The sequence below is a fragment of the Rhamphochromis sp. 'chilingali' genome (genome assembly GCF_963969265.1).
Source record: "Rhamphochromis sp. 'chilingali' genome assembly, chromosome: 1".
Lineage (NCBI taxonomy): Eukaryota > Metazoa > Chordata > Actinopteri > Cichliformes > Cichlidae > Rhamphochromis > Rhamphochromis sp. 'chilingali'.
This window is the reverse complement of record NC_137929.1, coordinates 69,137,564-69,425,921: the sequence shown is the minus strand read 5'-3', so window position 1 is coordinate 69,425,921 and position 288,358 is coordinate 69,137,564. Positions and strand designations below refer to the sequence as shown.

At 41.3% G+C, this 288,358-nt stretch overlaps 8 protein-coding genes and 1 long non-coding RNA gene across 17 annotated transcripts; 5 read left to right on the top strand and 4 right to left on the bottom strand.

Moving 5' to 3' along the window:
- Positions 1–6,803: 6,803 nt before the first annotated feature.
- LOC308395849 (uncharacterized protein) lies at positions 6,804–40,343 on the top strand. Of its 5 annotated transcripts, none has more exons than XM_080880872.1 (19): positions 6,804–6,877; positions 8,789–8,886; positions 12,993–13,108; positions 13,193–13,294; positions 14,992–15,108; positions 17,482–17,601; positions 21,237–21,356; positions 22,214–22,292; positions 22,456–22,660; positions 24,087–25,887; positions 31,096–31,269; positions 31,542–31,715; positions 33,294–33,467; positions 33,688–33,861; positions 34,078–34,248; positions 34,505–34,678; positions 36,641–36,814; positions 37,948–37,994; positions 38,170–40,343. In XM_080880872.1, the coding sequence occupies exons 3-19, from the start codon at positions 13,020–13,022 to the stop codon at positions 38,733–38,735; spliced, it is 4,461 nt and encodes a 1,486-aa protein (XP_080736998.1). In that variant the 5' UTR covers positions 6,804–6,877; positions 8,789–8,886; positions 12,993–13,019; the 3' UTR covers positions 38,736–40,343. The 5 variants fall into 5 exon arrangements, with proteins under 5 accessions (XP_080736998.1, XP_080736996.1, XP_080736997.1 ...); XM_080880870.1 differs by having other exon boundaries at positions 14,989–15,108; positions 17,485–17,601; XM_080880871.1 differs by having other exon boundaries at positions 14,989–15,108; positions 21,240–21,356.
- A 24,451-nt stretch (positions 40,344–64,794) lies between these two features.
- LOC308395950 (NACHT, LRR and PYD domains-containing protein 3-like) lies at positions 64,795–91,370 on the top strand. Of its 2 annotated transcripts, none has more exons than XM_080881011.1 (12): positions 64,795–64,842; positions 65,464–65,595; positions 65,680–65,799; positions 70,152–70,271; positions 74,300–74,378; positions 74,513–74,714; positions 74,868–76,662; positions 78,277–78,450; positions 78,698–78,871; positions 80,108–80,281; positions 89,572–89,618; positions 89,743–91,370. In XM_080881011.1, the coding sequence occupies exons 2-12, from the start codon at positions 65,507–65,509 to the stop codon at positions 90,282–90,284; spliced, it is 3,516 nt and encodes a 1,171-aa protein (XP_080737137.1). In that variant the 5' UTR covers positions 64,795–64,842; positions 65,464–65,506; the 3' UTR covers positions 90,285–91,370. The 2 variants fall into 2 exon arrangements, with proteins under 2 accessions (XP_080737137.1, XP_080737138.1); XM_080881012.1 differs by lacking the exon at positions 64,795–64,842 and adding an exon at positions 64,851–64,879.
- A 7,091-nt stretch (positions 91,371–98,461) lies between these two features.
- LOC308395831 (uncharacterized protein) lies at positions 98,462–127,962 on the bottom strand. The gene is made up of 19 exons (XM_080880819.1): positions 127,873–127,962; positions 119,063–119,583; positions 117,300–118,923; positions 115,288–115,545; positions 114,603–115,037; positions 111,261–111,665; positions 110,415–110,846; positions 109,558–109,998; positions 107,450–107,896; positions 106,593–107,033; positions 103,738–104,181; positions 103,399–103,662; positions 103,036–103,290; positions 102,704–102,952; positions 102,315–102,572; positions 100,376–100,678; positions 100,013–100,282; positions 99,808–99,891; positions 98,462–99,685 (listed from the first exon to the last, which is right to left on the bottom strand). The coding sequence occupies exons 2-19, from the start codon at positions 119,451–119,453 to the stop codon at positions 99,619–99,621; spliced, it is 7,068 nt and encodes a 2,355-aa protein (XP_080736945.1). The 5' UTR covers positions 119,454–119,583; positions 127,873–127,962; the 3' UTR covers positions 98,462–99,618.
- On the top strand, positions 122,937–125,733 carry LOC308396921. The gene is made up of 4 exons (XR_013971660.1): positions 122,937–123,215; positions 123,919–124,036; positions 124,151–124,319; positions 124,929–125,733. It is a non-coding gene; the product is annotated as an uncharacterized lncRNA (long non-coding RNA).
- A 5,689-nt stretch (positions 127,963–133,651) lies between the features above and the next one.
- LOC308395999 (NLR family CARD domain-containing protein 3-like) lies at positions 133,652–185,360 on the top strand. Its single transcript, XM_080881059.1, has 11 exons — positions 133,652–133,749; positions 148,563–148,694; positions 148,779–148,880; positions 149,257–149,355; positions 153,575–153,653; positions 167,243–167,471; positions 168,946–170,746; positions 172,164–172,337; positions 175,675–175,848; positions 182,313–182,359; positions 182,508–185,360. The coding sequence occupies exons 2-11, from the start codon at positions 148,606–148,608 to the stop codon at positions 183,047–183,049; spliced, it is 3,336 nt and encodes a 1,111-aa protein (XP_080737185.1). The 5' UTR covers positions 133,652–133,749; positions 148,563–148,605; the 3' UTR covers positions 183,050–185,360.
- Positions 185,361–187,869: 2,509 nt separating this feature from the next.
- On the bottom strand, positions 187,870–190,997 carry LOC308396517 (uncharacterized protein). Its single transcript, XM_080881883.1, has 2 exons — positions 190,912–190,997; positions 187,870–190,786 (listed from the first exon to the last, which is right to left on the bottom strand). Exon 2 carries the CDS (start codon positions 190,107–190,109, stop codon positions 189,102–189,104), a length of 1,008 nt encoding a protein of 335 aa, XP_080738009.1. The 5' UTR covers positions 190,110–190,786; positions 190,912–190,997; the 3' UTR covers positions 187,870–189,101.
- Positions 190,998–191,993: 996 nt separating this feature from the next.
- Positions 191,994–240,643, bottom strand: LOC308410012 (uncharacterized protein). Its single transcript, XM_080903064.1, has 25 exons — positions 240,496–240,643; positions 233,751–234,160; positions 231,993–233,616; positions 229,929–230,186; positions 229,238–229,678; positions 228,417–228,821; positions 225,088–225,492; positions 224,234–224,671; positions 222,846–223,283; positions 222,025–222,429; positions 208,325–208,729; positions 207,453–207,908; positions 206,065–206,502; positions 204,885–205,114; positions 203,856–204,063; positions 201,480–201,920; positions 199,213–199,662; positions 196,450–196,713; positions 196,087–196,341; positions 195,755–196,003; positions 195,366–195,623; positions 193,429–193,731; positions 193,066–193,335; positions 192,861–192,944; positions 191,994–192,738 (listed from the first exon to the last, which is right to left on the bottom strand). The coding sequence occupies exons 2-25, from the start codon at positions 234,130–234,132 to the stop codon at positions 192,672–192,674; spliced, it is 9,174 nt and encodes a 3,057-aa protein (XP_080759190.1). The 5' UTR covers positions 234,133–234,160; positions 240,496–240,643; the 3' UTR covers positions 191,994–192,671.
- A 2,613-nt stretch (positions 240,644–243,256) lies between these two features.
- Positions 243,257–253,777, top strand: LOC308395929 (uncharacterized protein). Its single transcript, XM_080880980.1, has 13 exons — positions 243,257–243,410; positions 244,084–244,199; positions 244,947–245,060; positions 245,754–245,858; positions 246,146–246,271; positions 246,706–246,831; positions 248,221–248,299; positions 248,434–248,653; positions 248,819–250,616; positions 250,718–250,891; positions 251,034–251,207; positions 252,101–252,147; positions 252,323–253,777. Exons 2-13 carry the CDS (start codon positions 244,111–244,113, stop codon positions 252,853–252,855), a joined length of 3,585 nt encoding a protein of 1,194 aa, XP_080737106.1. The 5' UTR covers positions 243,257–243,410; positions 244,084–244,110; the 3' UTR covers positions 252,856–253,777.
- An 8,788-nt stretch (positions 253,778–262,565) lies between these two features.
- LOC308396073 (protein NLRC3-like) lies at positions 262,566–287,717 on the bottom strand. 4 transcript variants are annotated; one of them, XM_080881133.1, is made up of 10 exons: positions 287,584–287,716; positions 286,687–286,743; positions 280,376–280,491; positions 273,915–273,993; positions 273,551–273,752; positions 271,567–273,388; positions 268,949–269,122; positions 267,391–267,564; positions 264,142–264,188; positions 262,566–263,969 (listed from the first exon to the last, which is right to left on the bottom strand). In XM_080881133.1, the coding sequence occupies exons 3-10, from the start codon at positions 280,462–280,464 to the stop codon at positions 263,431–263,433; spliced, it is 3,126 nt and encodes a 1,041-aa protein (XP_080737259.1). In that variant the 5' UTR covers positions 280,465–280,491; positions 286,687–286,743; positions 287,584–287,716; the 3' UTR covers positions 262,566–263,430. The 4 variants fall into 4 exon arrangements, with proteins under 4 accessions (XP_080737259.1, XP_080737258.1, XP_080737260.1 ...); XM_080881132.1 differs by having other exon boundaries at positions 286,687–286,773; positions 287,584–287,714; XM_080881134.1 differs by having other exon boundaries at positions 286,687–286,769; positions 287,584–287,706.
- Positions 287,718–288,358: the final 641 nt, after the last annotated feature.

Sequence of the window (288,358 nt, the reverse complement as noted above, 5' to 3'; positions counted from 1 at the left end):
CGGCTGAAAATTGTGGAAGTAGTTTAACGGCGAAAAGTGTACGGAAGCAACTAGAATAATAATAATAAAGAATAAAGAGAAACAGGAACTCAATAGTGTGGATGCTTAAAGCATCCACACAATAAAGAGAAACAGGAACTCAATAGTGTGGATGCTTAAAGCATCCACACAACTAGAAAGTGCATTTTCTGAAGAAACTGCAGTGTGAATGCTTGAATCTGAATGTATGCACTGAAATGAATTAATTGCTGAATTTTGAGTTAAAAATATTGAATGAGATAAAAAAAAAAGTCCGAATTTAACCTGAAAACAAAAGTGCTGAACTGCTAAAAGCTGAAGGTTACACAGAAGAAGAAGTTGGAAAAAAGCTGAAAATGTTTTAATTGTAAATTAGAAAAACCTAAGAAATGAGAAAAGAACATTTAGAGTCAGAAAACATCTGAAAGAATATTAAAAGGTCATATTCTTTGAATCACTGAATGACTAAAATGTGATCCCTCCACTTGGACCCACACAGTTTAAAAAGTTTACATCTCTGAGCTTTGAAAGACAAGATGTTGGAAAGAGAACAATAATGGCGACAATTTGAGGGTAAAATGATGGCTTTAACACTGTGGACACAGCAGCAGTTGAAAGAGAAGTGTTTAAGATGAATCTTGGCAGAGTGGCAGAGAGAGCTCGTTAAGCAGGCAGGTGTGAGCCTGGTTGCTATAGTGACCGCACCCAATGGCTCCATACACACAGACACAGACATGCGCCTCCCTTTTGCTGCTTAAAATGAACAGAAAAGTCAGGCCGAAACAAATCGTTCCCAAATGAAAAGTAAAAGTCGTATTGACAAAATTCTTTCACTGTGAGCGACAGCAATGTCTAGTCTACCAAATTCTCAGTTTTCATGTCTGTGGAGTTTATTATATGGACGTGGTGACAGTGGAAAGACACCATGCTCTTCTGATTTTCAAACGAACCTTCTGAGCCATTTTAACATTAGAGTCTATGGAAGAGTTGGAGGGAGGAGGCTGTGCATTGGTGACATTTATGAAAGAACCATAACACCTAGTACAATAGTAAACACATTGGATGAAAGAGGACAGTGATGGCTACGTTTTGAGGGTAAAATCATACCTGTAGAGCAAACGCTGCGGACACAGCAGCAGTTTTAAAAAAGATTTTAAGATTAATTTTTTTGCTCCTCTCACTCTAGCAGTTGAGCTGCCTCACTCTAGCCCCAACATTCCGTCCCATACACACCCATTATAAACTCTGAAACGGGTGAAAAAACATCATGAAACTTAAACTGGAACTGAAGAAAAAGTATAATAGATATTGAAAAGATAAATACAAGTTGAATAGTTGAATGTCTTGTCTTCGTTTTAAAGTTTGAATGGTGGCTCTATGTCAATGTATGTGGAAGTAGTAAGAGTTTAAAAATGAGTAAGTTGAATGAGAATTTGAAGGGTCTCCCCATTGAAATACATGGGAAATTTTTGTTGAATAAAGTTGAATAAAATTAAAAATATAAATGTTAAAAATGAGAAAAATAGAAGCAGTCATGTCCAAAATAATAGGAATCTAACGATGTTTGAATGGTTTTTCTAAGTTGAACGGTTTTGAAGGAGTTAGATGCCAAAAAACGTACGGAATATGGAATAATAATAAAGATTTGAAGAACAATACTGTGAATGCTTTTCAAGCATTCACACTAATAACTAGAAAGTGCATTTTCTGAAGAAACTGCAGTGTGAATGCTTGAATCTGAATGTATGCACTGAAATGAATTAATTGCTGAATTTTGAGTTAAAAATTTTGAATGAGATAAAAAAAAATCCGAATTTTACGTGAAAACAAAAGTGCTGAACTGCTAAAAGCTGAAGGTTACACAGAAGAAGAAGTTGGAAAAAAGCTGAAAATGTTTTAATTGTAAATTAGAAAAACCTCAGAACTGAGAAAAGAAAATTCAGAGTCAGAAAACATCTGAAAGAATATTAAAAGTTCATATTCTTTGAATCACTGAATGACTAAAATGTGATCCCTCCGCTTGGATCCACACAGTTTAAAAAATGTAAAAGTCTGAGCTTTGAAAGACAATGTTGGAAAGAGAACAACGATGGTGACGTTTTGAGGGTAAAATGATGGCTGTAACACTGTGGACACAGCAGCAGTTGAAAGAGAAGTGTTTAAGATGAATCTTGGCAGAGTGAGAGAGAGAGCTCGTTAAGCAGGCAGGTGTGAGCCTGGTTGCTATAGTGACCGCACCCAATGGCTCCATACACACGTACACAGACATGCGCCTCACTTTTGCTGCTTAAAATGAACAGAAAAGTCAGGCCGAAACAAATCGCTCCCAAATGAAAAGTATAGGTTGTATTGACAAAATTCTTTCACCGTGAGCGGCAGCAATGTCCAGTCTACCAAATTCTCAGTTTTCATGCCTGTGGAGTTTATTATATGGACGTGGTGACAGTGTAAAGACACCATGCTCTTCTGATTTTCAAACGAACCTTCTGAGCCATTTTAACATTAGAGTCTATGGAAGAGTTGGAGGGAGGAGGCTGTGCATTGGTGACATTTATGAAAGAACCATAACACCTAGTACAATAGTAAACACATTGGATGAAAGAGGACAGCGATGGCTACGTTTTGAGGGTAAAATCATACCTGTAGAGCAAACGCTGCGGACACAGCAGCAGTTTTAAAAAAGATTTTAAGATTAATTTTTTTGCTCCTCTCACTCTAGCAGTTGAGCTGTCTCACTCTAGCCCCAACATTCCGTCCCATACACACCCATTATAAACTCTGAAACGGGTGAAAAAACATCATGAAACTTAAACTGGAACTGAAGAAAAAGTATAATAGATATTGAAAAGATAAATACAAGTTGAATAGTTGAATGTCTTGTCTTCGTTTTAAAGTTTGAATGGAGGCTCTATGTGAACGTATGTTGAAGTAGATACAGTTTAAAGAGGAGGAATTTGAATGAGAATTTGAAGGGTCTCTCCATTGAAATACATTATAAATTTTTGTTGAATAAAGTTGAATAAAATTAAAAATATAAATGTTAGAAATGAGAAAAATAGAAGCAGTCATGTCCAAAAGAATAGGAATCTAACGGTGTTTGAATGGTTTTTCTAAGTTGAACGGTTTTGAAGGAGATAGATTACAAAAAACGTACGGAATACAGAATAATAAATAAAATAGAATAAAGATTAGAAGAACAATACTGTGAATGCTTTTCAAGCATTCACACTAATAAAGATTAGAAGAACAATACTGTGAATGCTTTTCAAGCATTCACACTAATTACCAAACTCAACTTTGATATTTGTATGTATGTAGCAGCAGCAGCAATGACAGAGAAATCATTTCTTGAAGAAACTATGATGTTCATTTCTTCACATTTGACTTCAAATGTCACAAATCGAGTATTTCAAGTCCATTTTGGGGGTTTTGATGAGTTAAATCAATGAACTGGATCACTGATTAGAGATCATACAGTTAAATGCACATTAGAAATGGTCCAGCAGTACAACAGCTAACACATGGATGTGAGTGATTCCACTGTGAAAGTTTCACATGAATTGTGGGTAACATACAATAATGTTTGCGCTAACATAAGATCTAAACACAGACTGAACAGCTGACTGAGGACATTTATAATCTGACCTCACATAAACACATGTTCATCAATGAATTATTGTCAACGTTTATCATCTGCAGTCTCTCATGTAGAGTCCACTCTGCTCTTCCTTAGTCTGCAGCTCCGCCTCCTCAGCCCTGAACCCGTCTGATTGGCTGCTCTGCTCTCACTTCTCTCTGTATTTGCTCTCATTGGTTCCCCACACTCTGGACTCTGTTCAGCTTTTTATTGCAATGATAAAGCCGTTAAAAAAGGAGCTTCAAGATCTTCAGCGCAGAGGGATCATTACACCAGTAGAATGCAGCACAGACTGGATCAGTGGGATGGTTGTGGTCCAAAAGCAGAGTGGGGATTTAAGGGTGTGTATAGATCCAAAACCCTTAAACAAAGCCCATACTACGGAGCCACTTCCCATTGCCCACCATTGAGGACATTTTGCCAGATCTGTCAAAGGCTAAAGTGTTCTCTGTCTGCGACGTGAAGAGTGGATTCTGGCACGTGAAACTGGAGGAGGAGTCGAGCTACCTGACAACATTTTAGACTCCGTTTGGACGCTACAGATGGCTGAGGATGCCAATGGGGATAAGTCCAGCTCCGGAAGTGTTCCAGAGGAAGCTCACACAAGCTTTGGATGGTCTGGCAGGGATCTACATCATTGCAGATGATGTGCTGATCACGGGTCAGGGGGACACAGATGCTGGAGCAGTACGTGACCATGACGAGAAGCTGAGACAGTTTTTGACTCGTTGCAGGCAGAAAAAACATTAAGTTAAACGCAGACAAATTTAAACTTAAATAGAAGCAGACTACGTACATTGGACATCAGCTGACATGCAACAGTCTGAAAGTAGACCCAGAGAAGGTTAGCTCTATAGAACAAATGCCCAGACCTACAGACGTGAAGGCAGTACAGAGACTGTTAGGTATGGTGAACTACTTAGCAAAGTTTTGCCCACATCTGTCTGACAACTGTGACATACTGAGACAGCTGGCACAGAAAGACAGTGAGTGGAACTGGACAACTCGACATGAAGACGCATTCCAGAGACTGAAAGAGACTATAGCAGAGGCTCCAGTCCTGAAATACTACTGCCCAGAGGAGGAGCTGACAGTACAATGTGACGCTTCTGACAAAGGGTTAGGTGCAGCACTCATGCAGAAGGGTAAGCCTGTGGCTTTTGTGAGTAGAGCACTTACACGTACAGAGCAAGGTTATGCCCAGATCGAAAAGGAGCTTTTGGCTGTAGTTTTCAGTATGGAGAAGTTTCATCAGTACACATATGGTCGTAAAGTGGTAGTACACAGTGATCACAAACCCTTAGAGACCATTGTAAGAAAACCGCTGTTGAGTGCACCCAAACGGTTGCAAAGGATGCTTATGCGCATTCAAAAATATGACATAGATGTGGTGTATGTGCCAGGCAAAGACATGTTATTAGCAGACACGTTGAGCAGGGCATATCTTCCAGAGTGCTCACCACAGGGCTCCATAGAGGAGGAGACCCATCTCACCTGACAGACTAAACAGCATAAGGACTGCTACACAAGAGGACAAAGCACTACAGATCCTCATAGATACAATTCACAGAGGTTGGCCGACAGACAAAAGAGACACTGACGGTGACATCAGACCATTCTTCTCATTCCTGGATGAACTGAGTAGTCAGGATGGACTTGTGTTTAGAGGTGAACGTGTTGTTGTCCCGACTACCATGAGACAGGAGATCATAACTAGACTACACTCGACACACCTAGGTGTAGAAGGTTGTCTAAGGAGAGCCAGAGAGTGTGTGTATTGGCCAGGCATGAACGAACAAATTAAGACTTATATGACTAAGTGTGACATCTGCAGGTCAGTTGACTACAGACAGCAGAAAGAGACTTTGGTCTCACCTGAGATCCCGACTAGACCATGGGCTAAGGTGGGCTCAGACCTGTTCATGTTTGACAACAAGGACTACCTTATCACAGTGGACTACTATTCAAACTTCTGGGAAATTGACTATCTCCCGGAAACTAAGTCCAGCACAGTGAATAGAAAGCTGAAGGCTCACTTTGCCAGACAGGGCATCCCGGACATTGTTGTTTCAGATAATGGACCACAGTATACGTCCGGTGAGTTTCTGAGATTTAGTCGACTGTGGGATTTCCAGCACAAAACGTCTTCACCAGGTTACCCCCAGAGTAACGGGAAGGCTGAATCAGCAGTGAAGACAGCAAAGAGGCTGCTGATTTTCAGCTTTTCAGCCCTTTGTCTGGGTGCTAATCCAGCTGTGTGTGTTTGTGATGACAGTAAATAAATGTCAGACTTACAGCTCCTTTTTACTGCATTAAAGTGATGACTTCAGCGCTTTGACATGGATGGCAGTGAAAGCAGGAAATGACAAATGTAGCACAGCAGCAGCGTTTAACACGTATGAGCTGGAAACAGAAACTCTGGTATGAACATCAGTCATAGAACAGCTTACAGCGTCTTTTGCTCTGCTACAGTTTAGATGGATTTGCATTAAAGAGGCAAAGAGACTAAAATTGTTAGGGTTAGGAGGTCAAAAGTCAGAACTGCTGTGGGTCTGAGGGCAGCTTCACGCTGGAGAAGGATGGAGTCTGACCTGAGCCAGTGTTTGACATGAACGCATCAGCACTGCTGTCAGTGAGCCCAACGACAGCCGTTAGCATCATTTCAGTGTTTCAGTCATTTAAAAACACTTCCTGTCTCTGTGGTGGTTACAGTGACATGATGCAGTTTGCATTTTCACCTCCAGAGGGCGACAAATCAGCACAGACAGAGAGCTCCATTCAAACTTTGCTGCCATCAGTAATAATGCTTCAAATATAATCATCAGTGTTTGAGCAGCTATGATATCAGGGACAATCTAGACATGTGTGACAATACTGAACATGTCACATGACCCTCCTTAAACTGCACTTTCATTCATGACTTCAACATGTTGAAATGAGCTTGAAGAAACGTCAGTTTACTGCTGAAATATTCAACCGCTGCAGGAAAAAGAACAACAAAGTGATGACAGATGTTTGTGTTTCAAACAGGAAAACCAACAGAAAAAAATCACAACCTGTCAGAGATTTGGGAGTTTCCGAGGTTCACCTGAACGCAGCATATAGGGTTTCGATGGACCTGAGTGTCCTCAAACGCCTCTTTGGGTGTTTCTCCTTCTTTCCAAGATTCGTCTTTCCTGAAATTCGTGGAGCTTGTTGTTGGTGTGTGTGTTTGAAGAAACTGTAAGTTTGCTTTGTTTCCTCCTTTAACAGTTTGTCTTTAGGAACTTTACTGTTTGTTCAGCTCACGTTTGGTTTCTTCACACAACAAACTGTGTTTTTATTTCTGTTCTCTCCATTAAAGTCAGCGTGTAACGTTTTCCTGGCTAACAGGGACACACCAAACGAGCAACAGCTAATGGAGAGAGTCTGAGCTCCGCTTTTTATATTCACAGAGACAGCGGGAGATAGTCAACTTATTATTATTATTATTTTATATCGTTATAGCTTATATTTAGATCACTGACCTTACTCACTCACTGGCTTAAAACGACTGCGTCATAAACTGTTGGCTCTGTTCCAGCAGCCTATTCACTCCAAAGCAGAGACAGGACTGTGGAGCAGGGTTTGCATTTCAAGTGTGACTGACTGGATTATGCTGGGCAGACACTGGGCGATTTTTGACTCATTTTGAGCCGATTTTTCAGTCGTGCGACCGTTTTGGTGATCGGCCCGAGTTTCGCCTTCATCGTGCGTCGTGCATCGTGTAGTATACGTGGGGTAGCGAGAAGCGATTAACACCTCACGACCACCTCCCGATCATCAATCGCTTGGTCATAAAAAATTAAACCTGTTTGAAATCCTGTCGGCTGTCATGAGCGTGTCACCGCAGCATCTCACACTGCGCACGCGCAAAAACAGAAATGAAAGTGAAAAGACGGCGCATTTAGAAATGATATGCACATCAGTAATCAATTTTAATTTTAATAGACGTCACAATAAAGTTTTGCATTTTTTCTTAAGGGGAATTATATTTAGAAAATATTTTTACTTTTAAAAATGACATTGTAGGGATGTAAAAGCATTGACTTGTAGAATAATGTTATGGCATCTATTTGAATAGTAAGACTCACCAATAAAAGACACTTATATCTGTACAAATTAGATATAATTTGGGCCAAATTACAGATGTTATTCAGTCTGTGTATTTCAGTGTAAAATAACATTTGTTAACATGTAGATTTTTTGTAAGTTTTTCTTTATTAAAATTTGGGGAATTAAACTGAATTGAGTTCTGTCCTTTTTTCATAGGACAGATATATTTTTGTTGAAACAGAACAACAGTTACTGTAAAAATGAAAGAAATGCAGCAAACAATTGATTTGGGGATTATATTTTGTTTTTTCACCTCTTATGATCTTGCAATTACTTAATTCAGAATAGATCCATTGTTTCTAATGAATGTTAAAAAATACGAATGCAAGCTCTGTTTGAATGGCGGAGTGACTCAGATGGTTGGATCCAGTTGTGCTGAACGTTCTTTATCCACTGCGTGATAATGCTGACAGTATGGACAAACATGTATATCTCTGTATTTTTACAATTCTGGAGGTTTCATTGTATGTAACAGTGCTGCTATGATCTAATATTTCTGCACAACTGGGCTGTTTGAATTTAAAAAAAGCTGAGAAAATGCACTTTAAGCTCATGGTCACTGTAAAACTGTAACATAAATATAGTTTGGCTAAATAGCTGAACTATTAAAAACTGTGTGGTATTGGTCAAATGTTCTAAGCTCTAAGCTGCATTTCAATGTTAATATCACCCAGTAGTTTCCCATGTGAGTACATGTAGTTAATAGCAGTTTAAAATAAGGAGTTTGACTTAAAAAGACTTTGATCAGTGTTTCTACAGCAGCTCTGAGAACCTTTTTTTCTAAATCCTCTAAATTCCAGATCTCAATCATCTTTATGTAGCCTGTTGTACTGTTCATGGTCTCAGTAAAGTTTATTTGAAAATAAAAGAGACTGAAGTCATGCAGAAAACTGAAGAGGCGAAAGTCCCTCTGTGTGCTGTATTCAGGAGCAACACTCCTAGATTAATTCAGAAATTAATCTAATCTAAAATCTCCTCCTCCCACCTGTCCTGCTCCAGGTGGAGTCCCGCCTCCTTCCAGGAAGCCGCCCACCTGTGTGTCCGTGTTTAGTGTCCAGGTGTGGAGCTTGTTGTTGGTGTGCGTGTTTGAAGAAACTGTAAGTTTGCGTTGTTTCCTCCTTTAACAGTTTGACTGTTTGTCTCTGTGATGTTTGGACCTGATGTTCAGCTCTTATTTCAGGACAAACTTTGATCACTCTTGTGTTTGAAGACAAATCCACATGATTATAGATTATTGATTGAATCAGACAATTTGATGAACAGCTGATGTTTCATTGATTTCTTTACTTTTTTTATTCGGAAGAAAACTGTCGTCTCTCCATTAAAGTCAAACACACAGCAGTGTATTTCTGTTTCCTGCTAGTCTTTTCAAAATAAAATATCAGTATTGTACCAGCACAGGCATCCTTTCACTCCCACTACCTCTGCCTGGCTGAATCAGCTCCTTGTTGGCGTTGGTGTTTAGTCCCATTCATACACTCATTCAGACTCTGCACAGTGATTTGCTGACAGACACACACTACTTTGTGGTTTCTTGGCTTCATTAAAACTGTGAGCATCATCTACAGACTGTGTGCTCTACCTCCTTTGTCACAGACTTTGGAGCTGGGCTGTGACAGAAATAGACAAAGGTTTTATGTCTTTACAAGTCAGCATGTAAACTTTCCTTCGCCTTAAACTCCGTCTGAGCAGTCAGACAGCATATTTTGAGTGAAGACATGAAGGTGTGGCCTGCGCGCGCACAGATATGCAAAGACAAGAAGCTGCAGTTAATTCCAGTTTGAAGTCAGACTCTAAGATCAGTTTGTACACAGACAGTAAAAAGCTGCATTAAGATGAAGGAAAAGCTGTGAGTGAAGCTCCTCGTTCATGTGATTTGTTTTCATTAAAGGGACATTTTTTCTGCTTCCGTTGGAGACACTTTTACTCTGTGTTTGATGGAGTGTTTGTTGTTTCTGAATCATGAGCTGCAGTAAAGATGACTTCTGTTTATCACGTTCATTGTTCACATGTTGTTCAATGAACTTGACTCTTGCTTTAAAAAGGAATGCTTCTATTTTCCTTTTTGTCTTTTTACTTCCTCTTACTGTGAAAATCTGCCTCCTCTCCTCCCTGTCTCTTTTGTCATTAAGCTTGAGCTCTGACTCCTGATAGTAGCTCTGTTTTTCAGTAAGAGGTACAGTAAGCTTGGAGTTTCATACTTGTTTGTAGATACGTGAATTTCAGTCAGCAGTACACACTACTGAGGATGGGAAGATGTTGAATTGTGAAAATGTGACAAAGCTCAGCTCCATCTTATTACATACAGGACTAATTACAGTATTTTCATCCATCTATCCATGCTACAATAGGGCGAGAGGCAAAGTATTTGCTAGATACACAGAAGTCAGAGCTCATCAAACACAGAGAAACAGAAACCTTCTCAGTATCAGCAAGCAGCTGAACAAACAGGTCAATCAGAAAAAAGAATAATAGGAAAACAATAGGGAGGACAAGAGTCCACAAATGAAGAGACAGGGGAGTGTCCAACAATGGTGCAAGACCAGGAGAGAGAGGCCAGCAACAGAGTGAAGCAATTCAGGGGACTTGGTATGGGAACAGCATTGGCTGAGGAGATGGGACTCCCTGGGAGAAAGAGGAGGGAGCCAGCGGCAGACCTGTTCAGGGGACCAGAGGCCAGTAATGGAGTGCCCCGTTTACTGAGGAGGTGGCCAGTCAAGACAGCAGTGGTGGAACACTTCTGGTGATGCAGGCAACTGAAACCATCTGGAGGGTGATGGAAGTGAGTCTGAGAGGGCAGAAAGCTTGTGTGTGGGGCTGTTCAGCAATATACACAATCTCACCGTAAGAGCAGGGTCCTCAGTCTCGGTGGAGACACCCAGTGGCTGATAGTCTCTTAGGGGACCCTGGGCAGAGCAACAGTATCTTGGAAAGCAAGCACAGGTCCCAACCAAAAGACAAAACGTTATGCAGGCCCAGACACAGGCTCTAGCTGCAGTGTGTAAAACCGACAACACGAGCCCCACTTTCACCTGGAAGAGATAGCTTGGGGCCCAGTGGTGGCAGGCTCTATATTCTCAGTCCACATCTCCACCAAAAACTAAGCTGTTGAGGAGCACACTGGGGAGCTGGAGAGTTGGACCTCTAAGGCTGGTGAAGAGCCAGCAGGCTAAGGGAGTGGCCAGTGAAAAGCTGAGCAATCATGGAGAGCTCAGATGAAGACAATCAGGCTCACAGGAGGAAGAAAGGTTCCTAGTAAACTTCAAATCAAATCTGCTGAAAATAAGTCAACATTTATTCAATACGTGGGAAGTTACAAAATTTTATTTAACATGTCTGTGCTTGTGTTATTTTATAAACAATTTTCCAAATGCTTTGTGGGACAAAACAAAACAAAAAACACAAACACCCCCAAAGGGTGTTTGGAGGTAGAAAAACACACGCCAAGGCAGAAACCCTCTGTCGTGGATTGTGGATGTGTGGCAGGCAGAGAGTGGACCCAGGATGCAGGACTCACAGATGAAAGTAAACCCAAAATCAAAGTTTTATTGGCTGGTAAAAGGTAGAACAAACAAAACCTTAATAATAATAAGGCGAGGCAGTGCTTGTCAAAAACTAACTTGCAAACAGATGGATGGACACTCTCACACCATAAAGGAGGACGAAACAAAACACAGAGGGAGACGCAGACCTTATATGGGGGGGGGACTTGGTACACTTGGGGAATACAGCAGAACAGAACAGACACACACAAGACAAGTGGTTGTCAAAAGAGGAAGTGAGTAACACACAGATATATGAACTTGACATTGATAGAAAGGTAAACAAACATAGAGACATGACTGACTGAGGAAACAAGATGAACTATAGAGGCAGACAAACCATGTAGGTAGGTAAGAACACATGGAGGAAAGGCTGACGTCCACAGGAGACTGACAACAAGACACAAAGATAAGATGAGGACAAACAAGACACAAAAGGGAACCAAGACCATAAGAGCATGGAGAACAAAACTCAGAAGTAGCAGGGAACAATATAATACTCAAATAACAATATATTGAACTAAAACACGAGTCATCTCAAATCCAATTTCCTGTTAGTGTGTGATCAGAGTCCGGGACTGAGAGCAGCAGCAGAGTTAGTTGACGGTGAGCAGTTGAATTCTGTGGATTACTGTGGATCCACTTCCTGATGACTAAAGGCAGCTTTTCCTGCCTCCATCAGTCTGTGGAGGAGGCGGAGTGGAGCTGCTGCTCTCCCCTCACTGACACAACAACAGCCGCTCGAGAGACTCAGAGATCCACTTGTGTTAAGGAGAAAGCAGGAGATATTATTATTATTGTTATTATTGATGTTATTATAGATGTAGCTTAGATATAGATTAAACATGTAGGCCTGATTTAAAATACTGCGTCACAAACTAACTTCATCTAAATAGAAACTCGTGTCAGAAAACACGGTTGTTGCTGCACTTGTTGCATGTTGGTAATAAAACTGACTGGATAACGCTGGTTTTAAAACAGTTTGTTTTGTGAAATGTTATATGATAAACCACATTGCTTGGCTGAATGTTTCGGTGTGGAGCAGACGGGATGATTTGGGTTTACGTGGGACTTTATGAAGTAATATTTAAATCAGATGTAGCACTGATTGAGCTTGCATCACAAAGTCTGTGCTCCAACAAAGGGTTTTCACAAGGAAAGGTGGCTGGTGCATTAGGTGTTGCATTTCTTATGTAATATTCACGGCATGAGACTGAAGAAAACTTATGTTCAGCCTCTAATCCTTAAACCATTTACAAATGGCTACATATCACAAACAACTGAATTAAAATAAGTCAGATGTTAAACTGCAACATGCAAAAACGAATTTTTCAGCTTGTTTTGATGACCAAGTACTTTGAAAATACTATTTGTATTAAAATAATAGCGATGATGTTGATGCACAATAAAGTATTTATACAATAATATGCAGCATCAATTTCTATCTGTTAAAAAAAGAAAGAAATTCACTTCAGTCAAACTGTAGATTTTATAGATGTTATTTAACTCTCAGTATTTCGGTTTGAAACAGGAAAAATTGGGGAAAATGCTCCGAAATGCAAATTACAAATTAAGCTGACAAAGAAATAAAGTTGCTGATATTTGAAGAAAATGAGGATTTCAGTTGATGTGCACATGAATGATTTGTGTTTCCTCTGCAGGTAGAAAGTGTGTGTGAGCTGAGCAGCATGGATCAGTGTGAGGACAGAGAGGAGGGAGCCCCTCCCTCTAAAAGCACTCTGTGTGGGGAACATGAGAGCCAGACCAAAGCTCAGAGGTGAGACGACCATCTCTAACTGTCCATGACTCTTCTCCATGTCACAGCTCAGCACTCACATCACTGCTCCATCATTATTCACAGGAACCAGCCTGGACCTCCACCCAGCTCTGTGTCTGTAAAGAGTGACCAGTCTATGAAGGCAGTAGTTGGTTTTAAAGTCCAGCCTCTGTCTGCTGCAGAGAGGTGAGATGTTAATAACATGAACTCTTTGGGAGCTGATTTAACTGCTTGATGGTGTTTGGTTGTTAAACAAAAAGAAAAAAAAGTGGGAGTGGTTTTAAGCAGGAATAAGATTTCATTATTCATCCAAGAATTAGTTACTTGTTAGAAGGACAAAATGTTTTCCCCACTCAAAATGTAACATTTAGATTAACAGAATGTTAAGAAAACGACTACGACTTTAATTGTGAGATGAGTTATTTCTTACATGGAATAAAGCCATTACTGTTTTTAAGAAATCCCTGAAATAGCTGCTACTCATCAAACTGTTTAATTTCAGTTAACCCTTTAGAGCCGATCGGAGCGGGCACGCTCTGTTTTGCGTAACTATTTTTAAATCCCGGTAGCTCTGCAACCACGTAAGCTAGCGCAAAAATTTTTTTTGCATATGAAACCGGAGGAGTTGTACTTACATCTTATGCCATCAGCTTGTCCTCGGTCACAGTTTCCTTCCACATAAAGCTTTGCAAAAACTGCATAAAAAGCGCTTGCAGCAACAAAAACATGATATTCCAGAAACACGCTTTGCCGATCCGATCAGCTGTTCATAACACTTCCTACGTTTGAATAGACGTCAGCGCGAACTTTTGCATGTCCGCCATTACCTGCCCAAAACCGGAAGTGACGTCATTTTCGCGGAAATGTAGTCTTTTTTACTATCAGGGCCTCATGAGCTTATACTTGTGTTTTTAAAAGTTATCTTTGACTTTATGACTTTCTGTGTCGTTTCTGGGATTCTTAGGACTCATATTGCACTGCTGGAAATAGTTTATTTTGATGCATATGCTGCTTTTTTGCAAATTTGCAGTATAATATTTATTTTCGTTTTTCCTGCAGTGTATAAAAATTGGTGTATTTCAAAAATAAAATTATGAAGACACTCAAAATAAATTTCCTGTGGTGGGAAACTATTTTGTGCAACTTTTTTGTATTTACAGTTTTGAGGGATAAACCTCTTAAATTTCTCTAACTACAAATATATGTTAAAAAAGCAAAAACGATTTTCAATTTTTTTGTAGTTTATTGCACTTTTTTGCAATTTATGTAATTACTATGCACTTAATGAATACATATTATTAAAATCTGGGCTATAATGGTTGTGTTGATGTATAGCAACTTGAAATGCTCCCAAAAATGGCTCCACAGCATGTAAAAATATAATATAAGCTCTGGCGGACTTGGTTCTATGGTAGGTCTTAAAGGGTTAAACCGTTAGTGATAGGGTTTAAATAGTTTAAATAGTTTCTTGGGAAAGGCTGATGAGCTCTACTGTCAAAGGCCAGTCCCACCAAATCGTAGAGCCAGATTGAGGCAGGATTTGTATATATAGACTGAGGACCAGAGGGGGAGTCTATGAGATGTGTCCCACTCCTGAAATGCAGATCAATTATCTCCACTCAAAGGAAGTCACTGAGCGAGGAATTTATTTATTCTATAAAACGTATCCAACATGTACATTCATCAATAGTCCTGCACAGTGTAAATGACTGTGTTTACCTCTGGGTGGCGCTCTGTTCTTACACTGCCAACACTAGCTTGGAGTTTCCTTCTGCTCATGCTCATCCTGAAAACCTGTTTCTCTTTGGGATGATGAAGATATTCTAATTCTTCATCAGCTTCTCTGGCTGCAAATGAAAAACACAACTTTTCCTCTCCAGCAGGATCAAGGAGAGACCTGCTGGACGTGAACCTGGACCCAGCTGTGTGTCCGTAAAGAGTGACCAGTCTAAATATGACCTTATTGATTTTAAAGGACTGCAGTCGTCCGCTGCAGAGAGGTGAGCTGTTAGTAACATAAACTCTTTGAGAGGTGATTAACTGCTTGATGTAGTTAGAAATGTTGGATGTTGTCTTTGCTGGAGAGACTTTCCTATTTCTGATGTAAGTATAAGATGCCAAGTTTTCAGCTAATAACCCTTTGGGATCACCTTGTTGGCACGAAAATGCCATTTTATATGTTTTTGTGTTTTATGTGTATTTAAATCAGGGTGCTAGTAACAACATTCTCAGAGATACAAGTTAAAATTGGTTCTTTGTGTAGGCACAACACTTGTTCATCCATTGAGTTTGGCGCTTTTTTTAATAGGTCAGTGTTAAGTAGCCTAACCACCCCCGATGGTTCAAGGACTGAACTGAAACTTAAAAAGAAAAGTCAGAAAGGCCTTCTAAAAGCCAAAGTTATAATAAAGAAGCAAAATAAAAGCATCCATATCAAGCATCTTGTTACACACATGTACCTACACTGAGCTAAAACACAGGTGACCTACACTAAATGGTGCACTTGAATGCATTCTTTGTGAACCACAGTTCTGCACTGCCCAGTACACGGCTACTAATGTAGAGCTTTGTGTTAATTGATAGTTTTACAAATATTTCCAGATTCTGCAAAGGAAAACAAACTAAACAAAAACAACAATTGACATGGCTCTTTCTCACTCACAGTGCCTTGTAAAAGTAGTCATACCCTTGAACCTTTCCATATTGTACAAACACAAACTTAAGTATATTTCACTGGGATTTTATGTTGTACATCAACAGAAATGAATGCGTAAATTAAAATCCATTTTTATACAAATACAAATGTAAAAAGTGTCGAATGCATACAGGATGTATGCAGCCCCCATCCCTGAATCAGTACTTTTATTGAACCACCCTTGATTTGCAGTTAAAGCAAATCAAAGCTACAAAAGTTGTTGCGATAAATCTCTACAAGCTTTGCACACCTGGAGACCATCCATTCTCTCCCGCTTAACCTTATCAGAGCCTTATCCTCTTTAATGTGTTTTTGTTGTCTGTCAATAACTCTAAAAAGTTTGAGCATACTCTTTAGTGTTATTGACAGAAACTGATACTAGGTTTTAATTTCACATTTAGGATGTTAAGTTTTACTTGCATCCTTAGTGTAGTTTATGAGGTAACTTATTTAATTAAAGGTAAAACCCCATAAGGAGGAGAACCACCTGGCTCATACCTGAGGAGAAAGGATTTACTTCAATAAACTTTAAATACGCAAGCAAACCATTACAACAGTGCAAACTGACAAAACAAGAGCTGAAAACTATGAGAGCATAAAAATTCTTCAGCAAGCACTGACAGTTCTTAGTTGTCAGTCCAATTTCGCTGCAGGTAACTGCAAGTGACAAAATAAAAGGGCTTCATCAATTAGTGAGTTAAAATTACAAACTTATTTTGATGCAAAAAATCATGGGTACAAGATGAGCCTGACATCAACATGTATGTAAAAATGACACTTGAGATATCTTCTAACCTGTTTTGAGCATCAACTTGTCCCACGTAGTGGTATGGCCAGTTTTAAAGTTTACCCAGAATGCATTTCATGAAGTTTTTTTCCAGTTAATTATCAGAAAAACAGGTCAAACATCCAGGATACCAGTGCATGTTTCTGCTCCTCTTCATCTTAGACATTAAATTGGTGGAGTTTATTGGAACTGTAGTATACTACTGAATACTAATACTGGATAAAAATAAGTGTTCAGTCCAGGCTTAAATAATTCTTTGACAATGTTTTATCAGATGTATGGCTAGTACGTTGAATGTTTTAGTGACTATTGAATACAATGCAGGTTGGAAAGTGACTTTAATTGTGAGATGAGTTGTTTCTTACATGGAATAAAGCCATTACTGTTTTTAAGAAATCCCTCAAATAGCTGCTACTCATCAAACTGTTTAATTTCAGTTAAACCGTTAGTGATAGGGTTTAAATAGTTTAAATAGTTTCTTGGGAAAGGCTGATGAGCTCTACTGTCAAAGGCCAGTCCCACCAAATCGTAGAGCCAGATTGAGGCAGGATTTGTATATATAGACTGAGGACCAGAGGGGGAGTCTATGAGATGTGTCCCACTCCTGAAATGCAGATCAATTATCTCCACTCAAAGGAAGTCACTGAGCGAGGAATTTATTTATTCTATAAAACGTATCCAACATGTACATTCATCAATAGTCCTGCACAGTGTAAATGACTGTGTTTACCTCTGGGTGGCGCTCTGTTCTTACACTGCCAACACTAGCTTGGAGTTTCCTTCTGCTCATGCTCATCCTGAAAACCTGTTTCTCTTTGGAATGATGAAGATATTCTAATTCTTCATCAGCTTCTCTGGCTGCAAATGAAAAACACAACTTTTCCTCTCCAGCAGGATCAAGGAGAGACCTGCTGGACGTGAACCTGGACCCAGCTGTGTGTCCGTAAAGAGTGACCAGTCTAAATATGACCTTATTGATTTTAAAGGACTGCAGTCGTCTGCTGCAGAGAGGTGAGCTGTTAGTAACATAAACTCTTTGAGAGGTGATTAACTGCTTGATGTAGTTAGAAATGTTGGATGTTGTCTTTGCTGGAGAGACTTTCCTATTTCTGATGTAAGTATAAGATGCCAAGTTTTCAGCTAATAACCCTTTGGGATCACCTTGTTGGCACGAAAATGCCATTTTATATGTTTTTGTGTTTTATGTGTATTTAAATCAGGGTGCTAGTAACAACATTCTCAGAGATACAAGTTAAAATTGGTTCTTTGTGTAGGCACAACACTTGTTCATCCATTGAGTTTGGCGCTTTTTTTAATAGGTCAGTGTTAAGTAGCCTAACCACCCCCAATGGTTCAAGGACTGAACTGAAACTTAAAAAGAAAAGTCAGAAAGGCCTTCTAAAAGCCAAAGTTATAATAAAGAAGCAAAATAAAAGCATCCATATCAAGCATCTTGTTACTAGAGATGGCACGATACCACTTTTTGATGTCCGATACCGATACCGATATCATAAATTTGGATATCTGCCGATACCGATATGAATCCGATATAGTGTTTTTTAATCAACAAAACTGTTTTTTTAAATATCTTGCTGCATTTTGCAAGTCTGCAAGTTCATACTCAAGTTTAAAACAACAACTACACTAAAGCTATTCTGTTATACCTGTATACAAAAAAAATATTTCATAGTTCAGCAATACTGATCAATCTAATAAACTTAGACCTGCACCATCCTCCCTATTCTGGTATTTTAAAGAGTACTTAGCGTAAATATTAAGCAACCTAACTAATAGGGTTCCAACTCCCAGCAACAACATAAATAAATAAAAAAATAGGGAACCACCCCTCACGCGCCACCTCATGATGCTTAATCGACGTAATCAACCTTAATTTGATGCAGTGTGAAAAAAAATGCACAGAAATCAATTATTTTTCAAGAAATATTAAATAGATTCAACATCTTTCTTCAACAAAATTGCAGACTGCACAATTATTTATTAAAAGCTCGACATTTTAAATGAGAATAAGAAAGAAAAGTATGTCTTTGTGCCCCCTTTTCCCCTGTTAATGCCCTATCGGCCCCCCTGGCTAAACTTTGCTAGATCCGCCCCTGCACAGTTACCAGCCGTCAGCTACGTAGAAAAAGATCCTCGAGTAGAAAGTAATATTAAATAAAATCTAACAACAGCTTATCAAGCTTAAACGTGCTGCTGTTGTTCAGCCGCTGGTTTCCTCTTTCTGGTGCAAAGTGGGCCAAAAACAAACAAGAGAGACGGACTCGCGACAGAAAAGCCGATCAGCTGATCATTAAGCAGTTTCATGATTGAAGTAGCAGCAAGAAGAGGCAGTCGCTTGTTAAGCTTAACGTGGGAATGCTTTACAAACATTCAGAGATGGACTTACACACTTGCTTTACTTCTCTCGGGGATAACTTTGTCGGAGATGAAATGCCGGGTTGCTAGCGAAGCTCCACATGCTATCCAGACCACCGACAGGTCCCGCATGCCACAGCCGCTCTATCACGTGATGCATACTGCTCCGACGTGCTAACGTTCTGAGGCGAGTTACGGCGTGTTGCAAGTTTTGTGAGGTGCTTTCGTGATATTTAATGGATCGGATTACATTTTTTATTTTTCTCCAATATCCGATCCAGTAATTTAGGTCAGTATCGGACCGATACCGATACGTAATATCGGATCGGTCCATCTCTACTTGTTACACACTTGTACCTACACTGACTGTGAGTTGAACTAAAACACAGGTGACCTACACTAAATGGTGCACTTGAATGCATTCTTTGTGAACCACAGTTCTGCACTGCCCAGTACACGGCTACTAATGTAGAGCTTTGTGTTAATTGATAGTTTTACAAATATTTCCAGATTCTGCAAAGGAAAACAAACTAAACAAAAACAACAATTGACATGGCTCTTTCTCACTCACAGTGCCTTGTAAAAGTAGTCATACCCTTGAACCTTTCCATATTGTACAAACACAAACTTAAGTATATTTCACTGGGATTTTATGTTGTACATCAACAGAAATGAATGCGTAAATTAAAATCCATTTTTATACAAATACAAATGTAAAAAGTGTCGAATGCATACAGGATGTATGCAGCCCCCATCCCTGAATCAGTACTTTTATTGAACCACCCTTGATTTGCAGTTAAAGCAAATCAAAGCTACAAAAGTTGTTGCGATAAATCTCTACAAGCTTTGCACACCTGGAGACCATCCATTCTCTCCCGCTTAACCTTATCAGAGCCTTATCCTCTTTAATGTGTTTTTGTTGTCTGTCAATAACTCTAAAAAGTTTGAGCATACTCTTTAGTGTTATTGACAGAAACTGATACTAGGTTTTAATTTCACATTTAGGATGTTAAGTTTTACTTGCATCCTTAGTGTAGTTTATGAGGTAACTTATTTAATTAAAGGTAAAACCCCATAAGGAGGAGAACCACCTGGCTCATACCTGAGGAGAAAGGATTTACTTCAATAAACTTTAAATACCCAAGCAAACCATTACAACAGTGCAAACTGACAAAACAAGAGCTGAAAACTATGAGAGCATAAAAATTCTTCAGCAAGCACTGACAGTTCTTAGTTGTCAGTCCAATTTCGCTGCAGGTAACTGCAAGTGACAAAATAAAAGGGCTTCATCAATTAGTGAGTTAAAATTACAAACTTATTTTGATGCAAAAAATCATGGGTACAAGATGAGCCTGACATCAACATGTATGTAAAAATGACACTTGAGATATCTTCTAACCTGTTTTGAGCATCAACTTGTCCCACGTAGTGGTATGGCCAGTTTTAAAGTTTACCCAGAATGCATTTCATGAAGTTTTTTTCCAGTTAATTATCAGAAAAACAGGTCAAACATCCAGGATACCAGTGCATGTTTCTGCTCCTCTTCATCTTAGACATTAAATTGGTGGAGTTTATTGGAACTGTAGTATACTACTGAATACTAATACTGGATAAAAATAAGTGTTCAGTCCAGGCTTAAATAATTCTTTGACAATGTTTTATCAGATGTATGGCTAGTACGTTGAATGTTTTAGTGACTATTGAATACAATGCAGGTTGGAAAGTGACTTTAATTGTGAGATGAGTTGTTTCTTACATGGAATAAAGCCATTACTGTTTTTAAGAAATCCCTCAAATAGCTGCTACTCATCAAACTGTTTAATTTCAGTTAAACCGTTAGTGATAGGGTTTAAATAGTTTCTTGGGAAAGGCTGATGAGCTCTACTGTCAAAGGCCAGTCCCACCAAATCGTAGAGCCAGATTGAGGCAGGATTTGTATATATAGACTGAGGACCAGAGGGGGAGTCTATGAGATGTGTCCCACTCCTGAAATGCAGATCAATTATCTCCACTCAAAGGAAGTCACTGAGCGAGGAATTTATTTATTCTATAAAACGTATCCAACATGTACATTCATCAATAGTCCTGCACAGTGTAAATGACTGTGTTTACCTCTGGGTGGCGCTCTGTTCTTACACTGCCAACACTAGCTTGGAGTTTCCTTCTGCTCATGCTCATCCTGAAAACCTGTTTCTCTTTGGGATGATGAAGATATTCTAATTCTTCATCAGCTTCTCTGGCTGCAAATGAAAAACACAACTTTTCCTCTCCAGCAGGATCAAGGAGAGACCTGCTGGACGTGAACCTGGACCCAGCTGTGTGTCCGTAAAGAGTGACCAGTCTAAATATGACCTTATTGATTTTAAAGGACTGCAGTCGTCTGCTGCAGAGAGGTGAGCTGTTAGTAACATAAACTCTTTGAGAGGTGATTAACTGCTTGATGTAGTTAGAAATGTTGGATGTTGTCTTTGCTGGAGAGACTTTCCTATTTCTGATGTAAGTATAAGATGCCAAGTTTTCAGCTAATAACCCTTTGGGATCACCTTGTTGGCACGAAAATGCCATTTTATATGTTTTTGTGTTTTATGTGTATTTAAATCAGGGTGCTAGTAACAACATTCTCAGAGATACAAGTTAAAATTGGTTCTTTGTGTAGGCACAACACTTGTTCATCCATTGAGTTTGGCGCTTTTTTTAATAGGTCAGTGTTAAGTAGCCTAACCACCCCCGATGGTTCAAGGACTGAACTGAAACTTAAAAAGAAAAGTCAGAAAGGCCTTCTAAAAGCCAAAGTTATAATAAAGAAGCAAAATAAAAGCATCCATATCAAGCATCTTGTTACACACATGTGAATGTTTTAGTGACTACTGTATACAATGCAGGTTGGTTAGTGAAAGCTGGAAACGTAAAACACTCATGGAATCCATCTTTGTCCGTGAACAGTGACCAGATAGGAAAATATACTTTCCGTTCAAGGAAGTGTCAGCCTATTGGACATAAGTAAGGAACTCAAACACCCTGAATAAAGCTATCTGATTTTTTAAAAGTGAGATTCAGTTTAAACCCTGAAATACTTCCACTGACTGAGATTAATTTCTCCGAGTGCTGACCCTAAAACTCAAAACTGCCATTCAGTCTCACAGAAAAACACTAAGCTGAGCTCTTAATTCGGTCAATTTGCAAGACCGTTAAATTTTACCATCTCCAGGGAAATTCAGGCTTGACCTAATTCTTCATGATTCCTCCACAGAGTGGACCAGCAGAGCTCAGAGGTTCACAGTGGTCAGTCTGTCCAGCAGCATCAAACACACCTGGACTTCATATTTAAGGTCTGTACATGTACAACAACTACTTTTTACATCTATTCTGTTCACAGTCATCTCCATGCGGCTCTTTGTAGACCAGTGGATTGTCAGTGTGTCCAACATGGATCTGATGTTTGGCTCCATGATTTCAGTCTGTTTGGGTCATTCATAAAGTATTCTGTTCCAGCGGCTGGAGAACAACATCATCACTTTTGTGAAGAACGAGCTGAAGAAAATCCAGAAGGTTCTGAGTCCAAATTACCCAGAATGCGTAGAGAGTCAGACAGAGGATGATGAGCAGAGGAAGAGCAACAGAGAGGCATTTGAGAAGATCACACTTAACTTCCTGAGGAGAATGAACCAGGAGGAGCTGGCTGATCGTCTGCAGAGCAGTAAGAAGATTTCTCTAAAGATTTGGTGCCAGATTTGCTAAATGGGGCAAAATAGTACATGAGTGCAGTCCCCAAACAGTGATAGTGTAGTTAGTTTTGCAGTATAGTGTCTAGTGACATTCTGATGGCAGCAGACACTGGTTATGTTGGATCTCAGCTCTGCTTTTGATACTGTTGATCACAGCATCATGATAAATAGGCTGAAGGACTTGTTTGCTGTTGTTTTAAAATGGTTTATGTCGTATCTATCTGAGAGATCCTTTACTGTCTGTATGAATCATGTGTTGTCGGAAACATCAGTTCTGCCTTCTGGGGTACCTCAAGGATCTGTTTTAGGTCCTATTCTCTCTTTGCTGTATATACTCCCTCTAGGCCAAATTATCAGATGTTACAATAATATTTCTTATCATCTCTATGCTGATGACATTCAGTTATACTGTTCTTTCAAAACTTCTGAGTTTTATAAATTGTCTTGTTTAAATAATTGTCTGTCAGAAATCAAACAATGGTTAAATGACAATTTCCTTCAGTTAAATGCAGATAAAACAGAAACTTTGATTATTGCACCTGATCACATGCTCTCAGAAATTAGGCAGCATATCAGTTTTTTAGACCCTTCATTTCAGTCGAGTCTCAGAAACTTAGGTGTTATAATTGACAGTTCAATGTCTCTTGAGGTACACTCTAAACAACTTGTCCGGAACTGTTTTTATCATCTAAGAAACATTTCTAAACTCAGACTACTGGTGTCAAAGGCAGAACTTGAGATAATTCTTCATGCTTTTATCTCTTCTCGTTTGGATTATTGTAACGGTCTTTTTACGTGTCTCAACAAATCAGCTCTGGATCGCCTTCAGTCTGTACAGAATGCAGCGGCAAGACTTTTAACTGGTACAAACAAGAGGTTACACATTACTCCAGTTTTGGCTTCTCTTCATTGGTTGCCAGTAAATTTTAGGGTTCATTTTAAAATTTTAGTTGTAACTTTTAGAGCTCTGCGTGGTGAAGCTCCCCAGTATATCTCTGACCTGTTGAAACCTCATGCTTCATCCCGAGCACTTAGGTCTTCAGGTCAGAGGCTACTGGTGGTCCCATGTACTAGGTTTAAAACACGTGGGGATCAGGCTTTTCAGGCACTGGCACCCAGGCTGTGGAAATCTCTGCCGTTGTCTTTACGCTGTCTAGACTCTACTGACTCCTTTAAAAAGCAGCTGAAGACATTTTTATACAAACGGGCTTTTAATTAATTTTAACTTGTATGTCTGATCTTATTGTGAAGCACTTTGTGATTTTTATCTGTGAAAATGTGCTATATAAATAAATTTTACTTACTTACTTAGATGACCAAGATGTATTCAGTCCTTCTTGACAGAAATCAAATTATCATGTGCACTTCATTGATATTTTTATTTCTTTATTCTTTTAGGAACTTTGAGTGGAATTTGTCAATCTACACTTAAATCTAATCTGAAGAAGAAGTTCCAGTGTGTGTTTGAGGGGATCGCTAAAGCAGGGAACCCAACCCTTCTGAATCAGATCTACACAGAGCTCTACATTACAGAGGGAGGGACTGCAGAGGTCAATGATGAACATGAGGTCAGACAGATTGAAAAAGCATTCAGGAAACCTGCCAGACCAGAAACAACAATCAGACAAGAAAACATCTTTAAAGCCTCACCTGGAAGAGATGAACCAATCAGAACAGTGCTGACAAAGGGAGTGGCTGGCATTGGGAAAACAGTCCTAACACAGAAATACACCCTGGACTGGGCTGAAGACAAAGCCAACCAGGACATCCAGTTCATATTTCCATTCACTTTCAGAGAGCTGAATGTGCTGAAAGAGGAAAAGTTCAGCTTGGTGGAACTTGTTCATCGCTTCTTTACTGAAACCAAAGAAGCAGGAATCTGCAGCTTTGAAGACTTCCAGGTTGTGTTCATCTTTGATGGTCTGGATGAGTGTCGACTTCCTCTGGACTTCCACAAAACTACAATCCTAAGTGACCCTAGAAAGTCCACCTCAGTGGATGTGCTGCTGATAAACATCATCAGGGGGAACCTGCTTCCCTCTGCTCGCCTCTGGATAACCACACGACCTGCAGCAGCCAATCAGATCCCTCTTGCATGTATTGACATGGTAACAGAGGTCAGAGGGTTCACTGACCCACAGATGGAGGAGTACTTCCTGAAGAGATTCAGCAATGAGATGAAGGCCAGCAGGGTCATCGCCCACATAAAGACATCACGAAGCCTCCACATCATGTGTTGCATCCCAGTCTTCTGCTGGATCACTGCTACAGTTCTGGAGGATGTGCTGAAAACCAGAGAGGGTGGAAAGTTTACCCTGACCTTGACTGACATGTACAGCCACTTCCTGGCGGTTCAGGCCAAAGTGAAGAAGGTCAAGTATGATGGAGGCGCTGAGACAGATCAACACTGGAGTCCAGAGAGCAGGAAGATGATTGAGTCACTGGGAAAACTGGCTTTTGATCAGCTGCAGAAAGGAAACCTGAACTTCTATGAATCAGACCTGACAGAGTGTGGCATCGATATCAGAGCAGCCTCAGTGTACTCAGGAGTGTTCACACAGATCTTTAAAGAGGAGAGAGGACTGTACCAGGACAAGGTGTTCTGCTTCATCCATCTGAGTGTTCAGGAGTTTCTGGCTGCTCTTCATGTCCATCTGAACTTCATCAACTTTGGACTCAATCTGCTGGAAGAACAGCAATTGACTTCCAAGACTTTTAAGCGGAGTAATTCTTTAGAGTGGCTGACTTTATTTCAGAGTGCTGTGGACAAGGCCTTACAGAGTCCAAATGGACACTTGGACTTGTTCCTCCGCTTCCTCCTGGGTCTTTCACTGCAGACCAATCAGACTCTCCTACAAGGCCTGCTGACACAGAAAGGAAGTAGCTCACAGACCAATCAGGAAACAGTCCAGTACATCAAGAATAAGCTCAGTGAGAATCTGTCCGCAGAGAAAAGCATCAATCTGTTCCACTGCCTGAATGAACTGGATGATCGTTCTCTAGTAGAGGAGATCCAACAGTCCCTGAGTTCAGGAAGTCTCTCCACAGACAAACTGTCTCCTGCTCAGTGGTCAGCTCTGGTCTTCATCTTACTGTCATCAGAAGAAGATCTGGATGTGTTTGACCTGAAGAAATACTCTGCTTCAGAGGAGGCTCTTCTGAGGCTGCTGCCCGTGGTCCAAGCCTCCAACAAAGCTCTGTAATTAAATGTGTACTTATACCTTTCTATAAATACAAATAATGATTTAACTGGCAATCGAACTTGGAGAAATCCATCGATTAATTGAATCAGCGATTTTATTCAGCCACAGGGCTATATCTTCACACATTAATCCATTTTGATTTGTCAGGTGATATAAAATGTAACCAGTATGCACAATTTTGGTATGATTTTATCTCGGTCATTGTCAACCAACCGTGGGTGCAATTTGGATTTCAGCCTTGGAAATTCTAGGCTCTATTCCCGACAGGTGTTCCTGTATACTATGCTGGCCACTTGGTTATGGCTTCCCATGTATGGTAAAATCCTCCATGCATGTTACGAAGCTTTCTTGTTTTGATTCCAGTGACTTACTCTCTGCAGGTATTTGGTGATTGCAGGTTTCCTAGTGACCCCTCACTTCTCCCGCCCCTGAGATTACACCGTAGATGGTTAAGTGGAGAATATTTGATCAAATTTGATTTATTCTCCTGGCTTCAATATCTCTGGTATACTTCTTCAAGCGGTTAACCAAAGTTTTTGGTCTTTGCTTGGCATGGTCTGAGATATAGACAGCTTGTTGTGCTTATTAGCTGCTTCCTTGTCTTTGTCACACTTTTCTACAGTTCTAAGGCAGTTTCTCTGTGAAGTTCACATTCCAGTTGCAGCGTATTCAGTAGTGATGTGTCGGTTGCGAACGAAACGGCTCTTAGAGCTGGATCTTTGACGTGAACGACGGGAGCCGGCTCCTTATCGCGAGCCGTGGGTTTTTTTCTTTTTCTTTCTCTCACCCTCTCTGTCGCACTTTTTTCCGCTTCACTCCGCATGCGAGCCTTGTGCTTTACGCTGGGAAGAGGGGGGAGGGGCGGTAGTTACACTCGCAGTAGCACAGGAACAGAGCAGGAGGGAAAGAGAGAGAAAGAGAGGCAGGGACAACAACGTCACATTAGAAGTTTATTCGTGCAGGCCCATATGACAGAGAATGTGCATCTTCTTTTTGTTTTCATATTTAAATTTATATTTAATTGTGTTGTGGTTTGCAGTGTTTTGCGTTGCTTCACTTTAAATTTGTTTTAAAGGAAAAAGCTGAAAATTTAAATAGCTAAAAGTTGAAATGTGAATAGTTGGTTTTTGTATTATATCATTTATTTATTACATTTTATGTGGAGTGAATAAATAAAAGTATATTTACGGTGGCCCCTAGAGACAAAGCCCATACAAACTTCAAAACACGTACGAACTCTGGAGCACGTACAAACCCTGAAGCACGTACAAACTCCAAAACATGTAAAAACTCCAAAACACGTAAAAAGTCCATAGCACGTACAAACGCCGAAGCACGTACAAACTCCAAAACACGTACAAAAGACAAAAGAAGTGCTCCAGAATGCTAGGCCCAGTGTTGAGCTGTTGTTACTTAGTGGCTACACAAGCCAGCAAGTACCAACGACCGGATTTGGTGTGTGGTAGTAACAGGTAAATGAACATTTTTTTAAATTATTTTAATATATATGTATGCTTGTGTATAAGTACACAAACAATACACATATGCTTTCAACTGTGTAATTTAATTCTAGGTAGCTCTGTTTTGGAAGTTCAGTTAATGCTAGATATGTTTTTTGGAGTTTGTACGTGTTTTGTCTCTAGGAGCTACCGCATATATTTATATATAAACATATATAAATAAAACTACTTTTTTTAACATTAGTAATTCCTTTTGTGCATAATTTTATATTATTGTTAATAATAAATTAATTAAAGCAACAAAACAACCTGAAGAGCCGGTTCGGAGCCAAAAGAACCGGCTCTTTTTAGTGAGCCAAGCTGAAAGAGCCGGTTCTCTAAAAAGAGCCAGAAGTCCCATCACTAATATTCAGTGCTTGCTCTGAAGTTTAGGGGTTTTTTTTCGCTTTAAAAATAGTTTTACTTCCCATGCAGTGAACAGCGGACACTAATGTTTTTGTCACTTTATACGGAATCAAACTCAAAGTAAAGTCAGTACTTCCACGCTTTAAACACTGCACAGTCATATGCTCTCCTGCACTCGATATATTATCCATTGTTGATCTGCACACAGCTTTTGCCACGAACGTTGCACTCGCTTACGTCATTGTCATGAGACACTCTCGCAAAAAAATCACGGTTTTAGTAATGCAGTAACGCAGCGTGCTTTCGGGAAAGTAACAGTAATCACCTTTATTGCAATAGTAATCCCTTACTTTACTCCTTACTTGAAAAAAGTAATCGGGTTACAGTAACACGTTACATGTAACACGTTACATGTAACATTGCTTGTAACACGTTACTTGTAATGTTACTTGTAATGCGTTACCCATCTCTGGTCAGTAGGGATGGGTATCATTTAGGTTTTATCCGATACCAGTACCAAACCAGTACTTTTGAAATGTGTCGGTGCTTAAACAGTGCTTGAACCGGTGCTTAAAGAATGAAGAACACAAACTTTGTCCAAAAAACTCTCATGTTTAGCTGTTTTTTTGTAAAAAGATAACAATGTTAGCCTTTTCTGCAGCTATAGGGGATTTCTGGTATCACTCTTGGCTGGAAGCAGTGCTTAATCAATGAAAAAAACACGAACTTTATCCAAAAACCTCTCATGTTTAGCTGTTTCCCACTTTTTCTTTTGTCATTTTAGCCTTTTAGCCAGGGTGAAAGGAGTATCTGCCATCAAACAAGAAGACAGCCGCATGTAATTACGACGGTGTTTGCTAGTTCACCTTACATGCATTAATTTAATAACGTAGTTAGCCCACTCAGCGTAAATTACACACGAACAACATGAAGCTACTCACGCAGAGAAGAACGGCTGCTGCTGCCATCATCATCATCCGTCATCATTTCTGCTACACTGGCAGGGCTAGGGGCCAGGACTCTGCTCTTCAGGTTTTTGGGGGATGTTGCTAACTCCGGGACCGATAACAGGCACCACACCCGCAGTATATGTGCTCAATGTGAGGTCTCGCAGCAAGCTATCAAGTACGGTGCATTTCTCGGCTTTTAAAAAAACGCTATGCGTCGCCAGGTGTTTCATCAGATTCAAGGAGTTACCTCCTTTGCACAGTATCACCTTAAAGCACTTGTTGCTGGCTGCTGAGTTTGCATCTTTTGCTGTGAAGTACAGCCAGACTTTGACTGCTTTGCCTTGGGCGTGTTTAATCTGTATTTCTGCTCTAAAAGAATGTACGTACCTGGGCTCGCCTACTACGCTTGCAAAGGTAAAATGATTGGCTAGAATCCAAAGTGTATGACATCTCAGTAAAAAAAAAAGCACCGAAGCACAGAACTGGTGCCATAATGGCACCGGATACCGGTACCCATCCCTACTGGTCAGGATGATCAGTTTTGTTGTAGTGTACATCAGCTGGTTGGTTTCAGTGATGGTCACTGTAGGGATTGTCCCTGATGCTGCATTCACATCTTCTAGTAGACTTTAAGAGGATATTTCACACATTGTCCTTTTTCATTAGTACATACTCGGCTCGACTCAATGCAACTTGACTTGACACAGTTTTAGTTGTTTTCCATTACAAATAAGTATTACTTCATGTGCTTGGGTTGATATAGCAACGCGGCTGAAAGTCCTGTACCATTATTGGTATCAGACACAAATAATACAACAAAGGAGGATGTTGAGGGCATGGTGTGCCTGCTGCTCGATGTTTGCCATTTTGTCAGACTCTAGGATCACGATGTTAGTTTTTTTGCAAACATTTCGTTGTTATCAGGTTTCAAAAATGTGGGTTTTGATTTTTATGAAGGAGACACTCTTGTAACTCATCGAGTGATGCCACTCACTGGCCACTGTGTGGCATGCAGTCTGTTCCATCCATCTGTGGTTCGGGCATCCTTGTCAGATGCCTAAACCACCTCAACTGGCTCCTTTCGATGTGGAGGAGCAGCGGCTCTACTTTGAGCCCCTCCCGGATGGTTGAACTTCTCACTCTATCTCTAAGGGAGAGGCCAGCCACCCTTCGGTGGAAGTTCATTTCCGCCACTTGTATGCGCGATCTCGTTCTTTCGGTCACTACCCACAGCTCATGACCATAGCTGAGGGTAGGGACATAGATTGACCGGTAAATTGAGAACTTCACTTTTACACTCAGCTCTCTCTTCACCACGATGAACCGGTACAGCGTACGCATCACTGCAGCCACAGCACGAATCCATCTGTTGATCTCTGGCTCCCTTCTCCCGTCACTCGTGAACAAGACCCCAAAATTCTTAAACTCCTCCACTTGGGGAAGGAACTCCTCCCCGACCCGGAGTGGGCACTCCACTCTTTTCCGGCTGAGAACCATGGCCTCAGATTTGGAGGTGCTGATCCTCATTCCCGCCGCTTTACACTCGGCTGTGAATCATTCCAGTGCGAGCTGGAGGCCATCACCCGATGAAGCCAACAGAACCACATCATCCACAAAAAGCAGAGATGAGATTCTGAGACCACCCAAGTTAAAGCCCTCCGCCACTTGGCTGTGCCTAGAAATCCTGTCCATAAAAGTTATGAACAGAATCAGTGACAAAGGGCAGTCCTGGCGGAGCCCATTACCCACCGAGAACGAGTTCGACTTATGTGTACCAAGCTCTTGCAATGGTTGTATAGGGATCGAATGGCCCGTAGCAATAGGCCAGACACCCTATACTCCCATAGCACTTCCCACAGGACACTCCGAGGGACACGGTCGAATGCTTTCTCCAAGTCCACAAAACACATGTAGACTGGATGGGAAAACTCCCATGTGCCCTCCAGTATCCTCGAGAGGATAAAGAGCTGGTCCAGTGTTCCACAACAGGACGAAAACCTCATTTTTCCTCCTGTATCTAAGGTTTGACTAGCGGATGGACTCTCCTCTCCAGCACCCTGGCATAGACTTTCCCAGGGAGGCTGAGGAGTGTGAGCCCCCTGTAGTTGGAACACACCCTCCAGTCCCCCTTCTTAAAAATAGGGACCACCACCCCGGTCTGCCAGTCCAGGGGTACTGCCCCTGATCTCCACATTGCAGAGGCGTGTCAGCCAGGACAGCCCTACAACATCCAGAGCCTTCAGGAACTCAGGGCGGACCTCATGCACACCTGGGAATATGTTCTAGTCTATATTTATATTTAACCTATGATTACTGTTGACTAGTAACAGAATAAGTTAGTGACCAGTAGTAATATCATTGTTTGTTTTGGGGTTTTGTTTTTTTTCAGATTGAGTGGCTGTAACCTTTCCGAGAGAAGCTGTGAAGCTCTGTCCTCAGTTCTCAGATCCCAGTCCTCTAATGTGAGAGAGCTGAACCTGAACAATAATAACCTGCAAGATTCAGGAGTGAAGTTTCTGTCTCTTGGAGTGGAGATTCCACATTGTAAACTGGAATCTCTCAGGTCAGATCAAGTCATATTTTGTTTTTTAACAAGCAACAACAATAAACAGTAATAATTGTTGCTAATTAAATGTGCTAAATAAATTGACTTCTTCCAAAAAATGCTACCTTTGAATTTTTAGTAATGGAGTAGAAGTCACTGTTTAATATTATATCTGTAAGAATTCCAGCCAGTCCTGCTATTAGAAATACTGGATAATCTCAGATCTTGTCTCATGAATACACTTTATCACCAGGTTTTTTTTGTCTTCTTGTTTGTTTGTTTTTCCTTAGACTTAGAGGTTGTAACCTTTCAGAAAGAAGTTGTGAAGCTTTGTCCCCAGTTCTCATATCCGACTGCTATAGTCTCAAAGAACTGGACCTGAGTGACAACAATCTGCAGGACACAGGTGTGAAGCTTCTGTCGCTTGCAGCAAAGAGTCCACACTGTAAACTACGGACTCTAAGGTCAGATCAAGTGTTTGTTCTCTCTTAAAAAATAAAAGATATAACCAATAAGAACTGCCAATAGTTAAGTGAACTTCACACTCATGTTGTTTTGCCTTTGAATTCTTATATTTTAGTATAAATTACAGTAAACTACTACATTTGTCATGTTGTTAGGTCTAGGTATGAGTCACCAATGTACACTAAGAAGGTGATTTCCACAAAGAAATATTAGTTTTTTTTAGGTTGGATAAACAATCTAAGAAAATCTAAGAGCAGTCAAAATCTACAACATTAAACTCTGGCTACTTTTGTGAAAATACTCTGTGGACTGATGAGACAAAAGTTGAACTTTTTGGACAGTGTGTATTCCATTACATCTGGTGTAAAAGTAACACAGCATTTCATAAAAGTAACATCACACCAGCAGTTAAATATGGTGGTGGTAGTGTGATGATCTGAGGCTGCTTTGCTGCCACAGGACCTGGAAGACTTGCTGTGGTAAATGGAACCATGAATTCTGCTGTGTACCAAAGCATCTTGAAGGAGAAGGTCTGAGTTCTGTAACAGGACAATAATTCAAAACGCAGCAATTCCGCCTTTAAATGGCTTAAGAAAAACAAAATGAAAACTTTGGAGTGACCTAGTCCAAGTCCTGACCTGAATCTGTTTGAGATGCTGTGGCATGACCTTAAAAAGGTAGTTCATGCTTGGAAGCCTACCAATATTGTTTAATTAAATGAGTGGGCCACAGTTCCTCCACAGTGCTGTTAAAGACTCATTGCCAGTTTTTGCAAATGTTTGATTGCATTTGTTGCTGCTAAGGGTGGTACAACCTGCATTTAGAAACTGCTTTTTGTGTTTACTTGTGTCATCTTTTTCTAATATTTAAATTTGTTTGATGATCTGAAACATTTAAGTGTGACAAATGTACAAAGAATCTCTAATCTTTGGATTTCTTTAGGTCCTGTTTTATTTTAGTGCTCTTTTGTCTCCTGTGTCTTGCATTTAGTCATTACCCTCCAGCTTTACATTAAAGGAAACGACAAGGACTGCAAAAGCATTCATGACACCACTTTATATCTTTATTTTTATGATGTAAACCATAGTACAAGACAGAGTGGCAGGTTCTGTACAATCTTGCAATGTGTGTGCTTTGCACAGGTTATCACTTCAGATGATGCAAAACGATTGGTATTACCTGGAACATGCTTTTTACACAGTTGAAGTTTGTTATTATGCTTCTTTGTTGGGTTTTAATTCCTCAGATAACGCCTGCCCACTGCTCCTCCTGCTTGTTTGTCAACCCTAATATGATATTGCTCTAGCACTATTCAAACCACATGATTCATTTGCTGCTGGGCTCTTCTAAATGACAGTTTTTGTTTTAGTCTGTCAAAACATTGATGGAATGAGTTCTATGAATGGTAAAGCTTTAAGGACTCCAGTCGGTCGTAAAATAGAATAAAATATTGCCAATTCAAGTAACTCTTCAATGAAGCATAAAAAACTTTTTTTGTCGTCTTAAAAATTTTGAGTGCAGCTGTTGTGGTATTAATAAGATGGAATTTAACTGAATTATTGTTTATAATTTTTTAGAGTGAGTCATGGTAATCTCACAGAGAGAAGTTGTGAAGCTCTGTCCTCGGTTCTCAACTGCCAGTCCTCTAGTCTGAGGGTGTTGGACCTGAGTAACAACAACCTGCAGGATTCAGGCATAAAGCTTCTGTCTGCTGGACTGAAGAGTCCACACTGTAAACTAGAAGTTCTTGTGTGAGTTGAAGTGGTAATGTGTTTATCTGTTTACATAAATATTTATGTCCCATATTTAATATTTGAATGTTTTACACATTAAAAATTTTTTTTTGATGAGTTTAAGACAATAGTGAGCTCTATTTCTAAACTAGCATTAAATATTGCAAAATCTAGTAGCTCCCTTAGTAAGCATGATTCATCTTTAACACCTGTGTTATTTGTCTTCCTAATTTTTCAGACTGAGTGACTGTGACCTCTCAGAAAGAAGTTGTGAAGATCTGTCCACACTTTTCAGTTCGAACTCATCTAGTCTGACTGAGCTGGACATGAGTAGCAATAACTTTCAGGATACAGGAGTGAAGCATCTCTGTAGTGCACTGCACAGTCCACACTGTACACTCAAAAGTCTCAGGTCAGACGAACTGATACTGCTTATTCATTTATTTTTGTTTTTGTGTTTCTATCAATTGAAAAAAAAAAATACATTACAAAATGTTGGTAAGTCGATTTCATTCACACTTTGTTTTATATTTGTATTTTAAGCATTTTAATTTAATTCTTGATTTGTTTAACATAAAATGGAGGATTCAGTCAGTAATTAAACAAGATTACTTATTTACAAATCTAGATTAAGGAGCTGTAATCTCTCAGAGAGAAGCTGTGAAGATTTGTCCTCAGTTTTTAGCTCCCGGTCCTCTAGTCTGAGAGAGGTAGACCTGAGTAACAACAACCTACAGGATTCAGGAGTGAAGCTTCTTTCTGTTGGCGTGAAGAGTTCAACTGAGATGAAAACTCTCAGGTAAGATAAAGTGATATACCTTTGATAAAATTACAAAAATACATTTTAACTATTTTAGGTAATTATATGAACTATATGAATGCTATTATTGTTTCTTTGTATTTTTTTCTAAGTCAAAGTAAACGGCACCATTTCTGACTTGTTTAACACAAGGGACTGCTTTTGTTATTTCCAAATCTAGTAACCTCTCACTAAGGTAGGAATACTCATTAACACCAGTATTTCTTTTTCCTGTCTTCTTCCTAATAAAATTTAGACTGAGTGGCTGTAAACTCTCTGAGAAAAGCTGTGAAGCTCTGTCCTCAGTTCTCACCTCCCAGCCCTCTAGTCTGAGAGAGCTGGACCTAAGTGACAATGACCTGGGGGATTCAGGAGTTAAGCTGCTGTCTTCCGGAGTGGAGAGTACACTCTGTAAACTGGAAATTCTCATGTAAGGATTTTGACTTTTCAATAAAGATCATTTATTGCATGAATAAATGATCATTTAGATGATAACTCATTTAGAATCGTATCTGTAAATATGTATTGGCACATTACCATTTCTCTAAATCTTCCAAATTCTACCCATTTAAAACATATTAATGCTAGTGGCTAGTATCATACGTTAATAATAACTGGTCCACAAAGTCTAGTGTGCACCAAATCTACTGCTGCACACTGAACTTGGTGGTGAAACTTTGCCGTAATGACTTGGAATTTGTCTGTGAGTTCAGTTATAGGGGGAAATGCTTATGCAGTTCTAGGATATCCAAAACTTTGCACTGAAGCTGTGACAACTGTCAAGAGAGGTGGGACTGAAAGAGATTAACTCTGTCACTTCACATTACAGCTGAACTATGGTGCAAGGTGTCAAAATCCAGCCTTTTGTTTTTAAAATGTTAGAGTGCTATAAAAGTTTATCTGTCTATTCCTTTGCTAATGGTAAATAATTTTAATTATTACATAATTATTATTATACAAATACAATTAAAGTATTAATATGATGAATGGGAAATACAGCTTGATTAGTGAACTTGTTCCAATATCTGACTTGTGACTGATTCAGTTTGTATGTGTGTGCCTCTATACTGGGATCCTTAAATAAGCAGAAATATAAGCATGATACACAGCCAAGAGCTTGTCTGGGATCTATAGTGCTTGGACAGAGTGACTAAACATACATTTATAGAACATTTCATCTAACCATGACGTACTTAATAAAAGAAACTATCCTGAAGTATATTGTGATTGGTGAGCTAAGAGTTTCTAGAGGAAGAAGTGAGAGAAAATATTCCTATGTTTTTGAATTAAACATGGATGTATGATGATGATAGCTGGATAACAGGTGATTACGCCAGAGTACCCAAAATCTTTGGACCCAAAAATTATTTGTTTTTTTCTGTTCATTTTTGCCATGCTAGATTATAAATTCAGGAAAAATTTGTCACAAGTGAGTCCACTCAGAAATTCTGAAAGTAGTCTCTGGAGACTTGTTTTTCCAGCGACTGCGAGGCCCCTCCACACAAGTCACATTACCTCTACCAAATGCGATTACTCTATCAGAGCACCAATCAGGATAGTGTTCCCCATATCTTCTTCACAGTTTATCCTACGATCAAATTGGCTTAGAAAAAATCTGAACTTCTTACTCAGTAGCACTAATCTGGTGCCAATCAAGCATCTGAATGTCAGCACCTGGAGTACCAGAAGCTCAAAACAAGAGTCAAAATTTTAAATTATGGGCAGCACTGTGGCACGGTGGTTAGCACTGTTGCCGCACAGCAAGAAGGTCCTGAGTTCAATTCCACCATCAGGCCGGGGTCTTTCTGTGTGGAGTTTGCATGTTCTCCCCGTGTTAAGGTTAATTGGTTAATCCAAATTGCCCATAGGCGTGAATGTGAGAGTGAATGTGAGTGTGAATGGTTGTCTGTCCCTGTGTGTTAGCCCTGCGACAGACTGGCGACCTGTCCTGGGTGTACACCGCCTCTCGCCCTATGGCAGCTGGGCTCCAGCGTCCCCCGCGACCCTGAAAAGGATAAGCAGAAGCGAATGGCTGGATGGATTATGGGCACAACCGACTCTGATGCTCAACCCACAGAAGTATTCTCCTTAGCACTATTTAGTGATTCAAAACTCCCTAGATCCACCAGGAGAAACCATTTCGACCCTGTCCTGAAAAGTAGAACAGTCAAAGTTTATCTCATTCACATCTGCCTCTGATCATCCAACACCCACCTTGTCTGCAGCTTCACCTCCTCATCTCTCCTGGTCAGGCCTGAAACCTGTCCAATTAAACTCTGGATTCTCTTTATTTGCTCTGCTTAATTCTCCACACTCTGGAATCTCCGCTCAATTCAGTTACTATTCCCATGCTGCTCTAAAGCAGTTGTATTGCTATTTTGTGTGTCTGCAGACTGTCAGGATGTCTGATCACAGATCAGGGCTGTGATTCTCTGGCTTCAGCTCTGGAGTCCAACCCCTCCTATCTTAGAGAGCTGGACGTGAGCTACAATCATCCAGGAGACTCAGGAATGAAGCTGCTCTTGGCTGGACTGAAGGATCCAGGCTGGAGACTGGACACTCTCAGGTATGGAGAGAATGTCTGATAGAGGAGGAAGAGCTGAGCCCTCTACTACAAAGCAAGGGCAACATAGATGAATTTTCTTTTACTGACCTGGTTTCACTCACATTAACATCAGAAATGGGGACAAGCAGTCTCACAAAGCTAGTTATCAAACTGATAAGTAAACCTATGGTTTATATGAAAGGAGTGGCACTACCAGCATCTGACAAAACATGAATAAGTGTACTAGTAGCAGAGCAAAGATTTTACGATACTGACGGACTAGATGCGCCTGCTCCTTGTCATTTCAAAATTTTTCTCTCTGACTTTGTATCCTCTACGAGAGTTTGTGTTGTATTATGTTCACAGCTTATGTTTTTCATTTTCTATTATAGAAGTCTTTTTTTAAATTACTAGTTAAAGAAACAAACAAACAACCATGACAACAACAACAACAAACAAAAAGACAGTCTGGGCCATATGCTACCAGAACTACCAGAACTACACATTTATTTCTTACAATTTAATTCCAAAGAATCATGCTGACAGATCTTTCTTTGTCACAGCAGCTTTATCTTTAACATGCAGAAAAAGAGTTAAATGTTTGACTTCTCTACACTGACAGAAAGGGGAGTTTCAGTGGTTTAGCCTGCTTAAGATCAAAGTGGGCTGTATGTGGCCCACAGTGTAAAATGAGTTTGATAACCCTGGTCTAGATTAACGGATGAATAGAATACATTTTCTGGGATTTCCTTTCCTGCATGAGTGATGATGCATTAAGACATATTTATATGGAACTGAGACTGGTATGAAATAAGATTTTACCTCTTTATATATACACCTATACTGTACCTATGTTATTGATTTAACTTCATAATGTTTTTCAGTGCTTTTTAAATTCAACATCTATCTTACCATCTCACTCAGCAAAAAAAAAAGGAACCATTTAAATATGACAGAAATACTGATTTTATTTATATAAAATTGTATTTAAAATATACAAATATGTTCCCATATTGCCCAGCTCGAAGTGTATTTGTGAAAATGTTGGACTGTTCCTTTATCAGTGTCTAACAGTATGTGTACGAGAGCCATGTAATGTCCATGTGTGCATGCTGAAAGAGACTGTGCTGGTCTGACCCCCCTCCTCCTTTCAGGGTGGAGCCTGCTGGAGTCCGATGGTTGAGACCAGGTCTGAAGAAGTGTAAGTGTGTTTTTAATGTGATTCATGAAAACAAAGCAGCACACATTCAACCATCTTCAAACTGTTACATCACTCATTCACATCTCTGATGTCAGGAGTCATCATCAAAGTGTCGATCAATGAACAGATGATGGATCAATAACTGCAGCTGGGTTGTGTTTGTTCTCTCCATCAGATTCCTGTCAACTCACAATCGACACAAACACAGTGAACAGAGAACTCAAACTGTCTGACGACAACAGGAAGGTGACACGTGCGGAGGAGTATCAGTCATATCCTGATCATCCAGACAGATTTGATTGGTATCAGCTGCTGTGCAGAGATGGTCTGACTGGTCGCTGTTACTGGGAGGTCGAGTGGAGAGGAAATGTTGATATATCAGTGAGTTACAGAAGAATCAGAAGGAAAGGAGAGCTACTAGATATTAATTACTGTTTGTTTGGGTGTAATGATCAGTCCTGGAGTCTGGAATGCTCTGCTGGTGGTCCTCATTGTGTCTGGCACAATAACAAGCAAATTCTTATTCCCATCTCCTCCTCCTCCTCCTCTGTCTCTAACAGAGTAGCAGTGTATGTGGACTTTCCTGCTGGCACTCTGTCCTTCTACAGAGTCTCCTCTGACACTCTGATCCACCTTCACACCTTCAACACCACATTCACTGAACCTCTTTATCCTGGGTTTCGATTAGGGTACAGCTACACTGGTTACCTCTTTTCTGGTTCCTCAGTGTCCCTGTGCTGAGTTGAGTGTAAAGAGTGTCTCCTGTTAGAGAAACACTCTGACTGTTGAACAGATAGTTCAGTCTGTACATGTCTGTCTCTTTCACTCAGAAACATGTTTTCAGATTCATGAATTCAATCAGTTGATGTTTTAAACTGTTCTGAATGATTCCTTGTAAACTTCTTGCTCTTCAGTCTTTTAAAGATGGAAGCTCCCATTATTCCAGGATCCACATGTTGTTTTTCTGTCTTTTTCCACTCAAAGCTGAATATCAGTATGTTGTGTTTCACTAAAGCTCAGTTCACAACCCTGCATTTTCAACAAGTCTAAGCTCACTATCATGTAATGATTTTTCTTGATTATACTAGGTATGGGTTAATTTGCTTTAAGACATGCTGCTTTACTCAATTTATACACATGTCAACGTTTTAACTGAAAGTAGGTCTGAGAGGGTTGATTTTCTGCATGTCAAAGTTGCCCATCAGTGTTGGTCAAGTTACTTGAAAAATGTAATTAGTTACTAATTACTTGTCCAAGAAAGAGAAACAGTCTGACTGTTGAACTGACTGTTGACTGTTAATCACAGAAGAAATTTTCTTAACATTTAAATCTATTTTCTGCATATTCCAGCATATAAAATAAAATAATGTTTTGTTTTTACACTCACTGTTTCAAATAGATGTAAGTAAAACACAGCAAAAAATAAATACGGTGCTGCAGCGGTCATTTCAGTGGGGGGATCCAGGGGTTTCTCTGTGAATATTCCTGTAGCAGCGTGCTAGCGTGCTTGCTCAGATTTGAAGTTTAATTTTTTGCTGTAGAAAGAACAGTGTACAGCAGATGCTAATGTGGAAGCCACCCGTAGGTAATTGTGTTATGAGACTTTGAGATATTTGTAGGCATGTGAAAGCCGAAGGTGTGGTTTAGAAATAAAAATAAAAGACCAACAACATCTGGAGGACATCTGTCAGGTGTGCACCTGTAAAGAGTCGATTCACTCTAATCAGCCGAAGGTGGACTCTTGGTTGTTTGTTAGTCCCAAACGCTGCTGCAAGGCTCTTAACTAAGACAAGAAAAAGAGAGCACATTACACCAGTGTTCATTACACTGGCTTCCAGTACATTTTAGAATTCATTTTAAAAAAATTTAAAATTTAAAATCTTTTAAAGCTTTTAATTGTGATGCCACTGCCTACATTTCTGATCTTTTAGAACCCCACGCTCCCTCTTGCAGCCTGAGATCATCTAATCAAAGGCTGTTGGTAATCCCATGAACTCGTTTTAAGACCAGAGGACATAGATCTTTTAGAGCGGTGGCCCCCAGGTTGTGGAATGCTCTCCCTCCATCATTACGTTGCCTGGATTGTATTTATTCTTTTAAAAAGCAGCTTAAGACTCATTTATTTAGATTGGCTTTTAATTAGATTTGTGCTGTATGTTTGATTATTAATGTATTTTATGCATTTCTGTTTTTATATTACTGTGAAGCACTTTGTGGTTTTTATCCTGTGAAAAGTGCTATATAAATAAATTGATTTGATTTGATCTTTAGAAAGCGACTGCTGTTTGAATGGTCATGTCGCATTAAATCTGTCTTCTACGTCACTGACACAAGACAGACGCCAATTATCAGCGCCGGAGAAGCGCCCGATAAGACATCGCGAACGCTTCCTGGCCATCGAGTGAAACTGTTTGGAAGACAACGTTGGAGAAACGTGAACATTTTATTTGTACTGTATAATCTACAGATTCTGACAGAAATCTGCAACTATCCTTTGAAGCACCACTCCTCTCTAAATCAGCAATAAGGATCATTATTAGGCCATATGTAAATAACAAAATAACTTTATAACTTAAAGCAAAATTGGGAAACGTAAAGTCTGAAACAAGTCTTTATATTTACGGCCATCAGTCAAACAATACTGTTTGGTCTGGGTCTAAACAGAGCGCGTTGTGTGTCGCGTCTTCTTTTGCGCATGCGGGCTGCTTTGAGGGTTCACACTAGAGCACGTTTGCTGTCACATTTTATTTGTAGTGTGAACAAGCAGACAAAAAAAAATCAGATGTGACTGAAAAATCTGTATTGAGCATTAAGACCTGCAGTGTAAATGTAGCCTTAGTGGCTTGATTCTACTCGTGACACGCAAAATTTCTGATTAAATGACTGATATAAATACAAAAAATAACAGGGAAAACTTGGAATCAGGGTTTGAAATGCCTTTGTGTAACCTGCTCTAACTCTTATATTTGTACATAATACATTATCATGGGGTCACAAGACAGCAAATTACTGGGGGGGTGAAAGTGGGTCATTAAATATTAAAACAGAACATAACTTGCCAAGAAAAGTAAGGAAAGAAATGTAATTATCACAGAAACAAATCCTCATTAAAAATAATTACACCAAATAAATGCCTGTTTGCACCCTTACCTTCATACAAAGTCCCAGTGGATATGAATCAGAAATGGCATACAGATATGGGATGGTTTTAGGCTGAGATAGAAGGCAGCATTTTAAAGTGATACCGAAAATTATTCTAACCATCATGGAGAGACACAAAAGTTAAATTGCAGAGAGGGGAAAACAGTTATATTTTGACAAGAAACTGAATGCATCAAAGCCATAATAGCTAAAAGAGACCTGATGGAAAAAATTAAATGAGGAAAAGCATTTTAAAGAAATTCATACATTTTCAAGAAATATACAGCTCTAGAGAGACAGGGGGTATTGTAATCTGGTTTTGATTAGTTAGTTAGTTTAATTAGTTTTGATTACTTCCTTAATTCGGGTAGTCTTTGGTTTGTTTATATTTACTCATTTAAGATATCTGTACCCTTTTTATTGGTGTATTCTAAGTTAAGGGCCAGAAGGAAAGAGAAAATAAAGGTAAAAACACAAAAGAAAGAACTCTAAAGAGTTCTCTTTCACACAATCGCAATCACTCAGACAGATGCACATAGAAGTGGCCACATGCCTATGTACTCATGCAGACTGCTGTTTATGTACATGTATTATTGTCTTGTTTCTATTTCTAATGATAGTTCATTTTTGACAAGGGATGCCAGGAGTGAACAAATGTTAAGTAAAGCACGAAAAAAATGTATGCAAATTAATACAATTTTATATGTTGAAATCCTCTTTGTGGATAAAGTCATGGAATCATTTTGTCAGAGATCAAACTTGTAAACTGGTCAAAATTTGACCAGAACACAACATGAGGGTGAAAAAGAATCAAAATGTTTGACACAATACAAACACATTTGACAGAGTGAATACTTCATGCGTAAAGAAGTGGATATCCAAGAGTAGTCACGGTATAAAATATTAAAAACATTGAGCATCATGAAGTGTTTTTAAATCAGATTTTTTTTCTCTTAATTATTCAAGGTCATGCTCCAAGAAACAGTTTTAACAAACTAAGTTTCTAAATTAAATAATGTTATCTCAATTGGAGTTTTTGAAAAAGCTCTTATTTTGGAGGGAGCTGACATTTAATAATCACATATGAGTGTGGACACAGTATCTGAGCAGTGATAGGAATACATTTACAGAGCTATAAATTCCTCAAATGATTCAGCAGCAGCAGAAATGTTCAGCTTGAACAAGCCTGCTTGTTATACCAGTCTATCAATAATTCTGATCAACACATGTTTTGGAGAAATTCCCGTAAAAACCAGGGAAGAAAAACGTTGAGTCTGTTAAAGACAGTGAGCTGTGTTTTCGTAGTAAAGGGTCCAGTGCGTTCTCAGTGCTGCTGTTTATTTCTAAGGTGACGGCTGTTACGTCCCCTGGCTAGCCTAGGGGATAGGAGGGACTAACATAAAGTTAAAATAGTGAATGAGGAGTCAAGATGTCAGTTTTTAAAGGTGTATTTCTTGCTAGTTTTAAAGCTCAGAATTAAGCATTCTGGCACTCTGGTAGCTGGCATCAGAGTTTGGGCCCATCTTCATCTAAACCCAGCCTCAGTCCTGAAGAAGAGCTTAACAAGAGAGATTCTGGAGACGAAATTTGTTCTGATGAAGATGCAGCAGACTTATCTGCAAGACCACAGAGAGAATCAGTTCTAGAATTAAAAGATTTGAGCATATTGAGATGGCACAAGCGTAATCTATGCTTCCTGTCTGGTGTTTTAATCACATAGTCAGTGTCATTTACCCTCTTATCCACCAGGTATGGTCCACAGAAACGGGCAAACAATGCTAGCAGTTGGCAGAAGAATCAAATCTTTGTCACCTGGATTGAACGATCGAGGAACAGCTTTCTTATTTCTTAACTCTTCATTTTCTCCTGAGCAGAGGAGAGGGCTTCTGCTGCTGCTAACCAGGCCTTATGGAACCGCTCGCTTAAATGTGAAACATAATCCAGAACATTAGTTTCACTACATTGTCTGTTGACAGGAACTGGTCTTTAAGCAACTTCAAAGGTCCCCGAACACAATGACCAAACACTAGTTCATTTGAGCTGAACCCAAATGATTCTTGCTTAGCTTCACGAATAGCAAACACCACCAATGGTACTCCGTCACCCCACTCTTTTCCAGTATCTAAGTAGTATTTCTGCAACATTGCCTTGAATGTCTGGTGCCAGTGCTCTAATGCTCCTTGAGACTCAGGATGGTATGCACTTGACACAACATGCTTAATCCCAAGAGTCTGCATGACCTGTTTGAAAAGTTTAGACAGAAAGTTGGTACCTTGGTCTGTCTGAACTACTTTTGGCAAACCAAAAGTGGTGAAAAACTTTTTAACACTTTAATCACCAGAAGTGCAAATATTCTTCTGAGTGGAACAGCTTCTAGAAAACAAATCGAAGTGCACATTGCAGTCAGCAAAATCCGATTACCATTCTTTGTCTTGAGCAATGGACCAACACAGTCCACAACGACATGCTCAAAAGGTTCACCAAGTGCTGCTATAGGATGGAGAGTGGCTTTAGGAACAATCTGGTTTGGCTTCCATGCAATCTGACATGCTTTACAAGTATGACAAAACTTCACCACATCAGCCTTTAATGGCCAAAAGAAATGGTTGAGTATCTTATGGTACATTTTTGTAACTCCCAAATGACCGGACAGGGGGTGCTCATGTGCAAGGGACACTACATAGTGACAATAGCCAAGAGCCATAACAATCAAAGTAGTCCTCAGTCACAGTCATCAGATCACTGTCCCTCTACATCTGATTGAAATATTTGGTGTGCAGTCCATTTGCGCATTCTCCAAAAAAAATAAGCCTTATCTCATGTTTCAGAAAGAGAAGCAAAGCATTGATTCAATGAGGGATCAGCTTTCTGAGCAGCAATAAGGCTTCCACGTGTGACTGGCAAGTCCAACAGAGAGATGGAGATCCTTCCACTTCTCAGTAGTATCCTTTGAGTTGCCTTTAAGTTCAGTCAGGGTTTGCAAGTCATCTGCAGCCAAAGTCTGAGCCAACAAGGAATCTGCCAGATCAATCTCTGCAGCTCTACGCTGTGTTTGAGCCCTGGTGAGAACACAAGTAGGAAAAATAGATGGAAAACATGTTGCTAGGTCATTGTTTTTCCAAGTTTGATTTTGGATCATCCGTTACTTCAGGAACAGGTCGCACCTTTCCACCGGTAATATCATTTGCCATAATAAACTGCACCCCTTTTATCGGAAGGGAGGGACGTACTGCCACAGAGAAGATGCCACTAATCAAATTTGACTTGATGTGTACATAATGCAAAGGAGCTTCAACATAACCCATTTCAACTCCCTGGATCAAAATACTACCATGAAAGGAGGAACGGTCACCCACTGATAATACATTAGATAAGATCACACATTGGGACCCTCCCGTATCTCTCAGTATTTTAATGGGGTTTTCATCCTCAGGCTTTCCAGTCAATGACACAGTGCCATCGAAGTGGAAGGGTTAAAAGCAGGGATGAAACCCCTCGCTTTGATCCCCTTTATCAGCATGAGTAGTTTTAATTAAAGACAAAACACAAGAAATGATTTCACAAGGGAAAAAATAGTATCCTACTGGGGGATGTAACACGGCTCCACATTAGAGCTGTGAAACTTTAAACTGGATCCACTGAATGGGTAAAGCTTACCGTCCCACAGCCTGAAAAGGACACGTGGAAATCGCTGCAGTTCGTGGCAGATCAAAGTGAAACAAATGTGATTGGTTAAACAGATATTCTTGGTGTGTGTTCTGTGTTTCCAGCAGTGTGAAAGAAACTCAGCAGCAGATTAGAACAAGGTAGAACAACATTTCTACATTTCTATTGAAAGTAGAAACTAGAGAGTACTGTGGCCTCTCTCTGCTGATATGTGTCAGACAGCCTGCAGTCTGTTTCTGTCTCATCTATATGACAGTAATCCTGCCTATAAGATCACATTAATTTCACCACACTTTAGATCTGGCTGTGTTAAGTGAATGGAGAGCCTTTATTGGTCTTCACAGTCCACAGCTGAAATAATAATGACATGTTGGCTGTTTTCTTTTATACATGCACTTGCTTGGAATAAATAGAAGCCACATTATTATGTCTCGGATGCTGCCAACGCCGCCCCTTTTTAATCACATGTCATGCCATGGTCACATGTGCTCTTCTCAGGCATGTATTGCTGAATTTATTTACTGATTTTTGGAAGGCACATGCAAATATCAGTACTCACGGCTCCTGAGAGTTCAAAGAGACAGGTGGGAGGAAAAGGGTCAAGGCCGCCAGTAGAGTGCGGCAAACACAGTCCTCCGGGTCACAGAAAATTCACAGCTCACACTCGCAGAAAGGACCACACAAGCTTTGCCTTTACCACACCAGCAAGACGTCCATCTGCTCCTCCTGAATTAAATAAACCAGCTGAATACTAACAAATTTGTCATTTCATGCCGTCTCAGCAATAGCTAGCATTAGCTGAATACATCCATACAGAGCAGAGCTAAGCAGAAACAACGCTAGGCTAAATATGGGATCAACAAGAAAAGATTTTTAGAATATCAACAAATTAAATCCATAGTAAAAAAGAAATTTAAACCGGGTCAAGTTGAACTACAAACACCACCAAGTGTGGTTCAACTTCTTACTCTTAAAACCCCCAAATTACTATCCAAAATATACAGAATGCTTTCTAAAACAGATGAATCAATATCACTTCCTATTGCAAAATGGGAAGCGGATTTATCAGTTAACTTAGACCTAAACTTCTGGTCTCAGATTTGCTTAAAAACCTTTCATCTAATCAGAAATCCCAGTCTTCAATTAATTAAATACAAAATACTACATAGAGTGCACTATACAGGTCATCGGATGTTCAAGATGGGCTTTACGTCTACCAACAACTGCTCACACTGCCAAACCAATTCACCGGACAATTATATCCACGCTCTTTGGTTCTGTCCACCAGTTCTGAAGTTTTGGCACGAGATATGTGAAGACTTATCAAAGTGTCTGAAATGTAACATTCCAACTTCCTCAGTCTGCTGCAGTTTCTTTTGTGGCAGAAAATCCATTCTGTGTTTCCTTCAAAGCATCATTTCCACTTCAAAAGTGTGAAAATGTGTCAGATGAAGTTCCCTCTTTACAAAGTGATGATGAAACTGTGGCCACAGCAAGAATTTATAAGAGTAGTGACTGAACTGTGATCCAAACTGGGCAATGCTTTAATTTGAGAAGCATTCAAATCCACATGTGCATCATCCAGGAGCACAGCAGCAGCAGCACAGGAAGCAAAGCTGCCTTTGAATCATAGACATAAATGTTTTGTTTTCATTTAGCAGCAGGTTAAAGTGACATGTCACTAACACTGGGGGAAACTCTTTGACTCCAGCCTGAAAGACTCTGCTGCCATTCAGAAGGCAAATGAGGAGCTAGGAGCGTGGTTCACTAAGGTGGACAAGTCCAGCCTGCCTGGAAGATTTAAAGCCTGGATCTACCAGCATTCCATCCTGCCCCGAAACCTGTGGCCTCTGCTTGTCTATACAGTTCCAATAACTACCTTGGAATCCCTTGAAAGGAAGATTAGTGGCTTTCTTCGTAAGTAGCTGGGACTTCCCTGCAGCCTCACCAGCGCCGCCTTGTATGGTGCAAGCAACAGCTTGCAGTTACCCTTCAGTGGTCTCACAGATGAGTTCAAGGTGGCTCGCACACGAGAAGCCCTACAGAATCAGAATCAAAATCAGAATACTTTATTAATCCCGAAGGAAATTAGGGTTACAGCAGGCAGCACCCTAATGGCGCATGCACACTTACAGAGGAACCTTCTGACCAAACTTACACAAACAACACATTGGGCAGACATATCAGAGAGGTAGGCTGATAGGAAAAAAAAAACAACAAAAATACATGACATGAGGTGAGAGGAGGAGAAAAAAAACTCCACTCACACTGAGCTCCTAATGGGAGAACAATTTAATAACAGAAAAAAAAAAACAGTACAGGGATTCTAAAGACTGCAAGGTGGCATCAGCAGGTATTGAGGTAAGGACAGGAAGAAAGTGGAAGGCCGAGAAGGCAGTTGAGGTGGCAGAGTCACGCCTAAGGCAGAAAACATTGGTGGGGGTCTTAGCAACAGGGGGAGCAGGTTTCCTCCCCAACTTCTTTGCAATAAAACACTGCAGCATTCATTTGATGCTGCTGATGTCTGCTGCTTTGTATTGATGAGGATTTTACATTGAAATCAAAATAAAGCCCCCGTACCTACTACCAGTGAATCCAGATAAAATGATGCCGAAGAGGTCACCGAGAGCTGAGGAAGTCGAGGACATTAAAAAGTCTCTTGATCGGTTGCAGCAGAAAAGTATCCTTGAAATTGTGGAGGAGGTAAAGCCCCTCCATATCCAAACTGCAGAAAAAGATAAAAAGATTGCATACCTGGAAAGTAGGGTTGCTAACCTGGAACAATACTCCAGGATAAATGACGTTATCATCAATGGGCTCCATATTGAACTCCGGTCATACGCTCAGGCGGTGACCGCTGACAGCAATGAGGGACCTGGGGAGCATGACGTTAAAGTTCTGACTATTAAAGACATGGTGGATCTTGAAAAATATCAGTGAGCAACATGATCTGGACTACAAACAAGGTAACAAACAACCACACACTCACTTATGACACACACAGGAAGGAAGAACTGAAACATCTGGAAGAAATAGCTGCATCAGTCAGACAGTTGCAGAATATGATCAATTGGAACTGAAAACATTTAACTATATGGATCATAATACACAGGACTTGGAATATGAAATAGATCTTGACAACAACTTCTTCTCATCTATCAATAACTAGATTGTTATGAATTCACAGTCTCTGCAAAACAGAGGTGGTGAAGGAGATGCCTTGTGTGTGGTCAAATCCATGAAATTTAATGTGGTGGATAATTCAGTAAAAAGGACTAGATGCTACAGAAAACAAAAATGTACCATGTCAACCAATTACTGTTGTGTAGTTGTTTTGTTTTGTGCGTCAGTGAGGGCACTAATGAATGTCACAGAGGCACATTTGCAACGTAAACACTGTCACTAAGTAGAAAACCAGCGGAGTGATACACCACCTGTTGTCAGGCCTGCAGGTTTATCCCTGTGCTGTTCTCCTCTGTCTTTTGGTGTACAAACTTTTTTTTTTTTTTACTGGCACACATCATTTGTGGGGCATCTCATTGCAACACCTGATTGTTCTCTTATTTTAGTTTTAGTAATATTTTTAAGTGGTTGTAAAAAATGGAAAGAAACGGCAGGTGTATCATTTATACACAGTTTATTAAGTTCAGTTTCACCTGAACATCAGCGAAGAAGCTGCTCTGACTCCATCACAGCTGTTGGAATGAGTGAAACAAAAAAGAAGGTTCAGAGGTTCACAGTTCAAGTCCACTGAGGACGACTGAGTGACAACGCCTCAGGTGACCTTTGTGTGCTAGTTTCACTCAAATCTGACTAATACTGTGGGCGGGGTCACTGCTGTGGGCGGGCTGAACCTTCCTGTAGTTATTAGTGATGTGTCGGTTGCGAACGAAACGGCTCTTAGAGCCGGATCTTTGACGTGAATGATGCGAGCCAGCTCCTTATCGCGAGCTGTGGGGTTTTTTTTCTTTCTCTCGCCCTCTTGCACTTTTTTTCCGCTTCACTCCGCATACGAGCCTTGTGCTTTGCGCTGGGAAGAGGGGGGAGGGGCGGTAGTTACACGCAATAGCACAGGAACAGAGCAGGAGGGAGAGAGAAAGAGAGCCAGGGACAACAACGTCACATTAGAAAGCTATAGTAATCATCCACAACTATTTTCAGTTGTGGATGATAAAGGATTGAGAAAGTTTATTAATCCAGGCCTATATGACAGAGATTATGCATGCTGTTTTTGTTTTCATATTTTAATTTATATTTAATTGTGTTGTTTTGTGTTTGTTTAAAAGGAAAAAGCTGAAAATTTAAATAGTTAAAAGTTGAAACGTGAATAGTTGGTTTTTGTATTATATGATTTATTTATTACATTTTATGTGGAGGGTATAAATAAAAGTATATTTACGGTGGCCCCTAGAGACAAAGCACGTACAAACCCCGAAGCACGTAAAAACTCCAAAACACGTAAAAACTCCATAACACGTAAATACTCCAAAACACGTAAAAACTCAGATGCACGTACAAACTCCGAAGCACGTACAAACTCCAAAACACGTACAAAAGACAACAGAAGTGGTCCAGAATACTAGGGGGCAGTGTTGAGCTTTTGTTACCTAGTGGCTACACAAGCCAGGAAGTACCAACAACCGGATTTGGTGTGTGGTAGTAACAGGTAAATGAACATTTGTTTTTTAAATTATTTGAATATATATGAGTGCTTGTGTATAAATACACAAACAATACACACATGCTTTCAATTGTGTAATTTAAGTGATCTAGGTAGTTCTGTTTTGGAAGTTCAGTTAATGCTAGAAATGTGTTTTGGAGTTTGTACGTGCTTTTTGGAGTTTGTATGTGCTTTTTGGAGTTTGTACGTGCCACCGCATATATTTATATATAAACATATATAAATAAAACCACTTTTCTTTTTTTTTACATTAGTAATTCCTTTTGGGCATAATTTTATATTTTTGTTAATAATAAATTAATTAAAGCAACAAAACAACCTGAAGAGCCGGTTGGGAGCCGAAAGAGCCGGCTCTTTTTATAGGGAGTGCAGAATTATTAGGCAAGTTGTATTTTTGAGGAATAATTTTATTATTGAACAACAACCATGTTCTCAATGAACCCAAAAAACTCATTAATATCAAAGCTGAATGTTTTTGGAAGTAGTTTTTAGTTTGTTTTTGTTTTAGCTATTTTAGGGGGATATCTGTGTGTGCAGGTGACTATTACTGTGCATAATTATTAGGCAACTTAACAAAAAACAAATATACACCCATTTCAATGATTTATTTTTACCAGTGAAACCAATATAACATCTCCACATTCACAAATATACATTTCTGACATTCAAAAACAAGACAAAAACAAATCAGCAACCAATATAGCCACCTTTCTTTGCAAGGACACTCAAAAGCCTGCCATCCATGGATTCTGTCAGTGTTTTGATCTGTTCACCATCAACATTGCGTGCAGCAGCAACCACAGCCTCCCAGACACTGTTCAGAGAGGTGTACTGTTTTCCCTCCTTGTAAATCTCACATTTGATGATGGACCACAGGTTCTCAATGGGGTTCAGATCAGGTGAACAAGGTGGCCATGTCATTAGTTTGTCTTCTTTTATACCCTTTCTTGCCAGCCACGCTGTGGAGTACTTGGACGCGTGTGATGGAGCATTGTCCTGCATGAAAATCATGTTTTTCTTGAAGGATGCAGACTTTTTCCTATACCACTGCTTGAAGAAGGTGTCTTCCAGAAACTGGCAGTAGGACTGGGAGTTGAGCTTGACTCCATCCTCAACCCGAAAAGGCCCCACAAGCTCATCTTTGATGATACCAGCCCAAACCAGTACTCCACCTCCACCTTGCTGGCGTCTGAGTGGGACTGGAGCTCTCTGCCCTTTACCAATCCAGCCACGGGCCCATCCATCTGGCCCATCAAGACTCACTCTCATTTCATCAGTCCATAAAACCTTAGAAAAATCAGTCTTGAGATATTTCTTGGCCCAGTCTTGACGTTTCAGCTTGTGTGTCTTGTTCAGTGGTGGTCGTCTTTCAGCCTTTCTTACCTTGGCCATGTCTCTGAGTATTGCACACCTTGTGCTTTTGGGCACTCCAGTGATGTTGCAGCTCTGAAATATGGCCAAACTGGTGGCAAGTGGCATCTTGGCAGCTGCACGCTTGACTTTTCTCAGTTCATGGGCAGTTATTTTGCGCCTTGGTTTTTCCACACGCTTCTTGCGACCCTGTTGACTATTTTGAATGAAACGCTTGATTGTTCGATGATCACGCTTCAGAAGCTTTGCAATTTTGAGACTGCTGCATCCCTCTGCAAGATATCTCACTATTTTTGACTTTTCTGAGCCTGTCAAGTCCTTCTTTTGACCCATTTTGCCAAAGGAAAGGACGTTGCCTAATAATTATGCACACCTGATATAGGGTGTTGATGTCATTAGACCACACCCCTTCTCATTACAGAGATGCACATCACCTAATATGCTTAATTGGTAGTAGGCTTTCGAGCCTATACAGCTTGGAGTAAGACAACATGCATGAAGAGGATGATGTGGACAAAATACTCATTTGCCTAATAATTCTGCACTCCCTGTAGTGAGCCAAGCCGAAAGAGCCAGTTCTCTAAAAAGAGCCGGAAATCCCATCACTAGTAGAGACGAGCTGTGTTTACATGTGCATGGAACTCTAGCGTCATTAACCAGGCTAGCTGTTAGCTTATAGCTCACGCTAGCTAACCAGCGAGCAGTTAAAAGGACAGCCAAAGCTGCACAAAACACCCACAAACTTATCTCACTACAACGTAGCGCCGAAAATATGACTCGCAGCTCGAGCGCGATACAGGTGCTGTAACATAAGACTGACATCCAGCTAACCACAGCTAAAAAGATATTTGGAAAAAACGTACCGTTTCCTCAGGTTACACGAGCTTTTGTTTTGGCTCACACTGAAGACACCAACACTGAAGACATAGCCATTCTTTTGTACTGCTTTTAAGTGAAACATCCTTCGGTCCTCGTCGGTGTGTCACCGAGGTTGTGGGCGGGTGGGTGCACGGGGGCTCAGCCCTGGCGCAGGGGGCCTCTTGTGCATCGACCTAACTGGGACGCTCTTCAACTGGCAGGGAGGTTGTTCCATCCTTGCAGGAGTCCACTCTGCAGGTGGGGAAGAGACATAGGAGAGGTGGAGACTAAACTTAACCTGGGTGTCTGTTGTCTTTTGTGGTCTGGGAGATGATTGAATATTGGGGTGGGTACAGTTTCCTCTGCGGTGGGGTAGGGTGGGCTGCCCCGGGTCCTGTGGGGCTTGGCAGTGCTGCTGCCGTAGGCCCCGGGCTGGATGGGCCTGGGCTCCCTTGCCTTGGTGGGTACCAGAGGACGGGGGTGCCTACTGGGGTCAGCGGGGGAGCTGGCCCTAGGGAGGGGCATCCTCCCCTCCCTCCTTTTCCTCCCCATCCCTGGCTATCTCCCTCTTTCCGCTGCACCACACCCACCCACACAGGTAGGGCCTTGGGGTGCGGGTGTGTCACCAGGGTGCAGGGGAGACACCCCCCCCCCGTCCCCTTCTGGCAACCTGTGCCTCAATTTTATCTCACAACTTAGACATCCACATTACTTACACTCTCATAACACACACATATATATAGGGCCTTGAGGGTGGGCACGTTAACAGCGTCCAGTGGACGGTCTGTGTACTCAAACCTACCTCTGGCGCCGGTGTCCACCTCTCAATTTTAAATCCATGTCGACATTGAGGGTTCTCGGGAGGGGCCGTGCTAACACCTGCTGCTCTCTGGCAGCAGCACCATGCTCTCCCTTGTTTTAAATGCACTTTAGAACAACACGCAGCAACACTACACATGAGCGGGAGGAGGGAGGTATGGGGTCTTCACACACCCCCGTTCTCTACTAGCCATTGGGGCAGGGGTGCTGGGAGGAGATGTTGGCTGTCCGATTGGCCTCCCTGCTGCTGCGGAGCCTGGGACGGTCTGCTTGCTTCCACCCTGGGGGGAAGGGTACCTGGACCCGGGGTATAGAGTATGGTTGGGGAGTGTGATTGTGTGTACATGTCCATTTATGTCAATCCTTACGTTGGGTGAGTGCTGAGTGTTTGTATATGTGTGCATGAGGGTGGGAATGCATGTTTGTGTCTGTGTGTGCCTGTTTGTCTGTGTCTATATGTCAGGTTGGGTCTTAGACTCCACCTCTCTGGGAACTCCCAGGCCCTCCAAAGTGTGGAGGCCTATCTCCCCTCACCACACTCCCTGCCGGTGACTGATGCCCTCAGGGGTCGGTGCATTGGTGGTCCTTGGTGTCTTTGGCTGGGCGCTCAGGTATGTACCAGCTCACTCCCGGTGGCTACTTGGCGGGGCCTGGCGCCTGTTGCTCGGTCAGGCCTCTTCCGGGGCACGGGGGGCCCTCGGGCCTCCGGCCTCTGGGCCTGTGGCTTGGTTCACTCTGGCACAGCTGGCTGCCGGCAGAGCCGGCGGGCACTCCGGTGCAGCCCCCTCTAGCTTCTGCTCGGTGGCTACTGGGTGACCCCTCATCTGGGGATCCTTAGCCCTTCCCATGAGGGTGGCACGGATGCCCCTCCGGTGGTCCTCCTTGGGCTCTCGCACTCTGGGGCCTCTGGATGTCTGGGGCCTGGATCTCCTCCATGCCTGCTTCATGCCCTGGGGGACGGGGCTATGGCTCTCTACATCCTCTTGCAGACCATTACATGGGGAGACCATTTGAATACAAGCGCGCTGATCCACACAGGTGTGCACACGGGTGTTCACTGTTTGTAGACTTAAATTACACCTTTCTTGGCTGCTACTTCAAAGCACATTGTGCGCTGTCTGTCCTGCGTGCTGCACAACAACATTCAATATTTAGTATTTACTGCTGTTTACACTTAGCTAGATTAATGCGATGGTGTTGTGTTTAGTATGTTGCTTTGTTTTGTTTTTTTTGCTTGTTTTCTATTCTTTCTCTCTCAACAGGTGATCCAGGAGATTTCTTTTCCCCTTTCTCACTGTCCCTCTCCCCTTCTGTTTTTCTTCTCCTTCCTCTTTCTTTCTCCCTTTCCTATCCCTCACTCATGTCTGTCCCGTCTGTAACATCTGAAAATAAAATAAATTAAATAATAAAAACAAAGGTCGATCAAATGGACCAATACGGCAATGCCATGATGATCCATTTGGCAAAATAAATCCATTGGGTATCCTTGTTGGTCTTCAGACAACAATTCTGATGGCTAAAGAACCAAATGGGACAGGCCAAAAAAACCCCAAAAAAAACCAATAAAATGTTTCTGATTCATTTAAAATAGGGATGCACCGATACCACTTTTTTGGAAACAAGTACGAGTACTTGCATTTCAGTACTCGCCGATACCAATACCGAGTACTTAATAAAAACATGATTTAAATTTGCAGGTAACAGCTTTAGTCCTATAATTTAACAAAAAACAAACAAGGGAGTAGTTTGGAATTAAGAACATTTATTTAAAATGAAAAGCATGTTGTATGCAACATATTACAAAATAAATAATTATAAAAAAACAAAATTTAATTTTAAATTTGTTCGTCTGTTTCTCTGTTTAGAAGTCTCACTAGCCCAGTCACAGCTGGGATGACATCAGAGGCTAGTGCGTCGTAGCTGCTCACTTTTTTAGTTAGTTCCTCAAAGGGGGCGAGGATGGCAACAGTCGTCTCCATAAGAGCCCATTGGTGAGCGGTGAGATAGTCAGGGAGTTCGTGGTCGTACACATACACGCCCAGCACTCGCTTTTGCTCAATGAGGGACTGGAGCATGTAATACGTGCTGTTCCAGCGCGTCTGTACGTCCTGCTGCAGTCTCTTTATTGGCTGGTTGAGCTGTCCCTGAATGTCCTCGAGGTGGGAGTAGGCTAAGGCGGAATGTTTAAAATGCCCAACTATTTTCCGTCCCACTGCTATAGCAATATCTATGCTCCTCTGTGCTAATAAGCGTGGGTAAACTCTTTGTACTCGTTGTTGTGTTGGGGTTTTAGGTGCTTGATTAAATTGCTTGTGTTAAATGCGCTACCTTTAGAGCCTCCTCTGGACAATTTCGCTGAGTACAATTTGCAGTCCGCCTTTGTTTTCGCGTCTTCGTTCACTTTGAAATAGTTCCACACAGCTGATATGTCTCGCCTCGCTTTCTCCCCGCTCTGAGCTGCAGCCGGGGCCTGGGGGCGGGTACTCAGGGCCTGGGGGCGGGCACTCGGCGCCTGTGATTAACCCCTTACATTCCGCTCAAACATAGACAGGTCTCAGACCGTGGTATCGGTCCTCGGTATCGGGGGACTTTTAACGAGTACGAGTACTTTAGAAAATGTGGTATCGAGGCCGATACCGTGCATCCCTAATTAAAAAAAAAAAAAAAGCGAAACATCCTTTGTATGTGAGGCCAAGGATGTTCATCCTCTTCAGTTCTAGTGTAGACAATTGGCTCTGCCATGTTTTCATGTGTTTTTTCTTTCCTGTGTCCGCTACTTTGAAACGCTTGGGCCGCTCTGCCTGCCACAGTTTCAAACTGGTCATGTGACTGCATGGCCACATCTGATTGGTAAAAAAAAAGTTGCCGGAAACTCCACTGGTGGCATGTTATCTAATGTGTTAAACCAATTATTTTTTTAAATGTAACTAGTCGAATTTTGCAAATGTAGTGGAGTAAAAGTACCATTTCTTCTTCACAAATGTACTCAAGTAAAAGTAAAAAGTATCTTGCAAAAAAGGTACTTTAAAAGTACATTTTTTTTCAAAAACTTACTCAAGCAAATGTAACGGAGTAAATGTAACGGAGTAAATGTAACTCGTTACTACCCACCTCTGTCAGTGAGTTACTGCAACCATACATAATATCTGGCTCTCTGAGGTCAGCTGATCAGTGCTTGTTGGCTGTCAAAGCTGTGGATCTCACTTCAATTAGACCCACAATCTGTGGTTCGAATGAATAATATACTGATGATGGGATTTTTATTTGTTATAAAGGGATAAAGCTTTATTACATTTAGTAAATGCATGTGAAGAGTGAAAGGATGGTATCAATATGTATCAATATGGATATATTAATAGGGTCATTTTATCCTCTTAACCCTTTAAAACCGGTCGGAGCGGGCACGCTCTGTTTTGTGTAACTATTTTTAAATCTCTGTAGAACTGGAACCACATAAGCTAGTGCAATAACTTCAAACTGTGATCCACTCACAAAACTGTCTCATTTTATTGGAACGATCCACATTTGCATCCATTCACGGTACATTTGACATCTGAACATGTTTGTACACATGATGAAAGGACAGATGGTGTTTGTGTGTCCTTCTTAAACTCAGTGTGAATGTTTCATCATGTAGAACTACTTAGAACAAAGTCTTTGGGAACATTTGGAGAACACGTTTAGGAAAGTAACATCCTGGTAGAACATTTTCTTAAAGCAAAGCAGAGCTGCAACATGACTGTGAGGATTCAGAAGAATAAAGTCAGAATACTTTATTATTATGAAGACTAACGTGCACCTTAATGCTGCCGATGAATACACATGTTCTTTGTGAAAGCATGTGTGAGCACAGCTGACATGCACCACACTGACCCCACTCGCCCCATTTCTTCATCCACTTCTTGCTCTTGTGCTTGAAATGAGACGCAGACGCAGCAAAAGTCAGAGGCTCTAAAATCCACACAAAGGGGGCTCGTTAGATCAGGATACTGGATGTGATCCATAGAAAACATGGATAATACACCACTTTATTTGAAGACATCTGTAGCACTGCCTCAGTTCTGGATGTTTCCACAGACTCCTCTGTGCACCTAAAGAAAAGGTCAAAGGTCAGCAGCACATGTAGTTGGGACAATTCTTCATTTACAAACAACAGTCGCACAAACTATACAATTATTTTCCTCCAATTACAAGTTTTCACTTGCAGAAATGGTCCTGTGTGATTTCCAGGCTGTGATATAAAAACTAGTTCCTAATGGCAGCGATTTACTCAGTAAACATGTGTTTCCTTCACCAACCTCACACACAGGTCCAATAAGATCAGGAAGTGGGCAGTATAGTACAATATGTGTTATTTTGTACTGTACTGCCCAAACTAAAGATCTGCTGAAGTGTTGGAAATGATCCAGATGTTTATTTTGGACGATACAGCAGAAGATCAGACATGAAAGTGGAGATAACACAGAAGACCTGCAGCAAAGGGTCAGAGGTCAGACTGGGCCACTGGATTCAACAATGAGCCAATGATCATAAAGTAGTGACTAAAGCAGAGCCCTGACATTCTGACATTTATCACACAGTTAGAACAAATGTCTGCTGATGACTTCATCTCATGAAACGACTGATAGATGTCAGTTCATTGATCAGCTGAGCTGCTGATCTTCATCGTCACAGAAACATTCAGCTTGTTTCAATCAGTAAATAACTCCCACTACTCTCAGTTTGAACTGTTCCCACTCAAAATGCTGTGAGAACAATGATCATTGTAGAACTTCACAAACATCACGTGTTGTTTTCCACATGTAAGATCAGCAAACATACAGAAACTTCCTGTTGCCACACACGGCCTCTAAAATCTCTTCCACGGTTTCTGTCTGAAGTCCACTCTCTGTGTCGGAGCCACAGGAAACAACAAGATCTTATTAACATGGTTTTCAATGTGTCTCCTTCCAAAAAGTCCAACCAATGAACAAATGTGTGTATTTGTGGAGGCCGAACAAAAGCATGACACATTTCTCTGTTTCTATAAACTGGTGTCAAACACAAATATGAAGAGTTTCACTGATAGACTCAAAAATGCCCCCACAGTGGATCAAAGGGAAATCCTACAGTGTGGCCAGAGAATCTTAACCCTTTAAAGCCGGTCGGAGCGGGCACGCTCCGTTTTGCGTAACTATTTTTAAATCTCTGTAGATCTGGAACCACATAAGCTAGCGCAATAATTTTTTTGGCATATGAAACCAGAGGAGTTGTACTTACATCTTATTCATTCAGCTTGTCTTAAGCCACGGTTTCCTTCCACATATAGCTTTGCAAAAATTGCATAAAAAACACTTGCAGCAACAAAAACATAATATTCCAGAAACATGCTTTGCCGATCTGATCAGCTGTTCATAACACTTCCTACATTGGAATAGATGTCAGCACGAACTATTGCATGTCCGAAATTGGAAGTGACGTCATTTCGCAGAAAATGTAGGGTTTTTTTTACATATGGACCTTGCTTTATAAGCCTACACTGGTGTTTTTAAAACTCATGTTTGACTTCATGCTTTTCTGAATAGTTTCTGGGATGCTTAGAACTCAAATTGCATGAGAAGCTCATCTGTAACCGAAAGGTTGCCGGTTCGATCCCCAGCTCTCACTGTCCTGGTGGTTGTGTCCTTGGGCAAGACACTTTACCCTACCGCATACTGGTGTTGGCCAGAGGGGCCGATGGCGCGTTATTGCAGCCTCGCTTCTGTCAGTCTGCCCCAGGGCAGCTGTGGCTACAACCGTGGTTTGCCTGCACCAGTGTGTGAATGTGAGAGTGAATGAATAGTGAAATTGTAATTGCAATCCATTATTATTTTGATGCACATGCTGTTTTGTTTTTTTTTTGTTTCAAATTTGCATTGTACTATTTATTTTCTTTTTTCCTGCTGTATATAAAAATTGGTGTATCTCAAAAATAAAACTATGAAGACGCTCAAAAGAAATTTCCTGTTGTTGGAAACTATTTTGTGCAATTTTTTACAGTTTTGAGGGATAAACCTCTTACATTTCTCTAACTATAAATATATGTAAAAAAAAACAAAAAAAACAACGTTTTTTTTATTTTTTTGTAGTTTATTGCACTTTTTTGCAATTTATGTAGTTACTAGAGCAGAGCGATATAACCAAAAGTATTTATCACGATATACATTTGAAAATTTGCGATAACGATATAACTGATGATATAATTGACACTAGACAAAATAATTTACAACTTTATTAGTGTAAAACAAAAAAAACCAATGTATTTTCACTTAAACAAGCAGCTGTTTTTTTTAATGTGCATTAAAAGTTATATAATATATAATAATATAATAAAAATTTAACAGTGCAAATGCAAATTCCTCGCTGACAGTTTAACCAAAAGGCATTTCCAGTGGAAACTGGCCGACAGATCCTGAGCATAATCATGTATACTATGTACAAAACTTAAAAACAGGTTATACGCACACAATACGGTAATATTATGTTGAAGCACAGTACATATTACTCCGCGAGGCTCCTGCCTACGACAGCCGTAATGCTCCGACAATCCATCAAGCGGTGCGGGTTCGTAGCTTAGCAAAATCGTACTAAAACATTTGACAGATTTTCAAGCGCCGTGTACATAAAATCGATTCGATGTCAGTAAACACAACCAGAGTTCATACATAAGACACACGGGATTATAAGAGGCACTGTCGATTTTCAGAAAAATCAAAGGATTGATTTGATGTGCTGTATTTTCCAAAAAATACAGTAATAACGACGGCCCGCTAGCATGCTCTACCAAAAATAGTGCTTTAATGTGTACGAAAGCTAAACCAGTTCCACACCACTGAAGTTGCAGCATTTTTACAAACGAATTCTGGTTTATCCGTTTCATTTAACGATCCACTTTCGCCCTTCTCATTCTCCGTCGCCGCCATGCTTTTTCCGCCATTTTCGTATGAAAACAAGGGCACTGCACATGCGTTTTATCCATATTCTATTGCGATATTTCATTTTATTATCGTTGCCCAACATTATACCGGTATCACCGTGAACGGTATGATATGGCCCAGCCCTAGTAGTTACTATGGACTGAATGCATGCATATTATTAAAATTTGGGCTATAACGGTTGTATTGATATATAGGAACTTGAAATGCTCCCAAAAATGTCACGACAGCATGCAAAAATATAAAGATAAGTCACCGCCCTGACCCACTGGTGTCAAGACAACCATCTTACCCTCAACATCGCAGAGGGTAAGATGTCAAAGGAGTTGGAACATTTCCAACTGCCAACCTCTGTATATTTTATTGTTTATTCTGTTTGTGTGTGTGTGTGTGTGTGTGTGTGTGTGTGTGTGTGTGTGTGTATATATATATATACACACACACACACACACACACATAGATATACATATTTAGTATACACATTCAGTAATGCACATACACTCTTATGTTGTATATTTATTCATATATTTCTCAGATTTACCCATTCTTATATTTTTCTTCTTCTTATGTTATTGTATTTTTACACACCTCTGTTGCTTGTGCAGCTTACACACAAGAATTTCACTCGCAATTTCACAGTGTACCTGCACACGTGATGTGACAATAAAAGTGATTTGATTTTGATTCGATTTGATAAGCTCTGGTGGACTTGGTTCTATGATAGGTCTTAAAGGGTTAAATAAAATATCTGTTTGTTGCAAACGACATCAAATCAAAACTCATTTGACCTTTTTTCTTTGCAACTGTTACATTTTTTTCAAACAGGGGGGTACCTACAGGGGGACTGTCTCCCTGCTGTACAGCCCGCAAAGGGGGGGGGGGGGGGGGTACATGAACAAAATGACTCACAAACTTTTTGATTTGGACTTGAAATCAGTTCAATCAGTGTTTTCTTCAAACAGGACACCTGACAAACAACAAATGTGATATTGAACAATATTGTCACTTTTAACAATGTCCAGAGTAACTAAAGTTAGAATCAGTGCTGTGCTTGTTTTGGCTCAGCCAAACAGTTAAATGTGCTTCACATCCACGATACAGTACACACATGTAGTCAGTTAGAGCCAAAAAGCCACCTCTGATTACTGAATGACATTCACTTCATCAATGAATGCCAATGAGAACTCTTTGGGCTCTTTACCTTACAATATAACAAGCTTTGAGACTAAACATGTTTGTTTACTGGTGCTGTATGAATAAAGCTGAACACATCTAAAGAAGGTGTTCCTGAAATGTATCTTTATTAGAACAGGACGGATGAATTAGCACAGCCCTCTCAGCACAGGGCTGACAGGATGTTTTTACACCAAACCTCAAGATCAAAGTACATTTACTGGATTTGTTGCTTTTCAAAGACTGTTAAGAGCAAAGTCAGAGTTCCACTAATGTAACCTTATTGTTTTATTGACATATTGGATTTGTATATGGTGTGTTTGGATAAATGATGTATCACGCTGTGAGATGTCCTGAAAAACAAACTAACACACTAACTTTGTGTTCTTCAAATACTGAGGAGTTTTTGTTAGGTTACCAGGTTAGCTTGTGTTGGCTTTTTTATATGAGAGAGAAGACAAATATGCTCCAATGATACGTTTTCACACTTTATGATCAAACAGAATTTCAGATGAGTTTTCCACAGCTCCATGGACCTCTCTGGCTCAGAGACAAAGGCTGCCTCACCCAGGCAGGAAATACTTCTATTTTATTTATTACTTTTATTTTATTATTGGTAAAAACTGATAGTTAATGTGATCGCTCAACAGCTGGAGGAAAGCCTTTAGACCCATGTACGGCTCACGTTTCATCTCCTGCACCTTTCCCACATCTCCCTACATGGAGATGTCGCTTCTCACATCACCATGGCAACCGTCTCTGGTCCTCTGGTCAGGCCTGTAGAGTTAGAGAGGGGGCCGTGTCCTAACAGCAGAATTTATAGGCCTGTTTTTCTCTGGGAGAGTCAGTCTCAAAGGTTTGGACCTTGAGGTGTCATCACGAATCCAGGCAGACCATCTTCAGAGAAGACAGCTTCTCTTTGTTTCTGTCTGTTAGTAAACTTGTAGTCAAGACCGCCTAAACCAAGACCAGAGGGTATCGATACCAAGACAAGACCAAGACAAAGTCGAAACAAGACCGAGACAAAAAAGCCTTTAAACTGCAGCCAGACGCTGCTTTGTTTACGGATGTCAGGCATATTTATGTGTTTTTGCGATGCACTCACACAGCCCTCCTCACTGCTGTCTACTGTCTCACTCACTTACTGAGAGGACAGACACACGCTCCACTTGACTGTCGCGTCTCTCACCCTCTGTTTTTCACATAATTATATCATCCTATATCCTCGCATGAGATTGGCCACCATATTAAGGGATAGGAGCATAGCTGAGCCACTGTGTGAGAGCTGAGCAGCGAAAGGAAATTAAGTGAGGAGCCAGCTCTCACTCAATGGGAGTCAACTCTTCTGATTCACTACAAAGCACTCTCTAAGCACGGCTCTTAAAGCTGATGCTTTCGCGCATGACATATTATCGAACGTTACATAGTGTGTCATGGATACTGTTGACTCCAAATCTCCCGACCACTACGTCGATCTGAGACAGCAAGACCAAGGGATCTGAGACTAAGACAAGACCAAGACCACATAAAAGTGAGACCAAGACTGGTCTCGACACATCCAACTCTATCTGTTAGTATCTGAGTGTAGCAGTCGAAATCCGAAACTATACTACGATGCACATCTGTGCATCAAAACACAAATATGTGACACAAACCACAAGGCAGCTGTGCAATATAAAATAATGGGGCTACATGAGCCTTAAAGTGTTTAGTAAAGCTCTGTGTTGGACTGGTGCTCATGGCCAGAGTTAAGTTACATCAAGTGTGGCAGAGATTTGTTGCATTTCAGCTGATAATGCTTAGATTGATTCACTCAGTTCAATCTATATACCAACGTTCTCCTGTCTAGTATAAAGATTGGATAGTGTGCTGTCAGCGTAGGGGATGGAAATCAGCTAAGGTAGCTGTGAAACATCTGTTTCCATCTTGTTGAATTCAGCTATTTAAATGAACAAAGAGCAGCAGGTCAGCTGATCACAGCCTGTACTGAAGCTCACATTAGAAATCATTGTGAGCTGTGATTCTGTTCTCTGTGCTGAGCCACTACAAAAGCTCTGAGGGTTTCCCCCAACTTCCAAACCCTTTACCATGTAAACAACAGGAAAGAGTTCTGTTTAAATTCTCTTTCACTGCTTGTGTCCTAGTTGTTCAAGGGAACAACTAGGATTTACATTAGAACAACATTTGGATTTTCATCTAATTATTTTATATTATATTATATTATATTATATTATATTATATTATATTATATTATATATACATACAGTTACAATAGGTTACAATTGTCCTACAATGAGCTCCTTACTTTCAGTACATTTCAGAGTCGTTACTTTATATTAGAGTATTTTTCAACACTAATATCTGTACTTCTACTTAAATAAATACTGTGTGTACTTTCACCACCTGTGCTGACAGCTTTGCATTGTTAAGAGGTGTATTTTCTTGTACAAAAGGCACTCTCCAACATGGATATATGAAGAATGTGAAGGAGGAATGGAGAGCTGAACATCCGAGGGTGTGCGTGTGGACAGCCCGACCACCCGACTGTAAATGATTGCTGTAATAGGTGTAGGCTGCTGGGGGATTCCCATGATACACTGGGAGTTTCTTCTTCATCACTATGTGTTAATAGACCTCTCTACACTGAATCATACTTGTTATTAATCTCAGTCTCTCTTCCACAACATGTCTTTATCCCGTCTTCCTTTTCTCACCCGAACTGGTCGCAGCAGATGGCCTCGCCCCTCCGTGGTTCTGCCAAAGGTTTCTTCCTGTTAAAAGGGAGTTTTTCCTTCCCACTGTCACCAAAGTGTTTGTTCATAGGGGGTCATATGATTGTTGGGTTTTTTTCTGTATGTATTATTGTAGGGTCTACCTTAAAATAAAGCGCCTTGAAGCGACTATTGTGATTTGGTGCTATATAAATAAAACTGAATTGAATTGTTGAAAGTAATGTGCTAACAATGGTAGCATTACTGCGTTGAGCCCAACCAGCACTCATTAAAGATCATGTTAGTGTATGAAAATATTACGTCCCATGACAATATTTAGTCTCTATAATTGTGGAGACAAAATTTGAGGAAGAAAAATGAGAAGGCAAAAGATCCTTTCTTATTTTGATATCTGATAGTTTGAGATTCACTAACATAGACATCTACCTGGGTGTAGGCAGCCATTAACATTCAGTTTTATTGAGCTGACATGTTACAGAACAATACGCACAAACAAACACAGAAATTGTGTTCGAATGAAAACACGAAGCGGAGGACACAACACCGTGAAATACATGTATTAAGGTGAATCTAGTTCTTGTTTTTGCTGCCATGCACACACTGGTAACAACAAGAGCTGTCTCACAAATACTGCACTTAACATGACCTGTAATAACTCTGCCTGTTTGGCTGTTTTTGACCCTCAGGGGGATTTGTGTAGACATGAAGCCTCCACATATGAACCTCTGTGAGGCTAAGTTAGCTGGAAGGCTTCAAAGCCTGATGAAACTTTATCTCACCATCACAGGTGGAAACACAAACTCACACACAATGAACACAGTGTTTCCAGACCCATGTAATCTGATTACTTTTCTGTGAGTATTATTATTATTATTTTTCCCCTTTTTATTTATGCAAGTTTCAATTTTTTTTTTTTACACAGTCACAAACAGCAGGACAGAGGAACACAGACAATAAAGACAGTGAGTATTATTATTTTTGAGTCTGCTAAATGTCTTTAATAAAAATCTCCTGCAGTTAAATTGTGGACGTTCCCTTTTGAACCCTCTTACAGGTGACTCCAGCCTTTCAAAGTAAGAGTCCATCGGGACTGTCCAGGCCTCTAAAACCATCCCAGGTAACAAGTTGGTAAGTCCATTTAAAGCTTTGAATGACAGCCATTAAAATGAGATTCTTTGATCAGCACCAGATTCCTGTTGATTTTCAGAATAAAATGATACATCCTTTAATACGATGGCTGATAATTACCAGTTTGATTATTTCAGCCAAAGCTGAATCTGCTCAGAGAAACAGGACAGAAGAAGTCACCACAAGTTACTTTAATTCTGTCCACACAAAGTTAAACAGTCACAAACCGTCAGCGTTACATTAGTGACAGAGTGCTCTTATTGTGAAAATCTGCCTCCGCTCAGGTGAAGCCCTGGCTTTCCAGGAAGCAGATGAACTATAATGAAGTAAGTGGAGCTTGTTGTTGGTGTGTGTGAAGAAACTGTAAGTTTGCTTAGTCCACAGAGGACGCAGCATCCGTGATAACGTTATAGGCCTTTACCTCCTTTACTGTCACAGTAATTAACGATTAATTAATCACCTGCCAGAGCTCTAACGCTAAGCTAGCCACACGGCATGCTAACGCTAACGCTAATACACAAGTTAAAAATGTGTTTGAGCACTTCGTGAATGAGAGCAGCAGCAGCACAGAGCTAGTTGATGGTCATATGGTTACAGAGAGAGCAGCAGACTTTGTAAATGATTATTTACTCACATTTACATTCATTTTACTGTCAAATACACGCAGTAACTTTAAACAGCTGTTGTTATCAAGTGAAAATAGCAAAGATGTCAGGACTGGGCTGAGTCCCAGTGTTTCATCATCCTAGTGACACTTCAGACAGTCAAAACTCACCAGAGCTTCTCATTATCATCAGGACAGATTTAGGTCATCATCCATCAAATGTTGACACATAGTGGGTTTGTCATTCTCTCGGCTGACACTGAGATGAAGCAGGAAAGAAGCAGCTGATATTTGGACAGCACACGGTTGATGTGCACATGAATGATTTGTGTTTCCTCTGCAGGTGAAGGTAGAAAGTGTGTGTGAGCTGATGTGAATTGAGCAGCATGGATCAGTGTGAGGACAGAGAGGAGGGAGTCCCTCCCTCTAAAAGCACTCTGTGTGGGGAACATGAGAGCCAGACCAAAGCTCAGAGGTGAGATGACCATCTCTAACTGTCCATGACTCTTCTCCATGTCACAGCTCAGCACTCACATCACTGCTCCATCATTATTCACAGGAATAAACGAGGAACAAAACGTAAATATGAACCTAAATCCGGCTGTGTGTCCTTGAAGAGTGATTTGTCTGCAGATCGTCCCATTAATTTTAAAGTCCAGCCTGTGTCTGCTGCAGAGAGGTGAGCTGTTGGTAACATGAACTCTTTGATTTAACTGCTTGATGTTTTTGGATACAATTTGCAGTGCAAATATGTCATTCCCTCAATCCCATTTAAACTCTCTTAAAAACAATCTTTTGGTTTCTAAACAACTGAAAATCCACTTCAGCAAACAGGAAGTGATGCTTGTGCTCATGTTTTCTTCCATCAGTTATGTTGTGCTGTATGTTGTAGGAAGGTAGAGGAGGTAACACTAAGTTTGCTGCACAGATTTCACTTTCACTCATAAAACTCATCCATCCATCCATCTATCCATCTTCTTCCGCTTATCTGGGGCTGGGTCTCGGGGGCAGCAGCCTATGCAGAGAAGCCCAGACCTCCCTCTCCCCAGTCCCCCGGACAAAGTACTTACTACTATCTTTACTATCATCACAGTAGTAAGTTTGTAGTAAGTAGTAAGTTTCACAGAAGGAAATTTATGTTTTTCTTAATGAAAACTAACATCTCTACCTTGTCAGGTTTGAGCCTGTTTCTGTTCTCATCAAGGACACTTGCAACGACACTAAAATATCTCTCACTGTCCACAGAGCTACAGGGGGCACTGAGATACTGGGTTTCAGCATCAGCCATAGAGGGAAACTGATTAAAATGTTCTTTCCAGTACTGAAGTGGGTCGCTTTTCTTAGAGGTGTTTTTTTCTGAGAGGTAGGTCTGCACTTGAGGTTCTGCTGATGTGGTACTCATGGACCATCTCTGTGACTGCCTCTCTTGCAAGATTTCCTCAAAGGCAACGTCCAGGCTGCTACGTGCTTCACGATGTGGTGCCTTGCTCACTGGCTCATTTTCCTCTGGCACTGCACTGACAGCCCTCTTCCCCTCTGTCTTTGCCACCTCCTGGATAAGTTGTTCCTTTGCAAGCAACAGGTTGGCTGACTTTGTGAAAAAGCTAGAAACAGATAAAAGTAACACACAATTCAAAACTATAAGACAAGAGGCGCCACATAGTGCAGGTCTTCAGTTAGGCAACTGCCTACGCACATACTTTTAATAAACAATTTAAAAAAAATCCAACTTTAGAACTAAATTACCCAAAACTAAATTAAAAAGGAAGTAAAAAATAAATTGGCTTAATACTGGTGTCTGTTGATGACTTTACTTTATATAAACATGCTGTACAAAAGGTACATTTTAATTTCACTATACTTGCCCATCGTTGTATCTGGTATCTAGAAAAGTGGCTCAGTTCAACATCAGCATAGGGCTTCTCCACAGCCTCCAGCAGAGTCCTCTTAATTGTTTTTATTCCCTGGTCATCACCATCCTCCCGAGACAGAACACATCTGAGGACTCATGAGTGAATGGATGACTTAATGAATGCACTTAATGAGGTATTATGGTTTGTTTCAAACAATATAAGTAAGAAATAAAAATACCAATTACCTGTTATGGCGGGGATCACATCAGCTGCAGTTACAGTCTCCCTGCTCACGTCCCTGGTCAGCTCTTCAAAGGGGGAGAGCACATCAGCAGTCTTATCCATCAGCTCCCACTGGTGAGCTGTCACTGTTGCTGGTAGAGTGTGCTCAGCTGCAAAGACATTAAGAGCACGTTTTTGTTGCAGTACGCTCCGCAGCATGTAGAGGCTGCTGTTCCATCGTGTCTGCACATAAGAGAACATGATTCGCTTTATTTTTGTGCAAAGCAGGTAATGTATTAGTGGCTTACTAAATCAAGTGTATGGGAAATAATAATAAAATAGAAATACATTAAAGAATGTTTCGAGAGGACTGTCACCTGTACATCTTGCTGTAGGCACTTGATATCCATATTTAGGTCCATCTGTATGTCTTCTAGTCGAGAGTAGGCCTACAATCTTCCTTGCATTGGCCAGGGTCTCTGTCACGCTGCGCTAAGACAACAGGCCCTCATGCACACAGAGTTGACAGGAATGGGCGACACAGCCCACACTCGGAATCCCTCATAGCTTTCTTCATATTTTCCGCATTGTCACGCAAAATTACATGGACCCGTTGCTTGTCAATTCCCCAGTTGTTCATCTTTTCAATCGATTGCTGGATGCGCTCTGCGGTGTGCGATCTGCGAAATTCTTGGACATGTAGGGTCGCACGGCGAAAAAAAAACTTGAGTCAATCCATTGCGCGGTAAGGCTTAGTAGAGACATGTGAGATGTCTATGGTGAACGAAACACGGGGCACATCTGATAACAGGACAAGTAGTTTGTCAGAAATTAGTCAGAAAGTTTGTCAGAGCTTTCTCTGTGAAGTAATGGTGAGACGGCATTTCAAATAGAGGTTCTACATACTCCATAACTATAAGAATTCCAGGGTTTTCTACAAAGGCAGATGGCAGGTTACTCATTGCGGTCATTTGTGCTATCTTGGCTGTGATGTCCTGTGCCTTCACGCTGTCACCGGGCATTTTTTTTTCTCCTCTTCAACCTCTCCTGCAGTTTGAGCGGACTCGTCTTCAGCTGGGTTGCCTGGGTAAATTGGCTGTATTGTGTCGGGTGTTTGTTTTTGATGTGCCGTATCAGGTTTGTTGTGTTACATACATACATAGATACATATAGCTGAGTCCTGATCGGAAGGTAACGTCAGATTCCGATCGAGTCTGAAACCACGTGATCAGGCCCGATTTCCGATCACGTGATCGGATCTATACATCTCTAATTACAGTGGGATGCAAAAGTTTGGGCAACCTTGTTAATAGTCATTATTTTCCTGTATAAATCGTTGGTTGTTACAATAAAAAATGTCAGTTAAATATATCATATGGGAGACACACACAGTGATATCTGAGAAGTGAAATGAAGTTTATTGGATTTACAGAAAGTGTGCAATAACTGTTTAAACAAAATCAGGCAGGTGCATAAATTTGGGCACCACAAAAAAGAAATGAAATCAATATTTAGTAGATCCGCCTTTTGCAGAAATTACAGCCTCTAAACGCTTCCTGTAGGTTCCAATGAGAGTCTGGATTGTGGTTGAAGGTATTTTGGATCATTCCTCTTTAAAAAAAAAAGTTCATTCAGGTTTGATGGCTTCTGAGCATGGACAGCTCTCTTTAACTCACACCACAGATTTTCAATAATATTCAGGTCTGGGGACTGAGATGGCCGTTCCAGAACGTTGTACTTGTTAAGGCATTCACACAGCCCCACAGCATGATAGAACCACCACCATATTTTACTGTAGGTAGCAGGTGTTTTTCTTGGACTGCTGTGTTCTTTTTCCTCCATGACATAGCGCTCCTTGTTATGCCCAAATAACTCAATTGTAGTTTCATCACTCCACAGCACTTTATTCCAGAATGAAGCTGGCTTATCCAAATGTGCTTTAGCAAACCTCAAGTGTCTCTGTTTGTGCTGTGGGCGGAGCAAAGGCTTCCTCTGCATCACTCTCGCATACAGCATCTCCTTGTGTAAAGTGCGCCGAATGGTTGAACGATGCACAGTGACTCCATCTGCTGCAAGATCATATTGTAGGTCTTTGGTGCTGGTCTGTGGGTCGACTCTGACTGTTCTCACTATTCGTCTGTCTATCCGAGATTTTTCTTGGTCTGACACTTCGAGCCTTAACTTGAACTGAGCCTGTGGACTTCCATTTTCTCAATATGTTCCTAACTGGAAACAGACAGCTTAAATCTCTGAGACAGCTTTCTGTGTCCTTCCCCTAAACCATGATGGTGAACAATCTTTGTCTTCAGGTCATTTGAGAGTTGTTTTGAGGCCCCGATGTTGCTACTCTTCAGAGAAAACTAAAAGAGGAGGGAAACTTACAATGAACCCCCTTAAATACTCTTTCTCATTATTGTATTCACCTGTGTATGTAGGTCAGGGGTCACTGAGCTTACCGAGCCAATTTAAGTTCCAATAATCAGTTCTAAAGGTTTTGGAATCAATAAAATGACAACAGTGCCCAAATTTATGCACCTGCCTGATTTTGTTTAAACAATTATTGCACTTTCTGTAAATCCAATAAACTTCATTTCACTTCTCAGATATCACTGTGTGTGTCTCCTATATGATATATTTAACTGACATTTTTTATTGTAACAACCAACGATTTTTACAGGAAAATAATGACTATTAACAAGGTTGCCCAAACTTTTGCATCCCACTGTAATATAGTTTCATACTGAAGTTGGACTTTGCAGTGAGCTGACATGATATGACATGATCATACTCACAGCTGTTCCTATTATTATATCCTGTTTCAAACATGAGAGTATTTCTTGCTTTTTTTGTTTTTATTATTGAAAGGTCTTAAATTTCAGAGTCAGCAACTAAGATCAGGTTTTCCTTGAATCCCCGATGTGGATCGCTCACTGAGTGTTTGTGGTTTACCTCTCAGAATGACTGAAGTCCACAACAAGATGATGATCGAGGAAGAGGAAGTCAGGTCAAGATTCCCATCTGTGAGGAGTGACTGGTCCAAAGATAGCAATCCAAACTTCAGTAATGAACCAGTGAGGTAAGAGAACCGTTATGAGCTGTTTTAATTTAATTTAATTTAATTCAATTCAATTCAATTTTATTTATATAGCACCAAATCACAACAACAGTCGCCTCAAGGCGCTTTATACTGTACAGTAGATACAGAAAAAAGCCCAACAATCATATGACCCCCTATGAGCAAGCACTTTGGTGACAGTGGGAAGGAAAAACTCCCTTGTAACAGGAAGAAACCTCCAGAACCAGGCTCAGGGAGGGGCGGGGCCATCTGCTGCGACCATTTGGGGTGAGAGAAGGAAGACAGGATAAAGACATGCTGTGGAATTCAATTCAATTCAATTTTATTTATTATAAATTGTAATTTGTAATTTACAATTACATTGTAAATTACATTACAGTTACATTGTGTATCACAATTGTAATGTAAAGTGTTTGTAGTTTGTAAAGCTCTGTCAGTAGCGTTTTTTGATACGGGCGACATGGGCGGTTGCCCGGGGCGGCATTGTGGTGGGGGGCGGCATCACGGGCATCGGCAAAAAAATAAAAAAATTGCTCGTACTCATGCTGCCCCAACATCAGCCAGCCATATTGGGAATGGCATAGGCACCGATCGGCTTTCTATCGCCCATTTGCTGGGAGTAAGGGCGCCCTGCATTTGCGAGGTGCGTCTGCTGCTTGCGGCACAGGGAGGAGAGGGCGGGGCGGCGGGGGATTCTCTGGCTGGCTGGAGCAGCGTCTAATAACCAACTTGCAAGATAAAACAAAATAAAACAAACCAACAAACATGAAAACACAAGACATTATAATACAGACTTATAATTTGCACTGTTGTTTTTTGGAAATTCTGTACGCTAAAAGTGAGCGCGAGAGCCCTCGGTGCGCCTGCTCACTGCTGAAGTCAAAGTAAACTTTGTTGTCATCTCCGCTACTTACAGTCCAGCATATAGAGAGACGAGACGACGAGGCTCCTGTTACAGCAGTGCAAGTAAACAAACAATAAATATAAGAAGAGTAATGTAGAATATATATACTGGAAGTGCTGGGTATACAAGTCTGGCCTAAGTCAATTCAATTCAATTTTATTTATATAGCGCCAAATCACAACAAAAGTCGCCTCAAGGCGCTTCATAGATGCAGAGAAAAACCCAACAATCATATGACCCTCTATGAGCAAGCACTTAGGCGACAGTGGGAAGGAAAAACTCCCTTTTAACAGGAAGAAACCTCCAGCAGAACCAGGCTCAGGGAGGGGCGGGGCCATGTGCTGTGACCGGTTGGGGTGAGAGAAGGAAGACAGGATAAAGACATGCTGTGGATAAGAGACAGAGGTTAATAACAGATATGATTCAATGCAGAGAGGTCTATTAATACATAGTGAGTGAGAAAGGTGACTGGAAAGGAAAAACTCAATGCATCATGGGAATCCCCCGGCAGCCTACGTCTATTGCAGCATAACTAAGGGAGGATTCAGGGTCACCTGGTCCAGCCCTAACTATATGCTTTAGCAAAAAGGAAAGTTTGAAGCCTAATCTTAAAAGTAGAGATAGTGTCTGTCTCCCGAATCCAAACTGGAAGCTGGTTCCACAGAAGAGGGGCCTGAAAACTGAAGGCTCTGCCTCCCATTCTACTTTTAAATACTCTAGGAACAACAAGTAGGCCTGCAGAGCGAGAGCGAAGTGCTCTAATAGGGTGATATGGTACTACAAGGTCATTAAGATAAGATGAGCCTGATTATTTGAGACCTTGTATGTGAGGAGCAGGATTTTGAATTCAATTCTGGATTTAACAGGAAGCCAATGAAGGGAAGCCAAAACAGGAGAAATCTGCTCTCTCTTTCTAGTCCCTGTCAGGACTCTTGCTGCAGCGTTTTGGATTAGTTGAAGGCTTTTCAGTGAGTTTTTTGGACATCCTGATAATAATGAATTACAGTCGTCCAGCCTGGAAGTAATAAATGCATGAACTAGTTTTTCAGCGTCACTCTGAGACAGGATATTTCTAATGTTAGAGATGTTGCGCAAATGGAAGAACGCAGTCTTACATATTTGTTTAATATGTGCGTTGAACGACATGTCCTGGTCAAAAATGACTCCAAGGTTCCTCACAGCGTTACTGGAGGCCAAGGTAATGCCATCCAGAGTAAGAATCTGGTTAGATACCATATTTCTAGGCTTTTCAGGGCCGAGTACAATAACCTCAGTTTTATCTGAATTAAGAAGCAGAAAGTTAGCGGCCATCCAGGTCTTTATGTCTTTAAGACATTCCTGCAGTTTAACTAATTGGTGTGTGTTATCTGGCTTCATGGACAGATAGAGCTGGGTGTCATCTGCATAGCAGTGAAAATGTATGCTATGTCTTCTAATGATGCTGCCTAAGGGAAGCATGTATAATGTAAACAGAATTGGTCCTAGCACTGAACCCTGTGGAACTCCATAATTAACCTCAGTGTGTGAAGAGGACTCTCCATTTACATGCACAAACTGGAGTCTATTAGATAGATATGATACAAACCACTGCAGCACAGTACCTGTAATACCTACAGCATGTTCTAATCGCTCTAATAGGATATTATGGTCGACAGTATCGAACGCTGCACTGAGGTCTAGCAGGACAAGCACAGAGATGAGTCCACTGTCAGAGGCCATAAGAAGATCATTTGTAACCTTCACTAAAGCTGTTTCTGTGCTGGTTTGGAGGAAGTAATTATTGAAGTTAACTCCGATAGATCGATTGGAGAAAAAGAGTCTAACTTAACATCAACGGTACTAAAAGTAGCTGTAGATAATATTACATCTGTGGGATGATTATTGGTAATTTTTTCTGTAATGATTAAAATTTTATTTGTGAAGAAGTTCATGAAGTTATTACTAGTTAACGTTAAAGGTATGGTTGGCTCAATAGAGCTCTGACTGTTTGTCAGCCTGGCTACAGAGCTGAAGAGAAACCTGGGGTTGTTCTTATTTTCTTCAATCAGTGATGAATAGTAAGATGTTCTGGCTTTGCGGTGGGCTTTCTTATAAAGCAGCAAACTATTTCTCCAGGCTAAATGATGATCTTCTAAATTTGTGACACGCCATTTCCTCTCCAGCTTACGAGTCATCTGCTTTAGGCTACGTGTTTGAGAATTATACCACGGAGTCAGGTACTTCTGATTAGAGGCCTTAGTTTTCACAGGAGCTACAGTATCCAGAGTCGTACGTAGTGAGGAGGTGAAATTATTAACAAGATAATCGACCTCTGTTGGGGTAGCGTTCAGATAGCTGCTCTGCTCTATGTTAGTACAGGTCATTGAAGATGATAACAGTGGGTGGATTATATTCTTAAACTTAGTTACATCACTTTCAGACAGACATCTACTTTGATAAAGTCTACTCTCCACCGCTGTGTAATCAATTATTGTAAATGTAAATGTTATCAGGAAATGATCAGACAGGAGAGGGTTTTCAGGAAACACTGTTAAATGTTCAGTTTCTATGCCATATGTTAAAACAAGATCTAGAGTTTCCTGCCTGTGGCCATCTCCCTGTACAACGCATCCACTTAACACACTGGTTACTGCTACAAGTACACGTTTCTTTTCCAGCTATTTATTAATAAGTGACTTATGTGTGTGTGTGTGTGTGTGTGTGTGTGTGTGTGTATATATATATATATATATATATATATATATATATATATATATATATATATATATATATATATATATATATATATATATATATATATATATAGATAGATAGATAGATAGATAGATAGATAGATAGATAGATATATGGAGAGCCGGAGGTGTGGCGCCTGATCTGGCATCCCACACCTCCCCGCCGGATCAGATTGGAAGGAAGCTCTACCTGGCTGCTGCATCCCAGAAAAGGGAAAAAAGAGCAGAGGGGAGAAGAGCGGAGCATTTTTACAGTCCTCTGTTAGGTTTCTCTACCAAGAGGTTAACTGCACAGCCCTCAAGAGGACCTGAGACAGCTGTATCAGTTAAACTGGGTAAAAGTACTGCTAGGTCGTTATCCTGTGAACTAATTCTTCGTGATTCCTCCACAGAGCAGACCAGGAGAGCTCAGATGTTCCCAGTGGTCAGTCTGCTGAGCAGCATCAAACACAGCTGGTCTCCATATTTATGGTCTGTACATGTAAAACAACTACTTTTACATCTATTGTGTTCACAATCATCTCCATGCTGCTCTTTGTAGAGATCTGATGTTTGGCTCCATGATTTCAGTCTGATTGGCTCATTCATAAAGTATTCTGTTCCAGCTGCTGGAGAACAACATCATCACTTTTGTGAAGGACGAGCTGAAGAAGATCCAGAAGGTTCTGAGTCCAGATTACCCAGAATGCTTTGAGAGTCAGAGGGAGGATGAGCGGAAGCAGAGCAGCAGAGAAGCATTTGTGAAGATAACACTGGACTTTCTGAGAAGAATGAAGCAGGAGGAGCTAGCTGAATGTCTGCAGAGCAGTGAGAGGATTTTTTAAAATTTAAGCTGCTGGATGAATCAAACATTTAGTAATGTTTTAAGAGATGGACCAACATGTATTCAGTCAGTTATTGGGGACATTTTCTAAAACATGAACTGATTGTTGACAATGTCTTTTTACTATTATTATTCAGAGCTTCAAGCTGCAGTTTGTCATCGTAACCTTAAATCTGCACTGAGGAAGAAGTTCCAGTGTGTGTTTGAGGGGATCGCTAAAGCAGGAAACCCAACCCTTCTGAATCAGATCTACACAGAGCTCTACATCACAGAGGGAGGGACTGCAGAGGTCAATGATGAACATGAGGTCAGACAGATTGAAACAGCATCCAGGAAAACCGACAGATCAGAAACAACAATCAGACAAGAAGACATCTTTAAATCCTCACCTGGAAGAGATGAACCAATCAGAACAGTGCTGACAAGGGGAGTGGCTGGCATTGGGAAAACAGTCTTAACACAGAAATACACCCTGGACTGGGCTGAAGACAAAGCCAACCAGGACATCCAGTTCGTATTTCCATTCACTTTCAGAGAGCTGAATGTGCTGAAAGAGGAAAAGTTCAGCTTGGTGGGACTTGTTCATCACTTCTTTACTGAAACCAAAGAAGCAGGAATCTGCAGCTTTGAAGACTTCCAGGTTGTGTTCATCTTTGATGGTCTGGATGAGTGTCGACTTCCTTTGGACTTCCACAAAACTACAATCCTAACTGACCCTAGAAAGTCCACCTCAGTGGATGTGCTGCTGATAAACCTCATCAGGGGGAAACTGCTTCCCTCTGCTCGCCTCTGGATAACCACACGACCTGCAGCAGCCAATCAGATCCCTCCTGACTGTGTTGACATGGTGACAGAGGTCAGAGGGTTCACTGACCCACAGAAGGAGGAGTACTTCAGGAAGAGATTCAGAGATGAGGAGCAGGCCAGCAGGATCATCTCCCACATCAAGACATCACGAAGCCTCCACATCATGTGCCACATCCCAGTCTTCTGCTGGATCACTGCTACAGTTCTGGAGGATGTGCTGGAAACCAGAGAGGAAGGACAGCTGCCCAAGACCCTGACTGAGATGTACATCCACTTCCTCGTGGTTCAGGTCAAAGTGAAGAAGATCAAATATGATGGAGGAGCTGAGACAGATCCACACTGGAGTCCAGAGAGCAGGAAGATGATTGAGTCTCTGGGAAAACTGGCTTTTGATCAGCTGCAGGAAGGAAACCTGATCTTCTATGAATCAGACCTGTCAGAGTGTGGCATCGATATCAGAGCAGCCTCGGTGTACTCAGGAGTGTTCACACAGATCTTTAAAGAGGAGAGAGGACTGTACCAGGACAAGGTGTTCTGCTTCATCCATCTGAGTGTTCAGGAGTTTCTGGCTGCTCTCCATGTCCATCTGACCTTCAGCAACTCTGGACTCAATCTCCTGGAAGAACAACAGACAGCCTCCCAGAAGTCTGAAACAGGAGAATCTGCAGAGAAGTTCTACCAGAGTGCTGTGGACAAGGCCTTACAGAGTCCAAATGGACACCTGGACTTGTTCCTCCGCTTCCTCCTGGGTCTTTCACTGCAGACCAGTCAGACTCTCCTACCAGGTCTGCTGACACGGATAGGAAGTAGCTCACAGACCAATCAGGAAACAGTTCAGTACATCAAGAATAAGCTCAGTGAGAATCTATATGCAGAGAAAAGCATCAATCTGTTCCACTGTCTGAATGAACTGAATGATCGTTCTCTAGTGGAGGAGATCCAACAGTCCCTGAGATCAGGAAGTCTCTCCACAGATAAACTGTCTCCTGCTCAGTGGTCAGCTCTGGTCTTCATCTTACTGTCATCAGAAAAAGATCTAGATGTGTTTGACCTGAAGAAATACTCTGCTTCAGAGGAGGCTCTTCTGAGGCTGCTGCCAGTGGTCAAAGCCTCCAACAAAGCCATGTAAGCAAATATATACTTATTCCTTTACTTTTAAAATGTTTATTATTGGTGGGTGGAACCAAAGATCTCCAATGTGGACTCATCAGACTAAAGCACAGATTTCCACTGGTCTAATGTCCATTCGTTGTGTTTCTTGGTCCAAACAAATATCCGTTTTTTAGACCATTCATTTCAGTCGAGGCTCCCCAGTATATCTCTGACCTGTTGAAACCTCATGCTTCATCCCGAGCACTTAGGTCGTCAGGTCAGAGGTTACTTGGTGGTCCCACGTACTAGGTTTAAAACACGTGGGGATCGGGTTTTTCAGGCACTGATACTTGCACAGTTTAACATGAGGTTTCTAAAACTGAACTAGAGTCAGAAATTTGGCACCAAGAAGAAATAGTAATCAAAGTTACAGTATAATTATCTGATGATGGGGAAGCATCTTGTGATTTTTATTTGTGAAATGTGCTATATAAATAAATTTTACTTACTTACTAATAGGGGTGGGCGATATAAACAATATACGATAGAAACTATATAAATTTGGCCAGCTGTACTATTCCCATGTTGTTGCAGTGTATTAATAACTAACCTCGTATTGTGGATGAATAATCTCAGTTGTTCTCCTGACGTTTGCCCCGTGTATAGCATCCTACTATACGATTGCATTTGTCCCTAACCACCAGAATCCCTCACGTTAACTTTTATTGATTGGAAAAAAAGTTGGTGTTCATCCTCCAGCTTCACTGTGCTAATGTTATGCTAACACAGCTGTGTCGCTAGCACGACACACACGTAGCACAACATTATATACCAGGTAGTCCAACTTCAGTAACCCTACAAATGCCACTGCTGTTTAATTTTCTGTCTTCATTTATGTTGGAAGTGGTAGCAGAGCTGTACGTTTTAATTAGTTTCAAAAATCTCTCAGTCAGAACATGGTATGTCATGTTTAGGTGGAAACTAGCGGGCTAACTTCCTGTTAACGTCTAACTCCGTTAAATTTAATAAATTTTGTTTTCATGGATGCATGAATGTTAAACTTAATTGTTACACCTGATAAAGCAGCAACGCTGATGATTTTATTAAAGATGAAATAATTTAGACCGTTTTTAACTCTCAGTGTTTGTTTGACTTTGGGACCTGAAACGGACGGAGTTTTGGACCCAGATTGCTCCGCAAAGCTCCTCACTACGGCAGCCGTAATGCTCTGACAATCCATCAAGCAGTGCGGCTTACCAACGTTGTACTAAAACATTTTTAACAGATTTCTGCACGCCAAAATCGGTTCGAGGTCAGTAAGAACAACCAGACTTCATACATAAGGCACACTTGATTTTTGAGAAAATTAAAGGATTTTAAGTGTGCCTTATAGTGTGGAAAATATGTTATACAGAAGAAAAGAATATATCGCGATATATATGTTACCGCACATGCTTCAAATTATATCGCGACATGAATTTTAAGCCATATTGCCCAGCCCTACTTACTAATTAATTGTACTAGTTGCTCAGTTGCTTTTCCGTTTAGAGGTATAATGGTGATTTAATGAGCAATTTTTTCCTGACATTTAGGTTTTTTGTTAACAAGGACATCTCTTGTACTGATTTTTGTTTCTTTTCTCTTTAGACTGAGTGGCTGTTTCCTCTCTAAGAGAAGCTGTGAAGCTTTGTCCTCAATTCTCAGCTCCCAGTCCTGTAGTCTGACAGAGTTAGACCTGAGTAACAACAATCTGCAGGATTCAGGAGTGAAGCTTCTTAATGCTGCTCTGCAGAGTCCACATTGTACACTAGAAAGTCTGAGGTCAGATTAGTGAATATTTTATTTATTTATGTTGAATTATTTTAGCTGAAAAGTAAAGATCTTTTTTTTGTAGCTTAGCATTTTTAATATTCCTTAGTAACAGTAACCTGCCACATTTCTGTTTAAAATAAGGCAAAATTTTCAACCATTTCTGAAATATTAAATGTTGCCAGTAGTAACTGCTGATTGCATCATCAATTGTTATAAAGTCAGTGTTTGTTTGTTTTTTTGTTTTTTTTTTTGTCAGACTGAATTGCTGTAACCTCTCAGGGAAAAGCTGTGAAGCTCTTTCATTAGTTCTAAGCTGCCCGTCCTCCTGTCTAAGAGAGCTGGACCTGAGTGACAATGACCTTCAGGATTCAGGAGCCAAATATATTTCTGCAGAACTGCAGAGTTTGCATTGTACTCTGAAAACTCTGAGGTCAGTGTTTAGTCCTTTTCACTCCATATAATTTGTAATTTGTATCATATTCTTACTTAAAAAGCTAAGTCTTATACAATTTTAGACTCTGAATTGCTGTTTATAAATATTTTTGTGAAAGTTTGTAAAAATTAGTCTTGGAGGTTTTTTTTTCCAGATTATGTCCTTTAATGAGCATACTAAAGATTAATATAGTACTAACTTCCTGTGATTAGTATTATTACAATTTAAAACATCTTAGCCTATAATAGCCTTGGAAAAACCTGAATCACACACTTACTATTTTTAATAATAATAATGATTACTTTATTTATGCCCGTGGGGAAATTCCTCCGATCATGGAGCCGCCACTCTACCTACTGAGCTATCCCTACCCCTGACTGATATATTGCATTATTTGCAGGTTGTCCTAAAAGTTCCATGAAAAGCTTTAAGCTGATCCAAATTGCTGCAGTGAGAGTACTAAACTGGTGATGGCCAGAGGGGCCGATGGCGCGATATGGCAGCCTCGCTTCTGTCAGTCTGCCCCAGGGCAGCTGTGGCTACAACTGTAGCTTGCCTCCACCAGTGTGTGAATGTGAGAGTGAATGAATAGTGGTATTGTAAAGCGCTTTGGGTGCCTAGAAAAGCGCTATATAAATCCAATTCATTATTATTATTATTATTAAAAGGGGCTAAATGGAGAGAACATATTTCTCCCATATTAGCTTGTCTCCATATATCCATATGTCCTCATATCTGATACTCCTACATTACCCTATTGCGGCACTTCACTGTCAGACAGCTGGTTGACCTCTGGTTCCTTGAGTTTCTGAAAGTAAAATGGGAGGTGCTCCCTTCAGCTATCAACCTCCTCCCTGGTGAAACCATCTCACAGTTTTGAATGAAAAGATAGACATTCTCTCTACTTATAAGATTAGACAGAAGACATTGGTTTATGATAAAGCAAGTGAGGGAAAAGTCAACCCTCCCTAACCCTGGAGGTCTTTTCCTGGGAAAAATGAGTTCCTCCTTCCAGCTGTAGCCAAGTACTGCTCAGTAGAATGAGTGTGATTGTTCATATATGTTCTGTGATATTGTAGGGTTTCCTGCTGTACAACTTGAGACAACTGTTGTTGCTTTATAATGCTTACTCAGTTGGAATGAATAAGGGTCATTTTATCTGGAAAAAATGAAACCCAAGACCAACCTTCACTGAAGTGTTCATTGATTGATGTTTGTTTTGTGTGTCTGCAGTCTGTCAGGCTGTCTGATCACAGAGGAAGGTTGTACTTCTCTGGCCTCAGCTCTGAGCTCCAACCCCTCCCACCTGAGAGAGCTGGACCTCAGCTACAATTATCCAGGAGACTCAATAGTGAAACTGCTGGCAGCTGGTCTGAAGGATCCACAGTGGAAACTGGACACTCTCAGGTATGGAGAGAATGTCTGATAGAGGAAGAAGAGGTGGAAACATTTCCCATGTCCTTCTCTTATTTCCTGTTTGTTTCGTGCAGATGTGAAATGAACAATCATTTATAATACATTTTATAAATGTAATATATAATACATATATAATAAGTTTTTCCTTTGCACACAACAAAAACACTCTTGTAACTGATCAAGTAGGGATAGTAATGTTGGAGGCCTCCAGCGAGAGCTTCTCCATTAACAAGCTGTATATATCTTAGTATATTTAACAGTGCAGTACTATGGTTCTTTCCAGTTACCCCGATTCAGGTTAGACTAATTTCTGTATAGATAGGCGGAGGACATATTTATCCTAGCTCAGTACAAACACTGGAAACAGGATAAATTGTTACACTTTGTTAGATTCTAATATTATTTCATGTCATGTTATACCCCGAATTAAAGATTGTGAATTATTATGTAGTTTTAGTTTGCATTATTCTCCTGAATTAGTAGAAGCTGATAACTATTACATTAGTTAAACTGATTTGCATTACATTAAATTGCTGACTTGTTGTGAATGAATGATATTGTTTTATGATGCATTATACTGCTGAGTTATAAGAAATACTGTTCGCAGAAAGTTATTGTCTAATTTGTCTGAGTAGAAGAGAACAGAGTGTGCTGGAGTTTTCTGCCCCATCTCAGCAGGAGCAGATAAACGGGGAGCCAAGGTCGTAGCTTAGGCGCTGTGTGAGAGAAAGCATGTGAATGTTTAGGTTTTATGATAAGGTGGAGGCACCAGAGGCTATAAAAGTTTGAGCAATGCTCCACCATTTTGAGATTTTGAGGCTGTCTGCATCAGTGTCCATCTCCCACGCGTGTGATCATTAAAATCATCGTTTGACTCAACCCGACCGGACCAGTGTTGTTATTGTGGGTTTTTCCTCTGGTGTCCATCCCCAATATTTTTGAACCTTAACAGCTTGGGGGCTCGTCCTGTGGTATTGGGGTGGAATTTAAAAGTGGACGGTCCGAGGTTGTCGAACGGACAGGCACGAGCCAGTGGTCTGATGTGAGTGGACAAAAGCCGGCTTATCTAAAGGTAAGGCACTACCTGTTGAATTATTTCCAGGTAGTGCCTTACTATTTGAATTATTTCCAAAGTGTGCCAAATTGGATATGACTAAATTAAAGTTTTTTTGGGTTGTATGGAAGCCCCAAACGCAATTTCATTGTTCTTGACAATGACAATAAATAAATAAATACTAAATACTAATACTCACTGAAATTACTGGTAGAGTGTCTGTTTTGATTTTGATGAGAATCACCGTGTGTTATGCAGTTAAAGTTGCTTAAGAGTATTTAATGAAGTTGAAGAAATATGAACGTAATAATGTTGGGTTTGAGTCCCTGGATATTGAGTTAAAGGCTCAGGTAGTTTGGTAGGGAATTGGCTATGTGTTGTTATAGAAATTAGGTCAGAAACTGTTCCCAGAAGTAACAGATACTGTTTAATTGATTACAAAAAAGTTAACTTTCTTCGGTCGGACCCGTTATGATAAATTTGTCAAAATCGGTTAGGTGAAAATTATTATAGGACGGCACTGGAAGTTGCTAAGAAGCGCATAGCCCGGAGGTTACGCTCCCTCCTGGCCGTGGACGCGCGGCTTTGACCTGTCGTCGAACAGGGATAGTTCAGTTTGGCTTAGCTGTGGGGTACAGGGCATCTCGAGATTAAGCTAGGAGTTACCGAGTCTCCTCATCGTTGAAAACGGTGTCATGTGCTTGTTTGGACAAAGTTAAATTGAGTTAGGGACTTTAGAATTTAGGCCAGAGACTGTGGAAACAGATACTGGGATAAAAGAGATAAAAACCACTGAACAAAAAAATTCGGTATAAACTGACAACTACAGGGAGATGTCAACTAAAACTAATTCCACAAATTAAGGATTACAGACTTCAGACTTGTGAAGGGACGGTAGTAGAGGTACTGAGCAACAGCCTGTATAGTTCCTCTTGCCTGTTTCTGGAAGCTTCTGACAAAGAAACCAGCCAGTGCTTGTGACCAGTTGGAACTGGATGTGAGGGTGCAGAAAGTGTTGCTGCCTTCTGGAAAGTGTGTCTAACGACCTGATGAAGAAAGTGAAGAAAACATCAAAGACTGAGCAGAAGAAACTGGCAGAGGAAGTTTTTCACAAGTTATCTGTGTACAGGAAACATGATTTAAGCCAAGGTTAGATTTAGTTGTACATAGGCTTGATGTTGCTGTTGAAGCATCTGGCAATAGGAATATGGTTAGGTAGGGAAGCTCTCACTGTAATAAACCTTTAGAATCCTCGCAAAAAAAACTACAAGTTCACTGTTTTAAAAACATCAAAATGCCTCAAGAGTAAGAAGATAATGCTGTGTGGACACTTAAGTGCTCACATTGTACTCTGGGGAGGACAAAGAACAGATGGAAATGGTGAGGTGATTGGGCAGCTTATAGATAAGAAGGAATTAGTCAGTCTGAATGAACAGGGACTCTGGTCACTGTCAGCTTAGGGAAAGAGTCTTTACTGGATTTAAAATCAGGATCAAGAAACACAGCAGGTTTAATATTTAGTATTTACTGTTATATTCCCATAGATCATCGTGATGTTGTTTATTGTGTTGCTCTTTTTTTTCTGCTTGTTTTCTCTTTTTTCTTTCTCAACAGGTGATCCAGGTGATTGATATATGCATTTTTTGTCTGCTTATTTTGTTGGTTTTTGTTTTTTACCCTTTATCCCCGTCCCTCTTCCCCACTGTTTTTCTTTCCCTCTTTCTTTCTCCCCTTTCTTTTCCCCAGTAATTCTGATGGCAAAAGAGCCAAACGGGACGGGCCAAAAAACCCCCAAAAAGACAGAGCACAGCAGGAATTTAGAGCTGTGAAGTTTACCAGGAAGCAATAGTGGCAATTGATCACAATCCCATTACTTGTAAAATAGGACTTACAGCTGATTAAGAAAGAGTGAGGGGAAAAGAAAGGTAGAAGTTTGATGAGGCTTAGCGGTGAATATTTAAGTCTAACATTAAGCATGGGTTAGATAATGTTAGGATGGAGGAGGACAGAGATGATATCCATGAAAGCTGACTAAGCACAGAATAAATGCAGTTCAGGAACCTGCTCCAATGAGTAGCTAAAGAGTACAGAGGATGATGGTGCCATAGTGAGATCAAGAACGTAACACAGCAGTACTGGACAGAAACAGCTTTCAGGCAGCTTAAAAGAAGCACAATATAAAAAGCTCAGTAGTAGAGAGGAAACCGTTAGGAAAACTAAAAGTACATACTTGCAAGTACTTGCTACAGTACTTTAGGAAGAACTACACCAATTCAGAATGCATGGAGTACAGTTAAGAACATATATGGAGTCGGGAAACAACAACACTATCCAGTATTAGTAGATCAAGGAGCTACAGGAAGTAAGCAGCTACAGGAAAAAGCAGAGATCCTGGTTAAAGAATTTTATCAGTAATTGAAGTGATGAAGAGACATGTGAGGAAAAAAATGAAGGAATAAGATTGAAATGTTGAACCAGGAAAATCCTGGAGAAGAGGATTGTTCTAATAATCAGTTTTCAGTGTGTAAATTAAATGCATGAAAATGACTTCCCCTGAGAAGGATCAGGTGTGTTAGAGGATGGATTGAATGCTCTGCTGCTCTTTTACAATAAAATATGGCAGGAAGCTGGAAAGAAGCTCTAATAATTCCAATTGTGAAACCAAGGAAAGACCTCACTAAGGCTACATTTACACTGCAGGTCTTAATGCTCAATTCCGATTTTTTGATCAATTCCGATTTTTTGATCAAATCCGATTTTTTTGTCTGCTTGTTCACACTACAAATAAAATGCGACAGCAAACGTGCTCTAGTGTGAACGCTCAAAGCGGCCCGCATTCCCAAAAGAAGACGTGACACACAACGCGCTCTGTTTAGACCCAGAGCAAACAATATTGTTTGACTGATGGCCCTTAATATAAAGACTTCGGACTTCACGTCTCCCAATTTTTGCTTTAAGTTATTTTGTTATTTATATAATAATGTAGATAACCTAATAATGATCCTTATTGCTGTTTTAGAGGAGCGGTGCTTCAAAGGATAGTTACAGATTTCTGTCAGAATCTGCAGATTATGCAGTACAAATTAACGTTTCTCCAACGTTGTCTTCCCAGCAGTTTCACCGGATGGCCAGAAAGCGTTCGCGATGTCTTATCGGGCGCTTCTCCGGCGCTGATAATTGGTGTCTGTCTTGTGTCAGTGACGTAAAAGACGGCTTTAATGCGACTTGACCATTCAAACAGCAGTCGCTTTCTGAAACATCGGATATGTATCGGATTCAGTACCACATACGAAAGTGACCCAGATCGGATTTGAAAATATCGGATTTGTCCCGTTCACACGGTCATACCATGATCGGATATGGGTCGCATAGGGTCAAAAAAATCGGATTTGATGCGCTTTCGCCTGCAGTGTGAACGTAGCCTAAGACCACAGGTTATAGGCCTGTAACTCTAATTTCTTATCTAGGGAAAGTCATGGAAAGAATGGCAGTGGACAGACTGATGTATGTGACTGAAAGAAGGCACCTGAAAGAAGTGTTTTCACCTTTTCAGGAGGGGGAGGAACACCATGGACCGAGCAGTCTGCTTAGAATCAGAGATAAGGAAAGCTCAGGGGAATAATGGATTAGTGGGGGCAGTTTTTGGATATAGGATGTAGACTACAGACCTTAAGAGTGGAGAAGTCTGTTTTTTAGAGGAGACATGTCAGATACACCTGTGTAGACTTGGACAGGTAAATGCATTAGGAGATAAGGTGTTGCTTTTATTAGCCAGCTTAAATGATGGAAAATGAATGAGTTGTTCCTGGTTAATATTTTGTGTTTGCAAACAGTATCACATACCCAGGCCTAATCTGTACATACATCCAAAATATACTGATTTTATTGGAGGATAATCCACTAACATGTTTTAATGCACAAGTTCATGTGATTTCTGTGCCCGACTACTGCCGGACTTTGTCTGTGGCTTGCTGCTGATAATAAAAAGTTAAATTTAATGCAATTCAATTTTATTTATACAATGCTAAATCACAACAACAGTCACCTCAAGGTACTTTATACTGTAAGGTAGACCATAAAATGATCAGAATCAGGATACTTTATTAATCCCTAACGTAATTATGTGGCTCCAATTGCTCCAAGACAACAATAGTAACAGACTGAGCTAATTAAATAAAAGAATTTATTACAAAACACTTACAAAATATAAGAAATGGCTCTAATATGTAAACATTTTTGACATTTGATAAATAAAGTGGAAACATAAAGTATAACCTGATAACATCTGTGGACAGGTACTGAGAACTTGTGCTGATCAGCTGAGTGGGATTTTTCACTATATCTTCTCACTTTCTTTAGAGCTACAGACAGTACCTAAGATTTGGAAACATGCTGTCATTGTTCCTGTTGCTAAGGGCAGTTCTCCTAAGGCACTGAATGATTTTAGGCCTGTGGCTCTGACTTCTTTAGTGATGAAGACATTTGAGAAGATAATTAAGAAGGAGATTTTAATGCAGGTTGAACACCATCTTGACCCCTTCCAGTTTGCTTATAGAGCAGGGAGAGGTGTGGAGGACGCTGCTGTCACACTCCTGCATCTCTTGTATAAGCATCTTGAGGCCCCCCACACCCATGCAAGATTATTATTTGCTGACTTTTCATCTGCATTTAATACAATTCAACCCCTCTTACTTGCTGACAGGCTTTACAATCATTTCAAGCTTGACACTAGTCTGGTCGGCTGGGTGACAGATTTTCTGACTAATAGGTCACAATGTGTGAGGGTGAATCGTGTCTTTTCTGATGTGCTCTCCTCCTCTACTGGATCACCCCAGGGTTGCTGCCTCTCCCCCCTTCTGTTCATTCTGTACACAAATGAGTGTCGCAGCAATCTCACAAACAGACACATCCTGAAGTTTGCTGACGACACAGTAATCGTCAGTCTTCTAGTGGGGGACGAGTCAGGCCATGGACAGGTTGTAGATGATTTTGTGAATTGGTGTGATGAGTCCTTCCTCTCACTTAACGTGTCAAAAACTAAAGACATGATTATAGATTTTAGGAAGTCCTCTTATAGCTCATCACCCACTATCATTAAAACTGCCGATATTGGGATCGTTGAGAGTTATAAATATCTAGGTGTGGTACTTGACCATAAACTGTGTTTTGAATCTCATGCTGATGCCACTACTAAAAAAGTTCAACAAAGACTGTTCTTTTTAAGGAAAATGAGATCTTTTAATGTCTCATCTGAGATGTTGTCTTTGTTTTATAGAAGTTTTATCGAATCTGTGATGTCTTTTTGTATCGCTGCCTGGTTTGGTAACCTGACAGTGAAGAATAAGAATCGGTTGGGACTTCTGGTAAAAACCGCTAGCAAAATTTCAGGCCGCTGGCAAGATGGACTTTTGGCCATTTACAATAGAAATGTGCTTAGAAAGGCTCATTCTATTATTAATTGTGTGAACCATCCACTTCACAGTGAGTTTGAGTTGTTGCCTTCCGGCCGCCGTTTTAGAGTACCTCCGAGGAGGACTAAAAGACTCCAGGTCTCTTTTATCCCTACTGCGTCTTGTCTCCTTAATGGCAAATAATTATCCTTGAATTTTCTATCATTATTATTGTTATTATTGTTTTATAGTATTGTTCTGTTGTTCTTATCCTCCTGCTGCTAAACTAATTTCCCCTTGTGGGACAATAAAGAAAAATTGAATTGAATTGAATTGAATAATCTTATGTAAAACATTAGGAGCTATATATAGGCGGTGCAAAATTTTGTTCTGGGTTTCTAGCAGGGGGTTGCAAGTGAAAGTAGACCTAAGTATATTAATGGCTGCTTTCCAATCCTCCTCTGTGTATTGATTATTAAGATCTTCCCATTTTTGAATAACACGACTGTACAGCTACTATGAGCATACAGTAATGAGTAAAAAGTAGAAATAAAATGAGTTTGGTCCTTTATCATTTCTTTTTGTTGCAGACAACTAAACTCCACAGTGGAGATGGTTGTTTTGTTTTTGTTTTTACCTGTCCTGTCTGGCACTGGAACTTGAAGGGACAACAGTATTAGCATTAGCGGTTAATGCTAAATCACATCAAAGTACCATTAGCTGCTAATGGCAGCTTACTTAGCATTAGCTAGTTACACTTTTCTAACACAAGGGAAAAGGGTATTAGTGTTAGCTATTCACATTGTTAAAAAGGAAGGAAAAACAATATTAGCATCAGTGGATAATGTTAATTCATTTCAAATTTGCATTAGCTGCTAACGGCGGCCTACTTAGCATTAGCTGCTGACATTGTTAATAAGCAAGGGAAAACGGTATTAGACGACTAATACTAATTCACCTCAAATTGACATTAGCCGCTAACAGCAGCCTACTTAGCATTAGCTGCTAAGATTGTTAGAAAGCAAGGGGAAAAGCTGTCTGAAGGTTCTCAGTCATCCAGGTCATCGTAGTCTAAGGAGTTTGGAAAGAAAAGCGTCTGGACTTCTTTAGGTTGCTTGAAAGGGAAGGTATTATCATTAGCTGTTTTTTCACCTTAAATTAGCATTAGCTGCTAATGGCAGCCTACTTAGCATTAGCTGCTCACATTGTTATAAAGAGAGGAAAAAAGGGGGTATAAAGGTCGTGTCCAAATTCATGGGCTGCATCCTCCTGAGGCCGCATTTGTAGACCGATTACGTCACAGCGACGCGCCGAAGGCTGTCCAAATTCGTAGACTCCTCCGAATGCAGCCGACAAATGCGTCCTCCTTTTCCCCGAATTTGAAGGATGGGTCGGGTGTATCCTTCATGGCCTACCATATCCCAGAATTCATAGCACGGCCCAGCCAAACTCCAGTTTCCAACAATGGCGGCCGCTACTAAGTTTTAAAATTACTCATACTAATCTTTCTGGGTCACAACATAAACTTTTAACATATTTTCAGGCGAGAAAGTAGCTGTGTAAACATCAAATATCTGCTCGTTTTATCAAGATATCGCATATTTGCAAAAGTGCTTCGACGTTTTCGGAGACGTCTACCCACCAGCTCGATAGCTAGCCGGGAGCTCGAGGGTTACTGATGCGGCCGAGAACGGCACAACTCCCGGCACATCATTTTCAGATCACCGCGGACTTTCGCTGCTCGGGTTAAACGTAATATATAAGTCACTTAGACAACCTAAAAATGTTATTGTTGGGCTTTTTTCAGTGTTTTGTTTGTTCGTGAGTAAATCGGTTTGGCTGAGATTAAAGTTATTAGATTAGATTAGATAAAATAAAACTTTATTAATCCCCCGGGTGGGTTCCTCCTTGGTTTTTACACAGCTGACTAAACGTGAAACAGAAAACTGATTAAACAGAAGTATGAGACAGTTGAGAATTTACGCCAGTGTCCTGTTATAGTTTAGATAGCAAGGATTAGACGGCTGAGTTTATTAAACTCCACCGAGACAGCGGTGACGCTAATCAGAAGGCTAGACCGTCCAATTTCACGGCCGTTTACTTCCGGCCTACCCGATCTTCTGAGGACCCGGCCCACGTAGACCGCGAAGGCCGGGTCCTCAGGAGAATGCAGCCCATTAATTTGGACACGACCAAACATTAGCTGCTAATGCTTATTCACCTCAAATTAGCTTTAGCCACTAATGACAGACTACTTATCGTTAGCTACTCACATTCATATAAAGCAAGGAAAACTGTCTTGTCATTAGTTACTAATGCTAATTCACCTCAAATTAGCAATAGAAGCTAACAACGCTAATCAGAGCTGTTAACCCTGCTAATCAGATGATAATATTCACATGACTCAACTCCTTAACTGTTATTGGTTGTGTCAGACGAGCTGTTCAGTTACCATGGTTGCGTGAGCTCTGCTTTATGTTGTCGGTGTGTACAGTACTGTATAGATGCACAGTAACAACAATGACACCAAAAGGGAAAAAAAACAGCTGGCAGCAAAGGCAGGGAGGTGTCCTTTCCAGCTTAACAGAAGAGGAATATAAAGATAGTGAAGGTGACAGTGTGAATCAGTCATATTTCATTTAATACAGGGTGTACTGACAGATCCAGGATCAGTCCAGTCATCAGCAGTTTGATCCACATATGGATTGAAGTGTATTTGTGAAAATGTTGGACTGTTCCTTTATCAGTGTCTAACAGTATGTGTATGAGAGCCATGTAATGTCCATGTGTGCATGCTGAAAGAGACTGTGCTGGTCTGACCCCCCTTCTCATTTCAGGGTGGAGCCTGCTGGAGTCCGATGGTTGAGACCAGGTCTGAGGAAGTGTAAGTGTGTTTTTATTGGGATTCCTTCACATCTCTGATGTGAGGAGTCATCATCAAAGTGTCAATCAATAAACAGATGATGGATCAATAACTGCAGCTGGATTGTGTTTGTTCTCTCCATCAGATTCCTGTCAACTCACAATCGACACAAACACAGTTCACACAAAGCTCAGACTGTTTGACAACAACAGGAAGGTGGCACGTGTGGAGGAGATTCAGTCATATCCTGATCATCCAGACAGATTTGATGTTTATCCTCAGTTTCTGTGTAGAAATGGTCTGACTGGTCGCTGTTACTGGGAAGTCGAGTGGAGAGGAAACATTTATATATCAGTGAGTTACAGACAAATCGGAAGAAAAGGAAACAGTGAAGACTGTTTGTTTGGACACAATGATCAGTCCTGGAGTTTGCACTGCGCTGGTGATGGTCCTCGTTGTGTCTGGCAAAATAAAAGATACACATCCATCTCCTCCTTCTCCTCCTCCTCCTCCTCCTCTGTCTCTAACAGAGCAGCAGTGTATGTGGACTGTCCTGCTGGCACTCTGTCCTTCTACAGAGTCTCCTCTGACACTCTGATCCACCTCCACACCTTCAACACCACATTCACTCAAACTCTTTATCCTGGATTTAGGTTCAATCCTGGTTCCTCAGTGACACTGTGCTGAGTTGAGTGTAAAGAGTGTTGTTCTGTTAGAGAAACACTCTGACTGTTGAACAGGTAGTTCAGTCTGTACATGTCTGTCTCTTTCAGTCAGAAACGCATTTTCAGATTCATGGATATAATCAGTTGATGTTTTAAACTGTTCTAAATGATATTATGATGTCAGTAGACTCCGGAGAATACACAGTCCTAGTCTTGTTAGACCTTACCTCAGCCTTTGATACAGTCAACCATCCTGATAAACAGACTGAGAGACCTGGTTGGGATGTCTGGCTCTGTTCTAGACTGGTTTTCATCTTATATATCTGAAAGGAGTTTTAGTGTGTCTGCAAACCAGATCATGTCGGAACCTACAGAGTTGTTGTGTGGAGTTCCTCAGGGCTCTGTGCTGGGACCTATTCTGTTTTTAATATACATTCTTCCTTTAAGTCAGATAATACAGCAGTTTCCTGAAGTATCATCATCTTTTTGCTGACGATATTCAGCTATATTATTCGTTTAAGCCTGCTGAAGCTCATAAGCTCTCCAATCTGATTGACTGTTTAACCAACATTAAACAAAAACATGAAAGGGCTAGCCCGCCTACAGGTTGTTCAAAACTCTGCAGCGAGGCTACTGACCCGCTCGAACAAGGGTGCTCATATGACCCCTGTTTTAAAGTCGCTGCACTGGCTACCAATCAGATTCAGGTTCCATTTTAAAATTCTACTTTTAACTTTTAGAGCATTACAGAGACAGGCACCCCCCTACATTGCTGATCTGATTCATACACACACCTCCACTCGTAACCCGAGGTCAGCAAACCAAAACCTTTTCGTGGTCCCCCACACTCGTTTTAAAACCCGAGGGGACCGATCTTTCCAAGCTGTTGCACCCAGATTGTGGAATGCACTTCCCCTATTTCTACGGGGTTTGGACTCAGTGGAGACCTTCAAAAAGCAGCTAAAGACATTTTTATTTCAAAAAGCTTTTAATTAGACCAGGGTTTTCATGGTGTATTTTATGACTGTATTATGTTTTTACCTTGTAAAGCACTTTGTGACATATGTCTGTGAAAGGTGCTAAATAAATAAAGTTTACTTACTTACTTACTAAATGATTCCTTGTAAACTTCTTCCTCTTCAGTCCTTTAAAGATGTAAACTCCCATTATTCCAGGATCCACATGTTGTTTTTCTGTCTTTTTCCACTCAGCGCTTCACAGTGAATACCAGTATGTTGTGTTTCTCTGAAGCTCAGTTCTCAACCAGCTCCTCTGCATTTTCATCCCATTAAGAAAGAGAAATCAAACATTTGGATTCATTTTAATGAGCTCAGACTTGTTTCCATCATGGCTGAATAAGTGGACATCCAATAGTAGAATAGAATAGAATAGAATTCAACTTTATTGTCATTGCACATGCACAGGTACAGGGCAACGAAATGCAGTTTGCATCCATCCAGAAGTGCTTTAGTGATATAGATATATTACAATATATATTAGCAATAATATAGATATGTGAGTATATTACAGAAATGGGTCTATTATGGTATGTTATAATGTACACGGTATGAAGTATGTTGTGAATATTCTATAACTATAAGTATGTACAGGCTGTAGTGAGTACAAGCTATGTACAGGATATGAACAGGATATAAATATGAAAAACTATACAGAATATGAAATAAATAACTTTACAGAAATCTGAGATATACAGCTATACAGAAATGGGAACTATGCAAGTTGTAAACAGTTGTAGGATTAAAGATTATCGAATGTACAGAATGATTATTTACACAGAGCTATACAGTAGTGCAGTTAAGATAAGTGAGGGTGTAGATAGTTTCTACAGAGGCTATATAAAGTGCTAGTGGTTGTGAGTGGTGGTTCAGTCCATGTTATTATTGTGTTTGAGGGTACAGTTGTCCATTGTGGGGGTGTGTATGTTCAGTCCATGAGTTTAACGTGGGTCAGATGTCAGGAGGCAGAGTTCAGGAGTCTGACAGCTGTGGGGAAGAAGCTGTTCCGGTACCTGGTGGTCTTAGTCCGGAGGCTCCTGTGGCGCCTCCCAGAGGGCAGGAGGGTGAAGAGTCCATGTGATGGGTGACTGGGGTCTTTGATGATTTTCCCAGCCCTTTTCAGACACCGCTTCCTGTAGATGTCTTTTATGGCAGGAAGTGGTGCTCCGGCGATGCGCTGGGCAGTTTTCACGACCCTCTGCAACGCCTTCCGGTCAAAGTCAAAGTCAAAGTCAACTTTATTTGTCGATTCTGCCACATGTACAGGACATACAGAGAATAGAAATTGCGTTACTCTCAATCCCTAGATAAATAGCAAATGAACATTTAAATATATTTAAATATAAAAGTGATTAAAAATGCAAGTAAAATAATTAAAAAGTAAAAATTTAAATAAATGCAATTTTACATATAACAAGAAAGCTATACAATATACAATATAATGGGTAAGTGACATTGAGTGTAAACCAGGCAGAGTAGTGCAAATAGGCAAATAGTGCAAATGGAGATTTAGTAATGTACGGTAAGAGAAAGTGTAACAACAAAGTCTTATGAGGTAATGGCAGTCCAATGCTCCACAAAGTGACTGGTAACTGGTGCAGGCCAGTGAGTGAGTCAGAGAGTGTGTGTGTTTGTGTGTGTGTGACAGAGTTCAGTGAGACCGTGGAGGAGAGAGGGGAGAGGGGGCAGAATCGGGAGGGAGTTAAGCTTCCTGACAGCCTGATGGATGAAGCTGTCCTTCAGCCTGCTGGTCCTGGCCTGGAGACTCCGCAGTCTCCTCCCCGACGGCAGCAGCTTGAAGAAGCTTTGCATTGGGTGCGTGGGATCAGCCGCTATGCAAAGGGCTTTTTTTTTGCTCTGTCCGAGGCAGAGCAGTTCCCGTACCAGACTGTTATACAGTTGGTCAGGATGCTCTCGATGGTGCAGCGATAGAAGTTCACCAGGATGTCTGAGGACAGGTGGTTCTTCCTCAGAGTCCTCAAGAAGAAGAGGCGCTGGTGAGCCTTCTTGACCAGCTTGGAGCAGTTGGTCGTCCAGGTGAGATCCTCGGAGATGTGAACTCCCAGGAACTTGAAGCTGCTCACACGCTCCACAGCCGTCCCCTTAATGTGGATGGGTGGATGTGGGTCAGCATTCCTCCTGTAGTCCACGATGAGCTCCTTGGTCTTCTCGGTGTTAAGCAGCAGGTTGTTTCTGTCGCACCACTCAGCCAGACGATCCACCTCCTCCCTGTAGGCGGCCTCATCGTTGTCACTGATGAGGCCAGTGTATCAAATATTAAAGATATTTTGCATCTCTCATGTTTCTGTTATTCTATAAAAACAGCTGCTTTAAAAACCGATCCAATCAAAGAAACATGAACTTCCATATTGATTAGATCAATACGTACAGCTCTGATGTCACTAACCTCTCCTTGAACTCTTCATTGATGGTGATTTGTGGTCCTCTGCTGGTGAGAAGATGAACTGCATGATGTCGGTTTAATGAGCACAGATGAGATGAAGTGTTTTTAAGTCTGCTTTTTCTAATTGCTCAGGGTCCTGCTCCAGGAAACAGCTTCAACAAACACTGGCTTTCAAAATAAGACCTCAGTCTGAGTTTTTAAAAAAGCTCTTACCTTGGAAGGAATTGACATTTAATATTCATGTTATCAGCCCATCAATGGGTGTTATTAGCAGTTATCAGCTTCATAGCTGTGGCTGAGATTGGCCCTCCTGCACCTGCTAGCAGGCTCAGTTGGTCATTATCACCAATTGGTGAGCTGGATCGCTGTTGGAGGGACGATGATGAATCCAGATCCAGTACAGACAGACTCCACTTCACACTGAGATGGGCGCATGGCAGCTAATGTTACACCCCTGAAAACGGGGAAAGAATCACGAGAGTGATTTTGACTTGCGTCTCTCATGCAGTTCTTTATTGCAATCAAAATGAACATAAATGTTTCACATTCTGTATTGCTTAATGTCACATGGTGGAAGGAAAAGCTAAATAATAAACCAAAATGATAAAGTGCTTACTATACATATACCTGAACATGTTTCCTGACAAAATGGTTGACAATAGAAACGTTTCTAGCTCCTGCCGTTAGCTTAATGGACATTATACAGTACCAAACAGAGGCTCAAAACCACCTTGTCTCTGTGCACAAAACGACTGTGATATAATGCTTCTAAAGCTTACAAAACAATGAAGGGTTACCTATTAAATATCTTAACAATGTACAGATTGCCTATATATGAACTTTGAAACACTTTTACCTGAAAACAGTTGTGTCTGAGATTGTATGTGCAGTTTTTGTGTCTGAGCAGAGAGTGAGCTGGATGGTGTGAGTCCCTGATAATTCTCTCTGCTCTTTTTTGGCCGTGTTGTGTGCACAGAAGGGCCATGGAGGCAAGTTTTGTTCCCATAATCCTCTCTGCAGACTTTATGACTCTTTGCAAAGCCTTCCTCTCTGTCTGTGTAGTGTTTCCATACCAGACAGTGATACCTGCGGTGAGGATGCTCTCTATCAGTCCTCTGTATGCCTGGGTGAGAGGGCGCTGATTTCTGGCTTTCCTGAGCAGCCGAATGAAATAAAGCCTTTGCTGGCCTTTTTTCACTGTTGTTGTGGTGTTGAGAGTCCAGCGCAGGTCTGATGAAACCTGCAGTCCCAGGAATCTGTGGCTGTTTGCCTTCTCCACCTCTGTCCCTTTCACGATAAGAGGTTGCAGGGGAGGGAGTTCCTCCTAGAGTCCAGTATTAATTCCTTGGTCTTGCCATGTTGAGGATGAGGTCGCTTTTCACACCATAGACAAGAACATTGTCTACTCCCCCCTTGATGAGCCCCAGGATGGTGGTGTCCTCAGTGTATTGGAGTTTTCCTGGGTGGAGACACAGTCATGGGTGTACAGGGTGAAGAGTTTGGGGCTGAGGCAGCAGCCCTGTGGAGATCCAGTGCTGACGGTGAGCTCAGCAGACACGTGTCCTCCCATTCTCACCACCTGTTGTCTGTCTGTCAAAAAGTCTGGAATCCAGTTATGGGTGGGTGTTGGGATGGTGAGGTATATCAGCTTGCCTGGGCGGATGGTGTTGAAAGCAGAGCTGTAGTCCAGGAAGAGCATCCTGACATATGTTCTGCTGCTTTCCAGGTGTTGCAGAGTGTGGTGCAGGGCTAATGCTGTTGCACCATCCACTGATCAATTGGGGCTGAATGCAAACTGGAAGGGGTCTATAGTTTCAGGGACAATGTGATTTGAGTCCCTCAAAGGAAGAATTCTGTATCTATAAATGGATCATGGACTTTCTGACCAACAGACCCCTATTTGTTAGGTCAGGGCATAACAGCTCTACCACCATCACACTCACACTGGCGCTCCACAGGGCTGTGTGCTGAGTTCGTTCCTCTATGAATGCAGACCTAGGTATTGATTCAACTCCATCATCAAGTCTGCAGATGACACCACGGTGACTGTCTCATCAGGGACAATGATGAGTCTGCTACAGGGAAGGGGTAAAGCACCTAGCTATGTGGTGCTGACAGTAACCTGCTCCTGAGTACCAGCAAACCAAAGAGCTCATTGTGAACTTCAGGAGGGAGAAAACAAACACCCATGTCCCCATCTACATAAATGGCACAGCTGTTGAACGGGTCTCCAGCTTCAAGGTCTTGGGGACCCACATCTCTGAGAATCTGACCTGGTCAACTAAGACCTCCAGCCTGACCATCAGCGCTTCTTTTTCTTCAGGACACTGAAGAAGAACCACCTGTCTACTGACATACTGGTTAACTTCTACCACTGTGAGATACAGAGCATCCTGACCAACTGTGCCGCAGTTTGGTATGGAAATTGCTATGTTGCTGACCACAAGGCACTGCAGCGGGTGGTGAAAAGACGTCACAGGGACTCTACTTTCTGCCATTGAGGATGTCCACAAGAAGAGATGTCTATGCCGAGCACACATCATTCTCAGGGACTCCTCTCATTCTGCCAATAAACCCCTCCAGCTCCTCCCCTCCAGGAGGCGCTACAGGAGCCTTCAGACTAAAACCAGCAGGTTTAGGAACAGCTTCTTCCCCACAGCTGTCACTCTACTGAACTCAGTCCCCTGCTGAACCTTTCCATCCACACTCACTGTCCATCCACACCCCCCTATCCCTCCCAGTGACAATGATCATGACTGTCATTCATTCTCAACATTCACCATGTGCACACACTGGTTACTGCTATAGTTTAGGACACTGACATAGTATGGTCTCTGTGATAGTGCGTACACTGTTATCTATTATAGTCTGCTCAGAGAGCTACGCTTACACTGTGTTAGATGTATTCATAGCACTCTGTAGATCTGTTTACCTCACACCTCTACATCTGTATATATTTAGCAAATCTGTATATTTGTTCATAGTACATCTGTTTATCTGCCGATCTGTATAGCAGTATAGAACATCTGTATGCTATACAGATTATCTGTATATCTCTACATGTGTATACACAGTACATCTGTACATTTGTCTGCAGTTCATCTGTATATTTGGTCTCTCTGTACATAAACTGTTTATAACTATTCCACCTTTTACACTACCCTTATCTGTATATATCAGTATATTGTGGACTAGAATATGTTTGAGATGCCTCTGAGGATGTTTAGTAAGAAAAAACATTACATCATAAATATTAAGGTGCTCTACTGGAGTGAAGCAACTGGAAAGCTGCACAAGCAGAAATGAACGTTCACTTTTCAGCAACTATTATAGTGGAGCCTGAAGCCTGAACCTACAGCGAGTGCAGCTCTGCAGCCAGATCTGTGAGCTGAACTAAGTGGCAGCAACATAAGCATTTTTTTCCCACAATTTTAAGCTGTTTTTTAGGAATCATATCATGAGATTGGTGTGACTGAGGAGGTGCGAGAATGTATCTGGAAAAAGAAATAAAATTGCCTAATACAGGGGTGGGGAACTCCAGGTCTCAAGCTCCAGTCTCCTGCAGGATTTAGATGTGTCCTTGATCCATTACAGCTGATTTAAATTGCTAAAATACCTTCTAATGGTGGGTGTGCATCCTGACACTACCCCTCAACAGGTCTTGAAGTTCACTAGAGGCCTATAAATAAACTAATCATTTGATTCAGGTCTGTTCACCAGGGTGAGATCTAAAACCTGCAGGACACCGGCCCATGAGGCCTGGAGTTCCCCACCCCTAGCCTAATACATCTAGGACACAATTTAAAGCTTTACAAACTTAATTACGATTATGTTGTCTGAGAACTAACACAGAGCAGAAAACGTACCTTGTGATTGAGCTAATTTTTTATTATTCCTCCACAGAGTGGACCAGCAGAGCTCAGAGGTTCCCAGTGGTCAGTCTGCCCAGCAGCATCAAACACAGCTGGACTCCATATTTATGGTCTGTACATGTACAACAACTATTTTTTACATCTATTCTGTTCACAATCATCTCCATGCTGCTCTTTGTAGACCGGTGGATTGTCAGTGTGTCCAACATGGATCTGATGTTTGGCTCCATGATTTCAGTCTGATTGGCTCATTCATAAAGTATTCTGTTCCAGCTGCTGGAGGACAACATCATCACTTTTGTGAAGGACGAACTGAAGAAGATCCAGAAGGTTCAGAGTCCAGATTACCCAGAATGGGAGGATGATGAGCAGAGGAGCAGCAGCAGAGAGGCATTTGAAGATCACAGTGGACTTCCTGAGGAGAATGAAGCAGGAGGAGCTGCCTGACCGACTCTAGAGCAGTAAGAGGATTTTTGTAAAAAGATTTAACCTTCTGTGTCATGGCACTTGGTCTTCGACCCAGTCTTTCGATCTTTCTGGACTTTACTGGGTTATTGAAATATCGTATGAGGCTAGTTTCATGGTTATGTTTACATCATGTATAACGTATGATTTGGTGTAACAGCTGAATCTTTTACAAATATTGAACAAGTTCTCACAATCACCTCTTTACAATGGACTATAATGTTTAAATGATTTGCCTGTGTGTAATAAACCATAACAGGACATTTCACATATCTGTAGTAAGAAAAATCTCTTTCTGAAAACACTGCACGTCTTTAATGTGCTGCTTGCTTGTGACTTCTTGATGTTGGTAAATACAATAAATGAAAAATACATGTACAACTGTTACGGATTCAAATATTGGGGATGGAGACAAGAGGAAAAACCACAATAACAACACTGGTCCGGCCAGGTTGAGTCAAACGATGATTTTAATGATCACACGCGTGGGAGATGGACACCGTACGCAGACAGCATCAGATCTCAAAATGGTGGAGCATTGATCAAACTCTTATAGCCTCTGGTGCCTCCACCTTATCATAAAAGCCTAAACATTCACACTCTCTCTCACACGGCGCCTAAGCTACGACCTTGGCTGCCTGTTTATCTGCTCCTGCTGAGATGGGGCAGAAAACTCCAGCATGTTCTCTTCTAATCAGACAAATAAGGCGATGACTTTCTGCAAACAGTATTTCTTATAACATCATAAAACAATATCATTCATTCACAATAAATCAGCAGTCTAATGTAATGCAAATCAGTTTAACTAATGCAATAGTTATCAGCTTCTTCTAATTCAGGAGAATAATGCAAACTAAGACTACATAATAATTCACAATCTTTAATTAGGGATATAACATGACATGAAATAATATTAGAATCCCACACATTATGCTTCTGCTGTGAAGTCCTTTTTTTTTGTTATTACTGATATATGATATTCCATCGGGAAGACATGATTATTGAACAAATAATGAACAAGTTCTCACAAACAATTCAGCTGTTACACGTTTCAGTATCTGTTTGTATTTCGTGGAATCAACATTTGTGTGCGAGTACACAAAAATCAGTACAGTTATTGCAAAAGTACCAAAAATAAACTAAGCCGACTCACAACTGTACAATAAAACTGTTACAGCCTCATTTTGTTTTTTCACTAATTGAAAATATTTTAATCACAATAATACAACCTGATGTGTAAATATTGGGATGACCACTAGATGGCTTCAGATCTCCATAAAATAAAAATCCGCAGAAACATGAGACGTGCTCGTTTCTACACAAATAAATAAAACAAAGCATTTTAATAACGACATGAAAAAGAAAATACTCTACAGCAGTTGTTAACACTTACTACGCTGACCTATTATTGCTCTTGTATATTACAGATTAGTATGAAGCAATTGCGAGAGTTTTTACTGAGACCATAAAACTACATCTCCCTGATGATGACGACAATGTTAAAGATGATGGCGAGTGCTTCACCAGATCTCAAACTGCGTGTGCTCCTTGAAGGCTGCTCTGATGATGATAATGGCGATGGTGATGATGGCGAGCGCTTCACCAGATCTCAAACTGCGTGTGCTCCTTGAAGGCTGCTCTGTGCACGATGTTGTTGCTGAAGAGTCTAGAAAGAGACCAAAGCAGAGAGCAGACGTCACTCACACAGAACAACATGAATCCACGTGAGCTCAGGCTGTGAATGATTCCTCTCAGAGTCTGAGAAGAAACTCCTTCATGTTGGCTCACCGCACACAGTGGATGGAGGGGTTGATGGAGAGCAGCTGCAGTAACACATCGGTCGAAGCATCAGTGATCTGATTGTGACTCAGACTGTAACACAAACACAACATGTGGCTCTAACTGATCGCTGCACATTATATTACTGTAGTGTGTGTGAACAGGCTGATGGTTGTTGGTGCCTCCCACAGGAGGATCAGTGTGTGACACTCACTCTAGGACTTGGACTTTGTGCAGATGTGTGATGAGAGGGAGCAGCAGCTGGTCAGTGAGCTGACAGTGACTGAGGTCCAGCTCTGTCAGCCCTTCACACGAGTCCAGCATCTGGACCAAAGCCCCGCAGACCCTCTGATCCAGCGTGCTGTGACTGAGATCCAGCTCTCCACCCAGGGCTGTACACAGAGACACCGCCCGCCTCACTGCGTCCCTCTCACTGTTCACAGGAACCAGAGACAGCAGCTGGAGGAGGACAGTGTTACTGACTCTAAACAGGACAAACAGAGAAACTGTCAGGATGCATCAACACCAGCGTGAACAAGGTTCTCTCTGGTTCAGACTCTTCGGTGGTCTTTCCCACCTGAGGCGGACCCTGTGGAGGACAGGAAACAGCAGGTCCAGCACGCTGTCCTCCACCTCACAGTCTCGCAGGTCCAGCTGTGTGTCCCGGCTGCCCTGTGTCAGGATGGTGGAGACGGCCCTGCAGTCATCAGCAGTCAGACTCAGAGGCTCAGTCTGATCCTCCTCCGGTAGCTCCACACAGGAGGAGCAGGACAGATCCAAGCTGTGCTGCAGAGTCCTCAGCAGGCCTGACGCTGCCTCCTGCTGGACGTCACAGGCAGCACAGCAGTGGATGAACCTCAGCAGCTGGTTCCTGTCAACACTGGAAAGAAACGCATGGAGACAGAAAATCTAAAATGATAGATGCTGCAAACAAACTGCTGGCTCCAATAAAATGTGTTGATCTTTAAAACTAAAGGATTTTAAGAACAGCATCTATGAACTAGCAGCAGACACATTATTGTAATTAGATGTTGGATTTATGCACAGCACTCATGTTATTAAGACAAAGTCACACTGAGCCCAGTTTCCCTGCTTGGGCTGATTGTGCAGGTGGATGTTAACAGATAACAGCTTTAAATGAATAAGGACTCTGTTCATCTGGTAACTCGGTGTTCATGATTTACTGCATTTATCAGATTAAAAGCATCATTTGTCAGCAGTGATGAAGAGTAAATGTCTCCTTTGTGTCCAGGAAGCCACAGAAACACAGCATGTAGCAGATTATTTTAATGGGTCCAGTTCAAATGTGTCTGCAGACAAACTTGTGATTTGCAGCCTTCAGCTTGTTGTTCGAGCAGCTGATAAAAGTAGCCCAGGAGGTGTAATGACAACACTTGATAATAACTATAATTAATACAATTAAATTGTTAATTCGAGCAATTTTAATTCACTAAGATTAAAATGACAATAACGCTGATGATACCATTTGGTAAAACCACAAATGAGACACACAAATCAGAAGCAACAAGTCAGAGGCTGCAGTTTGGGAAACACTGAAGACCACCAGAAATGTTTGGGCCTCATTTGTAAACGAAATGATTTCCAATAATATATTTTTAAACAATTATCTGTATAATTAATGAGAAATTGCAAAGCTGACATTTGTAAACTTTGTAAATAATTCATGAATATTGTGTGACATCTAAAAACAGGACGGCTAATGCTAAGCTGCAGTGTGTTCAGCGATAAGTCGGCCCTTGGGTGTAAATAAAAAAAATGAAACTTTTGATTAGTCTGAATTTCTTTGTTGTTTAGTAAAGTTTGTGTTGGATTAAAATACAACAAACGGCTCTCACTGTTGCCATGACAGCGGGCTAATGCTAAAGAAAAGCGTGTGTGAATCTCTGAGACTAAACAACAGTCGGGGGCGGGGCATCTGTGATGAAACCCTCGATGATAAGTAGTGAAATAAACATCTGGTCATCATTAAAGAACACATACCATAGTGAGAACATGTTGTTTGTGTCATCAGAGTGTAATTATCGTCTCTTTCCAACTATGATATATAAGATAGGAAGCTTCACCACATTGTTGTTCGTACATGTCGCCACTATGAGCACCACTATCAGCGGCTCTGGGATTCTTTTCCAGGAAAACTGAACTCAAAGCCGTCTTCAAACCAGCTTACTGTCTGTAAACATCAACATGAACCAGTTACTGTTTGATCCTGTTTCCTGTTCCGTGTTTGCTACGGTGACCCTGGGTTGTTAGACAGGCACCCACTAATAAAATGTGTTATTGTTGCTGTTGTTGTTATTATTACTGCTCTACCTTTAAATGATGTTCACTCTGCCTGCTGTTTGAACCTTTCCTTGTAGTTTCTTGTTCAACTGTTCATGTAATCTGTTCCACACTAACAGTAAAATGTTAGCTTGTTTTTGAAGCATTATGTTACAATAAAGTGTGTTGTTCAGCAATCACACAGCGCAGCACAGAAACGAGCTCTAATATCTGACCTGAGACGAGAAACGCTGTCCAGCATGAGCAGGATGGACTCTACTCCCCCTGCTGGTATGGAGGTCCACAGCAGGTTCAGTCTGACTCCGTCTCCGTGTCTGAGGATGAAGATCAGAGCAGCACAGTCCACTGAGTCCAGCTGTCTGCAGCTCAGGCTGATCACATGACCGAGTGACCTCAGCAAACTGGGAACAGCGTGACTGTCGTGAGCTCTGTAGAGCTCTCTGATGGAGCTCATCACAAAGCTGGGACTGGGCCTGAAAACAAAGAGTTTATTTCCAACTTTGTTTAAAGGATCCATGAAGTGCTGATTAAAGATGAGACAGCATTTCAAATCCTCCTGATTAATCAGCAGAAACTGTGTAAAAGATCAAACCACATTCAGCACCTTTTAAACACAATCCTGTCCAGAAAGGGAAGCAGACGTGTGGTCTCCTCCTGTAAGAACAGGTTCTTCCTCAGGTCCACAGTGATGGTCGGAGCCGACGGCTGCTGCAGCAGATAGTGAAGCAGCTCCCAGCTCAGGCAGCAGGAGGTCAGGTCTCCACCAACCTTACTCAAGAAGGACAACGTCAAGTCCTTGTCCTGGGTTTCATGGAGGAGAGACAGGAGCTGCTGGAAGCTCTCTTCACTCAGTCTGCAGAGATCATCAATATAAAATAAGCTTTGAAGTAAAAATCGACATTTTATTTGTCCTGTGATGTTCAGAAAGACATTTACTTGACTGTCAGAGGACCATGATGGAGCAGCAGTGCAATGAGACCCTGAGGAGGGATGCAGGTCTCAGTCAGGTCTAACCGTCCGACTGTCCAGTATCTCAGCAGGGAAGCCAAACTACTGACGGCCCTCAACAATACTCTGTGTGATGGTCGGGCTTTCTTAGGCACAAGAGAAAGCTCTTCAACAGCCAGCCGACGGGCCGCTCTGCCTCTTCTTACCCACTGAGACAGCAGCAAGGACATGTCGATGGAAAGCCTGAAGAACGAAGAGACGAAAGAGCAGAAATGATGAACACCAAGAACTAAAGATTCACATAGAAATGATGTTAGAAGAGCAGGAGAGAGTCATGGTTTCACTTCCTGCCTCAGACTGTGTAGTTGTGTTGTGTGTCTGAAGAGCAGAGCGCCTCCTCTGGCAGACATCTTGCTGGGTGTGAGGATGAGATCCACTTTAGAGCCGCACAGTTTGAGAACTCTCCCCACAGACCAGCAGCTTTTCCTGTGTAACGCTCCTGTTAGCAGCAGCTGGAAGCCCAGCAGCTGCAGCAGAGACTCCAGCTGCTGGGCCTCCTCTCTGGATCTTACAGACATGGATGTGCACACACTCTGGAAGAACTCTGGATCACAGCTGGAACACAGTGAAGATGGGATCAGAGAACATGCTGGAAACGTTCTGCAAATGAAACCATCATCACTTATTTACCTGAGCTGTGAGATAAAAGGCAGACACTGCAGCAAACTCCTCACTTCACTCTCTTCATGTGAGCAGCCTCTCAGCTCCACTTGTTTCTTCTCTGGTTGGAGTTTCAGCAGCTCCAGGAGGATGGAGGTCTTTCTCTCTGAGAGGTCTATGGACCAGACTGCAGGAGCTGACTGGAAAACTGGCTGTAATGATGGAAGGACACTCAGACCTGTTTCAGTCTCACAGTCCTTCACATGGGAGTACAGATCCAACAGGAAGTCACTCTGATATTGCTTCAGATCATCATCATCCATGTGTCTCTCATGAAGAGGGAATGTCTGATATGTGCACACTGATGCTAACAGCTCCAGGATCTTCTCTCCTGTCTGCTGCTCTCTCTCTGCTGCTGCACAGAACAGACTCACAAAGATCCTGATTTCACCATCTTGAGTCTCCAAATAAACACTGCAACAATAAGAAGGAAACATTCAGTGATGATTTGATGTGAGCTGCATAAAAACAGCCACACACTGCTGATGGACTCCATCTTGTATATAATGAAAGTCCATTTAAAGCCATCTTCCATCAGAGCAGCTGAACAGTGTTCTTAGACAGTTACTGACTCACAACACAAACACTCAGCCTGTGTGTGAAATCACTGCGTTCTGAACTGTAACTGTTATTTTGTTCGCTGTCTGACTTTAGAGAGTCAAACACTAAACATCAACAATGCAGAAACACACAGAGGGGAACAACAACATCTACAACAGCAGCTTCACCTGCTGCTCACATCACACACCTCTCTGCTGTCTGACATCTTCATCTGCTCACTATAGAGCTGCTACCACCATCATCATCATCATGCTCAGTAAAACAAAGGCAGAGATAAAGTCCAGCTGCATGTAACTCATTCATTTACTGAGTTACGTCACTGAAGGACTCGTTGAGTTTGCTTTCATGCTGTTTCCATGGCGATGATGGATTCGGGTGTAAAGGATGTTTCTGGCATGTGTGCACTCCAACTCTCTGCAGCAGGAGCTCAGTCACATGATCCTATCAAATATAAATCTAACCTTTCTGATGAGAACGTCTTTATTCTAGATCCTGATAAACATTAAAAGTCGTCTGATATTTATAGAAAATATGAAACTTCATAGCAACAAACAGCTGAACACGTCAGTGAAACACAGGGATGGACTGAGAACGTTTCCCTCTGAAATATGACAGAGTCTGAATACATTTATAACATGATCCATGTAGATGAAGTCAAACATATGATGCTGATGACAAACAGCACTAGGGCTGAACGATTATGGAAAATAATCTAATTGCGATTTTTTGCCCCAATATTGCGATGCGATATGCGATTATTTTTTAAGGTCTTTGTCTTCTGTATTATTAAACAAAGACAAGCAATACATCATATAGTATGGCCAATACTATATTACATTAATTTTAAACTGTTCTTTCCTGGAAGACAGACCTCTGTTATGATGACATGAGGTGATGCATGAATTGATGACTGACATTTTTATTTAACTTCTTCAATCACAACAGTATATTTGAACATACACAATAGTTTATTTTTAGCTTACAAACATCTGAGCATAAAGTGCTGACAAGGAACCCTGGTGTAAACATTAAAATGAAAGTCAGTACAATGTGCAGATTGCAGAAATATACATAAACAAAATCAGTGGCTTTACCACACTCAGTTTTTCGACATCTGTGAACTACTAGACAGTCATTCAATTAAAAAATAATATTAAATAAATAAAACTAATAAATAAAAAATACACACATCTTACTGATCTCTGCAGTCAGTAACATTACACATAAAGTGCAAACATAATAGCAATTGTATAAACACACACACAAACACGCCTTTAAAGTTTAAAGGCGTGAAATTGGACGGTCTAGTTCTGATTAGCGTCACCGCTGTCTCGGTGGAGTTTAATAAACTCGGCCGTCTGCTTCTTGCTATCTAAAATATAACCAGACACTGGCGTAAATTCTCGACTGTCTCATACTTCTGTTTAATAAGTTTTCTGTTTGACGTTTAGTCAGCTGTGTGAAAACCAAGGAGGAACCCACCCGGGGGATTAATAAAGTTTTATTTTATCTAATCTAATAACTTTAATCTCAGCCAAACCGATTTACTCACGAACAAACAAAACACTGAAAAAAGCCCAACAATAACATTTTTAGGTTGTCTAAGTGACTTATATATTACGTTTAACCCGAGCAGCGAAACTCCGCGGTGATCTGAAAATGATGTGCCGGGAGTTGTGCCGTTCTCGGCCGCATCAGTAACCCTCGAGCTCCCGGCTAGCTGTCGAGCTGGTGGGTAGCAGACGCCTCTGAAAACGTCGAAGCACTTTTGCAAATATGGGATATCTTGATAAACCGAGCAGATATTTGATGTTTACACAACTACTTTCTCGCCTGAAAATATGTTAAAAGTTTATTTTGTGACCCAGAAAGATTAGTATGAGTAATTTTAAAACTTAGTAGCGGCCGCCATTGTTGGAAACTGGAGTTTGGCTGGGCCGCGCTATGAATTCTGGGATATGGTAGTAATTTGGACAGCCTTCGGCGCGTCGCTGTGACGTAATCGGTCTACAAATGCGGCCTCAGGAGGATGCAGCCCATGAATTTGGACATGTCCAGAGTATAATCGCAGCCTTTGCGGTTAGAAAATTGCACTTGATCATGTCGCGATATTATCGCAAATGCAATATATCGTTCAGCCCTAAACAGCACAAGACAAAATCATCACTTTACAATTCATGGAGCTCCAAATATTTCCATCACTTATTTTCACAGCAAATCTTCTCTTACAGATATTTGACTCATGTGAAGAGCATGTTATTTACCTGAGCTGTGAGATAAAAGGCAGACACTGCAGCAAACTCCTCACTTCACTCTCTTCATGTGAGCAGCCTGTCAGCTCCACTTGTTTCTTCTCTGGTTGGAGTTTCAGCAGCTCCAGGAGGATGGAGGTCTTTCTCTCTGAGAGGTCTATGGACCAGACTGCAGGAGCTGACTGGAAAACTGACTGTAATGATGGAAGGACACTCAGACCTGTTTCAGTCTCACAGTCCTTCACATGGGAGCACAGATCCAACAGGAAGTCTCTCTGATATTGCTTCAGATAATCATCCATGTGTCTCTCATGAAAAGGGAATGTCTGATATGTGCACACTGATGCTAACAGCTCCAGGATCTTCTCTCCTGTCTGCTGCTCTCTCTCTGCTGCTGCACAGAACAGACTCACAAAGAACATCACTGCTTCATGACGATTCCAAACATGAACACTGGAACAATAAGAAGGAAACATTTAGAGATGATTTGATGTGAGCTGCATAAAAACAGCCACACACTGCTGATGGACTCCATCTGGTCCATGGTTCCTGTACATAATGACGCTCCATGTTAAATATAACATAAACGAGGGAAACATATCATCTCAGTTGCAGCACATAACTAATTTATTAATCCTCATAAAAACAAGAAAACACAAATATTTTAGAAATTTGTCAAAATTCCACTTTTAGAAGCTTCTTTAAATCAAGAAGAGACGGTAAAAACTTTACTTTAAGATTAAATGAATAGAAAAGTTGTTTTCTGCTTTCTTTGTAAAGTAACTATATACTATGTGTATACTGCATGTGGTGAACGCATGTTCTCCATCAAAACTCTTCACTAAGCTTCTGAATACAATCTGACTTACCTGAGCTGTGAGATAAAAGGCAGACACTGCAGCAAACTCCTCACTTCACTCTCTTCATGTGAGCAGCCTGTCAGCTCCACTTGTTTCTTCTCTGGTTGGAGTTTCAGCAGCTCCAGGAGGATGGAGGTCTTTCTCTCTGAGAGGTCTATGGACCAGACTGCAGGAGCTGACTGGAAAACTGGCTGTAATGATGGAAGGACACTCACACCTGTTTTAGTCTCACAGTCCTTCACATGGGAGCACAGATCCAACAGGAAGTCACTCTGATATTGCTTCAGATAATAATACTCATCCATGTGTCTCTCATGAAGAGGGAATGTCTGATATGTGCACACTGATGCTAACAGCTCCAGGATCTTCTCTCCTGTCTGCTGCTCTCTCTCTGCTGCTGCACAGAACAGACTCACAAAGATCCTGATTTCACCATCTTGAGTCTCCAAATAAACACTGGAACAATAAGAAGGAAACATTCAGTGATGATTTGATGTGAGCTGCATAAAAACAGCCACACACTGCTGATGGACTCCATGTTGTATATAATGAAAGTCCATTTTAAAGCCATCTTCCATCAGAGCAGCTGAACAGTGTTCTTAGACAGTTACTGACTCACAACACAAACACTCAGCCTGTGTGTGAAATCACTGCGTTCTGAACTGTAACTGTTATTTTGTTCGCTGTCTGACTTTAGAGAGTCAAACACTAAACATCAACAATGCAGAAACACACAGAGGGGAACAACAACATCTACAACAGCAGCTTCACCTGCTGCTCACATCACACACCTCTCTGCTGTCTGACATCTTCATCTGCTCACTATAGAGCTGCTACCACCATCATCATCATCATGCTCAGTAAAACAAAGTCAGAGATAAAGTCCAGCTGCATGTAACTCATTCATTTACTGAGTTACGTCACTGAAGGACTCGTTGAGTTTGCTTTCATGCTGTTTCCATGGCGATGATGGATTCAGGTGTAAAGGATGTTTCTGGCATGTGTGCACTCCAACACTCTGCAGCAGGAGCTCAGTCACATGATCCTATCAAATATAAATCTAACCTTTCTGATGAGAACTGTCAGGTTTTGTATTATTGATTGTCATTTATGCTTAGAAATATCTACTTATATATGCTTAGAGTTTTATAATTAGTTGTAGATTGGTAGAGGTTTGATCCTTAATAGTCTGCAAACTTTGTGTGCACACCTACATCCTGGGAGCATGGGAGAGGTCGTACATTTTCTTATTGTTTTATGGCAGGATAAACGTGGCTGTATCTGTTTTAGGCTAAGTGCCTTTGGTTTAGATGAACTGCTGGACTTCCAGACCAGCAGGTTTAGGGAAGTCATTTATGGGGTCACACTCTGACCCCCCCCCCCACACACACACACACACACACACGCACACGCACACGCACACGCACACGCACACGCACACGCACACGCACACACACACACACGTTACTCTTTGTGTGTATGTAGACGTCGTATGTTAATGAACCTATGCATATTCATGTGACCTCAATAAAAGAGCAGTGTTACGGGGGAACGGACGAGAGCAACTGGGGTCAAGCGAAGGAACGGCGTTTGTCCGGTTCTCTCCCGTGCACGAGTAACATGAAGAACTTTGCCTACTTCGTGTCTTGCTTGCTGTGTAATTAGATTGTCTTCAACGTTCCTGCAAATAGGTTCAAGCTACAAACCTATCACAGTGCACTCCAACTCTCTGCAGCAGGAGCTCAGTCACATGATCCTATCAAATATAAATCTAACCTTTCTGATGAGAACGTCTTTATTCTAGATCCTGATAAGCATTAAAAGTCGTCTGATATTTATAGAAAATATGAAACTTCATAGCAACAAACAGCTGAACACGTCAGTGAAACACAGGGATGGACTGAGAACGTTTCCCTCTGAAATATGACAGAGTCTGAATACATTTATAACATGATCCATGTAGATGAGGTCAAACATATGATGCTGATGACAAACAGGCAGCACAAGACAAAATCATCACTTTACAATTCATGGAGCTCCAAATATTTCCATCACTTATTTTCACAGCACATCTTCTCTTACAGATATTTGACTCGTGTGAAGAGCATGTTATTTACCTGAGCTGTGAGATAAAAGGCAGACACTGCAGCAAACTCCTCACTTCACTCTCTTCATGTGAGCAGCCTGTCAGCTCCACTTGTTTCTTCTCTGGTTGGAGTTTCAGCAGCTCCAGGAGGATGGAGGTCTTTCTCTCTGAGAGGTCTATGGACCAGACTGCAGGAGCTGACTGGAAAACTGACTGTAATGATGGAAGGACACTCAGACCTGTTTCAGTCTCATAGTCCTTCACATGGGAGTACAGATCCAACAGGAAGTCACTCTGATATTGCTTCAGATAATCATCCATGTGTCTCTCATGAAGAGGGAATGTCTGATATGTGCACACTGATGCTAACAGCTCCAGGATCTTCTCTCCTGTCTGCTGCTCTCTCTCTGCTGCTGCACAGAACAGACTCACAAAGATCCTGATTTCACCATCTTGAGTCTCCAAATAAACACTGGAACAATAAGAAGGAAACATTTAGAGATGATTTGATGTGAGCTGCATAAAAACAGCCACACACTGCTGATGGACTCCATCTGGTCCATGTTTCCTGTACATAATGACGCTCCATGTTAAATATAACATAAACGAGGGAAACATATCATCTCAGTTGCAGCACATAACTAATTTATTAATCCTCATAAAAACAAGAAAACACAAATATTTTAGAAATTTGTCAAAATTCCACTTTTAGAAGCTTCTTTAAATCAAGAAGAGACGGTAAAAACTTTACTTTAAGATTAAATGAATAGAAAAGTTGTTTTCTGCTTTCTTTGTAAAGTAACTATATACTATGTGTATACTGCATGTGGTGAACGCATGTTCTCCATCAAAACTCTTCACTAAGCTTCTGAATACAATCTGACTTACCTGAGCTGTGAGATAAAAGGCAGACACTGCAGCAAACTCCTCACTTCACTCTCTTCATGTGAGCAGCCTGTCAGCTCCACTTGTTTCTTCTCTGGTTGGAGTTTCAGCAGCTCCAGGAGGATGGAGGTCTTTCTCTCTGAGAGCTTTATGATCCAGACTGCAGGAGCTGACTGGAAAACTGACTGTAATGATGGAAGGACACTCAGACCTGTTTTAGTCTCATAGTCCTTCACATGGGAGCACAGATCCAACAGGAAGTCACACTGATAATCTTCATCCATGCGTCTCTCATGAAGAGGGAATGTCTGATATGTGCACACTGATGCTAACAGCTCCAGGATCTTCTCTCCTGTCTGCTGCTCTCTATCTGCTGCTGCACAGAACAGACTCACAAAGATCATCACTGCTTCATGACGATTCCAAACATAAACACTGGAACAATAAGAAGGAAACATTCAGTGATGATTTGATGTGAGCTGCATAAAAACAGCCACACACTGCTGATGGACTCCATCTGGTCCATGTTTCCTGTACATAATGACGCTCCATGTTAAATATAACATAAACGAGGGAAACATATCATCTCAGTTGCAGCACATAACTAATTTATTAATCCTCATAAAAACAAGGAAACAAATATTTTAGAAATTTGTCAAAATTCCACTTTTAGAAGCTTCTTTAAATCAAGAAGAGACGGTAAAAACTTTACTTTAAGATTAAATGAATAGAAAAGTTGTTTTCTGCTTTCTTTGTAAAGTAACTATATACTATGTGTATACTGCATGTGGTGAACGCATGTTCTCCATCAAAACTCTTCACTAAGCTTCTGAATACAATCTGACTTACCTGAGCTGTGAGATAAAAGGCAGACACTGCAGGAAACTCATCACTTCACTCTCTTCATGTGAGCAGCCTGTCAGCTCCACTTGTTTCTTCTCTGGTTGGAGTTTCAGCAGCTCCAGGAGGATGGAGGTCTTTCTCTCTGAGAGGTCTATGGACCAGACTGCAGGAGCTGACTGGAAAACTGGCTGTAATGATGGAAGGACACTCAGACCTGTTTTAGTCTCATAAGAGTACAGGTCCAGGAGGAAGTCACACCATTTCTCTTTAAGAGGACTGTTTTTGTATGTGCACACTGATGCTAACGGCTCCAGGATCTTCTCTCCTGTCTGCTGCTCTCTCTCTGCTGCTGCACAGAACAGACTCACAAAGATCCTCGTTCGGTCTTCATCTGATGTCTCAGCATCAACTCTGCAACAATAAGAAGGAAACATTCAGTGATGATTTGATGTGAGCTGCATTGAAACAACCACACACTGCTGACACACTTTGCAATGTTTGTGAGTTTAATCTGGATCTTTGCTGATTTTCTGTCTTCAGTAAAATAAAACTTTGATAAAAATCAGAGTCTGTTTATTTCTTTGGAAGTCAGCAAACTCATAAATTGAGCAGAGGATCAAATAATTATGTCACTGCTGTAAAAAGGTAGAACACTGTGAGAACAGCTGTAATACAGTGTTGTATTATTCATGTACGTCGGAGTATTTGGAGAGTTTAGATTTTATATTTGCTATGGTCACTGAATCCTGGTGTTTCTTGGTTTAATGCAGTAACGTCTGTTTTCTACAATGTTTCTATGACAGGAAATGCTGTTTGCGTTGGATTCTCTATGATGAAGGAGATGGCGAGCCACCTCTGAACCTCATCACCTCCTTAGCCTGAGCAGCTGCTCTGAGTTTTCACTGTGCCAGACGAGGAGGCCACGCCCCCTTTTCCAGCCTTCACCTGAGTTCACCTGTGTGAAAGCACAGCACCAAACAGCTTAGCTGCTGTGTTTCACTCAGGAGCACTTTGGAAGTGAACCTGACTGGACGTCTTTACTAAAACTGACTGACTACAAACCAGAGGAGCCAACGACAGAACTTCCAAACTCTTCAACATCCCAGAGACACTTTGCTGCATCATCAGGTGACTCCTTGTGATGAGGGAGCAGCTAAAGTAGCTGTAGAGGCTAAGCCTATGCTTGAAGCCACTGAGGTGGTCGTTAACGGGGGTGACGCGATGTCATTTTTATGCATGAATTAAGTTCACACTCCAATAAATCCAGCAGTATGTATCTTGTCCTTTTTGGTCTTTATTCTGTATCGACTTAGCATAACAGCGCAACGGTCACAAACTGTTTGCCTTCTTAATGACACACCTGACGCCGATTACGTGCGTCTACCTTAAATACCTTTACATTACATAATCCAAACAGAAAAAGGTGACCTCTAGTGACCACATAAGGTATTAACCCAAGAATGGCTCCTACAGTAGTCTTGATCGCTTCAATATCAACACTGTGTTCGTGCTGTTTACACTCGTCTGTGACGCTGTGTGAAATATTCACTAGTGTTTTGTGATCATTCACATTTGATTTGATAGAAGAAGTTTCAGTACATTGAAGTTAAATCTCTTCCTCTGAGTCTCTTCCTCTCTTAAAGCCTCAAACTCACACTCTGGCCCTGCTCATTTAATATTCTGCAAACCTTCAGTGAGTTATGTTTGCACTGTGTGATCAATATTTGTATGTTCTGTATCACTTTGTGCGTTTTCCTTTTCCTGTCATGAAGACAGCTCAGACCTGCTGGCGTCTCCAGGTCCTGCTGAGCTTTCAGGTTATGTGATAAATGCTTTGGAAGTCATGGATGGGCCTCACTTTAGACCAGCTCACACAACATACTTCACTAACAACCAGTAACTGTCTGAATTAACTCAGGAATATCTGTAACACATGTACAACTTTATAAAGTGTTCGTCCATCATTGGAAAAGTATCAGACTGCTGTCATTGAACATGTTATATTTGAGCCTCTTCAGCAAAACTTCATCATGTGTATCCATGATTATGAACGACATACTGAGGAGGAGTAATGCTTCATAAATGATGAAACAAGTATTAACTAACACTAATGCTGAAGAGTGTGCAGCTGTTATAAAGTGTTAGCAGCAAAACACTAAACATCAACAATACAGAAACACACAGAGGGGAACAACAACATCTACAACAGCAGCTTCACCTGCTGCTCACATCACACACGTGGAAATCACATATTTACCAACATTTTACAGTTAATTCATTTAGATTAAGATTTGTTTACTTTGAAAATTAGACTCAATTAATATTTTCTGGTCCAGAAAAGTCTTAAACACAAAGATTCACATGTTAGTGGCCACGTTGAGCCTCCTGTCAGTGTTTAGTTTCACCAGACTAGCTCTCTGTACCTGGCTATATCACCATGGTAACAGATGCTGAACACAGCCTGGTGTAGATCAGGTTATGTTCAGTGTCAGATTAAAATCAGCTGTAAGTGACACATTTTCTCTGAGTCTTTTATGTCCAGTCTGCTCTGAGCTGGAGCTCATGATAACATGAACGTCACAAACTCCTTCACCAGATTGTGTGTCAGAGCTGAATGCAGCGAGTAACCTTTCATGTTTAAGTGGATCGAGGTCAAAGTGTCACAGCTTTAATGTGCAGCTGTCAGCTTACAAATGAACTGCAGCACAGAGCGCTCACACACATTCATTCATTCACATGTTAATGATTGCTACCAGCATCGCTTAGTCTCCTTTGATGCAGCAACAGTGTTGCCTGTGTTGTTATAGTTACATATTGTTTATAGCTCTGTGTCACCTGTTAATGTAACAATATTTCTTATTAATGGAGGTGAAGTCAGTGGGTCTACTTTGTGTGGAAGAAGACAGAAATAACGTATGAATGGTCGTTGTGTGGATGTGGAGAAGAGAGGCCCCAAATGCAGGCTGAAGCTGAACATCCTGGATGACTCAAACTGTTTCCCTCTGCAGTGACAGCTGCTTGATGCTGTTTTGTTTTAAAGCCCATCAGAAACACATAAATACCTTAACAGTACAATTTTTATTAATATTTTTAATGAAGCTTTTTTTCCCAGGAGGTCTTAGTGATGCTGTAAATGTCACTAAGTGCAGTTTTATTCTCACAGACAAACTGTCACATGTTAAAAAACTGTTGAAGGTAAACGTTACAAATTTGTGGACTCATTTCTATAAACTGGCTTCAATCAAGCAGCAACTAAATTGTCAAATAGAGCTAAAATATTTTCATAATTATTTTCAGCACTCATTTATTGACAGACAGACTTTATTGTGTGAAGAGCGTGTCGTGTACCTGAGCTGTGAGATAAAAGGCAGACACTGCAGCAAACTCCTCACTTCACTCTCTTCATGTGAGCAGCCTGTCAGCTCCACTTGTTTCTTCTCTGGTTGGAGTTTCAGCAGCTCCAGGAGGATGGAGGTCTTTCTCTCTGAGAGGTCTATGGACCAGACTGCAGGAGCTGACTGGAAAACTGGCTGTAATGATGGAAGGACACTCAGACCTGTTTCAGTCTCACAGTCCTTCACATGGGAGCAAAGATCCAACAGGAAGTCACTCTGATATTTGTCACTGGAATGAGAATGAAGAGGGAATGTCTGATAAGAGCAGACTGATGATAGCATGTTGAGGATCTTCTCTCCTGTCCTCTGTTCTCTCTCTGCTGCTACAATGAAGAGATTCATCAACAACTCAGTTTGATCTGAGAGATTTCCTGATGACTGACAGAAACTGGAAGAAAGAAAAGAAAACATGATGTGATGATTTGATCTGAGAACAACAAACAGAAACAAGCAGCACTGATACCGTCCTAGATATGTCTCAGATAAATATCTCCAGCATTAAAAATACATTCAAGACATAAGGTCAGTACTACAGTTGGTTCAATTATTTCTATAAAGTAACTCGACTGGATTTTAAACCACAATTGAAGATCACATGAAAACATTGAGTGTTTAATAAGTAAAACCAAAGAGCATACCTGAGTGAGTGGATGTGGGGTAAATGGTGTAAGAGGAACGAGCTCGCACTTTGACAGACTCTGTGATCACAGTGAAGGCAGACTTTCACCTTCCTCTTCCTCTTCTGCAGGACTCTCACAGCTCCGTCATACAGTTGTGTTTCACTGTTGACTGGGAGGTGCAGCTGATTCTCAGTGAAGTCAAGTAAACTCACGTAATCCACGTCCACCTCACTCAGAAGAGAAATGCTCCACAGCTGGCGTGACAAGGAGTCACTCCTACAGTTGGAAGGTTGGTAGAGAAATTCACAAGTTCACATGTAATCAGCTGCTGAGAACAAAGTCTATTTGTGTAGATTCATGCTGAAACTGAAGAACCATGTTCGCCTTTTTCATGCAAAACTCCTAATTTATGCAAAGCTGCCAGAGGCTTAAGAGGATTGACTCTGCATACGATATAAACCAGAGACGGGTGAGCTGATGTGAGTTTGCAGCCTTCAAGGTTTAGAAAGTAAATCTTAAACAAGTGTAAAATCTACATTCAAAATACGAACAGATATAGTCAGCAGAGTCACCGCAGTTTGAACAGGATGTAAGAATCATTCTGTCTACAGAAATAACACCATATAAGACACATGTGGAGCTTCAAATGTTAGAGATCCTGCAGCTGGCTTTTGGGGCTGTGCAGGGCTCTCTCTTCTGGAAGATGATTGAATAAAAAGAAATATAAAATGTTTTGACCACTATGAGTCAGATTTTCTCTGTTCTATCATGGGGACAAAAGAATCGGGGTTTAATACTAATTTACCTCTTGTAGCAGTTTTTATCTCTGGTTATAAGGACAACTTTACCCTCCTAGGATGTGGCGCCCACATATGGGGACATCACATTTTGGTTGCCTACTAGACAACAATACTAAGTTTTGCTCTTTCAAATGAACCATGTGGCTCAAAGGGGCACAATTGTTGTTTCTCCTTTTGTTTTTGTACTCAGGAAAAATGCTGCTGTGTTCAGACACCAAATAAAGAGTTTTGTACATCATTACTCAATTGTGACTGTATAGTGTTCTACTATAAAGTCACAAGAGCAAAAAGAAATGTAAAATGCATGAAAGAGTTCGGGTGTTAGGAGGTTAATGGACTGATCATTGCTGACGTGTTTGGGTCTTGCTGTTTGGTTAGAAACTAAAAAACAAAGATACTTCTCTTAAATCTTAAAGGTTTTGACTCACTGTCAGCTTGTTTGTTGTGTTCAGGAGATGAGCTAATATTTATAATTCATTGTACATTAATGAGAAAACTGTATTCAACTAGCAGACTAACAACATGAAAATTTATCTAAACACATTTTTGTAGAGGAAATCCTTATATTTATGTTTATATGTGAACTAGAGGGTGAGGCATTTTGACTTAGTGGATTTTAACTGAACACAAGGTAACAAAGGCAGTATGTTTCTCATTGGAGAATAAAAGCTATACGTGTCTGCCTGATAACTCAGGAGTAACAGCTACAAATGAACACAGCATTAATCTGGCAGATAGGTCTGTTACTCTAACCTTACTTTGGGTTGTCTTTAGCACTGCTCATGGCCTCTGATCATGAAATTAACTTCACAATAATTATGAGACCATGGGTCAGTGTGATGCAGTGGTGCTAGTTTACAAGTTAAATGTGCTTCAGGTGAGACTGAAAACGTCTTAAATAAGTAATAAAATCTCTCATTCAAATGACAAACGTCCAGGTAAAAGTTAGTTAGCTTTCTGGGATCCCCTCACCTGGATTATTGTGTATGCATCAAGACTAAAGAATAATGTTACCAAATACCTAAAGACTACGTACAAACTTTCTGCTGTGTACAACTCACTGGAAACATGATGAAACAAAGCTGAAACAAATCCTTCTCACTACAATGTTTTCATTTTTCACTTTAAGAAAAACACATACTGCTCTAAATCACTGAATGCTTTACATTTAAAACATTAAAAACAGATGTACAGAACCCTTTAACTTCAGATCTAAATGTTCTCACTTACCTTTGAAGTTTGCTGAGGCATCCCAGCAAAGGCCTCATTCCCTGTTTTGATGCTGTTGTATCCTCCAGGTTCAGCTCTATTTTCCTCTCCTGACTCTGGCTGATAACATAGGCCAGAACACAACACTGCTGAGGATCAAGAGTCTCTCCACTCGCATCAATACAGTAGTCCAGTTTATCCAGGAGACAGAGGCAGGCATCAGGTGACTGAGACTCATAGAGGCATTGACATAAGAACATTAAGTCCACTTCACAGTCTTCACTGTCACTACAACCTACAAAGGTGGTCACCAAGTGTTTGAAGAACCAGTCAGACGTGTCTCTGAGCTGCTGAGGAGGAAGGAGAACTTCTAACAAATCAGTGTTCTTCTCATTCAACAGTCCACACAGGAAAGGGACCAAGTGTTTCATGTGTTTGCTGCCCTGAACCAGACACTGCTGTAGAACACATCTGGTCTTCTCTGGATCCTTTAAGACCCACAGAGCTGCAAAAAACTCCTGAACCGTGTAGTGGAGAAAGGCACACAAGGGTTTCTTTACAGTTGGGCTGATTTGAATTACATTCCTGCTCAAAATGGCCAAATTAGCACAGCTGTCTAGCTTGGGCAGTGATGTTAGGCTCACATTTTTCCCTTCTGTTGCACAAAAAGCTGCCTGAGATAAAGACAGTATTGCATCCCATTTAGTGCTTTCATTTTCAGATGTCTTGGAAACATTCCTCTGATTGCAGAAATGGAGGATATTGAGGTATATTTCAGTAACTGTGCAGGGATGTGGAGAGAAATCTGAGCCCTCAAAGCTAAAGCAGGCGACCACCATCAGGGCGTACATGGGGACGTGGCAAAGAGAGAATAACTCCAGGTTACACAAGACTTTGTTGAGGTGGTTCTCACTCAGATTCTTGGATAAGTACTCTCTGATGCCCTGCTCACTGAAGCCTTTCACTTCCACTCTGAGACAGTCCCAATCCAACAGGAAGTCTGCTGACTCCACCTCTGGTCTGCAGGTGATGATGATCTTTGCTTCGGGTAGAAGGGTCTTCTGTATGAGCTTAAACACCACAGATGTAGAGCCAACATCTGTAACTCCATCAAAAATGATGGTAACACTGTCAGCATTATCCTTTATGTCCACTAAGACCTCATCGTTGCCTTCATCTGGTTCACAGAACACACTGAAGAGAAGATCCTCCAGTTTATGGACCTCTGTGATGTTGGGTGCTTCTCTCATATCAAAGTAGAACATGTAATCTAGATCCTTGTTATCTTTCTCTGACCACAGTTTCAACATCTGATGGACCACAGCTGTTTTCCCAGTTCCAGGTTTTCCTACCAAAAGGATTTTTCTTTCATATGTTTTCAGCAGTTCACTGGGAGAGGTTCCATGTTTGTCCTCAGGTATGTAGGCCTTGAGTTTTTTAGTGCGAACCTTCCTGCTTTTCTTGATCTTTGACTTTTTTATTTTGGATGGTGAAGCCTGTCCTGGTGTGTCTAACACAAGCGAGGTGTAGGACAGGGAGTTCTGCTTGTTGAACAGGACTGCTTTACTTCGGGCCCATGATCTTTCTGAAATCTTTCGAGCTTCTGATTTCAGCTTTTCTTGGTATCTGTGACACGGGCTGGGGCCTGAAAGAAAAGAGGTGTGGGAGAAATTAATTAAAAATTTATTTAGGGATTTAACTCATGTGTCACTGAACAGCACTGCATTATAAATGAGTGTGATCACGAGAAATCTTGCCACAGACTTCAGTTTGTTTAAAAATACCTTGTAAATATGTTACATCCATGTTGGTGTCATCCGTGAAGGAAAAGCAGCTGATCCAATAGTTCAGGTTAAATTTGTCTCGTGAAGAGGAATCTGATGCTGTAATTTCCAGAAAAGATGGCGGCCTTTCTGTTCTTCTCTTTCTTGTTATGTCAATAATCCTGAGAAACTCATAGCAGGCTGCTTCCCCTTTTTTTATGACACGGTCCACAATTTCTCTGGTTTTGTCAAAGTCGTCACCCGCTGTCTTTATTTTACTGACTTCTTCCTCTGAGAAAACTTCTTTCTGGTAGAGATGCTCTACAATCACAGTGAGACCCTTTAATGTTCCCACCAGTTTGGGCTTGGCCCTCCTGACGTACTCCACAGCGGACTGAGATGTACAAGCCATGTTTCCTTTATTTCATGTACAAGCCATGTTTCCTTTATTTCATGTACAAGCCATGTTTCCTTTATTTCATGTACAAGCCATGTTTCCTTTATTTCATGTACAAGCCATGTTTCCTTTATTTCCTGGATTTCTGTTGAAAAAAATGTGGATTTAAACAAAATGTAATTCATTTCAAAGATTCAGACTAATATATAATTTTGATGTTGCTCCTGTTCCTAGCATTGCTAGGCTTTGTTTTAAATTGATGTGTCAAGTGTGTTTATAATTTATCCTCAGTCTTTGACTTTTAGTTTTTTCAGCATTCTGGTTTTTGATTTTATTTTCTTGTCTTCTTTAAATGTTTTTTTCTTTATTATTTTGCAATTGACAGCACCACCACTCTCTTGGTGGCGCTGTCACTTGGTGTTCGCTCGCTCTGCGTGAGAGTATCACTTCCTGTTCCTGCTGAACCACAGTGGTGTTTCTGAGTAGCTTATCTGCTTAGCAATTTAATTAAAAACTTTTAGATACATTTTTTTTCATAGTATAATCTTCGCGTGCTTCATCCGAAGCACACTCTCTGTGTACTCACTACCTGATTTATAGCCAAAGTATTCACTCACTGTGTATTTACTGTTTCGCTAGCTTAGCTTAGCTCTCTGTCTCTCTTCCACAGCATGTCTTTATCCTGTCTTCCTTCTCTTACCCCAACCAATCACAGCAGATGGCCCCGCCCCTCTTTGGGCTCTCACACTCTGAGGGGCCTCTGGATGTCTGCCTGGATCTCCTCCATGCCTGCTTCATGCCCTCATTGGAGGGGCTATCACTCCCCACACCCTCTAGCATATTGTTAAATGGAGGAATGTCTTAAAGCATTCTCAATCATCCAGGAAAGTAAATCTCCAAAAGTTGATTCTGTTCATCTGGACGTAGCGTTTTGTGGGAGAAACGTTTCATCATCATCCAGGTGACGTCTTCAGTCTCAGCTGACTGCAGGTTTCAATCTTATAAACAAGACATTTGCATATTGACTGAAACCAGCCCACTGAAGGAACAATGGGCTGGGAGATCAGTTTCTTCATCATTAATATGCAAATTGTCATGACCATTGATCAATGTGATGAAATGTTGCTCCCACTGAAAATGCTACCTCCAGATGAACAGAATCAACTTTTGGGTACATGGAGAAACCTTTTGAATACAAGCGCGCTCACGCACTTAAGCAATGCGGTTGAAAAATGTGGGTGCGCCTAACTTTTGTGCTGGTTTTCTTAGGCGCACCAGTGCAATCATGGCAAAAAGTTAGTGTAGAGCCCTGTAGATGAGACCTAAACTAAACACAACTGTAGCGACTTCCACAGTCGCTAGAGGTCGGGGTGGAGTCTGCCTATTTGCCTGACGCGCTGTCAACTTTACGCAATAATGCGAGAGGTGGAATTGCTTGCTTGTTTATTAAAGTGCTTTGAGAGTTTACAGAGTAATGTCATCGGCTCCTGATTCAGACTCTTAAACATCACAGGCTCTGATGCAACAAGGGGAAACTCGTGGTGCAGCGGTCAACAAAAACTACGGCTCCAGCTCTCCTCTCAGAGAATGACAGACTGACCACGCCCTCTTAATTTCACCACTAGCACCCACGTGACTCCCGATACACATCACCATAGCAACCAAACAAATGAAAACCCAGTGATCATCAAAATTCAACACATTTAGTTATGGCTGCTACAACAACAAAACCCTGACTAAATAACGGCACAAGAACTTAATATATTTCCAATATAACATAAGAAATCAGAAAATACAAAATAAACTCAAACAGCTGGGTCACACACCCAGCCCCTGACAAATTGTCTGATTAGAAACATCTGGAAAAACACAAGAAGACCCTCACTGTTGTTTAACTTCCACAGCTGAAAAGACTCTCAGCTGATCTGCATGTTTCATCATTTCCTCTTATTGTTTTTTACTAAATGTTTATTGCTTAGTGTTCAGTCCATCGTGTCAGTGAGGGGCACAGACCAGAGGGAGGAGAGCAGGTAATCATCATATCTGTGAGCTTTAGAGCAGACTGAAAATTACTACTTTAAATATTCATAAATTATTTTGAATAGGAAGAAGAAATCATCTGTGGTTCTCATGTCATGTTAAGAAAAAATAATATTACAATTGTGTATTAAACAAGTAGATTTTAATGTTTATTACAGTCACTAACTCATCATGTAAAATAAGCCACAGAAATTAGCATTGGTTACACCGCACAGTGCAAAAGTCTTGAGCCACCCATGACATCATTATATTTCCCTTCTAAGGATCCAGATGTTCTTCTAATTTCTTAATGCAACAAGTTTCCAGGTTTCTTTGAATATGGTGTAAATGTTTGTTTGTTTCTCTGCCTGCTACACATCTATTGTAGGATTTGCCCAGCTCGCCTCTCCCGGACAACCTTCCGCTCTAAGCTTCACCTCCACCCGCGTCAAGTAAGGCTGCTGCAATCTGCTGCAGGTTCACTGAAACCACGTCTAGCCTGCTTTCAACACGTCCCTGTCACAGTGACTCTGAGGTCTCCAGCTCATAACTGCACTTGCCAATAGCTTCAAGGTTCCTGCTGGATGTTACCCCGTGCCTGGTTCCCCATTCCTCGTCCTTGATGACCCCCCCCCCCTTCCCTTTGTGACTCTTAGCCCTCACCCTAGCACATGTGGGGACTCCTATGGTGGCTCACTGAAATGTTTACTCATAGTACTGTTTCATAGTTTATAGCGTTTTTCTCACAGTACTGCACTGTAAAAAAGGGCAGTGAAATTGACATAAAAACCATGTAAAACCCCTACAGAAATGTATAGTAAACCCCAAAACACAACTTTCCTGTTTCGATCACAGTGAATTATTGTAAACCTTTAAACAGAATGTTCCTGTTATATTTACAACATGAATGTGTGATTATAATCAAATTTATTGGTTAAAACTACAAATACTGTGAATAAAAACAGTGAAACACCGTAATACTCATAACCAAACAATCATGTTAATTTGACATGCAAATACTGTAAAAATCACAGTTTTAGTCAGTTTTTCTTAAAAACACATGACGTATATGTAAGTCACTTTACAACTGCATGGATGTACTGGGCCTACTTTTAACATGATTCATGAAATGATGCAAAGTCATGGATAGGACTAATAAAAATGTTTTCACAGAAGATGTCATTGTGAACCTGAGAGGTTGCCTCTCCATTTATAGGCTATATAAAAATATACAATTAAAATTGTTTACATCATGTTTTTTTCTTAAATCATTTGCAGCCTATTGTAGGGTAACCAATAAGAAATTATTATTTAACGACTAAGTAATGCTTCTGTCATAATGCTTGTATTCTTTATGTTTCTTTTAATTGCAATGTGATACTTAGACTAGAATACTTTTTTGGGTTAGGTCAGCAATGTCTCATTATTACAGGCTAAACAAACTTACAGTGCCTCCCATAGGATCTCTATGGTGCCTCATCTCCACAGAGCTGTAAGCTACTTCAGGCCACTCACAGTTGCACTGAGCGCGCCTAATTTTGAATGTGCATCTGAAGCTCGTCTCTGATTGGATAATGACGTGAGGGCGGGAGGAGAAGAGCGCCTAGTTCACGACTATAGCTAACGAGCCAGCACGAGAGAGAAGACGGGAGAAGAAAACATCGAACTTTCAGCAACTACGTTGTTAGGACAAATTACAAACATACGATTTCAAGTGTTTTTTGAGGATCTGTGTTTGTTCGTCAGAAAGTCTGCACGGTAAGTTCAATATCTTGGCGACGTTTTTTCGAGATAAAAGCACCAGTTGATATTTAGACCAAGGCTCATAACCTAGCGCTAGCATGCTAGTTCAGCTGAAAAGCACAGGCAAACTTTAGAAATACTAAAAATGATCATCTGCGTCTTTTGTAAAAAGGTATTGGTCACATTAAGAGGCTATGTAGTACATTGCAGAGTGCATAAGAATGAGCCTTGTTGTATTTTTAAATGTGTTGGCGCCAATTGCAGCCAAACATTCACCACGTACTCTGCTTTCAAGGGGCATTTTTATCGTGTGCACAATGCACCTGCACTTCAAGCTACTCCTAAAGCTCTTGTTGCAGATTTAAAATGTGCGGTTTCATTATGTGCCCGCCATTTTCAAACAGTGAAAGAGCTAGTGTCTCACTTAAATGATCATATTGCAGGGGGCAGGTCTGTGTCATGTCCAGTAAGTGGTTGTAAGCATATGTTTAAAAAAAAGTCATCATTTACTTCTCACATGTGTAGGAAGCATAAAGCTTGTTCCCCAGATGGTATTGATGACATGTACAAGGAATCTCGTCCTCAGCCCCCAAATGACAGTACAGAATATTCAGAAAACACACATGAAACCATGGCATCTGCTAGTTCAGCCAGTGATATGCCAGAGAAGGATAGTCATTCTTATCTCAGAAACATGTGTCTCTTTTACCTTAAACAGCTACTCAGCTACTTTGAAGAGAAGGAGGAGTCCATGCTTCTCTGTGTTGAAGATACATGTCTGGCAGATGAGGTACAACTGGAGCAAGTGCCTCTGACACCCACTATTATCATGTGTGGTAAGTCTGTTTCATAGCTCTCTCTCTCTCTCTTTTTTTTTAAGTGCATTTTTTATAGAATGTCATGTGACTGCCGTGTTTATTGATATAACCTGTTAAATAATTTCTTCACAGGACAGTCCTGCTATTCCTCAAGAAGATACATGCTGAGTGTTGATCGGCACCTCGTCAGCACAAACATATCCTCCTTCATTTCTGCACTGTGCCTCATGTTCGGGAGCTACTACAATTTCAACATCCATTATCCATCTGAGCTGGCTTCCACTTTAGAGTTTCTTCAGAGGTGAACAAATATGGCTTTGTTATTTCTCATAACTGAGACTCTGGGATCTGGAGTCTGGCTTTGATGTGGTTCGAGTCCAGGTCTGGCTCTGAGTCTCGGTCGGCTTTGGAGCCGGTTTCAGTTGTTTTTTCTGTTTTTTGTTGTTGTTTTTTTTGTTTGTTTGGTTTTTTTAAATACATTAACAGTCTGAATCTGGGTCCAAGCCTGGCCGAGACTCAGGGCTAGACCAAGCGTCAACTGACGTCTGACTACCTATAACCTTTGCTTTGGATTTTAACAATGCTAAAGTGTGACATATCACTGCAGAAGACACTCGTGAAGGGTGCCAATACTTTTGACCATGCATTGTTCACTTCCCCACAGCATTTTGGTTATACTTTGTCTTGAACGTGGTCATGGCCATGACTGTGTGTGTGTATATATATATATATATATATATATATATATATATATATATATATATATATATATATATATATATATATATATATATATATATATATATATATATATATATATATACTTAATTTTTACTTACTTTGTATGTGTATTTTAACTGATCAATTATAAAAATGCTTAATAAACTTTTATATGATTGTTATTCTACAGGTGTTTCTTCTCCATAAACCCAGAAAAAGGAACCAAAGTAGAGAACAAAAACTCAAAGCGTCGTCTCAGTGTGAACCCTCGAGTCCTCACCCTGATTTAGGATCTCGCCGACCACGAGTGGCGCTAAGCCTAAATCTTGACTCTCTGTGGACTGTTAGTTTTACTTTGTTAATTTTGTTCCACAATGTGTACTGGAACCTTTTACTGGTCGAATGCATGAAGCCAATTCATGAAGATGTTCTTTCTTTGTAGGAATGTTCTTTATTTACATAAGAAAAGAAAAAAAACAACATGCTGCTACTGCAGTGTTTCTAGACCACATGTGTAGGTTTGTTTCACCACGTGGTTTTGCTGATGTTTTCTGACCAGGGCCATGGTTGTGGTGACAGCAGGGTGCGTGTTGCGTTGCATGGTGATTATGATCATTTTTGGCACAATATGTGTTTTTTGTTTTAAAGTCTTAACAGGTTATTTAACTTTTTCTGGTGGAGGGTCTAACAAATGCTTGTTTCATGAACATGGTTCTTGCTTTGCAGGAATGTTCCACAGCTTTTATAGCCTATATTTTGATTGAATTGTGTAGTTGCTGTGTGCCTTGCATATTGTGTTAGTTGGAAAAATGGATCCATTTGCTGTCATTTTGCTAATGTGGCTGCAAAATAAATTTCCCAAAAGTGATATTTTCCTCTCTTGTGTTTTCTCATGTGTATTTTTGGGTGTAGGCGTAGCAGTAAGAAATTTGCTGGGTTATGGTTAAAATTTTACATTAAAACATATAATATTCAGCATAGATTTTATGTATAATTTACAGAGCAGCTCCATTTAATATGCACAGTTTCACCGTAGTTCTACCATTTTAAATTAGTTCTTTGTACGATATTTCCCTGTTAATTTTGCAGTTTCTGGATCCACAAAAAGCATTTATTACTTGTAAAAGATACAGGAAATAGTGTATTTATATATCACATCTATGTGTGAAATTAACTTCTTTTTCCTGTAGATTTAACAGTTTTAATCTGAGATTCATTCACTGTAAATCAATTTACAAGTTGCATCTGTAAAGCGCTTTTACAGGAAGTCCCTGGTAACCCCAGCTGCCAGGGTTTTCCTGTAAAAACAGCACGGTTTTTTTTTACAGTCTGTTCATACCGGTTCCTTTAGTGCTTCGACAGCATCTCATAGCTTGTAGATCATTTCTAGTGATTCATTTTGTTTCATGCAAAGTGATGTGACTCCTTGTAAAAGAACATCCCTCAGAACTGGTTTTTAGGCTCTCGTCTTTAGTTTGTCTTTCACTAAAAGTCTTGTTTTCATTACTCTCTTTTGTCACACCTGACTTCCTGTAATAAACTTTGAGATCTGAGAGTTATTTATTTCACACTTGGTTCAACAGTTTCCCTTCATACACACACAAACTGTGATTTCCCTTAATATCACACTGCACCCCTGAGTGAACAGGAGCAGGAAGAAGAAAATATTCTTATTAAACCGTGTCCCCTATCTGCACTCCAAATGATATTACAAGTGGGCACCATCAACCAAGGAACACATTAACGTTTGTCTACAGTTCGTAGCACAAAGCACACATCAAGAATATAACCAGCAATATACCCCACCGCATAATAGCAAGGAGAAGAGAATGACCCCCAGTTAACTCACATTTCTTTCAAATTCATCATATTGATTTATCATTTTAAACATAGCACATTTTAAAACAGCGCATGTTTGTACAACTCTTACAATTATAATGAGCAGTTCCACAATCTTATAACCGTTGGACTCATTTGTGTAGTCCTGCCAACTGATGCTAAAAATGATATTTCCTTCTGTCCTCACCTCCTAAACAAATTGAAAATGATATTTGTAACTTGAGGGCTAATATATTATTTTTTGCCTTATTTTGTCTGTAATTTCACTAAATCTTTCAATAGTTTCAATTTTATGAACAAATGATTCGTTTGTCCTCTGTATTTAACGTGAATATGAATCCTTTGTGTCACTTTCTTCTGTAATAAATATGGAGGTTTTATGGTATTTACATATGTATCCCCCCAAATTTCTACACAGTAACTAAGATACAGGAAAAAGTATAAAGTATGCATCGCCTTGTAGTCTAATAAATCTCTAACCTTACCCAAAATATAAATGTTTTTAGCCATCTTATTTTAAGTGCTTTTGAGTTGTGTCCACTCCCTCGTTTCGGGCGTGACAATCTGTTTTATTTCTCCACTATTAAAAACACTCTGGGATAACAGCTGAATGATTACTGGTTGATCTCCGGGATTTCACAAAAAACATTAAACAACATAAACTTTCTTTACTGTTTTGTAATGTCTGTAGTTTCTAATTATTGCTTTTAAATCGTATTATTTCACTACTTAAACTCTTCTGCACAAAGTTTGAAGTCAAAAACATCCCTGGCCTTTGATTTGGTCACTTCCTGTAACCGTGACGGGAAAAACACGAACAGCTGTGTCTGTCAGAGACCCTGCAGTACTGTTAGAATGGTTTATGGATGTATTTGTTGATTGTTGTTATTAACATTATACATTTCTGTGTTACACTGTCTGCTGTAATGTACAATAATCCTTCCCCTGAGTAGCCCGGTATGGCCGACGCATCGCCGTAATAAAGGCAGCCATATAGATATGACCTATATATTTTACAAAAAACCAAAAAACGTTTGCCGTACATACAAGTTAGAGTCGTAACACTTGTGTCTCTCTTTAAACGTTTACAGCTCAGTTTATGGTTCCCGTGTCTGCAGGAACGACTATTTAACGTCAGCGTATCCTATCATATCCTGAACACATGCGGAGAGTTTACCGCGTGGATCAAGTTTAAAGCGAAAATAACTGAATGTGACGATGTTGTGAAACACGCACTCGAAGTAACGGCGGGAGTCTGACCGCAAAACATCTTTAAAACTAAAGAGAAAACATACCTGAGCAGCGAAGCAGAGCCTCCGAGCTGAAGCTACTTTCATTCATAAAGAAACACTTCCTGTAGTTCCTCCTCAGCTGTGTAGGTCCTGCTGGTGTCCACACGATGGCGCCATTGTAGTAGCAGACAGATGACACAAACCACTTCTGTGGACTTTGAAAATGTTTTCAGTGAGAAACGGAAAACATTAAATGACTGAAATAGAAAGATCATTCTATAAATACACTAACAACAATAAATAGCGTGATATACACAAGGGCACAAATATAAAGAGTGAAAATGTGTAGTCAAAAGCTTCACACTGTCAGCTTTCACCAATACAAAGATCGAGCAGACGCAAAACGAGTACCAGCAAAATATCATTGCTCACTCACATCACTCAGTCGTTACACTGCACCGACAGTTTGCAGCTGCATGCCTGAATGTCTTCACATCACGAAGGATTTAATGTATAGATTTATTTTGACATGTTATTAATATACTGTACTACTTGTTGTAGTTAAAACAAGTCAAACTTGCATCAACACAACTAAATTTCTCTCCACCAGTCTAAACCAGTCCTACAAATATCTCCCAGTGTGGCAGCACAGATAACCACTGGTGTATAAGGTGCTTCTGAATTCACAATACTTTGATGAAGAACCTGCTGAGTAAACAATCAGCCTGTTATTATTGCTTCCTACATCTGCTTTTTGAAAACCTCCCAAAGGCCCGTTTAAGAGCCACGTCAGTGTATTTGTATCTGTTCTTGCTGCATCTTCATTAGTCTGTCTCTCTGTTGCTATCTGTCGTTTTGTCTCTTTAGCTCTTCATCTTTTTGTTTTTGTCAGTTTTTGTCAGTGAGCTGGTTAACTTTTGTGTGTCTGCTGCCTTTGTTTGTGTGTTCTCAACATGATGCACCCAAATTCAAGCCCTGCACATCTTGCCAGACTCCCAATCAGGAAGCAGAAAAACCTGCTGTCTCCGCTCTGGAAGTCTGTCCACCAAGAAAAGCTCTGACTTCTGCTAAATGGGCCAAACTGGGCAGAAAGTATACAAACACATCCTTATAGAATATGATGTAACACTATAATTCTGAAATATAGTGGGCCATGAAAGATACACCCGACTCATCCTGCAGCCTTCAATTGGAGCCTCCAAAGGATGCAGACCCTGGCTGCGTCCCAATTCAGGGTCTGCAGCCTTAAAGGCCACATTTTGAGGCCAATTGCATCACAGTGACGAAATGAAGGCTGTCCCAACTCAAAGGCTGCTCGAGATGCGGCCTTCATTTCCCTGACAACAACAGCAGACACGTGGTGTGTGTGCGGGTGTCTGCCTCTTATAACCACAGTGATTCTCCTGTGGTTTGAAATCTCACGTGATCTTGTGACGTGATCACGAGTCCAAACACTAACAGGTCACCTCAACAAGAACAGATTCAATCCTAATGATTTAGTTACCATAGAAACCTGAAATGGTTTGGTTGACAGCACATGTTAGACTGTTGTAAACGTCGCAGCCACACAGTCACACTTCCTGAGTGTTTCTAACATGATGGATGTGAAACACTGAGTGATGCTTCATCACATTCACACTCACAGCTCCTCTGTCAGTGTCTCAGCTATGCTGGCAGCCTGGAGTCACCTGTAACATGACTGTGGGCTGATGCTGAACTCTGACTCTTATATGTGTCTTATTAACCTCAGAGCTGCTCAAACTGAGGGAGGCGGGACTTACAGCACAGGAAGTGATGTCAGAATATAAAGGCTTTTAGTCCTGAGTGAGTGACAGGTTTGACGGTGACGTGGATCTCCTTCAGACCTGGATCACAGTCTTCACACTAAACCCTTTAAACATCTTTACTCTGTTGGTTTGATCAGTAAGAACAATAATGTCATAAAACCATGATGCTTCCTCTCCTGATGAATATAGATCCGTGTAGATGAACCACTCAAAGGCTCCACTCAAACAATACCTAACATTAAATATATGATTATAGTCAGAGGGGACTCCAAAATAAAAGCACCTTTAAACCAAGTTCTTTCAGACTAAAAGGAGACAGGAAAGACAAACTGATCAGAACTTCCTGGTGAATCATGTCAAATAAAAGAAACACAAACCTGTTTCGTAGTATAAGAGTTCATCCAACCTGCAGCAGTGATACTGAAGTCTGAACAACACAAAAACCAAATGAATCTGTCCATCAGTGATAATAAAGATCAGCCTGACATCAATCTGTAACATCAGCAGGACCAAGATCACTTCCGCCGTGTCCATTACTGGTAGGTTAAACTGGGAGAAAGTCTCTAACATGATGAAACCATAGTCTATGATCTAGAGCATCATAGTGGTGCGTAGGTTCATCCAGGTCACAGTGCTCTACACTGAACAAGTCAAACACCTGGACTTCACCCAGTTGGTGTCTTTGTGTCTTCTTTCTTCAGCTCTACAGACTAACACAGAGAACTGTTTCTAATACATGGCTTATCAGTGCGTTTGAGTCCATCCACACAGCTCAATATGTTTCTACTAACACGTTCTACCAACATAGAGGTCAGAGTGAAATAATGAGGTGTTAGACTGATGTTCTGCCTGACACCAAAGAGACACAGGAAGTGTTTGATTCAGTCAGAGGAGTTTGGACTTATTGAACCACCTTTGGTGTCTATGATGGTGTCGTCTGTGGAAGGATGTGTGGAGCAGAAACAAAACCAGCCAAGAACAACACCATGAAGCTCATTTAAGAGAAATGGAAAGCTCTGGTAAAATAAACACAGTTAATGATTTTGATCCCACCAGGTCCTGGACCCCTGCTCTCTGTCCAATCACAGACTGAACACATCAGCAGGACCACCAAAGTCCTCAGATTAGTCCAGGGTCTGTCCTCAGCCTTTGAGAGCTTCAGTTACTCACAGTTAGACACACTAACAAATATGTCATCATCCATCTTCTTCTACACTCTATCACTGATCACTAAAACTAGCTGATGTCTGTCCTGATGTCCAGGTAGGACAGACTGCAGTGAGTTTAATAAGCTGTGTTAGATTACACTTAGAGGGACAGCTTCATCTGTCAAACAGGATCTATGATGGTTTGATTACTGCACTTAACAGAGTTCATGGTTGAGCTGAAACAACAAGAAGACTCTGCAGGTGCACCTGGAGGTCTGTCATTAGATTTACTGCAGAAACTGGATCAAACTGGATCCAGGATGCAGCAGGTCTGTGCTGAGCAGAATGAATAAAGCCAATAAGATGTCTCTGTATGAGGAGGCGGGGTCACAGGAGGTTCACAGAAACTCTGCAGCAGCATCATCAGCTCACATGGAAACTTTGATGATTCACTTCTGTGGTGTTTTTACAGAAACACGTCACAAAATTAGCTCCACCTGTTTTGTGAGCTTTGAGTTTCTTGTCTTCATCCTGGATTCTTGTGTTGGTGTTTTTACACACAGCAGATATTTCCTGGTTTCTTCCTTGATGACCACATGAAGCTTTCTGAAGCTTGGATTGAAAACGCTTCATTACTCAAAGCTTTCCAACACAGGCCTCTGTGCTGCCATCCTGTGGACAAACATATGAAGTGCAGCGTGAAGCTACAAATTAAACTGCTTCAGCTACGTTTATATATAACATACTATAACCTGTATAACTATATGTATAGTGTATTATGTAGGTTTTAGAGCTGGGGGTAGAATTGTTGATGGCCTGTTTTTTTATTTATGTTCCCCATGGTTCACCAGCTCTCACACAACATCAGCACCGATGATCCACGTCCTTATAAACCTCTGAATCAGGTCCTGAAGCAGTGACATCCTGAGTGAAGACCTCACTGATCACATGACTCTGGTCACCTGGACTCAGTGTTTCTGAAGCAGTGTGCTGGGTTTTTACAAATACGTGGCTGCTGCCTGATGTTGGGCTGCCTGATGATGAGAGGAAGACGACTCACTCGCTCTTCTTCACTTCCTCCTTAAACATGTGGAAGGAGAGCAAAGTGCTGCCAGACTCTTATTTCTGACAGGAACAGAAGAAACCACAGCAAACTGTTGCAGTTCTTCATCTTCATCACAATCTATTTATTTCTGATGGTGTCTTCAGTCTGAGGGTTTGAAGTTTCCATGTCTGTGTGATGTGTGGTGTGAAGGCTGCTGGTTAAACTGGGACTCACTGTTTAAAGCACTGAGTGCTCATAGAGAGATGCTCCATGAGTCCCAGTACAGACTACAAACATGGTGGAAACGTAGCTTTGATATCCACACACTCTGCACGTCTGTGAGTAACTGTGATGAAGATGTGCAGAGATCTGTGTCCAAACAGGAGAAAGACTGTAAAGACTCTGTGCTTCTAACAGCCTCTGTTAACATATGTGAGGCTGTTTGTTGTTGTTGCCATGGAGCTTTGCACTGTTTGGGTCAGCAGGTCATGTGATCAGGTTTGTTCTGTGAAAGCTGGACGATGGTTCAGAGTCAGGGTTTGTTTGCATTCATCAATAAATATCTAAATAAATCAAAAACTCCATGTTTGTTCTTTCATCATGTGACCTCTGCTCATCCATCTCTGTGTAGATCAGGATACATTTAGTTCATAATACACGAGTCAGAGAAATCAAAGAAAAGACAGCGTGATGTCCTGTATGGACAGGTGGAAGGAACCAAGTCCTCAGCTGAAACACTCGTGTTTGTCCACAGACAGGAAACACAGCAGGAAACTTCCTCACAGAAGTGCAGCTCATGGATAACACACTTCCTGTCAGTCAGAATGAGGCTGCAGCCAAACACAGAAAGGTGTTTTTGTCCAGATGAGCCCAGAGAAGAAACACGAGTGTTCACAGACATCAGAAGCTCAGAGAGGTGAAACATGAGGTTGGAGTCCTCGTCAGCATCCAGAAGAGCTGCTGTGAAACCCTGAGTACTCATGACAGACTCTGATGGCACAAACACATCATGATTCAAACAGAAAGACAAACATGGAGCTCCTGATCCTCCTGCATGAGAACAAGCTGACATGAGCGCTGTGTCTGAGAGTGTCTCCCTGTCACAGTGACAATAACACAGCTGCTGCTCACAGTCATTAAACTGACCTGAGGTCAGCTGTGCTCCTTACATATGAACCATGTGACCTCACATCAGTGCTGTGGATGACTGTAGTCATAGAAGAGTAGAGCTGTAGCAGGTGGTGTGAGGAGGTGGTGTATTCTAGTTAACGCAGTACTGAAACACTCCAGCAGAGGGCGCTGTTAAGTCCTTATTGTAACACAGTTACTGTGTGCAGTTAGACTTCATACATAATCTGCACTTATTTCCATCAGACATGCTGTCAGTAAATGATTGGTTTCTATTGATTCTACTTCCTGTTGACTAGTTTGATGACAGTGAAACAATCACAGCTGATTGTGTGATGATGTAAACTGTCACTGTTACATTCAGTGTGTGTGACATAATGTTAGTGCAGGCTGATAACAGCCTGGTTCTGTTAGAAACACATGAACGTGTCCATAGATCAGTGTGTGTTTAACATGAGAGCTTCAGCCCTGCTGATGTGTTAAATAAAGACATGTATTGGTTTCAGCTCTGCTCTCAGGCTTTACTGCACAGGTGAAGGTAGAAAGTGTGACTGCATCTATAGACTGGAAACACAGAAACATGCTGAAGATAGTTGTAGTATACTCCAAACAAAGTAAACACTGTGGTTGTATCAGAGACGAGCTGTGATCAGCTTGTTCACTCTGAGCCAGTCTGACAACATATTTGTAAACCAGCACATGGAGGTGTTGCCCTGTCACAGTCTTCAGGTGGAGTCCCACCCTCTTCCAGTAAGGAGCAGCTCACCTGTGTGTCAGTGTTTAGTGTCCAGCTGTGGAGTGGATTTTGTTGTTTGGTGTGTTTGAAGAAACTGTAAGTTTGCTTTGCTTCCTCCTTTAACAGTTTGACTGTTTGGTTTTGCTCTGTGATGTTTGGACCTGATGTTCAGCTCTTATTTCAGGACAAACTTTGATCACTCTTGTGTTTGAAGACACATTATTATAGATTATTGATTGACTGAATCCACTCTGGTTATCAGTCAGTAACTGCACTGAAGCATTTGTTACTGTGATGAACATTTTAAATGGATCTGTGTGAAGCTTTAGACACCGATCAGAGATCTGATGGAACATCGATCGTCTCTTTAACTGGAAACAATCATATAAACTCAGTTTGTTCTTAAGAAGTCGCCTTTCAGGTTTTACTTAAGTGATGTCTAAAAAACACAAAGTAATGCAGCTCCCGCTCAGTTCACTCCTACTGCAAACAAAATTAATCAATTGAAAATATAGAATTATATTAATTGCATATGGACGCTACGACGTTAGTCATGCATATTGTGTTTCAAAGTATTTGGACTTGGAAGCTTCTCCGTTTCTTTGTTTTGCTGTCATGTTCACTTAGAACTTTGTGTTTTTAATTAGTGTATTTGAGTCTGAGTTTTCTTCTTTTAGTGTCTGAAGCTTTAATCATTAATAGTTGTTCAGTGTGTGGTCTCTCGTGTCTCCCGCCTTTAAAGGCTTTGGATTTTTGGTTAAATGCTTTGAATCTTGTTCCTTTTCAACTGTTTTTGGACTGAATCAAGGCTCGCTTAAAGTTGTTTGAGTCAGTTGTCCTGGATTTGGCTACAAACCTCAGCTAATGCCAATAATCTAGTGTTAAATACATTTATCCCTCAATGGTAGATATAGATGAAATAAATAGTTGAAGTGATACATGTTAAAATTCTGTAGGTTTTATTACATTAAACACAAAGTAAAGGTTTATTGATGGGTTTTTGGTGATTTTGTGTCCCTTTGTGAATAAGACCTAAGGCCCACTGACTCATTCCACCTTCAGTCTGTGCTCAGTAGCCTGTTCATTATTCTGTAAAAAGGCTGTCTCTTTGGAGCAGACATACTCATGTAAAGGTTAACATCGCCACACAGGATGCAATCAGGAACTCAAGTAATCAAAAATAAACATTATGTCCCGATTACCTGATATCAGAGTCCTCCTGTATCAGATGGACTGAACTCTGTTTGTTGGAAATGTTCAGGAGTGAAGATCAGAACCACAGATCAGCTGGTTCTGTCCAGAAGATCAGTTTCCACTTATCACACCTGTCCATGTTTTTATTAACAAGGACTAAGATTTATTGATCAAATCACAAAAATGGATTTAAAAACAGAAGGAGCTGAGTGAAATATAATTTTAATAACCTGGTCAGTATGCAGAGGCACACACTGTGACACATTCAGACTGAGGAAGCTTTCAGGTAAACATTCCTCTGCTGACAGCTTATGATTAAGGAGTCACAGAAACTGATGGAACCGCGGTGATCATTTTAAAGTTATTTGTGTTTGTTTTTCTTTTTGCTTTGTGCTGTTGACTTTGAGCTCATGCCTAAATATTAGAAATACAATTTCCGGATTAGGATAATAATTGGTGTTGGTGTGCTGGGCTGTAGTTTATAGGTTTATACTTTTAAATGTTGATTATGTGACAGTTCCAGGTCATTTTATGATGATATGAGAAAATAATTTAACAGGTACGGTAGCAAATGTCTTACTCCATTGAGTAATTAAGTAACGTACTGTGGTACTTTTTTTTTAAGTAACCAGTAATGTGTAATACATTATTTCCTTTTTCAGTAACAGCTCTAACACAATATGTGAACTTTACTCTGACTGAGAATCAGTCTGAGCAGTCAGACGGCATTTTTCTTGAGTGAACACATGAAGTTGTGCCCCACACTCACACGCACACACACACACACACACACTGTTAAAGCCAAGAAGCCGCAGTTTAATCATTCGGGGCTGACAGACTATGAAGTCTTTTATATATTATTAATTGCTGTAGAACAGCAGTGGGGACATCGCTGTGGTAGATCCCACACTTGATGGTGACCTGTGCTAATTGGCTTGAAGTGGCCCCTAGTGTTGGCCGCCACATCCCCATTGAGTTCCTGATGAAGGCTTTCAGGATCCTGCTGATCTTATATAGGTCTAGGTATTCCACGTGTGAGGCATCATGTCATAGGCAGTGTTGGTCAAGTTACTTGAAAAAAGTAATCAGTAACTAATTACTTCCTCAAAAATGTAATCCTGTTACTTTATTGATTACTTATTTTTGAAAGTGATCAATTACTTAGTTACTTTTAAAAACATGATTTACACCCTGAATAGGTAATGAAGCGATAGATCTTCAGTCACTTCAATCCCAATTCAAGTGTTTCTGTATAATCCATCATGTAAAATGTAATCAAATGGAAAAGTCTCTTTTTTTAACTTGGAAGTTTGCTGTAAAAAGAAGTTTTCTTCCCACGCAGTGAGCAGCGGACGCTAATGTTTTTGTCACTTTTTACAGAATCTAACTCAAAGTAAGGTCAGTACTTCCACGCTTTAAACGCTGCACGCTCATACTCTCTCCCGTACTCGATATATTATCCATTTTTGATCTGCACACAGCTGTTTCCACGAACGTCACACTTGCTTTCGTCATTGTCATTAGACACTCTCGCAAAAAATTCATGGTTTTAGTAACGCAGTAACGCAGCGTGCTTACGAGAAGGTAACAGTAATCGAATTACCGTTTTTGCAATAGTAATCCCTTACTTTACTCGTTGCTTGAAAAAAGTAATCGGATTACAGTAACGCGTAACGTGTTACCGCCCATCTCTGGTCATAGGCCTTCTTGTAATTGTGACGGAGCGAAGGTGATGTTATTTTTTTCACAGTGTTTTTAAAGGAGGGAAATCTTCCTCCAAACGGACAGAGCAGTGGAGCCGCCAAGGGAAAGCACACAAATTAAAAACTGTATAATTAAAATATAATTTATTATATTTAAATAGTTAAAAATATAAAATTACTTAAAACAACCCTGGCCAGGGGACAACACAATAAAAATCAATAAAACACAACATTAAAAGTCCAGTGGCGTCCGCCACGGTATAAGAGTCACTAGCGGTGCCGGAGGGAAACCCGGCGGCGTCCTTGCCTTCCTCTCCGCGTTCTGCGCCCCAGTGCGCTAAAGAAAGGAAGGCAGCGGAAGTCACTACTCTTTTAGGCAGCTATAATTCATTAAAGGGGACAAGTCAAAAGACTTACCCCGGGTGGGCAGAGCTCTCAACTCTGCCCGCTGTTTCTTTGTAACTGACAATCGGCACCAGCCCGTCCGCCGCCTCTAATTTCCCGCAGACGCGTAATCTGGCCTCCTGTTGCTGGCGCTGTATCTTCCCCTCCTTAACGCCAACCTCCACCAGTCCTCCGGCTTGCAGGCGCCGCCGCCTGATACCACTCACTCCGCCACTGTTGCCCGTTTCTCAAGCCTCCCCTCAAGCCTCCTTCTCTGTGGTCTGCCAGGCCCTCTTATTGGCCTCTGGGACCTCCCAGGTGTGATCAGGTTTATAATCAGGTAGGGGCGGAGTCTTTCCAGGACAAGTCACCAAATAAATACCATAAAAACATGCAGTAAAACTCATAAAAATAAACCAGTGTACAATATTAAAATATTAAAAAGGTAAAACACAGCAAAACATGCATAGTAAAAAACCCTAGATAACTTGTCCCTTTCCACCCCGTGACATAATCAATCCAGGCAGTCCACAGGTTGGTCAGCATATTTTTGCAGTCTCAGACGACTGCTCGGTCTACTGGTGTTGGCCAGAGGGGCCGATGGCGCGATATGGCAGCCTCGCTTCTGTCAGTCTGCCCCAGGGTAGCTGTGGCTACAACTGTAGCTGCCTCCACTACTGTGTGAATGTGAGAGTGAATGAATAGTGGAATTGTAAAGCGCTTTGAGGACCACAAAATGCGCTATATAAATGCAATCCATTATTATTATTGCCAGTATCTGGTGTTTTGCTTCTCTGGTATTGCTACCAATTATTTTTTGTGTCCTGCTCGTGTAATACCTGTGAATGTTGAAAAAAAATACTCTTGTATGATGGCTGCATGAATACAGGCTTGTGTCTCTGTATTTTGATAGGGGGGTTCACTGTACATCGCTGTACTGTTTTAGTTTAATATTATTTCTAAACAATTGCTTGAACACAAAATCTAAAAAAGGTTAACATTATGAATTTAACCTCCAAAAGTTGATTCTGTTCATCTGGACGTAGCGTTTTGTGGGAGAAACGTTTCGTCACTCATCCAAGTGACTTCTTCAGTCTCAGCTGACTGCAGGTTTCCCCAATTCTTATAAACAGTGCATTTGCATAATGACTGAAACCAGCACACTGAGGGAACAATGGGCTGGGAGATCAGTACCTTAATCATAATTATACAAATTCTCATGACCATTCATCAACAACCACTGACCAAAACCCATTGATCAAAGACCACTGATCAATGGCCAAGAGTACCATTCACAAAGAGTTGAGGAATGGCTGCAATTACAGCATTGTAAGATGGCGAAAGATGTACCTTTAGGCCCCCTCCTCGATTCAGAGATGGTCTTTCCCTTTCCATGTAAATGGCCTCCTTGACTCCGCGCTCAAACCAACGTTCCTCCCTGTCCAGGATGTGTCTCCCACAAAACGCTACGTCCAGATGAACAGAATCAACTTTTGGAGATTTACTTTCCTGGATGATTGAGAATGCATCAAGACATTATGACTTTAAATTTGATCCGAGTTTCCAAAGCGAGTTATTAGTAGTTTAGCAGCTCTGATTTTTTTTTTTCTGTCTATGTAACGGATGCGGAAGGCTGATTTTATTTCCACAGTATTTTTTTTTTTAAAGGAAGGAAACCTTCCTCCAAACGGACAGAGCAGTGGAGCTGCCAAGGGAAAGCACACGATTTAAAACTGTATGATTAAAATATAATTTATTATATTTAAATAGTTAAAAATGTAAAATGAATTAAAACAACCTTGGCCAAGGGGTAACACAATAAAAATCAATAAAACACAACATTAAAAGTCCAGTGGCCTGCGCCACGACCTAAAAGTCCCAGGGAGCTAAGAAATCCGGCGAAGTAGTATAAAAAGGGAAACCCAGCGGAGTCCTCTCATTCCTTTCCGCATTCGCGTCCCGATATGCTGGAGAAAGGGAGGAGCGGCAGTCACTATTCTTCTAGACAGTTTTCATTCAATAAAAGGGGATAAGTCGAAGACTTACCCCGGGTGGGCAGACCTCTCAACTCCGCCCACCGCGTCTTCAAAACTGCAAATCGGCGCAGCCGTCTCGTGCCTTCCGCTGGTGCTGTCACTCCCCACTCTCTGCGCTGATGCTCTGCACGCTGGTGCCCTTCGCGCTGGTGCTCTCTGCAGTCTCATCCGTCTCGAGCCTCCAGCCCTCAGCCTCTAGCCTTCAAGCGCAGCCATCAATCACAAGTCTATAGCCCAAGCCTTCTCTCCATATCTCTGGCTCGGCTTCTCAGTCACTTCGGTCACTCTCTTATGTCTCTTCCGCTTCGAGCCTCCAGCCCGAAGCCGAGGCGCTCAGCCTCTAGCCTTCGAGCGCAACTCCTCAAAGCAAAGCTTTCCTTCCTCACTCGTCCTCAAAAAGCGCTCCTTTCTGTCGTCTACCCAGCCCTCTTATTGGCCTCTCTGGTACCTCTCAGGTGAAATCAAGTTAGTAATCAGATAGGGGTGGAGTCTTTACAGCACAGGTGTTCAATTAAATAAGATAAAACATGCAATAGAACTCATACAAACAAACCCAATATACAATATTAAAATATTAAACAGATAAAACATCGCAAAACATGCACAGTAAAAACTCTAAATAACTTGTCCCGTTTCACCCCGTGACATCTACAGTTTTCTTAATTCTCCTCCTGATCAACATGTTCACGTAGTCCTGTTGGATTATTCATGGGTCTCAATAAAGTTTGTTAGATAAGAATAAGACTTCCCTGATCAGTCTGTGTTCAAGTCATGTGAAACTTGTAGTGGAAAGTCCATCTGTGTGCAGCACTCAGGAGCAACATTGAAACATCAGCTAGACAGCTGTTTTTCAGAATTTAAAAACTTTAAAAACTGTATCAATTTGAACGATGGTGTTACATTCTGTGAGGCTGTGGGAGTGTGTGGGTGGGGTGTTTGCCCGCTCTCTCCGCCTCCTCCTCTCTTGCCACTCCTACTCCCTCTGTGCCTCTCACTCTCCTCTCTCCCCAGGACACAGCTGCTTTTGATTAGCCTCGTTTGCCACCTGGGCCCAGTCAACAATCACCTCTGAGGCTGTTTAAGTTAACGTTATTTGTAATTAAACTATATTATTTGCAATAAAACTATATTATTATAGAACAACTCTGTCTGTTTTCCTTTTCATTCTATTTCCGGACCCATTTGTTACTGGTCCCCTCATTCACACGCCTAGACCTCTTCATGGGGACGTAACAATGTGGGGGCTTGTCCGGGATATGAATGGAAGGAACAGCGATTGAGTTTTGGTGTGTTGTTTGCCGGTCGCTTGTTTAGTTGTATTGTATCTGCTGGGCTCTCTCTCCAGTTAGCACAGGGTAGTGTCTAGCTGAGCGTAAGCTCCTCCTTCAGGCACTCATTTTTTATTTTGCCTTTTTTATTTTTGGAGTAATCCCGGGTGGGGATTAGTTCCCTGTTGGGGGTAGGCTTGTTGGTGCTTTGTGCACCTGATGCTTAGCCTTTAAAGCTGCCTCGAGCATGGCACACTCCAGAAGCTAAGCAGGCTAGGATTTTAGTAGGTAGGTCTGGGGAGAGGGTCGGTGGTATTTTTATTTATTGGTTAACCCTGTGGCCACACATATGTCCCACCTGTCTTTGACTTGTGTGTTGGAAGTGTTCTTCTTTGTTGTTATTGTTAGCCTCAGGTAGGTTTTTGTTTTAGTTTTAATGGCTACCTTTGATATTGCCGTGTTTAAGGCAAACCCTTCGCTTGTCCAGCTGGACCCCTGTAAGAAGAGAGATTTGCATGAGGTGGCATCATTTTATGGCATCTCCACAGCTCTGCCTAAGGCTGAGCTAAAAGCTGCTCTTGTGTCTGGCTTGGTGGAGAAAGGGATAGTGGCCTTGCCAGTGTCTGCCAGTCCACCTGAGCATGGTGTAGCATCACAGCCTTTTTTGCAGGTGCCAGCTCAAGCTGTAGCTCCATCAGTGTCCACGCCTGTTGTGCAGGGGCTGCCTGAGGACCAGCCAATGACACTGCCTCACTGTGAAAAACAGTCGGCTGGTTCCGGTGTTCCCCGACATTGAGGTTGACAGTTACTTCAAGTCATTTGAATAGCCACAGCCTTGCACTGGCCACGGGATTCGTGGGCTATTTTGCTACAATGTAAGCTGGCAGGTAAGGCTCAGGAAGTTTGTTCCTTACTGTCAGCTGAGGACAGCCTAGACTATGACAAACTGAAAAGTGCTGTCCTGCTGGCTTATGAGCTGGTCCCAGAAGCCAATAGGCAGTGTTTCCGGGGGTTGAAAAGGGGACAGGGTCAGTCCTATCTTGATTTTGCCAGGGAAAAAAGTGTCTTTTTCGATCGGTGGTGTGCGGCCTGCAAAGCTACTGACCTGGCTTCGATACGTGAACTAATGCTGATCAAGGAATTTAAGAACTACATTGCCGAGCGCATTCAAGGCTCGCAAAATTTCAAAATCTCTGGTACCCCTTCTGGCAGGCATTCGTCAGTTTTTGGTAGCCCAAAATAAATTTAAGTAGCCCGAATAAAAAAGAAAGCAATTTTTTTATGTTTTGTTTCCTTTATTGTACTTTAAAGTATAATATTGTAACGGAAACAAAAATTAATCAAAAAATCATTAAAATACAAATCACAACAACTGTCTAGAAATTACAACCATCAACTCAAATACTTGGTCCAAATTGAACAGAAATTTCTATGAACTTGTAAGGACTGTGTAGAACATGAATCAGTCTGTGTCAGATCCTGAATCTGAAATTTCCACTGAAGTCAGGGGTAAGAAGTAAGTGGAACCAAGATCTAGGCCATTTGCTTTTTGAAGTTTGCAAAGACTGCTAAATTTTGCCAGAGAGATTTCACTTGTCACGTTTGAATAGTAAGCTAATGAGTAATAAGTCGATGTCAGAGGAATTGGTGCGCAAGTAATCGTCACTCAGCAATCAGTGCTGCCACTGTCTACACACCTTTCCACAATCGCAAAATGAAAGTGAAAGCAAAAAGCAAGCGCAAATTCAAACGAGATTTCAATATGTAACATATTGACAGTGGCTGATCGATGCCAATGACATAATTACTCAGCTACATTGGCGAAAGAATGCAAAAGCATAGACATATATTTTCCTTCCTATCATAGCCCGACGGGCAGGGCTGAGTTAGATTTTGGTAACCCAACTGGAAAAATTGCTAGCCCCGGGACGTCGGGCTAGCGATTTTGGGAGCCCTGGCATTACAGTATATATTAATGAACATAAGGTTTCCTCACTACAGTAGGCTGCGACGCTGGCTGATGAGTTCGCACTTGTCCATAAAACCAGTGTCAGTAGGTATGACCGATGCGATGCCCCAGTGAAAGCTAGCGAGGTGCCAGCTGCACAGTACACAGTTTCGCTGTCTGGTAAGCCTGAGGACAAGTGTGAAGTGACCATTCTGCAAGATACTGGTGGCTCACAGTCTCTCATACTAGCTAGTGTGCTTGCATTTGATGAGAAGTCTGACTATGATGCTAGCATCATTGTAAGAGGTGTTGGGATGAGTTTTGTGCCTGCATCGTGAGGGGAGTGAGCTGGCGAGTGGTTTCTTTTCAGTGGTTGTGCGGCCTTCTTTCCCGATTAATGGAGTGGATTTTATAATGGGAAATGACATAGCGGGTGGGAAAGTTTATCCTACCCCTGAGGTGACCAACAATTCTGTTGTAGAGCCTGTTTTAGATGCCCTGAGCCAGCAACACCCAGATGTATTCTCGGTGAGCATTCTGACTCGTTCACGTGCCCAGCAACAAGGTGAGGGGGTTGATTTGTCAGGCTCAATGATTGGCTCTATTCTAGAGATGAATGTGATGCCCTGTACTGATAAGGGAGATAATGGAGCCTTGGAGTCGGCTCAAAGTGTGGTTGAGCCAGCTCCTGAGTCTGAAGCTCCTTCTCTGCTCACTCGGGATCAGGGTACCAATTTCTTGTCCAGGGATTTTAAACAGACTTTACAGCCCCTTGGGGTTTCCCATTCGGTGTCTAGTGCTTACCACCTATAGTCACAAGGTGCACTTGAGCGGTGGCATCAAACTCTCAAAGCAATGTTGAGTAAATATTGCCATGACACAGGAAAAAGCTCGGATGAAGGTGTCCCTTTTGTATTGTTCGCTATATGTGATGCGAAGCAGGAATCTTTGGGGTTCAGCCCAGCTACCCTGGTGTTTGGCCATGACGTGCGGGGTTCACTAAAAGTGCTGAATGAGAATTTTCTCAGCGGTTGTGTGTCTAAAACTAATGTGGTGGAGTTTGTGAAAACATGCAAGGACAGGTGGCAATGGGCTACTTTGTTAGCAAAAGAGGCTCTCTGTGTATCCCAGGCAAACATGAAGAGACGATTTGATCAAAAAGGTGTGGAAAGACAGTTTCAGCAACACAAGCTCTTGTGTTGCTGCCCATGCCTAATTCTGCCCTCATGGCTCGTTTCTCAGGCCCCTATGTAATAGTGAATAAAGTGTCTGACACGCATGAACGCATGAGGAAGACTCGCCTATGCCATGTTAACATGCTGAAACCATACCATACCAGAGACACCAGCATGACAGAACCATCAGACACCACTGGGACGGCTCTCCCCGGCTCAGTCCCTGTTACCCTGCTAAGTGTAGAAGTCAAGGGTGATGATGATCTGGGTACCCTTTCTGAGGGACAGCAATGTGGGCGGTTGTCAAATTCAGTTTTTTGAGCTAAGGCCAAGACCCACCTTTCTCATCTTCCTCCGTCCCAGTGTAAAGATGTACTTGACTTGTTGCACTCCTATCTGTCTCTCTTTAGTGACGTACCCTCCCATACCAATGTTTGTGAGCATAACATTCACGTTGGTGACACAGCCCCAATCAAGCAGCATACCCTGCCCCATCGCCAAACGTGAAGTGATGAAAAAGGAAGTTGAGTACATAGTAGAAAATGGCTTAACACAACCTAGTTGTAGCCCCTGGAGCTCCCCATGTCTTCTGACGCGTAAGTCTGATGGCACACCCCATTTCTGCACAGATTATCGGAAGGTGAATGCTGTAACGGTCTCTGACTCGTTTCCACTTCCTCATATGGAAGACTGCATCGACAGCATAGGCCCTGACAAATTTATTACCAAACTTGATCTCCTTAAAGGTTACTGGCAGGTGTGTGCGTGGGGTGTTTGCCCGCTTTCTCCGCCTCCTACTCTCTTGCCACTCCTACCCCCTCTGTCTCTCTCACTCTCCTCTCTCCCCAGAACACAGCTGCTTTTGATTAGCCTCGTTTGCCACCTGGGCCCAGTCAGCAATCACTTCTGAGGCTTTATAAGCTGGGGATGAACTGTGAGAGGTGTGTTTTTTTTCCCCTCTGTGGCCCTACACGGTTTTCTGCTAGGTTTTGGACAGACAGCCTCCTTGCGAGTAGTGAGGGCTTGTGGGCCCTAGAAGTGTCTCCCCGTGGTGAGAAGTACAGTAAGAAGTGTGAGAGGTGGGAAGTGCCTCACTTATCTGTTTGGTAGTTTTTTCTTTTGTTGCTGTGACTGTTTCCTTTGTTTCTTTGGCATTAATGGTAAAACGCAGTTGCCGGCTCTTTAAGTTAATGTTATTTGTAATAAAACGATATTATTATAGAACAACTCTAGAAGAATAACAGAATGAAATGAGACAAAATTAAGTCCACTTTAAATCTGACGACACAAAGGTAAACATTCATAAACTCATCTGAAAATCTGCCTCCTCCCCCTTCAACCTATCCTGCTTCAGGTGGCTTCCTGCCAGGAAGCAGCTCGACAGTATGTTCAGATGTGGAGTGGAGCTTGCTGTTCGTGTCTCCGTTTTCTTTGTTTCCTCCTTTAACAGTTTTACGGTTTGTTTCTGCTCTGTAATGTTTGGACCAGATGTTCAGCTTTTATTTACTTATTTCTTATTAGCATCATTGTTGACATGTGAGCCAGACAGTGTGAGAGAGAAAATGATGTGTTTGTTCATCAAACTGCTACACAGTGACACTCACATGAACATGAACACAGTGAAGCTGGACAGAAACGGCTTGATTCTGTGGATCCTTCCAGGATTTCAGTGGTTCTACAAACACATCAGTCTGACTGTGAAAGCACAAAGCTGCCATCCACACAGTCACAGCTCACATCTAAGGAAAACTCCCAGTTTCCTGTTCCGCAGAGAGTTGACTTCAAGTGATCCACACTGGTTATCAGTGCATGACTCTGCAATTAGACATTTCTTTTTTACTGTGATAACGTTTAAATCAGGTAGTATCAAACTTTAGACACTGATCACTAATCAGTCATCACCAGTGGGACGTTGTTGTTCAGTTTAACTGGAAACTGCAAGAACAAAGAGATAAAATCAGTGTGTTCTTAAGTTGACATTCAGGTTTTACTGAAGTAACATCAAAACAACAAAAAGCAGAGCATGGCACCAGATCGTCTGGCAGCCTTTAAAACAATTTCCCTCAGGATAAATAAAGTATTATGAAAGCAGCTCCAGCTCAGTTCAGAGTTATTCAAAGGAACGCCAGTCAAAAGAAAATATAGATTTCCACCAACATTATGAACATTATTTCAGCCTGTTTTAAATCCTGTGTTTTCTGATCATATCTGCAAATCGAGGCTGAGACTTATGTCAATCAAAAAGCATAAAAAATACTTGGACTTGTCAGCTTTTCCTGTTTTTTGTGTTTTGACAATCACTTTTATTGCTGCTGTCACACTCTGGGGGTTTTGTGTTGACTTTGTACTTTCTGTTCTTAATCAGTACATTTGAGTCTGGGTTTTATTCTTTTAGTGTTAGAAGCTTTTAATTATTTGGTCAGAGTGTTTCCCTGTGTGTTGCTCTTCATTGAAGTCTTGGGATCTATCCTATTTAATTAGACCAGAGGCCTTTCACCTTTGGTCTTTGGTCATTAGCCAGGTCATTATTCTGTAGAAAGACTTCTTTTAGAGCAGGTTTACTCTAGGTGTATATCTGATGTATGATCTGGATTAAAGGTGCAAATCAAACTCTTCGTGTATGTTAGTCTTTGTACAGTTCTGTTATATAACATGTTGTTACTGTGAAGCTTTACAAAGATCAAGTGTTCTGCAAACTGAAACTATGCAGCATGCAGTTACCAGTTTTTCTAGTTTGGTGATGATGGGAACTATTATGAAAGAATGTTTCCTTATTTGAGAACACCTGACGTCATTAAAAAGATACCTTTATTTGTCAATTATTTGATGTAGGACAGAGCAAAGAGCTAATGCTGACTTTAATGAAAAGCCCAGGAGCCACTTCTTCTGACCTGGCTGTGTTCAGGGATCGCTATAACATTTTCTACCTTTGAGGTTTCACACAAACTTCCTTATGTCCGTGTCCCTGAATGCATTTGATTTTTTGATTTGAATTTGATTTGAACTGATTTTATCTGGTTGGTTGGATTTTAGCTTTTAGACTGACAGATCTCAGTGTGTGAGAGGTTTTAAAGTTGAATCTAAAATTATGATCCTTTTTTATTAAAGTTTTATTGAATCTGTTTTAATATTTTATATATATATATATATATATATATATATATATATATATACACACCCAGCACGCCCCTGCGGGTGGTTTATCCTTCAAGCTCGGGTCCTCTACCAGAGGCCTGGGAGCTTGAGGGTCCTGCGCAGTATCTTAGCTGTTCCCAGGACTGCGCTCTTCTGGACAGAGATCTCCGATGTTGTTCCCGGGATCTGCTGGAGCCACTCGCCTAGCTTGGGAGTCACTGCACCTAGTGCTCCGATTACCACGGGGACCACCGTCACCTTCACCCTCCACATCCTCTCAAGCTCTTCTCTGAGCCCTTGGTATTTCTCCAGCTTCTCGTGTTCCTTCTTCTTGATATTGCTGTCATTTGGAACTGCTACATCGATCACTACGGCCGTCTTCTTCTGTTTGTCTACCACCAGTATTTCCGGTTAGTTAGCCACCACCATTTTGTCCGTCTGTATCTGGAAGTCCCACAGGATCTTAGCTCGGTCATTCTCCACCACCCTTGGGGGCATCTCCCATTTTGACCTCGGGACTTCCAGGTTATACTCGGCACAGATGTTCCTGTACACTATGCCGGCCACTTGGTTATGGCGTTCCATGTATGCCTTGCCTGCTAGCATCTTGCACCCTGCTGTTATGTGCTGGATTGTCTCTGGGGCATCTTTACACAGCCTTCACCTGGGGTCTTGCCTGGTGTGATAGACCCCAGCCTCTATGGATCTTGTTCTTAGAGCTTGTTCTTGTGCTGCCATGATTAGTGCCTCTGTGCTGTCTTTCAGTCCAGCTTTGTCCAGCCACTGGTATCTACAGCCACTCCTCTATCTGCCGGTGGTACATACCGTGCAGGGGCCTGTCCTTCCATGATGGTTCCTCGTCTCCCTCCGCTTTCTTGGGTTTCTGCTGCCTGAGGTACTCACTGAGCACTCGGTCAGTTGGGGCCATCTTCCCAATGTATTCTTGGATGTTCGTTGTCTCATCCTGGATTGTGGTGCCGACACTCACCAGTCCCCGGCCCCCTTCCTTCCGCTTAGCGTACAGCCTCAGGGTGCTGGACTTGGGGTGAAACCCTCCATGCATGGTAAGGAGCTTTCTTGTCTTTATGTCAGTGGCTTCTATCTCCTCCTTTGGCCAGCCTATTACCCCAGCAGGGTACCTGATCACGGGCAGGGTGTAAGTGTTGATGGCCCGGATCTTGTTCTTACCGTTCAGCTGACTCCTCAGGACTTGCCTGACCCTCTGAAGGTACTTGGTGGTTGCAGCCTTTATAGCGGCCTCTTCATGGTTCCCATTTGCCTGCGGGATCCCCAGGTACTTGTAACTGTCCTCTATGTCTGCAATGTTGCCTTCTGGTAGTTCAATCCCCTCAGTTCTGACTACCTTCCCTCTCTTTGTTACCATTCGACTACACTTCTCCAGCCCGACTGACATCCTGATGTCATTGCTGTATAGCCTGGTAGTGTGGATCAGTGAATCGATGTCTCGTTCACTCTTGGCATACAGCTTGATAGGAGGTGGCTGACAACTGCTCCGTTCCGTAGTCGGTATCTGTAGCCAGTCTTGTTAATGATCTCACTGAGGGGGTTCAGGCCTATGCAGAACAGCAGTGGGGACAGAGCATCTCCTTAGTAGATCCCGCACTTGATGGTGACTTGTGCTATGGGCTTGGAGTTGGCCTCTAGTGTTGTACGCCACATCCCCATTGAGTTCCTGATGAAGGCTCTTAGGGTCCTGTTGATCTTGTACAATTCTAGGCATTCCAGTATCCAGCTGTGGGGCATTGAGTCATAGGCCTTCTTGTAATCAATCCAGGCAGTGCACAGGTTGGTAAGTCTGGTCTTGCAGTGTGGATCAGTGAATCAATCTATCTATCTATCTATCTATCTATCTATCTATCTATCTATCTATATATAACTTCCTCTGCCTCACACTTTCACTCTCTGTTCACCTCACTGCTGTCTGACCGCATTCAGCTGACAGGGAGATGAAGCAGGAAAGAAGCAGCTGATATTTGGACAGCACACATGATGGAAAGGAAGATTTCAGTTGATGTGCACATGAATGATCTGTGTTTCCTCTTCAGGTGAAGGTAGAAAGTGTGTGTGAGCTGATTTGAATTGAGCAGCATGGATCAGTGTGAGGACAGAGAGGAGGGAGTCCCTCCCTCTAAAAGCACTCGGTGTGGGGAACATGAGAGCCAGACCAAAGCTCAGAGGTGAGATGACCATCTCTAAATGTCCATGACTCTTCTCCATGTCACAGCTCAGCACTCACATCACTGCTACATCATTATTCACAGGAACCAACCTGGACCTCCACCCAGCTCTGTGTCCTTAAGGAGTGATTGGTCTAAAGATGAAGCCATTGAATTTAAATCCCAGCCTCTGTCTGCTGCAGAGAGGTGAGCTGTTAGTAACATGAACTCTTTGATGTCAGTCTGGTGCCTGATTTAAATGAACTGCTTGATGTTGTTTCCTGGTATCTAAACTGCATCTCAAAGAAAGTCACTGAGCAAAGAATTCCTTTCATCCTATAAAACATGTCCAACATTAAACTCCTGCTGCTCACAGTAGGACCATCAACAGTCCTGCACAGTGTAAATGACTGTGTTTACCTCTAAGTGGAGCTCTTTTCTTAGACTGCCAAGACTAGTTTGGAGTTTCCTTCAGCTCATGCTCAGCCTGCAAAAATGTTTCTATTTGGGATGATGAAGGTATTGTAAGTCTTCATCAGCTTCTGTGGCTGCAAATGAAAAACACATTATTCTCCTCTAACAGGATCATAGGACCTGCACCCAGCTCTGTGTCCTTAAAGAGTGATCGGTCTAAAGATGACCCCATTGAATTTAAATCCCAGCCTCAGTCTGCTGCAGCGAGGTGAGCTGTTAATAACATGAACTCTTTGATTCAACTGCTTGATGTTGTTGGATATAAACTGCAGTGCAAACACATCATTCCCTCAATCCCATTTAAACTGTCTCTTAAAAACAAGCCTTTGGTTTGTAAACAACTGAAAATACACTTTAACAAACAGGAAGTGAAATATGCAAAAAAACAACAACATTTTATTCAAAAATGTAAAGTAAAACAGAAAGTAACTGACTGAAAGACGTCTTATTTGATCTATCTATCTAGAGAAGGGGGACAGGGAGGGACATAAGAAATACAGATATAAATAAATAAATAAAACAAGCAAACTGCAGAGACGTCTTAATATTTAAAATTTCTTCATCAGATTCAGAACTGTGTGTAGGCAGGCAGGAAAAAAGACCCAAGTGCAGGACTTGTGGAGTCAGAAGTGAACTCAAAAGAAAAGCAAAATGCAAAACTCAAAATGGCACATGAACGAAACAAAAAGGCAGGAACGGTGGTGTGATATGACAACGAGCACTGAAGGACAAGCAAACACACAGGGAACAAGGACCAGAAGGGAAACACAGCTGATGCAAATTAACTGACAGGACCAGGTGAACGCAATACTAGAAGCATCAACATGACACATCCTGCATCGTCCCGGTCCCCAAAAAGAACCGTCCCAATGAGCTGAATGACTTCCGACCGGTGGCACTGACGTCACATCTTATGAAGACTCTGGAGCGGCTTTTCCTCAACCTCCTCCGACCACAGGTACACCATGCCCAGGACCCAATACAGTTTGCCTACAAGGCAGATGTCGGAGTGGAGGATGCCGTCCTGTACCTCCTACACAGAGCCCACTCACACCTGGACAAGGGAAAAGGCACGGTCAGGATCCTGTTTCTTGACTTTTCCAGTGCCTTTAATACAATCTGGCCCTGTCTGCTCCAGGAGAAACTAAACAGGATGCAGGTGGACCCCTGCCTAGTCGCTTGGATCTCCGACTACCTAGCTGACAGACCACAGTACGTCAGGCTGAAAGACATCACGTCGGACACTGTGGTCAGCAGCACAGGAGCACCACAGGGAACTGTGCTGTCCCCTCTTCTCTTCACCCTGTACACCTCTGACTTCTGCTATAACTCTGAATTATGCCATATTCAGAAGTTTGCAGACGACACGGCCATCATGGGGTGTATCTGGGATGACCAGGAAGAGGAGTACAGGAGCCTGGTGAGGAACTTTGTCACATGGAGTCACACAAACCACCTGCAACTCAACACTTCAAAGACCAAGGAACTGGTTGTGGATTGTGGGACGTCCACACCAGGTCCACTGCCAGTTCAGATAGAGGGAGAGGAGGTGGAGGTGATCAATACATACAAGTACCTTGGGCTCTGGGTGGACAACAAACTGCACTGGACATGCAACACGCAGCACCTGAATAAAAAAGGCCAAAGCCGACTGTACTTCCTCAGGAGGCTGAGGTCTTTCAACATCTGCACGAAGCTCCTGAGGATGTTTTACCAGTCGGTGGTTGCAGGAGTACTTTTCTATGGCGTGGTGTGCTGGGGGAGCAGCACAGCAAAGAAGAACTCATCCAGGCTGGAGAAACTAATCAGGAAGGCTAGCTCTGTGGTCGGCATGAAGCTGGACACTCTGGTGACAGTGGCAGAGAAGAGGACATTAAAGAAACTGATGGACATTATGAACAATGCCGGGCATCCTCTGCACACGGACGTAAACAATCAGAGGAGCCTATTCAGCGACAGGCTGCTTCTCCCAGAGTCAAAAACCAACAGACTTAAAAACTCCTTTGTCCCACACGCCATCAGACTGTTTAACTCCTCACTGGAGGGGAGAGGGAGGCGAAGCATGGGGACAAGGGAGGGCGGGAATAACTGAGCTGTAGGTGCTTTTTTACACTGTGCAATATTTGCAATATTAGTTTTTCGTTTTGTCTTTTTTTCTTATATTCGACTGTGCAATAATCACTGTGCAATATACTCACCCAAATGAGCAATCCTATTTATCCATATTGTATATTCTGTATCTATATACAGTGGGGCAAAAAAGTATTTAGTCAGAAACCGATTGTGCAAGTTCCCCCACTTAAAATGATGACAGAGGTCAGTAATTTGCACCAGAGGTACACTTCAACTGTGAGAGACAGAATGTGAAAAAAAAATCCATGAATTCACATGGTAGGATTTGTAAAGAATTTATTCATAAATTAGGGTGGAAAATAAGTATTTGGTCACCTCAAACATGGAAAATCTCTGGCTCTCACAGACCTGTAATGTCTTCTGTAAGACGCTTTTCTGTCCCCCACTCGTTACCTGTATGAATGGCACCTGTTTGAACTCATCATCTGTATAAAAGACACCTGTCCACAGCCTCAAACAGTCAGACTCCAAACTCCGCCATGGCCAAGACCAAAGAGCTTTCGAAGGACACCAGGAAAAGTATTGTAGACCTGCACCAGACTGGGAAGAGTGAATCTACAATAGGCAAGCAGCTTGGTGTGAAAAAATCAACTGTGGGAGCAATCATCAGAAAATGGAAGACATACAAGACCTTACCACCTTGCCTTGGTTGGTGGTTGGTTGGTGCCTTACCACCACCACAGGCACCAACCACCTTGCAGCCGCAACACAGTGCAGCAGCTTCGTCAATGGAAATTCCTAACATGGTCCATTCAGACTCACTGTCCCCAGTCTCCCTCAGAATCCTGTTGAAGCTCTGCCTGAGGTGTGTGTTGAAGATCTCGTGGACCATGGCCTCTGCTAGCCATTCCCAGCACACCTTCACTGTAAGTTAAGGTGCGCCAGGTCTGTCCAGGGTCCTCCCCCACCACGTGATCCAACTCACCACCAGGTGATGACCAGTTGACAGCTCAGCCCCTCTCTTTACCTAAGTGTCCAAAACATGTGCCCTTAGGTCTGGTGATACAATTAAAAAAATCGATCATTGACCTGCGGCCTAAAGCGTCCTGGTGCTACATACACTTATGGACACTCTTATGTTCGAACAAAGTGTTCGTTATGGCCAAACTGTGATTTGCACAGAAGTCCACTAACAAAACACCATTCGTGTTCAGATCCAGGAGGCCATTCCTCCCAATCACACCCCTCCAGGTCTTGCTGTCACTGCCCACGTGAGTATTGAAGTTTCCCAGTAAAACAACTGAGTCCCCAGGCAGAGCACCTTCCAGTACCCCACCCAGGGACTCCAAGAAGGCTGGGTACTCTGAACCACCACTTGGCGCATAAGAGCAGACGACAGGACCCGTTCCCTGACCCGGAGGTGCAGGGAACAAACCCTCTCATCCACTGGGAGAAACCCCAACATATAGGCAGCAAACCGAGGAGATACTAGGATACCCACCCCAGCCCACCACCTCTCAACAGGGGCAAATCCAGACTGAGATAGAGTCCAGCCCCTCTCCCAGAGACTCGTTGCAGAGCCCAAGCCGTGCATTGAAGTGAGCCCAACTATGTCTAGCCAGTACCTTTCAACGTCATGCACTAACTCAGGGTTCTTCCCCACCAGAGAAATGACATTCCCAATCGCCAGTCCTGGAAGCTGGGGATTGGTCTGCCAGGACCTCCGCTCCAGGCCGCCACCCAGCTCACAATGCACCCGACCCCTATGGTGCCTCCTGCGGGTGGTGGGCCTGCAGGAAGATGGGCCATGTCCCTTTTTCGGGCGGTGCTCACCATGCCCCATGGACTAAGGCCCAGCGACCAGAAGGTCACCCTCGGGCACCCTCCCTGAGCCTGGCTCTAGCGCAGGCCACTGGTAACCCTATCCCGGGCAGGGTGAACTATTCCCTTGATGGTCTTCTAATAGGGAACAGTGTTTTTACATAATCAAAAATCTCTATTCAGCAGTTGTTGTCAGGGTTTTGATATTTACACCGATTAGAGTTGCTTGTTGTTAATGTTCAGATATAAAGAGAATATTACAATAACAAGAGAATGTTAAGATTAGATAACTGACAGGATGTCTTTGTGTCAGATATGCTACCATCAGACCCCTAGGCATTATCAAGTAGAAGTTTTGCATTTCTTTAGATTAAAAAAATAAATAAATAAAACAACATTTATATTATATATATATATATATATATATAAATAATTTTTTTTGTTTTATTTTTTTAGTGCAGAGCACCAGCAGGTTGCATTATGGGTTGGAATGTTTTATTGTATTATTCGGACTCTTCATTATTCCTCCACAGAGTGGACCAGGAGAGCTCAGAGGTTCCCAGTGGTCAGTCTGCCCAAAATCATCAAACACACCTGGACTCCATATTTATGGTCTGTACATGTACAACAACTACTTTTATATCTATTCTGTTCACAGTCATCTCCCAGCTGGGTTCTGGCTCAGAAAGTAGAGCAAACTTTCCTTTGAACTGCAAATACATCTGCAAATATCAAGCACTTCTCAGTATTTTAGAAAAAATAGTGAGATTTTGGCAGCTGCCCAGGCCAAAAACAATAAATGGATAAAATAACGTTTTATTTAGAAGTACTTTTCAACACAGTGAAGTAAACCTTACAAGCAACTAAATAATAAAATTACACTATGGCCAATAACACTTGAAAGATAAAATACTACCTAATACTATGTATTGTTGTCAGTGTTGGGGAGTAAGGGAATACATGTTTTGAGTTGAGCTGGTTTGAGCACGGAGTCAAGGAGGCCATTTACGCCATCTTAGAATGCTGTGATTACAGCCATTCCCCAACTCTCTGTGAATGGTACTCATGGCCATTGATTAGTGGTCTTTGATCAGTGGGTTTTGGTCAGTGGTTGTTGATCAATGGTCATGAGAATTTGCATAATTAAGATTAGGGAACTGACCTCCCAGCCCATTGTTCCTTCAGTGGGCTGGTTTCAGTCATTATGCAAATGTACGGTTTATAAAATTGAAACCTGCAGTCAGCTGAGACTGAAGAAGTCACTTGGATGAGTGATGAAACGTTTCTCCCACAAAACGCTACGTCCAGATGAACAGAATCAACTTTTGGAGATTTACTTTCCTGGATGATTGAGAATGCATCAAGATGAAGAGCTGTATTGATTTTGATCGACAGCTTCTTGATGTGAGGGACGCCATGCAATAGATCCACACCTCCAGTGAATGGACATGAAAGGTACCTCTCCAGCTCCCCTGCTTCTTGCTTTCCTGACCCCATGGATCCATCATCTTCGTCGAATAGGCTGCTGTTTGTGCTGGCCTCATCCAGCTCTGTGTCTAGGTGATGTCTGATGAAGTTGAAACCTGTGAAAAGATGTATTGTTTTCAAAAGAATTAGGTCTGGTCATTATAGTGCTGTAAACACTGCCAAGCTGCAGATGTTTGGCAAGAAGATTTGATCCCACTGGAGATGTTTTTTACTAACTCTTGTAGAAAAGCAATATCCTGCACAAACAGTTTGCAATGAATTCCAGTTTAAGTTTAAAATAAGAACACGTGCAAGGCTAAGCAGTGCTAGCCAATGGATCCTCCTGTTTGGCTGTTACTCTGGGAAAAGACAAGAAAGACAGTGATGGAAGCCGTGACTGGAGCTGCGATGTAGCCTATATAATATTTATATTGTACGAACGTGATAATTATGTATATTGTAATAACGTGATATTATATTGTTCAAACGTGAAAGGTATATTGCACTAACATGATAGTATATTGTACAAACATGAAAAGTATATTGTTAGAACAATATACTTTTCTATTTTTCTTTTGCCTGGGTGGCAGCTCTACGCTTCCGTATCCGAGTCTTTTCAATGTGGCCTCACCAAATTATTACGACTACAACAACCATGAAAAGAGTTGGATGGACACTGTTGCTCAATTGCAGCTGCCTGGTCAAAGTTTTTCATTAGTAATTTAGCAAAGTTGATGGTGGTGGTGTGTGTGTGTGAGTGAAAGACAGAGAGAGCGAAAGACAGATATTGTATGATAAGCTTCATGTTATGGACGCACAGTTTGAGCACTCAGGTCGCATCAGAGCAGCAGGCCTGCATCGTGACCTATGAACTTCTAACCCCTGCGATTTAATTGTACAGTTTGAGCAGGAGCTGAATAACGCGACTGAAAAAAATCGCAGTGTTTGCCCAGCTTAAATCAGACTGTTTAAACTAAACGAGCTGCTGTTTCACATAATAAACCCTGTCACCTGCAGAAGTGCCTTCTGTTTTAACAGTTAAAGCAGTAGAGACAAGCTGTGTTAACATGTGCGTGGAACTCTAGCGTCATTAACCAGGCTATCTGTTAGCTTATAGCTCACGCTAGCTAACCAGCGAGCAGTTAAAAGGACAGCCGAAGCTTCACAAAGCAAACTTATCTCACTACAATGTAGCGCCAAAAATATGACTCCCAGCTTGAGCTCGACACAGCTGCTGTAACATAAGACTGACATCCAGCTAACCACAGCTAAAAAGATATTTAGAGGAAACTTACCGTTTCCTCAGGTTACACGAGCTGAGTTTTTTCACGCTGAAAGGTTGGTTTGTTTTGGCTCTCACTGAAGACATAGCTGTTGTTTTGTACTGCTTTTAAGTGAAACATTGTTTGTATGTGAGGAAAATGCTGTTCATCCTCTTCAGCTCTAGCGTTGACTATTGGCTCTGCCATGTGTTCATGTGTGTCATGGTTGCTGTGTGGCAGGCAAGCAGGAGTGGTGGACCCAAAATGCAGAACTCAAACACGGAAGTGAAACTAAAAGCGCAGCTTTATTGCTGGAGAAAAACATCGTACAAACTAAACTCACCAAAAGAAAACCAAAAGTCAGAACAGAGGAACTAAGGACTGAAACACTGGAAAAACTAAACTGGAGCAGGAGACTAAACACTAGGAACATAGAAGCAGAACACACAGCTAGTAGAGGGTACGACGCGACAGGGAGCACAGGAAAACACAGGGCTTAAATACACAGACGGCAGTAATCAAAGGATGAGAGACAGGAGGGGAACACACCTGGGAGAAATCACAGCTGACGAGACAGGGGAAACGTAAACTGAGCACACTCACATACGACACAAACCTTCACAATAAGACAGGAAACTCCGACACATGGAACCAGACAAGACATTGAACTAAACAGACAGATTCACAAACGGATGGGGTGACACCATAGACAGACAGATACAGACGCAGACTCAGAGGCAGACCGAATACAACACGTAGAACTCAAACAACAACAATAATCATGATAATAAACTGGAAAATGCTAATAATTAACTTAAAGCGCTGGGTCACCGACCCAGGACCATGACAATGTGTTTCTTCTTTCCGTGTGTCCACTACTTTGATACGCTTGGGTGGCTCTGCCCGCCACAGTTTCAAACTGGTCATGTGACTGCATGTCCACATCTGATTGGTAAAAAGGTTACCGGGAACTCCACTGGCAGCATGTTATCTAATGTGTTAAACGAATTCCATCCATCCATTCGCTTCCGCTTATCCTTTTCAGGGTTGTGGAGGGCGCTGGAGCCTATCCCAGCTGTCATAGGGCGAGAGGCGGGGTACACCCTGGACAGGTCGCCAGTCTGTCGCAGAGCCAACACACAGGGACAGACAACCATTCGCACTCACATTCACTCGCACATTCACACCTAGTGGCAATTTGGATTATCCAATTAACCTATCCCCACAAGCTGTATGTCTTTGGACGGCGGGTGGAAGCCAGAGTACCCGGAGGGAACCCACGCAAACATGGGGAGAACATCCAAACTCCACACAGAAAGACCCCGGCCTGATGGTGGAATTGAACTCAGGACCTTCTTGCTGTGCGGCAAAACAGTGCTAACCACCGTGCCACCGTGCTGCTGCTAAACTAATTATTTTTTAAAAAGTAACGAGTCAAATTTTGCAAATGTAGCGGAGTAAAAGTACCGTTTCTTCTTTACAAATGTACTCAAGTAAAAGTAAAAAGTATTGTGCAAAAAAGGTACTTTAAAAGTACATTTTTTTCAAAAACTTACTCAAGTAAATGTAACGGAGTAAATGTAACTCATTACTACCCACCTCTGAGTGTGAGGAGGGAGAAAAAGGAAAAGTACGAGCTGTCACCCAGCAGAAACGGGAGCTGGAAGCATGTAAATATAATAATAACCACTGCAGCCAAAAAGAGTGCCTGATGAGCCCAGTTGTAAGTAATAATAATAATAATAATACATTTTATTTGAGGGCGCCTTTCAGAAACCCAAGGACACCTTACAAAAACACAATTAATAAAGGAACAATAGTCATAAAATACATTAAATAAGTTAAAATTACAAAACAGAGCGTGACAACAAATAAAATCAGCATTAAAGCGAATAAGCCAGTTTAAACAGATGTGTTTTGAGCTGTGTCTTGAATATAGAGAGGGAGTCAATATTTCTTAGTGCAGGAGGAAGAGAGTTCCAGAGCCGAGGAGCAGAGCGACTGAAAGCTCTGTTCCCCATAGTAATAAGGTGTGAGGACGGAACAGTAAGATGAATGGCAGATGATGATCTGAGAGGGCGGGAAACAGTGGTGATATGGAGTAGGTCACACAAATATGAAGGAGCAGATTTATGGATACATTTGTATGTAAGAAGTAAGATTTTAAAATTTATCCTGGCTTCTATGGGCAACCAGTGAAGCTGCTGAAGAACTGGGGTAATATGAGCACTTAGCGGAGTGTAAGTTATGACCCGAGCTGCAGAATTTTGAAGAAGTTGAAGTTTATGAAGGGACTTTTTAGGGAGACCAAATAGGAGGGAATTACAGTAATCATTACGGGACGTAATAAGACTATGGACAAGGATGGCAGCAGCATGGGGAGTGAGGAAGGGACGGAGTCGGTGAATATTACGTAAATGGAAGTAAGCAGACCGGGTTATGTAATTAATGTGAGACTGGAATGAAAGAGTATTATCAAGTATGATACCCAAACTCTTAACCTGAGGGGAGGGAAGGGTGGGAGAATTTTCAACGTTAATGGAAAAGCTGTGGGATTTGGTTAAGATAGATGGTGTACCAACAAGTAAAACTTCAGTTTTATTACTGTTAAGTTTGAGGAAATTGGAGGAGAACCAAGATCTAATCTCAATAAGACAGTCTGAGAGGGAGGTAGGTGGGAGGGATGAATTGGGTTTAGAAGAAAGGTAGAGCTGGGTGTCATCAGCATAACAGTGAAAATTTATATTATATTTTCGAAATATATAACCAAGAGGAAGCATATAAATAATGAATAAAAGAGGCCCCAATACTGAACCCTGGGGCACACCAGCAGACACAGGACAGAGAGTTGAAGAATGGGATTTAAGTTGGATAAACTGAGTGCGGTCTGAGAGATAGGAGGTAAACCAGGTAAGTGGGGTATGACTAATACCGATGGAAGCTAACCGGTTCAGGAGAATATTGTGAGAAATGGTGTCAAATGCCGCACTAAGATGAGGATGAGGAGGATGAGAATGGATAGGAGACCAGAATCAGCTGCCATCAGAAGGTCATTGGTAATTCTTAACAGAGCAGTTTCTGTGCTATGATTGGGGCGGAAACCAGATTGAAATTGTTCATAGAGATTATGGTCATTAAGATGTAAATGAAGCTGGGCGGCGACAACTTTTTCAAGAATTTTTGAAATAAAGGGGAGATTTGATATAGGGCGAAGATTATCAAAGTTATTGGGGTCTGCACCAGGCTTTTTGAGAGTTGGAATAACAGAAGCCTTTTTCAGTGCTTCAGGAACAATCCCAGTGTTCAGGGAGGAATGAATAATATTGGTTATGAGAGGTGCTAACGAGGGAAGACAGGCTTTAACTAACACAGTAGGGAGAGGGTCAAGTAGACAGGTGGATGACTTAGATTTTTTAATGAGATTAGATACATCAGTTATGGAGGGAAGAGTAAAGCTTGGGAATAACTGACAGGGAGACAGTGGGGGAACCAGGAAGTCTGCTTCAGAGTCAGGAGCTCCTAAAGAGTTAAGTTGACAGTGAATGTCCGAGATTTTACAAGTGAAAAAAGAGATAAGAGAATTGCAAAAATCAACAGAATACATGTGGGAGGGGAATGTGTCAGGAGGTTTTGTAATTTTACTGAACAACGAATAGAGGGACCTGGAGTTACCTTCATTAGAACTAATTAAACCAGAGTAGTAAGCAGATTTGGCTGAGGCAATGCAGTCCTTATAGAACAAAACATGATCATTGTGCATTTCTTTATGTACAGTAAGTCCGGTTTTCTTGAATAGACGTTCGAGTTGGTGTCCTTTAGCTTTAAGGTGACGCAGGTCGGAGGTAAACCATGGAGCTGAACGGGAAAATGAGACAGTTCGATGTTTAAGGGGAGCAAATATGTTAAGAAGGTTATGAAGGTTGACATTATAATGACAAACGAGTTCATGAGGGGTTGAGGAGCAGTGGATAGATGGAAGGTCATGGACAGCAGATGAAAAAACAGCTGGGTTGATATTACTAATTTTCCTAAAAGTGATATTACGAGAGATACAGGTTTTGGAAGCGGTTATGTTTGCATCAAAAGAAATAAACATATGATCAGACTGGGGAAACAAAGTGGCTTTACAATGGGTGGGGGTAATGCCAGAACAACAGACCAAATCCAGGATATGACCTTTGGAATGAGTAGGAAATTTTATGTACTGTAGAAGCCCAAAACTTTCCAGGCAGGAGGTAAAATCTCTGGAAAGAGGGATTTTATTATTGTCCATATGAATGTTGAAGTCACCAGCAATGATCAGATTTGGAGAAAGTACAGAAAAATGAGTGAGAAGAGCAGAAAATTCATTTAAAAACTCCTTGTTTGGCTTAGGTGGCCGATAAACAGTACATATGATGGTGGGGGTAGATCCAGGGAGCTGTAGTGCAGTGTATTCAAATGAATGGGAGGGAGGGGCAGAGACAGGGAGCACTTTCCAGTGCCACCGGTGAATTATCGCGAGACCTCCACCCCTCCCCGAGATGCGAGGTTGACAGGTGTAAACAAACTCAGATGGAGTAGAGTCGTTGAGAGAAACAAAGTCATTAGGCAGTTGCCATGTTTCAGTCAAACAAAGAAAGTCCAACTTACGATCACAGAGGAGATCATGGACGAGATGTCCCTTACCAGTGAGAGAGCGGATGTTTAATAGACCAAACTTGATGCTGGAGTTACCATGCCTGATAGTAGGCGTAGTTGATCTAGCCAGGTAGGCCAGCACACTGTGGTCAATAGCCCGGTCAGTCTTGCAGGGAGGACGACGAGTTTTTGACCAGATGGAAAATATTGAGTTAGTGTCACTGATGTTGAACTTCCGCCGAAGCCCTCGGTGGATATACCTGCGGCGGGGCTGGAAGGTGATGTCCGGGTAGAAGTATAGAGCCACCGGTGGAGAGATAGCCAGGCAAAAACGGAGCCGTAAAAGTTCCGTAGCAGAATACTGGAGAAGAGCTGTCGCCGGGTGATGAATGATGGAAAAAAAAACCCCAGGTGAGCACGAGCCACACCAACACCCTGTGGATCCGCATCTTAATCAGGGCCGAGCACTGAACACAAACGGAGAGACCGCTGATAGCTGCAGCGCAAGCAATAGAAGCCCGTAAATATTGCGAAAACAAGTTAGATACTTGATTTAAATTGTCGTCAGCAACTTCAAAAATAAGATAATAAGATAAGATAAGATAGAAATAAAAATAACCGGTGAGCAGCGGCAGCCAGGCGCGCCAGCGTTCACTCGACCGGAAAAATAAGCTATTAAGACTCGACTGTACACTGTGTTCCTGTTTTCCTCTGAAATAATTAGTTCAGTTGAAGCAGCCTTTCAACGCCTTTCTCTGTCTCTCACTAGCAAACTTGACCCAGACAACAAAGTAAAGCTGGGTTTGGCTACGAGCCGCGGACCTTCAGTAATAGTAATAAATCACATTCATGTAGCTGTAAACAGCATGATAATATTTATTTATTTATTTATTTTGTTTCACACATGGTACAGCAGTAATTCATTTCCCATACACAACCTTCCTTTCAATTAAAGTAACACTGTTTCCATGCATGAAAAGGAGCAGGAAGAAGAATAAATTCTTATTAACACGTGACCCCTATCTGTGACAATACAAGTAGGCAACCAAAATTACACTCTGACAATATTCTGCACATAACAAAACAAACCAAACAGAACAATATACTCAACAATGAGCAATACCACTAAATATCAAACTAAAAGGATAATTTTTTCTACAATTAAATTATGTTATTTTCAACTTTTTCATACTGGTTCATCATTTTATTCTTATAGCAGATTTTAAATTGAGAAACATTTGTACAACACTTAAGATGATCATTGAGAGAATTCCAGTTTCTTATGCCTATGACTTTTGGACACATTTGCCTTTGTGTGGTTCGAGCAAACCGATGGTTAAAATAAAACTTCCTTCTGCCGGTCCCATTTTCCAAACACAATACAAATAAACTTTGTAACTTAAGAGGTAGTGTTTTATTTTTTGCCCTAAACATAATAATCAATGTCTGTAATTTCACTATATCTTCTAGTTTTAATAATTTCGATTTTATAAACAAACTATTAGTGTGTTCTCTATATTTAACATTATGCATAATTCGAAGCGCTCTCTTCTGTAATAAATTTAATGGTTTCATATTAGTCACGTATGTATTCCCCCATACTTCAACACAATAACTCAGATAGGGTAGAAACAATGAAAAATATAATATTCTCATTGTCTTGTAATCTAATATATATCTTACATTACCCAGGATATAAATACTTTTAGCCAACTTTTTTTAACATGTTCAATATGTGATTTCCATGTTAACTTGTCGTCCACTATTACACCTATTACACTATTACACAATGGAATTCTGTCACTCTTTCAATTAATACTCCCTCTATAGATAATACTACCTCTTCCTCCTTTACACGTTTTCCGAATATCATAAACTTTTTTTTTTTCAAATTCAGCGATAACTCATTTACATCAAACCATTTTTTAAAAAAAAATTTCATTTCAATAACCATAATTTTAGCCAATTCTTTCAAGTTTTCTCCGGAACAATAAAAATAGTATCATCTGCAAACAAAACAAAATTTAACATTTTTGACACATCACAAATGTCGTTTATATATAAATTAAAAAGTTTTGGTCCTAAAACAGAACCTTGAGGGACCCCACATTCTATTTTCATTCTATCAGATGAATTGCCTAAACACTGCACATACTGAAACCTATTATCCAAATAGCTGCTTAACCAGTTCAACACTATTCCTCTCACACCATAAGTACTTAACTTAGAAAAGAAGATGGAGTGTTGCCTAGTGTCAAAAGCTATTTTTTTTTAAATCAATGAATACCCCTATAGTATATTTATTATTATGTGTTGCTGATGAAATGTCTTCAATAGCATTCATTAATGCTATTGCTGTTTATCTGTTCCGTCGAAAGCCGTACTGGCTTTCACTTAACCGTTGATGTTTGTCAATGAAACTATCAAATCTTTGTGCAAAGACTTTTTCAAGCACTTTAGAAAACTGTGATAGCAATGATACTGGTCTGTAATTATTAAAACTATGTCTGTCTCCTGATTTATAGAGAGGGATAACTTTTGCCACTTTCATTCGGTCAGGAAATACACCCTTATAAAATGAGAGATTAAAAATATAACAGAGAGGTTTGATTATACAATCCAAGGTTTTTTTTACGATGACCATGTCTAAGCCATCACAGTCAGTGGATGTCTTGTTTTTTGATTTTGCTACAATAGCTATGATGTCTTTATCAGTGATTTCCCCTAAAAACATAAACTGTACCATTCCATTCGTCATCCCATTCTAAATCATCCTGTTTTCTAATTAAGTTTGCCAGGTTAGGCCCAATATTTACAAAAAAAAATTAAATTCATTTACCACTTCATTCATATCACGTACGACCTTATTTTTCTTATTAAAGTAAGTAGGTAAATTTAAGGATGTATGTTTATTACCCAATACTTTTTTAAAGATATTCCACATACCCTTAACATTATTTTTTTATTTGTAAAATAATCTATTATAATACTCTTTCTTGGCCTTTCTGATAATTAATACTGACTTATTTTTATAAACTTTATGTTTCATTTCAGCAGGCTTTGTTCTAAGTTTTATATAATCTCTATACAGTTTATTTTTCTTTTTACATGCATTTTCTAGTCCTTTTGTTATCCATGGTTTACCAGTAGTTTTCTTTTTCTTTTACTGATATAATACCAGTGGACAGTGATTTTCATAAAAAAACAAATAAATATTTAAGAATGCCTCGTATGCAGTATTGACGTCATTTACATAAACCTCATTCCAGTCTTCTTTCATAAGATCTTACCTGAACTTATTTATTGCATCATCATTTTCTAATTCTCATATATCTGTCCAGACACACTTCCTCCTTTAGTGTCATTTTATAATCTAAAGTAACAAAAACAGGTAAATGATCACTTATGTCATTTATGACAAGGCCACTTATAATGTTGCTTTACAAGCAATTAATGAAAATGTGATCAATTAAAGTAGCTGACTTTCCAGTTAGTCTACTAGGTTTAGTAATCAGAGGGTAGAACCCTCTTCCCCATAATAACTCAAAAAAATCTCATGATGCCTTATGATTGGACATTTTTAAAAATTCAATATTATAATCACCGCAAATACAGAATGTCTTATTTCCCTTTACCTTGCTCAATAAAACTTCTACTACATCTGTGAATGTTTCTATCAGTGTCCCAGGCCTCCTATACATACAAGTAACAATTATATTACTCTTTCTTTCCATTTCTATTTCTACTGTCACACACTCCATTAAATCATCAATAGCCACAGACATATATTCAACCTGTTTACATTTCAAATCACTATCAACAAAAAGTGCCATACCTCCTGCCTTCTTATTAGATCTATTTATATGATATAATTCATACCCATCAATGTGAAAGTCCCAACCCCTTTCCTCATCTATCCATGTTTCTGATAGTGCTATCACTTTAGACTTGCCTTTCAGATTATTCAAAAAATCATTGATCAGAACAAAACTTTTATAGATACTTCTACAGTTGAAATGAATTAATGAAAATGTATTGCCTAAGTCAACATTATCCCTAAATTGATTCTCAGTATAATACTCGCATGTAACATTAATTGCATTAAAGACATTTCTTTCTGGATCGATATTATTTTCAAAATCATGTAATTTGTAATCCGAATCTTCAGTCATTGTGATTGGGTATTCTTTAAATGTCTGTTATCCTTATGACATACCCAAGTATTTCACAACATATTTTGGGAAACCACTCATACCTATACAATTCTTTCTGATCCATAAATAACTGCGGCTCAGATCTATATCTCGTCTCTACGCATAATGGTAACACCGTCAATCCCAGTTCCATATCCACCTGCAGCTTCACACTAATACTCTTCCAGTCTACTATCTCATACCTTGCCATTTTCCCGCTCCAGTCGGAAATACTGTCTTTCATTGAATAAGTTCGGCTAGTTGTTAGCAAACACATCATAACAGACCTTCTGCCGTCTGACCGCAACAGCGTAATCATCCCCCGTAGTTGTCCAAATCTACGGGGGATTTGGAATCCCTGATCATTACAAACTTGGGTTCTTCTGGTGTTCCGTTGAGCTTTATCATCACTTTGCAATTTCTTGTCCATGTTGCTTGGATTTTTTTTTCTTTACGCATGATACGGGCTTGTCTGGCAATATCTGCGTTTTTTTTTTTGTGAGATGTTCATTCACATATACTCCACTCCCTTTAAGTTGTCTGGACTGCCTCAGTAGCTCAATTTTGTGTTTTCGATTCACAAATTTTACTACTATTGCTGGAGGTGCCCTGGCATTCTTTCTGGGGAGGGTATAACACGCCACGATGTTGTTGCTATGCAGGGGAAGTTTTTTACTCGCAAAAAACTCCACTACCTGACGCTCTGTTTGTTGCTCCTCCACCGGGGGCTCATCTCCGCCAGACCTCACACCACTCCCAGTCTCAGTAACTCTTGCGTAGCTTCTGTGTTTGGTTTCCAAACCGGTAATAATCACGTCCTCCAGTCATGCATGCTGTTCTAAATCTTCCACTCTCCTTTCTAAGAGCTGGATTGTTTTATACTTTTCCTTAATCAAGCTTTTTAATTCTTTGATTTGGTCCATTAAAGTCGTTAAAATTCCTTGTTGCTTAACTATTCTTTTGATGTCTGTTGACAACGAGTTAAGCGACAGCTTAATCTCCTCCAAATCTTCTTCAATTTTTCTCATCTTTGCCATTTTCTCCTTTTTGTTTGTTTGTGTTTTGTTTCAACCAAAATATATTTGACTTATAATTAATCACACAACCTATTCTGAGACGCCAATCTGGCAGTAGCTGTGTTCGCCATATATTAAGTAATCCAAAGTATTCAGAATATTTTACTCTCATTGAGTAACGTAACGGAATACTCTGCTGGAGCTGCTCCTCCAGCTTTCTCCTGTGGCTGTCCCTTCCCCTCCTTATCTCTCTACTTAGCTCCTTCTGGACTCTCCTCATTTCCTCTCTGTTTCCAGATGGAGCTGTGACTTTATGGGGATACTTGGAGAAAGAAGCAGAATCTAAAATCATTGTGATATTTCACAGGAAGCCAGTGAAGTTGTTGAGGGACAGTAGTAATGGGTTCTATTATTAACACAAGCAGCTGAAATTTGCACCAGCTGAAGTCTACCACACACATGTCTCTATAATCTAAAAAGGATCAATTATAATAATCCATACGGAATATGGATTGTGAATATGTCATGTTCAAATTTTCAGAAGGAAATCAGGAGAAAGTTCTGTCGTTCAATAAAATTTAATTTGTTATGGCAGTGGGAATTACAAATTTGACACAGCGCTATGGACCATGGTCTGATACAACATTTTGCCTCATGCTATGGATGCCCTGAAGCAGCCTTACATGTTTTTATACAGCAACAATAACAAATGATTATCATGGCTATGTTCTTCAAACATGAGAGCCTCCTGTGGAACCTCTCGCCTGTGTCTGACCTCGTCTTGTATTTGTTCCCTCCTCTGTAAGAGACAGAAAAGAAAAATACCTCCCTGCCTAGCCTTGATAATGTTATTATCCATTATTCTTCTGCTGATTCTAAAAGCCCACTTTCAGGATATCTTGTTCGGACTTCCTGAGAAGAAAATAGCCTGCTACTTATCAATTGTAATCGTGTAGCAAATCTCTCTGCACTTCTACGTCATTCCTACAATATTTCAATCCAGAAAATCACGCCGAATGAAGCTCCCATCCCTCAAAAGACAAAGCATAATTGATATGAGCACAATTGCAGTGTGTATATGAAAATAATTAAAACAGCTTTATTTAATCATTTAATAAACAAAATATAATAATTTTCAATACTAACAGTGGTCATACAATGTACTGTATGGATTAATTAGAGCCAGCTGCTGAGGGATCGTACAAATTACAGTACTGAAAAGGGGCATAAAAGTGTTACACCGCACAGTTAGGTAACACTTAGGTGGCTAAAAGACACGAATATAGTTGAGAAAAGAGTTTTACTGTTTGCGTCACCAGATCGGATAAATGTTCCATAACATCCAGATTCAGCTGCAGATAGAGCATCCTTAAAGTTGTGTGTATGAGATAAAGGTTCTTATGAACAACATGCGTGATACCTTTTAGTGACAACATTCAGATTTAAGAGCAGTAGAACAAATTAGATATGTGGATTTTACCTTTTCCCAATTCTTTTAGAGAGCCAGAGTTTGAATTTCATTGAGGGATTGTGTTTATGGTGCCTAATTAAAATCATTCCCAGAAACATACCTCCTCCTGTGTACTTTTTTGTCTGTGTTGTGAGAAAAGTTTCTGGGTCATTCATAAAAAATTCTGTTCCAGATACTGGAGGACAAAATCATCACTTTTGTGAAGAACGAGCTGAAGAAAATCCAGACAGATCTGAGTCCAGATGACCTACAATGTTTTAAGAGTCAATGTGAGGACGAGGATGTCTTACAAAGTGTGAATGAGGAACAGAGCAAGAGAAGCAGAGAAGCATTTGTGACGATTACAGTGGACTTACTGCAGAGAATGAAACAGAATAAGTTCGCTGAGCGTTTGCTGAGAAGTGAGAATTATTCCATAAATATGTCTGTGAAGGTTCTCAGTCATCCAGGTCATCGTAGTCTAAGGAGCTTGGAAAGAAAAGCGTCTGGACTTGTTTAAGTTGCTTGAAGACGTTTCACCTCTCATCCGAGAAGCTTCTTCAGTTCTAAGGGTCAAATGGTGGAGAGTCCCAGATTTAAGCTCTGTGGGAGTATCCCCCCAAAGAGGGACAAAGGACCCCCTGATGATCCTCTACCTAATCACATGAGCCGAGGTGTGAAAACGGGTGTGGGTCACAATCAGCCAGGGTTTCGGGTGAGCTCATTGTGAAACCTGGCCCCACCTTATCATGTGATTTCCTGAGAACAGATGGCCCAGGATGTGAGTGGGCGTTAAGGCGTCTGGGAAGGGATCTCAAAACTGGATTATAGATGGCAGAGAGTTGGTGTCGTAAACCCCGCCTCTGTTCAAAGATGGTCGCTCACAGTGGACATAGATGGCTTCTTTCACTCCTCTTTCAAACCATCTGTCCTCTCTGTCCAAAATGTGAACACTGGCATCCTCGAAAAACTGTCCTTTATCCTTAAGATGCAGATGAACAGCTGAGTCTTGTCCTGTGGAGGTGGCTCTTCTATCTTGCGCCATGCTCTTGTGAAGTGGCTGTTTGGTCTCTCCAATGTAGAGGTCTGGGCATTCCTCTCTGCACTGTACAGCATGCACCACATTGTTAAGTTTGTGTTTTGGAGTTTTGTCTTTGGGATGAACCAGTTTCTATCTGAGTGTGTTGCTGGGTCTGAAATGCACCGGGATGTCGTGCTTGGAGAAAACTCTCCTGAGTTTTTCTGATACACCGCCCACATAGGGGATGACAATGTTGTTGTGTCTGTCTTTCTTATCCTCCCTCGCTGGTGTTTGGTCTTGAAAGAGGAGTGAAAGAAGCCATTTATGTCCACTGTGAGCGACCATCTTTGAACAGAGGCGGTGGTTTACGACACCAACTGTCTGCCATGTATAATCCAGTTTTGAGATCCCTTCCCAGACGCCTTAACGCCCACTCACATCCTGGGCTGTCTGACCTCAGGAAATCACATGATAGGGTGGGGCCAGGTTTCACAATGAGCTCACCCGAAACCCTGGCTGATTGTGACCCACACCCGTTTTCACACCTCGGCTCATGTGATTAGGTAGAGGATCATCAGGGGGTCCTTTGTCCCTCTTTGGGGGGATACTCCCACAGAGCTTAAATCTGGGACTCTCCACCATTTGACCCTTAGAACTGAAGAAGCTTCTCGGATGAGAGGTGAAACTTCTTCAAGCAACTTAAACAAGTCCAGACGCTTTTCTTTCCAAGCTCCTTAGACTATTCCATAAATATTTACGCTGCTAAGACATTCAACAATGTCTCAAGAAATACACAAAAATATATTCAAAATACATTTTTGAACTATGTGCACTTCATAAATCCTTGATGTGTGTGTGTGTATCGGGTCAATCAGGAACCGGAACTAGGAGCTTTCAGTGGAGTCAACGAAACCTTAAATCTGCACTGAAGAAGAAGTTCCAGTGTGTGTTTGAGGGGATTGCTAAAGCAGGAACCCCAACCCTTCTGAATCAGATCTACACAGAGCTCTACATCACAGAGGGAGGGACTGCAGAGGTCAATGATGAACATGAGGTCAGACAGATTGAAACAGCATCCAGTAAACCAGACAGTCTAGAAGCCATAATCAGACAAGTAGACATCTTTAAAGCCTCACCTGGAAGAGATGAACCAATCAGAACAGTGCTGACAAAGGGAGTGGCTGGCATTGGGAAAACAGTCTTAACACAGAAATACACCCTGGACTGGGCTGAAGACAAAGCCAACCAGCACATCCAGTTCATATTTCCATTCACTTTCAGAGAGCTGAATGTGCTGAAAGAGGAAAAGTTCAGCTTGGTGGGACTTGTTCATCACTTCTTTACTGAAACCAAAGAAGCAGGAATCTGCAGCTTTGAAGACTTCCAGGTTGTGTTCATCTTTGATGGTCTGGATGAGTGTCGACTTCCTCTGGACTTCCAAAAAACTACAATCCTAACTGACCCTAGAAAGTCCACCTCAGTGGATGTTCTGCTGATAAACCTCATCAGGGGGAAACTGCTTCCCTCTGCTCGCCTCTGGATAACCACACGACCTGCAGCAGCCAATCAGATCACTCCTGAATGTGTTGGCAGAGTGACAGAGATCAGAGGGTTCACTGACCCACAGAAGGAGGAGTACTTCAGGAAGAGATTCAGAGAGAAGAAGCAAATCAGCACCATCATCTCCCACATCAAGACATCACGAAGCCTCCACATCATGTGCCACATCCCAGTCTTCTGCTGGATCACTGCTACAGTTCTGGAAGATGTGCTGGAAACCAGAGAGGAAGGACAGCTGCCCAAGACCCTGACTGAGATGTACATCCACTTTCTGGTGGTTCAGGCCAAAATGAAGAAGGTCAAGTATGATGGAGGAGCTGAGACAGATCCACACTGGAGTCCAGAGAGCAAGAAGATGATTGAATCTCTAGGAAAACTGGCTTTTGATCAGCTGCAGAAAGGAAACCTGATCTTCTATGAATCAGACCTGACAGAGTGTGGCATCGATATCAGAGCAGCCTCGGTGTACTCAGGAGTGTTCACACAGATCTTTAAAGAAGAGAGAGGATTGTACCAGGACAAGGTGTTCTGCTTCATCCATCTGAGTGTTCAGGAGTTTCTGGCTGCTCTTCATGTCCATCTGACCTTTATAAACTCCGGAGTTAATCTGCTGGAAGAGCGAGTAATTACATCCCAGAAGTCTGAAGGAAGAGAAGAATCTGCATTGAGACACTTCTACCAGATTGCTGCGGACAAGGCCTTACAAAGTCCAAATGGACACCTGGACTTGTTCCTCCGCTTCCTCCTGGGTCTTTCACTGCAGACCAATCAGACTCTCCTACGAGGCCTGCTGACACAGACAGGAAGTACCAAACAGGAAACAGTCCAGTACCTCAAGAAGAAGCTCAGTGAGAATCTGTCTGCAGAGAAAAGCATCAATCTGTTCCACTGTCTGAATGAACTGACGGATTGTTCTCTTGTGGAGGAGATCCAACAGTCTCTGAGATCGGGAAGACTTTCCAGAGACAAACTGTCTCCTGCTCAGTGGTCAGCTCTGGTCTTCATCTTACTGTCATCAGAAAAATATCTGGATGTGTTTGACCTGAAGAAATACTCTGCTTCAGAGGAGGCGCTTCTGAGAATGCTGCCAGTGATCAAAGCCTCCAACAAAGCTCTGTGAGTATGCATCTATGCACACTTTTATTGTTTAAATATTGCAATGTACAGTCTATAGCAGCAGAAAATCTTAGCATTTCCAAAACATTTGTGGATGTAACCCATATCAAAGTGGGCCCAGAGATTTACTTCAAAATCGAATATAAATAAAAAAGAAAATTCTTGCAAGGAGTTAAAGCAACTTGTTTACAACAGATAATGAATGGTGGCTACATGAGGGTTCAGTATGTGATCATTAAGGATTATTTTGAACAGTATCCACCAACAACAATCACTGATATTCTACTTTGGAAAGTACGAATGCCTGTGTCAGTGGGTATTAATTTATAATCACTAAAATTACTAACTCCCCACATGTTTAACAGATACAAAGGTGTGACTTAGTGATGTTCGATTCGTGAACGAATCGTTCAATACTCGAGAATCACTTTACTGACTCGTGAATCATGATTCACAAGCCCAACTGACTCACTGACTCATCCCTGTTGCTGTTAGCAAACTAATTCCATTAGTAGAAATATATCTGGCTTATAATTAAAATAGTGGGGGGGACAACAGCCAGTTTCATAACAAAAGCATTTCTCCTCTGAACTGGAAGAAAAAACCCTGAGTAGAAGCACACATCAAGACAATAGCTCCTCGGTTCACAGTAGCATCGCTCTGCTAACATGCTAACAGCACATTTGAGCTAATCACCCCCTCCCTCCTGTACTGAATCGTAAGCGTAAGTGAATCACTCAGGACTCGCTCACCCCCTCCCTCCTGTGTTGAATCATAGAGCGAACGAATCACTCACTCACTCACTCACTCACTCACTCACCCCCTCCCTCCTGCCTCACAGCTTCTTCTTCTTCTTGGTTGGCAACCAATGTTAAGGAGCATTACCGCCCCCTGGCTCACAGCTCAGTGGACATTTAGATGAGAAAATATATATTTGACACATTTAAGGAAAATACTAATAAAATACAAATAAACAAAATAAATGTTTATTAAGCAATTTTGATAGGAAATTGCTTTATTTTAGAAATGTTTTTGCTCTTTTTTGCTCTATAAAATAGTTGGGGTTTTTTTTAGAATCATTCGTCTTAGCAGTGGGATTTACATGAAAAGAGAAACAAATTGAGTTTGAGTGAAAATGTAAATTTTTTGCACTCTCTGGTCAACTGACTCAGTGAATCAAATGACTCAAAAAATCTGATTCACTTTGGTGAGTGACTCATTAAAACTCGATTCAGTAAAAAGAATCAAATTTACCATCACTAGTGTGACTGTGCTGTTTCAAAGCAAGTTCTATTTTTTAATGCATGAATTTTGAGTTGTATTCTCATTTATGATGTGGACATAGAATTGTTTGTTTTCCTTGTGGTAAGTTGAAAATAAGTCATTTAATTCGATCACAAATATAACCTTTTTTCAGACTGTCTGGCTGTAATCTCTCAGAGAGAAGCTGTGAAGCTCTGTGCACAGTTCTCATCTCTAAGGTTTTTAGTCTTGGAGAACTGGACCTGAGTAATAATGACCTGCAAGACTCAGGAGTAAAGCTGTTGGCTGCTGGATTAAAGAGTCCAAACTGTATCCTGGAAACTCTCAGGTGAGGCGCATAATATGCTTTTTCAGCATAACATGCTTTTTAAGCGCTGGTCTTTTGAGATTCATAACATATCAATTTCTTTTCTTTGTTACAAACTGTTTCATACTGGATTGCAGACAATGTACTTCAAATCTTCAAACCTGCCAGCACAGTGGCACAGGAGTTAGCAAGTCCTGAGGTTGATTCTGCCACATCGTTGTGTCCTTTCCGTGTGAAGTGTGCATGTTCTGCCCGTTTTTTGTGTGGTTCTCTCCGGGTACTTCGGTTTCCTCCCACAGTCCAAAGACATGCAATTAGTGGGGTTAGGTTAACTGATCATTCTAAATTGCCCACAGGTGTGAATGTGAGTGTGAATGGTTGTTTGTCCTTATGTGTTAGGTCTGTGACAGACTGGCGACCTGTCCAGGGTGCACCCTGCCTCTTGCCCTATGGTAGCGACCCTGAAAAGAACAAGCAGAAGAGAATGGACGTTTTATTTAATGGGAAGACCAGGTCTAAAAGAGAAGTCAAACATAGGACATCACCAGAGACCCAACAGTTATGCAATAAACCCAGAAAGAATGAAAGGAATGAACTCTGTGGCACTACAGCAAAGGCTAAAAGGAAGTATAAAGCACGGTTTCTAAAAATTATTCTTTTGTCTTGTCCAATAAGTCAAAAATGTTTACTTCCATCAACAAAACTTTCCAGTTTGATTCATTTTCTGTATTCTGTAACAATTTACAAAGTATGTTTATACATTGGAGTTTGATTTATTCATGTTAACCCTTACACCCTCGTGAAATTATTTCTGTCTGAATACATGATGAGAATTTTAAAACTCTTCTCATTCATCCCTTTTGACTTAAATTAAAAAAAAAAAAAAACTAATCCAAAATTAACTTTGTAAACTAAATTTTAAAAAAATAATCAATAAAATGGCAGTGGCCATTTCATTTCTATTTCACATGTTATTACATGTAAACTTGATGTTTTCAACATAGGAAATAAAATCCTAACCTGTAAGTTGGCAAAACCTTAAGGCAGTCAAAAAAGAAATCAACCGCACCTATCAATTGTAAAAATGGATAAAAGGTTTTTGGGTCTGTTTTTGGATATATACTTATTCAGCTACATTCAGTAACACAAACAAACTGAAACGTAAAAGATTCCACAAAAGAAGGCACTAAATATAATAAAGGAAATATTTTCTATATATGATCCTGTGGCTGTCAGGGCTCTGTGTGCGGGCAGGCGGAGGTGAGGATCCAAACTCAGGACTCGTGAAGCCAAATTTCAACAGAAAACCACAGCTTTATTGCTGGCAATGAACAAAACATGAACAGAACAACGAACACTGAGAACCGGACACTCACAGGCAGAATCTGAGGGTACGACACCGAGCACAGGAAAAAAAAGGGCTTATATACACAGGGTGGTAATCAGGGAATGGGCAACAGGAGGGAGACACAGCCGGGAGGGATTGGACTAACGAGACAGGGGGAGCAAAGCTGTACACACTGACATAAGACATAGACTTTCACAATAAAACAGGAAACAAGAATCCACCAAACAAAGACGCAGACACAACACTGAGAGACAGACTAGACACTGAACTAAACCTGCAATTAACATGAGAACACAAACCTAAGAACTAATCCCTAAACAAGAATAACTGAAACACAGATTATTATTATTATTATTATTAATAATAATAATAAAAATAATCATCATCATCTAAAGCACCACAATGATTAAAGAATCCAAAATGCGAACACGCACCAAAACATAACTCAAAATACTGGGTCAAACTTACCCAGAACCGTGACAGTGGCAGTGAAGTTGAAACAGATAAAGTGCTCCACTGTCTGCTGCAGAATTTAGTCCGGTTTATCTGTTTACGATACATAGCCAATAACCATAACCCTCATTGGTTCTGTGTCAGTTTATGCAGAAATCCAAGCTTATATATTGGGTACTTCTTTTATCTGTTGTGTCGCCCCTTGAGAATCAACATGTATTTGCCTCAGATGCATTGGTGCCACAAAACAATTTTTCATGCTTTCCCTGTGCCTGTGTGGATTCTCCTCTGTGGGCTCAGATTGTGGTCATAAATATATTGTACTTTTAAATCAAATGGTTATTTGTGAACTGAGTTTTGTAATCTTGTAAACCAAAATATGTGAAAATGGTATATTTGTGCATCTACAGATGACAATTTGTGTGCGTGTAAAAAAGATTTGTGTTTGTAAAAAAATATTTACACGAGTTACAAATTTTTTGGTTAAGGTCTGGTTACAGATACAAAGCAAAAATCTACGTGTAAAACTCCGTGCTCGGGTTCCCTGGCTGTGTATCCACTTTACAAGTATAAACACACACAGACTGTTTTCCATTGTGGTGATGAAGGAAAATGCTGGGGTGGCATGTGAAAGGGCATTTATTCTTCCAGGATGTGAAGCTCAGTAAAGCGCCTCTCCAACAGCCAAACCCATCTGTTCTCTGATTGGACTGTTAAATTTGTGATTGACATGACATTGACCAATCAGCTGAAAGGAAGAAAAATTTGTACTTGTAAGTTGAAATCCACACACAACCAGGGAACCTGAGCACAAAAAAATTATGACCACAATTTGAGCCAATACTCCTCCAACTACTATTGTCATGTGAATATTGTAAATTGGCTGTAGGTGTGAATGGTAGCATTGATTATTGTGCTTCTGTGTAAGTCCTTTACAGCTTTCTCACAGATGTTTCATTATGGTAGAGAAGCTTTAATAACATGTTTGCTATAATCTTTAGTTCTCACTGTGTTATTGTATCACTTCCTGTTACAACACAATTTGGTGATTTGCGTAGCTTAAACATTTCAGATCAGTTAATTTCAAATTTTTACAGGGTGACTTATTTTAAATTGTACTAGACTTGTAATACACTTTATCTTCAATCACCAGCAAATTCAATTCTTAGTATGTCACTAGCAGTATGGTCTGTGGTTCTCCAGCTGTGTCACCACCAGCAGTGTCAAATGATTTGTTATTTAGCCGCCTCTTTCAACACTAAAGGTACTTTACTGTCCTGAAAATATTATTTGAAAAGTAGCAAGTGTGGCCTAAAACATAAACTTCTCATAAACCACCAATTCCCTGTTCCCTGTTCTGTGACACACCCATCAAGTAGAAAAAAGTTTAATAAATAAAAAACTTTGGTTATTGGTTATCAGAAATATGCATGAAGGCATTCCAGTGACCATAGTATTTCTGGGTCCAGGGCATTTTACACAGAAACAAATTTGAAACTGCTACATTGGCTTCCAGTATTCACAGCTGAACTGTTTTTTGTTGTTTTTTGTCTGCAGGCTGTCAGGCTGTCTGATCACAGAGGACGGCTGTACTTCTCTGGCCTCAGCTCTGAGCTCCAACCCCTCCCATCTGAGAGAGCTGGACCTGAGCTACAATCATCCAGGCGAGTCAGGAATTAAGCTACTGTCGGCTGGACTGCAGGATCCAGGCTGGAGACTGGACACTCTAAGGTATGGAGAGAATGTCTGATGGAGGAGGAAGAGCTGGAAACATTTCCTTTAAATAATTTGATTCTTTAATTCATGTTTGTTTCACGCAGACATAACATAAACAATGACAGACAGCAAATCTATCTATTCCATCTATCTATTGCACTATTTCTCCTTCTTTCACCTCTTTTGACTCATTATGTGTTTATACGCCTCTCTGCATTTAATTATGAGTTATTATTAATGTGAACTTTTTAAATGATGCCAAATTGCAAACCCTTATCTGTGTATCTAATAAAACCTCCGTAACTTTGCTCTGCTTCACTTCAGCAGCATCAGGTAATGTTCAGATGTTGATTCATGGTTTTCTTTCATTTTTGTTTCACTGCAGAATATTTTAAAGGTTGTTTTCTGCTATAAGAAGCCAGGCCAGGAAAATCTCCTTCATGTTTTCTGTGTTTTATCCACAGTTACTTTGACACAAAGACATCTGCAGTGATTCTTACACCTCTGATGAGCTTCTAAAGTTTCAGTACTGATAAGAACTATAATACTTCTGACTGTCTGAGGCAAAATTTTTCAGAATCAAATCAGTGATCTAATCGAACAGGACCTTGTGAAGAGGAATTAAATCGATTATAGAAATCAGTGGCAATACACAGCCCTTATGCCATTGAATGCTGAGGTGTATCAAGCATAGATGTCACCAACTTTCTGTAGAGTCAATCAATACAGACCACCAAACTTTGTGGTCTTCAGATTATCTCAACAACAGTGCAAGGAGAGTTACATGGAATGGGTTTCCATGGGCAAGCAGCATCATCCAAACCGTAAATCATGAAGCCCAACGGAATGTGTCAGATGCAGTGATGTAAAACACGCTGCCACTGGACTCCAGAGCAATGAAGATGTGTTCTCTGGAATGATAAATCACACTTCTACTTCTGACTATCCAATGGATAAGTGTTAAGTTTGGTGGTGGGTGGGGCGGGATTACAGTGCAAGGTAGTTTTTCAGGGGCTGGGCTCAGTCTCTTGGTTCCAGTGAAAGGAACTCTCAAATCAAATCAAATCAAATCAAATCAAATCAAATCACTTTTATTGTCACATCACATGTGCAGGCACACTGGCACAGCACATGCGAGTGAAATTCTTGTGTGCGAGCCCCACAAGCAACAGAGATGTGCAAACACAACAACACAAACGAGCAAAATACAAGAATGGCCAACCTGAAACTAATAAATATATGTACAATATATAATAGTGTATGCATTTCTGGATGTGTATACTAAATGTTTTTCTATGTGTGTGTGTGTGTGTGTGTGTGTGTGTGTGTGTGTGTATACACATTTTTACAAATTAAATAGTAAAAAATAATAAAATGAAATATATAAAAATGCTAGACAATGCTAGACATTTTGGACAATTTCATCCTCCCAAATTTGAAGAAACAGTTTAACCCTCTGGGATCAACGGACACGCCGGCGTGTCAAAATCACACAACAATTTAAGACGACTCAGCAACAAGAGGACTCAGAGTCCGTTTCAACTTGGGTCGAAAGTGTGGACTTAAACTATATACCAGTTTTTAAATTGTGTCGATAGGCCACGTAAAACCAGAATTATGATAAAAAATACATGCAATGTTTTTTTCTGAACAAAACAGTGGTGTTTACGGTGAAAGGTCTAAGGACAGGGGCAGCAAACACTCTCCAGTTGCGAGTGAAAAAAAAAAAAACACCTCTTCCCTCTTGGTGTAAAAGTTTACCATGTCAGCCAATGTCTGTGAAAGTTCTCAGTCATCCAGGTCATCGTAGTCTAAGGAGCTTGGAAAGAAAAGGGTCAAATGACCATTTGACCATTTTATCCAAGCATGAAATGGCAACATGTGGCATTTGGTTCTTTAGGAAGAGGGAGAAGTTTTAGGGGTGACACCGGTGAGAGAAAGCAGGCAAGCGAAAGAAATAGAGAGAATGAATTTTCATATGTGAGACATTAGTAACGTTTAGCGTCTTTGGAGGCTGTAGTTTTGTGTTGTGTGTCAGTTATACTGCTGAATGTCACAGTTGCTCCAAAACAGCCACCAAAGTCAGATTCCAGTGTAAACGCTGTCTCCATCTGGAAAACTGGACATATACACCTCCTGTTGTCAGACCTGCAGGGTTTAGGCCTGTGGTGTTCTCCTCTGTTTTATAGTGAACAGAAACAATTTTTGGGACTGGCATATATAATTTGTGTGCCTTCTTATTTGATGCAGAACACCTGATTCATCTGTAAATAGTTTTAAATGGTTATATAAAAAATGCCTGAGGCCTTGGCTGTACTTTTAGGAAAATAGTACCATTAAACTTTGGTGTGCAAACCTTATGCATAATTTTTAGAAATGTGTAATTTCTATTTGCATTTCAAGTTATGAAAATGATTCGTTAAACATGTTTGTGGTTTTTACAGTAAAAAATATAACTTTTTCTACTCGGATTTAATTTTTTTTCTCTGAATTTAGATCAGTTGTGCTAATATAGTAATTTCAATTTCAGATATTTGACGTTGTGCTGAAAGTAACGGGACTAAACAAGGCAAGATAAACATTTTTTAAAGGTGAAATATAGAGGTCAAATCAAAAGTAGTCAAGAAAGGCAAATTATACCCTGGACCCTAGAGAGTTAAAGATAGCGTCTTCCTTTTCCAACATGACTGCTCACCAGTGCACAAAGTAGGCTCATGTCTAACCTACCTTAGCACTAAGAAGAGGTATCAAGAAAATCAAGAAAAAATTAATTATTAGCAAGATTTGTTTATTTCTTTGTTACTTTATTTATAGCACTTTTAAAGCCAATACGTAGCACACATAGAACACAAAATGAACATTAAAATTGATGAGCACCATGAGAAAACAATTAAATGTGGAAACTATTTAAAAGTGATAAAGAATATCTAGGATCAAGAATATACACATTGTTTAAACATGTTTACCATCAGAATCTTAAAGAGGCAGCAGAACAATCAGGAAACGCAAATTCCTATCCTATTTAAAACACAAGGCTTTTTGGAGAGCATCTGTCATATTGCCCCATGGTCAGTGCTGGGAGGGTTACTTTTAAAATGTATTCCACTAGAGATTACAGAATACTTCCACAGAATGTATTTTGTAATGTATTCCATTATATTATTCAATGAGAGTGACGTATTCTGAATACTACCGTTACTCATTTTATATTAAGATTTTAAAAATCTGGTAGGTATTGGTATGGCGAATTATATTCAGTAATAGTAATAAATCATATAGAAATAGTACATTCATGTACTTGTAAAAAGCATGATAATATATTAAGTAATCCACAGGGTGGACATTAGGTCAGGCTGCGCCTTTTGCAGTGATCTCGTATAGAAAACTATTCTGCGCGTATATAAAACAGGTGCGCTGTTCCGAACCAAAGTAAAGGGAGCTCTGGCTAATGCGTCGGGTTCTGTGTTGGGCTCGTAGCTGGTAACTAGCTTTATTGTCTGGGTCAATTTTGCTAGCAAGAGAGAGAGAGGCGTTGAATAACAAGAACACAGTGTACAGTTGAGTCTTAACAACTTAGTGCAGTGGTTATTGTTATATTTACATGCTTCCATCTCCCGTTTCTGGTCGGTGACAACTTGTACTTTTCCACTCTCCTTTTTCTCCCTCCCTCGTGCTCACACACATATAACGGGAGGGGCAGTCCCACACATTCTCCCTGCAGCACAGACTAAACTGCCCATGAGGCTGCATTCTTAAAGGGGTATGCCTGTAACAGTCTGCTCACAGTTCCTTCATATTGAAACATTTTTTTAAGAAATATTTCTTCATGTCATTATGCAAGTAGCGGTGACATGGGCCGCGAGATTGTGACACAGGCATCAGAGCCTCTTAATGCGCGTTTTGTTTGGGTTTCATTAAATCCCAGTTCTTTTGTATTCTTTACGGCCAAGAAAGATACAGGGCTCAAAGTGGTCAAACTCAAAAAAATGATCTTTAATTTTACATACAAGCACAAACGGAAGCCTAGCTATATACTCACTCTCTACGTCACATCACACTTTAAGTTTCGATCAAACAACCTAGTTGGTTTCACTTTCTGCAGCAGGTCCTATGCTTCTGCAAAAGCATGCAGTTTCCTGTCAGGACTTTTGGCACAGAGTGTACTCAGAGTAAGGCCTTTCTTATATAAAGCAATATAATCAGCATATAAACTTTCAAAATTATAAATTTAAACCTCAACAGTTTCCACTGGCATGGGATTACCAAAAGTAGAGAGAGGACAGACTAACATATGAAGCAGGAAAACACCACCATGTAATCCATCTATTTCAGTGAAGTAACTGTATTCTGAATATCACATTTTTAAACGGTAAGCGTAACGGAATAATGTTACTCATATTTTATGGGGCGCCGTTTGTAAAGTGAAACATGCTGAAATTAACGGCAACATTTTTCCACATTTAGCTCAAAACAAGTCATTTTTTACAACATTTAGTAAAATATTAGTAACTTTTCATATTTAAAACAGAATGTTAAATGTTAAATATTCAATCTAAATGTTAAATGTTAAATCGAAATATTATATTTAAATCTAAATGTTAAATGTTAAATCGAAATATTATATTTAAATCTAAATGTTAAATGTTAAATCGAAATATTATATTTAAATCTAAATGTTAAATGTTAAATCTAAATATTATATTTAAATCTAAATGTTAAATGTTAAATCTAAATATTATATTTAAATCTAAATGTTAAATGTTAAATGTAAATATTATATTTAAATCTAAATCTAAATGTTAAATCTAAATGCTAAATGTTAAATCTAAATGTTTAGGCTAACATGCAAATTTATTGCACGGATCAGCGGAAATACCAAAATAAAAGCTTTCCGAAAACCTCCGGTGCAAAAGTGTGCCGGTAGTGGTCAGACACGTTCTCACTCCCAAAGCGTAATAATTTTCGCTAGGTGAGAAATTGTCAACATTTTATGCTTTCGGGTACCCAACACTTTCCTAAATTACGGCATCGGAAAAAGGAGAGCACATGAGAACCGTTTGGACTCAATCTACACATGTTCATTCATTTTCTAAAAATCGCTTTGGAAAACACTATTTTACGTCATTTAACTGCTAGTAAAGTTATAGTTAGGGATAAGGTTAGGTTTAGGTCTGGAACACATGGCTGGAACGTCTATTATGGCGGGACCGTCATTCCACTGGAATTCAGCCATAACCCGACCATGAGAAAGCACGTCCGGCGATTTAGCTGAAAACATCAGAAGATCCGTTTTGTCGGCCATCCAAAGGTTCAGCAGTAGTGCACTCTTAGCAGCTGCAGTCTCCACTTCACAATCGCTGCAGCGCATGTCCAGCAAAATCGCTGGACATGGTCGTAGGCAAGAAGTGAAGCAGCACATGGCAGGGAGAAGTGAGGAGGAGAACAGACACAATTTTGCACCGGAGGTTTTCGGGAAGCTTTTATTTTGGTATTTCCGTTGATCCGTACAATAAATTTGCATATTAGCCTAAACATTTAGGTTTAACATTTAACATTTAGCATTTAGATTTAACATTTAGATTTAGATTGAACATTTAACATTTAGATTTAAATATAATATTTAGATTTAACATTTACCATTTAGATTTAAATATAATATTTAGATTTAACATTTAACATTTAGATTTAAATATAATATTTAGATTTAACATTTAACATTTAGATTGAATATTTAACATTTAGATTTAACATTTAAAATTCTGTTTTAAATATGAAAAGTTACTAATATTTTACTAAATGTTGTAAAAAATGACTTGTTTTGAGCTAAATGTGGAAAAATGTTGCCGTTAATTTCAGCATGTTTCACTTTACAAACGGCGCCCCATAATATTTTGTATTTTAAATACGTAACAGCAGTACATATATTCCGTTACTCCCCAACACTGCAAATGGTAGAAATTTAATTAAAAGTAGACCTATATGTTACAAAAGTAAGCTAGCTTTATTGTCATAAAATCCAGCTGTACTTGGCCTGTAACAAAACTATTCATGTCCCCGCTGTGTAATAAGCCCAATTACAGCTATTACAATGAACATTAATGTAACATTCATTTAAAATGAGGCTTTAAAGTGAGGACGTCTGATTTTGTTAGACACCTGTTTCCTCTCTCCTTGTGGAGAAAAACAGCTGGTAGCGATGGCAGGGAGGTGTCCTTTCCAGCTAAACAGAAGAGGAATATAAGGATAATGAAGGTGACAGTTTGAATCAGTCATATTTCATTCATACAGTGGAGTACTGACAGATCCAGGATCAGTTCAAATCATCAGCAGTTTGATCCACGTATGGATTGAAGTGTATTTGTGAAAATGTTGGACTGTTCCTTTATCAGTGTCTAACAGTATGTGTATGAGAGCCATGTAATGTCCATGTGTGCATGCTGAAAGAGACTGTGCTGCTCTGACCCCCCTCCTCCTTTCAGGGTGGAGCCTGCTGGAGTCCAATGGTTGAGACCAGGTCTGAAGAAGTGTAAGTGTGTTTTTAATGGGATTCATGAAAACAAAGCAGCACACATTCAACCATCTTCATCATGTCAGGAGTCATCATCAAAGTGTCAATCAATGAACAGATGATGGATCAATAACTGCAGCTGGATTGTGTTTGTTCTCTCCATCAGATTCCTGTCAACTCACAATCGACACAAACACAGTTCACACAAACCTCAAACTGTCTGACAACAACAGGAAGGTGACACGTGCGGAGGTTCAGTCATATCCTGATCATCCAGACAGATTTGATATTCTTCCTCAGCTGCTGTGCAGAGATGGTCTGACTGGTCGCTGTTACTGGGAGGTCAAGTGGACTGGAGAAGTTTATATATCAGTGAGTTACAGAAGAATCAGAAGGAAAGGAGAGGGTAATGACTGTTGGTTTGGACGGAATGATCATTCCTGGAGTCTATACTGCACTAATGATGGTCCTGTTTATGTCTGTTACAACACAAAATTTGTATCCGTCACCTCCTCCTCCTCCTCCTCCTCTGTCTCTAACAGAGCAGCAGTGTATGTGGACTGTCCTGCTGGCACTCTGTCCTTCTACAGAGTCTCCTCTGACACTCTGATCCACCTCCACACCTTCAACACCACATTCACTGAACCTCTTTATCCTGGGTTTATGGCCTGGTCTTATCCTCCTGATTCCTCAGTGTCCCTGTGCTGAGTGAAGTGTAAAGAGTGTCCTCCTGTTAGAGAAACACTCTGAATGTTGAACAGATAGTTCAGTCTGTACATGTCTGTCTCTTTCACTCAGAAACATGTTTTCAGATTCATGGATTCAGTCAGTTGATGTTTGAAACTGTTCTAAATGATTCATTGTAAACTTCTTCCTCTTCAGTCCTTTAAAGATGGAAGCTCACATTATTCCAGGATCCACATGTTGTTTTTCTGTCTTTTTCCACTCAAAGGTTCACAGTGAATATCAGTATGTTGTGTTTCTCTTAAGCTCACTTCACAACCAGCTCCTCTGCATTTTCAACAAGTCATGGGGCTCATTAAAATGAATCCAAATTTTTGATTTATCTTTCTTTATGGGATGTTTCCATCATGGTTGAATAAGTAGACATCCAAAAGTACTCAGTGTATCAAATATTAAAGACATTCAGTTTCTCTCATGTTTCTGACAATCTATAAAAATAGCTGCTTTTAAAAACTGATCCAATCACTAGTGATGGGATTTCCGGCTCTTTTTAGAGAACCTGCTCTTTCGGCTCGGCTCACTAAAAAGAGCCGGCTCTTTCGGCTCCCAACTGGCTCTTCAGGTTAATAATAATTAATTTATTATTAACAATAATATAAAATTATGCACAAAAGGAATTACTAATGTAAAAAAAGTGGTTTTATTTATATATGTTTATATATAAATATATACGGTGGCCCCTAGAGACAAAGCATGTACAAACTCCAAAACACATTTCTAGCGTTAACTGAACTTTCAAAACAGCTACCTAGATCACTTAAATTACACAATTGAAAGCATATGTGTATTGTTTGTGTATTTACACACAAGCACTCATATATATTCAAATAATTAAAAAAAATGTTCATTTACCTGTTACTACCACACACAGAATCAAGTTGTTGGTACTTCCTGGGTTGTGTAGCTGCTAGGTAACAAAAGTTCAACACTGCGTCTAGCATCCTGGAGCACTTCTGTTTGGTTTTGTTAGTGCTTCGGAGTTTGTACGTGTTTTGGAGTTTTTACGTATTTTGGAGTTTTTACGTGCTTCGGGCTTTGTACGTGCCGTAAATATACTTTAAATATACTTTCATTTATTCACTCCACATAAAATGTAATAAATAAATCAAATATGAAAACAAAAAGAAGATGCATGGGCCTGCAAGAATAAACTTTCTGAATCCTTTATCACCCGCAACTGAAAATAGTTGTGGATGATTACTATACCTTTCTAATGTGATGTTGTTGTCCCTGAGTCTCTTTCTCTCTCTCCCTCCTGCTCTACTGTGAGTGTAACTACCGCCCCTCCCCTGTGTTTGCAGCGCAAAGCACAAGTCGCGTGCGGAGAGAAAGGGGAAAAATAGTGCGAGAGAGAGGGTGAGAGAAAGAAAAAAAAACCCCACGGATCCCAATAAGGAGCCGGCTCGCGTCGTTCACTTCAAAGATCTGGCTCTAAGAGCCGTTTCGTTCGCGACTGACACATCACTACCAATCACAGAAACATGAACTTCAATATTGATCAGATCAATACGTACAGCTCTGATGGCACAAACATCTTCTTGAACTCTTCGTTGTTGGTGATATGTGGCCCTCTGCTGGTTTGAAGATAAACTGCATGATGTCCGTTTAATGAGCACAGATGACATTAAGTGTTTTAAAATCTGCTTTTTCTAATTGTTCAGGGTCCCCCTTCAGGAAACAGCTTCAACAAACTCTGGCTTTCAAAATAAGACCTCAGTCTGAGTTTTTTAAAAAACTCTTATTTTGGAGGGAGCTGACATTAAATATACATGTTATCGGTCCATCAATTGGCTTTATTAGCAGTTATTAGCTCCATAATTTTAGCTCAGATTGGCCCTCCTGCACCTTCTAGCAGGCTCGGTAGGTCGTTTTCACCAATTGGTGAGCCGGATCACTATGTCGCTGTTGGAGGGACGATGATGAATCCAGATCCAGTACAGACAGACTCCAGTTCACTTCACACTGAGAAGGGCACTTGTTGGTCTATAATATGTGAAACATGAGTCAAATGTATCCATCATGAAAGATATCAGGTCATCTTGAGCCACAAAAACATTCCTATCATGAGGTAGAAGCTGGACTTGTTGCAGAGGGACGTTTATATATCTGATATTTATCCAGTTAAAAGTCACATCGAAAATCAAATATGTCTTTTCAACAGTCGTGTGTCCAAGAGGAGCAGAAACTGCAACAAATATAACAACAGTTATTTTAGGCTATTTTAAATGGCCACAGAGGACAAGATTGGTTATAATGCAGCTGCTTCAGAGGAATAAAGATACTTGAAAAACTGTTTTTAATTTATGTATAACTGTCATATTTATATTGTTTGATTGTCAATTATACTTAGAAATATATAATCATATATGCTTAGCGGTACAGAATCAATTGTATAATGATAAAGGTCTGATCCATAGTAGTCTGAAAAGACTGTGTGCCTTCCAGAGTGTTCTGGCATACACACACATCCTAAGGTCATGAGAAAGGTGGTATCTTCTCTTTCTGATTTATGGTATAGGTGGACACCTACTGTCTATCTGTTCAAGTATAGGAGCCCTTTCTTTAGGTGGACCGCTGGACTCCTGGCACCGCCTTTTTAAGGAGGCATTCAGAGGGCCATATCTTGACACACACACATACACACACATACCTACACTAACACAGACAAGGTACTCTTTGCTGGTGTAAGATGTCATATGTTAATGACCTAAGCATATTCACATAACCTCAATAAAGGGCAGTGCTACGAGGGAGCTGACAGAGAGTGACTGGGGTTCAAGTGGCAGGAACAGCGCTCGTCACAGGCATCTCCCTCGTGCACGAGATCACACAGAGTGTTCTGCCTGGTGTCCAGTGCTTTGCTAGAGGCAGTACAATTGTCTCTGATTGTTCCAGCAATAGGGTTGTGCTAGACAACCCTATCAATAACACCTTTCAATAATGTGTTCACTAAAGTCTATTGACCAGTATAAGTAAAGACATTACACATACACAAACACATGGTAACATTGGAAATCTGTTTTGGTAGCCCGACTGGAAAAATCGCTAACACCAGGACGTCGGGCTAGCGATATTGCGAGCCCTGTATCTGATTGAGGAATCACTCATCTTTGGAAAAGAGAGTTTATTACAGAGAAATGTCTCTGTTCCCACTAGTGCTGTCAGCGTTAATCTCGTTGAAATGATCTTAACGCCACAACACGGCAAATCTCCGTTAACGAGCTACCCCTGATCGCCCCGTGCGTGGGGCTAGACGGCCAACACGTTAACGAGCTAACTGCGCTAACACACTAGTTCACACCCATGTAATTAAGCATTGCGTGGCACATCCAACATACTGTTTTACTTTAGTCCATGACGCGCTTACCATCAGGGTCATACGTCACATGAAAACCAAAATAGTTCCAAACGCCAGATCTGAATGAGGGTGGGGGAGGTTCAATTTGCCATGTTGCAAGTTAACTTGCCCTGCGCTCTTCCTTCTGACGATGCTGTCTGTGTTGAGCGCTCAGTGGATCTGCGCTCGACAGTGCAGCCTAGGCGGAGTAGTCGAACGCAGATTCACTGAGCGCTCAACACAGACAGCATCGTCAGAAGGAAAGTTGATAAAATAAATTAAAAATGTTGTATTGTTCGATACATATGCGTACCAAACCGAAAGCACTGTATCGAACGGTTCAATATCGATACGAATATCGTTGCACCCCTAATATATATATATATATATATATATATATATATATATATATATATAAAGCTGGGCGATATAAGATTTTTGCATATCACGATATGTTTTTTCATTTCAGGCGATAACGATATCTATCACAATATAAGCCAAATGACTATATTTGTAAGATTTAAATGTGCCGTTGCTCACAAGTAAAATGTGAAATAATCAGCAGCTTGTTTTGATTTAAATATTTATTTCCCATAATAAGTTCAACAGGGTAGATGTACTTAACCCTTTAGAGCCGATCGGAGCAGGAACGCTCTGTTATGCGTAACTATTTTTAAATCCCGGTAGCTCTGCAACCACGTAAGCTAGCGCAAAAATTTTTTTTGCATATGAAACCGGAGGAGTTGTACTTACATCTTATGCCATCAGCTTGTCCTAGGTCACGGTTTCCTTCCACATATAGCTTTGCAAAAACTGCATAAAAAGCGCTTGCAGGAACAAAAACATAATATTCCAGAAACACGCTTTGCCGGTCCGATCAGCTGTTCAAAACACTTCCTACGTTGGAATAGACGTCAGCGCGAACTTTTGCATTTCCGCCATTACCTGCCCGAAACCGGAAGTGACGTCATTTTCGCGGAAATGTAGTCTTTTTTGCGATCAGGGCCTCAGGGCCTATACTGCTCTTTTTAAAAGTTATCTTTGACTTTATGACTTTCTGTGTCGTTTCTGGGATGCTGAGGACTCATATTGCACTGCTGGAAATAGTTTATTTTGATGCATATGCTGCTTTTTTGCAAATTTGCAGTATAATATTTATTTTCGTTTTTCCTGCAGTGTATAAAAATTGGTGTATTTCAAAAATAAAACTATGAAGACACTCAAAATAAATTTCCTGTGGTGGGAAACTATTTTGTGCAACTTTTTTGTATTTACAGTTTTGAGGGATAAGCCTCTTAAATTTCTCTAACTACAAATATATGTTAAAAAATCAAAAACAATTTTCAATTTTTTTGTAGTTTATTGCACTTTTTTGCAATTTATGTAATTACTATGCACTTAATGAATACATATTATTAAAATCTGGGCTATAATGGTTGTATTGATGTATAGCAACTTGAAATGCTCCCAAAAATGGCTCCACAGCATGTAAAAATATAATATAAGCTCTGGCGGACTTGGTTCTATGGTAGGTCTTAAAGGGTTAAGGAACATGAGACTTTTTTAGATAAATAAAGGCAAATATTGCAAACTACACAAAAGGCAGCCACTAAAGCGTTTAAGTTTCAAAATAGAACAAACAAAACAGATTACTAAATTGTCAATAATACTAATAAAACACGAGAGTCTGCACACAGGAAACAAGAGAGATGAGGCCTGTCACAATAGTTTAACTTTTCTATCGAGAAAAAGTTATTTCGCAATACATATCGTTCTCGTTCTCGTTCTATCGCCCAGCTCTATATATATGTATATATTATGCTATTTCTTACTTCTTGCATTGTCTTTCTTTTTTACTGTTTGTACTGGAGCACTGTAACCAACATAATTCCCCCTAGGGATCAATATAGTATTCTGATTCTGATTCTGATACACATACAAAGAATTTGGTTCCAGTAGATGGTGGCTCTCAAGCACAGCAATGTAAATCACAACAGTATGTAAACAACACAATACATACACACATATCCAACCATAACCAATCTAAATCTTATATACATAAAATACAGGATGACAGGAATGAATACTACAGAATGTACATAAGGTGCAGTTGCAGTCTAGCAGTGTGAGCAGTGTGACAGTTCAACTGTTTAGGAGGGAAATGGCAAGGGGAAAGAAACTGTTCCTATGTCGGGTGGTCCTGGTCTGCAGGCTTCTGTACCGTCTGCCAGAGGGCAGCAGATCAAAAAGTCTGTGTGCAGGGTGTAAAGGGGTCTGTGATGATATTCCCTGCCTGTTTTCTGGTTCTTGAGAGGTACAGGTCCTGGATACCAGAGTCACCTTTAGTCAGCTTTTGGTCGCTCTAAATATTTTTTTTTATTTTGTTTTATTTTGTTTTAATTTCTTGTATATTTTAATGTCTGTTTTACTCATGTTTTAATGCCTTTATTTTTCACTGAATGTCTGTAACCTGCCACATAAAAGCAAGCCATTAAAACTGGCAGTGAACCCCTACCGGCAGTCAACTGCAATCAAACTGAGCTTCTATAGGAGAGCTTTGAGGAAAGTAAAAAAAAAAGCCTCAGCACAAACGAGCACATGAATCTTCACATCTGTGGCGTGAATAAGGCACGGCGGGACCACGGAGCAACGTTCAGAGCCATCTTTATTTAATTCACGTCACACCACAACCACACCAACCCCTGAGTCCCCGTGTTTTAACACGGCGGGCGTGATTGCGGATGCCGTGCAGGTGGGTCCGCACGGCACCGCAGACCACGCCCCACCACATACCCCCATCGCCCGATTGAGGCCGGGGAACAATCTGGCCGAACCTACTCCCCCCCCGCAAACTGGGGCGAGACTTGGCCCAAAACATCGGCGCCCCCAGCCCCTGGCCAAGCGACGGGGGAGCGTCCATTCTGGTGGCCGCCCGCGCATCCAGCGGCGACGGCGAAGCTGGTCCGGAGGTCGGCCGCGTAGCAAGCGGACACGGCCCCACAGGCATGGCCGTGAGCTCCTGCACACAGGCGGCTGGGCAGACGTCAGGCGCGCAGAATCGACTGGTGGCAGTGAGGCTGGACTGGCAAGCCTGCCGACCCCCGGCTTAGCGGGGCTGTCCCGCTCCTCTGCCTCCAACTCCGGCTGTGCAGGCTGCCCTGGACCAGGGACCTCAGTCTCCTCGCACAGCTGCTCCACCACCGCCTCCGCCACTCCCGTTTGGAGCGGCTCCCCGCACTGCGCCTCCGCCTCCAGCAGGCACAGCCCCTCGTCCACCTCTGGGTGGTGCGGCTCCTCTTCCTCCGGCAGGTGTAGACCCTCGCCCGCCTCGTCCTCCTCCACCGCTCCCGGCAGGAGCAGCCCTTCACTCGGCTGTTCCTCCTCCTCCGGCAGGCTCGGACCCCTGCGTGACTCGTCCACCACCTCCGGCTGCCGAGGTTCCTCACACAGCTCCTCCACCGCTTTCCCACAGTCAGTATACCCCGGTGGGGGTGGCGGCGTCGCGGTCGCCCAGGCCTGGAGCAGCACTGCCAGCTCTGCCATCTTCCCCAGGTGGTGTTCGCTCTCCTTCCGCAGCTCTTCCTGTTGGCGACACACCTCCGCCGCCTGCTTCCGCTGAGAGGCCGCTATTTCGGCCACCATCTCGGCCAGCTCTTCCCTTCCCTGGCTCTGGTAAGTACCCGCCATGCCGCCTCCTGGGTTTCGGCACCAATGTGGCGTGAATAAGGCACGGCGGGACCACAGTGCACAGTTCACACAACACTAATGTTTACTGTCAGATGCTTCTGAAACATCACAGTGTTTTATTCCTGGAATGTGAGTTTCTTCCCCAGGTCTGTACTGTTACTCTCAGTGTGTCTGTCTCTTTGTGTGTGTGTGTGTGTGTGTGTGTGTCACTTTTACTGCTACCTTCCAGATGTTAGCTGCCAAAAGATTTTGTAAAATGTTTATTATCAACTTGTTTTTTATTTTCCAACCTAAATATCACCTGCTTTAAAGCAGCCTGGTTGTCTAGCAGTACTTTTTTCTTTTTTTCTTCTTTTTTTGGCCTGTCCCGTTTGGCTCTTTTGCCATCAGAATTATTGTCTAAAGGCAAAGAAAGATGCCCAACGGATTTACTTTACCAAATTGACCATCCCAGCCTTGCCGTAATGGTCCATTTGATTCACCTTTTATTGTTTATTTTATTTTCACTTACTGAATACGGGACAGACTTGACTGGAGGAAAGAAGGGGAGAAAGAAAGAGGGAAAGAGAAACAGCTGAGAAGAGGGACGGGGGAGAAGGGCAAAAAACAAAAACCAACAGAATGGGCAGGGAAAAAAAAGAAAGAAAAAAAATGCATATATCGATCACCTGGATCACCTGCTGAGAAAGAAAAAGGAAAACAAGCAGAAGAGAACAAGAGTAATAGAATAAACAACATCACAATGATATATGGGAATATGACAGTAAATACTAAATATTAAACATTATTGTGCACTGGAAACCTGTTTTTGGTGCAGCAGCGGTCCCAGCTGCTCGCCTTTATCTAGACTGGGTCGGCTGCTGATCTCAATATAATCAATGTTTAAAGTTCTCAGTGTTCCTGTGTTGCTGCGTATAGGATCTCCCAGCATCATCAGCTGTGCTGTCCAGTCATTGTGTGCTAGGTTACCCTTATAGTGCAACGTCTGTTTGCACAAAGAGAAGCATGTGTGTCAAATATAAATAAGCACAGAACAGAAAAAGCTGCTCGTTTCTTCTGTTTAGAGTCAAGTTAGTGTTTTGTGTCTTTGTTTGCCTGGAGTTCCCCACCCCTAGCCTAATACATCTAGGACACAATTTAAAGCTTTACACACTTAATTACGATTATGTTGTCTGAGAACTAACACAGAGCAGAAAACGTACCTTGTGATTGAGCTAATTTTTTATTATTCCTCCACAGAGTGGACCAGCAGAGCTCAGATGTTCCCAGTGGTCAGTCTGCCCAGCAGCATCAAACACAGCTGGACTCCATATTTATGGTCTGCACATGTACAACAACTACTTTTACATCTATTCTGTTCACAATCATCTCCATGCTGCTCTTTGTAGACCGGTGGATTGTCAGTGTGTCCAACATGGATCTGATGTTTGGCTCCATGATTTCAGTCTGATTGGCTCATTCATAAATATTCTGTTCCAGCTGCTGGAGGACAACATCATCACTTTTGTGAAGAACGAGCTGAAGAAGATCCAGAAGGTTCAGAGTCCAGATTACCCAGAATGGGAGGATGATGAGCAGAGGAGCAGCAGCAGAGAGGCATTTGAAGATCACAGTGGACTTCCTGAGGAGAATGAAGCAGGAGGAGCTGCCTGACCGACTCTAGAGCAGTAAGAGGATTTTTGTAGAAAGATTTAACCTTCTGTGTCATGGCACTTGGTCTTCGACCCAGTCTTTCTATCTTTCTGGACTTTACTGGGTTATTGAAATATCGTATGAGGCTAGTTTCATGGTTATGTTTACATCAAGCATCAAGTATGCTTTGGTGTAACAAATATTGAACAAGTTCGCACAATCACCTCTTTACAATGGACTATAATGTTTAAATGATTTGCCTGTGTGTAATAAACCATAACAGCACATTTCACATATCTGTAGTAAGAAAAATCTCTTTCTGAAAACACTGCACGTCTTTAATGTGCTGCTTGCTTGTGACTTCTTGATGTTGGTAAATACAATAAATGAAAAATACATGTACAACACATTATGCTTCTGCTGTGAGGTCCTTTTTTTTTTGTTATTACTGATATATGACATTCCATTGGAAAGAGATGATTGTGAGAACTTGTTCATTATTTGTTCAATGAACAATTCAGCTGTTACACGTTTCAGTATCTGTTTGTATTTCGTGGAATCAACATTTGTGTGCGAGTACACAAAAATCAGTACAGTTATTGCAAAAGTACCAAAAATAAACTAAGCCGACTCACAACTGAACAATAAAACTGTTACAGCCTCATTTTGTTTTTTCACTAATTGAAAATATTTTAATCACAATAATACAACCTGATGTGTAAATATTGGGATGACCACTAGATGGCTTCAGATCTCCATAAAATAAAAATCAGCAGAAACATGAGACGTGCTCATTTCTATTTCTATTATTGCTCTTGTATATTACAGATTAGTATGATGCAATTGTGAGAGTTTTTACTGAGACCATAAAACTACATCTCCCTGATGATGACGACCATGACGACGATGTTAAAGATGATGGCGAGCGCTTCACCAGATCTCAAACTGCGTGTGCTCCTTGAAGGCTGCTCTGTGCACGATGTTGTTGCTGAAGAGTCTAGAAAGAGACCAAAGCAGAGAGCAGACGTCACTCACACAGAACAACATGAATCCACGTGAGCTCAGGCTGTGAATGATTCCTCTCAGAGTCTGAGAAGAAACTCCTTCATGTTGGCTCACCGCACACAGTGGATGGAGGGGTTGATGGAGAGCAGCTGCAGTAACACATCGGTCGAAGCATCAGTGATCTGATTGTGACTCAGACTGTAACACAAACACAACATGTGGCTCTAACTGATCGCTGCACATTATATTACTGTAGTGTGTGTGAACAGGCTGATGGTTGTTGGTGCCTCCCACAGGAGGATCAGTGTGTGACACTCACTCTAGGACTTGGACTTTGTGCAGATGTGTGATGAGAGGGAGCAGCAGCTGGTCAGTGAGCTGACAGTGACTGAGGTCCAGCTCTGTCAGCCCTTCACACGAGTCCAGCATCTGGACCAAAGCCCCGCAGACCCTCTGATCCAGCGTGCTGTGACTGAGATCCAGCTCTCCACCCAGGGCTGTACACAGGGACACCGCCCGCCTCACTGCGTCCCTCTCACTGTTCACAGGAACCAGAGACAGCAGCTGGAGGAGGACAGTGTTACTGACTCTAAACAGGACAAACAGAGAAACTGTCAGGATGCATCAACACCAGCGTGAACAAGGTTCTCTCTGGTTCAGACTCTTCGGTGGTCTTTCCCACCTGAGGCGGACCCTGTGGAGGACAGGAAACAGCAGGTCCAGCACGCTGTCCTCCACCTCACAGTCTCGCAGGTCCAGCTGTGTGTCCCGGCTGCCCTGTGTCAGGATGGTGGAGACGGCCCTGCAGTCATCAGCAGTCAGACTCAGAGGCTCAGTCTGATCCTCCTCCGGTAGCTCCACACAGGAGGAGCAGGACAGATCCAAGCTGTGCTGCAGAGTCCTCAGCAGGCCTGACGCTGCCTCCTGCTGGACGTCACAGGCAGCACAGCAGTGGATGAACCTCAGCAGCTGGTTCCTGTCAACACTGGAAAGAAACGCATGGAGACAGAAAATCTAAAATGATAGATGCTGCAAACAAACTGCTGGCTCCAATAAAATGTGTTGATCTTTAAAACTAAAGGATTTTAAGAACAGCATCTATGAACTAGCAGCAGATACATTATTGTAATTAGATGTTGGATTTATGCACAGCACTCATGTTATTAAGACAAAGTCACACTGAGCCCAGTTTCCCTGCTTGGGCTGATTGTGCAGGTGGATGTTAACAGATAACAGCTTTAAATGAATAAGGACTCTGTTCATCTGGTAACTCGTTGTTCATGATTTACTGCATTTATCAGATTAAAAGCATCATTTGTCAGCAGTGATGAAGAGTAAATGTCTCCTTTGTGTCCAGGAAGCCACAGAAACACAGCATGTAGCAGATTATTTTAATGGGTCCAGTTCAAATGTGTCTGCAGACAAACTTGTGATTTGCAGCCTTCAGCTTGTTGTTCGAGCAGCTGATAAAAGTAGCCCAGGAGGTGTAATGACAACACTTGATAATAACTATAATTAATACAATTAAATTGTTAATTCGACCAATTTTAATTCACTAAGATTAAAATGACAATAACGCTGATGATACCATTTGGTAAAACCACAAATGAGACACACAAATCAGAAGCAACAAGTCAGAGGCTGCAGTTTGGGAAACACTGAAGACCACCAGAAATGTTTGGGCCTCATTTGTAAACGAAATGATTTCCAATAATATATTTTTAAACAATTATCTGTATAATTAATGAGAAATTGCAAAGCTGACATTTGTAAACTTTGTAAATAATTCATGAATATTGTGTGACATCTAAAAACAGGACGGCTAATGCTAAGCTGCAGTGTGTTCAGCGATAAGTCGGCCCTTGGGTGTAAATAAAAAAAATGAAACTTTTGATTAGTCTGAATTTCTTTGTTGTTTAGTAAAGTTTGTGTTGGATTAAAATACAACAAACGGCTCTCACTGTTGCCATGACAGCGGGCTAATGCTAAAGAAAAGCGTGTGTGAATCTCTGAGACTAAACAACAGTCGGGGGCGGGGCATCTGTGATGAAACCCTCGATGATAAGTAGTGAAATAAACATCTGGTCATCATTAAAGAACACATACCATAGTGAGAACATGTTGTTTGTGTCATCAGAGTGTAATTATCGTCTCTTTCCAACTATGATATATAAGATAGGAAGCTTCACCACATTGTTGTTCGTACATGTCGCCACTATGAGCACCACTATCAGCGGCTCTGGGATTCTTTTCCAGGAAAACTGAACTCAAAGCCGTCTTCAAACCAGCTTACTGTCTGTAAACATCAACATGAACCAGTTACTGTTTGATCCTGTTTCCTGTTCTGTTTGCTACGGTGACCCTGGGTTGTTAGACAGGCACCCACTAATAAAATGTGTTATTGTTGCTGTTGTTGTTATTATTACTGCTCTACCTTTAAATGATGTTCACTCTGCCTGCTGTTTGAAACTTTCCTTGTAGTTTCTTGTTCAACTGTTCGTGTAATCTGTTCCACACTAACAGTAAAATGTTAGCTTGTTTTTGAAGCATTATGTTACAATAAAGTGTGTTGTTCAGCAATCACACAGCGCAGCACAGAAACGAGCTCTAATATCTGACCTGAGACGAGAAACGCTGTCCAGCATGAGCAGGATGGACTCTACTCCCCCTGCTGGTATGGAGGTCCACAGCAGGTTCAGTCTGACTCCGTCTCCGTGTCTGAGGATGAAGATCAGAGCAGCACAGTCCACTGAGTCCAGCTGTCTGCAGCTCAGGCTGATCACATGACCGAGTGACCTCAGCAAACTGGGAACAGCGTGACTGTCGTGAGCTCTGTAGAGCTCTCTGATGGAGCTCATCACAAAGCTGGGACTGGGCCTGAAAACAAAGAGTTTATTTCCAACTTTGTTTAAAGGATCCATGAAGTGCTGATTAAAGATGAGACAGCATTTCAAATCCTCCTGATTAATCAGCAGAAACTGTGTAAAAGATCAAACCACATTCAGCACCTTGTAAACACAATCCTGTCCAGAAAGGGAAGCAGACGTGTGGTCTCCTCCTGTAAGAACAGGTTCTTCCTCAGGTCCACAGTGATGGTCGGAGCCGACGGCTGCTGCAGCAGATAGTGAAGCAGCTCCCAGCTCAGGCAGCAGGAGGTCAGGTCTCCACCAACCTTACTCAAGAAGGACAACGTCAAGTCCTTGTCCTGGGTTTCATGGAGGAGAGACAGGAGCTGCTGGAAGCTCTCTTCACTCAGTCTGCAGAGATCATCAATATAAAATAAGCTTTGAAGTAAAAATCGACATTTTATTTGTCCTGTGATGTTCAGAAAGACATTTACTTGACTGTCAGAGGACCATGATGGAGCAGCAGTGCAATGAGACCCTGAGCAGGGATGCAGGTCTCAGTCAGGTCTAACCGTCCGACTGTCCAGTATCTCAGCAGGGAAGCCAAACTACTGACGGCCCTCAACAATACTCTGTGTGATGGTCGGGCTTTCTTAGGCACAAGAGAAAGCTCTTCAACAGCCAGCCGACGGGCCGCTCTGCCTCTTCTTACCCACTGAGACAGCAGCAAGGACATGTCGATGGAAAGCCTGAAGAACGAAGAGACGAAAGAGCAGAAATGATGAACACCAAGAACTAAAGATTCACATAGAAATGATGTTAGAAGAGCAGGAGAGAGTCATGGTTTCACTTCCTGCCTCAGACTGTGTAGTTGTGTTGTGTGTCTGAAGAGCAGAGCGCCTCCTCTGGCAGACATCTTGCTGGGTGTGAGGATGAGATCCACTTTAGAGCCGCACAGTTTGAGAACTCTCCCCACAGACCAGCAGCTTTTCCTGTGTAACGCTCCTGTTAGCAGCAGCTGGAAGCCCAGCAGCTGCAGCAGAGACTCCAGCTGCTGGGCCTCCTCTCTGGATCTTACAGACATGGATGTGCACACACTCTGGAAGAACTCTGGATCACAGCTGGAACACAGCGAAGATGGGATCAGAGAACATGCTGGAAACGTTCTGCAAATGAAACCATCATCACTTATTTACCTGAGCTGTGAGATAAAAGGCAGACACTGCAGCAAACTCCTCACTTCACTCTCTTCATGTGAGCAGCCTCTCAGCTCCACTTGTTTCTTCTCTGGTTGGAGTTTCAGCAGCTCCAGGAGGATGGAGGTCTTTCTCTCTGAGAGGTCTATGGACCAGACTGCAGGAGCTGACTGGAAAACTGGCTGTAATGATGGAAGGACACTCAGACCTGTTTCAGTCTCACAGTCCTTCACATGGGAGCACAGATCCAACAGGAAGTCACTCTGATAATGATTGTCCATGTATCTCTCATGAAGAGGGAATGTCTGATATGTGCACACTGATGCTAACGGCTCCAGGATCTTCTCTCCTGTCTGCTGCTCTCTCTCTGCTGCTGCACAGAACAGACTCACAAAGATCCTGACTGCTTCATCAGGATCTGAGCACCCATCAACACTGCAACAATAAGAAGGAAACATTTAGAGATGATTTGATGTGAGCTGCATAAAAACAGCCACACACTGCTGATGGACTCCATGTTGTATATAATGAAAGTCCATCTTAAAGCCAGCTTCCATCAGAGCAGCTGAGCATAGTATTTAGACTGTTACTGACTCACAGCCAGTGTTGGGAAGGTAAGTTTTCAAATGTATTCCACTACAGATTACAGATTACATGCCCCAAAAGGTATTTTGTAACGTATTCTGAATACTATGGATTACTTAATATATTATTAAGATTTTACAACTACATTAATGTCTCATTGCTGTGTAATTTATTACTATTACTGAAGGTTACTCACCAGACCAAAACCAACTCGACTTAAAATTTATTTCAAACCTAAAACCTTTAGTGAACAATGAAACAAATAAGAGTAAACTGCAATCATTTACTGGTAGCAATAAAATAATCTTCTACGTCTTAAGCTCTGTCCACACCTGTACAGCTTTTTCTATGTGTTTGGGCCTTTCGTTCACACGTAAACGGCATTTTGAATAATCTAAAACTGAGATTTTTTAAACTCCTTCTTTGCATTTACGTGGACGAGGAATACGGGGTTCATCACGCAGCGTCAAAACTTGTGCGTCTTTTTTCACGTCTTACTATGTGCAGTTTTTACACACTTACACACACAGTTACTGTCCCCACATTTAAAGGCAGAGGCCTCATTATTTTATGTTTAAAGCGGACCCTCGTTTATTGCGGCAGTTAGGTTCTAAAAAATCCCGCGATAGGTGAAATCTGTACAGTAGTCAGCTTCATTTTTTAAAGTTATTATAGATGTTTGAAGGCTGTAAATAACCTCACTACAAGCTGTACACTTTCCTCAGACAGGTATGAACATTTTCACTCTTCTCTGGCTTGTTTAAACACAAAGTTCAAACCTTGTTAGAAAAATAAGTCCAGTATTATAGAAGAAACCAAAGATCAAACCCTGTTTTCAGAACATGGGAACAGCTGCAGAGAGTTCAACATTAATGAATCAATGGTACAGAAGTAGACGAAGCAAGAAGAATGAGTCAAGTTTGACTCCTCTGACTGTTTGGCTTTGCTTAATGCGTCTTATAATCTGAAGAATGCGGTAACTTCTAGCTTCCTTTAGCATGTGCAGAAGTCAAACTTTTGGTGCCATAGTTAGCGTCTTCCTCAGCCTTTTGGGAGCTACCACAGGAGCCTCTGACGGTGCAAAAGGTTTCGTCGACATTGTTGTGTTTGTGGGGGAGAAAACCTACAAACAAACAGCACTGCTGCTCGAGGATTTATGTAAATTTGACAAGCTGAACTCGTTCTGTACTGGACAGGAGACACGGCTCAAGGTTGATTGATAATGGTCTGCAACAAATCAGGATGCACAACACAATGCGCTGTTAAAAAAAAGAAAGTAAATCTGCAGAATTGCACGGACCACACTGCCCATGAGGCTCCCGTCTTTAGGGCTGTGCCTGTAACACTGCTCATATTGCCTTACTATTAAAATAGTTTTTCAATAATAATTTTTACAAATATTTCTTACAGCTCTAATGTGCAGCACAGAGCGCTCAAACACATCTATTCATTCACTTCTTCACAGATGTTTATCATCCATTCATGTGCTCATGTTTGTGACTGATGAAGGCAGCATTCGATTGGTCCATTTAGTGTGGAAGAAGAGAGAAATAGCAAATCAAGGCCCCTTTTATGTGAGTGTGGACAGAGACTGAAGCTGAGTGAACACAAAGTTTCCCCCACATTGTCACAGCTGTCATCTCTGACTGCAGGTTTAGCTTTCATCAAGCCAGCTCACACAAAGAAAGCCTGCTTATGATCAAGCTGCTTCACTCTTCAGCCGTCTGTACAATTATACAATTATATTAAAATGCATATACTGAAAAATGTTTCCACTGCTGACTTCAGGGAGCATCTCGTCTTCTGAAGAATTAATCATGTAAAGAAGAATTCATGTACCTGAGCTGTGAGATAAAAGGCAGACACTGCAGCAAACTCCTCACTTCACTCTCTTCTTCTTCTTCTTCTTCTTCTTCTCCCCACAACAACAGCTCCACTTGTTTCTTCTCTGGTTGGAGTTTCAGCAGCTCCAGGAGGATGGAGGTCTTTCTCTCTGAGAGGTCTATGGACCAGACTGCAGGAGCTGACTGGAAAACTGGCTGTAATGATGGAAGGACACTCACACCTGTTTTAGTCTCACAGTCCTTCACATGGGAGCACAGATCCAGCAGGAAGTCACTCTGATAATGATTGTCCATGTGTCTCTCATGAAGAGGGAATGTCTGATATGTGCACACTGATGCTAACAGCTCCAGGATCTTCTCTCCTGTCTGCTGCTCTCTCTCTGCTGCTGCACAGAACAGACTCACAAAGATCTTTCTGTCTTCGTCAAATGTCTCAGCATCAACCCTGGAACAATAAGAAGGAAACATTCAGAGATGATTTGATGTGAGCTGCATAAAAACAGCCACACACTGCTGATGGACTCCATCTGGTCCATGTTTCCTGTACATAATGACGCTCCATGTTAAATATAACATAAACGAGGGAAACATATCATCTCAGTTGCAGCACATAACTAATTTATTAATCCTCATAAAAACAAGAAAACACAAATATTTTAGAAATTTGTCAAAATTCCACTTTTAGAAGCTTCTTTAAATCAAGAAGAGACGGTAAAAACTTTACTTTAAGATTAAATGAATAGAAAAGTTGTTTTTCTGCTTTCTTTGTAAAGTAACTATATACTATGTGTATACTGCATGTGGTGAACGCATGTTCTCCATCAAAACTCTTCACTAAGCTTCTGAATACAATCTGACTTACCTGAGCTGTGAGATAAAAGGCAGACACTGCAGCAAACTCCTCACTTCACTCTCTTCTTCTTCTCCTCGCCATATCAACAGCTCCACTTGTTTCTTCTCTGGTTGGAGTTTCAGCAGCTCCAGGAGGATGGAGGTCTTTCTCTCTGAGAGGTCTATGGACCAGACTGCAGGAGCTGACTGGAAAACTGGCTGTAATGATGGAAGGACACTCAGACCTGTTTTAGTCTCACAGTCCTTCACATGGGAGTACAGATCCAACAGGAAGTTAATCTGATCATCATCATCATCCATGTGTCTCTCATGAAGAGGGAATGTCTGATATGTGCACACTGATGCTAACAGCTCCAGGATCTTCTCTCCTGTCTGCTGCTCTCTCTCTGCTGCTGCACAGAACAGATTCCCAAAGAACATCACTGCTTCATCAGGATCTGAACACCCATCATATGCAACACTGGAACAATAAGAAGGAAACATTTAGAGATGATTTGATGTGAGCTGCATAAAAACAGCCACACACTGCTGATGGACTCCATCTTGTATATAATGAAAGTCCATTTTAAAGCCATCTTCCATCAGAGCAGCTGAACAGTGTTCTTAGACAGTTACTGACTCACAACACAAACACTCAGCCTGTGTGTGAAATCACTGCGTTCTGAACTGTAACTGTTATTTTGTTCGCTGTCTGACTTTAGAGAGTCAAACACTAAACATCAACAATACAGAAACACACAGAGGGGAACAACAACATCTACAACAGCAGCTTCACCTGCTGCTCACATCACACACCTCTCTGCTGTCTGACATCTTCATCTGCTCACTATAGAGCTGCTACCACCATCATCATCATCATGCTCAGTAAAACAAAGTCAGAGATAAAGTCCAGCTTCATGTAACTCATTCATTTACTGAGTTACGTCACTGAAGGACTCGTTGAGTTTGCTTTCATGCTGTTTCCATGGCGATGATGGATTCAGGTGTAAAGGATGTTTCTGGCATGTGTGCACTCCAACTCTCTGCAGCAGGAGCTCAGTCACATGATCCTATCAAATATAAATCTAACCTTTCTGATGAGAACGTCTTTATTCTAGTTGCTGATAAACATTAAAAGTCGTCTGATATTTATAGAAAATATGAAACTTCATAGCAACAAACAGCTGAACACGTCAGTGAAACACAGGGATGGACTGAGAACGTTTCCCTCTGAAATATGACAGAGTCTGAATACATTTATAACATGATCCATGTAGATGAAGTCAAACATATGATGCTGATGACAAACAGGCAGCACAAGACAAAATCATCACTTTACAATTCATGGAGCTCCAAATATTTCCATCACTTATTTTCACAGCAAATCTTCTCTTACAGATATTTGACTCATGTGAAGAGCATGTTATTTACCTGAGCTGTGAGATAAAAGGCAGACACTGCAGCAAACTCCTCACTTCACTCTCTTCATGTGAGCAGCCTCTCAGCTCCACTTGTTTCTTCTCTGGTTGGAGTTTCAGCAGCTCCAGGAGGATGGAGGTCTTTCTCTCTGAGAGGTCTATGGACCAGACTGCAGGAGCTGACTGGAAAACTGACTGTAATGATGGAAGGACACTCACACCTGTTTTAGTCTCACAGTCCTTCACATGGGAGTACAGATCCAACAGGAAGTTAATCTGATAATACTCATCCATGTGTCTCTCATGAAGAGGGAATGTCTGATATGTGCACACTGATGCTAACGGCTCCAGGATCTTCTCTCCTGTCTGCTGCTCTCTCTCTGCTGCTGCACAGAACAGACTCACAAAGATCCTGACTGCTTCATCAGGATCTGAACACCCATCATATGCAACACTGGAACAATAAGAAGGAAACATTCAGTGATGATTTGATGTGAGCTGCATAAAAACAGCCACACACTGCTGATGCAGTTGTCCATGTGTGTCCTGTATATAATGAAACAGTCAGTGTTGGGAAGGTAAGTTTTCAAATGTATTCCACTACAGATTACAGATTACGTGCCCCAAAAGGTATTTTGTAACGTATTCTGAATACTATGGATTACTTAATATATTATCAAGATTTTACAACTACATTAATGTCTCATTGCTGTGTAATTTATTACTATTACTGAAGGTTACTCACCAGACCAAAACCAACTCGACTTAAAATTTATTTCAAACCTAAAACCTTTAGTGAACAATGAAACAAATAAGAGTAAAAATGCAATCATTTACTGGTAGCAATAAAATAATCTTCTACGTCTTAAGCTCTGTCCACACCTGTACAGCTTTTTCTATGTGTTTGGGCCTTTCGTTCACACGTAAACGGCATTTTGAATAATCTAAAACTGAGATTTTTTAAACTCCTTCTTTGCATTTACGTGGACGAGGAATACGGGGTTCATCACGCAGCGTCAAAACTTGTGCGTCTTTTTTCACGTCTTACTATGTGCAGTTTTTACACACTTACACACACAGTTACTGTCCCCACATTTAAAGGCAGAGGCCTCATTATTTTATGTTTAAAGCGGACCCTCGTTTATTGCGGCAGTTAGGTTCTAAAAAATCCCGCGATAGGTGAAATCTGTACAGTAGTCAGCTTCATTTTTTAAAGTTATTATAGATGTTTGAAGGCTGTAAATAACCTCACTACAAGCTGTACACTTTCCTCAGACAGGTATGAACATTTTCACTCTTCTCTGGCTTGTTTAAACACAAAGTTCAAACCTTGTTAGAAAAATAAGTCCAGTATTATAGAAGAAACCAAAGATCAAACCCTGTTTTCAGAACATGGGAACAGCTGCAGAGAGTTCAACATTAATGAATCAATGGTACAGAAGTAGACGAAGCAAGAAGAATGAGTCAAGTTTGACTCCTCTGACTGTTTGGCTTTGCTTAATGCGTCTTATAATCTGAAGAATGCGGTAACTTCTAGCTTCCTTTAGCATGTGCAGAAGTCAAACTTTTGGTGCCATAGTTAGCGTCTTCCTCAGCCTTTTGGGAGCTACCACAGGAGCCTCTGACGGTGCAAAAGGTTTCGTCGACATTGTTGTGTTTGTGGGGGAGAAAACCTACAAACAAACAGCACTGCTGCTCGAGGATTTATGTAAATTTGACAAGCTGAACTCGTTCTGTACTGGACAGGAGACACGGCTCAAGGTTGATTGATAATGGTCTGCAACAAATCAGGATGCACAACACAATGCGCTGTTAAAAAAAAGAAAGTAAATCTGCAGAATTGCACGGACCACACTGCCCATGAGGCTCCCGTCTTTAGGGCTGTGCCTGTAACACTGCTCATATTGCCTTACTATTAAAATAGTTTTTCAATAATAATTTTTACAAATATTTCTTACAGCTCTAATGTGCAGCACAGAGCGCTCAAACACATCTATTCATTCACTTCTTCACAGATGTTTATCATCCATTCATGTGCTCATGTTTGTGACTGATGAAAGCAGCATTCGATTGGTCCATTTAGTGTGGAAGAAGAGAGAAATAGCAAATCAAGGCCCCTTTTATGTGAGTGTGGACAGAGACTGAAGCTGAGTGAACACAAAGTTTCCCCCACATTGTCACAGCTGTCATCTCTGACTGCAGGTTTAGCTTTCATCAAGCCAGCTCACACAAAGAAAGCCTGCTTATGATCAAGCTGCTTCACTCTTCAGCCGTCTGTACAATTATACAATTATATTAAAATGCATATACTGAAAAATGTTTCCACTGCTGACTTCAGGGAGCATCTCGTCTTCTGAAGAATTAATCATGTAAAGAAGAATTCATGTACCTGAGCTGTGAGATAAAAGGCAGACACTGCAGCAAACTCCTCACTTCACTCTCTTCATGTGAGCAGCCTCTCAGCTCCACTTGTTTCTTCTCTGGTTGGAGTTTCAGCAGCTCCAGGAGGATGGAGGTCTTTCTCTCTGAGAGGTCTATGGACCAGACTGCAGGAGCTGACTGGAAAACTGACTGTAATGATGGAAGGACACTCAGACCTGTTTTAGTCTCATAAGAGTACAGGTCCAGGAGGAAGTCACACCATTTCTCTTTAAGAGGACTGTTTTTGTATGTGCACACTGATGCTAACGGCTCCAGGATCTTCTCTGCTGTCTGCTGCTCTCTCTCTGCTGCTGCACAGAACAGACTCACAAAGATCCTCGTTCGGTCTTCATCTGATGTCTCAGCATCAACTCTGCAACAATAAGAAGGAAACATTCAGTGATGATTTGATGTGAGCTGCATAAAAACAGCCACACACTGCTGATGGACTCCATCTGGTCCATGTTTCCTGTACATAATGACGCTCCATGTTAAATATAACATAAACGAGGGAAACATATCATCTCAGTTGCAGCACATAACTAATTTATTAATCCTCATAAAAACAAGAAAACACAAATATTTTAGAAATTTGTCAAAATTCCACTTTTAGAAGCTTCTTTAAATCAAGAAGAGACGGTAAAAACTTTACTTTAAGATTAAATGAATAGAAAAGTTGTTTTCTGCTTTCTTTGTAAAGTAACTATATACTATGTGTATACTGCATGTGGTGAACGCATGTTCTCCATCAAAACTCTTCACTAAGCTTCTGAATACAATCTGACTTACCTGAGCTGTGAGATAAAAGGCAGACACTGCAGCAAACTCCTCACTTCACTCTCTTCATGTGAGCAGCCTCTCAGCTTCACTTGTTTCTTCTCTGGTTGGAGTTTCAGCAGCTCCAGGAGGATGGAGGTCTTTCTCTCTGAGAGGTCTATGATCCAGACTGCAGGAGCTGACTGGAAAACTGGCTGTAATGATGGAAGGACACTCAGACCTGTTTTAGTCTCACAGTCCTTCACATGGGAGTACAGATCCAACAGGAAGTCACTCTGATAATGATTGTCCATGTGTCTCTCATGAAGAGGGGATGTCTGATATGTGCACACTGATGCTAACAGCTCCAGGATCTTCTCTCCTGTCTGCTGCTCTCTCTCTGCTGCTGCACAGAACAGACTCACAAAGATCCTGACTGCTTCATGGAGACGTGACCTCAGAGGAACAACACTGGAACAATAAGAAGGAAACATTCAGAGATGATTTGATGTGAGCTGCATAAAAACAGCCACACACTGCTGATGGACTCCATCTTGTATATAATGAAAGTCCATCTTAAAGCCATCTTCCATCAGAGCAGCTGAACAGTGTTCTTAGACAGTTACTGACTCACAACACAAACACTCAGCCTGTGTGTGAAATCACTGCGTTCTGAACTGTAACTGTTATTTTGTTCGCTGTCTGACTTTAGAGAGTCAAACACTAAACATCAACAATACAGAAACACACAGAGGGGAACAACAACATCTACAACAGCAGCTTCACCTGCTGCTCACATCACACACCTCTCTGCTGTCTGACATCTTCATCTGCTCACTATAGAGCTGCTACCACCATCATCATCATCATGCTCAGTAAAACAAAGTCAGAGATAAAGTCCAGCTTCATGTAACTTTTTCATTTACTGAGTTACGTCACTGAAGGACTCGTTGAGTTTGCTTTCATGCTGTTTCCATGGCGATGATGGATTCAGGTGTAAAGGATGTTTCTGGCATGTGTGCACTCCAACACTCTGCAGCAGGAGCTCAGTCACATGATCCTATCAAATATAAATCTAACCTTTCTGATGAGAACGTCTTTATTCTAGTTGCTGATAAACATTAAAAGTCGTCTGATATTTATAGAAAATATGAAACTTCATAGCAACAAACAGCTGAACACGTCAGTGAAACACAGGGATGGACTGAGAACGTTTCCCTCTGAAATATGACAGAGTCTGAATACATTTATAACATGATCCATGTAGATGAGGTCAAACATATGATGCTGATGACAAACAGGCAGCACAAGACAAAATCATCACTTTACAATTCATGGAGCTCAAAATATTTCCATCACTTATTTTCACAGCAAATCTTCTCTTACAGATATTTGACTCATGTGAAGAGCATGTTATTTACCTGAGCTGTGAGATAAAAGGCAGACACTGCAGCAAACTCCTCACTTCACTCTCTTCATGTGAGCAGCCTCTCAGCTCCACTTGTTTCTTCTCTGGTTGGAGTTTCAGCAGCTCCAGGAGGATGGAGGTCTTTCTCTCTGAGAGGTCTATGATCCAGACTGCAGGAGCTGACTGGAAAACTGGCTGTAATGATGGAAGGACACTCAGACCTGTTTTAGTCTCACAGTCCTTCACATGGAAGCACAGATCCAACAGGAAGTTAATCTGATAATACTCATCCATGCGTCTCTCATGAAGAGGGAATGTCTGATATGTGCACACTGATGCTAACAGCTCCAGGATCTTCTCTCCTGTCTGCTGCTCTCTCTCTGCTGCTGCACAGAACAGACTCACAAAGATCCTGACTGCTCCATGGAGACGTGACCTCAGAGGAACAACACTGGAACAATAAGAAGGAAACATTCAGAGATGATTTGATGTGAGCTGCATAAAAACAGCCACACACTGCTGATGGACTCCATGTTGTATATAATGAAAGTCCATCTTAAAGCCATCTTCCATCAGAGCAGCTGAACAGTGTTCTTAGACAGTTACTGACTCACAACACAAACACTCAGCCTGTGTGTGAAATCACTGCGTTCTGAACTGTAACTGTTATTTTGTTCGCTGTCTGACTTTAGAGAGTCAAACACTAAACATCAACAATACAGAAACACACAGAGGGGAACAACAACATCTACAACAGCAGCTTCACCTGCTGCTCACATCACACACCTCTCTGCTGTCTGACATCTTCATCTGCTCACTATAGAGCTGCTACCACCATCATCATCATCATGCTCAGTAAAACAAAGTCAGAGATAAAGTCCAGCTTCATGTAACTCATTCATTTACTGAGTTACGTCACTGAAGGACTCGTTGAGTTTGCTTTCATGCTGTTTCCATGGCGATGATGGATTCAGGTGTAAAGGATGTTTCTGGCATGTGTGCACTCCAACACTCTGCAGCAGGAGCTCAGTCACATGATCCTATCAAATATAAATCTAACCTTTCTGATGAGAACGTCTTTATTCTAGATGCTGATAAACATTAAAAGTCGTCTGATATTTATAGAAAATATGAAACTTCATAGCAACAAACAGCTGAACACGTCAGTGAAACACAGGGATGGACTGAGAACGTTTCCCTCTGAAATATGACAGAGTCTGAATACATTTATAACATGATCCATGTAGATGAGGTCAAACATATGATGCTGATGACAAACAGGCAGCACAAGACAAAATCATCACTTTACAATTCATGGAGCTCCAAATATTTCCATCACTTATTTTCACAGCACATCTTCTCTTACAGATATTTGACTCATGTGAAGAGCATGTTATTTACCTGAGCTGTGAGATAAAAGGCAGACACTGCAGCAAACTCCTCACTTCACTCTCTTCTTCTTCTCCTCGCCATATCAACAGCTCCACTTGTTTCTTCTCTGGTTGGAGTTTCAGCAGCTCCAGGAGGATGGAGGTCTTTCTCTCTGAGAGGTCTATGGACCAGACTGCAGGAGCTGACTGGAAAACTGGCTGTAATGATGGAAGGACACTCAGACCTGTTTTAGTCTCACAGTCCTTCACATGGGAGCACAGATCCAACAGGAAGTCTCTCTGATATTGCTTCAGATCATCATCATCTTCATCCATGTGTCTCTCATGAAGAGGGAATGTCTGATATGTGCACACTGATGCTAACAGCTCCAGGATCTTCTCTCCTGTCTGCTGCTCTCTCTCTGCTGCTGCACAGAACAGACTCACAAAGAACATCACTGCTTCATGACGATTCCAAACATGAACACTGCAACAATAAGAAGGAAACATTCAGTGATGATTTGATGTGAGCTGCATTAAAACAGCCACACACTGCTGATGGACTCCATCTGGTCCATGTTTCCTGTACATAATGACGCTCCATGTTAAATATAACATAAAAGAGGGAAACATATCATCTCAGTTGCAGCACATAACTAATTTATTAATCCTCATAAAAACAAGAAAACACAAATATTTTAGAAATTTGTCAAAATTCCACTTTTAGAAGCTTCTTTAAATCAAGAAGAGACGGTAAAAACTTTACTTTAAGATTAAATGAATAGAAAAGTTGTTTTCTGCTTTCTTTGTAAAGTAACTATATACTATGTGTATACTGCATGTGGTGAACGCATGTTCTCCATCAAAACTCTTCACTAAGCTTCTGAATACAATCTGACTTACCTGAGCTGTGAGATAAAAGGCAGACACTGCAGCAAACTCCTCACTTCACTCTCTTCATGTGAGCAGCCTGTCAGCTCCACTTGTTTCTTCTCTGGTTGGAGTTTCAGCAGCTCCAGGAGGATGGAGGTCTTTCTCTCTGAGAGGTCTATGGACCAGACTGCAGGAGCTGACTGGAAAACTGGCTGTAATGATGGAAGGACACTCACACCTGTTTTAGTCTCATAAGAGTACAGGTCCAGGAGGAAGTCACACCATTTCTCTTTAAGAGGACTGTTTTTGTATCTGCACACTGATGCTAACAGCTCCAGGATCTTCTCTCCTGTCTGCTGCTCTCTCTCTGCTGCTGCACAGAACAGACTCACAAAGATCCTCGTTCGGTCTTCATCTGATGTCTCAGCATCAACTCTGCAACAATAAGAAGGAAACATTCAGTGATGATTTGATGTGAGCTGCATTGAAACAACCACACACTGCTGACACACTTTGCAATGTTTCTGAGTTTAATCTGGATCTTTGCTGATTTTCTGTCTTCAGTAAAATGAAACTTTGATAAAAATCAGAGTCTGTTTATTTCTTTGGAAGTCAGCAAACTCATAAATTGAGCAGAGGATCAAATAATTATGTCACTGCTGTAAAAAGGTAGAACACTGTGAGAACAGCTGTAATACAGTGTTGTATTATTCATGTACGTCGGAGTATTTGGAGAGTTTAGATTTTATATTTGCTATGGTCACTGAATCCTGGTGTTTCTTGGTTTAATGCAGTAACGTCTGTTTTCTACAATGTTTCTATGACAGGAAATGCTGTTTGCGTTGGATTCTCTATGATGAAGGAGATGGCGAGCCACCTCTGAACCTCATCACCTCCTTAGCCTGAGCAGCTGCTCTGAGCTTTCACTGTGCCAGACGAGGAGGCCACGCCCCCTTTTCCAGCCTTCACCTGAGTTCACCTGTGTGAAAGCACAGCACCAAACAGCTTAGCTGCTGTGTTTCACTCAGGAGCACTTTGGAAGTGAACCTGACTGGACGTCTTTACTAAAAGTGACTGACTACAAACCAGAGGAGCCAACGACAGAACTTCCAAACTCTTCAACATCCCAGAGACACTTTGCTGCATCATCAGGTGACTCCTTGTGATGAGGGAGCAGCTAAAGTAGCCTTGATCACTTCAATATCAACACTGTGTTCGTGCTGTTTACACTCGTCTGTGACGCTGTGTGAAATATTCACTAGTGTTTTGTGATCATTCACATTTGATTTGATAGAAGAAGTTTCAGGACATTGAAGTTACAGCTCTGAGTGGCTCCAGCTGCTCAGTGAGTCTCTTCCTCTCTTAAAGCCTCAAACTCACACTCTGGCCCTGCTCATTTAATATTCTGCAAACCTTCAGTGAGTTATGTTTGCACTGTGTGATCAATATTTGTCTGTTCTGTATCACTTTGTGCGTTTTCCTTTTCCTGTCATGAAGACAGCTCAGACCTGCTGGCATCTCCAGGTCCTGCTGAGCTTTCAGGTTATGTGATAAATGCTTTGGAAGTCATGGATGGGCCTCACTTTAGACCAGCTCACACAACATACTTCACTAACAACCAGTAACTGTCTGAATTAACTCAGGAATATCTGTAACACATGTACAACTTTATAAAGTGTTCATCCATCATTGGAAAAGTATCAGACTGCTGTCATTGAACATGTTATATTTGAGCCTCTTCAGCAAAACGTCATCATGTGTATCCATGATTATGAACGACATACTGAGGAGGAGCAATGCTTCATAAATGATGAAACAAGTATTAACTAACACTAATGCTGAAGAGTGTGCAGCTGTTATAAAGTGTTAGCAGCAAAACACTAAACATCAACAATACAGAAACACACAGAGGGGAACAACAACATCTACAACAGCAGCTTCACCTGCTGCTCACATCACACACGTGGAAATCACATATTTACTAACATTTTACAGTTAATTCATTTAGATTAAGATTTGTTTACTTTGAAAATTAGACTCAATTAATATTTTCTGGTTCAGAAAAGTCTTAAACACAAAGATTCACATGTTAGTGGCCACGTTGAGCCTCCTGTCAGTGTTTAGTTTCACCAGACTAGCTCTCTGTACCTGGCTATATCACCATGGTAACAGATGCTGAACACAGCCTGGTGTAGATCAGGTTATGTTCAGAGCGTCAGATTAACCCTCATAATGTCCTCCCGTATAAGGTATAAGTGGTGTCAGATGGATAGCCAGGAGGTCGACTGAGTGATGGGCCCCGAAATAGGAGAGGTAAGCACCGCCTGTTGATTCATGTCCAAAGGTGCTGAATTGGAAATTAAGCTAAATTAAATGTTCACTCAGTGGGGCTTCTGTTTTGTCCATAGTGAGTTTGGGGTAATTAGTGTTAAAAGCAGGGAATATTGGCCTGACTAAATTTATTGCTGTTTATTTTGGGGGCGAATTTTGAGTTAAGAGGTTATGTGTGTAAGTCAATACGGTGTGTGTTTAAAGTGATGTGGGTTGACTGGGGATGCCAGCCAGCCAACCAGTAGTTTAGGGTATTTGGTCTGATTGATCAGCAGAACGCGGTTCGGGCGTCAAAATAAGTGATGCTTATAATACACAGAATAAATTGTTTTAGGACTGGGGGTGTGGCCCCCCTAGGAGCGCAGTTGCTCAGCGTGTGGCGACGACCCCTGATCGTGGACGCACGGTCAGGTTAGAAGCTCGGATGGTTTCCGGGGGATTTCGAGCACCCCTTAAAAACTAAAGTGACAAGGGGATCACTTTTCTTACTGCGCTGTTTGATTGATAGGGTTGGACCCGGCTGCAACTATCTAACGTCGGGGACTTGTGAACTTTAAGTAAAGCCAAAAGCGTGAACTGGGATATTTCACGCGGCTGGTGGAGGTCCTTGTTGCCTGGCGGGAAGCAGTTATAAATTAATTAGGGCCTAGGAATCTGACCGCTCTCGGGAGGGCGTTCCCGAAGCGTTTAATTGATCAGCAAGGGCTCTGGGCTGAAAGATGCTTGTAAATTAGTCGAAAACGTAGGAATACCGGTATAGAAATAAGATGAGAAATAAATAAGATAAGTTGTTCTGGCAGGTGACGTGTTTATGTCTATGCGGGCCCGTGTATGTAAATAGAATATAAATTACCCGTGTGTGTAAATAAAGTGTAAATTAGTTGTATAAACTGTCTGTTGAATTTCTCCTGTGTGGTTGCAGAGTGTTCTGAGTGTTCTGAAAAAAGGAAAACTCTTTCTTTTCTCTCTCTGAGAGGAGGAGAGGGGACTGTGTGTGTGTATGTCTTCTTAGGAAAAGGAGGGGCTGTGTGTGTGGTGGAGAAAGAAGGAAAGAAAAAAAGGAAAAGCGTCTCTCTCTCTGTCTCAAGCAGCTGCAGAGAGGGGGGCTTGGTGAACCCCGCAGTGTGTGTGTGAGGAGAGACAGAGACAGAGAGGAGGGGGGGCGCATGTGCCCATTGAGTATTAAAGGAAGATAGAGAAAAACAGTTTCCCCTATTTGTTTAACTGTTCAACTGTTCAACCGGTACAGAGGTTCTGTTGAGGTGATAAGGAACCGTTGAACAACTGGTCTTGGCATCTGGTGTCGTTTGTCATGTGATACAGGCCTGAGTATATAAATAAAGTGTGAATCGGCTGTGTAAAGCGCTTACATTGATTATAACTGCGTGTGCTGTGAAAATGATTTAATACAGAAGCTGAGTGTGTGACGATTGAATAAAAAGTGTGTTTGGTTTTATATTGTTTAAAAAAAAATAAATGAGAAACTGCAGTCTGTGACGCAGTCTGAGAAGTTGTGAAGTGCATGAGAGCCGCGTGGTTCTGTGTTCCTGAGGGAAAGAAAAGGTGGGGGCTGTGAGTGTGTGTGTGACAGGAAGTTTGCATGCCCATATAAGAGAGATGAGTTAAACTCTTGCCAGATGAAGCAAGGGAGGCTTTAAGGAAAGAAATGAAAACGATATTAATGCTATGTTTTAGTGTGTTAATACAGGTTACAGATAAATAAAGGTGGACTTCTCTCAACCTGGAATTTTGAGTACGGCGCCAAAACCAGTAGAGTAGCATTATTGGGAGAAAACAAGCCAAAGTTTGGTTTAAAGTTTTACAGCTTGACCTCGCACTTGTCCCCATCCTGAGAAGAAGCTCAAAGGACAATTAATCTCCTGATGAAGACCAATAGAACATCGTGAACTTGAGAAGAATTTACAAGTAGCCAAAAGACAGTGCAACTGAACCGTTAACACAGAAACCAAACTGACGGGACCAGCAGCATGGAAGATGGAAGCATGCACTGTGAATTACAGGCTGGACAGTTGAATGCTGGGAAAGCACTGGACACTGATTGTCAGATTTGCCATGCTTGGAGTAATCTTGAAGAGACGACTGAAAGCATAAACAGAAAAGAAGAAACCACGTGATGAAACATGGACGGCGAAAGTGCAAGTACCCTCCTCGACTAAATCGGTTTCAGTTATGTACTGAAATATAAGAATGGACATTAGAGGCTTCTTTCAAAGAAAAACTCAGGCTGGGACTGAATTCAAAAGGAAAATACTGAAGAGAAACAGAGAGGAAACTGATAGGTTTGTAGCTTGTACCCATCCGCTGGAACGTTGAAGACAATATAATTACACTGCAAAGCAAGACACAAGTAGGCAAAGTTCTTCATGTTTCTCGTGCACGGGAGAGAAAACCGGACAGGCGCCGTTCCTTCGCTTGACCCCAGTTGCTCTCGTCCGTTCTCCCGTAACACTGTTCTTTTATTGAGGTTACATGAATATGCATAGGTTCATTAACATATGACGTCTACATACACACAAAGAGTACCTTGTCTGTGTATGTGGGTGTGTGTGTGTGTGTGTGTGTGTGTGTGTGTGTGGTCAAGATGTGACCCTGTGAAGACTCCCCAAAGCTGGTGCCAGGACGTCTGGGTCCATCTAACAAAAGGCTCTTATACTTAAAGAAATATACGTGTGCTTGCTATACCATAAATCAATAAGAAAAGATAAACTCTCCTAGGGAGTGTGATTTATGCCAGGACACTCTGAAGAGGAATGAATGCACTCCCTTCTACACAGAGTTGTTACAGACCTCCTTTAGGATGAAACATTCTTTCAATCTACAATTGATTATACACTTCTAAGCATATGTGAGTAAATGTTTCTAAGCATAAATGACAATCAACAATACAAAACCTATCAGAAACGGACTGTGTTTGCTGGAGAATTCAAGACAACAAAAGGACACTGAGAGAAGAGGACAGGAACCAGTGAGAGGTGAACCTGGACGAGTTTGACTGAAAGAATACAGGGTATAATTGGATTGAAACGAAAGCCTGAACTCATGATGGTGTTTAGAGATGTCCACCAGAAAACTAAAGAAGGTTAAATGAAGAGAGAAAATAAGTGACAATTACATGAATGAATGGAAAACACACATACACAAAGTGTTACATGTGAAATTATTTCTGGAAAAGAATCAGAAGTGAGATAGTTTTGAATTGAGAAATCAGTGAAAGGATGCATGAATTAAACCTGATTATAACATACAGAGGCAATGAAGAAAGCAGCTTACACGCACTGAACATTAACAAAAATACATAGGAACAGCAATGAAGACCTGCTTACACTTATACACATGACATAAGCTGGTATTTCTGACCAGAGAGAGGGAAACGGGTAGTTTAAATACTCATGATAATAATAAAATGTCTCAGTTGTGTTTCTTCAGGTGCAAAACAGACCTGGATCAATTCTCCACGTGCAGCGGTCGGAAGAAACCTATAGGTTAACTTGACTGGATCTGATAAGGCAAGTTTCTGGTTGAATTGTTCACAGCGCCATGTCTCCATAAACCTGACAAGTGGGCCCTAACTTCTGGCTGAGGACCAGGAATGCTGTTAATAAGGTGGGAACTTAAAATTTGGGTTAGCAAATTTGGGAAAGAAAACTGACGGCTTAAGTGGAGAAATGTGCAGGAGTCTGAAACACTGCAAAAGCAACATATGCAAAATCACCACACAAGCAGAAAATGTATTAACCTTACAAGGACAAGCTCATAATGATTAATGCATAGACATTGATTAAACCTGGCTAAAAACACAAACATACGCAATAAAGAACAGCTTGCTGTTTGTATGAGTGATAGAATGGTGTGAATGTTTAACAAAATACATTCGGGTTTGAGGAATAACTCTAAGAAGCTATATGATAAAGGGAGTGAGTTATGAACAAAGAAAAGTGATTAAAGTAGTTTTAAGCATAGCAGACAGAAGAGGAGTGCAGATTTGCATAGGAAACTTATAGTTTAGTGATTATATGTTGTCGTAAGGGGGTTATGTCTTATGTTGAATTTAAGTATGTTAAAGTGCATAAAGGGGGTGATTGTTGTGTGCAAATTGTGTGGTTTTAACAAGACTTTCGGTGTATTGAGGAGGTGAAATTATGTGAGTTGACCTGGGAGTGTCAGGACTGCGGTGGCAATATTTGTGTGTTTAAGGTTGTTGAGGTTGTGGGGATGGGTTGATTCTGTCAGTGAGGTTCGGGTTGTTGTTGTTTTTGTTTTTAATAGAGGGAGTTCTAGGAAACATGGACATGTCTGAGAGGGGCCCATTAGTTTTGTAACAGTGCACTTAGAGAAAACCTGTCAGGTGATTTTGTTTTGTGTTTTCATGAGCTAATAATCAGCTCTCTTTTTCTCATTTTTGTTCTAAGCAGGCCTGCAACAGTGAATAACAGCACTGACAAATTCTCGGGAAGAGCAAATATAAGGTGGGCTTTCCAGATTACAACTGGCCAAGGAGAAAGCTACCTGTGGGGATCTGATCAGGTCGTAAGTCCCTGTCTAAAAGGATTGTAGCGATTCAATCCAGTCCAAAACATAAGGAACTATTTTCCTATGGAAAATAAAAAATGAATGAGCTCATTTTGCTGAGGGTGGAGAATCTGACGCGGGACGCTCCACTGTTAGCAAAATATGGTGTGACTGCATGTGAATAAATGTGGACAAACAATTTGCTTTTACTAGGGGAAGTTTCTGTTTTATTGAGTGGGGTTATATTATGGGATTATAGTATATTGTTGGGAGAATGTCAAAATAAAGGAAGTGTGTGTCAAAATAAAGGGGGATTTAGGGTTTAATAATTTAATTGTTTAATAATTTAGGATCATTGTATGACTTTTGGGTTTTTGGTCATTTGGATATGGTAAAAGGTTAAAGGATTAAAGTGAACTGAATCCTGTTTAAAAGATACAATGCCAGTGTTTTAAAGCTGTGTACAAATCTTAGAGGGAAATTGTGGGACACGTTGACAAAAAGATATGCTTTGGGGAAAATGAGTGACGGGTTGAAGGAGGAGAACAGGTTTGATTTCTTTTTGATTTCTTTTTTGATTTCTAGAACAAGTGGTTATAATGTAGGCTTACACATACAGATATTACATAGGTTTATTTTTAGGATAAAGGGGAGAGCTTATAAATAGAAATCATTCTTTATACATATTGCATTTTGTGCCTTTAAAGGAGTTGTGGCTCAATTCGTCTCTTGAGGGTCACGAGCCTTTGGCTAGCGCTATGATTGGCCAATCTACTGTGAGGATGATATGAGTTATTGAGGAATTGCACATGCTTACAGAAACATACATGAGAGTATTGATTCCAGGCAAAAGGCCTCAAATTCGTTTAGCTGTTAACTGAACTTAAAGACGGACCAAAGAGGAAGGAAAGCATATATTTTGGTTACGTCTGATAAACTAGAATTAGAAAGTATTTTTACATTAAAAGGAGCAAAATGAAATAAAAGGAGTTATATCAAAACAGGTTATAACATAGGAAATGTGAGGTTAAAGTGAAGTTAGTGTTAACACACAGGAGTTGTTTCTGGGTAGCATTTAGCTATGATGAAATTTATGCAGGAGTAATTGCTTATATGCTTAAACTCAATTGATTAAAGTGGAAATGGGGTTTTGTTTCCTTTGCAGAAGATCTCTGGACCACAAGAGGGCTTCTTTTTATTTAATTTTGTATTAAAGCTTTACTTTTGATTTTTGATTTATATTTTGAACAGTGCACTGATTTTTGTTTGTGAATCTTTTCTTTAAGCAGATCTGCACATCGGAAATTACAAGCATTACACGTCGGCGAGAAAATTGTTGTAAGTGAGTTTCTCCACATTAAAATGGGCTCTGGAGGAAACCACTTATGGGGACAATTAGAAAGTGAGAGTCCCTGCCCAAAAAGGATTCAGCGAGGTAATCCGATCTAAAGTTCTTGTTTTTCTTTTTGAAATGACGTCATTTTGCTGAGGGCGGAAATCTAAATGCGGCGATGGTTTCCACTATCAGCAAAGAAAGGATGAATGAAAGAATGAATGGATGAAAGACTGGAAATAAAACAAACTGACTGACTGGTAAAAGCTGACAAGACTTGACCACGACTCAAGGTTAACCTCCACCTAGATAGGACAAAAGGGTGGATGAATTTATGTGTTTCTTTCTACAGGAGCAGAAAGATGACAGCGACATCTGAGGTTGCATGACGATTTAACTTTTAAATGCTACTTTCTGTGTTTGTGAAAGTGTGTACACACCTGCGCAGCGTTAACATTTGCATTTTTTAACTGGACAAGGGGTTGATGTTTGCTAATAATGTTTCCTACTACAGGATTTCTGGGCTTATGTGTGAAGAAAACGGTGTTTATAGGTTATGAGTTGGTAATGCGATTAAACTGTGGGAGACACATCCTGTCTTGAAAACAGTGTGATTCTTTTTACAGGAAATGTTTTCACAGGACCTCTGGAAGGTGGAGGGCTGACGCCTAACCGAGATGGTCAAATGTGTTTTGCTAATGTTTGTTTTGGCATGTGGAGGAATCAGTGGAAAACAGTCTAGTGACATGAGAAAACAAATAGGAGATGCAGTTTAATATGGGGCTTATAGGGATAAAACAAGAGGAGTGACATTGCTTAAGGGAAGTCACTGATTAAATTGGGGATAAAATAAATTGCGGCAATAAGAGTGATTTAATGATTTGGGAAATCCTGAACATGATACTTGTCTGTTGTGCTGAATACTTTAGTTAAATGAGTTAAATGAGCTTAACATGTAACTGCTGACTGATGTTTTTACACAGGGTTACAGGTTGGCGGGAGATTGTTTTAGGGAGAATGTGTAACGTTCTTGTACAGGTCTCATTAGGGAGTCAACATGTGGGAGGAGGCCAGGAAGGCCCAAGAGGAGGTGGCCCCGGAAGAGAGCTTACTCGAGATAAGCTCCACCCCAAGTAACACGGGGGGGAACATAGAGGCAGAATAATCCTCTCCCCCTGTGCCGCGGTTCTCCCTAGTAGTCTAACCTGGGGAGACGAAGAAAGAAGAGGAGCGTCACCCCAAGCATCAATTCATTCCAGGCTCCTAATAGGCTAGGGCTCTAGTCTAAAGTGATTGATAGTTTAAAGGAAGCATAATAGTTTTGTACGTTAATCGCATACTTTTATACTCATAACTTTATACTCCTATCACAAAGTTTAAAGTAAAAGTAAAGAGAGCCTGGGAACAGGGATCATGAAACTGTGGGAAAGTTGGAAATTAACGGGGGTTCAAGGTTCAAGGTTCTTTATTTGTCACATGCATAGTTATACAAGTATAACACACAGTGAAATGTAACCTGACACTCTCCTCGACATGTGCAAAAATTGGGGGGGGTGTAGAGGAGGAACATATACACATATATATATATATATACATATATATATATATATATATATATATATATACATATATATATATATATATATATACACACACACACACACTGGGTGAATGTGCAGTAGTAGCAGCAAGCAGGTGAATTCTGTACATTAATATGAATAGACATCTGACTATTTTACAGGATAGACAATATAAACATATTTAAATTTAAAGGAATTTGAAATGTACATTGTGCCTTGGTTTAGTGTCTGGAAGAGAGTCCTGTCTCAGTCAGTTATAGATGATGTGAGAGGGCGGGTGTGTGTGTTTAGGGCACGGATGGCTTGGGGATAGAAGCTCCTCTTGAGTCTCTCTGTCCTTGCCCGGATGATGCGGAACCTTCTACCAGATTGCAGAAGTTGGAACAGTTTGTTGCCAGGATGGGACGGGTCCTTCAGTATCTGCGCTGCTCTAGTCCGGCATCTCCTGGTGTAGGTGTCCTGAAGCGGGGGGAGAGCAATCCTGCAGCAGCGTTCTGCTGTACAGATCACTCTCTGGAGAGCTTTTTGGTCCTTCACACAGCTGTTCCCGAACCACGATGTCATGTTCTGTGTGAGGATGCTCTCCACAGCGCCTGTATAGAAAATCCTGAGGATCTTTGGAGAGACCCTGAACTTCCTCAGTTGTCGTAGGTGATACAGGCGCTGCCTAGCCTTTTTGGTCTGGACCTGAATGTGGGCAGCCCATGTCAGGTCTGAGGAGATGTGGACACCAAGATACTTGAAGGACTGCACCCTCTCCACTGGAGCTCCATTGATGATAATGGGCTTGTAGTCTCTGTGCTGACCCCTTCTGAAGTCCACCACCAGCTCCTTGGTCTTGCTGACGTTCAGCTGGAGGTGGTTGTCCTGGCACCATGATGCCAGATTCTTCACTTCATCCATGTAGGCCGCCTCATCGTTGTTGGAGATGGCACCCAACACCACTGTGTCGTCAGCAAACTTCACAATGGTGTTGGAGCCATGGGTGGCCACACAGTCTGAAGTGTAGAGGGAGTAGAGCAGTGGCGAGAGGACACACCCCTGAGGTGCTCCTGTGTTGATGGTGATGCTGTTGGAGAAGCACCTGCCCACCCTCACCACCTGAGTTCTGCCAGTGAGGAAGTCCAACACCCATGCACACAGACGGCTGTTAAGTCCCAGATCCCTGAGCTTTGTGAACAGTCTGCAGGGCACTATTGTGTTAAACGCTGAACTGTAATCAACAAACAGCATTCGCACATAGTTACCCTGTTTCTTGTCCACGTGGCTGAGAGTGGTGTGTAGGACGTGGGCGATGGCATCCTCTGTGGATCTGTTGGATCTGTAGGCGAACTGCAGCGGATCTGTGGTGTCTGGGATGGAGGAGGAGATGATGTTCTTCAGCAGCCTCTCAAACACCTTCATTACTACCGAGGTCAGTGCAACTGGCCGGTAATCGTTCAGGGATGAGGGTTTGCTGTTCTTGGGCACAGGGATGATGGTGGATCTTTTGAAGCATGTGGGGACCACAGACTTCGCCAGGGACTCGTTGAAGATGTAAGTGAACACACCTGCTAGCTGGTCAGCACAGCAGCGCAGCAGACGGCCGGTGATGCCGTCTGGCCCCGCCGCTTTCCTTGTGTTCACTCTCCTCAGTGCCGCTCGGACGTCATGCTCCGCGATGCTGGTCACCGGTCTCTCGCTGATGACGTCACTGTCCTCAGTAGTCAGGCGGTAGATAGCATTAGCCGCCTGGCTAACCTCGAAACGGGCGTAGAACCGATTCAGCTCGTTGGTGAATGCAGAGTCGGCGTTGATCGGCGCAGTGTCCCTGGCTTTGTAGTCCGTAATGGTGCGTAGTCCGTGCCACATACTCCGTGTGTCGCCCTGGTGGAAGCGGGACTCCACACGTTCCCGGTACCGGCGTTTGGCATCTCTCACCGCGCGCCGCACGCCGTATGAGGCCGCTTTGTAGGCGCTCATATCGCCAGTGGCGAGACCCGCGTTGTAGGAGGCGGTCCTGGCGTTTACTGCAGTGCGGATCGATCTGTCCATCCACAGTTTCTGGTTTGGGAATGTGGTGACTCTCGCAGTGGGGATAATCTCCTCCGCTAGCATATTGACGAAGCATACTGCTACTTCCGTAAACTCGTTGATGTCGACTGCGCATGCTCTGAACATGTCCCAGTCGACGTCGTTGAGTGCGTCCTGTAGCGTAGCTTCTGATTGGACAGTCCACCGTTTTACCTCCCTCGTGGTCACGTCTTCCCTCCGTATGCTTTGTTTATACTGGGGAATGAGGAAGATGGCGTTGTGGTCAGACTTCCCAAAAGCCGGGTGTGAGACAGCTTTGTAGCCCTGCTTGTATGGCATGTAGCAGTGATCCAAAATCCGATCCCCTCTCGTTGGACACAAGACATGCTGGTAAAAGTTTGGCATGACTTGTCTGAGGTTCGCTGTTGGGATTGATAAGTGTTATGACGTGTTTGTTGAAGTTGGACTCGCAAGCGAGCCCAAGAGGAGGAGTTGTCGAGAAAAACATCTTATTTTAAATCTCACTGTGTTATCATTTACAAGCACTGTCATTATTTCATCATTACTTCATTAGTCTGTATTACTTATCTTCAGTTTATCATGTATCATTTATCATTTATTTCAGAGCACGCAGAATAGAACACATTTTAGATACAATACTCTATCATGTGGTGAAAAGCACCAGCAGAAGCTGTACCTCCAGGCAGCCCAAATCATATAAGGACATTCAACTCTCTTTGGCCTAAACCCACAATTACACAAAATACACACACTGTATACACAATTGGTTAGATTCCCAGAGACTGAGGAGTGGAAACATCTGGAACATGTTGTTGTTCTGGGAAGATAAGATCTGGGGAATTCTTCTGACGTCATAATGACTATAAAGCTTTCTGTCTTTGTGCAGACGAAGACGTCCGGCTCTTCCCACACTGTACTGTGTGTTATAATAAAATAATCTGTGTTGACCCACTACTACCAGTCGTATGTCTCTTCCTCAAAATCCGAAACGCGACACTGGCTATATCACCATGGTAACAGATGCTGAACACAGCCTGGTGTAGATCAGGTTATGTTCAGTGTCAGATTAAAATCAGCTGTAAGTGACACATTTTCTCTGAGTCTTTTATGTCCAGTCTGCTCTGAGCTGGAGCTCATGATAACATGAACGTCACTTTGATGTGGTGACAAACTCCTTCACCAGATTGTGTGTCAGAGCTGAATGCAGCGAGTAACCTTTCATGTTTAAGTGGATCGAGGTCAAAGTGTCACAGCTGTCAGCTTACAAATAAACTGCAGCACAGAGCGCTCACACACATTCATTCATTCACATGTTAATGATTGCTACCAGCATCGCTTAGTCTCCTCTGATGCAGCAACAGTGTTGCCTGTGTTGTTATAGTTACATATTGTTTATAGCTCTGTGTCACCTGTTAATGTAACAATATTTCTTATTAACGGAGGTGAAATCAGTGGGTCTACTTTGTGTGGAAGAAGACAGAAATAACGTATGAATGGTCGTTGTGTGGATGTGGAGAAGAGAGGCCCCAAATGCAGGCTGAAGCTGAACATCCTGGATGACTCAAACTGTTTCCCTCTACAGTGAAAGCTGCTTGATGCTGTTTTGTTTTAAAGCCCATCAGAAACACATAAATACCTTAACAGTACAATTTTTATTAATATTTTTAATGAAGCTTTTTTCCCAGGAGGTCTTCGTGATGCTGTAAATGTCACTAAGTGCAGTTTTATTCTCACAGACAAACTGTCACATGTTAAAAAACTGTTGAAGGTAAACGTTACAAATTTGTGGACTCATTTCTATAAACTGGCTTCAATCAAGCAGCAACTAAATTGACAAATAGAGCTAAAATATTTTCATGAATTATTTTCAGCACTCATTTATTGACAGACAGACTTTATTGTGTGAAGAACGTGTCGTTTACCTGAGCTGTGAGATAAAAGGCAGACACTGCAGCAAACTCCTCACTTCACTCTCTTCATGTGAGCAGCCTCTCAGCTCCACTTGTTTCTTCTCTGGTTGGAGTTTCAGCAGCTCCAGGAGGATGGAGGTCTTTCTCTCTGAGAGGTTTATGGACCAGACTGCAGGAGCTGACTGGAAAACTGGCTGTAATGATGGAAGGACACTCAGACCTGTTTTAGTCTCATAAGAGTACAGGTCCAGGAGGAAGTCACACCATTTCTCTTTAAGAGGACTGTTTTTGTATGTGCACACTGATGCTAACGGCTCCAGGATCTTCTCTGCTGTCTGCTGCTCTCTCTCTGCTGCTGCACAGAACAGACTCACAAAGATCCTCGTTCGGTCTTCATCTGATGTCTCAGCATCAACTCTGCAACAATAAGAAGGAAACATTTAGAGATGATTTGATGTGAGCTGCATAAAAACAGCCACACACTGCTGATGGACTCCATCTGGTCCATGTTTCCTGTACATAATGACGCTCCATGTTAAATATAACATAAACGAGGGAAACATATCATCTCAGTTGCAGCACATAACTAATTTATTAATCCTCATAAAAACAAGAAAACACAAATATTTTAGAAATTTGTCAAAATTCCACTTTTAGAAGCTTCTTTAAATCAAGAAGAGACGGTAAAAACTTTACTTTAAGATTAAATGAATAGAAAAGTTGTTTTCTGCTTTCTTTGTAAAGTAACTATATACTATGTGTATACTGCATGTGGTGAACGCATGTTCTCCATCAAAACTCTTCACTAAGCTTCTGAATACAATCTGACTTACCTGAGCTGTGAGATAAAAGGCAGACACTGCAGCAAACTCCTCACTTCACTCTCTTCATGTGAGCAGCCTCTCAGCTTCACTTGTTTCTTCTCTGGTTGGAGTTTCAGCAGCTCCAGGAGGATGGAGGTCTTTCTCTCTGAGAGGTCTATGGACCAGACTGCAGGAGCTGACTGGAAAACTGGCTGTAATGATGGAAGGACACTCAGACCTGTTTTAGTCTCACAGTCCTTCACATGGGAGTACAGATCCAACAGGAAGTTAATCTGATAATACTCATCCATGTGTCTCTCATGAAGAGGGGATGTCTGATATGTGCACACTGATGCTAACGGCTCCAGGATCTTCTCTCCTGTCTGCTGCTCTCTCTCTGCTGCTGCACAGAACAGACTCACAAAGATCCTGACTGCTTCATGGAGACGTGACCTCAGAGGAACAACACTGGAACAATAAGAAGGAAACATTTAGAGATGATTTGATGTGAGCTGCATAAAAACAGCCACACACTGCTGATGGACTCCATCTTGTATATAATGAAAGTCCATTTTAAAGCCAGCTTCCATCAGAGCAGCTGAACAGTGTTCTTAGACAGTTACTGACTCACAACACAAACACTCAGCCTGTGTGTGAAATCACTGCGTTCTGAACTGTAACTGTTATTTTGTTCGCTGTCTGACTTTAGAGAGTCAAACACTAAACATCAACAATACAGAAACACACAGAGGGGAACAACAACATCTACAACAGCAGCTTCACCTGCTGCTCACATCACACACCTCTCTGCTGTCTGACATCTTCATCTGCTCACTATAGAGCTGCTACCACCATCATCATCATCATGCTCAGTAAAACAAAGTCAGAGATAAAGTCCAGCTGCATGTAACTCATTCATTTACTGAGTTACGTCACTGAAGGACTCGTTGAGTTTGCTTTCATGCTGTTTCCATGGCGATGATGGATTCAGGTGTAAAGGATGTTTCTGGCATGTGTGCACTCCAACTCTCTGCAGCAGGAGCTCAGTCACATGATCCTATCAAATATAAATCTAACCTTTCTGATGAGAACGTCTTTATTCTAGTTGCTGATAAACATTAAAAGTCGTCTGATATTTATAGAAAATATGAAACTTCATAGCAACAAACAGCTGAACACGTCAGTGAAACACAGGGATGGACTGAGAACGTTTCCCTCTGAAATATGACAGAGTCTGAATACATTTATAACATGATCCATGTAGATGAGGTCAAACATATGATGCTGATGACGAACAGGCAGCACAAGACAAAATCATCACTTTACAATTCATGGAGCTCAAAATATTTCCATCACTTATTTTCACAGCAAATCTTCTCTTACAGATATTTGACTCATGTGAAGAGCATGTTATTTACCTGAGCTGTGAGATAAAAGGCAGACACTGCAGCAAACTCCTCACTTCACTCTCTTCTTCTTCTCCTCGCCATATCAACAGCTTCACTTGTTTCTTCTCTGGTTGGAGTTTCAGCAGCTCCAGGAGGATGGAGGTCTTTCTCTCTGAGAGGTTTATGAACCAGACTGCAGGAGCTGACTGGAAAACTGACTGTAATGATGGAAGGACACTCAGACCTGTTTTAGTCTCACAGTCCTTCACATGGGAGCACAGATCCAACAGGAAGTTAATCTGATAATCTTCATCCATGTGTCTCTCATGAAGAGGGAATGTCTGATATGTGCACACTGATGCTAACGGCTCCAGGATCTTCTCTCCTGTCTGCTGCTCTCTCTCTGCTGCTGCACAGAACAGACTCACAAAGATCTTTCTGTCTTCGTCAAATGTATCAGCATCAACTCTGGAACAATAAGAAGGAAACATTCAGTGATGATTTGATGTGAGCTGCATTGAAACAGCCACACACTGCTGATGGACTCCATCTGGTCCATGCTTCCTGTACATAATGACGCTCCATGTTAAATATAACATAAACGAGGGAAACATATCATCTCAGTTGCAGCACATAACTAATTTATTAATCCTCATAAAAACAAGAAAACACAAATATTTTAGAAATTTCTCAAAATTCCACTTTTAGAAGCTTCTTTAAATCAAGAAGAGACGGTAAAAACTTTACTTTAAGATTAAATGAATAGAAAAGTTGTTTTCTGCTTTCTTTGTAAAGTAACTATATACTATGTGTATACTGCATGTGGTGAACGCATGTTCTCCATCAAAACTCTTCACTAAGCTTCTGAATACAATCTGACTTACCTGAGCTGTGAGATAAAAGGCAGACACTGCAGCAAACTCCTCACTTCACTCTCTTCATGTGAGCAGCCTGTCAGCTCCACTTGTTTCTTCTCTGGTTGGAGTTTCAGCAGCTCCAGGAGGATGGAGGTCTTTCTCTCTGAGAGGTCTATGGACCAGACTGCAGGAGCTGACTGGAAAACTGGCTGTAATGATGGAAGGACACTCAGACCTGTTTTAGTCTCATAAGAGTACAGGTCCAGGAGGAAGTCACACCATTTCACTTTAAGAGGACTGTTTTTGTATGTGCACACTGATGCTAACAGCTCCAGGATCTTCTCTGCTGTCTGCTGCTCTCTCTCTGCTGCTGCACAGAACAGACTCACAAAGATCCTCGTTCGGTCTTCATCTGATGTCTCAGCATCAACTCTGCAACAATAAGAAGGAAACATTCAGTGATGATTTGATGTGAGCTGCATTGAAACAACCACACACTGCTGACACACTTTGCAATGTTTGTGAGTTTAATCTGGATCTTTGCTGATTTTCTGTCTTCACTTAAATAAAACTTTGATAAAAATCAGAGTCTGTTTATTTCTTTGGAAGTCAGCAAACTCATAAATTGAGCAGAGGATCAAATAATTATGTCACTGCTGTAAAAAGGTAGAACACTGTGAGAACAGCTGTAATACAGTGTTGTATTATTCATGTACGTCGGAGTATTTGGAGAGTTTAGATTTTATATTTGCTATGGTCACTGAATCCTGGTGTTTCTTGGTCTAATGCAGTAACGTCTGTTTTCTACAATGTTTATATGACAGGAAATGCTGTTTGCGTTGGATTCTCTATGATGAAGGAGATGGCGAGCCACCTCTGAACCTCATCACCTCCTTAGCCTGAGCAGCTGCTCTGAGCTTTCACTGTGCCAGACGAGGAGGCCACGCCCCCTTTGTCAGCCTTCACCTGAGCTCACCTGTGTGAAAGCACAGCACCAAACAGCTTAGCTGCTGTGTTTCACTCAGGAGCACTTTGGAAGTGAAGCTGACTGGACGTCTTTACTAAAACTGACTGACTACAAACCAGAGGAGCCAACGACAGAACTTCCAAACTCTTCAACATCCCAGAGACACTTTGCTGCATCATCAGGTGACTCCTTGTGATGAGGGAGCAGCTAAAGTAGCTGTAGAGGCTAAGCCTATGCTTGAAGCCACTGAGGTGGTCGTTAACGGGGGTGACGCGATGTCATTTTTATGCATGAATTAAGTTCACACTCCAATAAATCCAGCAGTATGTATCTTGTCCTTTTTGGTCTTTATTCCGTATCGACTTAGCATAACAGCGCAACGGTCACAAACTGTTTGCCTTCTTAATGACACACCTGACGCCGATTACGTGCGTCTACCTTAAATACCTTTACATTACATAATCCAAACAGAAAAAGGTGACCTCTAGTGACCACATAAGGTATTAACCCAAGAATGGCTCCTACAGTAGCCTTGATCGCTTCAATATCAACACTGTGTTCGTGCTGTTTACACTCGTCTGTGACGCTGTGTGAAATATTCACTAGTGTTTTGTGATCATTCACATTTGATTTGATAGAAGAAGTTTCAGTACATTGAAGTTAAATCTCTTCCTCTGAGTCTCTTCCTCTCTTAAAGCCTCAAACTCACACTCTGGCCCTGCTCATTTAATATTCTGCAAACCTTCAGTGAGTTATGTTTGCACTGTGTGATCAATATTTGTCTGTTCTGTATCACTTTGTGCGTTTTCCTTTTCCTGTCATGAAGACAGCTCAGACCTGCTGGCATCTCCAGGTCCTGCTGAGCTTTCAGGTTATGTGATAAATGCTTTGGAAGTCATGGATGGGCCTCACTTTAGACCAGCTCACACAACATACTTCACTAACAACCAGTAACTGTCTGAATTAACTCAGGAATATCTGTAACACATGTACAACTTTATAAAGTGTTCATCCATCATTGGAAAAGTATCAGACTGCTGTCATTGAACATGTTATATTTGAGCCTCTTCAGCAAAACTTCATCATGTGTATCCATGATTATGAACGACATACTGAGGAGGAGCAATGCTTCATAAATGATGAAACAAGTATTAACTAACACTAATGCTGAAGAGTGTGCAGCTGTTATAAAGTGTTAGCAGCAAAACACTAAACATCAACAATACAGAAACACACAGAGGAGAACAACAACATCTACAACAGCAGCTTCACCTGCTGCTCACATCACACACGTGGAAATCACATATTTACTAACATTTTACAGTTAATTCATTTAGATTTAGATTTGTTTACTTTGAAAATTAGACTCAATTAATATTTTCTGGTTCAGAAAAGTCTTAAACACAAAGATTCACATGTTAGTGGCCACGTTGAGCCTCCTGTCAGTGTTTAGTTTCACCAGACTAGCTCTCTGTACCTGGCTATATCACCATGGTAACAGATGCTGAACACAGCCTGGTGTAGATCAGGTTATGTTCAGTGTCAGATTAAAATCAGCTGTAAGTGACACATTTTCTCTGAGTCTTTTATGTCCAGTCTGCTCTGAGCTGGAGCTCATGATAACATGAACGTCACAAACTCCTTCACCAGATTGTGTGTCAGAGCTGAATGCAGCGAGTAACCTTTCATGTTTAAGTGGATCGAGGTCAAAGTGTCACAGCTGTCAGCTTACAAATAAACTGCAGCACAGAGCGCTCACACACATTCATTCATTCACATGTTAATGATTGCTACCAGCATCGCTTAGTCTCCTCTGATGCAGCAACAGTGTTGCCTGTGTTGTTATAGTTACATATTGTTTATAGCTCTGTGTCACCTGTTAATGTAACAATATTTCTTATTAATGGAGGTGAAATCAGTGGGTCTACTTTGTGTGGAAGAAGACAGAAATAACGTATGAATGGTCGTTGTGTGGATGTGGAGAAGAGAGGCCCCAAATGCAGGCTGAAGCTGAACATCCTGGATGACTCAAACTGTTTCCCTCTGCAGTGACAGCTGCTTGATGCTGTTTTGTTTTAAAGCCCATCAGAAACACATAAATACCTTAACAGTACAACTTTTATTAATATTTTTAATGAAGCTTTTTTCCCAGGAGGTCTTAGTGATGCTGTAAATGTCACTAAGTGCAGTTTTATTCTCACAGACAAACTGTCACATGTTAAAAAACTGTTGAAGGTAAACGTTACAAATTTGTGGACTCATTTCTATAAACTGGCTTCAATCAAGCAGCAACTAAATTGTCAAATAGAGCTAAAATATTTTCATGAATTATTTTCAGCACTCATTTATTGGTAGACCGACTTTATTGTGTGAAGAACGTGTCGTTTACCTGAGCTGTGAGATAAAAGGCAGACACTGCAGCAAACTCCTCACTTCACTCTCTTCATGTGAGCAGCCTGTCAGCTCCACTTGTTTCTTCTCTGGTTGGAGTTTCAGCAGCTCCAGGAGGATGGAGGTCTTTCTCTCTGAGAGGTCTATGGACCAGACTGCAGGAGCTGACTGGAAAACTGGCTGTAATGATGGAAGGACACTCAGACCTGTTTTAGTCTCATAAGAGTACAGGTCCAGGAGGAAGTCACACCATTTCTCTTTAAGAGGACTGTTTTTGTATGTGCACACTGATGCTAACGGCTCCAGGATCTTCTCTCCTGTCTGCTGCTCTCTCTCTGCTGCTGCACAGAACAGACTCACAAAGATCCTCGTTCGGTCTTCATCTGATGTCTCAGCATCAACTCTGCAACAATAAGAAGGAAACATTCAGTGATGATTTGATGTGAGCTGCATAAAAACAGCCACACACTGCTGATGGACTCCATCTGGTCCATGTTTCCTGTACATAATGACGCTCCATGTTAAATATAACATAAACGAGGGAAACATATCATCTCAGTTGCAGCACATAACTAATTTATTAATCCTCATAAAAACAAGAAAACACAAATATTTTAGAAATTTGTCAAAATTCCACTTTTAGAAGCTTCTTTAAATCAAGAAGAGACGGTAAAAACTTTACTTTAAGATTAAATGAATAGAAAAGTTGTTTTCTGCTTTCTTTGTAAAGTAACTATATACTATGTGTATACTGCATGTGGTGAACGCACGTTCTCCATCAAAACTCTTCACTAAGCTTCTGAATACAATCTGACTTACCTGAGCTGTGAGATAAAAGGCAGACACTGCAGCAAACTCCTCACTTCACTCTCTTCTTCTTCTCCTCGCCATATCAACAGCTTCACTTGTTTCTTCTCTGGTTGGAGTTTCAGCAGCTCCAGGAGGATGGAGGTCTTTCTCTCTGAGAGGTCTATGGACCAGACTGCAGGAGCTGACTGGAAAACTGGCTGTAATGATGGAAGGACACTCAGACCTGTTTTAGTCTCACAGTCCTTCACATGGGAGCACAGATCCAGCAGGAAGTCACTCTGATATTTGTCATTGTAATGAGAATGAAGAGGGAATTTCTGATAAGAGCAGACTGATGATAGCATGTTGAGGATCTTCTCTCCTGTCCTCTGTTGTCTATCTGCTGCTACAATGAAGAGATTCATCAACAACTCAGTTTGATCTGAGAGATTTCCTGATGACTGACAGAAACTGGAAGAAAGAAAAGGAAACACGATGTGATGATTTGATCTGAGCACAACAAACAGAAACAAGCAGCACTGATACCGTCCTAGATATGTCTCAGATAAATATCTCCAGCATTAAAAGTACATTAAAGACATAAGGTCAGTACTACAGTTGGTTCAATTATTTCTATAAAGTAACTCGACTGGATTTTAAACCACAATTGAAGATCACATGAAAACATTGAGTGTTTAATAAGTAAAACCAAAGAGCATACCTGAGTGAGTGGATGTGGGGTAAATGGTGTAAGAGGAACGAGCTCGCACTTTGACAGACTCTGTGATCACAGTGAAGGCAGACTTTCACCTTCCTCTTCCTCTTCTGCAGGACTCTCACAGCTCGGTCATACAGTTGTGTTTCACTGTTGACTGGGAGGTGCAGCTGATTCTCAGTGAAGTCAAGTAAACTCACGTAATCCACGTCCCCATCAGTCAGAAGAGAAATGGTCCACAGCTGGCGTGACAAGGAGTCACTCCTACAGTTGGAAGGTTGGTAGAGAACTTCATTAGTTCACATGTAATCAGCTGCTGAGAACTATTATTATTATTATTATTATTATTATTATTATTATTATTATTATAATAATAATAGTCTATTTGTGTAGATTCATGCTGAAACTGAAGAACCATGTTCGCCTTTTTCATGCAAAACTCCTAATTTATGCAAAGCTGCCAGAGGCTTAAGAGGATTGACTCTGCATACGATATAAACCAGAGACGGGTGAGCTGATGTGAGTTTGCAGCCTTCAAGGTTTAGAAAGTAAATCTTAAACAAGTGTAAAATGTACATTCAAAATACGAACAGATATAGTCAGCAGAGTCACCGCAGTTTGAACAGGATGTAAGAATCATTCTGTCTACAGAAATAACACCATATAAGACACATGTGGAGCTTCAAATGTTAGAGATCCTGCAGCTGGCTTTTGGGGCTGTGCAGGGCTCTCTCTTCTGGAAGATGATTGAATAAAAAGAAATATAAAATGTTTTGACCACTATGAGTCAGATTTTCTCTGTTCTATCATGGGGACAAAAGAATCTGGGTTTAATACTAATTTACCTCTTGTAGCAGTTTTTATCTCTGGTTATAAGGACAACTTTACCCTCCTAGGATGTGGCGCCCACATATGGGGACATCACATTTTGGTTGCCTACTAGACAACAATACTAAGTTTTGCTCTTTCAAATGAACCACGTCGCTCAAAGGGGCACAATTGTTGTTTCTCCTTTTGTTTTTGTACTCAGGAAAAATGCTGCTGTGTTCAGACACCAAATAAAGAGTTTTGTACATCATTACTCAATTGTGACTGTATAGTGTTCTACTATAAAGTCACAAGAGCAAAAAGAAATGTAAAATGCATGAAAGAGTTTGGGTGTTAGGAGGTTAATGGACTGATCATTGCTGACGTGTTTGGGTCTTGCTGTTTGGTTAGAAACTAAAAAACAAAGATACTTCTCTTAAATCTTAAAGGTTTTGACTCACTGTCAGCTTGTTTGTTGTGTTCAGGAGACGAGCTAATCTTTATAATTCATTGTACATTAATGAGAAAACTGTATTCAACTAACAGACTAACAACATGAAAATTTATCTAAACACATTTTTGTAGAGGAAATCCTTATATTTATGTTTATATGTGAACTAGAGGGTGAGGCATTTTGACTTAGTGGATTTTAACTGAACACAAGGTAACAAAGGCAGTATGTTTCTCATTGGAGAATAAAAGCTATACGTGTCTGCCTGGTAACTCAGGAGTAACAGCTACAAATGAACACAGCATTAATCTGGCAGATAGGTCTGTTACTCTAACCTTACTTTGGGTTGTCTTTAGCACTGCTCATGGCCTCTGATCATGAAATTAACTTCACAATAATTATGAGACCATGGGTCAGTGTGATGCAGTGGTGCTAGTTTACAAGTTAAATGTGCTTCAGCTGAGACTGAAAATGTCTTAAATAAGTAATAAAATCTCTCATTCAAATGACAAACGTCCAGGTAAAAGTTAGTTAGCTTTCTGGGATCCCCTCACCTGGATTATTATGTATGCATCAAGACTAAAGAATAATGTTACCAAATACCTAAAGACTACGTACAAACTTTCTACTGTCTACAACTCACTGGAAACATGATGAAACAAAGCTGAAACAAATCCTTCTCACTACAATGTTTTCATTTTTCACTTTAAGAAAAACACATACTGCTCTAAATCACTGAATGCTTTACATTTAAAACATTAAAAACAGATGTACAGAACCCTTTAACTTCAGATCTAGATGTTCTCCCTTACCTTTGAAGTTTGCTGAGGCATCCCAGCAAAGGCCTCATTCCCTGTTTTGATACTGTTGTATCCTCCAGGTTCAGCTCTATTTTCCTCTCCTGACTCTGGCTGATAACATAGGCCAGAACACAACACTGCTGAGGATCAAGAGTCTCTCCACTCACATCAATACAGTAGTCCAGTTTATCCAGGAGGCAGAGGCAGGCATCAGGTGACTGAGACTCATAGAGGCATTGACATAAGAACATTAAGTCCACTTCACAGTCTTCACTGTCACTGCAACCTACAAAGGTGGTCACCAAGTGTTTGAAGAACCAGCCAGACGTGTCTCTGAGCTGCTGAGGAGGAAGGAGACCTTCTAACAAATCAGTGTTCTTCTCATTCAACAGTCCACACAGGAAAGGGACCAAGTGTTTCATGTGTTTGCTGCCCTGAACCAGACACTGCTGTAGAACACATCTGGTCTTCTCTGGATCCTTTAAGACCCACAGAGCTGCAAAAAACTCCTGAACCGTGTAGTGGAGAAAGGCACACAAGGGTTTCTTTACAGTTGGGCTGATTTGAATTACATTCCTGCTCAAAATAGCCAAATTAGCACAGCTGTCTAGTTTGGGCAGTGATGTTAGGCTCACATTTTTCCCTTCTGTTGCACAAAAAGCTGCCTGAGATAAAGACAGTATTGCATCCCATTTAGTACTTTCATTTTCAGGTGTCTTGGAAACATTCCTCTGATTGCAGAAATGGAGGATATTGAGGTATATTTCAGTAACTGTGCAGGGATGTGGAGAGAAATCTGAGCCCTCAAAGCTAAAGCAGGCGACCACCATCAGGGCGTACATGGGGACGTGGCAAAGAGAGAATAACTCCAGGTTACACAAGACTTTGTTGAGGTGGTTCTCACTCAGATTCTTGGATAAGTACTCTCTGATGCCCTGCTCACTGAAGCCTTTCACTTCCACTCTGAGACAGTCCCAATCCAACAGGAAGTCTGCTGACTCCACCTCTGGTCTGCAGGTGATGATGATCTTTGCTTCAGGTAGAAGAGTCTTCTGTATGAGCTTAAACACCACAGATCTAGAGCCAACATCTGTAAATCCATCAAAAATAATGGTAACACTGTCAGCATTATCCTTTATGTCCTCTAAGACCTCATCGTTGCCTTCATCTGGTTCACAGAACACACTGAAGAGAAGATCCTCCAGTTTATGGACCTCTGTGATGTTGGGTGTTTCTCTCATATCAAAGTAGAACATGTAATCCAAACCTCTGTTATCTTTCTCTGACCACAGTTTCAACATCTGATGGACCACAGCTGTTTTCCCAGTTCCAGGTTTTCCTACCAAAAGGATTTTTCTTTCATATGTTTTCAGGAGTTCACTCGGAGAGGTTCCATGTTTGTCCTCAGGTATGTACATTTTTAGTTTTTTAGGTCGAAGCTTCCTGCTTTTCTTGATCTTTGACTTTTTTATTTTGGATGGTGAAGCCTGTCCTGGTGTGTCTAACACAAGCGAGGTGTAGGACAGGGAGCTCTGCTTGTTGAACAGGACTGCTTTACTTTGGGTCCATGATCTTTCTGAAATCTTCTGAGCTTCTGATTTCAGCTTTTGTTGGTATCTGTGACACGGGCTGGGGCCTGAAAGAAAGGAGGTGTGGGAGAAAAAAAAAAGCAGAACAATTTAATGTCACTGATGTGTCACTGGACAGCAACACAATATGGATGGATTAAAAATCATCTATACGTTAAAATCATTTCAGTTTAAAAAATACCTTGTACATCCATGTTGGTGTCCTCCCTGAAGGAAAAGCAGCTGATCCAGTAGTTGAGATCAAACATGTTGGACAGAGAGGACGATGACTCTGGATATTCTGCAAAAGACAGTGATCTCTCTCCAGAGGTTCTCCTTGTTGTGTCAATAATCCTGAGAAACTCATAGCAAGCTTCTTCCCCCATTTCTATAACATAGTCCACAATTCTTCTGGTTTTGTCAAATCCATCACTCTCTGACTTTATTTTATTCACATCTTCCTCTGAGAAAAATCCTCTCGTGGACAGGTTCTCCACAATCTCAGTGAACCCCTTTAATGTTCTCACCAGGTGGTCTCTGGCACTCCTGACGTAATCCAAGGCTGACTGAGATGCACAAGCCATGATCTTTACTTGCTGGATTTCAGAGGTCCTGTTCAGAGAAAAAAATATACATCAGGGTGAACAACATGGATTTCAAACAGTGATTTATTCTTTGTGGCATGGAGTGTTCGGTTAAAGCAGGATAAAGCTCACCTCTCTTTTTAATTATCACTGCTGTGCAAACAGATGACACTGATTAGTCTGCACCCCAGGATTAGAAATCTGGCCGGAAAACAGGCAACATTTAGTTTGTGTATTGGCCTTTGTTACGGCCCTAGCAGGGCCTCCTCCTGAAGTTGCCTGTGTGTGCATGTCCTACTGAAGGTCCTGTCTTAGGACTCCTATCAGAAATTAAAGGTATTTAAGGCCAGAGAAAGATGAGCTCTGGTGCCAGATAGCTGTTTTTGGTGGGTGCAGTTAGTGAGCTGTCTTTGCTGATTGTTCGGTGACTAAACTTTTTTTTAACTTTTCAGTTTACTGACCTACGCCTGAGTTTTGGGCTGGTTTCCTTTAATGCTCACCTCAATGCACTATATGGGTTCTGGAACTAGCCCCCAGGAGAGGGGACGAGGAGATTTAGGAGACGTTCAGAGTTCATTTTTGGATTTTAAAAAAAATATAATTTAAAAGAAAAGGACAGCCAATATTATCTTAAGATTAGTTACCATAGCAACAACTTATCTTAAACACATTTAAATACTTGGTTTTAACACTTGAAGACCAAATTCTTTACATTTTGAAGCCAAACTTGGTCATTTTTAAAATGATCTTGAGCCATAGTTCTCCAAGATTTCTAAAGCCAGTAGTGTGTGAGAATTGACTGAATTATAAAGATAGCAAAGAACCGTTAGATTTTAATCCTCTGTGCAAAACCATCTAGCAAGTGTCTGATTGACAGCTGCTTCCTTTTGCAGCATGCCTTGTTTGCTGATGATATTTTGATTTACTTGACAAATCCAAACACTACTTTCCCCAAGCTGTTGTCACTTCTGGAGATCTTTAGCTCAATATCAGGTTATAAACTAAATATATCGAAGACTCAGATATTAACTTTTAATTATAAGCCAAATCACGAAATTAAGTCTAAAGCTAATTTGAAATGGGAGTCGGAGCAGATGAAGTATCTTGGAGTAAATATTACTAAAGATCTCTCTAAGATATATAATGCAAACTTTAATCCTTTGTGTTATAAAATAAAAGAGGATATTAAAAGATGGGATTTATTACCATTTTTAAATTTTGAATCACGTATTGATACAGTTAAAATGAATATCTTGCCCAGGATGCTTTATCTGTTCCAAACACTCCCAGTTGAAATAACTGATAAACAATTTCAGGAATGGGATAAAATAATCTCTAGGTTCATATGGCAGGGAAAAAACCACGGATTAAGTATCAAACTATTCAGTTGGCTAAAGACAAAGGGGGGTTGGGGTTCCCATGTTTGAAAGATTATTATATTTCAGCTCAATTGAGGATATTAGTGTGTTGGTGTAATGTAGACTACCAAGCGAGATGGAAAGAAATAGAAACAGAAACAGTGGCCTTAAGAGATTTTCCAATTCAAGCAATCTTAGGGGATGTGACACTCATTAAAAAACAAATTCATCAAGGAAACCAATGGATTAACCTGCCTTTAAAACTTTGGTTACAATTTCTTAATAAGAATGATTGGAATGAAGAGGTTAGGATTTTAAGATGGTGCGCTTTTGATTTTGATTTTTTACCCAATAAGTTAGATGTAAGATATAAAAAATGGGCAGGACAAGGTTTAATGGCATATTGTATGTTTTACGATAAGGGAATTCTTAGGGACTTCCAATCAGTAAAAGATCAATACCAGTTAAGTAAAACGTATTTTTTTAGGTTTCTTCAAATTAGGCATCACCTATATAACTTTATACCTAAGAGAACAGATCTTTTCTCTTTACCTGTTTTGAGTATATTTGTCAAGGCTTACCAGGCAGACCCCGGCCTCAAGGTGATTTCTAGACTGTATAAGGGTATACAAGAGGTTAAGAACTGGAATACTACCTACATCAAAAAAAATGGGAAAGGGAAACAAATACAGCAATTTCAAATGACATTTGGTATCAGCAGTGTGCTTTTCAGTGGAGAATTTCTAGTTCTAATATATGGAGATGTTTTGGTTGGAAGAGTCTCTGTAGGTTCTTTATTACTCCTGCACAAAGTAAACATTATTCTAATTACTCCAGCTGCTGGAGAAACTGTGGGGCCCAAGGAATAAAACATTTTCACCTGTTTTGGTCTTGCCCAATGATCAACATTTTTTGGGTATCGATTCATTCTGAGTTACAGATCATTTTTAGTATGCAACTTCCCTTTAATTGGGATGAACTTTTGTTTGGATATCTATACTCAGTGAATGTAGATAAAATGTCCAAGCTGTTGTATGGTATTCTGAGTCTGGCTGCCCGTAAGACTATTACCAAGAAATGGCTTAGTGTGAAAATTCCATCACTAAATGACTGGTATGAGATTGTATATGGGTTGTTTAAAATGGAAATAATTACCTTCATTAATAGACTCCAATATGACATATTTAGTGATATTTGGGTTAAATGGAAACATTACATTTTGTCAAGGAGACCTGATCTTGTTTGAATCTCTGTAATTATGTATGCCATATTTTCTGAATTGTTATGTGTATATATGTATATGTCAGTATGTATGAGGGTATAGGCGAATACATATGTATGTAGGTATGTGTATGTATGTCTAAGGATGTGTGTGTGTGTGTGTGTGTGTGTGTGTGTGTGTGTGTGTGTGTGTGTGTGTGTGTGTGTGTGTGAGAGAGAGAGAGAGAGCATATACACACTAGATGGTACACCCGTTTGTTTATGTTTATTTTTGATTATTTGTTTATTTTGGTTTATTTGTGTTCATATAGGTTGCTTATTAAAAAATAAAATATTAATTAAAAAAAAAAAAAAAACATTTTGCAGCATGCCAATAAACCCAAACACTCCCATTCCGGGTTTGAAAAACACAGTAAAGCACCATCAGTCATAGACTGACCATGGACTGGAGGATCATCTTGACAGAGAACCAAACAAAAGGCAGCCAACATCCAAAGGAGAGCTTTGAAGAAGCCTGCAGAACTAGTCCCGAAGACTAGGGACGTTAAAAAGAATGGACTAACCAACTAGTCTAAAACCAACACACACTCAGATACCAAGTTAAGGCTTAGCCTTGATTAATGTCAAACACACATTAGACATAGTCATTGGAAAAGATGAATACTATCTTTCAGTAATCAGTCGTGCTGCTTAACTGTATTAACAATCAGATTAAACAAGTAGTATTTCTGGTACGGACTATTGGCAACAGCAAAGATTAGCTGACCAGGTCACAGACGTTCCTCCTGATGAGTAAAAGTTCAGACTATAGGGGGAAAAAAGATGGTCATACCAAATACTGACGTTCTTTATAAAGTCATTATTTAGACTATTCTGCACATTTCCATGAACCACAGTACCCATTTTCCATTTACCAAGAACATTTTAAAGAAACGAGGGCTGGCTCAAGACTTTTGACAAGTACTGTAATATTTCAAAGTATCAATTTGTTGAACCGATGTTATATAATTTTTTTCCCTTTTTTTTTTTTTTTTTAAATGGGTCTACTTTATTTCTAGAAAATGTCACTTTCATTTATGTGTATAAACTAGGGGTGCAACGATACACAAAATTCACGGTTCGGTTCGATACTTTGGTGTCACGGTTCGATATTTTTTCGATACAAAAAAAATGTTCATGCCTTTTTAATTTGTCATTTATTAAAATTATAAATATATATTTTAAGTCAAAAGTACAGTTTTTAAATTTAACCCTAACCCTTGTGCGTGTTTTTTATTTTGACAGCGAATGCGCACCTGCGGACCACTTATGTGCAGCCCTGGTTATTTAGCTCGTCATATTGCAGCCACAGAAATTCTTTTGTCCATGAAACCATAAAGCTGCACTTTCTTTTTGCCTTATAGTCTGATTTGTCATAACTTCTCCGTTTTGTGGTAAGCTTTTCTTTGGCTGTCACTTCTTCACCCTGACCTGTCTTATTTGGCTCAGCAGAACTAAAATATATATCCTGCTGCTTTTACACACGCACTCACATAAGCTCAGCGATTCTCTGCGCGATCAACCTCTCACATGTTTAAGCTGCGGGAGATTTCACTTGTCATGTTTGCATAGTAAGCTAACGATTAATAAGACGATGTCAGAGGAATTGGTGCACAAATTATCATCACTCACCAATCAGTACTGTCGCTCTCTATACACAGTTCGCACGATTGCAAAGTGAAAGCAAAAAAACAAGCGCAAATTCAAACGCGATTTCAATATGTCACATATTGACAGTGGCTCACCGATGCCAATGACATAATTACCCAGCTACATTTCTGAAAGAATGCAAAAGCATTGACATATATTTTTCCTTCCTACAATAGCCCGACGGGCAGGGCAGAGATAGATTTTGGTAGCCCGACTGGGAAAATCGCTAGCCCCAGGACGTCGGGCTAGCGATTTTGCAAGCCCTGTATCTGATTGAGGAATCACTCATCTTTGGAAAAGAGAGTTTATTACAGAGAAATGTCTCTTTCCAAAATAAAAGCTATACTATCCGCTTCTTCTGGGCTATATTCTCAGCAGCATAGGAGGATCATGTGCTAACAGCTGTCTAAATGACTCGGCTAAAGTTAGTAGCATGCTTGTTGTTTTGGTCTTTGCACTAGGATGATGTCGGCGTAAATGTGCAGTCATATTCGTTGTGTTCCCACTAGTGCTTTCAGGTTAATCTCGCTGAAATGACCTTAATGCCACAACACGGCAAATCTCCGTTAACGAGCTACCGCCGATCGCCCCGTGCATGGGGCTAGACGGCCAACAAGTTAACGAGCTAACTGCGCCAACACACTAGCTCCCACCCTTGTAATTGAGCATTGCATGGCACATCCAACATACTGTTTTACTTTAGTCCATGACGCGCTTACCTTCAGGGTCATACGTCACATGAAAACCAAAATAATTCCAAACGCCAGATCTGAATGAGGGTGGGGGAGGTTCAATTTGCCATGTTGCGAGGAGAGCTTAACTTCTGTCTCGCTAGCTTGCCCTGCGCTCTTCCTTCTGACTATGCTGTCTGTGTGGAGCGCTCAGTGGATCTGCGCTCGACAGTGCAGCCTAGGCGGAGTAGTCGAACGCAGATTCACTGAGCGCTCAACACAGACAGCATCGTCAGAAGGAAAGTTGATAAAATAAATTACAAATGTTGTATTGTTCGATACATATGCGTCCCGAACCGAAAGCACTGTATCGAACGGTTCAATATCGATACGAATATCGTTGCACCCCTAGTATAAACATATGGAGCCATATTCTTGCTACAGAACTGCTGCAAAAAACAGCAATGCAGTATTTAGGATGAAAATAATTTTATACTGAAATAAGTAGCAAAGTACGTATGCCCTGCATTTGCAATGTGTCTAAAAAGTATGACGTGAAACTGTACCAGTGATGTTTTTGCCATCTATAAACCTGTGCAGCTTAACATTAGTAAAGCGAAAGTGAAGGTGGTTCCAGGATTCTTTGTTTCAGATCGACACGGATCACTTTTTTGTCTCAGTTTAAACAAAGATAGCAAAGCCAGTCATTTTTATTTTATTTCTAAAGAGCCCAAAAATATCAAGAGGAGGAAAAACAAACCTTGTAGATCTTCTCAGTTTTCCTCATCTGCAGACAGGCCCACTCAGAATGTGCACCTGCGCACTCTGATAACCACGTGGCCGCTGTTTTAAGGCACAATCTGCAGTTTCTGAGTGTGGAAAAGAATCCGGTCTAATGTATTACGACAGTCTGCAGACTACAGAGTGAATTAAACCCTGTTTATTATTGCTGCTGTTACTTTGACATTTATCTTTGTGTTAAGTATTAATGGCAGTCTTCCTGGACTCGCATGTAAGAATGAGAATAGTTTTATTGATCACAGGGGGAAGTTTATATACATGAACATGTGCTGTACGCTTTCACTTAAACTTTTAATCACATTAATCGTGATGACGGCGTTAGAGTTGACAGCCCGACAGCAAACGAACAAAAATGATGACACAGACTTGTAATTTGCACCGACGTGTTTTCTAAATTCGCAGCACTTGTTGACAGACACGTGACGTCCACACAGCGACATTTTAGTCTAAAAACATATTAAAAGTGGATTCTCGTATTCACGAGTCCGCGGCGTCCTTGAACACACCGGGCCGTTTTTAACCCGCACTTGAAACTTTCAAACGTAAATTAAAACCTACGAAAAATGAAAAGTGAGCAATGAGCTTACACCGAGGTAAACAGGGCGGGAAGACACACAACTGACCTCAACACTCAACATCCCGCGAACGTGACAAAGTTTCAGCCCATTAGGAAGCAGGAACAAAAGAGACTGAAGATAATCCGGGTTTGAACAGAATCACGTCCCACAAGAAACAAACAACTTTCCTCCAACTTCTTCCTTGTTTTTCTTCTTCTTCCTGCTCTTCTTCCGCTTCTTCTTCTTCTAAATGTTATTGGCGGTTGGCAAACAACAGAATGGTGCAATACCGCCACCAACTGGTATGGAGTGTGGTCCAGAACGTCACTTCAGGATTAGATGCTATCATATAAATGTGTTTGTCTAAGAAATCTAATATTACCTGATGATTTTTACTTCGTGAATTGTTTCTAAGTAAAGCATTTAACTCTAGCTTCACTTTGAGGTTTTGAATCAGTCTTCTTTCTTCCACATGGTCTTGACACTGTAACATAACATGCAATGTCACAGTGTTTCCCCTAAACTGAAGTGTGCTGTTTAACCCAGTGTGATCAAATCTGACATGTGAAGTGTTTGTTTCTTCTCTCCTCCTCCTGTCTCCTTCTCATTTCTCCAGTTTTCTTGTGGATTAAAAAACACTGTCATTTCCTTTCTTTCTCATGAATTAGACATTTATGGCACACTGCAAACTGCATTAAGTCCATGCCTGTTGAGGCTTTGCTATAGCTATATAAGTGGGATTTGTTATTCGAACGAGTGTTAATCGGCTACAAGCTGTGAGCGCAGTGCAGTGTAAAACTCTTCCTTCAGTCCTCACGCTGAGTGTTTAGAGGCGAGCACACTTGTTAGTCTTCAGTGATGAACTAAATTGATCTCCTTTTTCTCAGCACATAGCAAGTCACTCTCTGCTGCATCTACAACAAATAAAAGTGAAATATCTGTGAAAATGCAGCTTTTAATGAAACTGTTAGATTAATGCCTGCATGTTACATTGTGGTATCATCTGCTATTATGATCTGGCAGTAAATAATATGTTGTGTTTATTGCGCATTGCACAGACCAGCTGTTACACACAAATTTCAGGGTGGTGTGGAACGGTTTTACTGATGCACCGCTCCTCCGGATCAATCTGAGTCCTAATCTTCAGAAGCCTTTAACCCCACCTCTGCTGTTAATAACGAGCCTGAGGGCTTTGGTAGCTAGTATAAGATCCACATTGGCTTTAGAAATCTTTCCAGGGGTAACTTCCTCCCCAGGAGGCGTTGTCAGCATTCCTTAGTCACCTTTACTGGTTATTGCTCCTTCGCCACAATGAGATGAATTTCTACAACGACAAAATCCTGTTACTGCAAATGTAACTAACTATGGTTTTCACACACACACACACACACACACACACACACACACACACACACACACACACACACACACACACACACACACACACTTGAAAGATTGAAGGCAGTTGAAAAGTAAAAATTTGCTTCCTTTCCAGAAAAACGCAAACTTCAGAAGTACACCTCCCTCCAAGCTTGCGATAAGCCAACATTACTACTCGGTCAGGATTTGCCATGTTCTTGGCAGCGTTTGACTTTGTTTTTGGCGTTTACATGTGGGCGGAGAGATTTTAAGAACGGAAAGTCCCCGTTTTCATAAACACCCGTGTGCGTGAGGAGGTGCGGCTCTCTCCGTGGTAGTGATGGGATTTCCGGCTCTTTTTAGAGATCCTGCTCTTTCGGTTTGACTCACTAAAAAGAGCCGGCTCTTTCGGCTCCCAACCGGCTCTTCAGGTTGTTTTGTTGCTTTAATTAATTTATTATTAACAATAATATAAAATTCTGCACAAAAGGAATTACTAACGTAAAACAAAGTGGTTTCATTTATATACCGGTATGTTTATATATAAATATATGCGGTGGCCCCTAGAGACAAAACACATACAAACTCCGAAACACATTTCTAGCATGAACTGAACTTCCAAAGCAGAGCTACTAGATCACTTAAATTACACAATTGAAAGCATGTGTGTATTGTTTGTGTATTTATACACAGGCACTCAAATATATTCAAATAATTTAAAAAAAAGTTCATTTACCTGTTACTACCACACACCAAATCCGGTTGTTGGTACTCTTGGCTTGTGTAGCCACAAGATAACAAAAGCTCCACACTGCGCCCAGCATCCTGGAGCACTTCTGTTGTCTTTTGTACGTGTTTTGGAGTTTTTACGTGTTTTGGAGTTTGCACATGCTTCAGAGTTCGTACGTGATTTGAAGTTTGTATGTGCTTTGTCTGTAGAGGCCACCGTAAATATACTTTTATTTATTCACTCCACATAAAATGTAATAAATAAATCATATAATACAAAAATCAACTATTCACATTTCAACTTTTAACTATTTAAATTTTCAGCTTTTTCCTTTTACAAATTTAAAGTGAAAACAACACAAAACACTGCAAACCACAACACAATTAAATATAAATTATAATAGGAAAACAAAAAGAAGATGCACATTCTCTGTCATATGGACCTGCATGAATAAACTTTCTGAATCCTTTATCATCTGCAACCGAAAATAGTTGTGGATGATTACTATACCTTTCTAATGTGACGTTGTTGTCCCTGCCTCTCTTTCTCTCTCTCTCCCTCTGGCTCTGTTCCTGCTACTGAGTGTAACTACCGCCCCTCCCCCCTCTTCCCAGCATAAAGCACAAGGCTCACGTGCAGGCGAGAGAGAGAGGGTGAGAGAAAGAAAAGGAAAAAAAAACCACGTGACGGCTCGCGATAAGGAGCCGGCTCGCGTCGTTCACGTCAAAGAGGCGGCTCTAAGAGCCTTTTCGTTCGCGAACGACCCATCACTACTCCGTGGAATATGAGACAGTCTCGGTGAACAGCAGCTGCTCGGGTGTTTCCGTGTTCGTTACTTTTTTTCCTGAACTTTGTGTGAGTGGACCGTCGCCGCGTGAAGCTCCGTGTGAAGGTAACGCAAGGAGTGTGTAATGTTCGTGATGTTTCCCTGTGTGCAGCTTAGTTCACGGTGACGGACTCGCAGCTCAGACTGCGAATACGGCACCGCAACGAGGCCGTGTTCGCCATATTGTGTTAGTTTGTGCGATCACGTTTGGCACAACACCAGAATGTAGACACTCTGAGCTCCGGACGGAACTTTATCTTCACGGTGCTGCCAGAGGGAAAGACGGACTCAATTATTACTTGTTATAAACAGGACTGTTTTGGATTACACACAATGGCCTGTGAGTAAAAATACTGCGTCACACTGGCTGTTCTCCTGTAACAGGAAGTCATCGTCTGTAAGGACGGTTGTTACGACACTTGTAACGTTTGTAACTCGGACAGACCGAGTAAGACTGATAAATATAATATAATATGTAATAATCATATAAAACTGGGAGTATAAATTTTCAAGAGTCGGATCAATAAACAGATATGATAACGGCACAGATATCAGTAAAACCTTTAAATAGAAGCAGAGCAGCTGATGGCAGCTTCCTCTGCCTCACACTGCTGTCTGACTGCATCCAGCTGACACTGAGAGGAAGCAGGAAAGAAGCAGCTGATATCTGGACAGCACACATGATGGAAAGCAGGGTTTCAGTTGATGTGCACATGAATGATTTGTGTTTCCTCTGCAGGTAGAAAGTGTGTGTGAGCTGAGCAGCATGGATCAGTGTGAGGACAGAGAGGAGGGAGTCCCTCCCTCTAAAAGCACTCTGTGTGGGGAACATGAGAGCCAGACCAAAGCTCAGAGGTGAGACGACCATCTCTAACTGTCCATGACTCTTCTCCATGTCACAGCTCAGCACTCACATCACACTCAAAGCTCCAATAAACACATGCTGGATCCAACCTGTAGTGTGTGGGAACATATAACTCAGGGTGTGACAAACACAGCCAGGCTCCACAGAACATGAGGGGACAGTTTAGAGGTTTGATCTGGTTGTGAAATAAATCATTCAACCACAAATCAAAGCTGTAAATAATGAATCCCTTCTTCTTCTTCTTCTATCCTGGTTATTTTTCTAGCATCAAACATCAACAAATACATTACAAGTCGACCAAACAAGTGGCTCAAAGAGCAGATTTTAAAAAATAACGATAATTCTTAAAATGTTCTTAATATAACTTTTTCTTCTGAGTAATACATGCTGGAGGCTGGTGATGCCTGCAGGTGAAGAAAAAAAGGCTAAAGTATATAAATACTCATTATTTCTAACATTTATTAGCAATTTTACATGAATCATAACACAAATGAGTTTTAGAATGAAAGAAATGTATATTTACTAATGTAACACCAGCTGTCATAGTTATCTCACTCATAAGGTAAGGTAAAGATGTTCAATATTAGAGAGAGGCGCCAATGATAATCGTCTGTGAGCAGCTCTTGGTGAAAGTGGGGAGGAAGAACATGAAGAGACCTCCTACAGGTCAGATGTCTGTGGAGAGAGAATCTTCTGTGAACAATGATTTAACATGGTTTTCTCTCCATGTCTGCCAGAGTCAGTGGGAGAACCTGTTGGCCTCATGTCCCCCAGAGGTTTTCTGAATCCAGCTGTGTGTCTCTGAGGAGTAATCAGTCCATAGAGCCTCCACTGTTCTTTGCTCCAGACATGTAAGCTGGAACTGAGTCCTTAATGCCACATTTGTGTGTTCAGTGTTACTTTTCATTAGCTTTGTGTACCTACAGCATGTCAGCTTTATGTGTTCTTACATAAACATAAAGCTGTGCATCAGAATCAGTCAAAAGCTTCAGCCTGCAGATAAATGTGTGAACAAAATAAGAAATATAATCACGACAGTTGATCAACTCCGTGTGATCCTGAGACATTGGTGGGAAAAACTTTCTTCATCAGTCTGACTGACAGCAAAGAGTTAGAGGATGAAGGGTTTAAATGAGGCTGCAGAAGAAAATAACTGTTTGTATTTATGTGAGATGGTTTGAGGAGAAGTTCAGTAGGTGGAAATTCACACTGTATGTAACTTAGAGATAATTAACAAAGTTTAACAGAAAACGTGAGCATTATATTTCCTGTGACTTTGGAGAGAACGGTGAAAACAGTGTGTGGGTCCATCTGTAGGGCAGCGTCATGGTTCACAGTTTCAGAAAGGAGAAGGATTAGTTTCTGTACCTGCTAATAACAGAGTAATGGCCAGAAATGACTCGAATATTTGTTTGTAAATCATCCAGAATTGTTGTTGTTTATAATGTGGTTGCATGTTTTTCTGAACACAAAAATATTTTTTAATTGAAATCTTAATCTTGATCCTGGGACTCGATCTTTCTGTCTGCTGCGATCCGCCTCAGACCATCAGACTATCCTGAACCTGATGCCAGCTGTGTGTCCTTAAAGAGTAATCTGTCCATGGAGCCTCCACTGTTCTTCAAAAAGCAGATTATTTCAGAGATGGTGTAAGTAAACATCAGGTCATCTTCTTCCTCATGTGTCCTCATCTTCAGAGTCATGCGAGAAGTCATGTGGCATTTTAGTTCAGTCCAGCAGAAACAGCAGAGGACATTTTCATGTATGATGAACAATTATGTTACTATGTGTCTTCTGAATGAGTAAACTCTCTGTATGTATTATTGTAGGGTCTACCTTACAACATAAAGCACCTTGAGGCGACTGATTTGGCGCTATGTCAACAAAACTGAATTGAATAAACTTGTTCTTGGTGGTCTACTTCTTTATCTGGCAGACATGACAGACCAGGCTGCTGTGAGCCTGATCACAGCTGTGTGTCTCTGAAGAGTGATACCTCCATGGAGCCACCGCTATTCTTCAAGAAACCAGCATCAACCTTTAGAGCAGGAAAACCAAAGAGGTGAGCTCTCCTGGAACGTCCATTAGAGCTGTCGCTATAATTACCTGGTTCCCTGTACTCGGGTTTAAGCTGATATTTAGACCTAAAATGGTTGTAAAGATTAATGTGAGTGTTAGTGGGACGTAGCAGTGAGACCTGAAATCAGATTTTGGAAGTTCGGTTTAACTAAGAGACTCACAAGTAACAGACACCAAAACAATGCTCAGAGGTGGTTAAAGCTCTGAGGCAGGACTCTTAATAATAATGGCAGCGGATGAGTTCATCTGGTAGATCTAGAAAAAATATTTTAGAGCAGAACTACAAAAGGCCTTTTATGCATCTCGGTCTACTCTCAGGGTTCTGGATTGTTTTTAACATTTAATGGTTATTCATTTTTAAACTGTATACATTTATGATCTAATTTTCTCTGGGATGGCTCATTGTTTGCTTACCAGGATCTGTCAAAGAACTGTCTTCAAACAGACACGTAGCTGTGAGTCTGTGAAGAGTGATGCATCCATGGAGCCACCGCTATTTTTCAAGAAAAACGTTATACCCTTAAAACCAGGGAAACGAAGGAGGTACGTTTTCCATCAGTACCGTCTCATTAAGTGGCTGTTTGCTCTGTACTGAGGTGTAAGTAGGTATCTACGGTATACTAAAAACAGCTCAGGGTAAAGAATAATCTGAAGAGCAGTGTTAGTGTAGTGTGTGTGTGAATGGGTGAATGACTGAACGTGTAAAGCACTTTGGGGTCCTTAGGGATTAGTAAGGCGCTATACAAATCCAGGCCATGTTTATAGTGTATGTGTTATTTCACATAACAGTGAGACATGAAATCAGGTAGAGGAACTCCAGTTTGAGCAACACAGTCACAAGTTTGTTCTTCAGATACCAAACATTACACAAAGGTTCATAAAACTCAGATATAACATATGAAAAGTAGTCATGACAGCCATGATCTTCTGGCAAAACTTCTCTAAAGTATGAACATATCGGAGCATTTACAACCATTAAACATAAAGTGGTAATTAGCTGAGTAAAATTTATTATGCAAAGAACGAGATCTCTAAAACCCCAGATAAGCTTCTCAGTTTGAAACGAAACCCTTAGAGATGCCTTTAACACCAGTTTTAGTAACATACTCTGGGCTGCATACTTTTAAAAACTAGTGAAATCTGAAAAATCTTTTGTGATTAATTTTATTAAAGGAAGAAACATATCATTGGCATTCGTTCAGGAAGTTTCACAGAAGTTTCAAAACTGGTTTCAAGCAGGAAGCATGTGAGACTCAAACAGGACAACAAGACAGAGAAATTAGAAAAATGAGGGTTTAAATACACATGAGATAATTAGAGAAAGCGACAGCTGGGAAACAAGGTGCAGGGGAATGGAATCACCTAACGAGCAGGGGGTGGAGAAAACTGAACATAATGCACAAGAGACTATGAAAATAACACACTGCAGTTTCATATAAACATGTTGTGGTTTTCCCTACATTCAGGTTGAGAGTGTTATAATATGATGGTGTTGCTTTGACTGCACAATCCCACGAAACGATATAGAAAATGTGTAAAATATATCAGCTGTGAATAACCTCCTAATTGCATTGTATAAAAAGGAATGATTGTCTGTAGGTGCAGGGAGCGCTGTTTGCATAGTCGCTCATTAAGACCAGGTTAATTCTGTCCATTTGCAATTACAATTGCTTAACTAGCTAACTAAATAGATTCTGCACATGAGAAGAGTGTCTGTATTTGCATTTGGACTGTCCCTTTCACACTGCAAATTTTTAAATTTAAACAAATCCCAAAAGTGTTAAACTTAGATTAGCCACAACTTGAGTAAGCAGGCATGACTAATTTATTTGAAAGCGTAAATGGCACATTAATAACCAGGTGACCATTTTACGTGGCTGGATGTGTATGTGGAAAGATAGTGTAATGTAATTCTTCATGGTTCCTCCACAGAGTGGACCAGGAGAGCTCAGAGGTTCCCAGTGGTCAGTCTGCCCAGCAGCATCAAACACAGCTGGACTCCATATTTATGGTCTGTACATGTGCAACAACTACTTTTACATCTATTGTGTTCACAGTCATCTCCATGCTGCTCTTTGTAGAGATCTGATGTTTGGCTCCATGATTTCAGTCTGATTGGCTCATTCATAAAGTATTCTGTTCCAGCTGCTGGAGGACAACATCATCACTTTTGTGAAGGACGAGCTGAAGAAGATCCAGAAGGTTTTGAGTCCATATTATGAAGGCAGTGAGATGGAGGATGAAGCAGTATTGCATTGTGAAGATGAAAAGCAATGGAGGAGCAACAGAGAGGCATTTATAAAAATCACAGTCAACTTCCTAAGAAGAATGAAGCAGGAGGATCTGGTTGACCGTCTGAAGAACAGTGAGGATTTCTCTGAAGATTTTCTTTTGCTGAGTAACTGGAACATTTACTAATGTTTCAAAAGAGGGACCCACATGTGTTGAAATGCTAATGATTTAGGGCATGAAATTGTTGCCTGAACTTTCTAAACATTTGGTTGGTATATTTGGTCTGTTGTTCTTTTAGGAACTCCCAGCAGAGTTTGTCAGCAAAACCTTAAATCTGCACTGAAGAAGAAGTTCCAGTGTGTGTTTGAGGGGATCGCTAAAGCAGGAAGCCCAACCCTTCTGAATCAGATCTACACAGAGCTCTACATCACAGAGGGAGGGACTGCAGAGGTCAATGATGAACATGAGGTCAGACAGATTGAAACAGCATCCAGGAAACCAGACAGACCAGAAACAACAATCAGACAAGAGGACATCTTTAAAGCCTCACCTGGAAGAGATGAACCAATCAGAACAGTGCTGACAAAGGGAGTGGCTGGCATTGGGAAAACAGTCTTAACACAGAAATACAGCCTGGACTGGGCTGAAGACAAAGCCAAGCAGGACATCCAGTTCATATTTCCATTCACTTTCAGAGAGCTGAATGTGCTGGAAGAAAAAAAGTTCAGCTTGGTGGGACTTGTTCATCGCTTCTTTACTGAAACCAAAGAAGCAGGAATCTGCAGGTTTGAAGACTTCCAGGTTGTGTTCATCTTTGATGGTCTGGATGAGTGTCGACTTCCTCTGGACTTCCACAAAACTACAATCCTAACTGACCCTAGAGAGTCCACCTCAGTGGATGTGCTGCTGATAAACCTCATCAGGGGGAAACTGCTTCCCTCTGCTCGCCTCTGGATAACCACACGACCTGCAGCAGCCAATCAGATCCCTCCTGACTGTGTTGGCATGGTGACAGAGGTCAGAGGGTTCACAGACCCACAGAAGGAGGAGTACTTCAGGAAGAGATTCAGAGATGAGGAGCAGGCCAGCAGGATCATCTCACACATCAAGACATCACGAAGCCTCCACATCATGTGCCACATCCCAGTCTTCTGCTGGATCACTGCTACAGTTCTGGAGGATGTGCTGAAAACCAGAGAGGGAGGGCAGCTGCCCAAGACCCTGACTGAGATGTACATCCACTTCCTGGTGGTTCAGGTCAAAGTGAAGAAGGTCAAGTATGACAGAGGAGCTGAGACAGATCCACACTGGAGTCCAGAGAGCAGGGAGATGATTGAGTCTCTGGGAAAACTGGCTTTTGAGCAGCTGCAGAAAGGAAAGCTGATCTTCTATGAATCAGACCTGACAGAGTGTGGCATCGATATCAGAGCAGCCTCAGTGTACTCAGGAGTGTTCACACAGATCTTTAAAGAGGAGAGAGGACTGTACCAGGACAAGGTGTTCTGCTTCATCCATCTGAGTGTTCAGGAGTTTCTGGCTGCTCTTCATGTCCATCTGACCTTCATCAACTCTGGACTCAATCTGCTGGAAGAACAAAAAACAACCTCCAAGAGGTCAAAACCAAGATACTTTACAGAGACACATTTCTATCAAAGTGCTGTGAATAAGGCGTTACAGAGTCCAAATGGACACCTGGACTTGTTCCTCCGCTTCCTCCTGGGCCTTTCACTGCAAACCAGTCAGACTCTCCTTCAAGGTCTGCTGATACAGACAGGAAGTAGCTCACAGACCAATCAGGAAACAGTTCAGTACATCAAGGAGAAACTCAGTGAAAATCTGACTGCAGAGAAAAGCATCAATCTGTTCCACTGTCTGAATGAACTGAATGATCGTTCTCTAGTGGAGCAGGTCCAACAGTCCCTGAGATCAGGAAGTCTCTCCACAGATAAACTGTCTCCCGCTCAGTGGTCAGCTCTGGTCTTCATCTTACTGTCATCAGAAGAAGATCTGGATGTGTTTGACCTGAAGAAATACTCTGCTTCAGAGGAGGCTCTTCTGAGGCTCCTGCCAGTTGTGAAAGCCTCTAAAAAAGCTCTGTAAGTACATAGATAGCACTTATTTATGAATGAAAATGATACAAAGTAGCTTACAACTATAGAAAAGGTAGAACACTTTTGTATTTTGTTTGTCTCTTTAGGCTAAGTTGCTGCAACCTTTCAGAAAGAACCTGTGAAGCTCTTTCCACAGTCCTCTGTTCCCAGTCTTGCAGTCTAAAAGAGCTGGACCTGAGTAACAACAATCTGCAGGATTCAGGCGTGAAGCTTCTCTCAGTGGGGCTTGAAAGTCCTCAGTGTACACTGGAAACTCTCAGGTCAGATCAAGAGCTTTTTAAACTTACATTTAGATAGGAAAGACATGGTTATTGCTTACTCTCCTTCTCATTTATTATAAGTATAGTATAATTATTTTTTCAAAAAACGTTAAAAACATTTGCTAAATTTGTGGGACTCTAGTTTGTCAGGCTGTCTGATCACAGAAGAAGGCTGCACTTCGCTCGCATCAGCTATCAGCTCCAACCCCTCCCATCTGAAAGAGCTGGATCTGAGTTACAATCACTCAAGAGGCTTCGGGATGCAACGGCTGTCGGCTGGAATGAGTGATCCATGCTGGAGACTGGAAACTCTGAGGTATGGAGAGTCTTGTGACAGCCACACATGAATAGATAAAGAACACACATTAAGATAAAATTTTAAGTCAAGAGGATCAATTTCACTAAATAGTTTTGAAAAATGATTATTTTCATGAATACTTGTGCAAAGAAATAAAGAAGTCTGGTGCATGGGCAGTGACAGTGCAGCCTTCCTGAAGCATTACGCAGAGGTTTTTGGCCCACACATACCCCAGTCTGGGTTATCTTTGGAAAGTTTAAATACAGTGAAGTGGATAAGAGTTTTTTGTCATAATCTTGGCACACTCAATTTGCTGTTGGGATTGTAGCATGAGACAGGTTATTTTAATGTGTTTCAGGTGAGAGCAGTACACAAACCTTATAGACATTTTTATAATTACAGGTTAATTTAAGCTGCGTCTTTGAGTTCATTAGTATAAGATCAAATAAGGAAGCTAACTGAAGCTAGCTGCTATAAGTAATGTGGAAATGTTAACTTTGTAATTGTGTTCTTCCTGTCAGCTATCATGTCTGAAGGCAAATGGAAACATTTGGAGTGTAACAAGCTATAAAACTAATGTTAGTCCAACCCTTTTAAATGTTAAGTTTTCTGGAGTACACAAATTTGAATACAGAAGACAGCCAAGGTACAGAAATGGCTGCAGAAATGCATCACCTACAGCATGTTCCAGATGGTGACCGCTGTAAAGATGCTGAAAACTTTCTGACAACCAAAGAAATGTGGATTGTAAGAGTCAGAGTCCTATTTGTAAGATGTGTGGTAGCAGGACCTTTCTATTCCCGTTTTGTTAGCAAAGTCAGTGTCTAACAGTGTGTGAATGAGAGCCATGTAATGTCCATGTGTGCATGCGGAAAGAGACTGTGCTGGTCTGACCCCCCTCCTCCTTTCAGGGTGGAGCCTGCTGGAGTCCGATGGTTGACACCAGGTCTGAGGAAGTGTAAGTGTCTTTTTAATGTGATTCATGAAAACAAAGCAGCACACATTCAACCATCTTCAAACTGTCACATCACTCATTCACATCTCTGATGTCAGGAGTCATCATCAAAGTGTCAATCAATGAACAGATGATGGATCAATAACTGCAGCTGGATTGTGTTTGTTCTCTCCATCAGATTCCTGTCAAATCACAGTCGACACAAACACAGTGAACACAAACCTCCAACTGTCTGACAACAACAGGAAGGTGACACGTGTGGAGGAGGTTCAGTCATATCCTGATCATCCAGACAGATTTGATCAGTATCCTCAGCTCCTGTGCAGAGATGGTCTGACTGGTCGCTGTTACTGGGAGGTCGAGTGGAGAGGAATGGTTGATATATCAGTGAGTTACAGAAGAATCAGAAGGAAGGGAGACAGATATGACTGTGAACTTGGATTTAACGAACATTCGTGGAGTCTGAGCTGCTTTGATCATGGTCCTCATGCTGTCTGGCACAATAAGACAAGAACAACAATCTCCTCCTCCTCCTCTGCCTCTAACAGAGCAGCAGTGTATGTGGACTGTCCTGCTGGCACTCTGTCCTTCTACAGAGTCTCCTCTGACACTCTGATCCACCTCCACACCTTCAACACCACATTCACTGAACCTCTTTATCCTGGGTTTGTTTTTGGGTCAAATTCTTCAGTCTTTCTTTGTGCAGTCTAAAGGCTGTCCTCCTTTTACAGAAACACTTCAGAAGTCAGCTTTTCAGCATTTTTAAACAGGCTGTTTGTTATTAAAGGTTTATTTTATTGTTCAAGTGTGATGTAAGTATACAGTATAGTGTGGATATAGAACTGGTGTTCCTTCTAATTAGTTGTGTTGCTCATATTTTTTGTTGTGTATTCTCTCCTGTTCCCTTCAGGCACTACAATATCAAAGATCAAACGGTACACAATTTTTAAATTCAATTCAGAATGTCTGTATGGTCTCCTGAACCTTCCTCCAGTATTGATTATATATTATTTAATCAGTAAGCATTCTTTCCACAATGATTCATAGATGTTCTCACTATCAAAATACTCTATAGTTATGTTTTATCGGTCTGGTTGCTAACTTTTGCTAAAGCTGGCACTGCAGACATCTACTGGATCCACTCTGACGTATGTAATCCTCTAACTTATAAGTAATTGCACAATATACCAACAGTTACATTGTTAGGGCCCTGAGTTAGTTAATTGGTTTTTATTGTCATTTTAACACATTGGATTTTAATATGGAACAGCAGTGTAATCTCAAACATAGCACTTTAACATCAGTGAGAGGGTGGTTGAGAAACCAAAATCAAAGTTTTTAAAAATTATTTTGCAATCTGAAAGTTAATTTAATATTTAATCATATAATTTTAAATGCCGGGACACCGTGTATTATTTTAATTTGGTTCAGAATTGTATAAAATCTCTTTTTATGGTTTCAATTATATGTTAGGTTCAGTTACTTGATTTTGTGCTGAGAAAACTGTGTATATAATGTAAAATAGATGTAGAGGCTAAGCCTACGCTTGAAGCCACTGAGGTGGTCGTTAACGGGGGTGACGCGATGTCACTGGTATGCATGAATTAAGTTCACAGTCCAATAAATCCAGCAGTATGTATCTTGTCCTTTTTGGTCTTTATTCCGTATCGACTTAGCATAACAGCACAACGGTCACAAACTGTTTGCCTTCTCAATGACACACCTGACGTCGATTACGTGCGTCTACCTTAAATACCTTTACAATACATAATCAAAACAGAAAAAGGTGACCTCTAGTGACCACATAAGGTATTAACCCAAAGAATGGCTCCTACAATAGAAGCTCAGCATTTCACCTTACAGACAACTTTGGTACCTGTCAGAATGCCCACTCTGTCCCTGCTAACAACAACATTACTGGATTACTTTTTGAAATGAAAGTAACCCTAATTAAATTTATTAACATGGTTCCAATCAATGTTCCCTCTAAGCTGTGTGCGTGCACAATTGCGCACTGCTGGCACGGTCTCTGCACACAGAAAACCTGTGTTGCACACAAAAATAAAATCTAACCTGAATTGAAATTGAAATTAAAACTTTAACACTGCAATACAGAATTGTTAGTCAGTCAGACCAGCTGCTCCAGTATGGGATAAGAACGATGCCACCTTATCCCAAAGTCCAGCCGATAATGCGATTCACATTCGTATATACGCAGCTAAGCGTTGACAGGCTATGACAGCGTCCTTATGTGCCGACACCGGTGTTTTAACTAGCAAAGCGGCTGATGTGGAGTGAAGCCACGTTAATGACAACGTGTACAACCATTGGAGATGTGAGCAGGACAGACGGAACAATTGACGGAAAACGTTTATACCAGTTTTTAAATTGTGTTGATAGGCCAGAGTTATGATAAAATATCTGCAGTGTTTGGTTTTCTTCCTGAATACTATGGTTGTTTATATTTACTGTGGGAAGAAACGGTAAAAACTTTGTTTTATAAGGAAAACACTGGAAAGCCTGTGAGCAAAGACAAAACCAAAAAAACTCCACCCTTTCCTTTTGGTCGAAAAATGTACCATGTCGACCAATCAGAAAATGATATGGCAATGCGGCTTTAGTTGTTTAGGAAGGGAGGAAGTTTTAGGAGTAGTCAGTAGTTTTGTTTTGTGTGTCAGAACAATAAGGCGACTGCTGAATGTTACAGCAGTGATACATCTGCTGCTGTCAGGCCTGCAGGTATCAGGCTGATGTTCTGCTTTATCTCATAGTGGACAGAAATTACTTTTTTGGAGTGGCACAAATAATATGTGTGGCATCAAATTTGATGCAGAACAGCTGATTTTTCTATAAATAGTTTGAAATGTTTATTTAAAAAAATACCTTTGCTGCATTTTTAGGTAAACAGCTGCAAAAAACTTTGCTTGCAAAACTCAGTAACTTTTTTGAAGAAGTAACTATATAATTAATTTCCCAACATTGGTCATTATTTACTGTATTTTGCAGACAGAGTTACAGACTCTCTCCCAGACCACAGACTCATAATACAAGTCAGAGCTTTATATAAAAAAAAAGAAAGTTTTGTTTTCAAAGTTGGAGTTCAAGTTATTTTTACTTCCAATAGTGTTAACATACTACACAGGTCATGAACAAGATTGTTTTTAATTTTCATTGTAAGTGGGCTAAAGCAGTTAATTAAAAGTAGTCTAACATAAATGCTGTAATTTGATTATTTTAATAAACATGTAACTTGGATGGATTCAATGCTGGCGTGACCACAGTGCACACGTCTAATGTTGCTCACAGTGGTCCAAGGGACGCTCAGGAAGTTTGTGTGTTCGCTCAGACACGTGAAAAATTTGAGGGAACATTGACTTCAGATTAAAACTTAAGAATCAATCTTTAATTCTCCATGAGGTAAACAAAAGACATTGCAACAACTTTGTTAAAGAGTGAGCAGGTTGGTACAAAGTTCTGCAAAGGAAACTCTTGGTGAAGAAAACATCTGAAGGTCACTTTTTGTCTTCTCACTGGAAGAGATGGTGTTGCAGTCTCTGCTCTGAACACCACAGGATGTTCAGAGCAGAGACATTGATACCACACATTGGCAATGTTGGGACTAACGCGTTATTAAGTAACGCATTACAGTAACTACGTTATTATTGTGGTAACTAGTTAGTATGCCAACATCAGGAACGCATTAATCGTTACTGGGTTTAGATTTAAATAGGATAGGGTCGTTATTTGTTACTTCTTGCGGTGGCTATTGCGAAGCTTCCACAGATTCAGTAAGATTAGCAAGTGGTGGAGGCCAGCAGGTGGAGGAGGGAAAGGGGACGCAGGAGGAGCAGAGACCCGAGACAGCCGCCGGTCGCACGACTGCAAAAATCGGCTCAAATGGGCCAAAAATTGCACAGTGTAAACCCAGCTTAAGGAAACAGTCCAGTAAATCAGACCTTCCCAAAGTGAGGGGCCCGCCCCCTAGGGGGGGGCGCAGAGCCATGGCAGGGGGGGCGCAGGATGAAAAGGGGAAAAAAAAACAAAAAACACTTGGACACTGCTAGCATGGGCGCCTACAGAAATGCAAAGCAGGAGATAAAGCATCGCTGAAAATGTTTCCAAACCAACTTCATTCTAAGCCAGGGGTGGGCTGCAGGTGTCCCTGCAGGTTTTAGATGCGTCCTCGAACCAACACAGCTGATTTAAATGGCTAAATTAGCTCCTCAACATGTCCTGCAGTTCTCCAGAGGTCTGGTAACGAACTAATCATGTGATTCAGGTGTGTTGACCTAAGGTGAGATCTAAAACCTGCAGGGACACCGGCCCTCGTGGACTGAGATTGCCCACCCCGGTCTAAGCCAAAGACTAGAAAATATGGTGAAGCATATCTTCCCTTTGGTTTCACTTGCTCAAGTGCCGAGGTAGGTCTCCCTGCAGGACTGGTCTTCCCTTCTTTGGGAGCAGCGCTGGGCTGTTCAAATCACGGACAAACAGGATCCCACATTTGTGATTTTTAGTTCACAAACACTTCTTGTAATGACTAACTATACCTAACATTTTGGAGATATACATACTATACTATACTTTATACAGTAAAGTTACAGTGGGATACAAATAACATCAGGCTGATCCTGCCACGATTTGTCCCCCGGTTCAAATCACGGACAAACAGGATCCCACAGCTGTTTATGTTTTTAAACCCATTTTGCACAGAGATGCATTTTTTGAAAAATGTATTGACAGCAATGTTGAATATTATTACACATGAAAAAAACAACTACATGTAAAATAATCCCACTGTGACGCCTCTGCCTTTGTAAACGGAGGGACAGTAACTGCGTGTGTGTGTAAGCATGTAAAGCCTGCAGTATTTTGTCTCTATCTCCCATTCTGCAATGTATCCCATGTAAACAATAACGTGGCGCACAGCGTGATGTGAATAAAGGCACATACCTTTGACGTTGCGTGACGAACTCTGTATTCCTCGTCCACACGTAAACACAAAAAAGGAGTCTCAGTTTTCGGTGATTCAAAACGCCGTTTAGGTGCGGACGTAGCGTAAAAGAGTTAGTAGTTTATTTTATTACTACCTGTAATTTATTGCAGATTACTTGTATTTGCTTAATTGTTTACTAAATGTTTGAGGTGTGAAATAAACCGCAATAGAGCAAAATATGGGCGTGTGTGGTTGGAGGATGTGTGCGTGCATATGCGTGCGCACCCGGGGGGGCGCGAACATTTTTCTTGTAAAACAAAGGGGGGCCCAGCAAAAAAAGTTTGGGAACCACTGCAGTAAATCAAGGAGAAACTCAGTGAGAATCTGTCTGCAGAGAAAAGCATCAATCTGCTCCACTGTCTGAATGAACTGAATGCTCGTTCTCCAGTGGAGCAGATCCAACAGTCCCTGAGTTCAGGAAGTCTCTCCACAGATAAACTGTCTCCCGTTTAGTGGTCAGCTCTGGTCTTCATAAGATAAGATAAGATAACTCTTTATTGTCATTGCACAGTCATACATAGTACAGTAGTACAATGAAATTGGAAAAACTGTCCTACGTCGGCACTACATATAACACAACACGACACAATATGACACATCACAACACAACAAACAACACAACACAGTATATTAACTTAGTATAAAAAAGAAGAATAAGTGTATTTGTATTGCACACTGTTATTATTGCACATTAATTATTATTGCACCTTGTTATAAATATAAATATTATTGTTTTAAACATTGTTACCTCCCCCCTAAAAAGTCCAGGGAGGTATCCAGTCAGGTCAGCTATTTACATTGATCAGGGCTATTGCCCTGTTGTAAAAGCTGTCCTTCAGTCTGTTTGTTCGGGACCTCAGCAGCTCAAACACCCGGTGTCCTGGGTGTGTGCAGTCCCGTAGGATGCTGCGTGCCCTCTTGAGACAGCGAGTGCTGTACAGGTCCTTCAGGGAGGGAAGAGGATGTCCAATGATTTTTTGGGCCATGTTGATGACCCTCTGGAGTGCCTTTCTGTGTGCTGTGGTGCAGCTGGAGAACCACACACCGATGCAATATGTCAGCACACTTTCAATGGAGCAGCGGTAGAAGACGGTCAGCAGCTCCATTTTTCTGAGGATTCTCTGAAAGTGGAGACGCTGTTGGGCCTTCTTTAAGACCGCAGAGGTGTTAGAGCTCCATTGGAGGTCTGTGTCTATGTGCACACCCAGAAACTTGAAACTGGAGACCCTTTCCACGCACTCCCCGTTGATGCTGCAGGCTCATCTTACCGTCATCAGAAGAAGATCTGGATGTTGTATGGAATATCCTGACCTATGAACTTCTATCCCTGAGATTCAATTGTACAGTTTGAGCAGTAGCTGAATAACGCGACTTAAAAAAATCGCACAGTGTATGCCCAGTTTAACCAGGTCAGACCTTTTAATTCCTGTAGTCATGGTCAAAGCCATGTTTCAGAAAACATCTGAAACTGTCTCCACAGTGACACGTGCTACTACACTCGATGATCTGTGATGATAAACCTGCAAAGCTTTTAATAAACGTCCTTATTATAAACCTGCTGTCTGTGAGTAACTTTGATGAACAAGTGGCCAGATCTCATTTTGAACATGTTGAGACTGTAAAGATTCTGTGCTTCTAACACGGTTTCTGCCTCTGTGAACAAGTGAGAGTGTACAATAATAAATCAGTGCAAAGCACAACAAACTGAGTCATTAGATATGATCTCCCCTCGTTATGTTTGCAATTATAACAATGGAGGTTTTCACTCTGGGCCTGTGTCAGCTTCACATGTCATGTGATCAGGTGTGCTCTATAACGCTGTGAGGAACCTTGGAGTCATTTTTGACCAGGACATGTCCTTCAACGCACATATTAAACAAATATGTAAGACTGCGTTCTTCCATTTGTGCAACATCTCTAAAGTTAGACATATCCTGTCTCAGAGTGACGCTGAAAAACTAGTCGCATTTATTACTTCCAGGCTGGACGACTGTAATTCATTATTATCAGGAAGTCCAAAAAACTCGCTGAAAAGCCTTCAGTTAATCCAAAACGCTGCAGCAAGAGTCCTGACAGGGACTAGAAAGAGAGAGCAGATTTCTCCTGTTTTGGCTTCCCTTCATTGGCTTCCTGTTAAATCCAGAATTGAATTCAAAATCCTGCTCCTCACATACAAGGTCTTAAATAATCAGGCCCCATCTTATCTTAATGACCTTGTAGTACCATATCACCCTATTAGAGCACTTCGCTCTCGCTCTGCAGGCCTACTTGTTGTTCCTAGAGTATTTAAAAGTAGAATGGGAGGCAGAGCCTTCAGTTTTCAGGCCCCTCTTCTGTGGAACCAGCTTCCAGTTTGGATTCAGGAGACAGACACTATCTCTACTTTTAAGATTAGGCTTCAAACTTTCCTTTTTGCTAAAGCATATAGTTAGGGCTGGACCAGGTGACCCTGAATCCTCCCTTAGTTATGCTGCAATAGACGTAGGCTGACGGGGATTCCCATGATGCATTGAGTTTTTCCTTTCCAGTCACCTTTCTCACTCACTATGTGTTAACAGACCTCTCTGCATTGAATCATATCTGTTATTAACCTCTGTCTCTCTTCCACAGCATGTCTTTATCCTGTCTTCCTTCTCTCACCCCAACCAATCACAGCAGATGGCCCCGCCCCTCCCTGAGCCTGGTTCTGCTGGAGGTTTCTTCCTGTTGAAAGGGAGTATTTCCTTCCCACTGTCGCCAAAGTGCTTGCTCATAGGGGGTCATATGATTGTTGGGTTTTTCTCTGTATCTATGAAGCGCCTTGAGGCGACTTTTGTTGTGATTTGGCGCTATATAAATAAAATTGAATTGAATTGAATTGCTCTGGTCTTGAGTTTGTTTTCATAATAAATATCTAAATAAATAAAAGACATGTTTTTCTCTTAAAGGCTAACAGTCAGTCAGAATGAGGCTGGACTCAAACACAGAAAGGTGTTTTTATCCAGATGAGCCCAGAGAAGAAACACGAGTGTTCACAGACATCAGAACCTCAGAGGTGAAACATGAGGTTGGAGTCCTCCTCAGCATTCAGAAGAGCTGCTGTGAAACCTGGAGTACTCATGACAGACTCTGATGGCAGAAACACACCATGATTCAAAAATAAAGAATATGACAAACATGGAGCTCCTGATCCTCCTGCATGAGAACAAGCTGACATGAGCGCTGTGTCTGAGTGTCTCCCTTTCACAGTGAGAATAACAGAGCTGCTGATCTGAGCTCACAGTCATTAAACTGACCTGAGGTCAGCTGCTAGGACATCTCTGTGCTCCTTACATATGAATATAAACCATGTGACCTCACCTCAGTCGTGTGGATGACTGTAGTCATAGAAGAGTAGAGGTGTAGCAGGTGGTGTGAGGCTAAGGAGGAAGAGGTGTATTCTAGTCAATGCAGTACTTAGAGGCTCCACCAGAGGGCTCTGTTAAGTCCTTATTGTAATACAGTTACTGTGTGCAGTTATACCTGATACAACATCTGCACTTATTTAAATCATACGCGTAAATGCTGTCAGTAAATGATTGATTCCTATTTATTCTACTTCCTGTTGACTAGTTTTATTAAAATGAAACATTTAAGCACAGCTGATCGAGTGACTGGACGTAAACAGGTAATGGATTTCATGTAACAGGTTCACACCTGAATCTGGGCCTGTGGTGCCAAAGTGTTCAGACCTGGTGAATGACCTGCAGAGAGCTGGGACCAAAGTAACAAAGGTCACCATCAGTAACACACTACAACGGCAGGGAATCAAATCCCGCAGTGCCAGACGTGTTCCGCTGCTGAAGCCAGTGCATGTCCAGGCCCGTCTGAAGTTTGCCAGAGAGCACATGGATGATACAGCAGAGGATTGGGAGAATGTCATGTGGTCAGATGAAACCAAAGTAGAACTTTTTGGCATAAACTCAACTCGTCGTGTTTGGAGGACGAAGAATACTGAGTTGCATCCCAAGCACAACATACCTACTGTGAAGCATGGGGGTGGAAAAATCATGCTATGGGGCTGTTTTTCTGCCAAGGGGACAGGACGACTGATCCGTGTTAAGGACAGAATGAATGGGGCCATGTATCGTGAGATTTTGAGCCGAAACCTCCTTCCATCAGTGAGAACTTTGAAGATGAAACGAGGCTGGGTCTTCCAACATGACAATGATCCAAAACACACCGCCCGGGCAACAAAGGAGTGGCTCCGTAAGAAGCATTTGGAAGTTCTGGAGTGGCCTAGCCAGTCTCCAGACCTCAACCCCATAGAAAATCTGTGGCGGGAGTTGAAAGTCCGTGTTGCTCGGCGACAGCCCCAAAACATCACTGCTCTCGAGAAGATCTGCATGGAGGAATGGGCCAAAATACCAGCTACTGTGTGTGCAAACCTGGTAAAGACCTATAGTAAACGTTTGACCTCTGTTATTGCCAACAAAGGTTATGTTACAAAGTATTGAGTTGTATTTTTGTTATTGACCAAATACTTATTTTCCACCCTGATTTACCAATAAATTCTTTACAAATCCTACCATGTGAATTCATGGATTTTTTTTTTCACATTCTGTCTCTCACAGTTGAAGTGTACCTCTGGTGCAAATTACTGACCTCTGTCATCATTCTAGGTGGGGGAACTTGCACAATCGGTGGCTGACTAAATACTTTTTTGCCCCACTGTATCTTGGCAGCATCATCTCGAATGACGGGGTCTCTGATCGGGATGTCGACGCCAGAGTAGGGAAGGCGGTTGTGTCCTGCGACGTCTCCAACCTATTTGGAACTCGACCTCCCTGAATGTTAGGGTCAAGATCAGACTATTGAACTCTATTGTCTTTCCTACTGCACTATACGCTAGTGAAACCTGGCGCTCAAGAAGTGCAATTACTCAACACCTGAACGTGCTTCAACAACGTGGCCTGTGGCGAATCCTGAGAATTTCCTACCGGGACCGAATAACAAATGAGGTCCTACAAAGAGCAGGCACCCGCCCGTTAGCCAATGTTGTTGCAGAAAGGCGCTTCCGCTTTGCGGGCCATATTTTATGCCTACCCCCGCATTGCCCAGCTAAGATTGCCATTACATGGTGTCTACGCACTGGCAAGCGAAAGCAAGGCCGACCAAAGACCACATGGCGTTGAACATTCATGGACGATCTGAAAACTGCCGACATTGCCTGGGACGAAGCTGATGCAGTCGCTGCTGACCGACATCAGTGGAGATCACTAGCTGCCCGATGCGCCACCCGGCATAGGAGGAACTAAGTGCTAAGTAAGTGTGTCTTTGCCCTCTGTGTCCATCTGTGGGTGTGTGTGTCCTTCTGCCTTGTTTCCCCTCCTTGAGAATTGATGTGTAAACTCAGAGATATATACTCCAAAAGACAGAAGGTTGTTTCAAAAGAATTTTTGTGTAATTTTTTAAAGTTTTATTGACATAAATACATCTGACATCACTTCCTTAATGTTTTTCACACAACATTTTATTAAATGTGAAGTTGAAATTATAACAGTGATTCTAATATTTCTATATTAAAAATAAATTTAATGCCTGTCACCAAATTCCACAAGTTTCTTCACCAGGACCCTTTGTGATAGTTTAATTTTTATAGAAGCTGAAGTGATACACAATATGTATTTAGTTATTTCTAAGAAAATTAGAAACGGTTACCACCATACTACACCATATTCTTATTCAAAATGTCTCTGAAAACACAATGCAAGTTTAAAATGTTTAATGCAGCCTTTGCTATGTATATAGTCACATGCATTATGATATCTCAATACAATCAGATTCTGCTTAGAACTGGATTCAAAACTATTGAGCCAATATTTTCAGCTTATATGGCTGAAACATTTTCAAAGGATGAGCTTCCAACAATGAGTGAAACAGTAAGAGCATGTGCAGAAACATCCCATTGAGAAAGAGAAATCAAACATTTGGATTCATTTTAATGAGCTTAGACTTGTTGAAAATGCAGAGGAGCTGGTTGTGAACTGAGCTTCAGAGAAATACAGCATACTGATATTCACTGTGAAGCTTTGAGTGGAACAAGACAGAAAAACAACATGTGGATCCTGGAATAATGGGAGCTTCCATCTTTAAAGGACTGAAGAGGAAGAGCTTTACAAGGAATAATTTAGAACAGTTTCAAACATCAACTGATTGAATCCATGAATCTGAAAATGTATTTCTGACTGAAAGAGACAGACATGTACAGACTGAACTATCTGTTCAACAGTCAGTGTTTCTCTAACAGGAGGACACTCTTTACACTCAAATCAGCACAGGGACACTGACGAACGAGACCAGATAAAAAACCCAGGATAAAGTTTTAGAGTGAATGTGGTGTTGAAGGTGTGGAGGTGGATCAGAGTGTCAGGTGAGACTCTGTAGAAGGACAGAGTGCCAGCAGGACAGTCCACATACACTGCTACTCTGTTAGAGACACAGGAGGAGGAGGAGGAGATGAAGGAAATAGGCGTGTTTCTGTTATTGTGCCACACAGAATGAGGACCATCATCAGTGCAGTACAGACTCCAGGACTTCTCATTGTATCCAAACACACAGTCATCACTGTTTCCTTTCCTTCTGATTCTTCTGTAACTCACTGATATTTGGACCTCTCCTCTCCACTCGACCTCCCAGTAACAGCGACCAGTCAGACCATTTCTACACAGTAGTTGAGGTTCATAATCAAATCTGTCTGGATGATAAGGATATGACTGAACCTCGATCACACGTGCCACCTTCCTGTTGTTGTCAGACAGTTGGAGGTTTGTGTTCACTGTGTTTGTGTCAATTGTGAGTTGACAGGAATCTGATGAGAGAACAAACACAATCCAGCTGCAGTTATTGATCCATCATCTGTTCATTGATCGACACTTTGATGATGACTCCTGACATGAGACGTGAATGAGTGATGTGACAGTTTGAAGATGGTTGAATGTGTGCTGCTTTTTTTTCATGAATCACAGTAAAAACACACTTACACTTCTTCAGACCTGGTGTCAACCATTGGACTCCAGCAGGCTCCACCCTGAAAGGAGGAGGGGGGTCAGACCAGCACAGCCTTAGCATGCACACATGGACATTACATGGCTCTCATACATATAATGTTAGACAATGATAAAGGAACAGTCCAACATTTTCAGAAATACACTTCAATCCATACGTGGATCAAACTGCTGATGATTTGGACTGATCCTGGATCTGTCAGTCCTTTGAAGCAGTTGGTGGAGTGGTTGTTGGAGCAATGAAATCTGAGTTGACATTAGGGCTGCCACGATTAGTCGACTAGTCACGATTACGTCGACTATCAAAATCGTCGACGACTGATTTAATAGTCGACGCGTCGTTTGAAGCTTTGTACGATCACAAAAGACACAGGAATAAGTAGCAGGATTTAAGAGTGTAATAACGGACTGAAACAGAAGATGGCAGCACTGCATGTACAAGGATGCCAGCAGCCATTAGACCCCGAAGAAGAAGAAGCTGTGTCCCAGAATTCATAGCGCGGCCCAGCTCAGTTTCCAACAATGGCGGCAGCTAGTTAGTTTTAATATTACTCTTATTATTCTTTCTGGGTCACAAAATAAACGATTAACATATTTTCAGGCGAGAATGTAGCTGTGTAAACCTCAAATATCTGCTCAGTTTATCAAAACACATAGTTTCAAAAGTGCTTTTTGGAGATGTCTGTTACCCACTAGCTCGATAGCTAGCCGGGTTCAAGGCTCACTAGAGCCGTGAGAACACCGGACTCCCGGCAGATCGTTTTCAAACCCACTGTCGTCTTTCGCTACTCAGGTTAAACGTACACAAGTCACTTAGATAACTTCAAAATGTTACTGTTTGGCTTTTTTTTTTAAAGTATTTTATTTGTTCCTGAGTAAATCGGTTTGGCTGAGATTAAAGTTTCTCAGCCAAAAAGTTTTTACACAGCTGAATAAACATTAAGCAGACAGCTGATTATCAGAAGTGTGAGATGCTCGAGAATATACTGCGGTGTCCTGTTATAGTTTAGATAGCAAGGAGTTTATTAAACTTCACCGAAACAATCTGCAAATTTCATTAAAATTTAATAAACTATCATCTTGTCTTTATTTTTAGTTAGCACACACCTTAAACACTTAAAGCTGTAAGCTAATGATAGTTATATAAGAGCAGATGCTGCTGGTGCAATAAGCTGCACGTTTTACGTCCAATGGATGATGATCTGATTAGTCGACTAATCGCAAAAATAATCTGTGACTAGTCGATTATCAAAATAATCGTTTGTGGCAGCCCTAGTTGACATCCTTTGACTGTTCTCCACTTGAAATGTTCTCCTTACTGTCAGTAAAGTGATTATTAATCCACCTCAGAATAACAAAATCCCCCAAGATTGATGTTTTTGAGTGGCTATGTCAAAGTTTAGAATTAATTCTTATTTAGATACTTTGGCATGACCATTATTGTAATAATTTTTATTATTCTTTCTTTCTTTTTTTTTGCTTGTCCCATTTGATTCTTTTGCCATCAGAATTATTGTCTAAAGTCAAAGAAAGATGCCCAACGGATTTACTTTAACAAATGGACCATCCCGGCCTTGCCGTATTGGTCTATTTGATTCACCTTTGTTTTTATTCTTTATTTTATTTTAACTTACTACACACGGGACAGATATGACTGGGGGAAAGAAAAGGGAGAAAGAAAGAGGTAGGGAAAGAAAAACAGCGGGGAAGAGGAACGGTGATAAAGGGCAAAAAACAAAAACCAACAGACAAAAAATACATATATCAATCTCCTGGATCACCTGTTGAAAAAGAAAAAGAGAAAACAAGCAAAAAAAAAAAGAGAGCAACATAATAAACAACATCATCATGATAATCTATGGGAATATAACAGTAAATACTAAATATTGAATATTATTATGCAGAATGTAGGATTGAAAGCGTACAGTGTGCTTTGAGGTAGGAGCCTAAAAGGGTGTAGTTTGTGTCTGTAAGGTATGGAGGAGATTAAGGCTCCAGACATCCAGAGACCCCCAGAGAACAACAGACCAAGGAAGACCAAAGGAGGGGCAACCGTGCCACTCTCCTCGAAAGAGCTGAGGAGGGCCCCAGATGAGGGGTCACTCAGCAGCCGTGGAGCAGAAGGACCGGGGGGGTTGCAGTAACGTGCCCATGGCAGCCAGCTGTGCCAGAGTGACATAAATATAATGCACCTAATGAAACCAACAGAACCACGCCGTCTACAACAAGGATAGATGAGATTCTGAGGCCATCAAAGTGGAAGCCTTCCACTACATAGGTACAACAGAATTTTTCTGTCCATAAAAGTAAGGAACAGAATCAGCAAGAAAGGTCAGCCCTGTCAGAGTCCACAACACACCAGGAATGAATCCAATTTTTTCTGCTGGCAATTTGGCCCAAGCTTGACATGTAATTAGTGGGGTTAGACTAATTGGTAATTCTACATTGACCATAGGTGTGAATTTGAGTGTGAATGTTTACAACACACTGCCATTCTGTCCAGGGTGTACCCCACCTCTTGTCCTGTTATAGTTGGGATAGGCTCCAAGAAAGGGGTGAGGACAGTCCCTTGTCGTGCTCCAGTGCTGCTGATCACTGAGCCTGGTTCTGCCGGAGGTTTCTTCCTGTTAAAAGGGAGTTTATCCTTCCCACTGTCGCCAAAGTTCTTGCTCATAGGGGGTCATATGATTGTTGGGTTTTTCTCTGTATCTATGAAGCGCCTTGAGGCGACTTTTGTTGTGATTTGGCGCTATATAAATAAAATTGAATTGAATTGAATTTGTCAGACTGCGGTCTCTTGGACTGCAGCCCACACCAGACATTCCCAGGACAACCTCACTATATGTTTAGGTTTGCCAGTCCTGTCCAGCATCCTGCAGTGCCAAATGATCCAACTCACCACCAGGTGGTGATAACTTGACAGTTGACCTCTCTTCACCCAAGTGTCCAATTATAGGATTACAAAATCAATCATCGATCTATGGCCTAGGGTGCCCTGATCCCACATGCCACTTATGGACATACATAACTTGAAACAAACAACCCTCTCATCCACTGGGAAAAAAAACAGCCTAGAGCAAGCAAGATGAAGGTTTGCAGGACGATATGGCTGATGGCTGTCTCCCAGACAATCGTGAATAAATTGTTAAATTTCCAGTAATGAAACTTCTTTCTTCAGACTTCAGTACAACAAAACAAACAAACAAACAAAAATTCTCTCCATACCTGAGAGTGTCCAGTCTCCAACTTGGATCCTTCAGTCCAGCCAACAGCAGCTTCAATCCTAAGCCTCCTGGATAATTGTAGCTCAGGTCCAGCTCTCTCAGATGGGAGGGGTTGGAGCTCAGAGCTGAGGCCAGAGAAATACAGCCTTTCTCTGTGATCAGACAGCCTGACAGACTGCAGAAACACAAAACAGTAATCCATCAGTGAAAACTTCCCGCAAAGCTTGTTTTTATTCATTTATGTTACTTTTTTCAATTAATTTAGTAGACAGTCAATGCCAGATGAATGTATGAATTGCATCATTTTAAAATCTGGTAAATTTCCTACTGTAAACCACCTGTATTTTTTCAAATGTTCTCCTCCGCTCTTTACCATCACTCCACATTGTAGTGATGGTAAATTTGATTCTTTTTACTGAATCGAGTTTTAATGAGTCACTGACTAAAGTGGATTGGGTTTTTTGAGTCATTTGATTCATGTATTTCTCTTTTCATGTATATCCTACTGCTAAGATGAGTGATTCTAAAAGAAAACAACTATTTTATAGAGCAAAAAAAATTTCTAAAGGGAACATTTATTTTGTTTTGTTTTTATTTTATTAGTATTTTCCTTAAATGTGTCAAATATATATTTTCTCATCTAAATGTCGCCTGAGCTGTGAGCCAGGGGGCGGTAATGCGCCTTAACATTGGTTGCCAACCAAGAAGAAGAAGAAGCTGTGAGCCAGAAGGGAGGGGGTGAGTGAGTGATTCGTTCACGCTATGATTCAGCACAGGAAGGGAGGGGGTGAGTGAGTCCTGAGTGATTCGCTCACGCTATGATTCAGCACAGGAGGGAGGGGGTGAGTGAGTCCTGAGTGATTCGCTCACGCTATGATTCAGCACAGGAGGGAGGGGGTGAGTGAGTCCTGAGTGATTCAGCACAGCAAGGGAGGGAGTGAGTAGCTCAAATGTGCTGTTAGCATGTTAGCAGAGCAATGCTACTGTGAACCGAGGAGCTATTGTCTTGATGTGAGCTTCTCCTCAGGGTTTCTTCTTCCAGTTGAGAGCAGAGATTTTTTTGTTAAGATACTGGATGTTGTGTTTTTCTCCACAATTTTAATTACAAGCTAGATACATTGCTGCTAACAGCAACAGGGATGAGTCAGTAAGTCAGTTGGGCTTGTGAATCATGATTCATGAGTCAGTAAATTGATTCTCGAGTTAATGAAAATGACTGCAGAGTCATTTTCATTAATGCCAAGTAGGCACCTAAAACATGCATTGTTTAATATTTTCTTTCTTCCAGTATGAAAAGAAAGTGAAAATAGAGTAAAAATTGTTCTAGATTTTTAAAATGAACAGCACATGAAAAATCATTAGATAGAATTTTTTCTCCAGTGTCATGTTCATGAGTCATTTTAACAAACTGAAAACAGAAAAAAAATGTGAATATGGAGCGGTTTTCCAGACAGAAATTGAGAGACAAATAATTCACAGATATTAGGCAACTCTGTGAAAGTTAGGCTTTTTATGCAATAAGATTAATATGACCATAAGTGGAAAGTCTGAATCCTGACCTGAGAGTTTCCAGTGTACAGTGTGGACTTCCCAGTCCAGCAGATAGAAGCTTCACTCCTGAATCATGGAGATCACTGTTACTTAGGTCCAGCTCTCTGACACTAGAAGACTGGGAGCCTAGAAATGAGGACAGAGCTTTACAGCTTCTCTCTGAAAGGTTGCAGATACTCATTCTGAAGAAAAAACAAAGATATTTGTGGTCAGATTAAATAACATGTAATGAAGAATGATTAGCAGTGATCTACTGCAATTTGTGACAACTGGTTGCCCAGCTGAAAACAAATAAGAGAGGAAAAAATGGCACAGGAACCTGTGTACCATTTTTTTCCTCTCTAATTACAATGACGGCAGTCATATCAGAGAAAAAAAAAGACAAACTGAGTCGTGAGTGTTGACAACAGACAAAAAGTGTATTAGTGTATGTATTAGAAAGAAGAATAAAAGAAGAAGACTGAAGAATAAAACTCTTGGCCATAGAGACAAGTTCAACCTGAGGCTAGTAAACCCAGGGGCCTGAAGAATTAGACCTATGTTCTTATTTTAGTAAAATGGATACAGAGGTGATTGGTGATGACACCTAAATTATGTTGAAGGGAATGCACTGGGTCAGGAAAGAAACAGAAAATAATGCTCCACCAACAGAACATCAATTATATATTTTTTCCAACCAGAGAGACAAACTAAAAGTTGTGGAGGAGTATTCATTTTTTTAGGGCTAAAGCCTGTCCATGATTGATTGATAATACTTTATTCATCCTGAGGGAAATTGTGTTATCCGGTCTTTAAGTCTGACGTCATTAGCCATTTCCGGGCCCAAACTCCCCTTCAGGTCCCAAAGTCAAGCGAACACACAGCATCCCTGGGAGTTAAAAACTGTCTAAATTATTTCATCTTCAATAAAATGATCACCGTGGCTGCTCTACCAGCTGTGACAATTAGGTTTAACATCCAGGCATCCGTGAAAACAGAATTTTAGCCGAGTTAGAAGTTAGCAGGGTTAAGTGCCATGCTATTGCACTTGTCACTAACCCAGTGGTTAGTGATAAGTGCAATGGCATGGCAGGAAGCTGAAAATGGACCACACTTCAGTCAGGAGAACGACTGAGATAATCCATCCACAATACGAGGTTAGTCATTAATATACTGCTGCATGGGCTGGGCTATGGTTACATTGCAGGGTTTTAAAACTGAGCTTTAAAACGTGCTGCCGATGAATAGTGCTAATACAAACCTATAGAGGCCAACAGTGATCACTGCCTTGTTTTAATAGGCTTGTTCAGATTAAATAGAACAAGATATAAAGCCTTAAAACATGTTAAAAACGCAAAAGCCTTGATAAATGCAGAGTAGTTTGGGCCCAGAAGCAGCGTTCATGTATGTCATCACTTAAAGACCGGATAGGCTGCCAGGCACTCCAGCGCCATCTTGAGCACCCCTTTCGGCCATACAGCCAACAACAGCCCCACAGTTCCTGCAGCCATCTTTATGGCGCTGTGTCTGTATACATGAGATATTTTTGTGTATGTGTGTATCCTGTGTCTGACTGGGAGGAGAAGCTAGTCAACACTCTTCCAGCTGGCGTAGTTGACCTTGAAGGGTAAGGGAAGAGAATCAAACACAGTCCTGTTTTCAAGGAGAATTTTTAATTCCAGTCAGCCTAGGTCATGAGGCACAGCTGGCACCGGTTGGGTAGCTGCATGAAATGAAGATGGTAGTTGTTTGGGTTAGTGCGAACAAACTGCATCCAATTTTACAGTTGGTCTAATGTCCATCACTGGTCACCAGGTCTCTCAATTTCCCATTAAAGAGCTGTGAGCTTCTCCAAGATCTTATCCGTGTTGTATTAAATGAGCACAGTCTGAATACTCACAGTCCACCAGCTCCGATCAGCAAGAACACTGTTATCATTGTTCCGAACCCAGGTTTCTCATCAAGAAGATGGTTTCAATTGCATTAAGGGAAAAGTTGATCAAAATCATAATTCATCTTTACGTTTTAGAGAACAAGACTTAGAGACTCTATGAAGGTTTAGAGCTAGACATGACTAGACAAAGACATGAGAAGCAAAGCAGGAAAGATAAGGGAGAGGAAGAAAGATGAGACTGACTCCATCGAGAGCCGAGAGAGGAATGCACTAGTGTTACTTTGATAAAAGTTGCATTCATATATCCTTCAGAAACACTGGCATTTTCAACTGTTGTAAAGCAAAATATACTTGGTTCTGAGTGCTAACAATCATTTACATTAATGTTTTTTACATTAACATTCTTAGACTTGTATCAGAGCCCACCATCCACTTCTTTGCCGCAGGTGGTCACCTACTTATCGGAGGGTTGGTAGTTCGATCTCTGTCTGCTCCAGTCAGCATGTGTATGTTAGATTGAAAGCATTTAAAGAAAAGGAGCTTAGAAACAGTGCATGTGCAAAACGGTGTGAATGGGTGAAAGAGGCAAGTTTTATAAAGTGCTTTCAGTGCTCAGATATAGTAGAAAAGCACTATATAAGAACCAGTCCATTCACAATTACACTGTTCATGTTTTTTAAATTATACATGGAAGCTTTTAGTAGAATCAATATTAGGTAGAATAGAAAAAAATAAAAGCACAAATATATTTACACAGCTTTGTGGGAGGCTTTGACCACTGGCAGCAGCCTCAGAAGAGCCTCCTCTGAAGCAGAGTATTTCTTCAGGTCAAACACATCCAGATCTTTTTCTGATGACAGTAAGATGAAGACCAGAGCTGACCACAGAGCAGGAGAAAGTTCATCTGTGGAGAGACTTCCTGAACTCAAGTACCGTCGGATCTCCTGCACTAGAGATCGATCATTCAGTTCATTCAGACAGTGGAACAGATTGATGCTTTTCTCTACAGACAGAGTCTCACTGAGCTTCTTCTTGATGTACTGGACTGTTTCCTGATTGGTCTGTGAGTTACTTCCTGTCTGTGTCATCAGGGCTCGTAAGAGAGTCTGATTGGTCTGCAGTGAAAGACCCAGGAGGAAACGGAGGAGCAAATCCAGGTGTCCATTTGGACTCTGTAAGGCCTTGTCCACAGCTTTCTGGTAGAAAAATGTCACTGCAGATTCCACTTCTCTTGACTCCTTTTTTGCAAAAAATTTAGACCATATAGCGGTCTTCTGTTGTTCTTCCAGCAGATTGAGTCCAGAGTTGATGAAGGTCAGATGGACATGAAGAGCAGCCAGAAACTCCTGAACACTCAGATGGATGAAGCAGAACACCTTGTCCTGGTACAGTCCTCTCTCCTCTTTAAAGATCTGTGTGAACACTCCTGAGTACACTGAGGCTGCTCTGATATCGATGCCACACTCTGTCAGGTCTGATTCATAGAAGATCAGGTTTCCTTTCTGCAGCTGATCAAAAGCCAGTTTTCCCAGAGACTCAATCATCTCCCTGCTCTCTGGACTCCAGTGTGGATCTGTCTCAGCTCCTCCATCACACTTGACCTTCTTCATTTTGGCCTGAACCACCAGGAAGTGGATGTACATCTCAGTCAGGGTCGTTGGCAGCTGTCCTTCCTCTCTGGTTTCCAGCACATCCTCCAGAACTGTAGCAGTGATCCAGCAGAAGACTGGGATGTGACACATGATGTGGAGGCTTCGTGATGTCTTGATGTGGGAGGTGATGGTGCTGGCTAGCTTTTTTCCTCTGAATCTCTTTTTAAAGTACTTCTTCATCTGTCGGTCAGTGAACCCTCTGACCTCTGTCACCATGCCAACACAGTCAGCAGGGATCTGATTGGCTGCTGCAGGTCGTGTGGTTATCCAGAGGCGAGCAGAGGGAAGCAGTTTCCCCCTGATGAGGTTTATCAGCAGTGCATACACTGAGGAGGACTTTCTAGGGTCAGTTAGGATTGTAGTTTTGTGGAAGTCCAGAGGAAGTCGACACTCATCCAGACCATCAAAGATGAACACAACCTGGAAGTCTTCAAACCTGGAGATTCCTGCTTCTTTGGTTTCAGTAAAGAAGCGATGAACAAGTCCCACCAAGCTGAACTTTTCCTCTTTCAGCACATTCAGCTCTCTGAAAGTGAATGGAAATATGAACTGGATGTCCTGGTTGGCTTTGTCTTCAGCCCAGTCCAGGGTGTATTTCTGTGTTAAGACTGTTTTCCCAATGCCAGCCACTCCCTTTGTCAGCACTGTTCTGATTGGTTCATCTCTTTTAGGTGGTGTTTTAAAGATGTTTTCTTGTCTGATTGTTGTTTCTGGCCTGTCTGGTTTCCTGGATGCTGTTTCAATCTGTCTGACCTCATGTTTATCATTGACCTCTGCAGTCCCTCCCTCTGTGATGTAGAGCTCTGCATTGATCTGATTCAGAAGGGTTGGGCTTCCTGCTTTAGCGTTCCCCTCAAACACACACTGGAACTTCTTCTTCAGTGCAGATTTAAGTTCGCGTTGACAAACTGAAACAAGACATTCTGGGAAAAAAAAGCAGATTATCAGTTCACGTTGTGTAAAGGAAGAGTTGAGTTGCTTTTCTCTAAGGTATGTCCATTTGACCACATGTTGGTCAATCTCTTGAGACATCAGTAAAATGTCCCATTTATCCAGCAACTTAAAGTTTAGATATATCCTCTTACTGCTCTTCAGACGGTCAGCCAGCTCCTCCTGCTTCATTCTCCTCAGGAAATTCAGTGTGATCTTTATAAATGCCTCTCTGGCGCTCCTCTGTTCATCATCCTTCTGCTGACTCTCTACGCATTCTGGGTAATCTGGACTCAAAACCTTCTGGATCTTCTTCAGCTCGTTCTTCACAAAAGTGATGATGTTGTCCTCCAGCAGCTGGAACAGAATACTTTATGAGTGAGCCAATCAGACTGAAATTATGGATCCAAACATCAGATCCATATTGGGCACACTGACAATCCACTGGTCTACAAAGAGCAGCATGGAGATGACTGTGAACAGAATAGATGTGAAAGTAGTTGTTGTACATGTACAGACCATAAATATGGAGTCCAGCTGTGTTTGATGCTGCTGGGCAGAGTGATCACTGAGAACCTCTGAGCTCTCCTGGTCCACACTGTGGAAGAACTATGAAGAATTAGTTCAAGCACAGAGTAAAAATTCAAAAAGTGACCTTTTAAGATAGTGATTAAGATGATTCCCTATAGTTGTAAAAATTTACTAGTCCTTCTGAATCCACTGAGACTCAACAGCTTAGTGAATTGTATTGAGTTCAAGTACGAAAAGTGTTGCGTATCACTGCTTCAGTAACATGTGAATAAGTAGAAGTTGGTAAAAAAAAACAGAAAAAATGTATTTAACATTCAGTAACTGGCCAGTCTCTCTTCCAGCACCTTAACATCAGCCTTCCAAACCAGGCTGATTAGTATGTTACAGCTGACAGGTAACTTGGGCGCCAGTCCATGAAAACTCTGTGAGTACCTCTCATCTGACAACCTCTGATTTTTTTCATATGTACAATAACTTATGAAATCAATTTTATACTAACTTTAAGTGTCACAATCTAAAGCATTAAAAAAACCAACACTTTTTCAATAACCAACATTAACATCAGTATTGTGGGATATCTAATACTTTCAGTAAACTACAACATAGAGGAATGGGAATTAATATTGCTACACTGGGTGTTTGATCTGTTTTCTCCTAAGTCACTAAAGAAAGATTCAAAATACATATCCTGAGTAAACGTCAAAGCAGATGTCACATACTCCTGGCTCATGGAGAGTTGACAGAAGAGCTACGTTTGTGTTCCATGTATGGCCAAACCAAAGCAAAAGATCCAGATCCAGCAATGGCTCTGCACTGCATTAAACATCAACAAGCACTGTGCAGAAAATGCTTGAAGTCATGTCTGTAATCCTGACATGTGTAAATTACATCAGGTCCAGAGGTTTACAACACCACCAGTTCAGGGCATTTTTGAAGGAAATTGAGGGATTTTATGGCACTTTACTGATGTGCATTAGCATAGGAAGGGGTGTGTTGAGGAGATTCTTTGAGTTAAAAGCTAAATTCTAGATATTCATTGAAGTTCTAAACTGGATGTTCTTGAATTGGATGATTCAAAATGGATAATGGCGTTCCTTGTGAACATTACACAGGAGCTAAACATTCTGAACTTAAAGCTGCTAGGTTTTGGACAGCTCATTATAGCGGCCTATGAGAGTGTGAAAGCCTTCTCCACAAAACTGAAACTATGCAAAACTCATCTGTCTGCTATTGAAATCCTGCAATGGGAGTTTGAAACGTGATTTGCTGACTTGGAGGCATGCGGTGACACTTCCCAGCTGCTTGCAGACCTCCTCTCAGCTGATGTGGAGTGTCCCCACTGAATGAACTGAATTGCAGTGCAGCAGTGAACTGAAAAATCAGTTCAGGGAAGCACAAGGAAAAGCAGACAAGATTGCTTGTTTCTAAGACATCTTCCTCTTTTAAGAGTTTTCAGGTGTTTAATGTCCCTTTTTGGAAGCAAATATCTGTGTCCCAAAATGTTGATTCGGTCATCTGGATGCAGTGTTTTAAATGGGAGAAACGTTTCATCACTCATCCTGGTGACTTCTTCAGTCTCAGCTGACTGCAGGTTTCCCCAATCCCCAATCTTATAAACATACAAACATTACATTTGCACAATGACTGTCCAGGATGTGTACATCTTCACCATTAAAAGAGTGTCCACTGGCCTGTAGGTGTAAATAGACTGTGGAGTGCTGAGGTTGAGGATCGAAGCCAGAAACTTGGTGTAGATTCCTCTTGGTACAGCCTGTGGTATGAGGTCCGGTCAATAGCATTGTCTTGTTCTAACTGCTTCAGACAATCTGTGACCCTCTTCCTGTAGCCACTTTCTGGGTCTCATGTTTGTCACTAAGCAGTGACAAAATTTTCTTATGATACTGTTTATGGTTTAGCAAAACCGTGCCCCTACCCTGGTCTGCTGGAAGGATGATAATGTTGTCATCAATGAGTGATGTGAGTGGCTTCCTGTCCTCCATTGTGATGTTAGATTCAGGGGGCTTTGCATTGCTGAGACAGGCTGAAACTTTGGTCCGTAGTTGCTCTGCTTCCACGTCTGCAATGTTGTCATTTCAAATTGCTGTTTCTGTGGCTGTGATCAGTTCCACTAATAATAATAATAATAATAATAATGGATTGGATTTATATTGCGCTTTTCAAGGCACCCAAAGCGCTTTACAATGCCAGTATTCATTCACTCTCACATTCACACACTGGTGGAGGCAGCACAGTTGAAGCCACAGCTGCCCTGTGTCAGGGTTCCTGGGTCGTTGACCCAGTGATTTCAGTTTGTTCATGTTCAGTTTAGTTCGCCACATTAATGTTCTCACTTCCTGTTTTTTCCCGTTTCAGCTTGTCTCCCGTGTCATTAGTCCGATTATGTTCAGCCCTGTACTCACCTGTTTCCAATCATTGTCATCATTCAACCTGTGTATTTAAGTTCCTCGGTTTCACCAGTTCTCTGTCGTGTCATTGATGTTGATGTTCATGTCGTCCCTCCGTCTGTATGTTCAGTTAGTCAGTCAGCCATTCTTCCAGTCTTTCAGCCAGCCAGCCAGCCAGCCAGCCACTCCATCGTTCCTGCTTTGTTCATTCACCCTCCAATAAATCCTCTTCATTTCTGCACCGTGAGTCCAGCGTTTGGGTCATCTCTTCCACGCCTCCACACACAACCGCTGACAGAATGACATGACCCGTGCCACGAAGACACGTTTTCGACCCAGTGGACTCAGATCTGTTCGAGCGGCAGGAGGCAGCGCTCTCCATTTGGGCAGAGAAGCTTAAGGAGAAACAGTGGCTCTTCGCGGAGCGAGAGCACATCTTCGAGGGTACTCGCCTGGCTCTGGGCGGGCCTCGGAGACACTGCGTTCTCCCACCTGCTGCCTCACCTGAACCGGAGCATTTGCCGCGGAGAGTGGACGTTTCACGCCGCGCTTCGGCCGCTCCCTCTCCCGCTGCTCCGCTCCTCGCTCACCCGCCAGCCGTTTTACTCACCGGACCTTCAACCTCGCCATGGCACAGCGGCTCCGCCTACCACCTCGGCTCAATGGAGGCTCCCGTGCCAGAGGCTCGGCTGTGTACCCCGCCTGCTGCCTCTTCCCGGAGAAAGCGGCGCACATGCCGCCATAAAACGGACTACTTTCAGCCACTCCCGATGGTGAGCTCCAGTGACTGTTTTCCACACCCTTCATCTGATTACTCCCTTAAAACGCATAGTACACTCACCTCTGATTCATGGGGAGTCTCCCTCCTAGACGAGGATGCGGACTGGGAAGAGTTTTTCTGCTCTGCTCTTCCAATGACTGTAAATAGTGGTGGCAGGAAAACCCGAACAATCTCCAATAAGCCTGCCAGTAACACACACACCGTCACTATTTCCACACCCATTATTCAGCCATTTCCCACCAGCACGGGGGCCCAGTCTACGCCCACACCAGTGCCAGCTCCCAGGAGGAGGGCAGCTGCGACCCGGTCTACCTCCACACCCGCTTCTGTTTCTCAGGTGGGGGTGACTGGTGTCCAGCCACCTTCCATGCCCGTCCCAGCGCCCAGGCTGAGGGCAGCCAGAACCCAGCCTGACCTCCCTAGAGGCTTGGAAGAGCTAACCGGTTCACCTGCTACTTCACCTTTTCATCCACCTCCTAATCCAGCTTTTCACGCCCTCGCACTATCCCTGGTTAGGCTAGCTGAGGTGTCCCCTGCTCAGGCACCAGCCTTACTAGCCCAAGCCGTAATTTTATCTCCGTCACTAGCTCAATCTGTAGCTCAGCCAGTAGCCTCGCCTACCTCTGTTCCTCCTTTAGCATCTCCACTCTAGCCAGTTCCCTCACCTGCTGTTCAGCTTTCACTCCAGTCAGTTCCCTCACCTGCTGTTCAGCTTTCACTCCAGTCAGTTCCCTCACCTGCTGTTCAGCTTTCAATTCAGTCAGTTCCCTCACCTGCTGTTCAGCTTTCACTCCAGTCAGTTCCCTCACCTGCTGTTCAGCTTTCAGTCCAATCAGTTCACTCACCTGCTGTTCAGCTTCCAGCCCCGTCAGTTCACTCACCTGTAGCTCAGTCTCCTCCTGTCCTCCAGTCTCCTGTAGCTCAGTCCCCTGTCCAGTCAGTCCAGTCTGCTCCTGTCCCCCAGTCGCCCGTCCTCCAGCCTGTCCAGTCTGTCGTTCACTCTTCTGTAGTCCAGTCTGCCGCCCAGTGCCCTGTAGTCCAGTCGCCTCCTGTTTCCCAGTCGCCTGTCCACCATCCCGTTCAGTTCCCGGACCTGCAGCCACAGCACCCAGAGCCAGCTGTGAGCTCTCCTGCTCCTCAGCCAGGGGTTTCCGCACCCGGTGGCCCGGCCACTCCTCAGCCAGGGGTTTCCACACCCGCTGGCCCGGCCGCTCCTCAGCCAGGGAGCGGCCTTCCGCGCCTACTGGCCCTGCCTGTCTCCAGCCAGAGGCTTCCGCGCTTACTGGCCCTGCCTGTCTCCAGCCAGAGGCTTCCGCGCCTACTGGCCCTGCCTGTCTCCAGCCAGAGGCTTCGCCTGGTCCGGCCTCGGCTTCGCCTGGTCCGGCCTTGGCCTCTGCTTCTGCTTCGCCTGGTCCAGCCTCAGCTTCGCCTGGTCCGGCCTTGGCCTCTGCTTCGCCTGGTCCAGCCTCAGCTTCGCCTGGTCCGGCCTCGGCTTCTGCTTCGCCTGGTCCAGCTTCAGCTTCGCCTGGTCCGGCCTCGGCTTCTGCTTCGCCTGGTCCAGCCTCGGCCTCGGCTTCGGCTTCTGCTTCGCCTGGTCCTACAGCTGCTCCTCAGTCTCCGCCGGCTCCCGTGCCGCCTCCCGTGCCGCCTCCTGCAGCTGCTCCTCGGCCGCCTTCTCCTCGTCGCCGGCGTGGTCAACCACCGGACCCGCTCAGTGGCCGCTGTTGCCTTCCGCACGGCCGGCCCCCGGACCGCCTTCGCCTGAGTGGCCGCCGTTGCCTTCCGCACGGTTGGCCTCCCGCACGGTTGGCCTCCCGAACTGTGTCCACGTCGCCGCCGTTGCCGTCCGCAAAGTCGGCCCCCTGAACTGTGTCCACGTCGCCGCCGTTGCTGTCCGCACGGTCGGCCCCCTGAACTATTTTGTCTCGGCCGCGGACCACTTCATTTCTGCACCATGAGTCCAGCGTTTGGGTCATCTCTTCCACGCCTCCACACACAACGGCTGACACCCTGGGGCAGACTGACAGAAGCAAGGCTGCCATATCGCGCCATCGGCCCCTCTGGCCCACACCAGTAGGCGGTAGGTAAAGTGTCTTGCCCAAGGACACAACAACCAGGACAGAGAGCCCATGGATCGAACGAGCGACCTTCCGGTTACAGATGCGCAAAACTGTGATACTGCTAGATGAAGAAAAAGGAATATCAGAAAGGGGAGGCACGTTAGGAGGAAGTGAGAGAGAAGGAAAGGCTGGAGGGTGGATGCGAAAGTGAGGACTTCAAATGTATTAACTATGACCAGTAAAAATATATAGATGGCTTAAATGATGGAGAGAATGAAGGGAAAAAAAGCAAGGCCATGAGGAAATCTTGAGGGAGGAATTTGAAGTTAAAAATCCAAGGGGTGATAATGTCAGTGCATATGATTTAGAAAATAAAGACAAATTCTGGAGTATGCTCAATGAAATGGAAAAGAGTATGTCCAGGGTAAATAGAGTTGTGATTGGAACAGATTTAATGGACATGTAGATGAAGACGAAACTGTCTTTTCAACATTTTAACAGATTGGAGTTACATTTTTATTTGGTGGATTTTCAGAGTGAAGTAAAATGGAGAGTGCCTTGTTGGACTGGATTTTGCTTCGTAATGCCTGGAAATGATGAAGAATCACTTCAGATAAAATCTGGATCACTGTTTTGCTTGAAGACCAATTTAAATGTTTATATTGACTATTGATTGACTGGAACAGCTCACATTTGGTTTCCTCAGAAAACAAACCTCAATGTGTTTTTATTTCCTGAAAGAAAACCATTATCATTGAAGTCATACACAGCAGTGTGCTGTTGTTTTCTGGCACAAACAGATTTAAAAATGTTGCCTGAGTTTACAGTATAATCAATCATGAGAAAAATGTTTTATTTTTTTTTAAGAAGGTTCAAAGAAAAAAATACTAAAATGATGCTTGGGCTGTTTTATGAATAAAAATAATTTCTGTGCAGGAAACTTAGTTTTTTCTTTCACTTGAATAGTTTGAATGTCATTGAGAGAATTACATGTTTGCACTGCAGTTTATATCCAACAACATCAAGCAGTTAATTTGCTGAGAGTTCCTAATACTTCACTTCTCTGCAGCAGAGAGTTGGTGTGTTTTAAATTGATTGGATTCAGGTCCAGGCTGGTTCCTGTGAATAATGATGGAGCAGTGATGTGAGTGCTGAGCTGTGACATGGAGAAGAGTCATGGACAGTTAGAGATGGTCATCTCACCTCTGAGCTTTGGTCTGGCTCTCATGTTCCCCACACAGAGTGCTTTTAGAGGGAGGGGCTCCCTCCTCTCTGTCCTCACACTGATCCATGCTGCTCAGCTCACACACACTTTCTACCTGCAGAGGAAACACAAATCATTCATGTGCACATCAACTGAAATCCTGCTTTCCATCATGTGTGCTGTCCAGATATCAGCTACGTCTTTCCTGCTTCATCTTAGTGTCAGCTGAATGCAGTCAGACAGCAGTGTGAGGCAGAGGAAGCTGCCATCAGCTGATATACTTCTACTATCAGCCCACTAGATGGAGCCATGAAGTTGTAGGTCAGCACACACACAAACACACAAAGTACATTTGCTGACAAACACCGATTAACTGTGACTGGAAGTTTCTGTTGATTAACATTAAGTCAATTCAACATGTGTGAACAGATTGTTTAAACATTTTGGCTGATCCAGGATTCAAAGAGGATCCACCGTCTTAACGTGTAAGAGAACTGAATGTGACTAAAGTAGAGAAACCTTTCTTTTTTAATCTCTGCACAGATTCAGCATCATGTGCTTTTAATGACCATGTCCTTATTAAATAGAGATACAGTTTAACAGGATGTTTTATTAAAATTTATTTTAAGAACCTCACATCATCTCTAACTATGGACTGAATGTTGGCTCATTGCTAATACCAACTTGGTACATTTTTAATTTAAAGCACATTTTGGAAGATTCAGTTTCATAGAAGCTTTTTCCTGTATTGTGCGTAATGTAGAAAGTAACAGATCAGACCACCCTGACTGAAACCCACAAAGACCCATTTCTACATACTTGCCTGTGTCAACACAAGAGGTGCTTTCATCAAAATGATGCACTTCCTGTGGTTACTGCCATATTTCTATTAGCGGTTGTTTAGTTAGTGGTTTAGCATTTGTCCCATATGTGAGTTCGGAGAAGTGGAAATGACAGGAAGTGTGGTTGCTAAGCTGCTGCTATGTGCAACTAATGTAACAGACTAGAATAAAATGGAGTATTAAACAGAGAAACCTCAGACTGTTCTTCTTGCTCAGTTCATCTTTCTGTTATTTAATAGCTAATAGATTTATGCAGCTAAACAAGTAACTCCTGATCCAACTGAGGAAACCTACACTCTGACATTCTTTTGGCAAAGTTACACACCAATTCAATATTAATTTTAGCAAACTCCAATTGACTTAACAACAATTACTGCCGATGTGAATTTTAACTTTACCAAATACTGAATATTTTATTTCCCCAGTTCTAATCTGTAAGATATTTACAATATTTGACTTCACAAATATTTTTGCTTTCACCCCTACCAGTCAAAGCAGATGGTTACCTCTCCCTGAGCCTGGTTCTGCGGGAGGTTTCTTCTAGGGCTGGGCTATATCGTACCGTTCACGGTAATACCGGTGAAATTTTACACAACGATAAGAAAATGAAATCTCGCAATAGAATATGGGTAAAACACGCATGCGCGGTGCCTTTGTTTGCATACGCACATGGCGGCGACGCAGAATGAGAAGAGCGAAAGCGGATCGTTGAATGAAACGGATGAGCCAGAATTGGTTTGTACAAATGCTGCAACTTCACTGGTGTGGAACTGGTTTAGCTTTCATCCGTCAGATACACAACAAAGCACTATTTTTGGTAGAGCATGCTAACGGGCCGTCGTTATTACCGTGTTGTTTGGAAAATACGGCGAACTTCCCACGAATTTCCCACAAATTTCCCACGTGTGGGACTAATAAAGGTTATCTTATCTTATCTTAAAATCAATCCTTTGATTTTTCTGAAAATCGACAGAGCCCCTTATAATCCCGTGTGCCTTATGTATGAACTCTGGTTGTGTTTACTGACCTCGAAATGACTTTATGTACACGGCGCTGAAAAATCTGTCAAATGTTTCTGAACAACTTTGCTAACCTACGAAGCTGCACCGCTTGATGGATTGTCGGAGCATTACGGCTATCATAGGCGGAGCCTCGCGGAGTGATACGTACTGTGCTTCAACATAATATTACCGTATTGTGTGTGTATAACCTCTTTTTAAGTTTTGTGGATATTATACATGGCTATGGTGAGGATATGTCGGCCAATTTCCACTGGAAATGCCTTTTGGTTAAATTGTCAGCGAGGAATTTGCATTCGCACTGTTACATTTTTATATAACTTTAATGCACTTAAAACAGCTGCTTAAGTGAAAATACATAGATTTTTTTTTAAACTAATAAAGTTGAGGAGTTGTAAAGTATTTTGTCTAGTGTCAATTATATCGTCAGTTATATCGTTATCGCAAATTTTCAAATGTATATCGTGATAAATATTTTTGGTCATATCGCCCTGCTCTAGTTTCTTTGCATGGGCACTCTTTAAACGACTACGATCTATATGGATGACCACCGCACTGCCTTCACCAACCAAGTTGCAGCTTCTGAAGACTATTGTTATACCGACAGCACTGTACGCAGCGGAGACTTGGAAATCAACTGTTAAGATCAACCACAATCTCGACGTCTTCCAACAGCGTTGCCTTTGACGGCTGCTCAAGAGCACATATCCGGATCACGTTGCCAATGAGGAAGTATATCGCTGTGCGGGATTAGAGCTGTTCCATGTCCAAGTCACCAAGCGTCGGTTAAGATTCGCCGGACCCAAGACTCGCCCATGTTGCAGTTCAGTGGAACCATAGCTGGACTGGCCATCGGGCATACCGGGCATTTGCACGGTGGGCCGCTGGCGATTTTTTGTTTTTATGGGCCGATGGATTTTTTTTTTTTTTTTTTTTTTTTTTTTTTTAGGAAGGGTGTATATATAATGAAAGGTGTTGGATTGGCCAATTGGTCATGATCGACTCTGGGCTGGACCAATTACAGCCGAGGAAGCCGGATGCACCCTCCCCCTTGTTTAGCAATCACGTGATTTTCGCGCATTGCATGCCGGGAACTAGTGGCAAAACAATCCAAGTACCGCATCAAATGCAAACATTTGTAGCACCGCAAAACGTTCATTCTCCGGTTCCAATACCTTCTTGTTTTTTCTTTGCCGCACAAAAAAGGAATGTACAAGACAAAAGGAGAACAATGCCGGTCCGTACAAAGACAGACTCGACGAAAAGACAAAGAAAAGATAAGAGGAAAAAATCAAAGGAGTGAAAGGGTCAGACCACACAGAGTGGACAAAAGACGTTAGCGTGCTGCCCAACTTTCACCACGCTCAGATTTATAATTATACGGTTCTTGGAGTGAGTGCATACACTCATGAAGTTTAGTAACTTCAGGTCACTGCAACAAGCCCAGGTACAGTTTACTGATGGATGGGTACAGGACCTTGAAATGCACCGTGTAGAACGAAAGACCATCATACGAACAAAGGTAAGTTTACCAGTCTCACAAATCGTTGTCATAAATACACATTTGTTAACCGTTTATTAATATAACCTTTGAGCTCAACGGTAATTAATTAGTAGTGGAAATAATTTCTGGTAGCATCACAGAAATGTAGCAATGACAATAATATTGTATGTTGTAATCGTACTGGGCAATTTGTGATACAAAACAACTGTTTTACCCTGTGAATAAAAGTATATGTTTTTGTCAATGTACCATGGTAATAACAGAAGCAAAGCGCAATATTGTGTCAGGACAATTCACTATTTATGCACAATAAATAAAGGAGCATAGCGCGACAATTTCTGTTCAGCGCCAGACTTCCTTGTAACCTATATCACTAATTATGTTAAGAAAAATGACGTATTAACTACTACAAAACTCTGACCTTTGTGGGAATGCTTGGAGCAGACTAACATGTGAGCTGGAGTGTTCTGACACATATATTTGGTATATTCAGACCATCCGTCGGCTCTTACTTTGGAAACATGGCTTAAAAAATTTCTCTTCAACGAGGTAATCCGATAAAAAAAAAAAAACGATCTCTCTACCCGTCAGCTTCCCGTGGCTGTCATGCGACCGGCTATTAAAGTTAATAATACAACAGCTTCTTGCCATTTTTTGGGTTTCTTTTTATCGCTGTGTAACTGAGTTCAATTGAAAGCCTGCGTGAGCTAGTACCTCTTGCCACAAGCTCCCAGAATCCTGTGCGGTTTTACCCCTGAATGACGTCACATTTTCAATCTTTATCCTGGTGGGCCGGTCTCTAGTCAAAATGCCCGGGCCGATTTTTTGTCCCAGTCCAGCCTTGAGTGGAACCCAAGGAATGGAAAGAGACGGCGAGGAAGACCCCAAAAAACATGGAGGAGTACGTTCCTTGAAGACTTACGCTCAGTCGAACTGTCATGGGATGAAGCAGCAACTGCTCCAATGGACCGAGTCCGATGGCATTCTCTTGTCTCCCGATGCACCGATCAGTGCGGGAGGATCTAATTCTAAGTCTAAGTAAGTGTTACATAAAAGAGTGCATAAAAATATCGTTGGGTATCACTCACATTCATCACAATTCATTTTGCCAATGAGGATTTACTTACTTTTTCTGTGTTCCAGTCTCAGTAACTTTGACACAGTAATATCTGCTTCAATATTAAACTTCTGATGAAATCTCTCAAGTGTTAGCTTTATTTTGATACCAAGATTGTAAGGACAGAGTTTGTAATTGCAGAGAAATAATCAATTAAATTTGGGCATTACATTTTCGAGCAGGAAGCTCAGAAAACCCCCTTGGGGCTTAAGAGGTTAAGAAGAATTAATCTCTGTTTATAGAATCACCTCCAAACAGCCAAGCTATCCCTCAATAGTTCCATCATGTTTACTGTCTAACGACAGCGCTAGCATCTTGTGTAGTTAGTGTGTAGTGTTGTGGATAGTTTTGTGTTGTGTGTCAGAACAATGAGATGACTGCTGTCTCCAGGTAAAAAAAAACAGGAGTGATACACGTGCTGCTGTCAGACCTGCAGGTTGTGATGGTCTCCTTCACAGTGGACAGAAACTATTTTTTTGGACTGGCACAAATAATTTGTGTGGCATCTTATTGAATGCAGAACAGCTGATTGTTATGTAAATAGTTTGAAGTGGTTATTTAAAAAGGGGTAAAAGGTAAATGGCTGCAAACAACAAAGTTGTTTGCAAAACTTTTGCACAGGATTTTATAATTGACAATTTATATTTGCATTTAAAGTTATGAAATATGATTCATTAAATATGTTGTTACAGTAAAAAATATAACTTTTTTTTGTCTGATTTTAGATCAATTGTGGTAATACAGTATGTCAAAATGAAAACATAACTGTAAATTCAGACATGAGGTTATGCAAAAAAGAATGATATCAAAAAAGGCAAAGTACATAGATTGTAAAGGTGAAATGTAGAGTTAAAATCAGTAGTTAAAAATGGCCAATTATGCCCTGGACCCCAGAGGGTTAAACATTTATTTTTAAGTAATGCAATAGTTACTTTTCAAGTAATTAATTACTTTTAAAATCTTGTAACTCAGTTACTAACTCAGTTACTTTTTTTTTGAAGAAGTAACTAACAACGCTGGTCATGATATCTGGTATCAAGTATCCCAGCAAGGTAAAGTCTGAGTCTGTGCTGTAAATTGTCACCCAAAAAGCTGACACATTTATCTGCATAATGCCCTACACGCTGAGCCACAAAAACCACCGTGCACTGAAAGCTAAAAATGACCTTCATTGTTATTTCTTTACAAATTATCACTGAATACTTTCAGACTGAGTCTTGAAACTCTACATTTTTCAGGGCTTTTTGTGGTTCAAATATTTTTAAGCATATTCCAAAATGCATTTTGAGTATGTTGCAGGCAAATGTTTTCAGCCCTTTATAACTCTGCAAACCTCAGTTCAGTCAGGTACATTTTACAGTTTTACTTTCCAAAGCAACTGTTCTGAAGCTGTTTTAGTGTCTAAGGATAATTCAGAATGGATAGCCACAGATTTTCATTGAATGGATCTGTTTTAGTGTGGAGCTAACCTGAGGCAAGGCTCAGTTGCATTTGCCAGATTTTTCCAAAGAAAGTTAGAAAAAAAAAAGATAAAAGAAAAAGCACACAGCACAACCTCTTAACCACATGAGGACAGTCCACCAACTCATCAAGAAACTTAAGTAGCATTGTTCATGACAGACCACGAAAATCAGTCTGTCACTCAATGCACTTCCATACACCTGAGCAAGCAGCAAACTGGGGAGAGCTTTTTCCAAATACCATCACCGCTATTTTAAATACTCAAAGTATCATGTACCCCAATTCAAGTTTGCTACCGAAATGCACACAAAGTATTGTGCATGCATGTAAATATTTATTTTTTGTCTTTCCACTTAACATTGCTCACCTGGTTCTTCTGGCTCTTGTAGAATCCTTTCTCCGCAATCCTCGCTCTCTCTTTTAACTGGTAGTTACATAAACATGTTGTTTCTAGCTAAAAAAAATATGGTATGCTTTCACTTCAACAAATGAAGTAATTATAACATAAGTTATTGTACAAGGACGCTGGAGAAAATCCATATTCCATGACAGTATAACGCACTTGGTCATGTGAAACCATCATCAATGAATCATTTTACAGTTACCACATCATGTTGACTTATTTCTCTGTCTCTCTCCTCCTCTTTCAAACTTTGTGCTTTACCCATAATAAAAATGTAAGAATTTTATGGATGAGAAATAACATCCACAACTTTTTGGACTCTTTCAAATGCTTCACTGATTTGCGTAATTCATTTACTTCTCCCTTGTCTCCCTGTCCTTGGTGTTATTGAAGCCTCATTTATTCATGACAAACCTGCTGTTGGACCGTTCACTGCCTTTGTGCATGCGCAGTAATATCCTGACATAAAGAAAACTGCAAATAGAAACCTGTTTTCTTTCTAATCTCTGCCATTTCCAGGAGACCATTCGTCACACCATAACATTTAAAGATGATGAAAATAATAATTCTTACTGAAACTATTACTGTAGATGAACTCACCAATAACTAAACTTCCAGAAACTGACAATAGGATACTGAACTCCAGGCTTCAACATGGAAAAATTGTAATACCACAACTAGTTTGACTTATTATGTTCTACAGACACAAACACTAAAACGAGGAAGAGCGTTAAGCGCTCGGCCTCGTTGGTCCTGCTGTGAGTCCTTTAGCCGTGAACTATGGAGCGGCAAATTTGTGCTGGATATAAGCTGCACACAGCTGATGTTAGCCGTGAAAACATTACAGACTGCTAACATTACCTTCAGATGGAGCTTCACACTGAGACGATTACATGCAACACAAAGTTCACGAAACTTTGAGAAAGAAGGAAGCGCGAAGAGAGGGGTCCACAAACCACGGCCCTGTTACAAACACACTGCGGTCTCTACAGCTACACTTCAGAGAAAAAGACCGACGCTGCATTCAGGTGCACCTCGGAAATCCCCAAATCTCTCCTCAAACAGCTGGAAGGCTGCCCGATGGTTTATTTCTTCTAATTGCCCCGTTTAGTTGAAATACAAACATCTGCAATCACTCTGTTCTTCTTCTTCCAGCAGCGTTTTAACAATAAAACGCTGCGTGTCTTTGAGTATAAATATATATTTTTATGACAGCCCAGTGAGTACCGTGTTAAAGTGAGGAAGAAGCAACTTAATGCAGCAATCAAAAATTTCTGATGAAAAAAACAAAACAAAAAGTAGAGACCAAAGCGAGTCACAGCTGCCACTGACCCATTATAGATTATCTGCCTAATCATATGACCCTTGTAAGGGACAACTGCCATTACGGCTTAGATCTGGGACTCTCCATCAATTGGTCTTAGAACAGAAGAAGCTTCTTGGATGGGAGGTGAGTTTAATTATGCTTAAAAGTCTTTCATATGTTCGACATCTAGCTAAAAAGGTAAAAAAAATCTTTATTCATTCAGTAACATTGCATGGTCTGGTATCTAGCAAATAAATCACATTTTAAACACAGTTTGAACAGTCTGCACTGTCAGACAGTTATGAAGCAGAGGCTATAATAGACATCCTT

Coding starts and splice junctions, on each gene's coding strand:
- LOC308396517 (XM_080881883.1), bottom strand. CDS start 190,109: ATGGCGGGTACTTACCAGAGCCAGGGAAGGGAAGAGCTGGCCGAGATG.
- LOC308396073 (XM_080881131.1), bottom strand. CDS start 280,464: ATGGATCAGTGTGAGGACAGAGAGGAGGGAGCCCCTCCCTCTAAAAGC. Junction 273,753..273,914: donor AGCTGGACTCCATATTTATG/GTCTGTACATGT, acceptor ATTCTGTTCCAG/CTGCTGGAGGACAACATCAT. Junction 273,389..273,550: donor GGCTGACCGTCTGAAGAGCA/GTAAGAGGATAT, acceptor TTTTTTTCCCAG/AATGTCTTGTTTCAGTTTGT.
- LOC308410012 (XM_080903064.1), bottom strand. CDS start 234,132: ATGGCTTGTGCATCTCAGTCAGCCTTGGATTACGTCAGGAGTGCCAGA. Junction 228,822..229,237: donor CCTTTTATCTCACAGCTCAG/GTAAGTCAGATT, acceptor TTATTGTTGCAG/AGTTGATGCTGAGACATCAG. Junction 207,909..208,324: donor CCTTTTATCTCACAGCTCAG/GTAAGTCAGATT, acceptor TTATTGTTGCAG/TGTTCATGTTTGGAATCGTC.
- LOC308395849 (XM_080880869.1), top strand. CDS start 13,020: ATGGATCAGTGTGAGGACAGAGAGGAGGGAGCCCCTCCCTCTAAAAGC. Junction 25,888..31,095: donor CAAGCCTCCAACAAAGCTCT/GTAATTAAATGT, acceptor GTTTTTTTTCAG/ATTGAGTGGCTGTAACCTTT. Junction 36,815..37,947: donor TGGAGACTGGACACTCTCAG/GTATGGAGAGAA, acceptor TCCTCCTTTCAG/GGTGGAGCCTGCTGGAGTCC.
- LOC308395929 (XM_080880980.1), top strand. CDS start 244,111: ATGGATCAGTGTGAGGACAGAGAGGAGGGAGTCCCTCCCTCTAAAAGC. Junction 244,200..244,946: donor AGCCAGACCAAAGCTCAGAG/GTGAGACGACCA, acceptor CATGTCTGCCAG/AGTCAGTGGGAGAACCTGTT. Junction 248,300..248,433: donor AGCTGGACTCCATATTTATG/GTCTGTACATGT, acceptor ATTCTGTTCCAG/CTGCTGGAGGACAACATCAT.
- LOC308395950 (XM_080881011.1), top strand. CDS start 65,507: ATGGATCAGTGTGAGGACAGAGAGGAGGGAGTCCCTCCCTCTAAAAGC. Junction 74,379..74,512: donor AGCTGGTCTCCATATTTATG/GTCTGTACATGT, acceptor ATTCTGTTCCAG/CTGCTGGAGAACAACATCAT. Junction 78,451..78,697: donor TGTACACTAGAAAGTCTGAG/GTCAGATTAGTG, acceptor TTTTTTTGTCAG/ACTGAATTGCTGTAACCTCT.
- LOC308395831 (XM_080880819.1), bottom strand. CDS start 119,453: ATGGCTTGTACATCTCAGTCCGCTGTGGAGTACGTCAGGAGGGCCAAG. Junction 109,999..110,414: donor CCTTTTATCTCACAGCTCAG/GTAAGTCAGATT, acceptor TTATTGTTCCAG/TGTTTATTTGGAGACTCAAG. Junction 102,573..102,703: donor GACAGGATTGTGTTTAAAAG/GTGCTGAATGTG, acceptor CTTTGTTTTCAG/GCCCAGTCCCAGCTTTGTGA.
- LOC308395999 (XM_080881059.1), top strand. CDS start 148,606: ATGGATCAGTGTGAGGACAGAGAGGAGGGAGTCCCTCCCTCTAAAAGC. Junction 153,654..167,242: donor ACCTGGACTCCATATTTATG/GTCTGTACATGT, acceptor ATTCTGTTCCAG/ATACTGGAGGACAAAATCAT. Junction 170,747..172,163: donor AAAGCCTCCAACAAAGCTCT/GTGAGTATGCAT, acceptor ACCTTTTTTCAG/ACTGTCTGGCTGTAATCTCT.